The sequence below is a fragment of the Theropithecus gelada genome, chromosome 5, assembly GCF_003255815.1.
Source record: "Theropithecus gelada isolate Dixy chromosome 5, Tgel_1.0, whole genome shotgun sequence".
Taxonomy (NCBI): Eukaryota; Metazoa; Chordata; class Mammalia; order Primates; family Cercopithecidae; genus Theropithecus; species Theropithecus gelada.
In genome coordinates, this window is record NC_037672.1 from 16,691,053 (window position 1) to 16,979,410 (window position 288,358).

Genomic DNA, 288,358 nt, shown 5'->3' on the forward strand with positions numbered 1-288,358 from the left:
TAAATGTGAAAGCTAAAACTATACATCTTCTAAAAAAAATGGGAGATTATCTTCATAATATTCAAGTTAACAAAGATTTGTTAAAGCATTAACCATAATACAAAAAGAAATCTGATAAATTAGATTTCATCAAAGTTGAAAACTTCTACTCATCAAAATATACCATTAAGAAACAATGGCTGGGTGTGGTGGCTCACGCCCGTAATCCCAGCACTTTGGGAGGTCAAGGCGGGCAGATCAGTTGAGGTCAGGAGTTTGAGACCAGCCTGGCCAAAATGGAGAAACCCTGTCTCTACTAACAACAACAACAAAAAACCTACAAAAATTAGCTGAGTGTGGTGGCACACAACTGTAATCCCAGTTATTTGGGAGGCTGAGGCACAAGAATTGCTTGAGCCTGGGAGGCAGAGGTTGCAGTGAGCTGAGATCGCGCCACTGCACTCCTGCCTAGGCATCAGAGTGAGACTCTGTCTTAAAAAAAAGAAAATAAACAGGCGAGGCATAGAATGGCAGAAAAAATTCATTATATAAATAAACAACTTGTATACAGTGTATATAAAGAAATCCTACAGGCTGAGTCATGCCTGTAATTTCAGCTGGGGGATTTTGGGAGGTTGAGAGGGGAAGATCATCTGAGGTCAGGATTTTGAGACAAGCCTGGGCAGCAGTGTGAGCCCATTTCTAAAAAATAAAAAAACAGAACTACAAATTAATAAGAACAAGATAGTCTATTTTACAAGTGGGCCAGAAACTTGGACAAGTACTTGCAAAGAGGTATCTGAATGTCCCGTAAGCATATAAAAAAGGTGTAACAGTGATCAAAGAAATGTAAATTAAAGTCACACTGGACACCATTACACCACCACCAGAATGAGTAAAATTAAAAGGACTGACAATCACAAGTGTTTGTAAACATATGGAGCAACTGGAACTTCCATACATTGTTGGTGAGAGTATAAAATGATACAGTCATGTTAAAAAGTGTTTGGCAGTTTTATTAAAACTAAATACACAACTACTCTGATATAGCAATTTGATGCCTAGGTATATGCCCAAAGGAATGAATGCACATATCCACAACAAAACAAAACAAAACAAAACAAAACAATACATACAGAATGTTTATTGTAGGTTTATTCATAATAACAAAAAGTTGGAAATAACGTGAATGTCAACAGGTAAAAGGATAAACAAATAATGATATATTCATGTAATCAAATAGTCTATAACAATAAAAAAAGAACAAGTACATTGATGAAAGAAGACAGGCATAAAACAATATATACAGTATGATTCCATTCACATGAATTCTGAGAACAAGCAAAACTAATAGATCTTTAGAAAAGAGTAGTTATTTCTGGGAGCTGTATAGACTAGGAAAGGGCACAGGAGAATTTGAAATTTTTAATACTTTGGTCTGAGTGTATGTATTTTTATATGATCTTGATATGAATGTATACATATTTTAAAAAATCAAGTACACTTATGATTAGTGCACTCTATTTACTGTATATATGTTATTTCTTACTTAGAAAAAAGGAGATGGACAAATTGGCCTGGCATGGTTTACTCAATAGATTTGATGACAGAGAGAAAAACCTATCAGCATACATATCACTTGCAAGTAAATAAAAATTCATTCTGAGATTATGTAATATTAATATGAACAAAGCATAGAAAAAAACCCTGAACCATAACTCATAAGGAAACATCTAAAATATTATATAGGAATATATTATGGACCAGCCACTGTATATAACTATATCTTGATAGCAAAAATAGCATGGAAGATGAAAAACAATATCAAATTTCAGAATATTATTTTTAAAAAGTAGATACAGGTTGCATATCCCTTATCTGAAATGTGTGGGAACAGAAGTGCTTTGGATTTAGTTTTTTCAGATTTTGGAATATTTACGTATACATAGTGAGATATCTTTGGGATGGGAAGTCTAAACATGAAATTCATTCATGTTTCATATATACGTAGCTTGAAGGTAATTTCATACAATAGTTTTAATAAACTATGTATTGTGTGCCTTTGTTTTGATGACCTGTCACATGAGGTCAGGTGTGAAATTCTCCACTTGTGGTGTCATCTTGGCACTCAAAAAATTTTGGATTTTGGAGCATTTCAGATTTTGAATTTTTGGATTAGGAATGCTCAACCTGTAATTCTTCATGCTTTTGATTCTACAGAGGCTAAAATTTAAACAAAAAGCTCGCTGAAATTACTGCTATAGACCATGCATTATTTCTGTAAATAAATACAAAATTGAGATTTGCCTAAGCAAATCAAATACAAAAACAAATTGAAAAACTTTATTTTCTAGAAATATCTTCTGCGGTGCACATCTTAATGAAGGTCAGCATCTACAGAAAACTGTGGAGTATAATGCCATAAGGACCAATCTAATTATAGCTGACAAAACTCCAATTTGACTATACTTTTAATGTCAAATTTTAAAACTCTGGTTACTAAATAACATACTTTCTAAGAAATAAAATTTCAAATTTCTTGCTCATTTATACACTTTCCATTGTACTCAAATACTTTGTTCGCAGTTTTCCTAGAGACCGACTTCCTGGAACCTCCGTCCAACTTACTCGACACAGTAGTTATCCTGGCACTTTCTTCATTTTCCTTCGTGACATCTTTTAGTTTCAGGATCCCATCCTTCTCAGATTAATCCCTCATTTTGGTGAAGCACATCCTCCAGTGGCTTCCTAAGAAAGGGTAGATGGTGAGATAAAATTCTAAGACCATGCAAATCTTAAGGTATCTTTATTTTAGCCCCACTCTTGATTGGATTATTTGAGTACAAAATTCTAGGTTGAAAATCATTTCTTTTTAAATTTAAAGATCTTGCTTTCATAATCTTCCAGCATCCAGTGTTGCTACCAAGAAGTCTAAATGCCATTTTGAAAATGTATCCTTTTTATGTAATTTCCCCCGCTACCTTTTTTGGGAAGCTTTTAGGTCCTTCCATAACTCTAGCATTCTGAAATATCCTAACAATGTGCTTTGGTATTTTTTAATTCATTTCACAGGGCACTTAGTGGACCCTTTTAAGTTAGGAGACTAAGTCTTACATTTTCGGGAAATGTTCTTTAATTTTTTCTCTCTTCACCTTGTTTCTCTGTTCTCTCATTTTGGAACTCTTATTTATTAGATGTTGCAAATTATTCAGGTTTAAAGTTTCTTTTTTGTTCTTGCCTAGTTTTCATTTCTTTGTTCTACTTTTCAAAATTTCTTCAAGTTATTTTCTAACACATCTACTGAATGCTTAATTTTGGTGTCCTATTTTTCCAACAGCTTTTGTTTTTGGATTGTTCATTTTTAAAAATAGCATCCTGATCCTATTTAATGGAAGCAGTATATTTGTTTCTGAGAATATCACAGCTTCTTTATGTTCATTTTTCATGTTGAAAGTTTCCTCAAATATCTAGTGATCCTTGGCTCTCTGTGTATTGTGATTTCAAGTGACGGAAGGCTGTATAAGAATGAACAGGGCTTGTGGACTCTCAGTTTCACTGTAAGAAATAATCGAGTGTCAAGCTGTTTTTTTTACTGCTGGTCTTTTTGGGTTGGGTGAGCAGGGCTGGGTATAAACCCCATTGCCAGATTCTGTAGCCAGGTGGAGAAATTGGACTGGAGGCTCATAATGTTCAGAATACTCACATTCTGTCAATCATTTTGTCTTCCATATAGCACGTCACTATCACTACCATCCTCCCCCTGTCCTCAGTTCTATTTGGTTTAATTTCTCCAGACAATAAGGCTTCAGTCATTTGCTAGAGAGATAGCTGCCTGCCTACAAAGGGAGAGCAAAGATAAACTTTCAAAAAATCCCCTGGTTTCAACTTTATTACTCCTACCTTCCAGGGTACCTTGTGCCTTTAAATCCTTGAGTCTTTTGGGGGTTCTGGAAGGCAAAGATAGGTGTTCCAAATTTGTGAACCTTTTCTGTGATGAAAAATGGTTGTCATAACTCTGCTACCTATGATATACTTGCCCTTCATGGTAAAGAAGAGTGAGAAAGTAACTGCTTGAAACACACAGAGATGGCTGGGCCTGGTGGCTCATAACTGTAATCCCAGCACTTTGCAAGGCTGAGGCGGGCGGATCATGAGGTCAGGAGATCGAGACCATCCTGGCCAACACGGTAAAACCATCTCTACTAAAATACAAAAAATTAGCCGGGCATGGTGGTGCACCCCTGTAGTCCCAGCTACTCGGGAGGCCGAGGCAGGGAAATTGCTTGAACACAGGAGGTGGAGACTGCAGTGAGCTGAGATCGCACCACTGCACTCCAGCCTGGTGACAGAGTGAGTCTCCATTTCACAACCACCACCAACCACAAACCCAAACTACCTGCTGTTGAGACAGCATTTAAAAAAATTTGTGTTTGCAAATATTGTAATGATTATGTGGTTATTTTAGCTAAATACCACATGTCTCCTATAAAAAGTCTCATATCTGCAATTGGGCCTCCTCTTCTGACACTCAACAACAGTTCTAAGAAATAAATATATAAGAAATACAACTTGGGTCAACTATGTGTGAGCCTTCCTCACCCCCAGTCTCTTATTATTAAATATTATTATTTTAGAGACGGGCACTTGCTCTGGTGCTCATGTTTCTGTGCAGTGGCATGATCATAACCCACTGCAACCTCAAACTCCTCAGCTCAAGCAATCCTCCCAATTTAGCCTCCTGAGTAGCTGGGACTACGGGTGTGCACAAGCACTCCTCCTGGCTACTAGTCAATTACTTAGACATAAGAAAACAACACATACTGGAAAGAGTACAGACAGTTCCTGGAAACAACTATATAGACTGAAACCCAAGCTTAATCCATGCCACTATCATATTTATAGGGTTGCAGATAAAATGCAGGAAACTAAATTCAAATTTCAGGTAAATAACATAACTTTTTTCTTGTATATGTGCCATATTTCATTATTTATCTGAAATTCAAATTTATTTGGGTGTCTTGTATTTCTGTTTGCTAAATCTGGCAACCCAACCCATTTCAAGAAACATGTCCCAAGTAGAATGTGACCAACATAGAAAAACTGCATTCAAAGAAGGAAACTGGGGTCTGGACCTTTCAAGGCATGGGAGTCTACTTAAGTACCAAATAGGTAGACAGGGACCAACATCATATAACACACTTTGCAGTAAGTCTACAAGGAATGCATTGGCTGTGGCCAACATTAATGTCAGCCTTCAATTGATTCAGAAATTAGAATTCTTCCGGTAGTGGCTGCACCCTTCTTTCACCAGAGCTCTGCCACTCTATCAGGACAATCTGGTTACTCAAGGTGCAACCATAAAGCCCATCTAGGGTCTTTTTTGATGGAAGATGGCCATACCCTTGGGCTGTTCCACTTGTTTGGGTACCTCTCAAAGGAAGTTGCACCTACTGGTCCATTGCTTAATTTATTGTAAACCAAAACCATCAGCTGTTACACTGGAGTATCAGGTCCCACAGCTGATACCACAGATGGAAGGGTGAATTAGGCATAGGCGAGCAGTTAACCCAAACTTAACAATTTCCCCCCAAATAAAACTATAGTACCAGCTCCTTGTTAACTGCAACACTCATTTTAGGAGTTTCATCTGGTTTGTTGCTAATTTGATAAACTAGCTTGGTTGCTGTGTATACTAGGAAGTTAGTTTTAATTTTGTTAGGCTAACCAGTATCCTGAGTCCCTTCTGAATGATTATTGTTGTATACAGCCTAACTCCCCTAATGATCCCAGGAATTTTCATATCACGTGTCGTGTCAGAATCATGTTTTCCCAAATAAACTGCCCAAATTCCAGTCAAATTCCTGTTTTATGATTCAACTTGAAATTGCTGTTAACATTTTTAACTGCCTCCATAGTTTAGAGGCAATAACCCTATAGCTGTCTTCCTGTTACACTGTTATACTCCATTTTTTTTTTTTTAACCAGGTACCAGTGTAACACCAACACTCTGGGAGGCTGAGGTGGGAGGATTGCTTGAGCTCAGGAGTTCCCGACCAGCCTGAGTGAAACTGCGTCTACAAAGAAATACAAAAATTGGCCTGTGTGGTGGTGTGCACCTGTAGTCCACAGCTACCAATGAAGTTTAGGTGCATCGCTTGAGCCTGGGAGGTCGAGGCTGCGGTGAGCCAAGATCACGCCCCTGCACTCCAGCTTAGGCAAGAGTGAAACCCTGTGTCAAAAAAATAAATAAAAAATGAAAACCAGGCATTCATTTTCCACATCTCATTGAGAAGAGCTGGTCATAGCTCTCACAGAAGATGGGAAGCCAGCAAGTGTCAGGTCACTATGGTATATCCTCATCCTTTCCATTTCTTGGTCTCAGTTGCAAACTTTTACAATAAGTCTCACTGCTGCTGCTAATTGAAAGGAAGAGCTTGGCAAACTGCATGATTAGCAGACTCAAATATGTAGTCATTAACTCAACTTTATTTAAAATTATTTGAGACACAGCGTAGAGATTTTTCTTTTAGCAGCAGCAAGTTGACATAGAAGCACTGGTGGTTGGTCCAGAGAATGTAACTCCCTCAGTTCAATAGATATCACTGGTGGACAGGTATGTTACCAGCTTGCAGTTATCTCATGAAGTCTGTGAAGCTATCCAGATTTCTTAGGCTGTTCTATATATCCTAGCTACCTGAGCAAAACACTTTTGGCCCTGATCTTTGTGCCAGTGCCTTGTGATTAGCAGATATAATTTAAATCTTTGTACAAAGTATCTATATATTTTCTCCATTTCCTTGGGTGAGTGTCGTTGTGGGGGTTTAATTGAAGTGTGTCCTCCACATGAATCTTCATTACATGTGGATGGCTGCTCCATTCAATTCTTTTATGATTCTCCACTATAAGCTATTTTCAATATGTGAAGGGCCAACATATGGATTAGGGTTTAGGTTTATTTAGTATGACCCTAGATAGCAGAAATGGCTTGGGGTAATAGATAGGTTCATATATTTTAAAACTATTTTCCTATGTGTAGTAATCTTATTTACTTTTGCATTCCCAGTGTCTGTACTAGAGTAGGCACTTCTCCATAGCAATATTGGATGAATGGCTAAATTTCTAACAAGAGATATTTAAAACTAAGTCTGCTCCAAAAGACATGTTCTTTAACACTGGTGCCAAAAGTAGAAAGCCAGATGCAAGCCAACTTACGCGTAAGAAAATAACCCAGGTGACTTCTAAAGTCTTTAAATGCTTTAGCTATTTACACTAATATCAAAACATTTTCATCAGACTTTTTTTTTTTTTTTAATTTTTATATGGACAGGTGTGATAGAAGGCCCAGCAGGAAGGGCTTCTATCCCCCAGAGGAGACATATCATATGCCATCCTGCCATGCATGTATGGATTTTTTCCTTTGCTTAGGAAGCAGATGGGATTAAAAGACCTGATTATGGTCTTTGAGGCTCAAGGTATCTGGACTGTTTTAATAAAAATGTTGCCTATGGCTAGGTGCGGTGGCTCACACCTGTAATCCCAGCACTTTGGGAGGCTGAGGCAGGTAGATCACCTGAAGTCAGGAGTTAGAGACCAGCTTGACCAATTGAGAAACCCTGTCTCTACTAAAAATACAAAATTAGCCGGGTGTGGTGACACATGCCTATAATCCCAGCTACTTGGGAAGTTGAGAAGAATTGCTTGAACCCGGGAGGTGGAGGTTACGGTGAGCCAAGATTGCGCCATTGCACTCCAGCCTGGGCAGCAAGAGCAAAACTGTCTCAAAAAAGAAAGAAAGAAAGAAGAAAAAAAAAAGTTGCCTATCTGCACTGAGAAAGTAAAAGACAGTTAATGTCCACTGGTTTAGAAATAATTTCCTTACTCCTTTGATAAATATTTCTATAAAGAGAGGATAAATTCAACTTTTTATCCTAATTATGGTGACTGCATTTAACCAGAAGCCAACATAGTGAGTGCAAAGGTAGTAAATTCATTTCCAAACCCAGTGTTTATGTCACACAAAAAGTTAACTTAAGGCTTATTTAGGTACCTGTTATTTTGTGCAACCTGGAATTACTTAAAATATATAAACAAATAAGCTCACTTTGAATCTTGACTGAATATCAGACATTTTCTTCTTCAAGTGCGTTTCTTCTCTAGAGACGTCAAGTCATCTCCTGTCAGACGTACTATATGGATTCAGGTACTGTGTCTATTAACTCTATTCAGTACTTAGTGAATGTTGAGTATGTCTTAAGCAAAGTAGGATCTATTTCATTTGTTGAGGACAAATGACTATACGCTGTTCAACATGTACAAAGCTATTGGTTTATTCAGCTGCCAAGCTGTGGAAAGGCTTCCTTTCGAAGTGAAGAGCAAAAATGCATTCATGAGCAAGGCACTTTTATACACACACCAAGAGAGAAAAAAGAACATATTATGAACACATAAACATCAACATAGGTTAATATTCAAACCTCTTGCCTACCTCCTCCCACCTCCCCTTAAACAAACAAAAACAAAAACAAAAAAAAAAGGAAAGAGTTTCCTGTAACATTTTAGAAACCAGTTTCACAGAATATCTACATAAGAACAATTTCTGATACATTCAGTTACACTAACAATATGATATGGTTTCAGGTCAATAATTTCCACTAACAAATACTTTTATCTACAATTCCCTCTTTTTTTCCTTTAGACAACTAAGGCTCAGCAGAAATATTCATTAGGTTATAAGCATTCTTCTCTCTTCTTAAAATTGCTATATATTTACATAATTTATGATTCCTAACTGCCTTTTTTTTTTTTCTTGAGACGGTGTCTTGCTGTTGCCCAGGCTAGAGTACAGTGGCGCGATCTCGGCTCATTGCAACCTCCACCTCCCAGGTTCAAGCAATTCTCCTGCCTCAGCCTCCCAAGTAGCTGTTGATTACAGGTGCACGCCACTACGCCCGGCTAATTTTTGTATTTTTAGTAGAGATGGGTTTTCACCATGTTGGCCAGGCTGGTCACGAACTCCTGATCTCAAGTGATCCACCTGCCTCAGCCTCCCAAAGTGTTGGGATTACAGGCGTGAGCCACCGTGCCTGGCCTGCTTCAATTTTTTGATGCCACCTTGTAAACAGCACTTAATTATGGAGAATAGGAAAAAGCAAAACTAAGAGGATATATATATATATATATGTATATATATATACACACACACATACACTTTTCACAATCTCTTTTCTGATTCCCTTTAGATGCCCAGTCAACCAGGACCACACACAGATTTCATTTTATTTGTAGAGTGTATGAAAAGATTTAATAGTCTCATGCATTTTATTTTACGTATACTGATTTCTATGTTTTGACTCATTTAAATAAAAAAAACAAGCCTCATTTACAAGGGCATATACTCTTCCTTGTTTGGCCAAAAGAAAATCTATAGCTAAATCTACTTAGAAAAACAATGCTGCTGAAACTCTTAACTTCAGATTGTATTAGGCTGAGATTTTCTAATAAGAAGGTTCTTTAAAATTAGAAGGGTTCCTGACGTTTGCAATGGATGTGGAAAGTACTTGAACTTTTACTCCAGGAAATGCTATACAGACTAAAATTTTAATCCATTAGCAGTTAATACTGAAAGCAGAAATGCTCTCTTAATCATTTTCCATTAATCTTTTGAAAGGTATTTTATTTACTCTTGACAAAAGTCTGAGTACCAAGATTCAGGAAACATATTCTCTACAGAACAGGTGTTTGTTTAATCCCAAGGGATGATCTTATAGGCTGATTTAGCCAGAGACAGCCTGGTGGGAGACTGATACAGAACGTTCATGATGTAATTGTAAGTGCCATAATAAGTTTGTAGTAGTACAGGCTAAGCTTAAAATTGTACTCCTCCCTGCCGCTCCCACCCCCCTGCCAAAACAAGAAAAAATAAAAGGAACCCTAAAGAGTGTCCTATGTAGGCACATCTATATAAAAGCTGGGAAAGAAATCCCCATCCCTGCCATTTTCCTTTGTGTAGTTACTCAATTTAACTACCTCCATAGAAATGCATGTTAGAGAAGGGTATGCTCAGAAAGGTATTACTGTGGGTAGCTAACTTCTAGCTTTCAATAATGGCTGTTCTGAAGTCTGGATAATAAAAGGGGTGGTGGTCTACTTTTCTTCATTAATAATCAGATATCTCATTAAAGCCATTCAGAAAGGCAGAATAAATTGGGATGGGTAGGGTGAGAAGTGAGTGTGAAGAATATTCAACTAGCTTTTGTAATATGGTCCCCTTAAGTAATTCTCCATTGGTATTTTTTTTGTTGTTGTTGTTGTTTTGAGACTGAGTCTTGCTTTGTCACCCAGGTTGGAGTGCAGTGGCATAATCTTGACTCACCGCAACCTCTGCCTCCCTGGTTCAAGTGATTCTCCTGTTTCAGCCTCCCGAGTAGCTGGGATTACAGGCATGCACTGCTGCGCCCAGCTGATTTTTTTTCTATTTTTAGTAGACGGGATTTCGCTGTGTTGGCAAGGCTGGTCTCAAACTTCCGACCTCAGGAGATCCACCCACCTCAGCCTCCTAAAGTGTTGGGATTACAGGCGTGAGCCACCACGCCTGGCCTTGATATTATCATTTTATCCACAGGGTTTGTCAAAGGGTATCCTCTTTGGCTTGCCAGGGCATAAGATAGTTTGACTGAGAAGACATTAGTGGGCTGTGTAATGACTAACTTTGTACCCCTTCCTCAATTAGCAACATCAGAGATATCACAGCAAATGGTAGATCTTTACAGTGATGCAGTTAGGAGTTTGTTAACTGCCTTTTGGAAGTCAGTGTAAGAATAAGTAGTGTTGATGGGTTCAGTACGAGTTGTTTCCTTAACTGTTTTAGTCAGCCAGCCACAGCAACACCCAGAAACACAAGAATTAGGAATCTGTTTTAGGTATTCAGGTATGGGAGTGGCTCTACTCAATGTTCGGCTTAGCTGTTTGGTGGCAAATTGCAGTGCTCCATTTAGAGTGGCATGATCTCTAGAGAGCCGGCTGGGACTTGTAAGAGGCTTTTGAAAAGGTGGGACTCCACAAGAGGCCAGAGGGGGCCATTCAGGAATTGGTTCCAGTTTGGGGACACAGTGGGAACAATGGGAGAGTCTTAGACCTATCTCTCGAAGTATATGGACTGGTGTGCTTGGATCCAAGAGTTTAGCATGATACAACCAGGAATTAGGATTTAAAGGTTTCCAAGTTGTGGAATATTTTAAAAGGCACTTAACCTGCCAGGCAAGACTCTCAAGAGGCGATAAGTTGGGTACCATGGAGTCCTCTTCTTCAGAGGAATCCCACTCTTCCCCAGAACTCTCATTCAGGTAGCTAATGTTTTCTTCTTCCTCACTTTCTGAATCTGACAAGTGGTCAGGAGAGGGATTTCTAGGACCCATCTGAATGAAACAGAGTAAGGAACCAGAAAAAGGTAATAATCTAAAGCCAGCAGAACACTTACTAACACTGGCAAATAGAAATAAGAGATGAAAAATCCTTTTGCCAAGATTAATTTGTCTTTCAGTCCATTATGCACATAGAGTATGCTTGCGGCCCACACCACTGTGCTGTCCTTCAAGATTATGTTGTATATTCTTCACTTACAAAGAAGACATCTTAGTTTTCAGGACCAGTTCAGTGTGTAAAAGTATTTAGTCACTTACCAGTGGCACAGGTCAGAGTATCTCCTTCAAATCCTGGCTACCCAAGAATACCAGGGGTCCTCATCTAGGCAAGCTGATTTACTTAGCATAGTCCCAATTGGTAGTGGTACTGTGAAGAGACACTGTTTGTGCTGTTTTGCTGGCAGTGATATTATATCTACTTGACAACGAAAAGAAGCTCAGTAGTTGTCTTGGTTGTCCGCTGGTATAGCAACTTTTGTGCAGTGGGGACTGATGGGATGAGCTGTCAAGAACATCTGGTGTAAGAGGATCCGATGCTTTCCATAGGTGACGTAAATGCCCTTGGAAACTGGTGATTTAGCTGTTGGACTATCTGGAAAGGTAGCCTTAACCTGTGAATGAGAAGACTAGAGACATGATATTAAAGCCTGAAAGCACTGGATAACATTATTGCCTACCTAACCTCAGGATATCTAAAATCAGAACAAATGCTGAGCAAGAAGTCTTACAGACTCTTCCCTCTCTATCTCATAGGCTTAGGCCAATTTACCTGTTGGTAATAGCTCTTACAATCACAATATTGCGGAGGAAAGTCTGGGGCCATTTTAATTCTTTGTTGGTACAAAACTGGGCCAGTTTGTATGCAGTTTTAGCCCAGAAAATTACTTTTGCAAAAGCTGATCCCTTATGTCCCAAACTCCAAATAGAGAGCTCTAAAAGGTATTTATTTATTTTTATTTTATTTTTTTTACCTTCAGAGGTGCTTGTTGGAATTAGTTTTAGGGGGCCTGTCCTGGTGGTAGAGCTGCTAGATGTTAGGACTCTTGCTGGGACCTCAGAAGTTGTGATCCTATGACCAATTCTATATAAGCTGTTCCACAAAAAAGAAAAAAGCATGAAAACTGACCAGTTCCTTTTATAAAGATAACAAAAATAAATTCCAAACTTAGAGATGAACCAAACAAGAAAAGTATAGGCTCACTTCACTTGCAAAATCCTAAATATCACTTAACAGAATCCAACAGTACATTAAAAAGAGTATTATCAAATACAGCCTATCCCAGGAAAGTAAGAATAGCTCAAATTATAAAAAATGTACAAATTACCAGAACTAAAGGAAAAAAAGAGATCATTATATTGAATGTGGATAACCTTTGTTAGTTCCTGACCAACATGTATTTATGCTTTAAAAGACAAAACAAAACATTTTTACTAAACTAGAAGGAGAATATAACTTTCTTAACTTGGTAAAGGTTATCTACCAAAATCTTTAAGCAAACATTATCCTGAATAAGATGAGATACATTTCCTTTAAAAGTGAAGTCAGGGGCAGGGCACAGTGGCTCATGCTTGTAATCCTAGCATTTTGGGAGGCCAAGGGTGGAGGACCACTTGAGGTCAGGAGTTCAAGACCAGCCTGGGCAACATAGCAAGACCCTGTCTCTACAAAAAAATTTAGCCAGGTATGGTGGTGTGTGCCTTTAGTTCTAGCTACTTGGGAGGCTGAGGCAGGAGGATTGCTTGAGCCCAGGAGTTGGAGGCTGCGTGGTGAGCTATGATCACACTGCTGTACTCTAGTCTGGGTGACAGAATGAGACTCTTCTCAACAACAACAACAACAAAAAAGTGAAATTAGCTAAAGATGACCATGTTGACTGAGACTGATATTGTCTGACACAGGACGGAAAGTCCTAATCAATGTTTTTCTTTTTGGAAAAAGATACGTTAAGAATTGGAAGAGATAAAACTATTAGTTTACAGATGATTATCATCTAATTAAAAAAAAACAGAGTTCAACAAGTTTCCTGATCTGAGATTAACCTATGAATATCCATTAATTTAATTACTTATATAACACTTATTATTTGCCATGTACTACTCTAATAACTGCACAAATGTTAACTATTTTAAAATTCTTCTAACAACCATAAAAGGTGGTACTTTTATTGTCCCCATCTTACCTGTGGATTAAGTTACGTGACCAAAGTCATTCATCTAGTAAGTCACAGGGCCAGAGTTTCAACTCAGGCACTGTTAACTTTTATACTAGCAATACTAACTAGACCATATATAAAGACATTTCACAGAAGGAAAAACAAACAACAAAAACCTAATCCTATAAAGAACCTAGGAACTAATCATTAATATATAAGATCTAATAAACAATATAGAAGATAATTTAAAATACAGACATTCCATGTTCTTGGATGGAACAAATATCATAAAGATATCAACTTTCTCCCTATTAATTTATACAATTCCAATCAAAATTTTAAGGAACTCTATATAAAGGTTATATAGAAAGAATAAAATTCCACATATAGCCAAATGAACTGTTTAAACAGAAGAGTAAGGGAGTTCCTATTCTTCAAGGTATGTACTATGACTAATGTCACAGAAATTAAAATAGGGTAGCATTAGTGTAAGAACAGACAATAGTCCAAAAGAGCAGAAAAGAGCTTAGAAACAGAGCTATATATAATTTGGGAATGTAATATAAAATAAGGTTGGTACATAAACTAAGGGTGAATGGATATGTTTAGTACATAATATTGGTACAACTGGCTCACTATATTAAAAAAAAGTAAAACTATTGGAACAAGAATTAACAAAAAATTAAGAACAAGGTTAAGAAAAAAAAAGAAAAGCAAAACCATGTAATACCTATACATATAATGACATGTATAAGGGAGGATTCACGATGGATTAAAGATCTAAATGGGGATGGTAAAACCATACAGTTAGTTAAATATAATACAGAATATCTTTGTGAAATGAGGCCAGGGAAAGACTTCTTAAACAAAAAAGCATAAAGCACCAGACCAAAAAATGAATTTAATCACATCACAATTAATCATTTCTGGACTGAACTAAAGATACCAAGGACAAAGTTAAATCAATTTTTAAGAAAGATAGCAACTTCAATAAAGAAATGAGCAAAGGACAAAGACATCCAAATTATAGAAGAGAAAATCCCAAAGCATGAACAGTATGATCACATTATGCTATCAGTTTGGTAGAATAAGAAAGCTGGATAATGCCAAGTGTCAGTGAGTTATTTTTTGGAACTGGCACTGCTGGTGGGATTGCAGAGTGGAGTAACTGTTCCTAACAGGCTGGCAGCACTACTTAGGCAAACTATTTGCACATCTCATGATCTAGCAATCCTACTTTTGGGCATAGATAGCAAAGAAATTCCCGTAAGAACATGTATGAAGATATACCCTGAAGCTACATCTGTGATGACAGGAATTAGCAGCATTCCAGGTTCCTATCCCTAGAGAAGCGGACTGGTAAAATGTGGTGGAAACACATTCCAAGTATATATAGCAACATGGGTGGCCTTTAAAGGCATAGCTTTACATGAGAAAAGAAACAGTATCAATGTGTCGTTTATGCTACTCTGTACGGGGCATTTCCAAAATTAAAGTCAGTGGACATTTTCATTATCGAATACACTGAGTTGTGCTAATAAGGTCATATGGTATGGCTTCAGGTGAGCAATTTTCCTCTAATGAGTATTTCTCTGGCTTTCACACACTCCTAGCACAGTGTCTGGCATATATGAGTGGCTCAGTAAATGTATCTGAAACAATCAGAGAATGGCAAAGGCTTGCAGTAAGTAACTACCACAAGCAAGTTCTATTTTACTCCAGAAGAGAAGAGTTCCCAAGTTATAGCTTGGTGATTTGGTAATGTTAGACAAAGACAAATGAGATAATTTTTTAAGGCAAGATCAACATATGATGCTACTACAGCAATATAAAGGAAACTGCTTATACCTTTAAGAAGAAACAATGTAATACTTCTTAGTTTATAATACTATAATACTGTGCCAGGAGTGTGTGAAAGCCAGAGAAATACTCATTAGAAGAAAATTGCTGACCTGAAGCCATACCATATGACCTTATTAGCACAACTCAGTCTTTATTAACTGAGACAGGAGAAGCTGTTGGCTTTTAATTGCGCTGTCCTCTAATATTTTTGCTATTTTCACTTCAACCAGATTGCACCTGTGAGATTACTAATTGGCTATACTTCAGTTATTATGTTACTCAGAAAATTTTTAAAAAGGCTCTTACTTTCCCATAATTGTTTTTGTTCTGTTTCACAGTACGGAAGTTAGGAAACATGTAAGCTTTAAGGCAGTATACTATGTTGTTTAAATTTAATCTAGCATCTTTAAAAAAATATTTTCAGATTATAATATCAAAAAATACTGAACCCCTCCCCCCATGGCTTTAACCATTGAAAAAAAAAACAACAAAAACAAACCTAACCAAAATATAGTTAGGCTGACCTCTGGTGGCCAGATGTCTCATTCTTCTGTAACTGACAAAATGGTGTGATGTCTCTGTTGGTGAGACAGCCAAGTTGAATACAATAAATACTAGCTGGCTCACGCCTGTAATTCCAACACTTTGGGAGGCAAAGGCGGGTGGATCACCTGAGGTCAGGAGTTCGAGACCAGCCTGGCCAACATGGAGAAACCCGTCTCTATTAAAAATACAAAAAAGTAGCCAGGTGTGGTGGTGAATGCCTGTAACCCAGCTACTTGGGAGACTGAGGCAGGAGAATTACTTGAACCTGGGGAGGCAGAGGTTGCAGTGAGCCAAGATTGCGCCATTGCACTCCAGCCTGGGTGACAGAGCAAGACTCTGTCTCAAAATAAAAATAAAGATAAATATTAGAAACGTCACAAAGCAAAATTATGGGCAACACAAATGTTACCACATTCTTATCTTAACTAGCAGTTGAATATCTATAAAGTTTGAGGAATTAAGCAGGAGAATGGATAAGGTATGGCATATTAATACAATGGAGTACTATAGCAACCTGTGTCGCAGTTTCCTCATCTTAAAAGAAGATCAAAGTTATCCTACAGGGTTTGTGAGCAATAAACAAAGTAAAGTGCTTAGAATGATAAAGGTCAATCACGTGCAAGTTACTATTATTAATACATCAATATGAACCACAGCAATATTGATTGAAAAAAGCCAGAGGCACATATAATTATTCATTTAATGGTTAAAACATGCAAAATAGTACAATATCCTCATTCAGGGATTTATTTAGTCATTAACATAAAAAAATGTGTCATTAATATATAAAAATCTGCATGGTAAAAGTTAACAGTAAATTAAGAAAATCCATTACTTCTTCGGAGTGAAGGTAATTCAAAAGGAGAAAGATGTACAGGTGGCTTTAGTAATGTTCTATTTCTTCAGCTGGCAGTAGGTTACTGAGGTGTAGGAGAGGGAAAAACGGCTTCCCTCCATCCTCCTAGGTTCTTTGGCTAGGTTACAAATTAACTTGACATAAACATTAACAAGAAAAAAAACCCGTACTTAACTACACATGCAGAGGAGTCCCACCATGGTCAGATGATTGAAGATTATACAGCATCCTACGCTACTCAAGAAATGGTGGTTTGCGGCTTTCTGGGGGATGGTTGGCCACAAAGTTGTGGAAAGGTGAGGGGAGGAAATAAACGGTGAATAAAAGTTGTCTTGATATGCAGATAAAATCTCCCAGGTAACAAAAATTATCGCAGAGCTGCCCTCTTCGTGATACAGATGCTTTACTGATGTATATTTCCTTTGTAGATGTAAATTTCTTTTACAACAGGACAGATTTTCAGAGTGACTCCTGTGTCTGCATTTTATCAGAATACCAGCTCAAAATATACCCTAGAAGTATACTGTAGGGTGGCCTATTCTGTTCTCCTACAGTCTTATTTTTGGATGGTGCATCCTGAGATCCAACAGAAATTCTGCCTGATATAATTTCATTTAAAATTTAAAAACCTAGTTTCTACTCTTCTTTATTTTAACCACTACCCGAAAGACCTTTCCATTCTCTTGAGTTCTCCCTTAATACACTGTCCTTATGCCCGCTTGTAAACAGGGCCTCGACAGCTGCATATCTAGAAACGGCAATAGCTAAGTTAGCCCGCACCCCCTTCGCAGCGATCCCCGGGCCGCCTGCACGCCCTGCGGAACCTCGCAGTCGGCTTCACCAGGGCAGGGACTAAGGCCTTCAAAAGACCGCATCCGTCTCCACTAACCTCGGGTCGCCCAGCTTAGCGGACCCAGCAGCGTCTCCCTTCTCAGAGGCGGCCGGGCCTCCGGAACGCGCTACGAACTTTCCTTTGTCGCAGTCTCTCGAAACGGAGCCCTCGTGTGGGGATCCCCCGCCCTTTGCCCACAAGGGAGGTTGTTATCTTCGGCAGATCTCCCGTTCTCACCCTTGGAGGATCGCTTCTTCTTTCTCGCCTCACGCTCAACCGCACTACCCAGCTAGGCCTAACACTAGCAACCCTTCCCCTCCCGCGGCTAGGCCACTCCACTCCGCTCCCGCGCCGACACTACTTCCGACCGAGTCAAGGTCCCTCCCCCTTAAAAACGCCACTTCCCTCCGTGAAAACTGTTGGACAAGGTTGAACCTAGACGCATGCGCCCAAAGCGCAGGGTGTGAGATGGGTGGACCCATCGCTTCCCGCTCTCTCCTCCCAGAGCGCTTGCGGCAGTCTCGCGGGATTTTCCCCTCTCGCGGCAATTATTTGAACGTTCGGGCGGTAAAGACTCCCGGGGCTGTCAGAGAAGACTGCGGAGAGCTCTGCCTCTGGGTTGGCGGGCGGGCAGGCTGTAGCCGAGCGCGGGCAGGACTCGTCCCGGCAGGGTTCCAGAGCCATGGGAGCGGAAAAGAGGCTGCTGTCGATTAAGGAGGCCTTTCGGCTGGCGCAGCATCCGCACCAGAACCAGGCGAAGCTGGTGGTGGCGCTGAGCCGCACCTACCGCACGGTAAGCGCGCCCGGCCCTGGCCGCCGCCCCTCGCCCGCCCCGGCCCACCCTCCCTCAGGGGCCCTCCGTGGCCCTCGGGCTCGGCGCACCGTGACTCCAGCCTTGTTCACTTTCGCGACTCACTTCATAGGGACCACCTGAGGTTCGGAGAAGTCAGAGATTTACCCGAGGTCGCCTGCGCCCAGGCCAGAAAGACTCGGAAGTCTGGGCGTCATTCACACGGGCCCCGCCTTGGCTTTTCTGAGCCGACACCCCCAGCCTCTGGGCGGCGTGGACCGTTATTCCTTAATCTGATTGTGAACGTGGAGAGAAGCATTTACAACCACCGAGGCTATCAGACATCAAATATTGAACCGCAGAGTGGATCCTGAATGCGGGGGTTCGGTGGTCGTTGCCCCTGGGGTCATCGTTCCCCGCCGACCGTCAAATGATTCTACCCTCGTCCCACGGTTACATTGAATCCAATCACCAAATACCAAATTAATCGTTAGGGCCTGGCCATTCTTATTTATGTACGTTACTATTTGTTTGTTTTGAGTGGAACCTTGAGAAGACTAGAACAATTAATTTGGGGAAGCTGAATTATCTTGAGGTCCAAGAAAAATTGTAAGTAAACATCGCAGGGCTTTGAGGATATGAGATAGGATGTGCAGGTTGTCTCGTAAAGAAGCTGCTGGTGATAGGAAGAGATAGGAAGACCTGAATATGAGAAATATAAAAGGCAGTATTGATTTTGGGTTGTTGATGAAGAAGCGTATTTGTAATGTACTGGTACTAAAGGCTTATTGAGAATTCAAAGATATTGAAAAAAACAATCAAAGGAATCTTTTTACTGTCAAAAGTCAAGCTCGTGTACTCCCATTATAGCCTGGAGAGAAATTCATGCAAATTGATTGCCCTTTTGCTGGTTTGGATAATTAAGAGTTTACTAAATAAAGATTTTAATTTGTCTGCATTATTATGGCTAGTGCTTTCAGAAGTCTTAGGGTGATGTTGGGAATAAAGGATTTCTGTCGGTGCAGTTTATGAAGGGTTTCTTTTGTCTTTCAGATGGATGATAAAACAGTTTTTCATGAGGAGTTCATACATTACCTTAAATATGTTATGGTGGTCTATAAACGTGAACCAGCTGTGGAGAGGGTAATAGAATTTGCAGCAAAGTTTGTTACCTCATTTCACCAATCGGATATGGAAGATGATGAGGAAGAGGAAGATGGTGGCCTTTTAAATTATTTGTTTACTTTTCTCTTAAAGGTACTATGAAAATGATAGCTTTGGGGAGGGATTTTAGAAAATTTTGCCACTTAGAGTCGTGGGAGTTTGTATGTTTTTGACAATGAAATATCTAGTGATTTAAAAAATCTGAATGAGTCTACGTTTTATGGGAAATATTAGAATTATCATTATGATTAAAAAGTGGACTTTAACTCCAACATTAAATTTTTAATGACCTCTTTAAACCAGTTCTCCTATGTTTATTTTAAATGAGTTCTGTATTTTAGAAGCTGCTACACAGAGGACTATGTAACTTAGCAAAGACTTCTTTCAGACTGTTTATTTTGAGACTGTATAAAATATATATTTGCTATACATATGGACCAAGGTAGCATTATAAGTTCTCTTCAGGAAATGAATTGTTGTTGTAACTTCTTGCATTCTGAATATATAGAGTTCAGATAATATTGATTATTTGGGAGTGGTATGTGACTATGAATAAGTTTTGATTTGTTTCTGTTTTAGTCTCATGAAGCAAACAGCAATGCAGTGAGATTTAGAGTGTGCCAGCTCATAAACAAGCTTTTGGGAAGTATGCCAGAAAATGCTCAGATTGATGATGATGTGTTTGATAAAATTAATAAAGCCATGCTTATTAGATTGAAAGATAAAATTCCAAATGTGAGAATACAGGCAGTTCTGGCGCTTTCACGACTTCAGGATCCCAAGGATGATGAATGCCCAGTGGTTAATGGTGTGTGTAGTTTCCTAAATCTTTTTCAGATTTGTTGATTTTGTTAAATTCTCAGTATTTGAAACTTTTTATTATGGTCTATACATATGAAGAGTATCGGTAATTAATATATGATTCAGATAAAAAAACAAAACACCTAAGTAGCAACCACCCAGCTTAAAAAAAATAATCAGTACTTGCATCCTATCCCAGCTGCATCCCTGTCCCTCAGAAGTAACTATTATCCTCAGTTTTGGGTTAATTAGTCTCTTGCTTAAATTAAAAAAAAAATTTTTTACATAAATCACATATGTCTATCTTAATGTTTTCCTATCATTTTGTGTAAATCATGCTGTATGTATATATTTAGCAGCCAGTTGTATTTCTATATAATACCTGTTACTGTGTTTTGCCCATTTTTTCATTGGGTTTTTAATTTAAAATACTATTTAAAAAAATTCATTTGCGTTCTTTATATATTTTGAAAAGAAATCCTTGGGTCATATGAATTGTATATCTCTTTCTGCTTTAGGTGGCTCATTGGGGTATCATTGTTTCACTCCCTTTGGGATATCTTTTTTTTTGAACAGAAATTCTTATGTCAAAAATATAAATCTCTGCCATTATCACTGGTATATTTATCACTATAGTAGTTGGTATTTTTTTTTTGGTGTTAAAATATACCCATAATAATATTGTGTAAAACATAGATATTTGTTTTTTTTTTTTGAAAAGGTAGCTGCTTTATTTTTTTTTTAAATTTTTTTTTTTATTATTATTATACTTTAAGTTCTAGGGTACATGTGCATAACGTGCAGGTTTGTTACATATGTATACTTGTGCCATGTTGGTGTGCTGCACCCATCAGCTAAACATAGATATTTGATAGTCAACATGTACTTAATAATTGAGTGGGAAAGATGTGAGAAGTACAGATAAATATATTTAAATATAAGAAATGAGTTTGTTTCAATAATAAAACCAAAAAATATTTCCTTTTAGGTCTCATTAAAAAACCAAAATAATGGGCCCTTATAAAGCCATTATCAGTTTAAAATAAACTGCTATATTAAGCTTTCTCTTAAATACTGAGGAGTAGCACAGACATAATCTTTATGATTAATTTACCATGACTGTTAGGGCTATTTGCTTTCACTTTTGGCCTTAGAGCCAGTCCGTTGACTAATTCCCCCTTGTGTCTTTAGAAGGGAAGTTCGTGACCTGTGCAGCAGTGACTCAGGCCTGTAATCTCAGCACTTTGGCTCCAACCTGGGCAACATAGCGAGAAGGAAGTTGGTGGGAAAAAAACTTAATGTGTAAGGCTAAAAAAAGGACATTATTTCTATTATAGATGGGTTCTCACTCAGGCCGGATAGAAGAGGTGCGGCCTCAAACTCCTGGGCTTAAGTGATCCTTCCACCTCAGCCCCCTAAGTAACTGGAATCGCCACTACTATGCCTAGCTAATTTTTTATTTCAAAATTATTTTGTAGAGACAGGGGTCTTGCTATATTGCCCAGGCTGGTCTTGAACTCTTGGCTTCAAGCTCTTCACCTACCTTGGCCTCCCAAGTGCTGGTTATAGGCATTAGCCATCATGCCCAGCCTATCTTTATCATATTAAAGGCATTTTAAAATATCAAAATGTGTGTTATTTTATGACTATAGTTAAATAAATAATTTCTTCAGTACCAAAATGTATTGCTTTATTTTTAGCATATGCTACTTTGATTGAAAATGATTCAAATCCAGAAGTTAGACGGGCAGTGTTATCATGTATTGCACCATCAGCAAAGACTTTGCCAAAAATTGTAGGGCGCACCAAGGATGTGAAAGAGGCTGTCAGAAAGCTGGCTTATCAGGTAAATAAGTTCAGTGTCTTGTGTTGGCATATTCTTAAGGGACAAGAAGCCATTTTCTTAAAGTGCCTTTGAAAAATACTTGGCATGTAATAATTTCTTCAATTGAGGTTTTATGGAGAACACAGGTGATTTAGGTAGAATCTTACTGTATTAAGTGTGTTACCAGGTATTAATGTTGGAGATCCTGGGTAATTTTCTAAGATGGTGATGTTCTTATGAGATCTGTAAATTGTGTTGAGGTTAATGACCATCTTTATAAATTGTTTTTAAGGTTTTAGCTGAAAAGGTTCATATGAGAGCTATGTCCATTGCTCAGAGAGTAATGCTCCTTCAACAAGGTCTTAATGACAGATCAGGTAAGATAAACAACTTTATATATACAAAACTTTAGTAGATTTTGAGGTTAGACTTAACAAGGTTTAGGAAAAAAGTGTCAAATCAGGTCAAGTAAGCCTGCCAGTCCCATGAACCTGGTGAAATTTATCTTGATGTATTATATAGAAAACATAGGGCTAAAGATCTTGATATGTATATATTTTTGAGACGGAGTCTCGCTCTATCACTCAGACGAGTACAGTGGCTCCATCTTGGCTCACTGCAATGTCCGCCTTCTGGTTTCAAGTGGTTCTCCTGCCTCAGCCTCCTGAGCAGCTGGGATTACAGGTGCACATCACCATGCCTGGTTAATTTTTATATTTTTGTAGAGACGGGGTTTCACCATGTTGGCCAGTCTGGTCTTGAACTCCTGACCTCAAGTGATCCACCTGCTTCGGCCTCCCAAAGTGTTGGGATTACAGGCGTGAGCCACCGCATCCAGCCAAGATCTTGGTATTTTGAAGGAGCAGAGCTTATTTCTTTCACCCTTTCTGTGTTTTACAGATGGAGAAACAATACTTAAGTCTTAGAGCTAATTCATGTTAGAAGTAGGAAAAGATCTGTTTGCCCTCTCTTCCTTAAAAAAAAAAACGCTGTTCCTTATGTGTATACCTTGGTATGAATGTGTTCTGTGTATCAGAAACAACAGTTAGGAATGGTCAGACCAGTATAATTTTCCTTTTTTTTTTTTCTGTTAGAGTAGCATTCCCCAACATTTTTGGCACCAAGTATCGATTTCATGGAAGAAGTTTTTCCACAGAGGGCGGACTGGATGGTTTCCAGATGAAACTGTTCCACCTCAAATCATCAGGCATTACTTAGATTCTCATAAGGAGCGCGCACCCTGGATACCTCATGTGCGCAGTTCATAATAGAGTTCCTGCACCTAAGAGAATCTAATGCGTCTGCTGATCTAACAGTAGGAAGAGCTCAGGCGGTAATGCTCATTAGACAACGGCTTACCTCCTGCTGTGCGGCCCGGTTCCTAACAGGCCACAGACTGGTACTAGTCCATGGCCCAGGGGTTGGGGAGCCTAAGACAATCTGCTTATAAGAATGATATTTTTTGAAATTTTTAACTCCCACGAGAAGGCCAAGATGGCTCTATTGTGCTATAGTGAGAAAACCGACTTGAGTTTGAAAGCATTGTCAGAGAATTAATTACTAGGATGACCTTAAAAGCTAAGACTAAGGTTCATTTGGTGATGTATGCTTGTATAGTTCACTACTGCAAATAGCAATTGTATAATAGATGAAATCAGGTAACAAGTGAAATAATAGCTATTACATATTCTGGGCTAACACCTGAAGCTCATTGAACCCAGGGGAGAAGGAATGTAAAGATATTTGTGTAGGCTGTGGTATTTCGTGCTGAGCCTTTTCCATTTTTATTTGTAAGTGGCCATCACAGTGACTTTTGCAGTATCACAGTACTTCTTTTTTTTTTTTCCTTTAATATGCTTAGTTGGCTGGGCGCTGTGGCTCACACTTGTAATCCCAGCACTTTGTGAGGCCAAGGCAAGTGGATCACGAAGTCAAGATATTAAGACCATTCCAGCCAACATGGTGAAACAAAAATTAGCTGGGCGTGGTGGTGCACGCCTGTAGTCTCAGCTACTCGGGAGGCTGAGGCAGGAGAATCGCTTGAACCCAGTAGGTGGAAGTTGCAGTGAACCGAGATGGTGCCACTGCACTCGAGCCTGGTGACAGAGCGAGACTCTGTCTCAAAAAAAAAAAAAAAAAATATATATATATATATATATCTCTCTCTCTCTCCTTAGTTGTGCCTCTTAACCTCTACTATTTCTATTGTAAATATTGACTTTGTTAATTAAAATAGACAAAATACAAGAGATGGAAGCTAGAGGGAGCCTTTGTTCACCTATGTTTCAAATGACTCAATAGATGCTGTGAAACAAGCTATGCAGAAGCATCTTCTCCAAGGCTGGTTACGGTTCTCTGAAGGAAATATCTTACAGTTGCTTCATCGGTTGGATGTAGAAAATTCTTCTGAAGTGGCAGTCTCTGTTCTCAATGCCTTGTTTTCAATGACTCCTCTCAGTGAACTGGTGGGACTTTGTAAAAACAATGATAGCAGGTACATAAAGGATTCATTCTTTGAAATGTAATACTGATTAACTTATGCAATTAGTTTGTTTTTTTCATCCCCATAGCTTAAGATTATATTAATACCTTTAATCTTACCTCTCTCTTGTTTTCTTTTAGTCTGATGAATATCTTTTTTCCCTTCCTTTTGCCCCTGCTGGTGTAACAACTTGTTGCTTTATCATAGACTATCTACTTTAGCTAAGTGTTTTCCCCCCTTCAATTTCTTACTTTGATTTTTGAATTAGCTTACCATGAGAAAATCCAGCAACATGCACCCCTAGTATATGTTTGCTTATTTGGTTCTTTTTTGTTCTAAGTTTCTTCATTCCTTTTTGTGTGGATACATTAATGACTAATTAAAAGGATAGTGTGGAAGTTTTAAAGCAAATGTTCTTATTCCCATTTTTGTACTATTCCATTTTTAATGATAAAAAGATCATGCTTTCTCTTACACTCTTTCTTTTAAATGAAGGAAATTGATTCCAGTGGAAACATTAACTCCTGAAATTGCTTTGTATTGGTGTGCCCTTTGTGAATATTTGAAATCAAAAGGAGATGAAGGTGAAGAATTTTTAGAGCAGATTTTGCCAGAGCCTGTAGTATATGCAGACTATTTACTGAGGTAAATTTTTTTTCTTTTAGTTTGGAAAGTGATTGTGTTGCTGCATGTGTCAACCTTCCAGCTCCCTTCCTCAAAGTCATGCTTAATTGTGAATAGGTTAAAAATCCGTTTTTTGTACATGCAGGGGTAGTTATATACATTGAGTCTTTTTGAATATCTTGTGCTGGTCTGTATACTGAAAGAGCAAGTCACTATGTTTAGGATCATTTCTTCAAAACTGTTAAGATGTAAGTATGACCATTTCTGCATAAAGTTGATAATGATGATATATTATTTCTGAAATTGGTTGGCACATTTTCTGTTAAGTGTCAGCTAATAAATATCTTAGGGTCCTGTGGGCCATACCGTCTGTCACAATGACTCAACTCTGCCATGGTATCGTAAAAGCAGCCAAAGACAATGTAAATAACTGTTTTTCAAGAAAACTTTTATTGACTTTTATGGCCACTAAATAGTTGAACTTTAATATTCGTGTGTTAGCAAAATAAGAAATTTAAAAAAAAGATCAGTTAAAAATTTAAGATACTCTTAGCTTGCAAGCTATATAACAGGTAGTAGTCTGGATTTGATACACGAACCATTGTTTTCCAGTTCACAGCGTGGATCTTTGTGGCCAGTTTTATTTATTCAAAACTTACTATCTGGCTTCATGTTTTAAAGTTTTTTCAAAAACAATTTGGATTATCATAATTATACCTATTAAGAAATTATTTGGATTACTTTATTTCACTTTAAAATTATATAAGAAAAATATGAATGCATTCTTGTCAAAATTCAAATACAGAGGTATATAGAATAAAAATGTGGAATCCCCCTTTTATTTCCTACTTCCTCAATCCCACTGATTAGCAACTAAGTGTAGATTCTAGCAACCCTTAGAATTAGCAACTAAAAAATATAGGGTATATATTCAAACCTCTTTCTCTGCATTTATATGCATTTTTTGAATATAGGTTTCTTTAAAAATATAACACTGTATATATACTGTTTTTTTTTTTCAGCTGATACCTGAGATCATTATATATTGGTGCATATATAATGTAATAGATGCTGTTACAGTCTTAACAGCGTATCATTCCATAGTATGGTGGTAACATTTAATTTGTTCCTCTGTTGATGGACATTTAGGATGTTTCCATTTTTCCCTGATAAAAGCAAAAGTATGTTAAACTTCCTTTACATTTTTGGGTACCTTTGGGGGTTAATTCCAAGAAATAAGTTGCTACACCAAAGGATAATATATGTATATTTTGATAGATATTGGTATGTAGGTTTTTAACTCTAACTTCTATGCTTTTTTTTTTTGAGACAGAGTCTTGCTCTGTCGCCAGGCTGGAGTGCAGTAGTGTGATCTCGGCTCACTGCATCCTCCGCCTCCCGGGTTCAAGTGATTCTCTTGCCTCAGCCTCCTGAGTAGCTGGGACTACAGGCACGTGCCACCATGCCCAGCTAATTTTTGTAATTTTAGTAGAGATAGTGTTTCACCATGTTGGCCAGGATGGTCTTGATCTCTTGACCTCGTGATCTGCCTGCCATGGCCTCCCAAAGTGCTGGGATTACAGGCGTGAGCCACAGTGCCCAGCCTGATGTATTTTTTTTTAAAAAAGCTTCCATATAATATTAATTATGGGACTGAATTATCTGTATGAAATAACACTTCTCTGCTTTTGTTTAAAATGATCTCACATAGATGTTAGGCAGCAAAGCTGTGCATGCCTCTAAATTTCCCCCACAAAAATCCTAAATCTAGGATAAGTATCTCAAATATGAGCCAGTAGGGAAACTATAGCTCAAGCCCATATTAACATCATGAAGAACCTGTGTGAATCTAATGAGCGTTTTAATGTTAATTATTTCAGACTTTGACGTTTAATTAGGGAATTCATTATAATGCTGTTTGGGCCATGTTGAAATGTCCAAAAGGAATGAGTTTGTGGCAAAGTTTAATAGTATGTATTAATATAAAAGAAGTTTATAGGAGGTAGTGAAAATACAAGAAAATATGAGGAAATATTAAATATTTAAATGGCATAAAGCGGGAGGAGTTTTCCTCAAGGACAGCATCAGAAGGTGACTTGTTAAGAGCTTGTTCCTCCCTTCTGAAAGGTCAGGGATTAACATTTCCTTTGTCACTCAGTCTTTGAGTTTTGAAGTAAGGAACTTTAACCTCATTGGCTTATTTTCTTCACCTTTACAGAGGAAAACTTTCGGCCAGGTGCGGTGGCTCACGCCTGTAATCCCAGCACTTTGGGAGGCCGAGGCAGGCGGATCATGAGGTCAGGAGATCAAGACCATCCTGGCCAACATAGTGAAACCCCGTCTCTACTAAAAATACAAAAAAATTAGCTGGGCATGGTGGCAGGCGCCTGTATTCCCAGCTACCTGGGAGGCTGAGGCAGGAGAATGGCATGAACCCGGAAGGCAGAACTTGCAGTCAGCTGAGATAGCGCCACTGCACTCCAGTCTGGGCGACAGAGTGGGACTCTGTCTCAAAAAAAAAAAAAGAGGAAAACTTTCAGAAATTTATTTTAGTGATTGTTGAAAGAATACCTGAAAAATAGAATGACTGTCTTTTTGGAGCAATATGACTAGATGGGATTAGTATACTTGAGTACAGAAACAAATTGACAAATTGTTTCCTGATAATCTCAGGAATATAGTTTCAGACATATTGTATGTTTTAGGCAGTAGATTCAATGACTGAGAACTCTGATGTGAAACAATTTAGGTTAACCGAGGTGCTCACTTAAAGAGCAAACAAGGACCTGAGGATTATCAAACTAGAGTAAGTAAAAAGGACAATAAAATTTGTTGAAAGCCGTCTTAAGTATAAATTCTTAGACTTTAAAATACTTTCTTGAGTGGTCTCTTCATTATAATAAATATCTTTACAAATGGTTAAGAGAAGATGTCATGGTAACTAAAATTGGTGGGTCAGTTTTAAGTTGTATTTATGCAGTTGGGGATTTTTAATCTATAAATTAAACAACTGTTTGAATTTACTTAAAAAAATACCCTCGGCCAAGATGCTATGCATTTTGCTAAAGCTGGGCTGGAGAAGTGGGGAGAGATCCAAAGATGAGTATAAATGAAGGTTTTCTTTTAGCCTGTCAGAAAAGAGTAACTCTACTGATTGGTTGATTTTGATAGTTATCAGTTGTGTAGTTTTCCTTAGTTTCCTACTAGAACCCAAAGGGTGGCTGATGTCTTGAAAGTCCTAATCTTGTGGCCAGAAATTTATGAGCTTTTATTTACTCTTGGTCATCACCTTGTAATACATGAGAATATACTCATTCATTATACAATATACCACAATTTCTGTAACTTGATTTTTGTTCACTTTTTTTTTTTTGGAGATGTAGTCTTGCTTTGTTGCCCAGGCTGGAGTGCAGTAGCGTGATCTTGGCTCACTGCAGCCTCTGCCTCCCAGGTTCAAGCAATTCTTCTGCCTCAGCCTCCTGAGTAGCTGGGATTACAGGTGCCCACCACCACATTCGGCTAATTTTTGTATTTTTAGTAGAGATGGGGTTTCACCATGTTGGTTAGGCTCTTTTTGAACTGACGTCAAGTGATCCGCCCGCCGTGGCCTCCCAAAGTGTTGGGATTACAGGTGTGAGCCACTGTGCCTGGCGACATTTTTTAAATGACATTTTTGATCAGGATTGTTTTTCATGTTACTTCCATCTTAAAGGCACTTCAGTAAGCTTAAACTCTTAGTTCTACTTTTAAGTAGCTTTTTTTATTCCACACAAAAAGCAGAGGCTACTGAATATACAGCCCTCTTGGTGAGGATTATAAAGGGCTTTAGTTTGGGTGGTGATGTCTGTAGTAAGAATAAAAGGGTGAAATAAAAGGTAGCTGATGGTGGTGGGATATACAGAGATTAGTAGGGTTCCTAAGAAAGAATAATAAACATTTGTAAAATTGTTTATATTTTTCTGATTTTTTCAAAAAAGTTAATTGTGTTCATGGATTACTTGTGTAATTATTGTTACAATTGTTTAAAATAAAAGAATAATTAGGCATGATGAAGATTAGATCTTTTTTTTTTTTTTTTTTTTTTTTGAGATGGTGTCTTGCTCTGTCACCCAGGCTAGAGTGTAGTGGTGTGATCCTGGCTCACTGCAACCTCCGCCTCCTGGGTTCAAGCAATCCTCCTGCCTCAGCCTCCCAAGTAGCTGGGATTATAGGTGCCCACCACCATTCCCAGCTAATTTTTTTGTATTTTTAGTAGAGAATGGGGTTTCATCATCTTAGCCAGGCTGGTCTCGAACTCCTGACCTTGTGATGCACCTGCCTCGGCCTCCCAAAGTGTTGGGATTACAGGTGTAAGCCACTGTGCCTGGCTGAAGATTAGATCTTTATGACTAATTGGATTTTTGGGCAGGGGATTCAGAACTTGATAGATACTTCTTGACTTATAGTGGGGCTACATCATAAGTCAAATGAGTTTAATTCTCAGATAAACTCATCCTAAAGTTGAAAAATTGTAAGTTGGACCATATGTAATTGGGGACCATCTATAATTGGGAGAATGCTAGTGACATTGAAATAATTAGTTATCAGTTAGACATAAATATGTACCTTTTGAAAATTTCCCATAGAAAATTTGAGTCACTATTGAAAATACATTTTCCAAATTCTTTTGATTCATCTATAAGTTTGTTTGCAAAAGTTAATGACGGTGGCATAGAATTGAGTTTGTAGACCAAATTACATGGTATAGACATGTATGTATTTAGACTAACATGACCTGAAAATGCCCCTTTTCTGACCTAATGGTGGGAATCAACTCTTGTTTGATGTTTCTTAACAGATTCTACTTTATTAATTCTGCTTGTTTTAGTTATATGCAGAGCATTCCAGTTGTTAATGAAGAACACAGAGGTGATTTTTCCTATATTGGAAATTTGATGACAAAAGAATTCATAGGTCAACAATTGATTCTAATTATTAAGTCTTTGGATACCAATGAAGAAGGAGGAAGGTATGTTTAAATGTTAACTCTCATTCTAATTTGCCCTTCTAATTTGTTATAGTGAGATATAGTCCTTTTACAATATAACTAAACATATTTACCCTAGCTCTCTAAAGTGGTATAAAAAGTTTTCTTTTCCCTTTTGCCTTCTATGTATTTCCATATATACACATTTATATTTCTAGTTCAATTTCTTCAGAATAAATCAATGAAATTGCAGTTTTTGGTTAAAAGTTTCTGTTTAGATTTATTAAGGCTAGTAGCATTTTCTAAAAGGTTTAATCATTTCTGGTATTTTGTCATTTTATCCTATTGATTTATTAAAAATCATAGGGTGTTTTATAAAAAATTTTTGTGTGTGGAATGAGAATATTTGACCTAAAGTCTGTACATACAGAGTTTTGTACCTATTATAGTGATAAACCTAAGTGAAAGAACTGAAACAAACATAATTAAGTCTGCAGAGTAGGTGAATGTTAGACATAAAACATGTTTTGTCATAATGATATTTAAATTAGTTCTTTTTGACTGCAGAAAAAAACTGCTGGCTGTTTTACAGGAGATTCTTATTTTACCCACAATCCCAGTATCCCTGGTTTCTTGTCTTGTTGAAAGACTACTCCACATCATTATAGATGATAATAAGAGAACACAAATTGTAAGTAATTTTCCTCATTGTTGATAAAGAGGTTTCGGTCAATGACATTGAATACTGTCTTATTTTCTCTTTAGAACGTTTTGTTTTGTCTTTGTTTTGTTTTAGTTTTGTCTCTTTAATGAGTTTTAAAATTTCTTAAAACCAATTATCTATCTCTTACATACACAGAATGTTTTTAAAAATCACCTTCTTCCTCTTAGTGTACCTGTTATTGTTGAATCAGTTTGAAATGGAGCAGGTTTGGTAGGAAGTTACAAGTGGGGTATGGTTTTGTCCATGAGGCACTGGGTGCTAGTGTTTTTGAGAGCTTACTCAAATTATACATACCTGGGTTTAGAATCTCCTCTGACACTTTCTGGCTTTGTGGCCTTGGACAAGTTATTCTGCCTTTTTACATGTCTGCAAATAAGAATAGCAATGAAATCTATCTTTCATTGTTCAATGAGGTATTGTTCATAAAAGTATTGTTCTATATTGCTTGATAAATACAGAAATAATTGTTTACTATAATACTATTTCAGTGTTATTTTTTTCTGGCATAGCCAAAAAAGACAGATCTATATCATTTATTTCGTAAAAATCATGTAATTTCAGTTGCAGGTTAATTCACAGGTCATCTCTTCCATCCTCTCCTTATATATACACACCCCTTCTACAACATACTTAGTTGTTATTCAGCATCTGCTTAAATACTTTTATTTGGGAGGCAGCCTTTTCCTGATCAACCAGTTCCAATATACAAGTGGTTCTGAAAGGAAAGTCTTTCCTTATGCTGTTATTATTTATGCATTGTTTACCCAAAGGAAGAATAAAAGGATATTCCATTTTTCTGTGTTTAAATCCTACAGAGCTGAACAAGACAAGGGTTGAGAATTTCAGGCAGAGAATTTATTAGTGTCTCATCTTAAGCACCATAATTCATTTTTCTGTTTTTCAAACATTATATGAGGGATAATTTACTTTCAGTGTCTGTGTGCCTATTTACTTTCCATTCAAATAATTTCATTTTGTAGTCAGATGTATTTTTTTTTTCTAAAATTGTCTAGCAAACAGAGTATGTGCTATTTCTATCTGTATATTTTTGCTCTATTATTCAATATATGGTGGATACTACTTGGAGTTTTATATAGAATTTTGATACTATTTGCTGATATATCAAACATATATTAAAGCATGTACTCTGAATCTTAACTTATCAGGTTACAGAAATTATCTCAGAGATTCGGGCGCCCATTGTTACTGTTGGTGTTAATGATGATCCAGCTGATGTGAGAAAGAAAGAACTCAAGGTAAGTCTCTTTTAAATGAAAGAAGTGCTTGAGTGTAATGTAGTTGTACAAGTCTATTCTTTCCTCTTGCTGTGCAGTTCTGAAATGTTTCTCACATAGTCAAATTATTGTTTAATTGTTAAACTATAAGAATATTTAAAATGTTACCACATATGTCAGTCTCAGATATGCAGATCTCTGTGTCAGGAAAATTATGAGTTTGCATATGCCTGACTCATTAAATTCTGGGCAGTTGAGATATTAAATAATGTGTCTGAATTGCTACAGATACTCATATTAACAGTTTTTGTTCAATGTTGAAACAATTTATATCTTCCCTTAGATGGCTGAAATAAAAGTTAAGCTTATTGAAGCCAAAGAAGCTTTGGAAAATTGCATTACCTTACAGGATTTTAATCGGGCATCAGAATTAAAAGAAGAAATAAAAGCATTAGAAGATGCCAGAATAAACCTTTTGAAAGAGACAGAGCAACTTGAAATTAAAGAAGTCCACATAGAGAAGGTACAGGTAACTTTTTTCATACTAAATCTCAGGTGTTATTAATCATCTCAACTAAATCTTATTTTCTCCAACTTCTAGAATTGCCAAAATATATTTACTTTGAGCACTTTATAACAGTGACATGAATTAAAATGAAAAAAGTTTTTCCCTCTTTCTATTTTTGGACTTTGAAAGGCCTTAATTAACTTTAATTATTGTAGGTAGGACTTTATTTGCTTCCTTGTCATGCTAATCTCTAGAGTCCGAAGTATTTCTTACCAGGGAAGCTAGCTTTCCAGTGGTTCACATCTGAGTTTTCTGGTATTTTGTCTTGAATGGTTTAAAAAAGGAAAATAGATCCATTTTTCTCTTATTTGTGGAAGATCCATGACCTTTCTTTTTTATTGCTAGCAAAATAATTTCTATGGTAACTGCATTTTTTAAAACTAAATTACTTTTGTGTTTTTAGAAAAAGCTAAGCAGCTTTGTTATTTTTGATGACATACTAAACTTATATGTCTAGTAACATTTAAAGCTTGCTTTTCAGTAGTTTGTTTTTTAAAAAATTAGTTTGTTGGCCGGGCGCGGTGGCTCACGCCTGTAATCCCAGCACTTTGGGAGGCTGAGGCGGGCGGATCACAAGGTCAGGAGATGGAGACCATCCTGGCTAACACGGTGAAACCCCGTCTCTACTAAAAATACAAAAAATTAGCCAGGCGCGGTGGCGGGCGCCTGTGGTCCCAGCTACTCGGGAGGCCGAGGCAGGAGAATGGGGTGGGCCCGGGAGGCGGAGCTTGCAGTGAGCGGAGATCGCGCCACTGCGCTCCAGCCTGGGCGACAGAACAAGACTCCCGTCTCAAAAAAAAAAAAAATTAGTTTGTTAAAGTAGTCTCTTAAATGGATTATTTCTTTCCTCCCTAAAGAAATTTTTTGTTAATGGTATTGATACCGTTCTGTCTTATAACAAATGATAAATGTGTAAACATAAGATAGGTATCAATTAATATTTGATATTAACTTTAATTTTTTTTGTGATCTTGCCTTTTCTAATGAACATCATTTTATTGTGATTTTGGGATGTGTTGATTAGAGTATTCTCATAAAAAGAATGCTAAATAGGAGACTCTATAGGAGAGTTTCATGACTTATGTTTCTGATCTCTTTGGCTATAGACATCCCAACTCCAGCACCCACCTTTCCAGAGAGTATGCCTGAATTTTATTTTTATTATTGGTGGCTTTTATTTGACAAAGTCTGTGGGCCATTATAGGCGATTAAATTTGGAAAGTAAATTTAAAGCAAAAACTGAAAATATCATCTGAAAAATGACAAACTGTAGCTTAAAATTCTAAAATTAGCAAAAGTAGTCTATCATGGTTAATATCATCTGTTTAACTCGACTCACTTTGATCATTTATGTGTCTGTTTGTCCTGTTTGAGGGCTACAAATCTGTTAAGATGCAACTACAACAGAGCATAATGGATGCTATGGTCAGGGAAGTATAGAGGTTTTATGGAGAGGTATCTAATGCTGGTAGAGTATTGTTGGCTTCCCCAGAGGAAGACATGTTTTATCCTGAGATTAGAATAAAAATAACAATATAATCTAACAGTTAGAGGATACTTTTTCTGTGGTAGTCACAGCATCAATTACTTCACAAATGTGAATTCATTCTTTTCTTACTATAGGCCTATGAGGTTGGTACTATTATTATCTTCATTTTACAAAGGGCAAGTAACTCGCCGAAAATCACACAGATAGTAAATGGTGGAGGCAGGATTTAAACCCAAGAAGTGGCTCTAGACTTGTGCTTGTGACTCACTCTGTGCTGTCTCTCCTCAATGAATTATGGAGGGAATGTTGTAGACAGATGGAACAACATCTGTGATGGTCCAGAAGTTAAAGAATGCCTGTTGTGTTTTAAAACTTCAGGTCCATGTGTCTAGAGAATTTACGGGGAGAGGCAGGAGAGAAATCTGGGGAAAAATTAAGACCTAGGTCACGTAAGGCCTTGCGTAAGCAATACTAAAAATTTTGTATTCTAAGGATCATGGTGAACCACTAGTATTTTAAGTGGTTAGGTAAGTCTTATGTCTCAGATCACTGTTGTTTAGGAAATGGATTGGAGAGTAGTAAAAGCTTAGACAGACATAATAGTTGGGAGACTTAGAGTAGGGTTGGGAGACTTACAGATGGTGGTAGTCTGAACAAGATAATGATAGTGGATGTGGAAAGTAGTGATGAACTTTAGAGGTATTTAGAAATTAGTAACAGGGAGAAAAGGGAGTCAGGAATGTATCTTAGGTCTTTTGGTTTAGACAACTGGGTAGATGGTGATGACGGCATGAAGTTAGAGAACAAGGAAGAGGAGAGATTTGTGTAATGATGAGTTCCCTTTTGGACATGTTGAGTTTGAGGAGACTGGCACATCCAAGAGGAGATGTCTTTTAGCAGTTGTATATATGAATCTGAAACTTAGAAAATAGCTGGGCTAGCTCATAGATGATAAACGAGGTTGTCAGGTTTTTTTTTTTTTTTTTTTTTGGAGATGATAATTAGGCAGGATGAAGATTAGACTTTTTTTTTTTTTTTTTTTTGAGGCAACCCTCTGTCGCCCAGGCTGGAGCACAGTGGCATGATCTCAGCTCACTGCAACCTCCGCCTCCTGTGTTCACGCCATTCTCGTGCTTCAGCCTCCCAAGTAGCTGGGACCACAGGTGTGCACCACCACACTAATTTTTGTGTTTTTAGTAGAGATGAAGTTTTGCCATGTTGATCAGGCTGGCCCTAAATTCCTGGCCTCAAGTGATCTACCCGCCATGGCCTCCCAAAGTGCTGGGATTACAGGTGTGAGCTGTTGTGCCTGGCTGAAGTTGTCAATTTTAAAATCCTGCCTCTACCATTTACTATCTGTGATAGCTGTAAGATCACCTACAGAGTCTATATAGAGGGACAGTATGCCCTACACAAAGCCCTGAGAAAGCAAACATTTAAGGGATGGGGAGAAGATATTACTAATGCTGAATATTTTGTCTTCATTTTAGAATGATGCTGAAACATTGCAGAAATGTCTTATTTTATGCTATGAACTGTTGAAGCAGATGTCCATTTCAACAGGCTTAAGTGCAACCATGAATGGAATCATCGAATCTTTGGTATGTTGATGGCCTCTTGGGCTTTATTTTAGTCCACTCCTTTCTTATTTTATAAGTAATATGTTCTTTAGACATCAAAATAATGAAAAGATTACTGTCTTAAATATCTAAGTATAAATGATAAATATATATATATAGCAGTTACTTCATATTGTGAGGATTAAATAAGATAATGCCTGTAAAGGACCTGATATATAAGTTACAGTCTCTTAAAGATTTGAAAAAATGATTTTATACTGGAAAGAGATACCGAATATCTTCATTTTTTGAATAGTAAGAGAGGAGATACTGAAACATACCAGGAATATTTAAGTTCTGGAATCGTGCTATGTAATGAGACTGAGACAATCATATTTTATGCCCTGGGAAAGGAATTTATTTATTATATTTAAAGGGCTTTTAAAATAACCCTTTGTAGGTAATTCCCATGGGGACACAAGTACTGTAAGACTCTAGAACATTACTTTCTGATAAGGAATATAGTGCAAAGCATATGTAACTTTACATGTTTTAGTAACTACATTAAAAAAAAAAGGATAATTTTAGTATGTTGAATATATCCAACTGTATTATTTGGATATATCCAATATATCCAAAATATTAATCATTTCATTATTTACTCACTAGTAAAACTGTTGCAATATTTTACATTCTGTTTTGCATACTAAGTCTTAGCACATCTTAAACTGGACTAGTCACATTTCAGGTGTTCAGTAGCCACATGAGGCTAATGGCCACAGTATTAGTGCACTGTTTTGTTGTTGTTTTTGATAGTACTACTCATTCTAAGCAAATTCTGTATGTAGCCAGGTTCTTACAGAAGTCTCTCAAAATTGTATTTACTTGGTACTAGTGAGAAATAGCCAATGAATATAATCTGAAGTCTAATTCCTTGGGTTGTCATGAGTTCCTGAATGTAGTAAAGAAAACCAGTTTTAATAGTTCAGAGCTTCTGGAGAAGTACTGTTTTGTACTCAACCATTAGAATTTAGCTTTATTTTTAGAAAAGCAGTTATCTTTAGTGAAAAGTGATGCTTAGTTTGTACTTGGGTATTTTATGTCTGGTCCTACAAAATTGAACTAGTAAATATGAAGACTGTATATATGTGGGAAAGGATATACAGTGTTATGTGAAGAAGAAACACAAAATTGAATGGTCATAATGATTTTAAGTGTATAAAAATCTGTGGTTAAAGACTGAAAGAGATTAGAGGAATATAAAAGATATTTGGATAAAAGTTATATTTTTATGAAGTTACTGTGTTTTAAATAAAAGATTTAATAAATTATTCATTGGGAAAATCCAAATTATTCATTGAGCAAATATTTACTGAACATCTGTTACATACTAAGTGCTGGGAATAAAGTATACATGGTATACAAAATAGATACAGATTGCCCATGTTGATCTGGTCTAGTGAGAGGAGCATCAATTAAGTAAAGAAATAAGTGAAAGTTTGTGCTATTAGTGCTTGCTATGAAGAAGAGCTATATGGCCATATGTGAACTTATAATAACAGGATTTGACCTATTCATGGAAGGTGACCCTGATCTGATATTTGAGTAGACATTATATGAAAAAGGAAGAGAAGACTGTTTAATATGGTAGCTGCCAGCCACACATGGCTTTTAAAAACTAGTCCAAAATGAGATATGCTGTAAGGATTAAAAACATGTTGGGGGTTGAGCGTGGTGGTTCACACCTGTAATCTTAGTACATTGGGAGGCCAAGGCGGGCGGATGGCTTGAGCTCAGGAGTTTGAGACCAGCCTGGGCAACATGGTGAAACCCCATCTCTACAAAAAAAAATAGAAAAATCAGCCAAATGTGGTGACTCGGGCCTGTGCTCTCAGCAACTTGGGAGGCTGAAGTGGGAGGATCACTTGAGCCTAGGAGGCTAAGGTTGCAGTGAGCTGAGATTGTGCCACTGCACTCCAGCCTGGGTGACAGTGTGAGACCTTGTCTCATAAAAAAGAAAAGAAAAGAAAAAACCATGTTGGGTTTCAAAGACTAGTACAAAAAGCAGAAGGTAAGTTATCTTGTTAATAGTATTTACATTGATTAAATACTACAGATACAATATTTTGGTGATATTGAGTTAATAAATATATCAAAACTAGTTTCACTTTTTTTTTTTTTTTTTTTAATGTGGCTACTAGAAAATTTAACATGACATATGTGGTTCCCATTTGTGGCTTCTATTATATTTCTGTTGGATAGCATTGAATCCAAACCAGACTAGTTGAACAAACTGAGCAAGAGGTAGCATGGTATAAGAAGACTGGAAAAGAAACTACACAATAGGGAATAGTATATATCATGTTAAGGAGTGTTTTATCTTGTTCTGTGAGCATTGGGAAGCCGTTGAGTCCCTTTTAGCAGGTGGAGGGGAGGTATCTCATGATCAGACCCTATTTCAGGAAGGTCACTCTGGCTTTATTGTTCTGTTTTAGCAATTTAATACTTACCTTTTCTTTAAAAGTGAAAAATGACATCTTTGAGGTAATAGACAATAGGGAAATGAAGTAGATCTATGAAATTATAAGGAAAATTTCTGATTCATTTTAGATTCTTCCTGGAATAATAAGTGTTCATCCTGTTGTAAGAAACCTGGCTGTTTTATGCTTGGGATGCTGTGGACTACAGAATCAGGATTTTGCAAGTAAACACTTCGTATTACTATTGCAGGTAGGATTTATCCTGTGACAAATCTCAATTGTATTTTCTGAAATACTCTGTGGTGATAATGCTAATACTCTGAATTTATCTATTCTGGTGCTTATTGATGATGATGATTATTATGGATAATCTTTGGAGATGCAATACTTTTATCTTTTGTTTTCTTATTAAAATGTGTTTGTAGAAAAAGATGAAACGCCAATTATTTAAGATATGCTTTTAATTATTCACATAGCAAATACTTATGGAGTGCATATTATATGCCAGCAACTGTTCTAGACTTAGAAAAATAAAGTAGGTAGGTAGTGAATAAAACAAGATAAAACGTGTTGTCTTAATGGAGCTTACATTCTAGAAGGGGAAACACACAGTGAAAAATATGTATACAATGTATCAGACAGAGAAAAATAAAGCAGAGAAGGGGACTAAGCAGTGGGAAGGAGGAGAGGGAACTGTTTGGTTGAGAAAGACCTCACTAATAAGTTGACATTTGAGCAAATACCAGAAGGAAGCACAAGAGTGAACCACCTGGTTATCTGGATTTCCAAGGAGAGGCAAGAACAAGGGAAGAGGCCCTGGGGTGTAGGACTTTGGGTGTGTTCAAGGAACAAGAGAACATATGGCTAGGAAAGATTGAGCAAAGGGAAGAATAATAGGAAAGGGTTTGCTGGCAGCACGATGTCTATGTCTTCTGGAACCTTATAGACTGTAAAGACGTCAGCTTTCACTATAAATGAGATGGAAAGGAATTGGAGGGCTTTGAGTAGGGGATTGTTATGATCTGACTGGGCATAAAGTGGTGTAGACCAGGGAGGGGCTGGCAAACCTTTTGGTGTATAGGGCCAGAGAGTGAATATTTTTAGATTTTTGCAGGCCATGTGATCTGTCTGAACTACTCAGCTCTGCTTTTGTAGTGTGAAGACAGCTGTAGATAATACATGAATGAATTAGTATGGCTGTAGTCCAGTAAAACTTTATGGACACTGAAATTTGAATTTCATATAATTTTCACATGTAATAAATTTTTTTTAACCAGTTGAAAATGCAAAACTTCCTAACTTGTAGGCTATGCAAAAACAGGTGGTTGAATGGATTTGAGCTGTTTGCAGATCCTTAGTATTAAATAGGGGTACAAGCATGGAAGCAGGGATACTACTAATAAGGAGGGTATTTGATAATCTAGGAAAGCGAAGGTGATGGTTTGGATGAGGGTTGTGGTTGTTGAGGTTGTCAGCAGGATGGTAATCTAAGTTTGAAAATTTAAGTCTAGGATTTGCTAATGAATCTGATGTGGTATGTGACAGAAAGGTAGAGGATAATTTAAAGATTTGCCCCAGAATAACTGGATGGATGAAGTTGACTTTTCCTATGATGGGGAATGCAGAGGAGCAGGTTTTACGGCAGATAGGATGAAATAAGGAGTTCAATATTGGGCATGATAAGTTTACAGTTTAAGTTACAAGTGGATATATTGAATAGGCATTTATATGTGAGTTTGGAGTATAGGGGAGAGGTCCAAGATGGTGAAATGGAAGTCTTTATTCTTTTGATAGTATCTGATAGTACGCAATGCTTAGAGATAGGATGTTGCCTGAGGAATGAGTATAGATGAAATGAGTGTAGGGTCAACTTTGTAGGACCCTAAGCCTCAGATAAAAGTAGGGGAGATGAAGAGGAACCAGTAGTGGCTAAGGTGAATTGGACAATAGAAGAGGAATGGTGTGATTTCCTGGAAAGCAAGTGAAGGTAATATTTTAAAGATGATAGAATGACCTAGCTGTCCAGTGTTGCTTCATAATGGACCATTCTGGATTCCTAATGGACCATTTCTGGCAATCAGGAAGTTTCTTGAAATTTCTTTAAAAGTTTTGAAAAATTGAGCCATTTTTCTTAATTCATTATTTACAGGTGATTTTTATTTGTTTTAAAAGCCAAGTTACAGAGCCAAGTTATTTTACCAATTACCTAAATTTAATTACACTAAAGAATATAGTAAACTGGCACACGCCTGTAATCCCACCACTTTGGGTGGCTGAGGCGGGTGGATCATGAGGTCAGGAATTCGAGACCAGCTTGACCAATGTGGTGAAACCCCCATCTCTACTAAAAATACAAAAATTAGCTGGGCGTGGTGGTGCATGCCTGTAATCCCAGCTACTTAGGAGGCTGAGGCAGGAGAACCGCTTGAACCCAGGAGGTGGAGGTTGCAGTGAGCCGAGATTGCGCCATTGCACTCCAGCCTGGGCAATAGGGTGAGACTCCGTCTCAAAAAAAAAAAAAAAAAAAAAAAAAAATATATATATATATATATATATATATATATATAATATAAATACTGAGCTCTGTATTTTTTTCATGGCTTTGAAATTTGGTGGGCATTTTTAAACTTAAGATAGACTCATACAAAGTGCTGTGTTTCGTGGTTTACCTCTTTTCATAAAGGAGTCCAGTTGAAAACTGAATTTACTATTAATGAATTCTAAATTCATTGAGCTAATGAGAGAAAAATGAAACTTGATAACCTGGAAGAATACTGTTCTAATGAATGCCTTTCATTGCTTAGAATATAATGTTTTTCTCTTGACAGATGGGCTAGAACACTTTCAACATAATTGAACAGTTTTTCTGGATCTTAAAAAAATAAAATCATAGTTGAGGGCATTGTTGATTCTTTTTTAAATAAAAGGAACAAATAATATAATTCAGCCTGATTCCAATTCCAGAAATTTTTATTGACTGCGAAGATTAACTTTTTCTTAAAGTATACAGCTCTCAAATGTTACGGTTCAAATAAGTAAAAATAATGTGTGTTTTTTTTTTAATTGAAATTTTAACTGTATTTTTGAAAAGTGATGTTTTCTTTAGACTTGACACTGTCATTGAAATTTGACTAAGAAAAAAATAAGATACATATTAATTTTATGTAAACAGAATTAAAACGCTTTACTGAATTTACTTTTTTTGGTGGGGAATATCTTGATTTAGGTTTTGCAAATTGATGATGTCACAATAAAAATAAGTGCTTTAAAGGCAATCTTTGACCAACTGATGATGTTTGGGATTGAACCATTTAAAACTAAAAAAATCAAAACACTTCATTGTGAAGGTACAGAAATAAACAGTGATGATGAGCAAGAATCAAAAGAAGTTGAAGAGACTGCTACAGCTAAGAATGTTCTGAAACTCCTGTCTGATTTCTTAGATAGTGAGGTAAGAAATAATCCAGTCCTGTGATTATGAAATGTCACTTTCAAAATGTCATTTTCAGCATGTATTTGTTTATTTTTTAAAAAAATTTATTATACTTTAAGTCCTGTGATACATGTGCAGAACATGCAGATTTGTTACATAGGTATACATGTGCCATGGTAGTTTGCTGCACCCATCAGCCCATCTACATTCGGTATTTCTCCTAGTGCTATCCCTCCCCTAACCCCCTATCCCCTGACAGGTCCCAGTGTGTGATGTTCCCCTCCCCTGTGCTCTTTATATCTTATTTTTCCTACTGGATTTTAAATTTGGATAGACATTTTTTATTTTACTTTTTTAATATCTTAATTAAATCCTAACTTTCACTATCATACCTGATTTCTCACTATCAAATTGTATGTGCAAAGAAATGAAGTATAAACAAAAATGAAGTGATTATTAATTATTAGTGGGGGTTGTTATTTATTTCTTTACGTTGTATTTGTGATATAGAGACTTCTAAGATTTATCCCCAAGAGTTTTAAGAAATAGTTTAGAATAATTTTATATTGGGTGGATAGAAGATGTAAGATAGGGTATGGGATTAGATCTCTTTTAAGTACTCTTGAACTACTATTTTTATAGCACACATGTAAACCAACTGATTAAAAATTTTTTATACTGATTGTAGTTTTTCATTGAGGTGGAAGTGATATAACAAAACTTAACAATTTTTTTTTTTTTTGAGATAGAACCTTGCTCTGTCATCAGGCTGGAGTGCAGTGGTGTGATCATAGTTCACTGCCCCCTCACTTGCTGGGTTCAAGCAATCCTCCTGAATAGCTGGAACTATAGGCATGTGCCACCATGCCCGCTGATTTTTAAATTTTTTGTAGAGACAGAGTCTCGCTCTGTTGCCCAGGCTGGTCTTGAACTCCTGGCCTCAAGCAATCCTCCTGCCTTAGCCTCCCAGAGTGCTGGGATTGCAAGTGTGAGCCCTCGTGCCTGGCCCAAACTAACACTGTTAATGTGAACAATTCATTGGCATTTAGTACATTCAAAATGAAAGGCAACTACCACCTCTATCATCTAGTTTAAAACCTTTTACTCATCCCAAAATGAATACTCATTAAGCAGTTGCTCCTCATTCCCACTTCTGCCAGCCCTGACAGCAACCAATCCGCAGTCTGTTTCTATGGATTTAACTATTCTGGATATTTTGTATAAATGGAATCACACAATGTGTGACCTCTGTTTGGCTTTTTAAACTTAGCATAACATTTTCGAGATTCATCCACATGGTATCTTGCTTGTATCAGTACTTCATTCCTTTTTGTAGCTGAATACTCCATTTTATGTATATATGGTGATTTGTTTATACATTCATCCATTGAAGGACAGTTGGGATGTTTCTGCCTTTTGGCTATTGTGAATAGTGCTGCTTACTATGAATATGGCGTGTATGTGTATTTATTTGAGTACCTGTTTCAATTCTTTTGGGTATCTGTATACCTAGGAATTGGGTTGCCGAGTCATTTAACTTTTGGAGAACTTGGCAAAGTTGTTTTCAACAGTGACTGAACCATTTTAAATTTCCACCTGCAGTGTAGAAGGTTTGCCATTTCTCCATATCCTTGTTGACACTTAGGTTCCATTTTTAAAAAATTATAGCTATCCTAGTATATATGAAGTGCTACTTCATTGTGGTTTTGATTTGCATTTCCTTAATGACTAGTGTTGTTGAGTATCTTTTCATCTGCCTCTTGGCCATTTGTGTATTTTGTTTGGATAAATGTCTGTTCAAGTCCTTTGCGCATTTTTAATTTGGGTTGGTTGTCTTTATAGAGTTCTTTATGTAGTTTGGGTGGTAGATTTTTATCAGGTATAATTTGTAACTTTTATTCTATAGGTTGTCTTTTTACTTTCTTGTTAATATACTTAGATGTATTAAACATTTTTAATTTTGGAGATACACTCATTTTTTTTCTTTTGTTGCTTCTGCTTTTGGTGTCCTATCTAAGAATCCATTCTAAGTCCAAGTCATGAAGATTTATCCCTGTTTTCTTTTGAGAATTTTCTGGCTTTAGCTTTTATATTTAGGCTGTTGATGCATTTTCAGTTAATATTTGTATATGGTCTAAGGTCCAGCTTCATTGTTTTGCCTGTGTACATCCAGTTTTCTTTTCCTTTGTCTTCTCTAGACTTGTTTTGTTTACTCTTTCTACGAATGCCTTCTGCTTCAACATCTTCTGTTCACAGTCTATCCATTATTCAGACAAATTGCCACTCCTACCTATGGAGCTTTTGCTTATAGATAGGCACCACCCTCTAATATCAGGGCCCAGGGTTTTCTATGTCTTAGAAATGCTAAGCATTTCAATATATGTTTTGCTTTTTATTTTCCAACAGTTTTAAAAGGCCTTTGGTTCTTCTAAAAAATTTTAAGATAATTGAATTTTTCATGGCTAGACTAAGCATTTATCTAGTCTCCTAGTCTTTTAGATTTGTCTAACATTGTTAGTCTAGCTGTGAAGAAACAGTCTTTTTATGTGCCTTTAAAGAATTGGTAATAACTTGAATGGTGTTTGGATGGTTCATGTAAAAATACTGTAGGACAGGCTACATTGAGAAGCTTAAAAAGGAGATACAAATAAATTTCTTCTAATGAATGTCATCTTTGTTAGGTATCTGAACTTAGGACTGGAGCTGCGGAAGGACTAGCCAAGCTGATGTTCTCTGGGCTTTTGGTCAGCAGCAGGATTCTTTCTCGTCTTATTTTGTTGTGGTACAATCCTGTGACTGAAGAGGATGTTCGACTTCGACATTGCCTCGGCGTGTTCTTCCCCATTTTTGCTTATGCAAGCAGGTATTGAGTCATACTGATAAATCAAAAATCTGACTTGACATCAAATTCAGGTCCCCCATGAATTATATCTATAATATTTTGTTGTTGATACTTTTTCTATCTTTAGTAGTTAAATGATAAAATGACAAGAATGATACAGATTTTATCTGTCTGAATTTTTGGCTCTTTCCTAGCTGAAAATGCACTTTATCTTGATGAGTGAATTTCATATATAGTAGTTTTGAATTTCATACATAATAGTTTTTGGAGTCATGCTTTTCTCTCATCAAATAATGTTCTGTCAACATACTTTGAATTTGTTTCTCAACAGGACTAATCAGGAATGCTTTGAAGAAGCTTTTCTTCCAACCCTGCAAACACTGGCCAATGCCCCTGCATCTTCTCCTTTAGCTGAAATTGATATCACAAATGTTGCTGAGTTACTTGTAGATTTGACAAGACCAAGTGGATTAAATCCTCAGACCAAGACTTCCCAAGATTATCAGGTGAGTGATTTTAGTAACTGCACACAGATCACTGTTTTGGTAAAATAATCTCTCTCAAAGATCCCTTGAAATACTGAGAACTGCATTTTGGTCTTTAGACTTCTGTCTCAAGCATTTACCACAAAGCATGAAAAAACAAGACCTTGGGAAATGTGGAGAAATCATACAAAAACAGAAGTAATCAATGCTAACATTTTTGCTACTGAAAAGAAATTACTAAAAATTTACCACCCACAGCATGCCCACTTAGTACTGACTGTTAATCTGAAATAATAACCTATGTTATCTAGGACTCACTGAGTCTTCAAATGTTGGTTTACCTGCTATGCTTCTGGCACAAAGAAGGAGAATTCAAAGACTAGAATTCACTTCAAATTTTTTTGGCTTTTAATTCAAAGAAGATAAACCAACTGCACACTGACTCACAGACTGAACTTAAGCTGGGTTGTTTTAATCCTTTAATGGCATTTGGTCAAACTTGTTACTACGTTTGAAATTTAATGTATTAGTGATTTCAGATGCTAACAGATTAAGTTGAAAGAGTTACTCTATTTGATATTTAGTGATAGGCTACTCTGTTCAAGTCATATGTCTTATATTATTGGTAAGATAAGATTACAAAGGATATTAGGCAGAATTAGGTAAGGGTCAGTAATAGAGCTATTAAGCACTTTACGACTTGAGACAAAGGCAAGAGTCATGTGGTAGGAATGATGAGTACAGCGTTAGTTTTAAAACTCATTGACCAAAATTCAGTTAGGCCTTGTTGGTATTTGGGGAGTGGTTTGGGTAGAGGAAGGATGTTTTAGTAAAGGTGATATATGTAGATGGTTATGCAAATGTTGGGGAACTGTAGAAAGATGACTTTGGCTAAGGATCCTGAATAGGACTGTTAGGGCAGAACATTGGGGGTAGATTATAGATTGCTTTAAAGGTCAATGTAGGGAATTTGGAGTTGGCCTTATTTGCAGTGGGTGATTATGCAGGGCTTATGATGAGAATGGGTTAATGTCATGCAAACCACTTAGAAAGATTAATTTGGTGGTCAGTGATGGTTATATGAGATGAACTGGTGAGCGGAAAGAAAATAATATTAAGAAAGCAGTTGAAAAATCTGTATAATTCGCTTGTAGAAAAAGTACTAGAAAGTAATAGTAGAAAGTAGAAAGAATAGACATTGACCTAATAAAGAACTATGGGTACAAGAATCTAAAAGAAAGAGCTTGAGAGGCAAGGGAGATGGAGGAGTCCAGGCAGACTCTTAAGTATGTGTAACAGCAGACTTCAAAGGAGCTGTTGCCATAGTGTAATTGGGGAGTACTCTCGTGATCAGCATCCTGGAAGATTGAGGAAGGTAGACTGGGGCATGGCACTAAGTTCAACTACTGCTATGCAAGCAAAGACCCCAGCCAATCCCATAGGGAGTTCCAGAACTGGGATGTTCCTTTGAGTTGTCCAGAATGGAGGCAAGCTGAGACATTGTACCTGTGCATTGGCCAGTCATTGGATTTGGACAAATCTTTGGGAGAAGAGGTATGATCTTGGACAAGGCCCACCAAAGTCCACCTTCGTCAGCCTGGATCAGTACTGCATCTGGGAACTTTTACCCTCCAAAACATGCTGCAACTGGAGGATGAGTGCTTCTTTCCTAAAGGGAGTGGAACTGGGCCCTATGTTACAGCATCCACTACAAGAAGTCAAGAAGGGGAGCTTATTTTGGGGGTAGAGGGGATGTTAAATTTGGTTTTAGACATTTTATATTTGGGATTATGACAAGACAATTAGTTGGAAATATTTGTTAGATGTGTAAGACTATATAATAATCATAATCATTTTCATTTTACAGAGAATTTTCTCTTAATTTTTTAGGCCTTAACAGTACATGACAATTTGGCTATGAAAATTTGCAATGAGATCTTAACAAGTCCATGCTCACCAGAAATTCGAGTCTATACAAAAGCCTTGAGTTCTTTAGAACTCAGTAGCCATCTTGCAAAAGATCTTCTGGTTCTATTGAATGAGATTCTGGAGGTAAAGTAGTTTCTAATTACTCTGAATTAGTTTGTGTTTATATTTATACATGTAGAATTTACATGGTTGTATTAGATTATACATATGTTAGCATATTGCGACTTATTTGAAATATTTGCTTCATAAATTTCATATACTTTAGTGTTTTTAAACAACTTGATATGTATTGGTACTATTTTCAAAGAAGATTAGGGAATGTGGTGTTTACAAAATATTAATAATGTTTTCTTTTATAGCAAGTAAAAGATAGGACATGTCTGAGAGCTTTGGAGAAAATCAAGATTCAGTTAGAAAAAGGAAATAAAGAATTTGGTGACCAAGCTGAAGCAGCACAGGATGCCAGCTTGACTACAACTGCTTTTCAAAACGAAGATGGTAATGACATACTGACCAGAATATTTATAAGATTCTGTGTTTTTCATCTTTACTGAGACATATTTTTTTCTACTCTAACATGTTTGGTTGGACATCAGAAATGAATGAAAATTTTTTTCTAATCTCTTGGGAAACAGCATTACTGATAAATGTTTATTCTACTTTTCAAGTGTTTTTTGACATGCATTTCTCAACATATGACCATCTTTTTAGGAGTTTTGATTCTTTTCCAACATTCAAATTTTCGAAAGGGTGATTTATAACTTGTCACTAGCTGTTAGAAGGACTTTGTCATTTCAGTTTCATAAATACTGGACTTAAAAAGACAATTTAAAATATTTCATGAGGCTATCTTATTTATATTGTTGTATTATTCCCTTTAATAGAAAAGAATAAAGAAGTATATATGACTCCTCTCAGAGGTGTAAAAGCAACCCAAGCATCAAAATCTACTCAGCTAAAGACTAACAGAGGTAGTGTATGGATTGACCATCTTTATGATAAAAGTTTTATATTTTATCTTCCAATGAAAAATACTTGTTTTGCAAGTTTTCTTATCTTTGTTTCCTTAGGGATAAAGATTTTTTTAAAATGTCTTTGGTATCCTTTCTTTTTAATTCTTTCAGTGGATGTCAGTTTTTGCCTTGTGTCTAAAGACTATAAAATCAGTGTTGCTCTAGGTGCTTTTGATTGAAAGAAGTATGCTGCAAAACATCATATTACAAAAGATAATTTGGGTTAAATTAATATTTGGTTAAATGATGGTTTTATATTAGTTATTTGTGTTCTGTCCTTCATATAACTAAGCATTTTTAAAAAATCCCTGTAGTATTTTTTCTGGGCTTTGTTTTCCTTCTTTTCCCATCTTATTTCATATTTTCCCAACTTATTTCCCAAGGGCTATCCAACAATAGGGGATCTGCTGGCACAGTAAATGCTGACTACTAGGGGATCACTTGGAAAAAAATCTGAAATTCAAGATCTTTTTATTGTTTTATTATTTCCTCATTACAAAAGCAATGCATGCTTATTACAGAAGAATCAGAAAGTACATCCAGGCAAACTACTATAAGGAACACTAATAATCCCACCCATGAGCCAACCTTGATTTTAACTTTAGAAATCTATTTTTTAAGGCCCTTTTCGATGCAGATTTAATTTTTTCTAAAATGGAGTCTGGAATATTGTTTTGTAACCAGTAAATTATTTAAATACCAATTGCTGGCTATTGTTCCAAATTAGTCCCATATTGTTGGATGTTTTCTTGGGGATAAATCCATTAGTAAAAGCAGGTAAGGAGTAGAAAAAAGTGCCACATGAATGAAGTAGAGTATATAATTTTCAAACAGACTGTCACATTGAACAGTTTGGTTTTGATCAGATTTTTTTTTGTGGTATATCACACCATGAGAACACCATCCTTTTTAATACACCAAACTTCATGTATTCATACTGTTTTATTTCTTATAAATGAGAAACATCACAAGCCAAACTTTGTCTTACTCCTTGACCTTGTAAATTTCTAGTAAGTAGAATCTTATAATCCCTAGTATATAAAGGTTCTGGTTTTTACATTGAAATATATTTTAGAACACATATTTGAATTGGTCATGTATATGTTATTTTACAAGAAGCCATTATTACCTTACTGATTAATGTTCTATTTGTTTTATCACCTTTCAATAAAAAAAAAAAGTTCTGTTTCTTTAGCACCTGTTTATGCACCTAACCTACCTTTCTAACCCTTAATTTTCATAAGTCTCTCCACAGACTTTGTGCTATAGCAATAATATAGGTACTTCATTATAACACATTTTTCATATACTCTGTCCTCAAATACATTGAACTAAAATTTGCCTTCTTTTAACTTGCTTGAAATTTCCTTATTTTCCCTTACTCATTATTAGTGCTTACAAAATAAATTAAGTTTTAATCTTGCTTGGGTTCCTTTTTCTGTGGTAGTGGTAACTAGTACCAAGATGGCTAGAATAAGTAGGAGATACATGTGTTGAAAGGATTGTTGTGTTGAAAACAAAGGATGTAGTTAGCCTAGAAACTAGATTAAAAACAATAAGCAACTGATAATAAATTCTGATAATGAATTATGCTATCTTCAAGGACAGAGAAAAGTGACAGTTTCAGCTACGAACAGGAGGCGTCAGACTGCTGAGGCCGACTCTGAAAGGTATGCCATGCATGTCTAGAATATGTAGAGGCCTATCTTCACTTTTTATTTCTAGAAGTAGAAAAAAACTATAATTTTCTTGTGAATGAGAGAAAATACTATAACAAGATAGTGAAAACTATAAATGGCTGTCTTGGGTATATAGTCTAAAATTCCATTATCAAGAGCATTTGACTTCTTACGGCATGTTTGCTTTTGCCAATTAGTTGGCATGGTCTTTAGTGCTATCTTTAATATGTTGTTTCAATTTCTAATTACATGATGTGACTCCTCTTTGATCTTCAGTTAGCAACTCTTGATTTTGATAATATTTGGGTTCTCTACACTTAATGATAGAATAATTCTGTCTATAATTTGGGTATATTGTGTAGTAGAGTGTTTATTTTTGGCTTCTTGTCAATGAAGCCACTGTTAGAGCTGAAAGTTGATAGCTGTCTTGTATTCATTGGCAAAATTGTATTGTGTGTATTTTCAGTACATAGTTTCACACTATCTTGATTAAATTTAATCAAGAGGGGGCTTATTTTTTACTGTGTTTTCGGAATTTATTGCTTAAATCAAGAGAATTTATTTTTTTTCTCACTTCTTGAGTTTCAAAGAAATCTTTTTTGGACAGTTATGGTCCTTGTTTAATTACAAGCTTCATTACAAGTCTGTGGCTTTTTTCCTGTATAACACCAGGTTCCATTATAGTATATAAAATCATTAGCTAGGTTTTCCATGATTCACTTTGCTGGATAGCCAAGTCAGTGTTTTTTGACATTGTTTGATTTTAGTTTTAAGCTAAGTCAATGGAATCAGGCTATCAATTACACACTGATAGAATGTGAGTCAGAAACAAAAAAGTTTTATTTATAAATAAACTGGTTTTAAAGCTTGTATCTAAATTCGTGTATTTTCAACATCTATTTAGTGATCATGAAGTTCCAGAACCAGAATCAGAAATGAAGATGAGACTACCAAGACGAGCCAAAACAGCAGCACTAGAAAAAAGTAAACTTAATTTTGCACAATTTCTCAATGAAGATGTAAGTTAGGAAAGACGATGGAGGTGGAATCCTTTAAGATTATGTCCAGTTATTTGCTTTAATAAAGTTACCCTTGTCAAAATCAGAACAAACCTGACGTCTTTCTGAAGATTTTCTGCTGTGCGCTTCCACGTTACTTTGGCCTGTATTAAAGCATTAGGACAGCATCAGTTATTATAGTCCAGAAAAAATCTGCATCACACAGATTTATCAGAATTTGAGGTGGGCCTAGGAATCTCATTTTTAAATAGTCTCTCCAGGTGATTCTTATGAACTCTTTATGTTTAAAATCATGTCATTATGGAAACTTTCAACTGTGACTAGCTAGTAGCTTGCATTTGAGAAGCTTATGACTTAGATGGGCAGAATCAACAAAGATGAAACCGCTTGAGGACATATTTAACAAGTAACATGTCAAGGGAAAATGAAGGAAGTACCACCAACTGGCTAGGAGGAGCTTACCACCAGTGAGGAAGACCAGTATAACGTTCGACAGTTATTTTGACAATCTTATTTTGTGATTCCTACAGTGAAAACATTTTTGATGATGCTGTCTGCCCGGGAAATCTCTCTTCCTAAAGTATTTGCATATGGGAGTCCTTGTTTGTGAATGTTTCCTGGGTTAGGGAGGTGTCAACATAAATGTATATTAACCATGAAGCTGCTTTCTATATTTTTGGCATAATAAAATAATATTTACTGTGGATAATAATTCTAGTGGGAAAATAATGTGACAGGAAGTTCTCTTTATATATGCTACCAATTTATGAGTACTATGTCAATTTCATTTCTTGTCTTTTGAAATTGACACTTGACCTGACTTATGAAACTTGTACTGTATGAAACTGGTCCTCTTTTCTCTAATACCCAACAAAACACCTTTTCTCTTTATTATTCAGAAATGTCCTAACATGGATCTGTTTAAATAATTGTGCTTTTTTAGCCTTATTTACTAGAGGCCATTTACTTAAAGTGAAATTTTAAGATGGAGCTAAAGTAATATCACTGGTTTTTAGAACCAAATTGCTACACATTTGTGCCTCATAGAACTTATAAAAGGAGTCAAAGTTACAAAGCAAGATAGTTATTAAGCAAAAGGAAAAATGGTAATGATAGAAAGTCAGTTAAAAATAGATGATTGTTCTTCATTCTGTTTGTTGGCTCTGTGTTCTCCTGTGCTTCAAATTCCTTATGCATTGTTATTTTTTTTTTTTTTTTTGAGACAGAGTCTCGCTCTGTCGCCCAGGCTGGAGTGCCGTGGCGTGATCTCGGCTCACTGCAAGCTCCGCCTCCCGGGTTCACGCCATTCTCCTGCCTCAGCCTCCCGAGTAGCTGGGACTACAGGCGCCCACAACCGCGCCCGGCTAATTTTTTGTATTTTTAGTAGAGACGGGGTTTCACCGTGGTCTCGATCTCCTGACCTTGTGATCCGCCCGCCTTGGCCTCCCAAAGTGCTGGGATTACAGGCGTGAGCCACCGCGCCCGGCCTGCATTGTTATTTTAAAGATAATTTGCAGGAGGTTGGGAGAAGGACTGAAAAGGTACATTAAGTGTGCTGTAAGGAAAAGTCTTAGAAACATAATAAACTAAAATCCCATTCACACATGGCCAGGCTATCCAAAAAGAAAGAAGCCATGTTCTCATGCGGTTCACCATACCAAAGTTTGCTTTCTGTGGCATGGGAAAAACAAATTTAAGCACCAAACCTTTAGTATTCTGAGTATTCCGTTTTTAGACACAGTCATGTAGCCATTGCTGAAACTGTGCTTTGCACTATTACAGTTAAAGGTAGGGAATGTCCTTTTGAAAGTCATCCCTTTAAAATAAAAGGCTAAGGTACAATAAAACAGATGTAAATCCATTTACCATTTTTTCATTCAAAACTGGTAACTTACAGAAACCACATAGTATTCTTCTCTACCAAGAGGCACAGATTTGCTAAACAGTAAACATGCAATTGTGCCATTGCTCTTAAAGCCCACAGACTTACAGGTTTAAAATACAGAGAAAGAACTGATCAGCTCACATTCTCCTGTGAACAGAAACATGCTACTTGACAAAAAGCTATGGTCAACTTGTTTTCTTCTGTACATATATAACTTTGAAGGAGATTTACTTCTAAGAGATACCTTTGCCTTTTCTTTCACCAATGTGCTTCGAGGTAGTTGGTGTCCACCTGTTTCCTGTTTGACAACTGCTCATGGGCCAGGTCATCACAAATCTTTACAATACTAGCTCTATAAATCACAATGTGTTATATATTAAAACTTTGTGCACAGAAATAAAACTGGGGACAATTACGTATTTAAACTTAGGGCATAAAAAATTCACATAATACCATTAAAAAGAGAAACATCGAAATCTGTTTATACTACAAAATTCCACAATGATCTGATGTAAAACATGTAAAAAACATACAAAGAATATAATCAAAATGGTTAATGCTAATGATTTAATATAAAGACAAATCACAGGACTAGAAATACTTCAAGATCAATTGATAAATGCTTATTGTTCACAAGGAATATTGACATACAAAATAAAGATAGTGCAAGAAGAACTGCAATCTATTTCTCTTCACTTTTGAGATTTTGGTTATGAACTGTACAGCTCGCTAGAGATGCTGTTGTCAAATTCAGATTCCATTCAATGGGACGATTAAGGCACATCTTAACGGGGCTCAAAGGGCAACTTGCTGTATTCCCATCAGACACATTCAGTTTCTCATCAGTTTTCATTTGTAGCATGCTGGAAGAAAAAGTGTAAGGCATTTTAGTTTTACTTTAATTTCCAAGTAATTATCAACCTTGCAAAAGAACATGTAGTTGTTGTGTTTAGACCTCTAAACTTCAGCATACATAAAGCATTTATCCTGAAAATACAACAGTTTTCTCTCCCACCTACTTACTGAACTAAATACAATGAATAATGCCATGTAAACTGTAACTTGAGAAGTCACATATGACTGAAAAAGTAACACTGCATATATGGATTACATCAGTATACATCAGAAAAGATATTATTTAACCTTGTAAGCCTGGCAGGATTTAACCCTTTTAACTTGCCCTTTTGTGGATCAGGATGAGAGCCACTTTGAGGAAAAAAAGGGATCAACATTTGTTGCCTGTTCTAGCCACCTTGACATGTATTGTCTCATTTGAATTTCGCAAAAGCCAGGTAAGGTTGGTATGCTTATCCTCACAGTAAACAATAAAATCAAGACTCCTCAGAGTTAAGTACAAATATGCCTGAGGTCATACAGTCACCTGCCTGGAACTGGAATACAGCCCTTTCTCTTTTCCTTATGCTTGTCTACTAGCTCTCTAATGAGGCTGGAAAATCATCAGGAATTACACTTACGGCCAGCTCATCAGAGGAGCATGCGGCATCCACAGGATACTGATTCTGGTTGTCTATTTCAAATAATTTTTTACATTAATGGGAAAGTTGGCTTATTTGGATTTATATTAGGTTGGTCAGATCTCTTCAACATTATTCTTTAATGTTCTGGACTGGTGTCTTATTCCATAAGTTCATGAGGACAGTTCCGTCTGTTCCTAAATTTTCCCACGTAGGGAACCTTCCTTACCACTCTGCTTAACCAAACCTTTACTCATGCCTAATCCAATCTCACATCTCTCAACGTGCTCTCAGTAAAACATTGCATTGGATAGTGAACTATTGGGTTCTCCACTATTGTTTCATGTCTAATAGTCTGATAACCCCCTCTAGATCGGAAGGAAAGGATGCTAACATTTTTTCTGTGAAGATAAGCACAGTGCTAAATACATAGTAATTACTCAAAAATTCAGTAAACATTTATAAAAAGCCTGTTGTGAAACATCTGGAGCAGAGTGCTACTCTTCAGAACCACAGACACGTGACACTCAAAAGGGGAGCTAGTCCACTCTTTGTGTAATGAATATGCCATCCCTAGTTTTAAGTATTACTTACAGTCCACATATTCAGGTGTGAATCCTTATGTTTATAAACTATTCAGCTCTCTAATTCACTTGACATTTAACTATGGTTAGTTAATTTGAACTATATCACTCCTAAGCTTTCTCCAACTGTAGCTCTACAAATCTTCCTATTAGCAATGAGGTTCAGTGTCTCATATTTAAGTGACTTGGTAGAGTTGGGAAATGGGAGCATCCAGACTCCAGTAGATCCCTCCCTGCAACCTCAACCAACCAACCCATACGCCATTCAATAAGTCAAATCCGTTATATCCTGTTTTACCACCACTAACATATCTAACTGCATTCTCCCCAAACAGTCCCAGTCCCAGAGAATACAGTTTCAATTTGTATAGATTAGATACTAGACTAAATGACAAACTACCAGGTAGCTTAGTATGCATCAAAAGTAGTAAACCGCTTTTTTGAAAAGCTAAAACGGATGTGATTAAAAAATAACATATTTAAAGTATATGTGACAAATGAAAGAGATCCAAAATACAATATTTCATACATATTAGAAATCATAACTGAATTTTGAAAAAAATTTACATTAATTATTATTAAAATGTCCTCAGGGACTTCATTTTTGTTTTTCAAGTTAGCAAAACTCAGATAAAGCCATTTCCTTTCTCCAAGGACTGCTAGTCTTCATATTTGCATTGCTTGTATTTTCAAAGCAAAAGTTTGATGTACACCTTTTTGAGAAACTCTAAGGCAAGCTATAAAAACACAATTATATTAAGATAGATTGGTAGGCAAGTATAGTAAGTATTAAACTCCAAAAAAGAAAATGAAGGCATAGAATAATCATGGTCATAAATAAAAACAAATTTTGTTTTGTTTGCTGTTTGTTTGACTAAGGTGTTTTCATCACAGAAGAATAATTTAATAACTTTAATAACTGATTTAATAATACTTTAATAATACTTTAATAACATGATTTTCCTTTTGAAAAACATAAGGCAGTTTTCTTAGGTAACTTTTGAATGGTATACTATAAATTTGGGTACACAGATCCCACAGGTGCACAAAACTATACTTACGTATGGGGAGAAAATGTCAGTTTTGAAAAAAAACTAAATTTACTGATATACAGCTTGACATTTAATTAATATATACTTTTGAGGCCGGGCGCGGTGGCTCAAGCCTGTAATCCCAGCACTTTGGGAGGCCGAGGCGGGTGGATCACGAGGTCAGGAGATCGAGACCATCCTGGCTAACACGGTGAAACCCCGTCTCTACTAAAAATACAAAAAAACTAGCCGGGCGTGGTGGCGGGCGCCTGTAGTCCCAGCTACTCGGAGGCTGAGGCGGGAGAATGGCGTGAACCCGGGAGGCGGAGCTTGCAGTGAGCCGAGATCGCGCCACTGCACTCCAGCCTGGGCGACACAGCGAGACTCCGTCTCAACAAAAAAAAAAAAAAAAAAAAAAAAAAAAAAAAAAAACAATGGATATGCAAAGTTTGGGCAGTACTGCTCTATAGAATTCTTAGAATACAGCTATCTTAGGAAATGCTGGAACCAGAGGCGTTAGAACATTACAGCTAGAAAGTACCTTTCTAGATGTTTGTCTTTTGAGACAGAGTCTTGCTCTGTGGCCCAGGTTGGAGTGCAGTGGCACCATCATGGCTCACTGCAGCCTCCAACTCCTGCACTCAAGCAATCCATCTGCCTCAGCCTCCTGAATAGCTGAGACTACAAGTGTGTGCCATCACACCCAAATGATTTTTAAATTTTTTTGAAGAGACAGGGTCTTGCTGTGTTTTCCAGGCTAGTCTCAAATTCCTGGCCTCAAGCAATCCTCCTGCCTCAGCCTCCCAAAACACTGGGATTACAGGTGTGAGCCACAACACTTGGCCAGATTTTAGTTTTTTAAGAGAGTAGGAAAATAAACTGCCCCTTTTTCGGGTCTTCTAAAACCAGATGTATGTGAACTAACATAAGAACCTGGTTCTCTGATTAGTGCTTAATCAAGACTTTTCAATTCCATTTTCAACACCAGAGTCAATGAAATTATTTAACATTTATTGAATACCTCAGAAAGTGCTTTCGTGATATAAAGATGAGGAGGACACAGTGCTTTCAAAGAGTATGCAATATAGAGGATTTTAAAAAAATACTCCTTTATATTTGGAAATTCATACACATCTGTACAAAGTGAAAAATAAATGTTCCCAACTTTTGATGCCATTTTGGTACAGTTTTTTGTCTTTTGCATTTTAAAAATAGGTAATACATTTGCAAAATTAAAAACATCAATCAGCGTGTAATCCCAGTGCTATGGGAGGCTGAGGTGGGTGGACTGGTTGAGCCCAGGAGTCTGAGACCAGCCTGGGCAACATGGCAAAACCCTATCTCTATAAACAATACAAATATTAGTCCCCGCTACTTAGGAGGCTGAGGTGGGAGGATTGCTTGAGCCTGGGAGGTCGAGGCTGCAGCACGCTGAGATTGTGCCATTGCACTCCAGCATGGGCAACAGAGTGAGACCCTGTCTCAGGAAAAAAAAAATCAGTCAGTGAAAAATGTCATATAATGGGAAGAAGTCTATCAGTGCTTCTAGCCCCTCTTCTGGGGCAACTATTGTTACCATTTTATTGTCTATTCTTCAGATAGTCCCCTCACATTGAAATATGTAGGTATCTGTGTTTCAACTCTCTCCCTGTACACAATTCTACCATTCTATATACTGTTCTGTATCTTGCTTTAAAATATGTATTTTGGATACTGTTTCATATTTGTAAAATGAATACTCAAGTCTTTTAACAGCTACATAGAATTCTACTTTATGGCTAAATCATAATTGATTTTATCAGTCCTCAATTGACAGAGTTTTTGGCTGTTTTAATCTATTGCATAAAATAGCAATGATGCATTGAATATTCTTGCATGTGTTCAAGTATATCTATAGAGTTGATGAGGAGTAGAAAAGCTGAGTCAAAAGGTGCTTTTACATTTTTGATATTATCAAAGTGCTCTTCGGAGACTGTACCATTTTACACTTTGATCAACAATGTGTGAAAAGGTCTTTCATTCCTCTTACTCTAACCAATAATGTATAATAAAACTTACAGATCTTTGAAAATCTGATGTTAAAAAGTGGCATACCATTGTTTTAATTCGCATTTCTTTTATGAATAAGGTTAAAAGCATATTTTCATGTTTTAGAAGCCATTTGTGTTCCCTTTTTATGTGTTCTTTGCCAATTAGGATAATCTTTTTCTTGTAGTTATGAAAATTAATCCTTTGTTCTATAGTGATTTGTGATCCCACTCTCCTCCCCCGCATCCAGTCTATATCTCCTTATGTTGATTTTCTCGTGAATCCATTCTAAATTCTATGTCATCAGATTTACCACTCTTATGTCATGGCTTCTCTGTTTCGTAAAATTAGAAAGCTGAAAGCAGTTAAGTCATCTGAGAAAGTGACTTTATATGTCTATATCCTGGATTCTAATGAAAGCTCAGCAATAGTATGTATACAGTGGTACTCTTGAGAGTAGAGTTGGGGAAAAGAACGTCAAGACCTGGGCTCAATTTCTGACAATAATCACAATAATAATGTCCCTGGACAAGTAACCTTCACCTCCTGCCTCATTTTCTTCATAAAAAACAAAAAACAAACAAAAAAAAACCACTTTCGCTCCTTATCTTAGAGAGGTTTGACAATTTAATGAGAGCCAATTAGCATGCTTTAAAAACCACAAGGAGCTCTATACAAACACAAAGGCTTAGTTTACTGCATACTTTGGTGAAGAGAGAAAGAAGTGGGAGGAGAAGTGCTTATCATAAGTAAGGACTCTTCTCTATCAAACTAGGAAACTAATGGAGGTGAGGGTTGAAAACGGGCAAGAGGAATCTGAAATGGTTACGTAGGCATCTAAGCCTATTTTTGATTCTTCAGTAATCCCACGGACCCAAAGATAAGAGTCCATCTCCACATCTGAATGGAAGTTTATAGAGTATGTGCATTTGCAAAGTGTAAAAGATAGAAATCTTTTGGGAGTCATAGAAATCCAAAGAATTTGTGATTTAAATTAATGATTATTGATAAGTCTAATCTTCACAAAAGTAAAATTGTATCTAGCTCTAATAATTTAAACTTGTATTACTGGAGATATGCAATGTTCATTTCTGTCATAGGGACAATAAACTTGAATGTTACCTAGCCGACTCTTGCAGGAAACAAATTTTGGTGTAACCAAGACAGGTCTGAAAATATCACTTACAGAACAGTAGCTACATACCAGGCAGTGTGCTAAAAGCCTTTTTTTTTTCTTTTTTTTTTTGACATTACCACATTCAGTCCTAACAACTATTCACTGAAGCTCACAGAAGTAAAATGACTTACCCAAGCCACATAACTCGTAAATGGAAGTCTCCAGGGCCTATGATCTATTACCTTGTACTGCATACTAACTCTTGGATTGTTCTAATTCTGTCATGATTCTCCATGTTAATACCCATTTTTCTATTCTTCAGAATACTTAACATGTGAGATTAGTGGACAGGTGTATGGTTTATGGGTTTAAAACAGAAAGATATGCCTAAGGCTATAGTTGTAACCCTATCCAGGAGAGTTAAATATTTAATGCATGAAGTTTCCTCATGGCATAAAGTAAATAAGGAGCAGCTACTCATATCCTTCAATTCCTGAAAGAGAAGAATAATGTTAGGGCATAGACTGACATGTTTTTGAACGCTAACAGAGTATTCTTTAGGTCAAGAGTTGCAGAGAACACAAGTTCATCTTTTCAAAGGGAGACGTCAGCTGTATCACAGATAAACTGGGCTCTGGTACAGGATTTGGACTTGGAATAGCTAATGTACCTGACACCGTCAAATTTGAACTCATCTATTTAACTCCAAATTCTGGATGACGGCTTACTTTCTTCTGGAATGGTGTCTTCTAAGTGTTACTACAGTAAAAATTTACTGACTAGCTATATGGCTCAGCTCTGTCCTATAGCTTGATGTCTCCACAAATCTATCCAAGTATCACCAAAGGTATGTTAAGCACACGAACCTAGATGAGAGAACCTTCATGAAGGTCACTTATCATTTCTTCTAACCCTCAAGCAGTACTTACTTAACATATTAGGAGTATTAAAAAAGTGATGGTATCTACCTCTAAGGGTTTTGCAGCTTGGTACGGAGGCAGAGTGAGAAAGTATTCATAAATTACCAGAATAAAACAGCAGCATGCAATAAATATAAAGGAGTAACTAAGGACTAAGGGATTACAGAGAAGGGAAAGATTGAGCCCAGCGGAGTGGGGAGACAAGGGGAAGAAACATTTGATAACGGTCTTTAGGGATAAGGATGTTGGTAAGCTGGGGCAGAAGGAAGATTTGTAGAGCTCGAGTTCTGATCCTGAGTCCAATCACTGGCCAGCTAAATGCACATTTCTTAATCTTTCTAAGCTTCAATGAAGATAATGAAAGTCACTACCTTTTATGGGTAATGGGACTGTTAAATGAATTTATGTAAAGCACTTGGCATAGAGAATAGAATGCATATAAAATGCCTGGCATTTTGACTGGACACATAATGAGGACACAATAAATGTGAATTAATGTTAGTACTATTAACAAAACATAAGACCATCACAGGTACCCTTGTTTTCACTGGGGATAAAATATGGCAGATATGTGTATGATTTGTTTCTGCACTGTACCATATTAGGTTATTCCTGTAACTCTCATAAACAGATATAATGATTTAATTTGTGTAGACAGATAATACAATCGTTTAATTTTGAGTCCCTGGGCTTAAGGGAGATCAAAAGATCTAGCCAGGTAAACACAGTTTGTAAGGGTGACCATGAGGTCTAAAATGTTAATAAACTATTTCTTTTGGTTGGTAAACAGGTAAGTTTAGATTGCAATTGCTTTAAAAAAAATTAGTTTTTCTCAAAATTTTCCTTTGTTAGGATACTGATGAATTTAAAGGCTTTGGTAGATAAAGTAGAAGATTATATAGACTTTTTCTCTACTTGCTTGCGATTACTGTATTTGGAGTAGAAGAACATGATGGTTAAGAACCAGACTCTGAAGACCAACAGTCTTGGGGTGTAATCCTAGATTTGCAATTTGATACAGCCAATTTCAGGAAAATTATTTATATTAACTTTGTTTTGAGTATAAAGGTGACACGAAGACTGGCACTCTGGTGCACAGTGTGTGCTTAATAACTAGTAAGTGTTATGACCATTAGAGCAAACTATGGCAGTCAGGAATTCACAAGAAAACATCTAGAATAAAAAAAACAGTTTTCTCATGATAAATGGGAGAGCCACCTGAATTTTTAATTGAATGGAAATGAAGGAAATTATAGTCGGATTAAGGGCAGAGAACCAACAGTCTTCAGAAATTAATGAACACTGTTTGCAATGTTATGCAATTTAGAAATGACCCTTGGCCATGTAGGAACAAAAAAGACTCCCTGAATTTCTATAATAAGGTATTCAAATACCCAATAAATATACAAATGTGATTCAGCTACATTTTTAAAAAGAAAATAGGAAATTTTAGTAACGTGAAATTAAAAGCAATTAACAAGTTGTTGATCTAAAACAAAGCCAACCATGCAGAAACTGACATAGTTTATAACATTGAGACCGTTTGCATCTATCTGCCTTCTTAAGAACTTACCAATGATCATAATCCTTTTTTTGATATACTCTCAATATCAAATTGATTGCATTAATAGTCCCAACTCTTTACTCATCCTTAAATTTACGTTCTTTGCCCTATCATTTTGCAGTGTTTCCATTCTGCCTTACCCACGTGATTTGCTCTGGCCAATAGGATCTTAGCAAATACGATGGACGTTGAAGCTTGAGAAAAATTGCTTGGGCAAACCTGCTGAGTTAGTGTGAGGGACACATGGAGCAGAGATAAATGTCCCACCTGATAGTCAGCTAATACCAGGACATATGAGGGAGGCCAGCCAAGATCAGAAGAACATCCTAGCCTTCTCTGCCAACCACAGACTCATGAATGAAATAAAAATTGCTTATTTTAAGCTAATAAATTTTGGACTAGTTTGTAATACAGCATTATTGTGGCAATAAATAATAAACCATCTCTTCTCAATTGGATCCTCACCACGATGCTTTAAAAAGTACAAGGTCTCTCTCATTCTTTAAAAAATAAAATACAAGACTTTACTCAATCTTTCGTTTTCCTCAAGATAACAGTTTTATAACTAGATTACTTTAAGGAGTTATCCTATACTTGCTATCACCATTTCCTTAGCTCCTCATTCCTTAAGCGATTCCAGTATGGCTTCCAGTGCTTTTACTCCATGAAAACAGCACTTACTAAAGCCATGAATGGCATTCACATTGATAATTCCAGTGAATTTTAGTTTTTGCCCCCTTGGCAGCATTCAATATTGTTGACCATTTCTTCTGCTATGAACTTGTGTTTCTCCTAAATTCGTATGTCAAAGCCCTAACCCCGAAGGTGACTGAATTTGGGGACAGGACCTTTAGGAGGTAATTAAGGTCATGAGTGAAGCTCTAATCTGATGAGGTTGGTGTTACTGAAAGAGGAGGAAGGGATACCAGAGGGTCCTCTCTGCCATGTGAGGACACAGCAAGAAGGTAGCTATCTGCAAGCTATCTATCAGCTTGCAAACCAAACTTGCTGGACCTTGATCTTGGACTTTCCAGCCTCCAAAACTTTGAGAAAAAAATGTTCTGTCGTTTAAGCCATGCAGTCTATGTTATTTTGTTGTGGTAGCCCAAGGAAACTAAAGCACCCTCTTTCATGAACTCATTTCTTTTGGCTTTTGAGACAAAACACACTTTCCTCTTGCCTCTTCCATCCCAAGTCATCCTACTTTACTTGGATAATAAAAGTTGGAATTTCTCAAGGATGAGTCCTAGTCTTTCTTTTCTCCTTTATTCTATACAGTCTATTTGGGGGGGTCCTCATCCCTACTCACAGTTTCAGTCATCAATGATATCCTAGATGTCTCAACCCCATTCACAGCTTATGCATTACTTATTCAGAAAGGATTTCCCTGCAACTCAACCTAAAGTAGCTCCCCCTAGAAACTCCTTTCTATCATCCAATTTCATTAACACAATTTATCACTGCTTTATGTTTTCTATTGTTGTTTTTCTCTCTTACTAAAATACAGACGGATGAGAATAGAGATCCTTGTTGTTCTTGTTCAGCATTTTATCTGCAGTACTTGGCACAAAGAAATTGGACAAATATTTGCTGAAAGAAAAAATATGATTTCTGCTTCTGGCCATGATGAAGTAACAGGGTAGCTGGGACCAGATACGTGGCTTACTGCCTGGAGAGTTTTCAGGCTGCATGATAGGAAGAGAACCCCAACAGAACCTGGAAATATTCCTGAGTTGGGGAGACAGTGACTGGAGTTCACGAAGTCCCAGGTGACTAGAATCTGTGGGTTAGAGTATAGGAGAGAGATGGGGGTGGGGGGAGAAAGGAGAGAGAAAGAGACAGAAACAGAGATCTGCAGAGGATTTTCCTTGGGTTAAAGATAAATAAACACTGATCAGTGGATAAGTATTTCCCAAGTCTGTGAAAAGAATCAATGAAAAGGACCAGGTAATACTTCTCTGGAGGCTATATAGAACTGGATATAATTGACCTTCTGACACATGCAGCATTTAGTAAAATCTTCAGGTGGGTATTGGATTGCCTCTATAGTCAGGTCAACTTAGCCCTAGAGCAGGGCTTCTTAACCTCAGCTTCACTAACATTTGGGACCAGATAATTATTTGTTGTGGGGGCTGTGCTAGACATAGTAGAATTTTTAGTAGCATCCCTAGACTTTTTCCACTAGATGCCAATAGCACCTTCTAAATGTAACAGTACAAAATGTCTCTGTACATGACCAAATACCCTCTATGAGGCAAAATCATCCCTGGTTGTAGATTAAACTGTCTGAGATTAAAGGCTGTTCTGGCTCTGCCCAACAATGCTTAAGACATAAAAGAATCAAAATGTTTCTCAATCAGTTAATGGTGTCCCAGAACAGAGACCAAGAACATTTAATATTGCAAAAATTCCAGCTCACAATAATATAAAATTCACAATGTCTGGCATCCCACTGAAAATTACCATGCATGCATGCATGCAAAAAAAAAAAAAAAAAAATGATCCATAATGAGGGGAAAAACCATTAAAGAAATAGATAAATAAATAACACAGATTGTGAAATTAGTACATGAGGATGTTAATGGGGATATTTTAAATACACTTTATAATTTCAAGAAGTTGAAGAAAGCATGAGCATGACATGGACAAATATGGTAGATATAAAAAATACTGAATTTGAACTTCCAGAGTTGACAAACCATTAATAAAATAAAAAATATCCTAGATGGTATTAATAGCAGATTAAACAATGCCAAAGAAATGATTAGTGAACTTAAAAACATAGGAATAGTAATATGCAGAATGAAAGTAAGAAGAGAAAAAAAAAATTAGCAAAAATAAATCGGGTATCAGTGACCTGTGGGATAAATACATGTGATTTATATTCCAGAAGGAGAGGAGAGTGGAGAGGGACAGACATATGTTTAAAGAAACTGGCCAGACACAGTGGCTGACGTCTGTAATCCCAGCACTTTGGGAGGCCGAGGCAGGCGGATCACCTGAGGTCAGGAGTTCGAGACCAGCCTGACCAACACGGAGAAACCGTCTCTACTGAATAAAAAAAAAAAAAAAAAAAAAAAAATACAAAATTAGCCGGGCGTGGTGGTGCATGCCTGTAATCCCAGCTACTTGGGAGGCTGAGGCAGGAGAATTGCTTGAACCAGGGAGGTGGAGGTTGTGGTGAGCCAAGATTGCGCCATTGTCCTCCTGCCTCGGCAACAAGAGCAAAACTCCGTCTCAAAATAAAAAATAAAAAATAAAAAAAGAAATAATGGCTAAAAAATGTCTAAATGTGATTACAAGTATAAACTGATATATTCAAGGAGTTCAACAAACTCCAAGCAGAGAAAACATAAAGGCAATAATGCCAAGCCCTTTCATAATCAAACTGTTGATAACCAGTGATAAAGAGAAAATCTTAAAAGCATCTGGCAGAAAAAAGATCATACAGAGGAGCAAATATAAGAATGCCATACCCATCTTCAGAAACAATACAAGCAAGAAGCAAGTAGAACAATATCTGTAAAGTACAGTCTCCGGCTTAGGATGATTTAACTTAGCATTTTTCAACTTTACAGTGGTGAGAAAGTGATAGGCATTTAGCAGAAGCCATGCTTTGAGTACCCATATAACCATTCTGTTTTTCAATATCAGTATTCTATAAGTTATATGAGATAGTCAACATTTTATTGTAAAATAGGCTTTGTGTTTAATGATTTTGCCTAGCTGTAGGCTAATGTAATGTTCTGAGGACATTTAGGGTAGGTGAGGCTAGGCTGTGATGTTAGATAGGTTAAGTGTATTAAATGAACTTTTGACTTACGGTATTTTCAACTTACAAGGATTTAACGGGAAGTAGCCCCATCATAAGTTGAGGAGCATCAGTACTAAGAGAAAAATATGATCAAATCTGAAATCCATATGCAGAAAAAATATATTTCAAAAATGTGATATATAGACTTTTATAGACATACAAAGGCAGAGTGAATTAATCAACAGCAGACCTGCACTACAAGAAATGCTAAAGGAGGTCATTCAGGCAGAAGAAAAGATATCGGATAGAAATCTGGATCTGTACACAAGAATGAAGAGCACTAGACATGATAAATTCACGGGAAAAATACTTATTTTCCTATTTAAAAAATCTCTGAATAACTGTGTGAAGAAAAAATAGGAATAATGTACTATGAGGTTTGTAACGTTTACAGAAATAAAAGCACAAAGACTTGGAGAAAAAATGCAAACGTATGGTTGTTAACAACTTCAGTAAAGTTTCAGGATACAAAATCAATGTACAAAAATCAGTACCATTTCTATACACCAACAACCATCCAAGCTGAGAACCAAATCAAGAAAGCAATTCCATTCACAATAGCCACAAAAAATAAAATTTGTAGGAATTTATTCTTTATTCTTAGGTACGGCTAACCAGAGAGGTGAAAGATCTTTGGTTTCTTTGTAATGTAAGGAGAATTACAAAACACTGTTCAAAGAAATCAGAGATGACACAAACAAATGGGAAAACATTCCATGATTATGGGTAGGAAAAATCAATATTGGGATAAGAAAAATCAAAATTGGGCCATATTGTCCAAAGAATTTTAGAGATTCAATGCTATTCCTATCAGACTGCCAATGACATTCAGATGGAACCAACAAAGAATGTGAATAGCCAAGGCAATCCTAAATAAAAAGAACAAAGCTGGAGGCATCACATTACCTGACTTGGAACTATACTACAAGGCTACTGTATTAGTCCATTTTCACACTGTTGATAGAGACATACCCAAGACTGGACAATTTACAAAGGAAAGAGGCTTAATGGAGAACCCACAATTTCACATGGCTGAGGAAGCCTCACAATCATGGCGAAAGGTGAAAGGCATGTCTCACATGGTGGCACACAAGAGAAGAGAGCTTGTGCAGGAAAACTCTCCCTTACAATAACCATCAGATTTTGTGAGACTCACTATCACAAGAAGAGCATGTGAAAGACCTGCCCTCATGATTCAATTACCTCCCACCAGGTCCCTCCTACAACACATGGGAATTCAAGATAAGATTTGAATGGGGACACAGCTAAACCATATCATTCTGCTCCTGGTCCCTCCCAAATCTCATATCCTTACATTTAAAAACCAATCATGCTTTCCCAACAGTCTCCTACAGTCTTAACTCATTTCAGCATTAATTCAAAAGTCCACAGTCCAAAGTCTTATCTGAGACAAGGCAAGTCCTTCCACCTATGAGCCTATAAAATCAGAAGCAAGTTAGTTAACTTCCTAGATACAATGAGGGTAGAGGCATTGAGTAATTACAGCCATTCCAAATTGGAAACATTGGCCAAAACACAGGAGCTAGGGTACTCAAATCTTAAAGCTCTAAAATGATCTCCTTTGACTCCATGTCTCACATCCAGGTCACGCTGATATAAGAGGTGGGTTACTATGGTCTTGGGCAGCTCTGTCCCTGTAGCTTTGCAGGCAATAGCCCCCCTCCTGCCTGCTTTCATGGGATGGCTTTGAGTGTCTGAGGCTTTTCCAGGTGTATGGTACAAGCTTTTTGTGGATCCACCATTCTGGGGTCTGGAGGACAATGGCCCTCTTCTCACAGCTCCACTAGGCAGTGCCCAAGTAGGGACTCTGTGTCAGGGCTCTGACCCCACATTTCCCTCTGCACTGCCCTAGCAGAGGTTCTCCATGAGGGCCCTCCCCCTGCAGCAATCTTTTGCCTGGGCATCCAGGCGTTTCCACACACCTTCTGAAATCTTGGCAGAGGTTCCCAATCCTCAATTCTTGACTTCTGTAAACCCACAGGCTCAACACCATGTGGAAGCTGCCAAGGCATTGGGGCTTCCACCCTCTGAAGCAACAGCCTGAGCTGTACCTCAGCCCCTGTTAGTCACACCTGGAGTGGCTAGGACACAGGGCACCAAGTCCCTAGTCTGCACACAGCATGGGGACTCTGGGGCTGGCTCATGAAATCACTTTCTCCTAGGCCTCTGGGCCTGTGATGGAAGGGGCTGCTGTGAAGACCTCTGATATGCCTTGGAGACATTTTCCCCATTGACTTGGAGATTAACGTGTGGCTCCTCATTAGTTATGCAAATTTCTGCAGCTGGCTTGAATTTTTCCTCAGAAAATGGGTCTTTCTTTTCTATCAAATTGTCAGGCTGCAAATTTTCCACACTTTTATGCTCTGCTTCCTTTATAAAACTGAATGCCTTTAACAGCACCCAAGTTACCTCTTGAATGCTTTGCTGCTTAGAAATTTCCTCCGCCATATACCCTAAATCATCCCTCTCAAGTTCAAAGTTCCATAAATCTCTAGGGCAGGGGCAAAATATCGCCAGTCTCTTTGCTAAAACGTAACAAGAGTCACCTTTGCTCCAGTCCCCAACAAGTTCCTCATCTCCATCTGACACCACCTCAGCCTTGACCTTATTGTCCCTACTGCTATCAGGCTTTTGGTCAAAGCCATTCAACAAGTCTCTAGGAAGTTCCAGATTTTCCCACGTTTTCCTGTCTTCTTCTGAGCACTCCAAACTGTTCCAACCTCTGCCTGTTACCCAGTTCCAAGGTTGCTTCCAGATTTTTGGGTATCTTTTCAGCAGCACCCCACTCTTGGTACCAATTTACTGTATTATTCCATTTTCATGCTGCTGGTAAAGACATACCTGAGACTGGGCAATTTACAAAAGAAAGAGGCTTAATGGAGAACCCACAGTTTCACATGGCTGGGGAAGCCTCACAATCAATGGTGAAAGGTGAAAGGCATGTCTCACATGGTGGCACACAAGAGAAGAGAGCTTGTGCAGGAAAACTTCCCCTTATAATAACCATCAGATTTTGTGAGACTTACTATCACAAGAAGAGCATGTGAAAGACCTGCCCCCATGATTCAATTACCTCCCACCAGGTCCCTCCCACAACACGTGGGAATTCAAGATGAAATCTGAGTGGGGACAAAGCCAAACCATATCAGCTACAGTAACCAAAACAGCATGGTACTGGTACAAAAGCAGACACACAGACAAATAGAACCAAAAAGAAGGCTGAGAAATAAAGCTGCACATCTACAACCATCTGATCCTTGACAAAGCTGACAAAAACAAGCAATGGAAAAAGAACTCCCTATTCAGTATATGGTGCTGGGATAACTGGCTAGCCATATATAGAAGATTGAAACTGGACCCCTTCCTTACACCATATACAAAAATCAACTCAAGATGGATTAAAGACTTCAATGTAAAACCTCAAACTATAAAAACCCTGAAGGCTGACCAAGGAAATACCGTTCTGGACACAGGTCCTGGCAAAGATGTCACAATGAAGATGCCAAAAGCAACTGCAACAAAACCAAAAATTGACACATAGGACCTAATTAAACTAAATTACCAACAGAGTAAACAGACAACTGACAGAATGGGAGAATGCTTGTCAACCATGTATCCAGCAAAGGTCTAATATCCAGAGTTTATAAGATGAACTTATAACAATTAACAAGCAAAAACCAAACCCGTTAAAAAGTGGGCAAAGGGGCTGCGCATGGTGGCTCACGCCTGTAATCCCAGCACTTCAGGAGGCTAAGGTGGGCGGATCACCTGAGGTTAGGAATCTAATCATGGCGAAATCCCATCTCTACTAAAGATAGAATAATTAGGCGAGCATGTTGGCGGGTGCCTGTAATCCCAGCTACTTGGGAGGCTGACGCAGGAGAATCACTTGAACATGGGAGGTGGAGGTTGCAGTGAGCTGAGATTGTGCCACTGTACTCCAGCCTGGGTAACAGAGTAAGACTCTGTCTCAGAAAAAAAAAAGAAAAATGTGAGCAAAGGACATGAACAGATACTTTTCAAAAGAAGACATTCACGCAGCATATGAAAAAATGTTCAATATCATTAATCATTAGAGAAATGCAAATCAAAACCACAATGAGATACCATTTCTTATCAGTCAGAATGGGTATTATTAAAAAGTCAAAAAAAAAAAAAAAAAAAACCAACAGATGCTGGCAAGGCTGTGGAGAAAAGGGAATGCTTATACACTGCTGGTGGGAATGTAAATTAGTTCAGCCATTTTGGAAAGCAATGTGGCGATTTCTCAAAGAGCTAAAAATAGAACTACCATATGACCCAGCAATCCCATTACTGGGTATATACTCAAAGAAATATAAATCATTCTACCACAAAAGACACATGCACGTGTACATTTATCACAGCATTATTCACAATAACAAAGACATGGAATCAACTTAAATCCCATCATTGGTAGAATAAAGAAAATGTGTACATATAGACAACGGAATACTATGCAGCCATAAAAAGCAATGCGATCATGTCCTTTGCAGCGACGTGGATGGAGCTGGAGCCCATAATCCTAAGGGAACTAATGCAGGAATGGAAAACAAAACATTTATAAGGATTCTCACTTGTAAGTGGAAGTTAAATACTGAGTACACACGGACCAAAGAAGAGAACAACAGAAAGCGGGGCCTATTTGAGGGTGGAGGGTGGGAGGAGGGAGAGGACTGAAAAATTACTTATTGGGTAGTATGCTTATTACCTGGGTGATGAAATAATCTGTACACCAAATCCCCGTGCCATGCAATTTACCTATATAATAAATTGCATATGTACCCCTGAACCGAAAATAAAGATAAAAAAAATTATTGGCTACCCATGAAGTACTAGATTATTATTTGAAGGCAGAACTCTGGTAAGTTAATGATGTATACTATAAATCCTACAGAAACTGCTTTTTTTATTTTTATATTTTTAAACAGTGTCTCATTCTGTTGCCCAGCCTGGAGTACCATGGAATGATCTTGGCTCACTGCAACCTCCACCTCCCAGACTCAAGTGATCCTCCTGCCCCAGCCTCCCCAGTAGCTGAGGCCACATGCACGTGCCACTACACCTGCCTGATTTTTGTGGAGACAGAGTTTCACCATGTTGCCCAGGCTGGTCTTGAACTCCGGGGCTCAAGTGACCTTCCACAGTGGTGGGATTACAGGTATGAGCCACCTCACCTGACCAGCAACCACTTTTTAAAAGCAAATCAGGAGATTGAAAAAATAATAAAACACACTGTATTGATCCAAAAGAAGGGTGGAAAAGAGAAAAAAGGGGGGAACAAATAGTAGGTGGGACAAATAGAAAATAGAAAGATGGCTGATTTAAACCCAACCATATTAATGGTGACATTAAATGTAAGTGGTCTACTGAAAAGGCAGAGACTGTCACATTGGATAAAAAGGCAAGCCTCGATTCTATGTTGCTTAATAAAAGAGATCATCTTTAAACATAAAGACACAAATAGGTTAAAAATAAAAATATTGTGAAAAGATACACTATGACAACAGTAGTGAAAAGCAAGCTGGAACGACTCTAGTAGTTATCAGATAAATTAGATTCCAGAGTGAGGAACATTTTCAGGATTAAAGAGGAGGTTAATTTCATAATGATAAAAAAGTCAGTTAATAAAAAGTACCTAACAATTCTAAATGCACCTATTTATAGAGCTTCAAAATACATGAAGCAAAACCTAACAGATCTGAAAGGATAAAAAGAAAAATCCACAATCATAGTCACAGATTTTGACATCCCTCTCTCAAAAACAGATAGAACAAGTAGACTGAAATTCACCAAGATGGAAAAATCTTGAACAGTACTAGCAATCATCTTGCTTAACTGACATTTATAGAACATTTCATTCAACAGCAGTAGAATATACATTATTTTCAAGAACACACAGAACATTTACTTAGATTTGCATAGATTCTTGGCCATATAATACATCTCAAAAATTCAAAAAGACTGAATTCACAAACAGTATATTAGAATTAAATTAGAAACCAGCACCAGAGATATCTGAAAAGTCCCTAAATATTTGGAAACGAAACAACACATTTCTAGGCAGGGTCTTGCCATGTTGCCCAGGCTGGTCTTGAATTCCTGGGCTCAAGTAATCCTCCTGCCTCAGCCACTCAAAGTGTTGGAATTACAGGCGTGAGTACTGCGCCCAGCTAATATGTCTCTAAATAATCCATGGGCTAAAGAAGAAATCACAAGAGAAATTAGAAAATATTTTGAATTTAATTAAAATGAAAACACAGCAGAGCAAAATTTGTGATATAGCTGAAGAAGTGTTTAAAGGGAAACTTATAACATGTTCATATTAGTAAATAATCTTCCTTCTACCACTATAACACTTACACTCTATTACCAATGGTTCTCAAAGTGTACTTCCTGGTCCAGAAGCATAAGTATCACTTGGGCCCCGCCCCATATCTCTTCAATTAAACTCTGTGGGTGGATCCAAACAATTGTTTTAACAAGACTTGCTGGTGATTCTGATGCACACTAAAGTTTGTGAATCACAATGGTCTCAGTATGGTTAGGTGTCTTGCCCCACACCCTTCCTTCTTCACAATGCAACCAGGGAAATCTTCCAGAAAGGAAAATCTGATTATGTCTTATCTTCCCCATCCACTTCCAATTTAAATCTCTGTTCTAAGTGCAATGGGAGCCACTGAAAGTAGACAAACTTCTTGGCATGGCTCATAAGAACTTCTTTAGTCTGTTCCTTTGCTTCCTTCTCAATCCTCTCTACATCTGACATCATCTCCTTCTTTCTCTCTTGACTAGACACACCAGCCATGACTTACACCTCTAACCTGCCAAGAATCCCACACCTCAGCATTTTTTCCACATCCAAATCCTTTTTCCTACCCTACTGGTTTTCTACCACTTGGCCTAGTTAATTCTTCCTCACCCTTCACAGCTTAGCTTAATGGCCATTTGCTCAGGGAACTGTTCCTTCACTTGGTAAAACCTCCCAAAATTAAATTCCCATAGCACCACATACTGAGAATGCAGCAGATTTGTGCATTTACTCAATGTCTGCCTCTCCAAATAAACTTGAACCGTGAGGGTAGGAGCCACATCTGGTTTTGCCCCCACTATTTCGCCTGTGTCTAACATACTGCCTACCATGCAGAAGACAAACACTTTTGAATAAATAAAGAGTGTATAGGTACAGGCTTTTAAAATCTAGCTTTCTATGTCTGCATAACACAGAAAAAAGTAGCAAATAAATGCATTTTCCAGGTTGCCTGGAAGTGGGAGAAGGAAAAAGAAGCCAAAGTCCGGTTTAAATAAAACAAATACAAACAAGAAAAAAAAAAGTGGCAAGATGAAATCATTCAGACACCCACCCTTGCCTTTTTTGTTTGTAATTAAACTATAGGTGAATTCATTAGGCTTAACGTTATGATAATCACAGAATGCTCAGCTCTACAACAAGAAAACTGTTACTGCCCAGGAAACATGAGAAGAAAAAATGGTAGTTAGGAGAGCTGAACTAAGACTTTTGAATTCTTAAGAAATAGAGAAGGAAGAAAAAAGGAGAAAGAGAATATTTAGACCTTGAGGCAGGAATTTATCATGGTGTGAAGCATTGAAACCAATCTCCTTCTAGCAGGTGCTAGCAGCTGGTTAAAGAAGAAAAGGGTGACCCTTGAACTTACCTCAGATAGAGAAAGCAGGTCTGGAGGCTGCAGGGAGAGAATAAAGATTTACAAAACAGAATACAACTGGTGCTCATGGCTCCCCCAGCACCACTCTGCTGGACAAAGACAGATATTGACCCGTAAAGATCAAACAAAACAAAACAGCTAACATGTCAAATACATTGTATTGTGTTGAGGGAGGGAGTGTTGAGGAAGAAGTAGACGGAGTGTTGGTGACGAACAAGATAGAATGACCTTAATATATTTTTTAAAAGCCAACAACTTATTTTTTATCTTTTTCAAGCCACACCATATCAAAATTGTAGTGATATCAACAGGGTCGGCAAACTTTTTCTGCAAAGGGCCAGGTAGTAAATAGTTTAGACTCTGTAGGTTTTATGGTGTCTGTTGCAACTATTCAGCTTCTGCAGCACAAAAATAGCAACAGACAATATATAAGTGAATGAACATGGCAGTGTTCCAATAAAACTTTATTTATAAAATATGCCATGGGCCAGACTTCCCAATTTAGAGAATTAAATCTATGTCTGAAAATAGTTCTGTTCTCTACAACCACTAGTATGTGGAATAAGCCAAATTATGTTTCTTTTACTAATTATGTTGCCAAAGTAAAAACTTGAAATATCTTCTAGATAAATTCCTTGAGTTCTTTTGTGACTTGAACATCTAACACAACGCCTGATAAATCAAAAGAAAAAGTATCCAATCTTTGTTAAATAAACTGAATGATTTTCTGTGAAAGATATGGGGCAATTAGTAAAACAATATCCTGAAAACTCAGTAATAGTTGAGAAAGCAATGGAATATAAAATATTCAAGAAAAATTCTAAGAAAAAACATCAAGACGAAGATTGTTTAGCTGTTTTACATTTTAACAAAATATTATGGCAAAAATTAGAGACTCTTTAAAACCTAAACTCTTATCTTACTCAATTCCTAAGAAAATTACAGGGGAAAAACTCAAATATAAAGAGAATGTATCTTTTAAAAAAATTCCTCAGGGGGGTTTGGTGTAAAAAAATTCCTAATTTTATTAGAATACTTTAACAGAATCAAATCTTAACAGTTTTACTTATAGTTCACTTTTATCTTGTGTTCAGTGTTCCAAATATGTGTTAAAATGCTCATAAGCAAGATCAGAGGAGTATGTATGGTTAGTCTTGGTTTCTGGTAGTTGAAGGAGTATATTACTTAGTTAAAAATCAGCCATCAGTTATAAACCTGTGTGAAAACCAGAATTTTGAATGGGAAAAATGTAAATTCAGTTATTTTTGAGGAAAGATGGCAAAATAGAAGAAGATGACAAACTTTTTTTTTTTTTTTTCAGTCATCTCAGAATTCGATTCAAAGTGTCAACTGAATTCGAAATTCTTATGGGAAAATTTAATGTTTTAGGATGAGTACTACTATTACAGGAGCTTCAAGACCACATTAGGTTATTTTATTCTTAAAAGTTTACTCAGAGGTGTCCAGAGTCAGCTTATTTATATCGAGATGTTTACCAATTAGGAAAAGATATACACTTGCTTTGGGAACTCAAAAGATACCGATATTAAAAAGGTCTATATTATTTCCAACAGTCACTCTCCATTTTTAGGTCATTATCATCTCAAAAATCATCTCCTGCAACTGACCCTTCACACATTTCCCATCCTCCACCCCCCCGAATCTATATTGTGTGCTACTATTAGAAAAGATTCTCTAGAACTCTGCTTTGATCATATAGCTGCTCACTATTCACAGAACAGATATATTCTTGGCTGGATCTCTTTGTACTGTCATTCCCACTTGGTGAACTTGACTATTATTAAATCTAAGGACCCACCTTTCTCCAGGCTTACATTCTGGCAGCTAAGATAAAACCAGTTGTTCTATCCTCTATTTCTTGAGACAGCTATTCCAAACCTTGTCCATATTCCCCAATTACCCAATCCCACATACTACTCTTGATTACCTCTTGATTCATAGAAAATGAACTCTAATATCTCAGGATTCTGCCCACAAATTACCGATTTGCTTTCCCACATATTGTTCCCACTACCCTGTTTTTATTTTTTTCTTTTTTAAGAGAAAAGTGACCCTTTTGGCTAAGTCCAGTCTCTCTAACCATGTCCTAGATCCTATACCCAATAATCTACACAGGGGCTTCACTCCATTTCCATTGGTTGCCATCTCATTTCTGTATCTTCAATCATTTATTCCCTATTGGCTTTTTCCCATTAGCATAAATATATATCTTTTAAACCTGTCTTCAACCCCAGCTTAATCTAGCTAACTTTTGAATATTCTCTCCATTCATGGCCCATTATAGTTTTCTGTGCTAATTTTCTTTCTCTTCCTTCATTTAACTCATCTAGCCTTGAATATGATTTGTGGCTCTGTTAGTCCACCAAAGCTACTCTTTCCCAACCACTAAGATAAACTCTTATTGCTATATTCAATGGAACCGTTTCAGGGCTCATCTTAGTTGACTTCTTATCAACAATTTACATTGCCTTCTCTCATCTTACAACACATTTCCATTCACCACATTCTCCAGGCTTTCCTCTTACCTCTCAACTACTCTCATCAGTCTCCTTTTGTATACATCTTTCCTTTTCCCTAAATCTTTGGGGCTCTGACTTCCTAGGCTCTTTCAATCTTACAATGAATAATCTCATTGTAATATCTTCCACTCTCATGGTTTCAGTTATTTGTTGATTCACAAACCCTTATCTCAGCTCAGGCCTTTTTCTTAGGAAACAGATCCATATGTTTAGGAAGCATATCCATAACTGCTTCCTAACATCCTTTCTTGGATATCCCACTAAACACCTCAAATCCTCACATCTAAAGAGCATTCTATCTTAGTAGATCTTACTATCCTCTACCCAGATGTTCAAGGCAAAAACCTGGATGTTCTCCCTTTATTCTTCTAATCTTTAAGACACTGATTTAACTTTATAGATCTCAAATCTATTCTTTTCAATTACTGCTAATAGGGCTTAAAACATTTTTTGTTTCATTATTTGATGCTGGCCTCACAATATGGGCTATGCTTCCCTCAGTAGCTTCATTGTTTACCATTTTCCCACTCCCTCCTGATCCATGATTCCTATTTTATGCCTCAGTTCTGATAAATTACTCAATATTCCACATATGCTTGCTCTTTTTTAAAAAAAAGTTGTTGAGACACCTAGGTTGGAGCACAGTGGCACAATCATGGCTGACTGAAGCCTCGATCCCCCAGGTTCAAGCAAAGTGTGGGCTACCACACTTGAATAATTTTGTTTGTTTGTTTTGCAGAGATGGGGTCCCACTATGTTGCCCAGGCTGCTTGCTCTCTTTTGTCATTCAAATGTTCCACATCGCTTGCACTGCCTGAAACACTCCTCTTCCAACTTCTACTACATCCGCCTCCTTCAAGCCTCAGCTTAGATGCAACAATGTAGGAAACCTTGCCTAATTCCCTAAATCTGAGTTCAGTTTCCCTTTAATGTGCTCTTAAAATCCATCGCTCTCTCTCTGATCATAGCAGTCATCATCCTTCTACTGAAACTGCCTATCCATTTTTCTATCCTTCATGACATGGTAATCCCCATAAGAGCAACAACCATGACTTTAACCATTCTATCCCCTTAAAGCATATAATATCCCACTTAAAAAATGAAATACATTCTATTTATTAAATAAATGATGTAGGTCTTGTTTTCTCCCTTAGATGGAAAGGAACTATTTGAACCTTCCACAGTGCCTAAGAGCATATTGTAGGCATTCATTAAATACTTGTTGAAATAAGAATAGAATGGGATTGCATTTTTCTGCCTCCTTTCCATGTGCACACTTGATATATACAGCAGTACAAACGTGGTGAAGTATAAATTTAAAAACTCATAAATTATATCTGGACAGTTCATCTCAAAATGTATAAAACAAGATATTTGTGATAGAAGCAAAACTTTTCATCAATAGAAATATTTCAAAATTTCATTATATACACTGCCTTAGAAATTTTTCTAGAAAAGTCTGGTTGTTAAGTCTCTTAAGTCTTCAGTCAGTAATTTATTCTATGAAGAAGAAAAACACATATAAAACTAATAATGAGTTTTAGCATCATTTCCAAAAAGGCAAAAAGAAGTATGAGATACCAAGAATAATGAGAAAAAAATAATACTTTAAAAATCAGATAAATATAACAAATATTTCTATAAATACAACTTTATAAAAATAATGTCCTTGTTGATTGACTGAAAAAAAGAATGTTAAAAAATAAAGAAGGAAAGTTATCAGTGAAAGATAGATAAAACTTTAAGCAGAACAGGAAATAGTACTAGTAATTTTAAAAATGAGAAAGATCAAAAACAGCTCTTCATATGATACTAAAAATTTTAAAACTGCCCAAAAGGATTTTGAAATTAATTTGAAAAAGTAGTAATTAGGCATCTTCCATCTTATTTTTTCTAGGATGATTTCATATTTAGTGGGGGTAAATAATCACATTAAAATAAGCTTGATATTTATTTCTTAGGAAGATACAATGATTAAGAAGCTGAAAGGACAAAATACGGTTCTGTTGTAAAATGAATTAATGCATTTACTTCTGGTAAACTGTAACAGTATGATATGAGGATGATATAAAGAATTTAAGATGAAGCTTTACATTTTATTCTCCATTCATGATAGTCTTTAAGAAATGTGTATATTTTCAGATGAATTATAATTTAAAAAAATACACTATCAGTTTTTTTTTTACCTCTCTTTTTCCTGACATGGCATTTGATATTTTTAGTTATCCCGAGAACAAGAAACAGAGGTCACTTTTTAAAGTTTTGATTAATCATTTATAATTGAGAATCTACTTTGGCCAACCTTTAAAATTTTAATCATTGCATGTTAGATATTTGAAATTTTAATCATTACTTTCTGAAATAGGTTTTAAAGTTATATAGTTGAATAACTGAATCTTGGGGGTCATAAAATCATTAACTTATTAAAAATCAAGAATTTACTGCTTTTGCTATTTTAATGTAAGACCTGATACTACCTATTTTAGCTTTTAAACAAGTTTTAAAAAGAGCCAATACTTCCCCAACTCCCCCTAAAACACCCCTAAAATATATAATGATGCAACTATATAATATCTTTAAATTTCCAAATGTAAAATTTCTTTCATGTTAAGCAAATAATCAGTAAGTACTTCCATACTCCTCAATATCCCTCATTGTCCAGTACTTATCAGTAAGAAGAGCTGGAAATGGCTACATTGGCAACTACAGTGTTCCTATATTATAGTTACTAGGTTTTAGCACGGGTGTCCAATCTTTTTGGCTTCCCTGGGCCACGCTGAAGAACTGTCTTGGGCCACACATAAAATACACTAACACTAACAATAGCTGGTGAGCTACAGAGACAAAAACAAAAACAACAACAAAAAAACACAAACAAATCTCATAGCGTTTTAGAAAGTTTAAAAGTTTGTGTTGGGTCACACTCAAAGCAGTCCCGGGCTGCACGTGGCCCACGGACGGTGGGTCGGACAAGCTTGTAGGGTCCTTGAGTCTCCCTGAGGCACCAACATCAAGTCAGTATAACTGAGTAAAGGATGTAATTGTTTGCTAAGGTAATTCTGGTTTGCATTTTGAATTTGGCATTACCTTAACAATAACTTGTACATGATTCTTTCTCTCTTGCTAGGTTACGGATTATCTGTGAAAAAAAATCCTCATCTTTATATCTGTGGAAATGAACTCAATGTCTGATATCAAAAAACTATTCAACAAGTTTGCTGATTTATTTTTAAAAATATTGGTGCTCTACCACTCTTCAAATCATCAGTCTTAAAGTGAGTTCCAAATGACATAACAACTTGGTGGGTGATGTGAGATTAAGATTATCCTAGGATAATATGTTACAATCTATCAATTTAACAGATAGTCTTTACTTTTTTTAAAAAATGGTCTCAAAGTTGTTACTGATTTCTCAAGTGAGTAATATTTACTATAGTGTGGTACTTAATTTTTAGTTAGTTACTTGGTTATATTTATCTGTCAAACTGCTTACTGATTTTATTAGATCAACCAAATGCAAAAGGAGATAACATCTACATTACTAAAAATAATATATTTTAAAGATGATTTCTATGTCTCTACTATATATATTTTTATTTGTGTGAAATCCTGGACATATTAAGAGGTGGGGAAGCACACTGACACAGTTAGCAGCACCTAATTTCATGAGTTTCATACTAGGTGCCAAGAAATTCGGTTGTCCAAATATTTTGCAAACTAATTAAAACTGATATACTTTTCTACCTGTTATACTTTACTCAAGGCACCTACAATGAAACTTCAAAATTACATAGAGAAGAACTTACCTAGGGATTTGGAAAAATAGTTTGCCATTTGTCCACTGTTGCATGACTGTCGTTTATGTCTTTTTGTTGATACTTCTGTGGTCTTCCATGGCGGTCTTTTTCTTTTGTTCAAATTGCTAAGAACTTCAAAACTATCAGGATTCTTGTCAAAGTTAATACATTTGCTTAATTTACTATTGCCAAGATGGTCAGCAAATTCATCAGCTGAAGGATTATTTGCTTTAGCATTTTCTATTTCTTTAGATTGCTTTTTAAAAGAATTTTGCCTAGTAGAATGAGATCTTAAAGTAAAGCGCTTTGATTCTTCCATATGAGTTTGATGAGTATTTCCACTGTCAGTAGATTCAGGAGAGTAAATGATTGTATTTAGCTTTAAAGTATTTCTGTGTTCAAGACAGTTGAGCTTCCTCAAAAATATTCTACAGTCTTTTAAGGTTTTTGACCTCCAACTATTAGGACACACATTTTCTAGTCTTGGTCCCTTTTGAAAGTCTTTTTGGCTGCAATTTGTTCCATTCTCTTTTGCTTCTGACTTAAATTTATTCTCGAAACTAGCACGTATTTTGAAGTCAGGCATTACTACCCTCTGCTGCAAGTTACCCCTGATCTCAGGTGGCAAAACACACTGATTATCTACTATGCTTTTTCCTTGGAATGGGATGTCAGCATTTGTTTCTCCCTCAGTCTTATTTAAAAATTGGTTCTGGCAGAAAAATCTTAAGTTTCTCCTTTTAGAGTTCCAGTCAACTGTTCCATGGTTGTGCAGCTTTCCCTCTCTTTTCCACCTTTCATGATGCAACCTCTTAAACTCAGTCCTTTTTAATCTAGCTATTGCTAAATTACTTTTCACATTTAAGAGTGGAGAGTTAGTCACTTTATGCAGTATATGCAACTTCTCTGCTGATTTTGAAGGAGAAGAGAGTGCAAATTTTTTAAAGTGCTTTCTGAAGGGGCTGGCATTAAAGTCAGAATATTTGGTCCCTAATTTGATTCCCCTGGTATTTATTACTTCCAAAGGGTTTCGGGCATTTGCTTTTCTAACTAGTGAAAGAGACTGTGTTTCTGTTGTTTGCATAAACCAAGTACAGAGTTCATTCAAATCATACTTTTTCTGAAAAAGCATTTTTACAGGTGAAACTTCAAGTTCTAAAAGACAAGTTTCCAAAGGGCTTGCTACTTTGAAATGATCATTTTCAATGTGCTCTCTTTTTTTATGAATACAATTTTCAGCTTCATCGCCACTTACTTGCACCCAAGCATTTGCTATTTGCTCAAATCTATTGTTTAATTCCTCTAATAAGGAATCATTTGAAGCAGAGGTAGCCCACCACCTGAGCAAAGGGTTTGATGAAATTATAGGATCCAAGGATACTTCAGAAATAGGTACTAATTTATTATCTTCCAAACACTTTTTTGCATTCCGTGAAAATCTGTTTCTTGGGGTATCTTTGTAAGCTATTTTCATCTTTGACTGTCTATGTTTTTCCTTCTGACTTTTATTTTTCTGCAAATGCAGTTTATATGATTTATGGAGCAGAGCATTTCTATAAATAAGTGAGCTAGAAGATGCTAATGAATGTAAGAAATGCAGAGATGGTTTTCTGTCCCTAATAGAATGTCTCAAAGGTACAGTAGCAATCATACTTTTTGATCCATTCTTAAATATATCAGCTTCAGTGTGCCTTATTTTATCCATTTTAGTGCACTGTTGGTCATACTTTTCTTCAGGTAGATTTTTTCCTAACGTATTTTCCTGTTCTAAAGGAGGCAAGCAGCTGCTAATACTTACTTCTCTTTCCTGAGGTGAAGTTCTATTAATAGTCACAGATATGCCAGAGATTTTCACTTTTGCTGGTCTACCAGGCTTCCTACTTATTGCCAAAGGCTTCTGATTTGGTCGAACAATGTTCTTGGAAGGCTGAGGTATCACAGATTTGTTCTTGGTGGGTCTCACATATTCAAAGCCAGACCCCAAGATCTCACTTTCAGTAGTCAAGCTTGCGACAGCACTTATTCTTTCACCCAAGTTAATTTTGTGTTCACTAATATTTCTGGGACTATTATATTCATTTGGAAAATCCCCAGCATTATTGTTTAAAGATATAAGGTTGCTTATGTTTACACTTCCTTCAGAAACATGCCTTTTAGTTCTTCTTGATCTTCCGTAAATAACAGTTACTGTAATACTCTTTTTATAAATACCTTCTTTTACTTCTGATATGAGAGATTCTGGGCTTTTCCTTCCAGCACTAACGGGCTCATTCTGGCAAACAGTGATGTCTGTTTGATCAGTTTTAGGCTTTGGTGGTCTTCCAATTGGTCGCTTAATCTGTCTCACAACTTGGGGACCTATTTTTTTTGGTCTACCTGGTTTTCTTTTAAAAGATGGATCAGTAGCACTGCTTGAATTGTCCGTAGTTTCTTCTTGTGGCTTATCACTATTTATATCACCTATAAACACTGTAGAGGATCCTGAAGTTTCTTTTGCATGATTGAATTTGTTTAGTTCTCTTTGAAGAGTATCAGTATCATAATGATTGGAGTGATAATTTTCAGAGTTCGCATTTGAGGTATCTTCATTTGTTTCTGTTTTTTCTTCAGTTACATGATGGATTGTAGGTTTTTCAGAAGGGAGAACAACATTTGAATGGGAAGTACCAACTGAAGTTAAAGTATATTTGACTCCTTCACTACTTTTAACCTCAGATAAAAACATGAGTTTGATAGGACTAGAATAGTTGGAAACAGATGAACTTTCAATACCTTCATATTTTGCTGGTACATTTTCAACACTGGAAATCAAGCGACCCATATCTAAAATAGTTGACTTTTTCAGATTTTCAAGTCTTTTGTTATTCAAATCCATTGTAGGCATGCAATGACTTTTGATAATATTGCTGGATGCTACCACAGATTTTGATAAGCTCTGTTCTTTGCATGTCATTCTATTTAGAGTAAGAGTCATATTTCTGTCAGTATTTTGATCTTTACCATCAATTTCTATCAATTTCTTGGATGCTTTACATCCTTCTGATAATGGCTGATTATTCCAGGATTTATTGGCTATATTTATTGTATCTTCCAAACGCTTCACAACAACTTGTAAATTAGAATTCATTGCAATTTTGTTTAGGTCTATATTGTGTGAGCTTTCAATGTGAATATTTTTCACTGGAACGTTTTTTGTTATGGATTCGGATACTTTTTTGGCTTTAGGTGATTTTTTAAAAACATAATTATTTGTTACATATATAGAATACCACCCTGGAGGCACAACATTTCGTTTAGTTCTGCTCAAAAGTCCAGAAGCATCATTTCTCAAAAGAGTTTGAGTATTACTTAACTTTGGATTTTTCCTATGATTTTGCAAAAATTGTTTTCCATCTGCAGATTTCTCCTGTGGCTTTCTTAAGCTCATTTTCTCAGGGGAAGTTGTTTTAAAGCTTTCTGAAAATGAATTAAAAGACAAGTTAGTTTCTGAGCTATGAAGAGGTAGTTGCAGTGACTGTAATGGATAATTTGGTGAAAATGATGTTTCAGCATTTTTATCTTGAAGTCTTTTAGAATTTTGTAAAGAAGACCCTTGGTCATGATAGAATTCTCCTTTGTCTGATGAAGATATATCATTGTTTTGTGTCAACTTCCTTGAACTTTTCTCGGTGTATTTTTTTCTTGTAAAATTTTCATCGAGACTAGCAAGTTCTCTTTTTATCTGTAAAGACTGCCTTCTAAACATGGGTGAATCAGAGGAGTTGCACATTGCAAATAAAGTTTCTTGACGCTTTCGAAATCTTGTCTGAATAATTTTATTTTCTACCTTTTTATCGTGTTGACTCAATAATTCCATAAAACTATAATCACTGGCTTTTGCATTATGCAAGAGAGACGTTATGAAATCTCCCAATTTTAAATCATTATATGTATTACAATCACTGCTAGATAACTGTACAAGGCTTGTCATATCCGTGGTTTCTATTGATTTTAGTTTTTCATTAATGCGATCCATTAAATCTTGAAAAATTACAGCAGTTTCACCTTTTTCATGATTTGTAGCAGAATTATTGCTGTCATTTGAGAGTAAAGAATAAGAGTTACTGGATTTTTTAGTTTTAAGTATTTTATCTTCATGATCACTCTTATTGCTGCTTATTTCTGCTGGTGTGAGAGATGGAGGCTGGTTAATGTTTGCTTCAAGTTTGTTATTTTCTAAGGCTGAAATCTCTGAGATGACGTCTTTCAATTTTTCAAATCCTTCAGTTTCTACAGGTGATAATGGTGGGGGTGAGGGACTTCGAGATCTACAGGCATCTTTAAGAGTGACTGAAAGATCACATACTTCCTTTGACAAAAGAGGACTACGAAAGGCTGATTTTGTAGAGTGAATGTTTGGTAACAGTCCAGAACAGCACCTGTGAGAATTATAACTGTCTGCAATTCCTCTATTCACTACTGGCTTAATGTGTTCAACAGTTACAGTTTGGCAAGATAAACAATTTAAATCTTTAATACAGACTGGCAGAGGTTCTAAACCAGGGCTTTGTTTTTCGTTTTGTAAACAACCTTTTTCTGCCAGCCTATATTCACAACTACAGAACAGACCATATAAATTATCTTCGATTAAGGGCTTTTGAGATTCTGAAGACACAACACATGATGTATTACAACAGCAAAGAGAAGCAGCATTCTGCTCTTGGACTAGAAATTTCAACATAGCCAAAACTTGTTGCTGGTGATGTATGCACAAAGATTCCAAAACTTTGCTTAATGCTGATTTTCTTTTTTCCATTTTAGAAGCTTCCTCTGATTTTGCATCAACAGTTGAACTAAAAATAAAAATCAAACAAAAAATGAATTGCAGCAAAAATACCACTACAAGGAGTTATAATTTTAACAGCGTTCGAAAAAAGATATTTTGGTATTGCTGGACTCCTGACTCCTAGAGAGCTGCAATAATGGCATTTTGATTATTGTTTAGCAAAAATATAATGAAGCACTCATAACTAATTTCCTACAACAAAGTATAAGTCAAAGCAAAGCCCTATTTTTGCAATATAAAAGCTGATGATTATACATATGATTACATTTATATATTAATGTCTAATGTTTTGAATGTATTAAGAATATTTAATGGAAAGTGCTTCAGAAGGAGTTAAATTTTTATAAAGTAGCCATTTTATAAATTATTCTGATACATAATTATCAGTCTACATTAGTGCAAATAAGGAAAATAAAATGCAGGAGTACAATCTTTATTTAAAATAGATATTTTTTCCAAGGCAGTGAAAATAGTAAAAGCTTCCCATAATCACAAGGAAAATTAAGGGATTTAGATTTTATGTAAATAAGAGAATGTCCTGCCTAAGATTAAGCTGCAGGCATTAGCTATTTAAAAATAAAATCTATTTTTAATTGATGTTAAATACTAAAGTAATTTCATAAAAGCTAAAGGCGTTACTTACCTAATTATTAAGTTTCAAATGCCGGAAAATGGCCCACTACAGAAACTAATATACATCTAACTTGAACTAAGAACCGGGCTTGCTTATCAACCAATATAGAAGTCTACAGTTTTTTTTTTTTTAATCCAATACCAGCAGCAGGAAGAATAAAATATATTTAAAGAGTTCTGTTTCAGAAAAGTATCTATTTTAATTAAACATATCACCAAACTCTGTACATGAAAATTGCCTTTCACTTACAGTTTATTACATTTGTTGTTTTTAATAGTTCCTGATTTCTAGAAATTTTATTTAAGGTTGGAATAATGCTGATTATGAATTACTATTGAAGAATGTATTTTTGCTTAACTACAGAATTTTTATGCTCATCTATATTAAAAATTATAAGATTTTTACTTTAAAACAGGAAGTGGAATATTTTTATTTTGCTGCCTAAAACTGATATAGCCTGTTTCAGAGATAAGTAATATTTCACTTATATTTTATAAAAATTATGTTATTTGAGTAGCAAAAATAAGAAAGCAAATTTTAAACGTGATCAAAACTTTTCTGGAAAAAAAGATAACTTTACTAGATTCAACCAATGTTTCACTAAAACTAGTGATTTGACATAAAGAAGCTATCAAACAAAGTGAGAAGAGATATGAAATTACAATAAAACTTTTAAAGTCCACTGCTGCCTCTAGACAGATGAAGATAGGACATGACCCCAGTATCCTTTCCTTTTTGAAAATAATTTTTTATAAATTTTGTCATGGTTGGGAGTGTAAAATCATGCAATTGACTCCCAGGATTCAATCAGATAGTTTTAAAAAATACATGTAGAGAGCAAGGGCAGGAAGAAATGATAACTATCAAAGATTACGATATAATTATATTCTTTTCCAGCAAATTAAAAATGACTAATTTTCACACAAGCAAAAGAAAACCCAGAATGTTGTGAGAGATGCACTTCAGCAGTTTCTAAAGTGATGTTATGGCATAACAAAGAATTTACATGTTTCTTGGAAAAATATGTTGTATTTTAAAGATTAATAACCATTCGTAACTCTTCCTGAAATGCTCAAAGGCCTTTTTTTTGTTAATAAAGCCAGGTATGCGGTATAAATAATAAAAACTAATGACTAGTGTTAAGTATTCTGAAACAATGGTGTAATATCAACTTGATTAAACTCACAAAATTACAAAACCACTTTTTATATCCCTCTTCTGACATTCTAAGCAAAGCTTTTAGAGTTTTCTTATTCAGTTTATTAATAATGGAATTTCAAAAATACTATGGTAGCCAGTAATTCCCATCTAATGCTATAAGAACAGCTTAATAAAGGTATAAATTAGATATTCAGATATTAGATTCTAATGTATCAGATAGCAGAAAACTAAGATCTCAAATTATAGAACTTCACAATATGCTTATTTGGCTTCAAACATTTTCCCCCATATTTGTTGCATGTTAAGATCTTAAATAAAAACCTAGTAATGAGTAAATAATAGTTGAACGCACAGGTAAGTATCCAGCCTAGAATTATTCTCGGGTGATTATATAAGGTTCTAAAATTGTATTTTTTTGGTAGATCCTTTGCTTTTAAAGTTTTCTAATCTTTTCCTGTTTGATTTATAAACCAAACATCCTGCCTATTTTTAGTAAGTGACTATCCATTTTGCCCATTAGAAACTTGTTGGAATATTTCTTCAGAAAAAGTAAACTAGAATACTATATTTAATAAAACTACTTCCTAAGGTAAATCAAAGAAGTCAGTGTAGTCAGTTTTTTCTTTTCTTTTCTTTTTTTCTTTTACTGAATGAGTAAATCAATCACACACCAACAGTGTTGTAAATTTAAGTGCAAAAGCATTGAAGTGCTTTACTACAAATTACAACCTAGAAACACGTTAACTGAACAATTAAAATTCATACAATCAGATTTAGATATATAACAACACAAAGTAGGAACAGAATTACAGTACATTTACAACACAAGACAGATACATGAATTCATTAGAAAATATTGTAATAAATAATTCATGAATTATAGTGCAATTGATTTATGCATAAATATAACTAATTGCCTAACAATCAGTTTATATTAACAAAATCTGTCAAAATCAAGGCAGCCACAGAGTTTTACTAAATTACTGCGACAATGGAAATACTGCAATTAAAAAACAAATACAAGTATTTGTACTGTAAACAACTAAAAAAATCAGTCTCACTAAAGTTAGTATACAATTTAATATAAAATTGTCATTAGCTACCAGAAATGGTTTAAACAACTTTACTGAGCAGTAGTTTTCTAAAAACAGAGGCACTGTTTTTTCTTTTCCTTCTTTTTTTTTTTTTTTTAAATATAAAATACTTGAGGAACATTCAAATAAGTAGAAAGCACATAAGGATTGCTTTCACCTTCATTAAGTCTGCTGAAATGGGATTTTTCAGAAAATTGTCAATTAATAAATAGTAACTGGTAACTAAATTCATAAAGTACTTTGAAAGTTTAACATAAAGGTCATCTTAATAGAACCACTGGGGAGAAGGGGAATTTCCCTGCCTTTCCTAGTTTGTATAATCAAATGTTAACTCAATAATAGAAATGTTTTGTTTCTTTTAAAAGTTATGGGTTGATTATTACCTATAAACTATCAAAAAATATTTTAATTTACTATTTCTGACCAAAAATAAATAATACAAGTACTAAAATGCTGCAAATTAACTATAATATTACCTATAAAACTACTGATTACTGTGAAGTCAATAGCAAAATGATCCCTGATTTATGAATCCTGTAAAGTTTTTGGTCAGGTCATCTTTTAAATGATACAAAAGTGTTCCGTAAGTTTCCCTTTACTATAAACTTCTTAATCAATTTATTAATGTAAATATAGTGTGAGGAATAAAAAAGCTCAATACAATATAAATATTATGTAATGCATTCAAAGCCCCCAAAGTTTTCCAAGTAAAATTCTGTATAAAGAGGTCAATAAAATTGTTTTGAAATATGTATTTTACCTTTAACTTTGTTTTTCATTGGGGGAAAGGGGAAATATACTAAATAATCCAAGTTCTGGCCCTCACAAAATATGGCTTAATTCTTTAAAAAGAAAGATGACCCTGACATCTGCTGTTCTGTAATCTATGATGTATATTTTCTTGGGGTGAAAAAAAAAGGAGGATTCATACCCTAGTGTGTAGGTAACATTAATAGCTGAAGAGGGTTCAGTATAGATCTCAGAGACCAAATAACTGCTTGGTTGTGTAGTTTCTCACTCTTCAGTTTCTTTAAACATGTAAGCAGTTTTAAAATTTAATAGCTGAAAATCTCTTTAGTATTACACATATATGTGATTATTAAATACACACAAACACAAGTGTAAAAACACAAGTATTTGACAAGGTGCACTTATTTTTAAAATTCAGCTAAAAGTATTCCTTTTGGACTTAGGAAAACTGGCTTAGAAAAATGATCAGAACCTGAATTTTAACAGAGAAAGGGGGCACTCAGAGAATTTTGAACACATAAAGCAAATCCCTATTCTTTATATGAAGGCATATGCTTTATAACATTTTACCACTACAGTTGCATACTCCATAAATCCAACAAGGATACTTTGACCCATATTTTAAAACTGCAATGTAAAAATGACCAGTCTCTCTTATGAGTCTAGTAAAAGTTAAAATGCACTGCCCAGCTTCTAACTACCCAATTAGTAGAGTTTACATTACTGAAAGTTCAAAACAGCTTCAGTGTTAAATATTTGTAAATCTATTCAAGACCCTGAACAAACTGCAAATTTGGTTATTAGCAAAATGATAATGTATCGCCCACCAAAATGAAATCTGCAATTCATTTTGATAAACTGAAAATGTTTTGAAATGTCACAGCAGCAAATATATTAAAGTTACACTGAGGTTTTTCAATAGTAGGAGTGTGTCACAATCCTTAAAATTTAAAGTAGTCATAACATCAACTAACCAGCACATTTAAACCAAAATTATCATTCTCAAGCTTTTTCTGTGCACATTATAAACATGCTCTAAGTTGCATTCCAACTTTCTTTTCTAACCTTACACATTAGCTTATTTTTCAAATGAAAAACAAAACTAAATTATTTTAATAATTAAATTTAAATTATTTTTTGTTCTTAGTACTCCATCTTATATTAAAGGGTTCTATAGCTGCTGGGGTTAACTATGTGTCAGTTTTTTTTTTTTTTAAGTATATACCTTATAAACCCCAACTTCTTGCTAAATCAACTATTAAATGATAAATATTAAATTTCATTATACATATCCTTTAAGGTTTTCTTTTCTATTCCTGGTGGATGCACTTGAGTGCATTTTGTATTTCATAGAATGCACTGTAGTGTACTAATACTGTATATATTAATTTTTCTTAGTATGGAGATAGCTATTTAAACTTTGATTGGTTGTTTGACATACATACAACAACTGTTAAGTATGTTGTATAGAATGTTCATAAACTATTAATACCATATTTCCATTATAAGATGGTTCAACTGAATGGCTGGAATGGTCTTTCACCAATAAAAATGTTTCACTTGACAATTACTCGTTTTCCCACAACGCTTTATGCTATTGACTACTAAAGAAAACCTGAATCTTTTTCACCTATTTATACAAGGATTAAATACAAACTATCAGAATTAAGTAAGCAACTATATAATTCTGTCCACAGTGAAAACCCTGAATAAAACTTTTTTTCAAAAGGCATGTAAGTGGTTTTTGAACTGTAAAATTTCATGTCTCCTGTCAGAGTGAGCATTTGTAATTCCCACATGTGTGTATATAGACACACAAATACACACCTGTGCACATACACACACACGCAAACACACACACACACACACATTTTCCTAACAAGTAATCTACACAGGCTTGCTGCTGTTTTTGCAGCTGCCAGTCCCTGAATCTGTCATATTATATAACCCAGTGTCTGGTAATCGTAGTTTCTTCTTCGGAGGAGTCTTCAGTGTTCCAGATCTTTCTTTTACCTTGTATTCTAAAGTGCTGTGAGGTACCCCATAAATTCCTTGTGCTTTGGAAACACTCATTTTTCCACTCATTACCATTGCAATAGCTTCTTCCATTATTTCATGATCATATTGCCGATAGCGGCCACGTTTTTTCCTGGGCTGCTTACTGTCTTTTCGATCTAATCCATCTTCAGTATTTTCAGAGGTTCCATCAACTGTTCCATTTTTAGAATTAAGACACAAAGGAGAGAGGTCCCCATGTAGAAAGTAAGAGTCAACACTTGAGTGAGTTACAGGCCCAGAACATTCTATTTTGTTCTGTTTAGGGAGTATATTTTTCAGTTTTTGGAGAGCTGATCCTTCTAGGACTGAAGAGGTTTTGGAAACTTGATACATAACATCCAGCAGACCAGAACCATCAGGTTGTGATTTTGAGACAGAACTTACTCGTAGCTGAGGAATTTTTAACTGTACAGTAGGATTTGAAGTTTCATATTGGAGGCTTTCATTTTTTTCTTTAAACTGAGTGACCATTTTCTGTAGAGTTAGCTGATGGAGGTAAGTGGAAGCTGTTGGGAATTTTAATTCTGAGGTTTCAAGTAGATTGAGTTTACTTTTTTCTGTGCGCTCTGCTTGAGCTCTTGCCCACAAGGCTACTTTTTGCAGCACTGCACAAGTTTCTTTACTGTCCTTATATGAATAACTATCATGGAAATCTCGAGTTTTGTTTTTAAAAGATGCAGGCTTCCCTGCTGGTAAGGCTTCTAAGTGAAGAAGTAAAGTTTTTTGAGGTATGCCATAAAGTATGCCTGCTTTATTTATGTCCAGTGCTCCAGACTGAATGTCTTTCAAAGCTTTTGAGAGCAAACCATCTGCAAACTCAGCACTTCTTTCCACATAGTCCTCTCTGTTTCTGTGTAGTCTCCTGGATGGATGGAATGAAACGATGGTAAACTGATGCATGAGAGACTCTCACACAGCTATGGAAGGGGAGGGTCCACTCCTTTATTATACTCCTTGCTTAGGTAACATCACTGCTTATGACACTTTTAAGTCTGTGAGATGTAGTAGTTACTCCTTATCAAAGCAAACGCTACAGTCCTGGTAGGACAATGTGTCAATGATACGGTGGCCTCAACGGGCAGACCTTCCAAGAACATAAAATCCTAACTCAGTATTTGTAAAAATATTCTCATGATGTTGCTATTCCTCTGACAGATGCTTGTAGAGCAACACTTATAAATTTTATTTGTACAATTAGAGTTCCATTATAAAAAGTACCCAAATCCTAAAGGAGTTTTTGTTAGTACAAACGTGACGTTACCGCTAAACAAGTAATAAAAGAGTCAACCCCTTTAAAGGAAATTTGTAGCAGCAGGAATATTTCCAAACACAAACATCCCATATTTCCACAAGACTAATTTTTCTCTAGACAAGAACTTAAAACTTGAAACAAGTAGATAAGTTATATTTGAATAATTTCATTTTAGATATTATCAATGTCACTTCTATTTCAAATGTATCACTGTAATTTTCAAAGTTTCTCAAACAGAAAGCTTACTATACCTTACGACTCAAATACTACTGCAGTCATAGTTGAAACAAATTACAGTCTACCTCTAAGATTTAAATGTGACAAAAAAGCTTCCTGTGCAGTTAGTTAATGGGAAGATGCAAAAAAGTTGTAAAAAAAAAAATCCAAAAATCCAACAGAACAGCATTTCACTACTAATTATTTATTTAATGATTAATGACACTTTTCAAAACATGAAAGGACTTTTTGTGGTGATTACTAGATATGCTTAAGTAGTTTGCCACCACATCTAAAGTGCAATAAGAAAATCTAAACACTATAAACTAGCGTTAACAATTAGTAAGTACAGTGCTTTTAGAATTTGTTCATTGTTTTAAAAAATTAATAAATTACATATTTCCCTTAAAATTGCTTCCTGAGTATTTAATTTAATATTCTCTTACTCGTCCTGCTTCTTAGTTTGTATTCTATGATTAAGTTGGTAGTTCATTTTAGTAACATGAACTAAAGTTTGGTGATTGTTCTGATAACTTTTCTTTAACAGAAAGAATAAAAAAGAAAGAGAAAGGACAAATGAAAGGTATGAGAGAGAGACACTTATGAGTGACAAAAATTCTGGAGGAAAACTATATATGTCAATACTACTCAGAATAGTATTAAGAGTTCTCTGCAGAGATAATTTTATATTAATATTAAATTATATTTCCTAGATATTGCTTACCCAGCCACTGAATTTTCAGAAGAAGGATCACATATGGATGACTCTTCAGATTTTATGCTGGTTTTCTTTGTAGAGAGATCTAACACTCCATCCCCTATAATTTTTGCAAGAGAAAAAACTTTATATTTGCAACAGATAGGCAATCCTTACATTTTAATATTTCATATTTTGTTGATCTACTAATTCATAACACTAGTATTTGATATGTGGCCATTACCTATTCATCTTAAACAGGTTTAGGAACAGGATATGACTGGGAAGGCACTATATAGGAAAAAAAGAACAGAGGAGGAGCTGGCATTGCCAGGTGATATGAAGAAACTAAATATATTATATAAAATTTGTCTAAGATAAACTTTTAGTCACCTCTCTACCATTTTGTAGTGAATAGCCATTGATTGCTCATTCATGACTCTTTTCCATTCAAAGCTGCCCAGATAATGCTTTGGGAAGGTAGGAGTGATATAAATTGTACAAAACAGAGATAACAGAAAATGTGATGATGAGTAAGAGGATTGAATAATTAGCATTTACTAGGACTAGCAAAAGGTAAACTGTGGCTGTATGTATAGGAATATATGAGAACTATATATTTTCTAGAACTCATAGTATAAAATTTTACTCTTTTAAATTATTGAACTATACAATAGTTAAATCACTGCCTACATAATATATTGTGCTTATATCTATGACTAAAGACGTAACTTACGATAATGCAGCTTTAGAAAAATAATGTTATAAAATAACTGCCTATGGATGTTATTAAAATGCAGTTACTATATAACATTTACATAAATAAAAATTCAATGATTCAGACTAACTGTTAATCTGGCATGCTTCAGGATCAAAAAGTATAAACATAAACCATGAATTTATAACCCAGCAAAGAATTCTGTGAATGTTTTTATTGTTAGCTAAAAAACTAAAAGTTTTAGCTATAAGAAAAATTATTAAAAATACATGGTTAAAGATATATTAATTCAACTGGGCTGAAAATATTCAACTGGGTTTTACTGTAACCATAATCAATCCATGAAATACGTATGTTCCTGGGCAGATACAAAGATGAAAAATAAAACAAAATATCCTATCTATAGCCTGCTATATAGACTCTGACAATAATTCATTGAGTGCTCACTATGTGCAAAGCACTATTTTAGGCACTAGAAGAGCATCAAAAAAAAAAAAAAAAAAGTCACACCAAGTACCTACTGTCAGTCACAGTCATTGTCACAGTGCTTAGGATCTAATGAGATAATTCATACACCCCCACAACCAGCACCACTACCACCAGTAATTATGATAGTGCCACTCTAGAGAATAACAGAGTAAGCTGATAGAGTAATGAGGGTGGGGCTGAGAGCGCTGCTGTTTTATGCAGTGTTATCAGTGCAGGTTTCTTTGATTTGAACAGGGCCCTGAATAAGGTGAGGGTCACCAACTAAGCAGATACATGGGAGAACGTTTCTGAAAGAACAGTCTGTATAGAGGCTGTGATATGGAACCATGTCTGGAATGTCAGAGGAATAGCAAAGGCCAGGGTATCTGAAATGAAGTAAGCCAGGCCAAGAGTGAGCTGAGATCAGAAATGCTGCAGGAAGAGGTTACACAGCGCCATTGGGCCATGGCAAGAACTTTGCATTTCATTCTGACAGAGACAGGAAGCCACTGGAGGATTCTGGGTGGAAGACCGACAAGATTTCAATTTAGGTTTTTAAAAGATCAATCTGCTATGGCAGAATGGACCACAGGGAGCTAAAGGTGGTGCTCCACCTGCTGGGAAAGTGCTATGCTATTTCTTGTCTCTGGGCTTTCACACTTGGAGTTGGTTTCCTCTGCCTAGAAGATTCGTACTCCTTTACTCCTGCCCCCTGCCCTCCCACCCCACCCACCCCTCTTAATTCTCACCAAATCTAACTCATCAGCCTCACTCAGGACACAACATAGAGTTGGTTGATCATCATTATAGGTTACTATACCAGTAACACTTACTTATATTATTTAGCAGGTTGTAATGTAATGCTAGTTGCTCATATACCTACCAGTGCTAGCCACAGACTATAAGCTATGTGAAGGCACAGACCACGCGTATTTTATTCATCAATATATCCCTGTGGCTTACAATGGTGCCTGGCATACAATATGTATTCGATTAAATGTTTGCTGAATAGAATTTCAAAGAACTGGAAAAATTCAGTGTGGCCAGAGGTTAGAGCCCATAGATTAGAAGGGTAAAAGGGACAGACTGAAGAAGCAAAGTACCTGGCACAGACTATCTTGAAAAATTATTAAAGACAGTTTCTTGGCCCAGTTTACCCATCCAGCTTAATTTTAAACTTAGTCTCCATTCATCTCAAGCCTCACACGGCTCATGTATCTAACTACTTGTATTCCCTCAAACGTGCTACACAGTGGTATGCCTCTCAAATTGCAGTACATTGTTTCCTCTGCCTATTTGACTTGTTAAACTTCTACTCATCAAACTTCTACTTATCCTTGAAGACCCAGATCCCCCGCCCAGGCAGAAGATGCTTATTTTGTCTTCCTGCGTGGACAGCATCCTATAAAACGTATGACACTATCATGCAATTATTGATTTATACATCTTTTTCCCCCATGAGATTGAATTCCTCAAGGTCCAGGATCTTGACTTATTCATTTGTGTTACTAAACATTGGTAGAGTGCTAAAACCTACTAAAAGGAGAAAGAAATGTTTTCTCTGTTCTATCATCTCATTTCTCTTTTTTAGCAATTAAAATTTTACTACTTTAAGAACTTATAAGAAAGGATAACTGCCAAACCCATATTCAAGTTTATAACTTTATTCACAAATTTTGATTTTGCTCATTTTATGTACAGTTTATGGCATATAAAACACACTCCCCTAAGTCTGTTACTCTTAGTCTCAGAATGAAGTAATGAAATTTCCCTGATTCTAAGCTGTTAGACTTGATATGCTCCATTTAAAATTAATCCATAAAATATAAATTATGAAAGGAGGTACAGGAAACCCCTTTCTTTCCTTTACAGATACTATAAAAACTAGGCTGCAGCTCTCTACCTAGGGCAATAAAGGTTTCTTCTCTTTTTTGGACTACTCACACATAAAGCACTAACTATAGCGCATTTTAATCTGGATGAGCTGCATAGAAGCTCTACTCCATCTTTCAGAAACCTATGCAAACAGGCTTATACTTCTGATTCTTTCTCTTTACGAAGTCTAAATAATGACCCTATTGAGAAATGCTTTTCTCTCTTCTTCATAGCCCTTTCTCCACATCTAGGCTATGTTAAAAGTTTTATTCTAAAAGGATTTGACAAAGAAAGTAACGCATTATACTATCTAGTGAAAATGAAAAAGGTACTCCATCATATATTTCTGTCACACTGCATTAAAATTCTTTAATCAATTAATGTTTACATAGTAAACACAAAATACATAAATATGTAATAGTTCTAATACCATTAAGAATTTTAGATCAGTTTTAGTTATCTATAGAAAATCTCACTTTTTGTTAGATTATTAACCATCTATACTATTTTGCTCATAGCATGATTCCCTTTTCTTCATAAAGCCTGTAGTTCAAGGGCTGGAAAAGTCAAAAGAAGTTATTCCTAGGATTGTCTGAATTAGAAAAACAAAAACAATGAGAGAGACAGCTTGGGAAGGATAGAGAAAGTCCAGGAATGGCGGGGGCAGGGGAAGGATATTTTCTTGCTCCTGATAATTACATCTATCTGAATGGTGATTACATCACTCCTTCACAATGGAGATATAACTAGATTTTGTGTGTACATCATTCCAAAGTACTAAAATTAACCCAAAATACATGATAAAAATCCATTTAAAATAAACTCTTGGAATCCTCTCCCACCATTTTATAGTAAATAGTGTAGATAAAACTAAGCACTTAGAATGCTATGACAGGATAATATAAACTAAGTAAGTGGGGGGAGGTAATTAATTCAATTTTACTAGTATATTCTCTGCAGTCTATCTTATTACACTGTAATTTATTCCCCATTTATTTACTGTTGGTATTCAGGTTGTTTTAGTTTTTCACTGTTAAAAACAATGCTGAAATGAACATTCTTATAAATTTTTTTGTCTTCATGTACAATAATTTCTCTAAGATAAACTCTCAGAAGTAAAGTGCTGAACAACAGATATTACCAAATTTCTGTCCCACATCCTTGATAACACTTAGTGTTGCTGGTGATTTTTAATTTTTGGTGAATAAGTAAACTTCAGGATTAAAGTGAACAAGATAGTGTATTTATTAAGCCATTTATGTGAATATTTAAAGCACACAAAACTATTTTGTTTATAGATACATAAATAGGTAGTATCACTGGTTGCTTCCAAGGGTAAACAAAAAGATCTAAAAGGATCTTAACTGTATTTCTAGAAATACTTTAGGTCTTTAAGAGAAGACAAATCAGAGGTAAATATGACCAAATAACACATTTATTAATTCTGGTTAACAAGTACATGATTATTACATTGTATTTTTCTGTATATTCAAACTTTTTACTAACATTTAATAATAAATACAAAATTGTTTTCATTTACTGGTTGGAGATGGGGCATTTAACATTATAATTTAGTTATTTCCGATCAAACACTATTGTAAAATGTACAGAATTAAAGATAAGCCAATCCAATCTTTGAACAAGGTCAGGTAATTGTCTATATAACACTACCAGAATTAAATTTAAAAATAAACTGACGTTTCAAAAATTGAAGTCATGGCCAAATTGGGCAATTTCTTGAATACTCACTTTATTGGGTTAATTTTTAGTTAAAATTCGGATTTCAATTTTTCATAAATTTTCTTTCCTGTATTGTCATGCAAACTTCCGATAAAGGATCTATTCAAAAAGGACAACTGGAACCTTCATAATACAGAACTGTTTTCCACCCCTCCAAGGAAATCATTCTGTTTCATCTCTTATCTGGCCTTTTGCTATTCTCCTCTCTAGGATATTCTTACGGTTTTGTTAATTATATTCAACTGATTGCTAGAAAATATTAGTAACTTACATTAAACCTAATGTGTTTAAAACTGTATTTTTCTATAGTGTACTGAAAGTGTGCGAAGCATTTGCTACAAACATTACATGTCTTAACTCATCCAGTTCTCACAACAAACGGATGGCACAGATTTATTAATATGCAAGTTTTAATGATGATAAAACTTAAAATGAAAGAGAAGTCAACTACTTGAGAGGCTGAGATGGAAGAACTGGGTCCAGAGTTTAAGTCCAGCCTGGGCAACATAGCAAGACTCCTGTCTCTTAAAAAAAACAAAAACAAAAAACAATGTAGCCATATGTCATCAAAAATCTTAAAAATGTTTACACTCTTCTAGGTATCTAGCTTAAGAAAATAATATTTAACATAAAAAAGGTTTTATATACAAAGATATACCATAGATTGTACAATTTTTAAAAAACCCTAAATATTTAAAAAATGGTTACATAAATTATGGTTCCTTCACTTGCTTGAGAATTAGATTTAACACTGTCATTAAAGCCATTAATAAAGCATGAAAAAACTGCAAATGCTACTGTAACATTTTTAAAAGGTATGATATAAAAATCTGATATACAGATGATGTAAACATGTAAATGCAAATGCCACTATAACAAAAAGGTATGATATAAAGTTTGATATACAGATGACGTAAACATGTTTTGCATGTAAAACAAGAACCCTCAAATCAAATACAATATAGCATAAACTGTGGAAGTAAATATACAAAAATGGGAACAATGGTGACCTTTGGTTGATAAAGCGTTGAGCAGTTAAAATATGTGATTGTGTACATACATTCATACTTTTCTGCCTTTCCCAAGTTTCCATAATAAAAAAAAAAATCCGTAAACTTAATTAGCAAAAAATCAACAAAGTGTAAAAGCATTCCCTGGGTTTATCCAAATTTCAATTTTAAAAATTTGAAGTCTTATGTTCACTGCAAATAAAATTGTTTTGATTGTTACTGCTTAACCATGGGGTTTCAGTCATGGGAGAAATAATACAAGAGTAGCACATTATTCCAGCCTTAGGATTGGTTTTTCCTTCATTTGCCTACCTCTGCAAGTCAAATAGTATTTTTTTTTTTTTTTTAAAGACGGAATCTCACTTTGTCGCCCAGGCTGGAGTGCAGTGGCACAATCTCAGCTCACCGCAACCTCTACCTTCCAGGTTCAAGTGATTCTCCTACCTCAGCCTCCCAAGTAGCTGGGATTACAGGCGCCCGTCACCACACCCAGCTAATTTTTGTATTTTTAGTAGAGACAGGGTTTCACCATGCTGGCCAGGCTGGTCTCGAACTCCTGAGTGCCAACTGATCTGCCCGCCTTGGCATCGCAAAGTGCTGGGATTACAGGCATGAACCATCATGCCCGGGCTCAAATAGTTTTTTTAACTGGAAGGTTATTTTCTTCCCGTTGTGTTTTATTTTGTACATATATTGCTGAAATACTACAAATTCATTAATCTATTTATTCATTATAAGAGATGATATAAATCAGAGTAAAGTGCTTATAGTGAATTTAAGATGTAAACATTTATAATAGCAAATTTAGGAAAATACTACAGGTGAAACTAAAATAAGGCTTCAACATTTCCCCAAATGCCATTTTAGACTTTTATTGTAATTCTTTTTTCTTTCTTCAGTTATTCCTGCAAGTACTGAATTAAATCATGGCTTCAAAAGGCTTCAAGTCACTACCTATGAAAAACATTTTAAAGAACATGTTCTCTTTTATCCCCTATATTACATTACCTTATTCTGTAAAAAGTTTTAGCCGAATATATTATTTAAAACATGGTTTGTATACTTATTGCAACAATGTCATAGTGGAAGACTTGATTTTTTTAAACCATACATTTGAGACTCCTTGTCATGCTCCTCCAAAAATGATTACTTTTAAAAAGACTTTTATAAATGTTTTACATGAAAGTACAATCTAACCATACAGTTTAATGAATTTTCATGAACTCAACATTCCCATATAAAAACTACACCTACTTAGCAGTGTCAACCCTGACGCTCCCCCACCTCAGTATCTTCTTCTGGTCACTACCTCGCCCTTACTCCTACTATCTTGACTTTCAACAGCACTGCGCATTATTTTAGATTCAGCAATTTCACTTCTAGGAATTTGTTCTGAAGTAAAAATTAAGATTGAGTTTAAAACCTTAGCTCAAGAATATTTGTTTATATATAAGACACACAATTAATATGTGACCCTTCCATACTACTGAACTAAGTAAATCAATTTAAGTATTAAAATGATTCTGCAGAAAAATACTTAGCAACATAAGGATGTCAAAAGTGTAAATTATGCAAACAGTTTACAGAGGATCTATATCTCATGTAGTAGGTCAGCGGGGCTGAGCACTGCGAGTGTGTTTTGTGCACACGTAGACATTCTCCAGAAAATGGTTTGGAAGGACTGAACACAGGAGCACCTACAGATAGCTCTGGGTGGAAGAATACAGGATAATTTTTATTTTCTTCATTTTCTTATTTGTTTTCTAGTTTTTCTACAATAGGTAAAGTTATCCTCTAATGCCTAATTTGCACTGAAATTTCTTGAGTCCAAAATGTGTTTTTACAGTTGGTATGTTCAATTAGAATCAAATAATGTGTCTGTGTTACATTTGATTCTTAGTGTGATACATTTGAGTCTTAAGTTATTTATTTATTTTTGAGATGGAGTCTTGCTTTGCTGCCCAGGCTGCAGTGCAGTGGCATGATCTTGGCTCACTGCAACCTCTGCCTCCTGGGTTCAAGTGATCCTCCAACCTTGGCCTCTGAAGTAGCTGGGATCACAGGCAAGCACCACCATGCCTGGCTAATTTTTGTATTTTTAGTAGAGATGGGGTTTCACCATTTTGGCCAGGCTGGTCTTGAATGCCTGACCTCAAGTGATCTATCTGCCTCAGCATCCCAAAGTGCTGGGATTACAGGTGTGAACCGCCATGCCTGGCCATGGTCTCCAATTTAGGGCGGCACTTTCCCCAATTTACGATGGGGCTATGTCTTGATAAACCCACTGTAAATAAAAAAATACAGTAAGTAAAAAATGCATGTATATCCCAAAAAACCCATTGTAAAGTTGAAAAACTGTAAGTTGAACCATCTTAAGTTGATGACCATCGGCACTGTTTTCCTGTGGTATCATTTACTTTGCTTTTAAAAATTTCCTTGTATAATAATTCTGATAAACGTGGAATTGGCAATAAAGCAAGTAACTCTCAAACTTGTGGATTTCATAATTCCTTTTTACTCTTAAAAATTATTGCAGACCTTAAAGACCTTTTGTTTATGTGGGCTATATCTACTGATATTTACCATAACAGAAATTAAATAAAAAGATTTTAAAAGTATAATTGATAACAACGCTAAAAATGTTAACATTCATAAAAACATTTATGAAAAAGTCTTCAAAATGAGTAAAAAGAATTATATTTTTAAAAGTTTTGTATGTCTCTTTAATGTCTAGCTAACAGAAAACAGCTGAATTCTCACATCTGCTTCTGCATTGACTGTGGTGAGATATCACACATCATGTAGCTTCTGGGCGACTTTACTATACATACTTGTGAGAGAATGAAGAGTAAAAAGAACAAATAACGTATTATCAATTTTAACCTGGTATATCTCCTGAAAGGGTTTCAGGGATTCTTAGGGCTTCCTGACTATGTTTAAGAACCATCGGTCTCAGAATTGTTTAGACCCATGTTCAACATTTTTGGTAAGAATACTTCACAGGTGAAGTGACATATCAAGAGGTACATAAAGTCTATTTTCAATGATGCTCAAGTGATCAGTGTGTTCTGATGGTGACAATCTGACTCCTTTGTTGTAAAGTTCTCAAAGTAACCTTTCCTCTATACTTTTTATCTTCATATATATATATATATATATATATATGTTTTATTGGTTTGAATTGACACATAATTGTACCTATTTATGGGGTCCAATGTGATGTTTCCATACATGTATACATGTACACATTGTACAGTAATCAGTGTAGTTAGCATATTCACCACCTCAAACACTTGTTTTGGTGGTGACAACATTCAAAATATTTTTAGCTGTTTTGAAATATGTTATCATTAACTATAGTCACCCTATTGTACAATAGAACACAAGAAGTATCCCTCCTACCTAACTTTGTACCTGTTGATCAACCTCTCTCCATCCCCCTCCCCACAGCCTTTTCCAGCCTCCTAGGAGTCAAACTGTCGGGTTATGTAACCAGATGCGCAACCTTTTGAGGAACTTCAGACTGTTCCCAAAGGGGTTGCATTATTTTATATTCTCACCAGCAATGTATCAAGGGTCCAAATCTCTGCATCTTTGTCAACACTTATCACATCGTTTAGATTCTAGCCATCCCTAGTGGATGTGAAACAATGTATCATCGTGTTTCTTTTTCTTTCTTTTTTTTGAGACGGAGTCTGGCTCTGTCGCCCAGGCTGGAGTGCAGTGGCCGGATCTCAGCTCACTGCAAGCTCCGCCTCCCGGGTTCACGCCATTTTCCTGCCTCAGCCTCCCAAGTAGCTGGGACTACAGGCGCCCGCCACCTCGCCCGGCTAGTTTTTTGTATTTTTTAGTAGAGACGGGGTTTCACCATGTTAGCCAGGCTGGTCTCAAACTCCTGACCTGGTGATCCACCCGTCTCAGCCTCCCAAAGTGCTGGGATTACAGGCTTGAGCCACCGCGCCCGGCAACACTTTCCTTTAATTGCTAATTTTCGCAGTAAAGAACTGGTGTGGTGTGTACCTCCAACAGAGACTACCAACTCTGGGGGACACTTTCAGTTTCTGGTTCTCTTAAATGAGTACATTTTAAAACATTCAATATTTTTCATTCCACTGAAATTGTTCTTCTACTGATGATCAAATATTTTTGTATTTGACCACCTGGGAACCTTTAACATTGACTCCTGTACTCTTTTAACAAATTCATCTTTGGGCTTCCTTGCCTGCTGGCACAAGATGTTCCAGGCTCATCTTGTACTTTTCCTAGTCCAAACCTGAAGTCCAAAGAGGTCTTCTTCTTTTTAAAGAGAAATAATGCTTAGAGACCACACTCCAGGTTTAGGTTCAATGCCACTGAGCTTTCATTGCTTTTAGGTTGTTTCAGTGGTCAGATGAGGAAATGCGTATTTTTGAAAATAATTCACGGTCTGCACTGCGTTTCCAATCCACATGCAGTATAAGGTTTTATACTTGATGTTGCTTGTTTTTTATCTTATACTGAAAATACTGGTTTCCTAATGATGTTAACATGATTACATATTTGATTTGTTCTACCGACTCAAAAAGTAATGACAATATTATTACTAGTATTACTAAAAAAAGGTTTAAGCATATTTTAAAGTATTTTTTTGCCCTTAGAATATATTCTATTGCCCTTGGAATGGATTTCACTAACAATGTATAGTCAAAATGCTGGGTAAAATCACTTGATATAATTCTTTTCTCAATGTTATGTTACTAACATTATGTTACTAATTTGACCCAGCCAGGTTTATCTGTTATATTCCACTTCAAGTTTTTGGGATTGCTTTACTTTAAAAAAATTTTTATCCTTTGGAATATACAGAATATTTACATAAAACTAAATAACAAGGTCTGTTGAGAGCACTTCCATTCCCGTCTCATCTGCCTCATTTACTTCATCCTCTTCTTGGTAACCATGTTCACTGTCATTAGTTTTTGGCTTACCTTCCCTGCTTTTCTACACAAAAGAGAGCATGTAATATATGTATTTCTGCATCTTGCTTTTTATTACCTAACAAGAAAACCTGGAAATTCACTATCAAGAGATCATTCTCACCTTTTTTTTTTTTTTGATGTTTGCCTTCCATTGTGTGGATATAAATAATTTAACTGACCAAGACATTACTGATGGATATTTGGATTATTTCCAATGTCCTGCTATTACAAATAATGTCCCAGTGAATCACCCTGAATGCATATCATTCCGTATTTGTGCAGGTGTAATTAAAGGCTTGATTTCCTGAAATCAGATTGCTAGGTCAGAGGACAAATACTTATAAAATGTAACAGATACTGTCAATTCCTCCATAAGGACTGTACCAGTTTGTATTTCCACAGTAATGCATGAAAATGTCTGTTGCTTAACAGCTTTGACAGGGTATATAGCTAAACTTAATTCTTATCAGTGTGACAGTTGTGAATCACAGGAGTACTGTTGAGAGTATTTTCCTATGTTTAAGGGCTTTTAAAATTTCTTCTATGAATTGACAGTACAATTATGCTCATTTTTCTATCAGGTTGTTGATATTTTACATTTCAATTTTTTGAAACTCTTAATAGATTAGAATAATTTTTTATTTTATAAGGTGCAAATATTTTTTCACAGACTGCCACTGTCTTTTGATTTTTCTAATAGTGATTTCTTTTGTGTCATGCAAAAGTTTCTTTTGTTTACATTTTGGAATTTGGAATTTATCATTTTCTTATTGTTAAGGTGATGCTCTAGCTAAGATAGAAATGATGAACAGGGGGCAAGTCACAAAAACAAGAATATCTGAAGGCAGAGTAACCCAGGCAAAGGGATCAGCAATGATGAAGGAAAAACTCTGAAGCAGAGTGGGCTTGGCAAGTGTCAGACGTAGACAGTATGACTTGCACCCAGGCCAAGAAGAGAAGGAAACGGAACAAGTCCGGAGAGGTAGGCAGGAACAAAATCTTGGCAGAACCTAGTAAGTCATTAAAAGAAATGTAAATTTTGTCCTTAATATAACAGAAAACCAAGAGGAAGATTAAATACAAAATATCATCTTTATTACAACTGGACATAAGAACCCAATTTTGGCATATTGATAACTTGAAGGTTATAAAGTAGGTAGGAAAGTTATCTCTTTGGGGAGAGAATACTTGGAGAAATTACAAGGGAAAAGAAAAAAACCGAGAATTGACACTTGGAAACCCATGGGGTTGGTGATCAACTTTACATCATACGAGTACTTAACACAAAGTGTTTCATGCACAAAAGTATTTAAAATATTATATAAAATTACTTTCAGACTGTTTGTATAAGATGTATATGAAATAAATGAATTTTCTGTTTAGACTTGGGCCCCATCCACAAGATATCTTATGTATATGCAAATATTCCAAAATAAGATAAAATTCCAAAATCTAAAACACTTCTGGTCCCAAGCATTTCAGATAAGGAATACTTAACCCATATAACAAATTTTTGTAAAAAATTGAATGGCAACAGAGGACACTAATTTCTTTTTTCTTTTTCTTTTTGCTTTATATACCTAATTAAGTTAGTCAACTGACATTTTATATAGTAGCATTTATGGAACTTCTGAATTTAAAAAGTACACTTTTTAACAAATGACATTCTTTACAAAACAGAAAAAAGAAAAATCCAGCTTATATACACCGTAACAATTTTATTTCTTGACATTCTATAATCTCACCTTATTAAAAAAGCTTTGAACAATCTCTTGGTTTTCACTGACTGAGACAATCTTCATACAGTTCCTCAAACATCTGATACATTCCCGCCCTGAGTTTTGATATTTTGTATTTATATTTGATATTTCTTCTGACTTAAATGCCCAGACCTTAGATCTTCATATGGAGGACTTCCTCTCATTATTCAAGTCTCAGCTCAAACTCAATTCTTCATGGAGGTCTTCCTGAACCATCTTGTCTAAAATAACCCTCCCAGTCACTTTTGATATCTTGCTTAGTGATTCTTTTGTAAAATTATGGGCATGCTGACAGGCACATTTGGAAAAAGTAACAATTAACTTCTGGAAATGAAAAGTATAATGACAAATTAGAAACTCAAGACACAGGTTAAATCGTGATTAAAACAGCTTGAAAGAGAATTAGTAAATTGGGAAAGATTTCTGAATAAACTAATCATGATATTACACAGAAACAAAGAGATGGGAAATATGAAAAGGAAGAGATAGGGAGGATAAAATAAGAAGATCCAAAATATGTCTCAATGGATTTTGACAGGAAATAAAAGTGAGAGTAAAAATATATTTGAACAGATAATGGCTGAAAAATGTCCACAATTGATGAGAGATTTCTCCTTAGTTTTAGGAAACATGTAACTCCTAAGTAGAATAAAGAAAAGAAATCTGCTTCCCCTGTCACCTCATCAAACTGCATGTCACCTGTGCTGCCTTACTGGACTGCCGGAATGTAGACAGAAATGTACTGTTCTTTTTTTAAAAAAACAATGTAATTGCTACTTGATAAGGACAGATTATTATTCTAGTTTCATGTTTAATCTGAATTAAATATATTCTGTGGCTTATATAAAGAAAAAAAAAAAAGAAATCCACTTCCAAACATATCCAAGACAACCTGCAGAATACCATAAACAAAACAGGGAGAGAAAGAGCGAGAGAGAGCGCCCAAAAGTAGAGTGTGTAAAGTTACCTCTAAGGAAAAGACTATTAGTTGGCAGCCACAACAATCGTAGCAAACAGATAATTATGTACCTAGAGAAAACATCTTTTAAGAACAAAAGTGAAAAAGAAAATGAAATAAAAACACAAAAAAACCTGAGAGTTTACTACCAATAAGTCTTTATTTAAGGAATGTCTGATCCCAGAAGAACATGTGAAATATAAGAAGAAATGATAAGCAAAAGAGATGATAACTATATATGTAATTCTCAACAAAAATTGATGATATAAAACAAATGGTTGTGTTTAAGTTGTGATGTCACAAGAAGGGAAACACAGCACTGAAGATAGCTGTTAAGTGTCAGGGCAGGTGACTCTAAATTTCTTATATTAAGTACACCTTTAAAACCTAAGGTAACTACAAACAGAATAGTAGCAGAGTATATAACTTCAAAATAAGCAAAGAAAGAAAAGTGAGGAAACCCAATCCAAAAGAAAATAAGGAGGAAAAAAAAGCATAACAAGACAAATAGCAGATAAGATGGCTGAAACAAATAATTACAAGGGTAACAAATGCTACAAAACAATATAGGATATTATATAAAAATACAGTAAGAACCCCAAATTAAATGCGAGTAAGAATAAGAATATCAACGTGTGTGTCTGTGTACATCCAATACGGGAGGTGTGGAGGAGGTTTTCCTAAGAAAGTAATGTTTAAAAGGAGACCTGGAAAAAATTAAGTAATACGTATTTGTAAAAAAAAATTGGTTGGGTAGAAGGCAGCTTTTCTGTCAGTGTTCTGAGGTTCTGAGAGTGTACGACATATTTAAGAAAATGAGAAGAAGCCAATATGAAGACTTAAGAAACAGAGACACAAGATGTGGCTGGATAGGTGGGCAGGGGCTGGTTCCTGGAGTTTAGGATTTTAAACCTTATCTAAAGGGCAATATGAAGCCACTAAAGCATTTTCAGCAGGACAGCGTAGGCCTAGATCTGGAATTTTAAAGTATCACCTGTTTCTTCTATCCCTGCAGTCAGAGAAGGTTAGATTAGAAGGGACACAGGACCATCTAGACATATGTTTTATTTTTCAGGTAGACTAAAACATGGCATCTTCCCAAGCATGGAATATAACACTTTCTTCCACATGTTTTTAGCCACAGAAAACAAAAGCTCAGCATAGAAAAAGATAGACAATTTCATTAGTGGACATAGAAATTTTTTTGAACTGAACTTTAAACTGTTTAGTGATTTCCAAACAGAATTACAAAACTTAATTTATAAACCACATAATTAAGCATACATAACATCATAAAACTATACGTGGCTCTCTTACACATAGTAACACCTACCTTAGTCACAGCCAAGAAAGCAGAACGGTGGTGGCAGCAGCAACAAAGGATACTTAATGACAGCTAAATATGCGGCTGAAATTCATATATTTTATGCAATATAGTCTCTCAAATAATCACTTGAAGCCTACTTAGTGTTAGTCCTATACATAATTTGTTGACAGGAAATTTACTAGAAGTTGTGGATTCCAAAGTTTACCCTACTGATAACATTTCGAAGTAAAAAAACTTATCTTTTGCTAATTAAGAGACGTTGTTGTGCACATGTACCCTAGAACTTAAAAGTATAATAATAATAATAATAAAAAAGAAAATAATCCTAAAAATTTCAAATCATTACATGGTAGTACAATAGTTTATGTCCATTATCATGACACAATGTTCCGCACGGCATTTTAAAAAGTATTAAAATGTATATTTCAGAATATTTTCTAACCAAAATGTTTAAAATAGAAAATTTCACTGCAGAAACATCCTAAATGCAATGGTCAAGTCTCAATTCTCATTTTAGTTATCAGTGGCATTTGAGGATGGTGAAGATTTTTAATTTAATAAATAAATCCAATATACTGTGTACCATACCAAGCAGTGGAGACATAAAAGTGAAAAAAGACAAGTTTCCTGCTCCCAAAGGCAGATAAACATGCAAACAATTACAATGCATTGAGAGGTTTACTATGATGAAAGTTCTACCAGAATACTCACTGGATCTCTTATGGTAGAGAACTGCATTAACAAAGTTAATGAAGTATTGCTGTTCCATCTCTGCCAAATCTGATCTTGTTCTATATAGGATTGCCTATGCTTCATAGTTGTAACAGTAATGATAAAGGTCTCTAAGTTGCAAATTTCTTCTTGTACATTGGAATTTACGAGTTTTTACTCTGGCCCCAGATTAAAACTGATATTTAAAAAATACATACTTGACACACTAAGGTTATTTATACCTGTTTCTTAATGTACTAGGACGAAAAAGAATCCTGGGTATGGGCAATGCATGCCTTACTTTTCTACCAGCTTTTGAGGCTCAGAGTATTTATACAAATCTAAATAATTTAAAATGCACAAAGAAATATCCTCAAATATTTGAAATGCCTGGATAGAAAGTACAATGGAGAGGAAAATAGGCATGTTTTCCTCAGGGTAACCATATTTTAAGTGAGTGTAGAGCTTGTGAAAGAGAAGGCAATGATAATGAGTAAGATGGAAACTGACTTATGAAGTACAATTAAGGAAGCTGAAAAGATTTGTATAGTAAACAGACATTTGAAGAAACAACAGTTTCAACAAACATTTACAGCATTACTATGTCAAAGGACTAGAGTTTCTCATATTGTTGCAGAAAGAAAAACAAAACAAAATGGAAGAAAACCCTAAAGGTTATCATGGAAAAGAGAAGTCTTGGAGACATGATAATTTTTACAAGTATTTACAGCAAAGTAAAATGCTACTGCAGATGAAAAAATATAAAACAATGAGTACATTCTTCATAGATATGAGCTTAAATATTAGAGTTGTCAAAGATTTTTGATAAATACTTACTCACTCAGAAGCTGAATTACCATCTCTTATAATACAGAATAAAAGAATCCTATATAGGGAAGAAGCCTAGGCAAGATATTCTTATAAGTATCTTTTTCTTTGCTTATTTGCCTATTCCAATATCTTCTTCTGAGACTTGTCTTTGTCTATTTTTCTCATCAGTTGTCTGTCTAACTGGCTGTAGTTCTGTTAGCTGAATGCTTGCTAGATACATCAGTTACAGATGAGGCTTGATATTTCACTTTCTTCAGTGAATTTATACTTAAGTTTTAGATTTGAGTATAGTCAAATATGCAAAATTGTTGTATGGACTGTGATTCTTGCATTTTAAGAACTTCTTCCCTATTTTGAATTAAGATATTATCCTATAATTTCCTCTCTTTCAGTTCTGATGTTCACATTTAGCCTTTAAACCCAACTAGAACTATTTTTATGAGTGGTGTAAGGTAGGGATATGCCCCTTATCCTCCTTTTGGGTAATCAATTGCCCTGGAACTATTTAGGAATACGGTATCCTTCCCAATGATTTATAATGACATTTCTGTCTTGTACTAAGATTCCACTAATGTTTGGGAGCTAATGTTTGGACTGATCTGTCCTACTTATTTTTATCCTGGCCAATAGCACCCTGTTTTAATTACTGCACTTAATAAGTGCTGCTACATTTAGCAAGACTTTATCTACCACCTTGACTTGGTTATTCTTGGTTCTTTAAGTCTTGCTTGTAAATTTTAGGATTGGCAAGCCACATTTAACAATAAATCCTGTCAGAATTCTGCCCGGAATGACACTGAATCTGTAAGCATCAGTCCTCACATTCATTTAAGGAATCATTCATTTTCCTGCTCTTCTTTTTCTTCCTTCAATATATTTTTATAATATTCTCCATAAGACCTGATACAGTTTATCCGTTTCATTCTTAGGCATTTCACTGTTTTTCCTGTTGTTGCAGCTATTGCAAATGTAACTTCTTTAAAACTAGATTTTCTAATAGAGTAGTTGAGTAAAGACCTCTCATCAAATGTTTAAATCAAATGTTTAAAATTGATGATAGTGTGGATTTTTTGTGTCATCTTTTATTTTAAATCTTTAGGTTATAATGTTTTTGGTAGTGAAAGTGCCCATAGATTATTAGTTTGATAAGTGCTTTTATAGAATAAATTTTTTTCGTATCTATTAGGATATAATTTTTAATTTAGAAAATTAAGAAAATTTTTCAAATGCTTAATCATCCATGCCTCCTTAGTCATTATTATGTCCTTATACCTCACTTTACTCAATTTGCTGATATTTATTAAGGATTTCTGCACCTAGGTTTGTAAGTTGCAGTATTTCTTTCTTTTGCTATCTTTGTCTGGTTTTGGCATCAAGATTATACCAACATTTCTTTTTTTTTCTACTCTTTGAAACAGAGTAGAAAAAAAGGAAAGCACAAATAGGAATTATCTGTTGCTTTAAGAGTATATAAAATTACCTATAAAACCATTTGGCATGGAGAATTTCATAAACTTATGGTTTATACTATCCATAAATGTATCTGTATCATTTATGGATAGATTATCTATTGTCATCTAATTTGAATAAAGTAACTCACCAAATAAATAACTGGCTTAAATAAGTATTGTTAAAAAATTAGAGTGAGAATAATATGAAAAATGTAAGCACTAGCAAATAGCAACATTAAAAAAAGGCATAACTGACACTGCTATCACTAGTACGAGCTCTTTATTGACTATACTATGAGGTAAAAACAGTGAAATCAGGTCAAAAAAAGGTTAAATTCTTAAGGAAGCTATGTGAAATATGGGTTTATACTTTCTATCACTGCTAATGAAACTCTTCTAAAGTATATTATCATTCAATAAGATACTGGCAGTGAAGTCATCGTGATTAGCAAGACATTTAAAAATTATTTATAACATCTTTATTTAAATCCTAAAAGATTAGTACACATACTGTGTTAGTGGGTACATACACACACACCCATATGTACACACTAATGCATCAAAGGGCATGTGCTTCATTTTTCCTTGTTTGGTGTACATGTAGACAAATTTTAAGAAACTACCAATCCATACCATGGCAGAATGGTTTCATAAAAGAAAATCTGATTTTGTTACTCTCAGTCTGGTAGCTTTTTATGATCCCAAGAAAAGTCAAAATTTGGTCCCTACCTACTTCTTGAGCTTCATCTATCATCATTCTTCCCCGTGCCCTCTATACTTCAAACCACATTAAACTAAGTAATTTCTATCCTCAAGTAAAAAGACTAGAATCACATATGACAAGAAGTCATCCAAAAACTTAAAATTATCAAGAAGACTAGTTATAGATTTATATCCACTATCACTACTCTTTCCAACCTGAGGATTTTCACATATTTTTGCACTTTGTTTAGACTATTACAATAATTTAATTAATTACATGACTCGTGTTCTACATATACATGGATCTTGCCACTTAACTTCACAGAATCAAAGATCTAAGGACTGGAAATTTACTTTTAAAATGCCATCTATTCTTTTTTTTTTTTTTTTTTTTTGAGATGGAATCTTGCTCTGTCACCAGGCTGGAGTGGAGCGGCACAATCTCGGCTCACTGCCACCTCCACCTCCTGGGTTCAAGCGATTCTCCTGCCTCAGCCTCCCGAGTAGCTGGGACTACAGGCGTGCGCCACTGCGCCCAGCTAATTTTTGTATGTTTAGTAGGGACGGGGTTTCACCATGTTGGCCAGGACGTAGATCTCTTGACCTCGTGATCCACCCACCTCGGCCTCCCAAAGTGCTGGAATTACAGGGGTGAGACACCATGCCGGGCCAAAATGCCATCTATTCTAACCACTCATCTGATGCTTTTCAATACCTTCAACGACGAGACAATCAGAGAAACAGTCCTTCTTTCCTTAGCAATTTCCTTAGAAATATTCTTTCTTATCTAGACCTGAAATCTGTTTCCCTCTAGCTAGTGATCCTAACTCAACTCATTGGACCATTCACAGAAAACTCAGTCCTACGTTAGTGTAACAGTCATACAAGTATTTATAGATCATTATCACATTACTTCTAAGGCTTCTTCTATGGTGATAAGGAAAGGGAGGTAGAGAGTACGGTGAGACTAGAATTTGAGTATCTTTCATGAGTTTGTTACTACATATTTAATTCTCACAGTGCTCCAATGGGTCCATTATTATTATGGCCAAATTACAATTGAAGAAATTAAAGGTCTGACAGGTAACGTTACTTGTTCAAGTAACTTAAGTAAGTAGCAGAGCTAGGATTTCAACCACAAGTCTGTCACATACCAAAGTCTATGTTCTAGTCTCTTCAGAAATCCCCAAAAGGAGAGGAGATATAAGGGAATATAAGGCATGGAAAGGCAAATAAAAACAATTCTAAAAATCCTCTATTTTCCGAGTTCCAAAATTCTGTGCACTGATACTTTTTTCCTTAAGCCTTCACAGGTATTCAACCCTTTGCAAGGATTTTTTTACTTATCTGTGGTGGCAGATATCATAAAAATAACACAGGGAACCCCCCTACCAGCTTTTTAAAGCTTATCAGCTATGGTTAGTGTTGGTGTATTTTATGTGTGACCCAACACAATTCTTCTTCTTCCAATGCAACCCAGGGAAGCCAAAAGGTTGGACACCCATGCAGTATCATAGTTATCTTTGACATTTCTTTCTCTGTCTTATAACCTATTATCTTAAAATTTGTCAGATATTGTCACATAAATACTTGCAACCTAGTGTTAGGGAACTAAAAAGGAAAAATTATTCCCATATTCCAGCCCCTCTAAATTTTAATCTGATTTACATACTGAAAAGACTGTATCTTCAAACACTAGCTAGTATACTCTTTGTCTTTTTTTTTTTTTTTTTTTTAAGAGACAGAGTTTCGCTCTTGTTGCCCAGGCTGGAGTGCAATGGTGCGATCTCGGCTCACTGCAACCTCTGCCTCCCGGATTCAAGCAATTCTCCCGCCTCAGCCTCCCGAGTAGCTGGTATTACAGGCACTCACCACAATGCTTGCTAATTTTGTATTTTTAGTAGAGACGGGGTTTCTCCATGTTGGTCACAGGCTGGTCTTGAACTCCCGACCTCAGGTGATCCAACCGCCTTGGCCTCCCAAAGTGCTGGGATTAGAGGCATGAGCCACCGCACCTGGCCTAACTAGTATATTCTTCTTAAGAGCCCCAAACTAACATCACTGCCTTCTGGAATCAAATTTAATGCTGACTTTTTTTCTTATGGCTTCAAAGACTGACAACACTATTCCTAGCCCATATTAACAAAAGCTACCTAAATTATCCTTTGTTCTGATAAACACTTAAGTCCTTCACACACACTTAAAAGGCTCTTCCTCTTGCCTTTCCTCTGTGAAGTAATGGTTCTCTTTTAATTAAACTCTGTAAGTCCAACATGGTCATCATCATTCAGGCTCCTTATGACAAATGTTTCTCCATATTGTTAGTTACATGATAACATTACATTTGTCACAGATATTCCATTTCCTCTGTTCCCAGTTACATTATAAACAACTGGAAGATAAATCATCTACTTTTTTCCCCTTCACTTAAATACAAAAAAAAAACTGAACAAGCAAGTGCTTACTGTTTTCAGCTGTCCACTATAAAAATAATTATTTCTTATAAACATCTTTTTATTTATATCCTTTATTTATTTATATGCTTTATTTTTAAGCTGTTTATTAGGATACACTTTTTTTATTGCAAACGGAGTTGCGAGTAACTCAAATTTTCTCTTTTATACACAAAGATGCAAATACAGAAGCTGCAAATAGGTGCTTTTCTCCAGTACATATTACATAAGCAAATTAAAAGTCATATTACATCCACAATAAATTTGGCTATGAATATAAAAGTTACAAATATACATCTGACGATATAAAACATCAAATTATATACTACATGCACACAAAAAATCTTACCTTGCTGAGTATTTTGTTCTTGCATTCGATTCACAGTGAGGTCTAAGGGGCCTTCCTGTTCTTCCTGAAGGGAGTTTTCTGCTTGATTCATTTGGATACTTTTACATACTATACTTGGTCCAATTGAACCATTTCTATTCTCTTGAGTTTTACCACTTTTTGAAATGTACTCAATCGCAAATTGACGTATCATCTTTTTCATTAATTCCTGAGCAACTAGGGGAATGTTAGGATCACAGTTCTGAGGAAGATCTAGGGAAGAAATAAATATAATAATCATTTTAAAAAGAGAAATGCAAATCACCAACATTTAAATTTATTTTTATTACAAATTAATGACTTCAGAAGTCTTTTAGCATCAGTCCGTAACGGCCAATGTTTTCTGGGAATTAGCAATAAAAGCTTTGTAGATTTAATTAGCTTTATAATAATATATCAACCAAAAATGTGGCATATTTAATTATTTCTTACAATTAAACATTCTCTGGTACCAAACTAAAATACAGATAAAGAATTAGACATAGAAGCAGAACAACTTATTCTCAAGAGTTCTAATATTCATTCAGATATACTTTACTAGATATTAAAACACTCAGTATATGAACATAAATTGTATAAGTAACCAAATTTTATCCTAATGTACAATGTGCATGCATTAACTAGGAAAACATCTAAATTCTTATAATTCTGTATCCATTAAATTCTCCAATTCTGTAAAATGTGCATTTCATGTATGTCCTGAATGTCATCATCAAGGATTTTTTCTTTCCTCGATTTTTTATACAGAAATTTTTTTTTTTTGAGACGGAGTCTCGCTCTGTCCCTCAGGCTGGAGTGCAGTGGCCGGATCTCAGCTCACTGCAAGCTCCGCCTCCTGGGTTTACACCATTCTCCTGCCTCAGCCTCCCGAGTAGCTGGGACTACAGGCGCCCACCACCTCGCCCAGCTAGTTTTTTGTATTTTTTAGTAGAGACGGGGTTTCACCATGTTAGCCAGGATGGTCTCCATCTCCTGACCTTGTGATCCGCCCGTCTCAGCCTCCCAAAGTGCTGGGATTACAGGCTTGAGCCACCGCGCCCGGCCTATATAGAAAAATTTTGATCATAAATAAAAAATGAAAGAATAGTACAATGACACAGCTTCTACTAATATTCAAGAACTGTTACTAGTCTGCCAAATTAGCTTTCTTTTTACTTTATTTTTATTTGTAGAACCACTGAAACTGCAGAATAAGGACAATTTACTCCTAAATATTTTAGCATGGATATCCTAAGATATTTTTGTAAAATGAGTATATCATAGAGAGTTTTAACCAAACCATTTTGATCAACTACAACTATAACAAAGTTCAACAGTAATAATACAACTCTATCTGAAACTTATACAGTTGGTAAAACAACTGAACGATTTTATAGTAAGAAGTGTGGGATAAGAACAGATCACTTATATACATAGTTTATAATAGCGATATAGAGATTTAGTATTGGGGGTGGTGGCTTTTATACACACATTTCTGGTCTGGCTCCATTCCCTTTATTTACTCTGATCCTTTAGATGCAGGGTGATTGGCAAATTGGGAAGGATGACTAGAGATACTTGTTTTCTGAGTAGGGATACACTTTTTCCTCTTAGAAATGGGCCTACTTGTAGAGATACTAGTTCTCTACTCCTTAAATGTCTAAACCCTTACTCAGGTAGATCAGTGTTAAATGAATAGGCCTTCTCTGATCCACCGTTGTTAAGAGACAGAAGTGGTAAGCCTCCCTAGTTCTGTGTTTCAGTATTAGTTAAAACACTTGTTTAAAAGACTTAAAGAGAAGCCTTCCAACCAGCATCTGTCATTAATAGGTCCATCGCTCTAAAATGCAAGAAGGTTTCAAAATATACTATTTGGAGGTGAGGAGAGGCAACAAACCCACCCCCACCACAACTACCATCACATTTGGTAGCAAAACGTGACTTAAGCTGATATAAACTGGTCCTGCATAAATGTCAATACATTTGATCACAGGGTGCTATCTCAGACTTGTTGGAGATATTACAAAACATTGTATTACCTGTTTCAAAACAAAGAATTTTGAATTCTGAAAAACATCTGAAAGAGGGAACTATAGGCCTATAAGAAAAATACAATTTTAGCCTTCACTTCCATTGTTTGTTTAGAACTTGATAGGAAAGAGGGACACTATTCGTTTTCCTATTCGACCTAGCTATAGTTCGAGATCTTAGCCATCTTTATGAACTTAGGCTAGTTACATATTCTCTCCATGCCTCAGTTTCTGCATTCATTAAGACAGAAATAATAATAGAACCTGGGATAATATTTATGGGGCTTGCTCACTGGATGCTGTAAGGATTATATGAGATTGTAGATAAAATACTTAACTCTGTACTTGGCATATTAATAGTCCAGTAAATGTTAGCTGTTAGTAGAAATAATAGGAGAAAAAAAAGATGCAGGCTAAGCACTTATATTTTATTTAAATCACCAAATGGTAAATAAGTAAAAGTACAAGGGGTCTTCAAAGTTCATGGAAAACGCACATTATAAAAAAACTATGCATAAATTTCAAAAATTTTTTGCACCAAAATAAACTACTAACTTGTTATAACATGTGTAAACGGCATCTAGCTTGAGGCACTAAGAAGGATAAGACATCAGTTTGAAAACATCCAGTATCAGAGCAACATGAGTTCTGCTAAAATTGAAGAACAAATATTAACTATACGTTAAAGCTTGGATGGAAGAATGGTAAAATCACTAGTAATTTTGAAAAAGTTTATGAGGATAATGTCCTAAAGAAATCAGCAGTTTAAAAATGGATAACTTGGTCGTTGGCAAAGTCTGAGTCCTGTCCTCTCGCTCTCCTCCCCGTATAGCATGAGCTTCACCACTTGCTCCGCCTTCTCCACCAGCTACTGGTTCCTGGACTCTGTCCAGGCACCCAGCTACGGTGCCTGACTGGTCAGCAGCGTGGCTGGCATCTATGCAGGTTCCGGGAGCTCTGTTTCCCTGATCTCCATGTCCTGCTCCACCAGCTTCCAGGGTGGCTTCAGGTCCGGGGACCTGGCCATGGGGATGGCTGGGGGTCTGGCAGGAAAGGAAGGCATCCAGAACGAGAAGACCACGTAAGGCCTGAATGGCCAGAGCATGCAAAGCCTGAATGACCACCTGGCCTCCTATCTGGACAGAGTGAGGAGCCTGGACACCAAGAACTAGAGAAGCTGGAGAGCAAAATCGGGGGCACCTGGAGAAGAAGGGACCCCAGGGCAGAGACTGGAACCATTAGTTCAAGACCATCAAGGACCTAAGGGCTCAGATTTTCGCAAATACTGTGGAAAATGTCTGCGTTGTTCAGCAGATTGACAATGCCCGTCTTGCTGATGATGACTTTAGAGTCAAGTATGAGACAAAGCTGGCCGTGCACTAGTCTGTGGAGAGCAACATCATGGGCTCCTGCAAAGTTACTGATGAAACCAATGTCACTCGGCTGCAGCTGGAGACACAGATGGAGGCTCTCAAGGAGAAGCTGCTCTTCACAAAGAACCATGAAGAGGAAGTAAAAGGCCTACAAGCCCAGACTGCCAGCTCTAGGGTGACTGTGGAGGTACATGCCACCAAATCTCAGGACCTTGCCAAGATCATGGTAGACATTTGGGCCCAATACAACAAGCTGGCTCAGAAGAACCGAGAGGAGCCAGACAAGTTACTGGTCTCAGCGTCTCAGCAGATTGAGGAGACCACCACAGTGATCACCACGCAGTCTGCCGGAGCTGGAGCTGCTGAGATGGTGCTCATGAAGTTGAGACTTACAGTCCAGTCCTTGGAGATGGACCTGGACTTGATGAGAAACCTGAAGGCCAGCTTGGAGAATGGCCTGAGGGAGGTGGAGGCCCACTACACCCTACAGATGGAGTAGCTCAATGGGATCCTCCTGCACCTGGAGTCGGAGCTGGCACAGACCCGGGCAGAGGGGCAGCACCAGGCCCAGGAGTACGAGGTCCTGCCAAACATCAAGGTCAAGCTGGAGGCTAAGATCATCATCTATTGACGCCTGCTGGAAGACGGTGAGGACTTCAATCTTGGTGATGCCCTGGACAGCAGCAACTCCATGCAAACCATCCAAAAGACCACCAGTCACCGGATAGTGGATGGCAAAGTGGTACCTGAGACCAATGATACCAAAGTTTTGAAACATTAAGCCAGCAGAAGCAGGGTCCCCTCTGGGGAGGAGGAGGCCAATAAAAAGTTCAGAGGTCAAAAAAATGGACAACTCATTTTAAGGGATGAGATGATGTTGAAGATAAAGCCTGCAGTGACAGAACATCCGCATCAATTTGTGAGGACAAAAATTCATTTTGTTTGCATCCCAATTGAAGAAGACTGGTGATTAACAGCAGGAATGATAGTCAACATCATAGACATCTTGATGGACATTAGCTCACACAATTCTGACTCCAAAACTAAAGCTGAGCAGATTTCCACTCAATGGGTGCCAAGACCATTGCGCCCAGATCAGTTGCAGACAACAGCAGAGCTTTCAATGAAAAAATTTTAACCAGTGGGTTCAAGATTCAGAGCATATCTTCAAAGAATTGTAAAAGGCGATGAAACATGGTTTTACCAATATAATCCTGAAGATAAAACACAATTAAAGCAATGGCTGCCAAGAGATGGAAGTGGTCCTGTCAAAGCCAAAGCGGACAGACTAAGAGCAAAGGTTATGGCAACAGTGTTTTGGAATGTTCAAGGCTTTTTGCTTGTTGACTTTCTGGAGAGTCAAAGAAATAACATGTGTTTATTATGAGAGTGTTCTGAGAAAGGCAGCCAAAGTTTGAGCAGAAAAATGCCCAGGAAAGCTTCACCAGGGAGTCCTCCACAATAATGCTCTTGCTCATTTCTTTCATCAAACAAGGGCAATCTGGCAAGAGTTATGATGGGAAATCATCAGGCATCCACCTTATAATCCTCATTTGATGTCTTCTAATTTTTTTGTTTCCTAATCTTAAAAAAACTTTAAAGGTCACCAATTTTTCTTCAGTTAATAATGTAAAAAAAATTGCATTGACACGGTTACATTCCCAGTTCTTTTGAGTATGGACTAAATGGCTGGTATCCTTGCTTACAAAAGTGTCTTGAATTGGATGGAGCTTATGTTGAGAAATAAACTTTGTATTTTTTATTTTTATCTTTGAATTCCATTTTTTCCATGAACTTTTTAAAGTCCCTTCTTATTTGTTAACTTCATAACTGGAAAAATATAAAAGACATACTTTATAAACCCATGTGATACGTTTTTGGTCCAAGCTAGATTATATTAGCACATGTAACCTAACTAAAGTGCACTATCAAAACAAGAAATATCCTGTTGCACATAGGATTCAAAGATATACTATTGCTTGATGATTATCTTTAGAAATCTTTGAAGGCTTCTATGAACATTCTTCTTCACCTTTTTTCAAACCTAATCTTGCTTTGTATTATGTATTTAAAGGAGATACTAGCTTTACTTTTAGGTATTTTAGTTAATTGTCCAGAAATGTATTACTAACATCATCACTTTATCAATTCAATATGATTATATCTGCCATAAAGGACAGACATTATTAGACCCATATCATGTGACTAGGGCTATACTTTAGGATTGAATTTACAGCAAAGTTTAAAGCACAATAAATAGTGCTACTCTGTTTTATTCACCCACTCACTTTTTGTCTCTTTATACTATATTGTGGAATAAGTTCATGTGTGAGACCAAAGGACCTGGTAAAAGAGAGGCAGAAAAACAGACAGACAAAGAGAATGCTTCTCAGCTGCTGACTGGTTAGTGAGTCTCCTAAATCACTTGCACAAGTTGTTATAACTACAAAAAAGCAAATAACTGAAGATCTAGATGTAGGTTAGAAATTGTAAACTCAAATTTTTACAAGGATCAGGCTAGTAGTAAATATTTGCCTAGAAGAATGTTGCCACCCAGAAATAGGGTTTACTGCCCCCTATTAGACAAGAACACTTATTTTTTGCCTTATTTCTTCATTTTTCAAAGTTAACTAATTTAAAAAGCCCTGTGTGGCTGCTGCTTCAAGATGGTCCTCAATAATTCCTGCCTCCTGATATAACACTGCTGTGCAATACCCCCTTGCCCCCCATGTTGTATCATGGGTAGTCTGTGTAACCAATAGCATACTGTGAAAGTATGTGTCACTTTGGAGATTATGTTATAAATGAATGAAGTTTTCATACTGGACAGTGATGAACACTGGTGCTCTTGGTTGTTTTCTCTTTTGCCCCCCGCTTCTCCTCTCCTTTTATTTTCTCTTTCTCCCCTTCCCTTCCCTTTCCCATCTCCTCTATCTCCTTCTCCCATTCACTTATCTGTTTCTTCATCTCTCTCTCTCTCATCACTCACTCTAGAGAAAGCCATAACTATGAGAAGTCCCATGAGGTGGCTTACGTGAAGAAAGATGGAAGCCTCCTGCAAGCAGCCAAATGTGTGGACTTGCAAGACATTCTACAAAAATCAAATCTCCTATGACCACAACCCAGCTCACTCCTTGATTGTAGCCTCATGAAAAAGTGAGCCAAAACCAACTAGCTGAGCAATTCTCAGGTTCCTGACCCCAGAGAAAATGTGAAATAATAAACGTCTGTTGTTTGAAACTGCTGAATTTGGAAAGTAATTTGTTATAGAGTCATAAATAATACAGATTTTGGTGCATATTAGTGGGATGCTGCTGTAATAAAAAACTGAAAATGTAGGTGTCACTTTTGAACCAGGAAGTGGTCTCTGGGAATAGTATTAATGGAAGGTTGAAGTAATTTCAATAAGCTGTTAATACAGCCTTTAAGAAGGCTGCAGAGTAAGAACTTCTAGAAAAATGAGGTAAATATTACTGGAATTATGTAATGGGAGAAAGTTTCACAACACTGTTATCTTCAGTAACTTGGGAAGTAGAGAATGTGCCCAATGAATTGGATGATCTATCTAGGGAAATATCTAAGCAAAGTGTGAAAGGTGGCCCCTGGCTGCTTCTTGCTAATTAAAGTGCAAAAAGAAAGAGATAAACTCAAGGAAGAACTGCGATATGGTTTAGATGTTTGTCCCCTCTAAATCTCATGTTAAAATGTGATTCTGAATGTTGAAGTTGGGGTCTGATGGGAGGTGATCGGATCATGGTGAAACCAACCCAACTGCCTCCACAGACTGTTCTTTTTGATAAACATAGAAATTGCCCCTTCTGGTCTTAAAAAGCTTGAAACTTGTATTTGTTTTATCTGAGTTCCTTCCTCAGAAAAGGACCTTCAGGCCTCTCAAAGAAAGTATCAAAGAACTGAAACTCACCAGACGACGGCACCACATCATGGATCCCTCATTCACCATGATTGCGTCCTTGCCCCTTCCCTAATTCTTGTTTTCTTACACACTGTTACATTTCTCCCCTGCTATATAAACTCTTAGTTTTAGTCAGGCAGATGGATTTGAGATTGAGCACCCATCTCCTTGGCTGCAGCAACTGATTAAAGCCTTTCTTGGCAATAATTGTTGTGTCAGTGATTCGCTTTTTGTGAAGCAAGCAGCAAGACCTACATCAAACCATTGGTGTTTCGGTAATAATGGGGCGGATCCCTCATGAATGACTTAGCACCATCCCCTTGGTAATAAGTGAGTTCTCCCTCAGTCCATGTGAGATCTGGTTGTTTAAAAGTCTGGGACCTCCTCTCTCTTTTTCTTTTGCCATGTGATGTGCTGGCTTCTGCTTTGCTTTCCGCCATGATTTTAAGCTTCCTGAGGTCCTTACTAGAGCTGAGCAGATATTGGTGTCATGCTTGCACAGACTCAGACTGCAAAAGCATGAGCCAATTAAATGTCTTCTTTTAATTTTCTTTTTTTTTTTTTTTTTTTTGAGAGAGTGTCCCTCTGTCACCCAGGTTGGAGCAGTGGCATGATCTTGGCTCACTGCAACTTCCACCTCCTAGGCTCAAGCAATTCTCATGACTCCGCCTCCTGAGTAGCTGGGATTACAGGCATGTGCCACCAGGCCCAGCTAAGTTTCGTATTTTTAGTAGCGGCTGGGTTTTGCCATGTTGGTTTAGGCCAGTCTGAAACTCCTGGTCTCAAGTGCTCTGCCTGCCTTGGCCTCCCAAAGTACTGGCATTAGCCACCATGCCTGGCCAAACTTCTTTTCTTTATAGATTGCCCAGCCTCAGGTATTTCTTTTTTTCTTTTTTTTTTTTTTCCGAGACAGAGTCTCACTCTGTCACCCAGGCTGGGGTGCAATGGCACAATCTTGGCTCATTGCAACCTCTACCTCCTGGGTTCAAGTGATTCTCCTGCCTCAGTCTCCCGAGTAGCTGGGATTACAGGCATGTGTCATTGCACCCAGCTAACTTCTATTTTAGTAGAGACGGGGTTTCACCATGTTGGCCAGGCTGAGACTTTTTTTTTTTTTTTGAGAAAGAGTCTCACTCTGTCACCTAGGCTGGAGTGCAGTGGCATGATCCTGGGTCACTGCAACCTCTGCCTCCTGGGTTCAAGCGATTCTCCTGCCTCAGCCTCCCGAATAGCTGCGACCACACGCGCCTGCCACCACACCCGGCTAAGTTTTGTATTTTTGTAGAGACGGGGCTTTGCCATGTTGGCCAGGCTGATCTTGAACTCCTGACCTCAGGTGATCCACCTGCCCTGGCTTCCCAAAGTGCTGGGATTACAGGAATGAGCCACTGAGCTGGCTGAGATATTTCTTTACAGCAATGCAAAAGCAGCTTACTACAGACTGTTAAACAAAGAGATAGCAGGTTTTGATTGTTTTGAAAATTCTCAGTCTATAATATACAGAAAGCAAAAGATGCCAAAATTAAGAAATGATTATCGAGCAAAGATTAAATCAGGAAAACAGCTAGGAAAATATACTTCAGAAAGGTGACTGGTTTTCTTCCGGTTTGACACTTAATGCTGTGTGGGTCTCTTGCGAGTAGTTGTTGCTGTTTTGCAGGGTGGGAGGGGGAATGTAATGTCATTAAACAAAAGAACTCTGGGAATTAACCAAAGGCTTACTCTATTCAAGAAAATCAGCTGAATCTCAAAATCAACTGAATCTCAGCAAGTACAGCAAGCTATTATGGCATTTTAAATTGCACCATTTTTCCTTTGCGCTGAAGCTACAAGGTAACAAAAACAAAACAAAACAAAAACCGAAACAAACAAAACAAAAAAACACCAAAACAAACAACTGCACTATTCTCATCCTTCCTCCTCAAGACACACAGAGCCCCCATGGCAAACACTGAGAGTCTTACGATTGTAGACATATAAGGAAACCTCTGTTCAATCATTAGTTGATCACTAAGCTAACTACATGAAGATGTCAGTGGGCACAGAACACAAAGAATACTACCTTCACAGAATTAGTTTAGAAAAGTCACTAAACAAAGAATAACAACAATGATACAGCAACAACAAACCTTGGGGTGGAGGATAATCTGATTTCCAGTTGTCACACTGTATTATTTTAAATATTTAGTTTTTAAACAAAACATTATGGGACATGCAAAGACATAAAAACGTATCACACATGGGGGAAAAAGTCCACAGAAAATGTCTCTGAGAAAGCCCAGATATTGAACTTATTAGACAAAAGAACTTTAAATCAGACATTTAAAATATGTTCAAAGAATGAAAGGAAACCATGTATAAACAACTAAAGTATGAGGAGAATATTTCACTAAACAGGCAATTAAATAAATTTATAATAAAGAACCAGACAGAAATTGCGGTGCTGAAAAGTACACAAATTAAAATGAAAAATCACTAGATATACACTGGTAGATTTGACCTGGCAGAAAAAAGAACCAATCAACTTGAAGATAGGCAGACTAAGATTATTCAGTCTAAGGACAAAGATGGGGAGGGTAGGTAAGCAGGTAGGTGAACAGAGCCTCAGAGACCTGTGGGACACCAATCAAATGTATCAAGATTTACAAAAGGAATTCCCAGAAGGAAAGAAGAGAGAAAAGCAAAAAAAAATATTTGAAAAAAAAAATGACAATGCCCCCAATTTGAAGAAAATATTTATTTACACATCTAAGAAGGTCAACAAATGCTAAGCACAGTAAACTCAGAGATCACATTTAGATGCATCCTAATCAAACCAAAGACAAAGAGTAAATTTTGAAAGCAGCAAGAAAAAAAGTAAAATAAAATAATCACAAGTAAGGGACTAAACAAACCGTTAGCTAGACAGACCAAGAAAATAACTAGAGAAGGCCTGAGTTACTTTTTAAAACCAGAAATGAAAGAAGATATACCACCACTGATCTTAAAAAAACACAAAAGATTATCAGAAAATACTATAAAAAACAGTACACCCATAAATTAGATAACATAGATGAAATTGCCAAATTCCTAGAAGGACACAAATTACCAAATTGACTCAGGAAGTAACAGAAAATATGAATAAACCTGTAAAAAGCAAAGGGATTGAATTCATAACCAAAAATTTACCCCAAATAGAGGCCCAGGAACAGATGGCTTCAATGGTAACCTCTACCAGATATTTAAAGAGAAATTAATCCCAATCCTTAAAAGCTCTTTAATAAAATGGAGGAAACACTTTCAACTCTATTTATGGGTCAATATTATCCTGATATCAAAACCAGAGAAAGCATATGAAAACTATCAAATAAAAAAACCCTATCCATTAGCAATACACATATTAGATATTGCAGGTTCAGTTCCAGATGACTGGAAAAAAGCAAGTATTGCAATAAAGATAGTCGCAAGAATTTTTTGCTTTCCCAGTGCCTATATATAAGTTATGTTTAAACTATAGTCAATGAAGTGTGTAATAGCATTATGTCTAAAGAAGTACCCATACCTATGGTATAATGTTACATGTTGGTTCTCATCCATGGTTCTTGGCTCCTAACTTCCACAGCCCTTGTTACAGTCTTTTATTAGGGGTGTGTTGGGTGTGTTAGGTCTCAGGAGCAGGCCCCAAGAAACAGAATCTCTCCTGCCCTCCTTTCACCTGCCCTAACGTAGGACTCCAATCCCCTGCCTTTGTAACTGTGGGTCTTAAGACCCTCCTTAGAGATGGTCTTGCCCTGTACTCTGGAAGATGGAATGCTGATGTCAAGAAGCTTCCATTAAAAACCCAAGAGGGCTGAGTTCGGGGGGTTCCAGATAGTTGAACATGTGAAGGGCCCTGGAGGGTGGCATGCCCAGGGAGGGCATGGAAGCTCCACACTCCATTCCCCATGCCTTGCCCTGTGCATCTCTTCATCGGTATCCTCTGTAATATCCTTTAGAATAAGCCAGTTAAGTGTTTCCTTGGGTTCTATGAGCCATTCCAGCAAATTAATCGAACCCAGAGAGGGGGTCATGGAACCCCAACGTGAAGCCAATCAGTCGCCCTGTGAAATGTAACACTATCTCCAGGTAGATAGTATCAGAATTGAATTAGAGGGCACCCAGGTGGTGTCCACTGCTCAGTATGTGGGGAAAACCATCCAGGCCTCTGGTCACAGAAGTCTTCTGTGTTGTGGTGGTATGAAAATATAGGAAAAAATGCAGCTTGAGAGAGTTTTTCCTGAACACCTTAATTTAAGAATACTTTATTGTTAAAAAATTCTAACAATCATCTCAACCTTCAGCAAGTGGTAATCTTTTTGCTGGTGGAGCGTCTTGCCTCAATGTTGACACTTGCCGAATGATAAGGGTGGTGGCTGCTGAAGGGTGGGGTGGCTGTAGCAATTTCTTACATTAAGACAACAATGAAATTTGCCCACTGATTCTGCTTTCATGAAACACTGCTCTGTAGCATGTGATGCTATTTGATGGCATTATACCCCAAGTAGAACTTCTTTCAAAATTGGAGTTAATCCTCTCAAACCCTGCCACTCTTTTATCAACTAAGTTTATGCAATATTCTAAATCCTTTGCGGTCATTTCAACAATGCTCACAGCATCTTTGCCAGAAGTAAATTCCCTCTCAGGAAAGCAATTTCTCTGCTCATCCATGAAAAGCAACTCTTCATCTATCAAAGTTTAAACATGAGATTGCAGCAATTCAGTCACATCTTCAGGCTTCACTTCTCTTTCTAGTTCTCTTGCTGTTTCTACCACGTCTGCAGTTGCTTCCTCTTGAAGCCCTCAATGTTATCTATGAGGGTTGGAATCAACTTCTTGCAAAGCAACTTCTTCTGTTAATTCTGATATTCTGACTTCCTCCCATGAATCAGCAACGTTCTTTTTTACATTTATTTTTTTGTTTTTGAGACTAAGTCTTGCTCTGTTGCCAGGCTGGAGTGCAGTGGCGCAATCTCGTCTCACAGCAACCTCCGCCACCCAGGTTCAAGCGATTCCCCTGCCTCAGCTTCCCGAATAGCTGGGACTACAGGCGCGCACCACCACACCTGGTTAATTTTTTTTGTATTTTAGTAGAGACAGGGTTTCACCATGTTGGCCAGGATGGTCTCAAACTCTTGACCTTGTGATCTGCCCCACTTGACCTCCCAAAGTGCTGAGATTACAGGCGTTGAGCCACCGCGCCCAACCGAATCAGTAATGTTCTTAACGGCATTTAGTGAATCCTTTCTAGAAGCTTTTCAATTTACCTTGTCCAGATCTATCAGAGGAATCACTATCCATGGCAGCTACAGCCTTACAAAATGTATTTCTTTTATAATAAAACTTGAATGTAGAAATTACTCCTTGATCCATGGGCTGCAGAATAGATGTTCTTGTTTTCAGGGCATGAAAACAGCATTAATATCCTTGTATATCTCCATCAGAGCTCTTAGGTAATCAAGTGCATTTTCAGTGAGCTGTAATATTTTGAAAGGAATTCTTTTTTCTGAGTAGTAGGTCTCAACAATGGATGTGATGGTTAATATTCAACTTGACTGGAATGAAGCATGCAAAGTATTGTTCCTGGGTGTGTCTGTGAGGGTGCTGCAAAGGAGATTAACATTTGAGTCAGTGAACTAGTAGAGGTAGACCCACCCTCTATCTGGGTGGGCACCAAATAATCAGCTGCCAGCTCGGTTAGGATAAAAGCAGGTGGTGGAATGTGGAAAAATTAGTCTGGGTAAGTCTTCTGGCCTCCATTCTTCTCTCTTGCTGGATGCTTCCTGCCCTCGAACATCAAACTCCCAAGTTCTTCAGCTTTTGAACTCTTGAACCTACACCAGTGGTTTGACAGGGTGATCAGGCCTCCAACCACAGCCTGGAGGCTGCACTGTCGGCTTCCCTACTTTTGAGGTTTTGGGATTCAGACTGGTTTCCTTGCTCCGCAGCTTGTCAACAGTCTATTGTGGGACTTCAACTTGTGATTGTGCGAGTCAACTCTCTTCAATAAACTCCTTTTCATATATACATCTATCCTATTAGTCCTGTCTTGACTAATTACAGATTTTGGTCCCGGGAGCGGTTTTAGAGGAACAGAAGTTTAAAGATGGAGTTTTTAAGTTGGTTTTTGGGTTTCTGGAATTGGCTGCTTAATATGATTAGAACCAAAAATGTTAAGAACTCTACCTCTAATAGTATGGAGAATACTGATAGTCCTTGGCATAAACTGTTTAAAGAGTTAGGCAAAATAAATGCATTTGATACTCCTGATTCACTGCCTGTGAGAGGCAAGTTTAGTGACTCTGTACATAATACCTTTGACCATATGTAAAGAACCAAGGAATATAATGAAGTTGGTTGTTTGCTCCTAAGTTCACTAGACAAAGTGATGAAAGAAAATTATGAACTCAGGGATTCTATCTCCCGGCTCAAGAGGAACAACATGCTGAGTCTCAAATGTAATAAGATTGCTCTGAGTGAGAGTTTTATCTCCTGTCAAGAAAGAGCTGAAATTGTGGAAAATCAGACACAAGCTCTTATCATGCGAGTGGCTGACCTGCAACGAAAGGTTCACACACAGTCTCACAAGGTGTGTAGTGTTTAAAGTGAGGGCACTGACTGTAAAAGAAGGGGCCTTGCAACTTGGAATGGGAACTTGTGGGAGAATCCTGATGAGGCTGGGAGCACTAATCCACTAAATTCTGATGAGTCTTTTTAGTCAGAGGAAACAGCCTCCCCACTCCCAGTGGTGGCAACATCCCCAACACATCCCCTTCCCAACCCGGGCAGCCATCAGCCTTTCCACCTTTGTCTGAGGAGATTAACCGTACACTGCCTAAGGCAACAGTGATGGCCTCCCAAGGCAGCTGCCAGGCAAGACAGTGCCGATTCTCCTCAGGATCCAACCCTAACACCCCTGTTTGCTTTTAGACCTGTAACTAAAGATCTGGCAGGCCCCTAGAGGGAAGGTTCAAAGTGTTACCCGTGATGAGCTGCGCTACACTCCAAAATAACTGAGTTTTCTAACTTATATAAGCAGAAATCTGGAGGACAGGCATAGGAATGAATATGAAGGATGGGGGATAATGGTGGAAGAAACAAAGTTGGATCAGGCTGAATTTATTGATTTGGGCTCACTAAGCAGGAATTCTGCATTTAATGTTGCAGCTTGGGGAGTTAAAAAAAGGTTCTAATAGTTTATTTGCCTGGTTAGCTGAAATATGGATTAAATATGGGCTCAAGGCCAGGTGCAGTGGCTAATGCCTATAATCCCAACACTTTGGGAGGCCAAGGCAGGCAGATAATTTGAGGTCAAGAGTTCGAGGCCAGCCTGGCCAACATGGTGAAACCCCATCTCTACTAAAAACACAAAAATTAGCCGGGTGTGGTGGCGGATGCCTTTAATCCCAGATACTTGGGAGGCTGAGACAGGACAATCGCTTGAGCCCAGGAGGCGGAGGTTGCAGTGAGCTGAGATTGTGCCACTGAACTCCAGCCTCGATGACACAGTGAGACTCTATCCCTGCACCCCACCTCCCCCCAAAAAAAGATGGACCCCTGTGAGCAAGCTGGAAATGCCTGATTTCCCTTGGTTTAATGTAGAGGAAGGCATCCAAAGGCTTAGGGAGACGGGGATGTTAGAGTAAATTAGTCACTTTAGACCTACTCATCCCAGCTGGGAGGGTCCAGAACACATACTCTTGACCAATACTTTGCAAAACAGATTTACAAGGGCAGCACCTGCATCTTTCCTGAATTTCTTTGTCACCAATTTCCCAATCATGATTTTTCCAAGTCCATGCAGTGTGGACTTTCCCTTCCAAGTCTAGGAAGGGAAATCTTCCTAGTGGGCAGAACTTCGAGCAGTGCACCTCATTGTGCACTATTCTTTGAAGGAGAAATGGCCAGATGTGCGATGATATACCGATTCATGGGCTGTAGCCAATGGTTTGGATAGATGGTCATGGACTTGGAAGAATCATGATGAGGAAATTGGTGACAAAGAAATTTGGGAAAGATGTTGTGTGGCTGGACCTCTCTGAGTGCTCAAAAACTGTGAAAATATTTCTATCTCATATGAGTGCTCACCAATGGGTCACCTCAGCAGAGGAGGATTTTAATAATCAAGAGGATAGGATGACCTCTTTCCTCAGCCACCCCTGTCATCGCCCAATGGGCCCATGAACAAAGTGGCCATGGTGGCAGGGATGGAGGTTACACATGGGCTTAGCAACACGGACTTCCAATCACCAAGGCTAACCTCGCTGCAGCCACTGCTAAGAGCCCAATTTGCCAGCAGCAGAGACCAACACTGAGCCCTCAATATGGCACCATTCCTCGGGGTGATCAGCCGGCTACTTGGTAGAAGGTTGATTATATTGGACCTCTTCCATCATGGAAAGGGCAACAGTTTGTCCTCACCGGAACGGACACTCCAGATACGGGTTTGCTTATCCTGCACGCAATGCTTCTGCCAAGACTACATGCGTGGACTCAAGGAATGCCTTATTTACCATCACAGTATTCCACATAGCGTTGCCTCTAACCAAGGCACTCACTTTACAGCTAAAGAAGTGAGGCAGTGGGCTCATGCTCATGGAATTCACCGGTCTGACCATGTTCCCCATCATCATGAAGTAGCTGGATTGATAGAATGGTGGAATGGCCTTTTGAAGTCACAATTAAAACTCCAACTAGATGACAATACTTTGCGGGGCTAGGGCAAAGTTCTCCAGAAGGCTGTGCATGCTCCGAATCAGCGTTCAATGTATGGTACTGTTTCTCCCATAGCCAGGATTCATGGGTCCAGGAGTCAAGGGGTGGAAGTTGAAGTGGCACCACTCACCATCACCCCTATTGATCCACTAGCAAAATTCTTGCTTCCTGTTCCTGTAACATTACGTTCTGCTGGCCTAGAGATCTTAGTTCCAGAGGCAGGAATGCTGCCAACAGGAAACACAACGATTCCATTAAACTGGAAGTTAAGACTGCCACCTAGATACTTTGGGGTCCCCCTACCTCTCAGTCAACAGGCTAAGAAGGGAGTTACAGTTTGGCTGGGGTGACTGACCCAGACAAACTATCAAGATGCAATCAGTCTACTACTCCACAGTGGAGGTAAGGAAGAGTATGTGTGGAATACAGGAGATCCCTTAGGGCATCTCTTAGTATTACCATGCTCTGTGATTAAGGTCAATGGGAAACTACAGCAGCCCAATCCAGGAAGGATTACAAACGTCCCAGACCCTTTGAGAATGAAACCTTAGGTCACTCCATCGGGAAAAACCCCACAGCCCACTGAGGTGCCTGCTGAAGGGAAAGGGGATACAGAATGGGTAGTAGAAGAAGGTAGTAATCAATACCAGTTACAACCACGTGACCAGTTACAGAAACGAGGACTGTAATGTCATAAGCATTTCCTCCTCAATTTATTAAGAACATGTTGTGGCCGGGTGCAGTCGCTCATGCTTGTAATCCCAGCACTTTGCGAGGCTGAGGCGGGCAGATCATGAGGTCAGGAGATCGAGACCATCCTGGCTAACACGGTGAAACCCTGTCTCTAGTAAAAATACAAAAAATTAGCCAGGCGTGGTGGCACGAGGCTGTAATTCCAGCTACTTGGGAGGCTGAGACAGGAGAATCACTTGAACCTAGGAGGTGGAGGTTGCAGTGAGCTGAGATCATGCCACTGCACTCCAGCCTGGGTGACAGAGTGAGACTCCATCTCAGAAAAAAAGAACATGTTGTGCATGTATACACTTGTACTAAGAAAATATCTTCATTTTATTTCCTTTCTTTTCCCTTTATCATGTGTCGTAAGATTTATTGACTTCATATCAGCATTAAAGTGCTGTTAACCAAGATAACTTGATAGGTTTTAGCCCCAAACTTCACCAAAAAATGTTAAAAAGCCAAATCCCAGCAACCCACGTATAACCCAAAAGGCAAATTCTTTTTTTTGCCTTTTGCATATATTGAGGATAAAAGAGGGGTAAAATTCTGAATAGCATGTGAAGCAATGATTGCTGTTTTGTACAATTTTGTAGTGGTAATCATTAAGATACAATTTTTTGAATGTATGTCTATAGATTGTCGTCCATTTTTGGAGTATTTGTTTTCACATACGTAAGTTACTACTATGCTCAATTGAGGCCTATTCAAAGTTTGACAAAATGATTTAATAAAATATTGATTTATTTATTTTGAAACAGGGTGCCACTCTGTCACCCAGGCTGGATTGCGGTGGCACAATTTCAGCTCACTGCAACCTTAACATCCCGGACTCAGCAATCCTTCCGCCTCAGCCTCCCGGGTAGCAGCTGGGACTACAGGCACACACCACCACATCAGGCTAATTTTTGTACTTTTTGTAGAAATGGGGTTTCACCATGTTGCCCGGGCTCATCTCGAGCTCCTGGGCTGAAGTGATCCGCCCGCCTCCCAGAGTGCTGGGATTATAGGCGTGAGCCACTGGGCCCAACCTGATAAAATAATATTTAATAAAATTCCTATAAGAAAATAAAAAAAAATAAAAATAAAGTGCTGTTAACTTTATGTAATAGCATTTCGACTGGGGACTGGTGCACTGTACTAAGGATAGCTGTATTATGTTAGGCACAATTATTACCTTGCTACTGTCTTTATTTGAATATTATGTGTGATTTCAGATGTGTATAGGTTCAAGTTGACAAGGGGTGTGATGGTTAATATTGAGTGTCAATTTGATGAGATTGAAAAGTCTTGTTCTTGGTTGTGTCTGTGAGGGTGTGGCCAAAGGGGATTAACATTTGAGTGAGTGAACTAGGAGAGGTAGATCCACTCTCAATCTGGGTGGGCAACACATAATCAGCTGCCAGCTTCCCTAGGATAAAAGTAGGCAGCAGAATGTAGAAAAATTAGTCTGGCTAAGTCTTCTGGCCTTCCTCTTTCTCCTGTGCTGGAAGTTTTCTGCCCTCAAATGTTGAACTCCAAGTTCTTCAGCTTTTGGACTCCTGGACCTACACTAATGGTTTGACAGGGGCTCTCGGGCCTCTGGCCACAGACTGAAGGCAGCATTGGTGGCTTCCCTACTTTTGAGGTTCTGGGATTCAGACTCCTTTTCCCTACTTTTGAGGTTTTGGGACTTGGATTGGCTTCCTTGCTCCTCAGCTTGCAGACAGCCTATTATGGGACTTCACCTTGTAATCATGTGAGTCAATACTCCTTAATAAACTCCTTTTCACATATACATCTATCGTATTAGTCCTGTCCTTTTAGAGAATGCTGAATAATACGGTGGGCTTAAAATAATCAGTAAACCATTCTGTAAACAGATGTGCTGTCACCCAGGCTTTGTTGTTCTACACATAGAGCACAGGCAGAGTATATTTAGTGTAATCCTTACAGGCCCTAGAATTTTTGGCATGGTAAATCAGCACTGGCTTCAAGTTAAAGTCATAGCTGCATTAGGCCGTAACCAGAGAGTAAGCCTGTCCTTTGAAGCTTTGAAGCCAGGCATTGACTTCGCTCTAGCTATGAAAGCCCTAGATGGCATCCTCTTTTAACAGAAGACTGTTTCATGTATTAACACATTGAAAATTTATTGTTTGGTACAGTCACCTTCATCAAAGATCTTAGCTAGATCTGGATAGCCTGCTGCAGCTTCTATATCAGCACTTGCTGCTGCTTCACCTTGCACTTTCATGTAATGGAGACAGCTTTCTTTAAATCTCAAGAACCAATCTCTGCTAGCTTCCAACTTCTCTCCTGAAGCTTCCTCTCAGCTGTCTCGGCCTTCAACGAATTAAAGAGACTTAGGCCCTTGCTCTAGTTTAGGTTTTGGCTTAACGGAATGTCATGGCTGGTTTGGTCTTCTACTCAGACCACTCAAACGTTCTCCCTATCAGCAATAAGCCTGATTTGCTTTATCACTCATGTATTCACCGAAGCAGCACTTTTAATTTTCTTAAAGAACTTTTCCTTGGCATACACAATGTGATGCATTGTGCAGAAACTGTTTGATGTGATAGGAGTAGCTTTTGGCCTATCCCAACTTCGATGTCTTTCTCACTAAGCTTAGTCATTTATAGCTTTTGATTTAAAATAAGAGGCATATGACTCTTCCTCTCACTTAAATACTCAGAGGCCATAGTAGCGTAATTAATAGGCCTAACTTCAATCCTGTTGTATCTCAGGGAAGAAGAGGGCCTGAGATGGGAAAATGAGTGGTTGGTGGAACTGTCAGAACACACACATTTCATCTTCTCATGTGGGAGTGGTTCGTGGTACCCCAAAATAATTACAATCATAACATCAAGGATCACCATAACAGATACAATAGTAATACTAAAAAAGTTTGAAATATTGTGAGAATTACTAAAACGTGACACAGAGACATGAAGTGAACATGTTACAAGGAAAATGGCGCAAACAGACTTGTTCGATGCAGGGCTGCCACGTACCTTCAATTTGTAAAAAAAATGCAAAATCTACAAAGCGCAATAAAGCAAAGCATAATAATACAAGGTTTGTCCCTCTAGACTCAGTACTCAATAAAATGCTATCAAAGAGGATCCAGTAACACATTAAAAAGAATTATACACCATGAACAAGAAAGCTTTATGTCAAGAATTCCAGGTTGGTTTAACATATAAAAATCAATCCATCCTGGCTGGGCAGAGTAGCTCAAGCCTGTAATCCCAGCACTTTGGGATGGTGAGGTGGGCAGATCGCTTGAGCCCAGGAGTTTGAGACCAGCCTAGGCAATATGGTAAAGCACCGTCTCTACAAAAAACACAAAAATTTAGCCAGGCATTAGTGATGTCTGGCCCCTGTAGTCCTAGCTACTTAGTGGGAGAATCACTTGAGCTCAGACAGGCAAGGCTGCAATGAACCATGACTGCACCACTGCACCACAGCCTGGGTGACAAAGAGCCTGCCTCAAAAACAAACAAACAAAAATCAATCAATTCATATAATTTAGCATGTTAACAAACATATTAACAGAATACAGAACAAAAGCTACATAATCTCCATACATGTAGAAAAAGTCCTTGACAAAATACAATTTCCTTTCATGGCAAAAACAATGAACAAGCTAGGAATAGAAGAAAATGTCCTTAAATCTCATAAAGGTATCTGTAAAAAATCCACTGGGAACATGGTATTTAATGGTGAAAGGCTAAAAGCTTTCCCCCAGAATGCTTTGTCAGGAACCAAACAAGGATATATGCTCTTATCACTTCAACACTATAGTGGAGTGTCCTAGCCAAGGCAATAAAGCAAGAAAAATAAATAAAACACATCTGGATTGGCAAGGAAGAAACAAAACTCTCTTTTTATATAAATAATATAATCTTGTGATATATAAATTTAATTTAGATTACCGTTGTATAATCTTGTATATTTGCGTATAATCTTATATACATACATTTCTAAGGAATCTGTATACAAACAAACATTAAGAACTAATAATCAAGTTCACAAGGTTACAGGATACCAAATCAATATACAAAAATGAATTTTATTTCTAGCCAATGGCACAAAACAAATCCAAAATGCAATTTTTAAAAAATCACATTTACAATGGCATCACAAATAAAATACTTATAAAAAATAAACTTTAAAAGGTGGAAGAATTGTACACTGAAAACTGGAAACACAATAAAGACTTAAAATAATATAATAGGAATACATCCTCTGTTCACAGATTGAAAAACTTAATATTGTTAAGATGGTAATACTCCTCAATTTTTATCAACAGGTTCAACACAATCCCTATCTAAATCCCAGTTGGCAGTTTTATAGAAACTGGCAAGCTGATTCTAAAATTCACATAAAAATGCAAGGGACCCTGAATACCCAAAATAATCTTGAAAGAGAACAAAACTGGAGGATTAGCATTTTCTAATTTCAAAGCTTACTATAAATACAATAGTCAAGACTAGGTGTTACTAGACAGACATGTAGAATAATGGAAAACAATCGAGTCCGAACATAAACGCATTCATATACAGTTAATTTATTTTTGATGAGTACCAAAACAATTAAATGGGAGAAAGAATAATCTTTTCAACAAATTATGCTGGGAAGACTGGATATTTCAATGCAAAATATGAAGTTGGACCTCTACTCCACACTATATACAAAAATTAACCCAAAATGGATCAAAGATCCAAATATAGGAGACGAAATTATAAAACTCTTAGAAGACATATGTTTAAATCTTCATGACCTTGGATTAGGCTATGATTTCTCAGATCTGACACTAAAAGCACAAACAACAAGAACGAAATGGATAAACTGAACTTCACGAAAATTAAAAATTTTAAGCTTCAAAGGACACTACCAAGAAACAAAGACAGTCCACACAATGGGAAAAAATATTTCTAAACCATATGTCTTATAAGGGTCCAATATCCACCATATATGAAGAACTCTTACAATTCAACAATAAAGACATGCCAAATATGAAAAATGGGCAAATGATCTGAATAGACATTTCTAAAAAGAAGATGTTACTAATGGCTTATAAGTACATGACAAGATGCTTAGCATGATTAGTTATTAGGAAAATGAAAATCAAAACTATGAGATACTATTTCATACCCAGTAAGACTGTTGTAATAAAAAAAACGCAAATAACAAGTATTGTGGAGGATGTGGAAAAACTGGAACCCTCATACAATTTTGGTGGCAATGCAAAATGCTACAGCCACTTTGGAAAACAGATCAGCTTTTCCTCAAAAATGTAAATAAAAGCCAGAGGAAGTGGTAGAATGCCTGTAGCCCCAGCTACTCAGGAGGCTGAGACCGGAAGACTGCTTGAGCCAGGTGTTTGAGTCCAGCCTGGGCAAAATAGTGAGACTCCGCTTCCACACACAAACATGAAGTAAAGAGGTTTCTACTGTTTAATTGCACAAGCCCAAAACTTCAATACAGTGTTAAATAGTATAAGAGAAACAGGAGAATAATGTCTTGTTCCAATTTTAGTTGGAATGCTGCATTTCCACATTAAGTATTATGTTGGATTTAAACCTAGGATATATGTGTTTTACATTTAAAAAATACATCAATTTCTGTTTTACTGAGTATTCATTTTTTGTTCCTCTTTACATTAACAAGTGAGTAATATCAAAGGACTTCCTAAAATTGAACCACTTTTGCATTACTGGAATAAATGTCATGACTGTCATATATTGTTTTCTAAATGTAGCATAGGATTCTGTTGGATGCTTTTGTATTGATATACGTGAGACTGTTCTGTAGTTGTATGTACCTGTGTGTGACCATCACATGATTTTTATCTAGATTAATACCATACTCAAAAGTAACTTGAAAACTGTCTTTTTCTATGTTCTGGAAAAATGTACAGAGCATTGAGATGATCTGATCTTAGAAGTCTTGGTAAAACATTCCTTTGAAACCGTCTAAGCTTGGTGCTTTTACTGAGCTTTCTTGATACCTTTTCCTATTTCTTCTGAAAAAACTGATCTGTTTAACTTTTCTGTTTCTTCTGGGACAATTTTAACAAACTGGATTTTCCAAGGAAATAATCCATTTCACTTAAGTTGTGCAAAATAAAATCTTACCATTTTAAAAATTGTTTCAATAGTTGTTATTCTCCCCTTGTCATGTCTTGCATTTTAATACTTTCTCTCTGTTACCCCCTCTCCTCCTCCCACCTCTACTCCCACCAGTTACATTAACTAGTGGTCTATTTTGTTGACTTTTTCAAAGAACCAGTATTTTTTTCTATTTACTTTTTAGTCCTATTGCTTTTATCTTCAATCTCATTTTTTGCTTTCATCTTTATTATTTCCTTCCTTGTTCTTTATTCTGATTTACTTTGTGATTTTTCTTAGTTTTTTGATGAAAATGTAATTTATTTTTCTTTAATTTATGGCTGTAAATACATAAGGCTGTTCAGTCTTTTTCTAATCACTGTTTTAATTATATCCCCTAGATTCTTATATGTAGTTTTTTTGGTCATTATCAATATTTTGAAGAAATTCTGTAACTTTGCTTTCACTATACACCTAAAGTTGTTTAAAATAGTATTAACATTGCAGGTAAATAAGACTTTTAAAATGTTTTGTTATTCATGTCCATCTTTACTGCACTATAATGAAAAAATGTTTTTTGTATTGTTTCTACTTTATGGAACTTAGGATTTCTTTTTGACTTAATATATAAAAATTTTTTGTGAATGTTCCATGTATACTTGGGAAGAAAATATATTTTATGTTATTTGAGAATCGAGTTCAATATATATTCATAAAACATCCCTTGTGCTTCTATATGCTTACTTATTTTAGATTCACTTCACATATCTTGGACTAAAAGTGATGGATTAATTCTGTGTATTTGTCCTTCTGAATTATCTGTCGTTTCTGTTTATGAAGATGGTTGCTAATGTTATCTGGTACACAGATACTAGTAAATGTTACATCCACATTACGATTTATGGTCTTTAACACTATGAAGTAGCCCTTTTGCCGCCCAATTTCTACCCTGGTTGACATTAGAATTAATCTTGGCTTTCTTTACTGTTTTCATTTGCCGTCCATACCTTTTCTCACTCCTTTACTTTTAGTCTTTTAAAATCATTTTATTTCAGGTATGTCTTGCCAATATATACAGCTCAAACTGAGTCTTGCTTCATGAACCATTCTAGACACCTGTTTAATAGGGGAGTTCAATGTTTTCACATGTCCTACAATGACTTATATATTAGTGTCAGCTTACAGAGTTACATTTTCTTTTTCTTTCTTCATGTGGTCCTTTTTCTTTGCTTTGTAAAATTTTTCAATATTTAAGATGGTTTGTCTTTTTACTGATTACCAGTTTTACCTTCTTATGATGCCATTAGTCCCCTTTTCCTTAGTTAGGCTGTTTGGTATTCAGGCTTCAAATGATATCTTTGATTCCTAAATAATACCTAAATGACACTCAATGAATTTTTCCTACTTCATTTCCCACTCTTTCTAATCTTCACTCTGCTTTAGCCTTAGATAAAATATGGCCAATGCTCACAATCGCTCCTTTTGCCATTTATTAATTTCATGAAATATGCCACAGAGTATGAGTGTGAGCAGGTAGGGGGACATATGTGGCCCACCATCACTTTTTGTAGATAAAGTTTTATTGAAACACACCCACACTAATTCATTAATGTACTGTCTATGGATATTTTTATTATAATGGCAAATATGGTGAATTGCAATAGAGACCATATTGCCTGCAAAATCTCCAATATTTATTTTCTGGGTCCTTTACAGAAAATGTTAGCTCCAGTAGATTATTCTAGTAGTGCTTTAAATACAGTATTTCTTGAGTTCTTGCATATTTATGTTTTGACCACCTTCATACACAAAATAGAACTTGACGGAACACAAAAGTTTCGCTTATTTTTTAACTTCTTTGAAAATGTTGCTCTGGGGCTGTCTTTCTTTAAATGTTCTTGTTGAGAATTTTGATTCATCTGATTTTTATCTTTGTGACTTAGTATTTTTGTCTTGAGGTACATTGGGTTTTTCCTTTTTTAAAATTATCATAGTTTTACCTGTATGTCTCAAAATTTGCTATTCTGTGTCAATTATCCCAGGTATGTAGTGAGCTATGTAGTTTCAAATATATTTCTGGAAAGTTTTCTCAAATTATAGTTTCAATATGTTCCACTATTTTGTTTTCTTCTTTGGGGCTCCAATTACACCTGTGTTGGACTTTTTGCTGTTCAAGCACTGTTCTAGCAACAACTTTTTACTCTACCTTTTTATCATTTTATTTCATTTTCATTCTCTCAGCCATTTTCAAGCTTTCTCCAAAGACACTTATATTTTCAGTCAAATCTACTCTCCTTTGAAATTAAGTCTTTCTTTCTAACAGGATTTCTTTTTCTAAAATTGTATTCCTAAGTTTAGTCAATTCTCAATTCCCATCTTCCTTTTTATCTATTTCTTTTTGAATGTCTGGATTTTATGTAAGGTGTTTTATCATATCTGCCAATGCTTCTTTTAAGAATATATAAATTCACTTTGAAGTGTTATGATGTACCATTCTTCTGTTTTTCTGCTTCTTTTTTTTAAAGAGAATTTCATATGTCCTATATTCTATTCATTTTGAATTACTTTATATTCCCAAACCAGCAATTACTGTCATACATAAAAACTGCTGTATACAGAGATAATCTGGATGAAAAGAACCCTTATGCTGGTATGGTATAGTTCCTTTAATTAGTGGTGCATTTTGAATGGTAGAGTGGAATGAAGAGTTGATATGCTTTCAGTTTTGTGATTCTCTTTTGTTTCCACAGGACCCTTAATTTCTTCCTTCCATTTATTAACAAGATTCTAAGTAATATTCCTTCTAACTCACCCTTCTCTTCTTCAGAAATGGTACCTTGCCAAGACTGCTACCTCTGATCCTATGATTTTAAGACTCTTCCTTTTTATTTCCTGGTATCAAGTCCTTAGACTTCAGGGATTTTTTATGGATTACAGGGATTTTTAGGGAAGTGATATATTATGAATGATACTGTAATGAAGGACACATGACTGTGTATTTGGAAAATCCATAGAACTGTACTACATATACAAACTGATCCTGATGTAAACTATGAACTTTAGTTAATACTAATGTATCAGTATTTGTTCATCAATTGTAACAAATGAAATACACCAATGATAGGTGTTACTGGGGAAACTGAGGGGATGGGGGAAAAGTGATTATATGAGAATTCTGTACTTCCTGTTTAGTTCTTCTGTAAACCTAAATCTGTTCTATTAATTGAAAATTAAAACAAAACAAAAAATTGAATTAAGTGAAAATCTATTTTTTGATTTCATGTTTTTTCCTTTAAAAAACATTCAGTAGATGGCACCAGAGATCTTTTAGAATAAGGAATCACTAGATGCACTGTATAATTCATAAAGCTTAGTTCTGATGTTGATACATGCTTTAGAGATCCTATTTATTCCTTAATGAATAATATAATTGATGCTCTGAGAAAGGTGTGTTGAAGACAAATTTAGCTGCAAGTTTTATCATTCAATAAGTGAATAATCATAGAAATGCAGGAATGCAGATCTGCAGAATTATGGAGCAACAATAATTCCACATTATGGGTAAAGTTTTAAATTCCAATTCACATTTTGACAACTACACAGCACCTTCACTTGGCACTTCTTTACTACTAGTGAGCAAGTATCTCAATAGTAAAATTGTTTTTCTCCATACACTAAAAGCATTCACAAAACATGGTATCGAGGTATTTTAAAATATATTTTCTCCTCAGGCTAGAACAGAATAAAGTATTAAGTCTTTCTAAAAAATAGACAGTGAAAACAAATCAGTTACCCACTATGTAACTAACTGCCCACTCACTGGCATTCAAACTGACACAGTCAATATGCAGTTTCACAGAGAACAAATGAAGCAGTCCTGACTAAAAAAAAAGTGATATTATACAGATGCCCGGTTATTACATACTTTGCCCATTAATGAAGTTTCAATACTATATATGGCCGTTTTGGTAGGTACAGAAGAAGAAAGAAGGAATCAAAGTAACATTTGGAGAGAAGAGTAAAATGTGTTCTTCTTCTTCCAGATTTAGAATCTAATTCTCAGAAAACAAATTATCAATGATGGCAGTGCTGAAATAATACAAATCAAGTGTATTAACCATTAATTGCCAATACAGTCTTTTGTAGTTTAGAAAATAATTACTACTTAACATATATTTCCATGAAAAAAAAAATACTACTCACAGTTCCAAATGAATTAATCAGTAATATGGTTTAGATGTTCTGTCCCCTCCAAATCTCATGTTGAAATGTGACCATCAATGTTGGAGGTGGGTCTAGTGGGAGATGTTTGGATCATGGGGCCAGATCACTGAAAGATGGCTTGGTGCTATCCTCACAGTAATGAGTGAATTCTCACTCTATGGGTTCACGTGAGATTTGGTTGTTTTAAGGAGCCTTGCAGTTTCCCCTTCCCTCCCTCCCTCGCCCTTTCTCTCTTGTTCTTCCTCTCTCACCATGTGATACATTGGCTCCTCCTCCACCTTCTGCCATGATTGTAACCTCCCCGAGGCCCTCACCAGAAGCAGATGCTGGCACCACACTTCTTGTGCAGCCTGCAGAACCGTGAGTCTAAATAAACCTCTTTATAAATCACCCAGTCTTAGTTATTCCTTTATAGCAATGCAAACAGATTGACACAATCAATAAATTTTTAGAACATAATTTAACTACAGTTGAAAAACAACAAAAACATAGAATGAAATTAAGTGTAGGTACACAATAACTGAAAAAGCAATTTTGGAATTAAGTCCTCTGAAAGTATATTACACATTACTGGGTAATAAAAAACCATGACCACTGAAAGATCTCTGAATTCTCCAGAAATATTAAATAGATGTACTAAACTTACAAGAGTAAACTATTTACCTATACCTTTGGAAATACACATTGGAAAACATATAGCTAATGATTTCCAATCTTTTATAATATAATTCTCTACTTTTAATTCAAAGACATTGTCAATAAGACACAAGTACCTCGGTGTGGCAATTTTTATAAAGAGTAATATCAATTTGATCCAAATATAAAAGAAATTTGTTAGACCTACAGTCTTAGTGCAGATAATTATATGACTTCTTAAGCCTTTGTGAAATGTTAAAAATAGCTCCTAAACTTTTATCCACTTTTCAGGACCACTAGAATTCTGGACCTACCAGATTTTAGATAAAATCTAATCCAGTCTCATAGTGGAAAAAAAAAAAAAAAAAAAAAGAAAAGAGAAAGAAACGAAAATCCAGAAAGATCAAATCAGAGACAGTGGCATACTGGCAGAGCTTAGAACACTGGTTTCCTATCTTCCAGATTGGTATTTTTTTCCACCAGATCATGTGGTCTCACCAACAAAAACAATAAAATGTGTATCACTTCTTATTCAAATCTATTTAGTTCTTGAATTCACATAGTTTGAAGAGAAAGTTCAGATAGCAATGGATATTGCAGAATCTGAATCTATTTGGTTCTTGAATTTTCAACAGCAAGGAATTTATTTGAAAATTTATCTGAACTTATTTAATTCCTGAGTTTAGATAATGAAAGTTCAAACAGAGAAAGATACCTATATTTTATAAGAGGTTAATGGGAGAACATTTTGATGCATCATTTTCCTTTTCATGTATGCGTTTCTAATTCTATCCTTCCCTCCCCTTCCTACTTTTTGTAGTAGGGGTGGCACAATAATTTAGTTTAATCAGAAAAGATCATTTCAGTTTCCCTCAACTCCAAACCTCTCTTCACACAGAATATTGTAGAAAGTTCCTAATCACCACCAGCAGTAGGATGTACAATAGATTAAGTTGAACAAATATGTAAGTCAATAAGCTCAGTAGTCATGGGTCATTTTTTATTGTTCTGCAATAGTTTAATAATGCATTATATACATTTTATAATCTTACGTAATTTACATATAAGGCTAAAAAAATTTATCAAATCACATGTATGAGATACCCCCATAATCCTCCGGAACAATTCAGAGATATTCATTCCCAGCTTAGGTGAGTCTTTATTTCTTGTCCCCATTCCTTAATGCCAAAATAACACTGCTCTGGGCTAACACTGTAGTCACTTCCAAGTTTTCTGAAAAATTTTGCCAACATTCTATTGCAATTGTTTTTCTAGCACATTGTAATATGCTTCCACTGCTAGATACAACTCAACAAAACAAGCTCTAGCAGCCATACTATATCAGACAGCTGGGGGAAAAACAGTAAAAAGGCAGTATCCATTAATAAAAAGTGTTATCTTCCAAAACCACTGTATTATATCATCAAAATCCAGTAATCCCTCAATATAAAGAATAATATTAATAAATCTAACTTTATAAAGCATTTGTCACAGTAGAATATAAGAAGAGCAATAATCTGAACTTCTCAAATTCATAATAAACAACTGATTTTTCACTAATAATTTCATTCTTCCCTTACCAAAACCTCCTGTGATGAAGGGAATAAATGAAAAACCTTACAGACTTAGATTTCCTCTCCTTTTTCACATCATTCTCCATAGAAACATATTAACAAGTACGCTAGTTAGAACACCAGAAGGGAAACAGTAGCACACACCCTTGCCCCCATAACTTAAGTGGTATAGTTAAGCCATATAAAAAGACAAATTTAAATTCATTATATTATTACTTTATGGATAAGCCTAGCTGTATATTTTTCAAATAAAAACAGGAACTAAAGGGCAATACAATAGAACAAAATCTGGTCTACTTTTATATCTAGCACGGAAGCAGCCAGGGGAGTCATTTGACCTGGGCTACACGTTTATAAATTTATAACACATTTAGAATTTTAATATAATTTTCAAATTAGGTTACATATTTACATCTGGCAGGAATAAAAGGAAGCTTTAGCTTTATAAATTTAAACTTCTTTTTTTTTTTTTTTTTTGAGACAGAGTTTTGCTCTTGTTGCCCAGGCCGGAGTGCAATGGCGTGATCTCGGCTCACCACAACCTCTGCCTCCCGGGTTCAAGCGATTCTCCTGCCTCAGCCTCCCGAGTAGCTGGGATTACAGGCATGCGCCACTACCCCCGGCTAATTTTTTGTATTTTATTAGAGAAGGGGTTTCTCCATGTTGGTCAGGCTAGTTTTGAACTCCTGACCTCAGGTGATCCTCCTGCCTCAGCCTCCCAAAGTGCTGGGATTACAGGCATGAGCTACCATGCCCAGCCATAAATTCAAACTTCTATCCTACTGGACTTACCTTGATATTACAAATTAATAACAGATCCTTTAATGATCTTGGGTGTATAGTTTTACTTCATTTTGTAACTGTGTCTAAAGTTTAATTTATTATACAAAATACTTAGAAGATAAAACAATTTTTATAACCCACTCAAAAAGTAAAGTTGCTACGCCTCTCTCAATCTCTTTCAGAGTTCTCCTTTCTTTTCTTAGTTGTCGTAGTCTTAATTTAGTTTCTTCTATGTGTCTAGTTTCTTTACCTACCTCAGGGAGGGCATCAGAACAAATACATCTTTAACCTCACAAGGTTAATCTACCCAACTAATTAGGGACAAAGTCTATAAAAGCACTTCAATCAGGCTAAAGCATTATTCAACAAACATAAAATATTAGTAATGATCTGACAAAGGACTTTTATCCAGAATTTATAACGAACACCTACAAATCAACAGAAAGCAAACCCAATTAAAAATGAGCAAATGACTTGAACAGATCCTTTAAAAAGGAAGATATATGAATTGTGTGTAAGAACTTGAAAATGTGCTCAACATCATTAGTCATCAAAGAAATGCAATTTAAAGCAAAATGAGATACCATTTCACACCCACTAGAATAGCTAGTAACGGACTGATAACATCAATTGCTCAAAGGCATGTGGAGCAACTGTAATTCTTACATATTGCTAAGACTCAAATAATACATTTTCTACAACAGTTTGGCAGTTTTGAATATAAATAGCTTTTATATTAGATAATATAAATAGCTTTCACGTTTTATATTTTAAATATACATTGATCCTATAACCGAGCAATTCTACTCCCAGGTATTTTCCCATGAGAAATGGAACAGATGTCTTAAAAAAAAAAAAAGACTTACATAAGAATGTTCATAGCAGCCTCATTAATAATCCCTAGCTATTTATTGTAACGCCTTTCAGAGAAAGGAGTAAGAAAGTACAAAGAATAAAAAAATATTCTTGCAATTTAACTCTGGGTGAGTAGGAAAGCATCAATGGCACTAAGTTAAAGGGGAACACAGCAAAAAAAAAAAAAAAAAAAAAAAAAGAACAAGTTTTAAAGGCAAAATAAGTTTAGTTTTAGATCCAGTGACTTAAAATTCTTCCCATAATATATATGTGAAGGTATCTAGAAAAGAATAATGAAAGAGGCAGTGGTTCATCTAAACAGAGGTGAAGTGCTGAAGCCAGGAGAGGGGACGAAATCTGGAAAAAAATCTGGGAAAAAAGTATACGTACATGTATACACACACACACGTATGTATGTATATATACACTATATGCATATATACACTTTATGCATATATACTATATATACACATATACAGGTAGATATATGTATACAAAATATAAGGACACTGTCCTTAAGGTATGACATTCTAGGGACAGTATAAACATTAAACAGTAAAGGAGGTAAACAGAATTCTTAACTATTTTGTGCAAGGACTCCTCTGTCAGTGTGGTTAAGCCCATGGGCTCCTTCTCTGAATCATGTTTTTAAATGCATGAATATATAGGAAACAAACTATATTAAAACAGTTTTATATTACTATAATATAGTAACAGATATGTAATATATGTATTATGTAATATATGTAATATATATTATGTAATATATGTATTATGTAATATATATTATGTAATATATATGCCTCTTTTTAATGCATTAAAATATAAAATCTAGTAGTAAGTCCAATATCTGCCATAATTTCAAAGTAGTGAGAATGTAAAAAATAATTCAAGATATGATATAAAAATATTTATAATTTCTATTACTGGAATAGGTACTACTAATACCACTGTTGTTTGTTGTCTATGCTTACAGTTGAAGCAAATGTTACATTTCAACTAAGGGTCAATGAAAATAAAAATGTAATTTTTTCAACCATTCAGGTTCATGGACTCATGAAATCTTATCCATGAAGTTTTGGGCAAACTATGTGGATCCCAGGTTAAGAATCTCTGAGCTAGAAAGTAAAATTAAAGATACACAAAAATCTGATAAATAGTATCATGAGAATTACAGCAGCAAAGTAGTATATGCTGATTTTAAGTTGCAGTTATGAAATGCTATATCCACTGTTTCATTTCTTATAACTGTGAGGTAGAAAAAGAGAGGTCAGAGAACAACTTGCCAAGCAAAATAAAGCAGAAAAGATTCAGAGGTTTCTGAATATTATCAGAAAAAGGAAATAAATGTTTAAAAATGCATCCCCATCAGGACCGGGCGCGGTGGCTTACGCCTGTAATTTCAGCCCTTTGGGAGGCTGAGGTGGGCAGATCAAGAGGTCAGGAGATCGAGACCATCCTGGCTAACATGGTGAAACCCCATCTCTACTAAAAATACAAAAAATTAGCCAGGCAGGGTGGTGGGCGCCTGTAGTCCCAGCTACTGGGGAGGCTGAGACACTATATATGCATATATACACTATATGCATATATACTATATATGCACTCATACATTTTTATAAGCTACTCAGGATGCTGAGGCAGGAGAATGGTGTGAACCCGGGAGGCAAAGCTTGCAGTGAGCTGAGAATGCACCATTGCACTTCAGCCTGGGCAACAAAGCGAGACTCCGTCTCCAAAAAAAAAAAAAATCATTGATAATGATCATAACCATAGACTGCCATAATTATTCTGTATCAATGTTCCCAGACATTCCACTCCCATCCTGCTTCATCCAGCTTCCACTTCTTATATAAGCTAATGATATATTCCACCATGCAAGACAAGTTCAGAAGAGATGAATAACAATGGCACAACTCTTCCAGCTAGCCTCTTACCCTCAATATACGAAACACTTAAGTACAGTAATTGAAAAGGAAAGGTAAACCAATTTCTTCTTATAGGGAGGCAGTCAAGCAATTTACTCTGGATACATTACCCCAATGTTCATATTTCTCTACACAATAGTCTGAGTTGTAGTGGAAATTTGACCAGAAATTATTTGGAATGCTGGATCATTTCCCATGATAGACTGTCTTTTTTTTTTTTTTGCCTCCTCAGCAGTGATGACACTTGCTATTAAATAGTGTAAATCTCCGACCCATGAGAGTCATTTAGATAATGCCTTATTCCTATCATAGCCACCTTCAACACAGCTTTGAAGTTACTGTCTAGAGGCTACTATGGAGAATTACAGTTAGGGGTGCCACAAACATTTGACTTGTTAGAACACAACCAATCTAACCAGTATGGTACCCAAGAAATGTCAAAACCTTTATATAAGCTTTCGGATCTGCTATAGCTGGGGCATTCCTAGGAACAAATGTAAAACAAAGTAAAAGTGTTAAAAAGCAGATTTGTTTCCAAAGAAAAGCTAGTATTTTCACAATAGAGTGAAACCCAAATAAGGATAAAAAGTCTATTCTAAATCAGTTAAGTTTTGTAAGGACCCCTATAGACTACTATTGGATTTAAATTTATTCTTCTCTGGTCACAGGACCATGCAAAATATCTAAATGCTACAATAACAAGCCGAAAGGTAAACTGAGGAATTAGGCTTAATAATTAGCTACCAAGACTCCTGCTATGGCTCTATTTTATCTACTGAATGAGCCATAAGACCCTCCCAAACGTTGTTTTTTATCATCCTTAATTTTCAAATAGCATAAGACTGTAAGCAAAATGCAAACAAATTACCATTAATGAGTATTAAAAAGAATCATTTACCTAGAAAATACTGTAATAGGATAATTACAGAGGCACAGAGCTAGATTTCAACTAGAGATCATCTTTCATTTTTATAAGTTACTAAAAATCAATTATCAAAACTCTAATATAACTATGATACTTGCTCAGGGTAATAAAAGATACTGAGAAAATCTATGTATTTTCTGCTCTCTAGGAGTTAACAACCTAGTATGGAAGAATACAATACAAAGATCATATATTTCTCGGAAGAATATGTAGGGGAGGGGTCCCCGACTCCTAGGTCACAGACTGGTACCAGTCCATGGCCTGTAAGGAACCGGGCTGCACAGCAGGAGGTGAGCAGCCAGCAAGTGAGCATTACTGCCTGAGCTTCACCTCCTGTCAGATCAGCAGCAGCATTAGATACTCATAGGAGAACCAACCCTATTGTGAACTGTGCATGAGAGAAATCTAGGTTGCATGCTCCTTATGAGAATCTAACCAATGCCTGACAGTTTTATCCCGAAACCATCTCCCTGCAACACCTTGCCTGAGAAAAACTGTCTTCCACGAAACCTGTCCCTGGTGCCAAAAACGTTGGGGACCGTGAATCTGGCGGCTCATTTTGTCTTCAATTTCAACACCCCTGAGATGACAAGAGAATCAAGAACTCATGTATTATTCTCCCTATTGTATCTCCACTGTATCCTACTATAACAAGCAATGTCCTCCTTGAGACTAAACACTAAACGTTACTCATGTATTCGGTGATCAACCATGGTACCATAACTCAACAAGATAACTCAGTGAGTATCTCATAAATGAAACGACTCTTCACTCTTCAAAGGGAATAAGGACTGCATTAATATTTGAGCAATAAACTAATCTTTTAAAATTGGTAGTGCAGAGAAAAACAAAAATGAGAAAACATTCCTTTATTATCTCACACTTTATGCCAAAAGTTACTAACACTCGCTGAAAGGAATTATTAGAGAAAAATGATCTTTCTTCCGGAAGGAAGTTAGCTGGTTCAAAGGTTAGCAAGAATGAAGACTTAACACATTGCTTATGTTGCTTTCACTTTGGCTTACTATTTCACCACTGAGTTTGCACTGCAAAGAATAAATACAAAGTCAAGGATAAAGTAAGTGGACGTGGGCTTCCTGAAATTTCTTTTTATTCTACAGATTTGATGGTCTCAACAGCCCATGTAGAACAAGGAATATGCCAGGTCACAGGAATATAAAGAATACAGAATCATAGGATCTTTGCTTTTTATAACATTTTAGGAGTTGTTTTTTTTTTTTTTGGTGGCGGTAAGTTAAGGGGTACAGACACATTATCATAAGAATCCATACCATTATAACAAAAGAAAACTCTTGCCAGACCCATTATATACTTCCAAATTTCATTTGTTAGTCATACCTTACTTAAGGTTTTAGTGAAAGTCATGTCCTACCATAGCTTAATGAAGCTACCCACCCTAGATGGTTTTCCTTAAAAGAGGATATGGGCATGGTATCTTCTTTTAGTTTTAAATCTAGTTTACTCATCCTTATCCATGCCACTGTCCATAGTTTTTTGCCTAATTAAAGCCAGGACCTGACCACTGTATTTGTGAATGTCCTAGACTTGTTAAAGCACAAGTCTGATTCCCTTGTGACTACAATTTTCCCTATTACATCCTTTAGCAGATATAGAGTCTTTTTAGGTAGGCTCATTGATTTTAGTTATTTTAAAATGTACAATTAAATTATTATTGATGATAGTCCCCCTGTTGTGCTATCAAATACTAGGTCTTACTCATTCAATCTTCTACCTTTTCTTTGTACCTATTCACTATCCCATTCCACATTTTTTAATTGGAATATTTATTTCTGTAAGAAAGAACTGCCCCTTCCTCCTCATTTATTTATTCACTTATATCAGTATTAAAACATGGATATTTATTTTATTCTATGGGTAATAATCCAAATTATTGTTAAAACTATTGTTTACTTTGTTGCTCAAATTGTTGCATCTCTGGCGATCAGGAGCTCTTTCAGGATGGCTCCTGTGTTCTCATACTTGTTTTTGAGCACTTCCTTACTTTCTGGCAACACAAAATGTTGCTCATCTTGCATTTTCCTAGCCCCAGCCATGAAAACAACCACTTCTCCAAGGGGCTTTGGTTCCTTTTATTGGAGAATCCTTATTTTATGGAGGATGTATATAAATAGAAGTCCTGCACTTCAGCGGGCATCTTATATAATAACCCCTGACTATATGCACATACTATTTTACAGAGCACTTTTCTTAGTCCATTTGGGCTGCAATAATAAAATACTTAAGACTGGATAGTTTATAAACAACAGAAATTTGTTTCTCACAGTTCTACAGGCTGGAAAGTCTATAGATAAACTTTACAAAAACAGTATGAGCAGGCTGTGGATATAATATACAACTAGCCAATAGCAGACAGTAAGGTGCAGCAGACAGTTCATAATTATACGTAAGATAAAAATGGTGAAATAATATACAAAACTAATTTATCACAATTCCCAGGTACGGTATTTAATCATACCTTCTGCAAGAGTTATAGACTCCTTATACCTTAGTAAATAAGAAACATGGAGAAAGACTAAGACACTGAGGTTCCAAAGTACCTTAGATATAAGGGTAATTCTTGACAGCAGTTAACTCTACATCACATTATTAAATGAGGTACACAGGAAAACTCATGTATTATTAAAGCATGTTTTACAGAGTACTATTATTATAAAAATTGCATTTAAAAGACAATAATCTTTATGTGAGAATAGAAACAAAAAATATCAGAATCACTTATGACATGACAGAACTTCAACCTTTTATAAAATAGTTGAGATGTTGGATTGATTCAGTCACTGGCTTATAACTTGGGTTTTTTTTTTTAACACTAGAATTTATCATCAATACAACTAGAATATACGGAATATACAGAGAAAATTATCTAGCAAAAAAAATAGCTGACACAGCAATATACCCCTCCTTTTCTCCCTTTCCAAGTTCAGGAGACTTAGAATATTTCAGTCCTTGGTTAATTTCTACAAGCATTACAAATTTTACTTTTTCCTTAAAAGGCCATGAACTTGAGATTCTAATACCACCAAATTTAGTATGTTGGGCTATCTTAAGTTTGTAGGCAGACTACAATCAAATTAGTCTTATGGTTAAGATATCAAGAGGAAATAAAGTTTTAAGAAATCTGGATTAGGGTTTTAGATGCATTATATATAATGGCTGTGAAAATTTTCTGTATTTATGCTTTGACAATGTATATCTTATATTTAAAAAAAAACTAGGCAAAATAGTTGTTACAGTAGTTTCACTCGAAAAGTTACCTAATAGCCTGCTGTTTTTATAACAGAGATAACTGTTTTAAACACATTTAAACACCATGAAGAACTTAAAAACTTAATGAGACAGAATTTAAAAAGTAAGAAACAGAAAAATCAGGGAAAAGCAGACCTCGAAGACATACAGATTTTCTGAGGAGTTTAAAAAAACCAAACTCTTGTTTCCACAGCATCCTCTAACACAAAATTTGTGGCAGGAAAATTGCATATGTAAACATCAGTTCTCATAACAAGACAAAACCATGAAAACCCACCTCAGAAACTATTATTTTATGGAGCAAAACGTTAAGACATCTAACCATATGGCAACCAAGAAGGTGAATGCTGAACAGTAAACTGCTTTCACACTATCTTTTGATTAGGCTCCTCCTTTATTTCCTTGGCCTTTTAGCAATTTTTCTGAACTGTATTACTGTATATGGTATCCTAAAATTCGTTAGACTGCTTTAGCCATGTTATTTTAAAAACCACACGCATGCATGTAATGTGTATAAACGTGCAGTTTTTAAAAAAAGACTTCATTTTCCCACCACTTATACCTAAAATGTATAATTTAGTAAATCGAGAAGCAAGTATACATCCCATTTGAAGAGCATGTTATGTTTTTGTTTTATGTCACAGACTTAAATTCATTCAAAACATAAATGTATTACACAAGGAACTGAAAATATAAATCTTATTAAGGTATTCCTTGCCTTTAAGGAGTTTAAAATTTACTAAGATCAATACTCTTAAGAAGATAATGACAAAATAATATCTAAAATTGATAAAGAAAGGTAAAATTCATCCTGGTAGAGTCAAAATTATCCTTAAAAATCCCTTAAATAGCACATAAGTGCAGTCTACATCTTTTAAGGTCTATAATCTCATACATCATTGTGTATTAGGAAACATACATCTTTTAAACATGAGAATTACACTCTATTTGCAGAGATACTTAGAGTAAGTGAGGCATAGAGAAACTAAGAGCTATTAAAAGAGGAAAAAATTGCAGAGACAAGGGAACCCATGTGTGCTGTTGGTGGAAATGTGAATTAGTATAGCCATTATGGAAAACTGGATGGAAGTTCCTCAGAAAAACTGAAAATTGAATTACTGTATGATCCAACAATCCCACTTCTGGGTATTCACCCAAAAGATTTGAAATCAGTTTGTTGATGAAATGTCTACACTCCCATGTTCATTGTAGCATCATTCACAACAGCTGAATCATGGAATCAAGCTAAGTGTCCAGCAGCAGATGAATCTGAATAAAGAAAATGTGGTGTGTGTACATATGTGTATATGTACACACACACTCAACACACACACACAATGGGATACTATTCAGCCTTAAAGAAGGAAATTTCTGTCATTTGCAACAACATGGATGGAATTGGAGAACATTATATAAAGTGCAGTAAGCCAGGCACAGAAAGATAAATATTACATGTCTTCACTTGTATGTGAAATCCAGAAGAATCAAATTCAAGAAGCAGAGAGCAGAAGAGTAGAATACAAGGAGTAGAGAGTAGAATCCAAAGCTGGGGGTACGGGAAATGGGGAGACAGCGTCACAGAGTATACAATCTCAAAAGGAATATGGATTTTTTAAATATTTATTGCACAATGTGATGAATAGAGTTAAAAATAGAGTACTACACCTTTCAAAATCGCTAAGAGAGTAAATTTCAAATGTTGTCACCATAAAAAATGTTAGGTATTTGAAGTGATGGATGTATGAACTAGCTTGATTTAATTATTCCAAGTTGTGTTCATAAATCACTTTGTACCCCATAAATTTATGCAATTATAAATTGTCAATTTACAATAAGGACATTTTTTTAAAAGACCAGTAAATCCATTAACTCCAGTATCACCATCTGTATAGGGTGTATTCTCACCAAGCATAACAGATACCCACATAGGTTTTAGTTTCTTATTATCCTCTCTCTTTTTGGCAAAGCACATCTAATTTATGTTCCATTCATTTTGCATATACAATGTGTTACAGGAAATTTAAGAGGGAAACTTTTATTTTTGCCTGGAGGTAGTGAAAAGGAAAACAGGAAAGGAATCAAGGAATATGAAACATTTCTTCCGTGAAAGATGATTTAGAGTTTATCAAGCAAAGAGGAAATAAGAAGCAGAAAAACACTAAAGTACACATAAATATAATTGGATTTCAGTGTTGATACTAAGCAGCAGCAGATAAGAGAATAATGGCTTTGTTTTAAAAGAAAGTGATAAATATGTGGAGGGTTATGGTATAGCCAAGAAAATATGAACACCTGCATGGTCAATAAAAAAATAATATTTTAAGTAGAATCAATGGGATTGAGGGGACCTGGTAGATTCAGTTACTCAACAAGTATTTAGTGTGAAGTTTCTAATCAAGGTAACTGGGGATATGCGTTATTTATATAAGGAACCTGGGCCACAGAATAGGGTTTTAAACTTCCCATTTTCTGGAGAACAGAATAGGAAACATTCATTACACATGTATTGAGCATAAATACATGTGCTAAGTACTAGAAAAAAATGATGAAATAAAAGACAGTGTCTGTCCTCAAAGACTTCATATTTTAACAGAGGAGACAGGAGTAGAAGTCAAAGGAATAACTAAAATTTTCCAGTGTTATACATAGTACCTCCTTTGAAATTCTTGCAGGTTGCATCTGGAAGTAGATATCCTAGAAGCAGCCAGGAATATGAACTTGAAAAATCATGACCAGCAATGCGGATTGTCTATCACGAGGATGTGAGAACCTGAAGCTTAAGGTTGTCCAGGGAGAATGCATAAAATTAAAAGGAGGATGAGAATTGAGCCTTAAGAGAATAACATTTAAGGGATGAAACAAAGAATAAGAAAATCTACCTTACCCGACTTATACCTTCCTCTTTATATCAAAGGAAAAAAAAAAAAAAAAAAAGGGAGAAAATGGGAAACAATTTTCAGAGGAGTAAAGACAACTAAAAGAAAATGGTACAGTGAAAGCCAAAGGAAAGAGAGTTTCCAAAAAAGAGAGGAGTGATCAACAAAGTCAAATACTGTAGGGTCTAAGCAGCCTAAGGGCTGAGAATATGTCCTTGTTTTTGGCAAATTAAGGGGTTTAATGGACATCTGGTTTTGTGTGTGTGTACTGTCCAGCAACCAAGTCTCCTATTTTTAGTATCCTAATTCCCCCTTTTCTAGGATTTAGCTAGCAGGTAGAGAGCACCATTATAAAAAGCATACACACTTCACCTGACAACTCTAGAATCTTAGGCTTTTTATACACCTGGTCTGTTTGGGCATATTCGTTTTCCAGAGTGCTATTCTCATCCTTTCACTACATGTACAATCGACGTGAAAGGGGCCAGATCCCTCCTCTCCTTCTCAGTGGTGCTAAGGGTGGGCAGAGAGATGTTTTAGAATGGGCCAATTAAATGAATCCTCTCAGGACTTCGAAAAACGAACACGTTATGGGAGCATAAACCTGAGGTCATGCAGACTTGTTTATTATAATGTGTCCTTGGCTGTGGTTCCTTTGTATTCTTGGATTCTTTCTTATTTGCCAACCTTGGCCCTCTAGCCTCTAGATATTATGAGAGCCCTGAATAGTCTCCCAATAATCCCCTTTTCCTTAACATGGCCAAAGTTAGTAACTTTAAATCAAGCACCCTGATACAGGACCTATCCATTTTCCTTTGCTTTCTTCTACTGAGGGAATTCTGCTCAACTGTTATTGCTATTGTAAAGCCTGTACTAGAAACAATACACTTTCTTCTACTAACTCTTACTTCAAGTAGAATTTATACTTCTTTTAATTCCATAAAATCTATTTCTTAAATTATCTAACAATCACACTGTATTTATAGTGTACCTCAGATGAAGAAGGCAATAATTCAGTGAAAGAGTTGAGTTTTAAAGGACGTACAGAAGGGTCTGAGAAACTTAAGAACTGTACAAACTACATAATTTGAGGATCACAGTTCAGTGAGTAGTTTCTGCTGACAGTAAGGCTGTAGCAACACTCCTTGTTGAAAGTGAAAAACTACACTATTGACAAATGTGTTTAAACCACTATGCACATTTTAAATCCTGATGAACTAGAGCTTTTATGGGGGAAAAATTCCACCTCAATTTTTTTTTTTTAGATAAGAACAGCATTAGAACATCAAGATGTCAAAGACAGCTCATCATTACTTTTTAAGTGGAAAGTGTAAAGATGATATTAAGCTAAAACCTTTTTTGGTATACCACTTGAAAAACTCAAGAACCCTTAAGGTAATGTTAAAGGAAGGAATGCTTATTTTATGGTGTTCAAATCATAAAGCTTGGGTATAAAGGTATTCATGATGTTGTACAGAATCATTCTTTATTATTCATCAAGGAACATATGGAGAAAGAAAATCTTAAACACGGCACTTCTGATAATAGAACAGGCTTATGTACATCTCTTTCTGGTTAACATTATTTCTGAAGGGAATATTTAAATGGACTCTTTTGCCTTCCAATTGAATGTCATTAACGCAGCCTACAGACAAAGGACGTATCACACACTTCAAGTATATTGATGATGAATATCTGATGTGGGGTGCTAATACATTTAACACTTCTTTAATGTAGGATTTATGAAAGAGTTTTGATAAGATGATACTATTAGCCAATCAGGCTTGGCAGAAAGTATCACCGCAAACAATGAATGGAGTATGGAAGAATCTAGTACATATTTTGCTAACTTCCAGGAGTTAACGGAAATGTTGACTGTAAAGCAAAAAGTCTTACATCTTGCTAAAGGAGGCTGAATTTAATGAAATGGACAGTAGAAATGTTGAAGTTTATAACTGAAAAAATCTTTCCAGTTGATGCTCATCACTAGTCAAGCAAAGGAGTCACAAATACTTGACACCCAATCTTAAAAAAAAAAAAATTTAGACCACACAAATAAAATGTTCGTTGTTACAAGTGAGTTTGATCATGACTGGAGAAGACTCATCACATTAAAAAATTAAACTACAAATAAAGTATTGGGTGACCAGGAGCTGAAAAAGTGCAAGTGAAGTAACTTTAAACAGTTTATTCATTCTGAGGAGTGTTTTCATCCAGTTGCTTTGTCTATTGCTTCAGTTGATGGTTCAGAGTTACTTCCATGGATTCAGACAAGGATGAACCTCGGGCATCTATTTCACTACTTCACCAGTTCACTCTGGCTTAATTCACTACCAAACAGCAATGGGAGTTAAAGCTCCTATTTCTTTTTTTAACCACCATATTTCACACAACCAACTCTATAATCCATTAATCGGACATTTAAAAACTTGTCTTATTTATTTTGCTAAGTGCTATTGACGATCATTAATTATCCAACATTTCATTATTTGTTTACACTACAGTACATGTTCATTGGTGAAGTTACTATTTCTCTGTATGCAAAGAAACACAGACAATCTCTAACTCCCCCCCTTCCTGCTTTACAATGCTACAATTTTAGATTGTTCTTTAGAGAAAAACAAACATTATATAAAACTGAAGAATGGGAATGGCAATCACCTACCACATGCCAAATCCATAATTTCTCAAAATTGCTATTAATTCCTGAAATATATTTCTCCTAAGATCTCTATGGCTTGCTACCTCAACTTTTTTTACATCTCTGCTCAAATGTCATCTGATTACCATTTATAAAAATGTAATCACCATCTCCATGCTTTATGTCCCTCTTTCCACTTTGTCTCCATGGCACTTATCTATATTCATATACAACCAGCATGTGAAAGGTTTGGGTGTGTGTATATACACATTCAATCACAGGTATAATTTACTTGTTTATTATCGGCCTCTCTTCACTAGAACATAAAGGTCCATGAAGACAGGGATATTTTTTCTTTTGTTCACTAGAGCAGTACCTGGCATGTAGTAGGAGCTTAGTAAATCTTTCTTAAATTAATAAACTAGTCATGGACCAGAAATATGTTTTATAAAGCCCAACATGCTAGTTGTGCTTGGGGGAAAAGTCACAACTGGGGAAAAGAAAGAACTAAATTAGTAGCATTCTATACAGGTGATGATACAGTTGGTGAATTCATGAGTTACTCAAGAAAACTGGGAGAAATATCATTAAAAAGGCTTACTGAAGATACTGTAATACCAGCCAGTCATATAGCACATATTAGTTCTTCTGTTACTTCCACATAAAAGTGCTTCTTCCCATTAAGTACTTAAATATAAAGAATTTTGAACAGCACATACAGATTGCTATATATTAAATACAGGCTAATTTTACTGACTGCCATATTAGAGACAGCACAGGGAAGAAGCATTACCTAAAGACAGATGGTAATTCAAAAAATAGGGCCCCCAATAGAATTACATCTCTTTTGATGATCAGGTCTGCATTCTCACCTACTGTAATGAATTAGAATACACAAAGAAATTATTTAGAAAAACTTACAAATTATATAAAGATAAATTTAAAAAACCATTTATTTCCCCTCAAAAACAATTTTTAAAAACTTTCATTTTACGTTCAGGGGTACATGTGCATGTCTGTTATTACAGGCAAACTCATGTCATGGGGGTTTGGCACATAGACTATTTCAACACTCATGTACTAAGCATAATACCCAACAGTTATTTTTCCTGATCCTCTCCCTCCTATCACCTGCCTCCCATCCTCCTCCCTCAGGTAGGCCCCAGTGTCTATGGTTCTCCTCTTTGTGCCATTACTTCTTATTATTTTAGATCCCACTTATAAGTGAGAACATGTGATACTTTTTTTTTTTTTTCTGTTCCTGCATTAGTTTACTAGAGATAATGGCCTCTGGCTCCATCCATGTTGCTGCAGAGCACATGATCTCATTCTTTTTCATGGCTGCATAGTATCCTATGGTATATATGCACCACATTTTCTTTATCCAGTCTACCACTGATGGGCATTTAGGTTGATTCCAAGCCTTTGCTACTGCAAACACTGCTGCAATGAACATATGTATGCATGGGTCTTTATGGTAGAATAGTTTATAATCCTTCGGGCATACACCCAGCAATGGGATTGCTTAGTTGAATGGTAGTTCTGTTTTTAGGTCTTTGAGGAATTGCCACACTGCTTCCCACAATGCCTAAGCTAATTTACACTCCCACCAGCAGTGTATAATTCTTCCCTTTTCTCCACAACTCTGCCTGCATCTGTTCCCCTCAAATTTAAACATTTACCTCAAAGGATATTAGGGATGTACAAAACCACTAAATGAATAATGACTAAACATTTCTGAAAGGAATATAGAATCACTTATATTTTCAGTATTTCTGGTGGATCCCTAGAACATCTTAGAATATAAGCACTTACTTGTCATCTGCCAGGACTCACTCATGATGTTTATCTAAAGGTCTAGCATACTGCAGCTGTGAGTTACATTTTTAAAAAACCATTGAAAGGCCATCATGATTTTAAAGCATTGATTTTGATTCTGAAAACATTTCTTTTCTAAAATGTTTAAATGCACTCAATTAACTTATTGAGTGTTAATGGTGCCAGGTACTATTCTAGGTGCTAGGGATATAACAAAACACAAAATCCCTGCCTAATTTGTTCTTACATTCCAGAAGTGGCAGCTAAGAAGATTTGAAGAGGAGTCAAGGAGACTTTAAAAAAATAACATGAGGGCTGGGCACGGTGGCTCATGCCCGTAATCCTAGCACTTTGGGAGGCTGAGGCGGGCAGATCATGAGTTCAGGAGATTGGGACCATCCTGGCTAACACGGTGAAACCCGATCTCTACAAAAAATACAAAAAATTAGCTGGGCATGGTGGTGGGCACCTGTAATACCAGCTACTCGGGAGGCTGAGGCAGGAGAATGGCGTGAACCTGGGAGGCAGAGCTTGCAGTGAGCCGAGATCCGGCCACTGCACTCCAGCCTGGGTGACAGAGCGAGAGACTGTCTCAAAAATTACATAACATAACATAACATAACATAACATAACATAACGTGAAAGAGTGACTGAGATGAATTATCAATACGGTGGTGAGGGCAGTGCAGTGTCAGGAGAGAGGCAATATTTGATGATATGAAGAAATTAGCAAAGTGCACTGGTAGAAACAGGATTCCAGACAGAGGTAACAGCAAGTGTAAAGATCCTGAGAAGAAAATAAGGTTAGCACATTTGAGGAAAAGCAAAAAGGCAGTAAGTATTCAAAAGAATGAATAATAAGATGTGGTCAAGGAATAGGCAGAACCAGACCACATAGAGTCCTTGAGAGATTTTATTCTAAATGACATGTAAAGCCACTAAATGCTTTTGGACAGAGGAATAATGATCTGGTTGAGGCTTTAGAAACATCATTTTTCTTTCTACATAGAAAGCTGAAGAGGTAAGACGGGGGAGAAGTAGAAACAAAAGGACTAGTTAGAAGGCTCTTTAGTAGTATAACCAGACCAGATGGGCCTCAGATTAAGGTGGTAGCAATGGAAATGATGAGACATGGTGAAATTTAGAATAGATTTGAAGGTAGAGACTTGATAATAGGTTGCATGTGGGCTGTAAAAGATACTGAGAAATCAAAGAAGGCTCCTGGCCTTTTGGCTTGACCAACTGAGTCACGAGTGATACCTTTCACAAAGATGGAAAAAACTGGGGAAGGGGAATAGATTAAAATCAAGTATTCTGTTTTAGACTGGTCATTGTGGGATGCCTATTAGCCACTGTAGTGAAGAATATCAACTAGGCAGTTAGATATTTAAGAGTTGGTAAAGCGGGAAGAAAGGTCAGGATTAGATTGACTATGTAGTTATTATCAGCACACATATGATAATTAAAGCCATAGGACTGAGTGAGGTCATCAAGTCAGTGAATGTATATCAAGAAGAGAAGACAGCTGAGGACTAATTCTTAGGGCTCTTCAACGTTTAAAGGTCAAGAAGAAGAAAACCAGCAAGGATCATGTGAAAGAACCAATTTGTGAGAAAGGCAAAAAAATCCGAAGGGTATAATTTTCCAGAAACCAAGAAAGTGATCAGCTCTATCAAATGATGCTGAAAGGCTAAGATGAGAAATGACTGGCATTCCTTTGAATAGGACAAAATGGAATTACCAGTGAAATTGATAAAACAATTTCAGCGGAGTGGTAGGAAAGAAAGTCTAACTAGGATGGATTGAAAAGAGAAGGGAAGGTGGAAAGTGGAGGTGGCAAAAGTATGGACAATAACAAATATTATTATAAACACCTACCGTGTGCTAGTTTTTGAAATATACTAGTTAACAAAAATTCAGTTCCTCATGGTGCTTATATTCTAGCAGAAGGCAACAGATAACAAACAAAAAATAAAACAAATAGAGTATACAGTATAATAGAAGGTGATTGTTCTACAAAAAGGAAAGAGAATTTTTAGTTGGTGGAGGTTTGAGGAGAGAGAGAGAAAATAACTACCTGTAAGAGAGGAAATCGACTAGATAAAGGAGACCTAGAAAAACAGCATGATTGGATATTTTCCTCTTGTCAAGTTCAGCAATTCCAGAATAAGCGTGTAGTAAATAAGCGTGTAGTAAATGAGAAGTGAATTAAAACACAGATAAGATTCTGAGTGTCAAACATGACAAAGGCAAAGAGAGGAAAGGGAGTTAAGATTTTACATGAAAAATGATCATGGTTATCAAGCACAGTATCTGAACTGAGTACAGAGAGAAGTGAAATCATGAGGAGGTACTCAAGAGTGAAAGTGGTGTGTTCTACAGATTGAAGGCTGCAATGAGGTGAAAAAATAAATTGGATACCTGCACAAATAATCCCATTAAAAAGTGGGCAAAGGACCTGAATAGACATTTCTTAAAAGAAAGCACACAAATGGACAACAGGCATATGAAAAAAATGTTCAACATCACTACTCATCAGGGAAATAAATGCAATTCAAAACCACAATGAGACATCATTTTACCCCAGTTAGACTGGGTATTATTAAAAAAGACAAATAATAACAAATGCTGGCTTATATGAAGGGGAAAGGGAACTCTTTTACAGCTTCTGGGAGTGTACATTGTACAGCCACTATAGAAAATAGTACAGAAGTTTCTCAAAAAACTAAAAATAGAACTACCATACAATCCAGCAACCCCACTACTGGGTATCTACCCAAATAAAAGGAAATCAGTATATCAAAGAGATACCTGCATCCCCATGTTTACTGCAGTACTATTCACAATAGCCAACTTACGAATTCAACCTAAATGTCTTTGTTTTTGTTTTTTTTTTGTTTTTGAGACAGAGTCTCGCTCTATCACCCAGGCTGGAGTGCAGTGGCGCGATCTCGGCTCACTGCAAACTCTGCCTCCTGGATTCACGCCATTCTCCTGTCTCAGCCTCCTGAGTAGCTGGGACTACAGGCGCCCGCCACTACGCCCAGCTAATTTTTTGTATTTTTAGTAGAGACAGGGTTTCATCGTGTTAGCCAGGATGGTCTTGATCTCCTGACCTCATGATCCGCCTGCCTCGGCCTCCCAAAGTGCTGGGATTACAGGCGTGAGCCACTGCGCCCGGCCTCAACCTAAATGTCTGCGAATGGATAAAGAAAATGTGGTATATCTACATAATGAAATACTATTCAGCCATAAAAAGAATAAAATCCTGCCATTTGCAGCAAAATGGATAGAACTAGACAGCCATTATGCTAAATGAAATAAGAAAGGCACAAAAAGACATGTATCACATGTTCTCATTCATATGTGGGAGCTTAAGAAAATGCTGACCTCCATAGAGGTAGAGAGTAAAATGATATTTATCACAGGCTGGCAAGGGTGGGAGGGGATGAAGAGGTTGGGTACATATCTACACAGTTAACTAGAAGGAACAAGTTTTAGTGTCTGATGGTACAGTAGGGTGACTACAGTTAGTAACAATATATTGTATTTTTCAAAATAGAAGCAAAGATGTGAAATGTTCTCAACACAAAAATAACTATTTGAGGTGATGGATATTCTAAATACCCTAATTTGTTATTACACATTTCATGCACGTATCAAAATATCACATATATCCTGTAAATATGTATAAATATTATGCATCAATACAATAAATAAAAAATAAATAGTGGAATGAGAGTATTGGGATAAGATGGTAGTCAAAGAAAGGGATAGGTAATATTAGACTTGGGAGGTGATAAAGGTATAGGAATGTGGGAAAAGGTGGCTAGAGTAGAATAAAGGAAAAGAATGTTGGAAATGAAGAGATCAAGTAATGGAGAGGCCAGGGTGTTAGATGTATCAGCTACATAGAATTTGAAGTCAACATGAGCTATGATGGGAATAGTATTTGGGAGGAAGAAAGCAAAAAGCCTGGTAGAGACGATAATGTAGATGGAATACTTTAATGTCATGGCTTCAAAGAAGGTCATGGTTTTGAGCAAGCAGGGCAGATATAAAGATTTTGGAGGTTGCCTGCCAGTTACCTCCTTATGTTACACAAAGTAAGGAATTAAAAACAATCAGCAAGTGAGAAGGCTACAAAAGCATCCTTTATGAACACACAGGTTTCAATTAGAGCAATAAAGAAAGAGGAACACTCAGAGAAGAGACTGAGGGATTCTGTTGATGGAAGACCAGAAGTTCCAGAAGACAAAGTAGAAAGAATTTGGGTGATTGTAAAGGGGTAGGAGACTGGGTCAAATTAGGGAATTAAAAAGCCAAAGGGAGATGAGAATCTGGGTGATGATGGATGAACTGGTAGATTTCCTTTAATTCCTTCTACGGATGGACTCGCAAGTAAAAGGGAGATTTTTATCAGAAATGTAAAAAGTCTTCAATCCGGTTCTAATTTTAAGTGTGTTCTAAGAATTTGTTTACTATCTTACAGATACCTGGTAAGAAAAGGAGAAAAATCTTTTCATGAACACCTCTGAATGCAGCTTGTAATGGTATATCAGTTATTTTACGACACTTAAAATTCCCTGAGAGTTCCAAAAGGACAATCTATATAAGAGAAATTCAAAGTATGACCACAATGACATCACAAAGGAACACTTATATAAGAAATACTTAAGGCCTGAATGAATCATGTTAAATTTACATAGTCAATCAAGAATGTCTGCACTTAGAGAAAAGCAATCTAAAAGATTAACACTACCTGTTTTTAAGAAATCAATTACTTTATCATCAGTCATAACCCAACTGGTCAGTGAACCATACTAGTATTTATATCATGCTAGAGTACAAAACAAAACAACAGTTTGAAAGAAAAAGGGCCTGTGTTCCCAAAAGGTATGGGAAAAAAAAAGTTGTTAATATAAAACCTGGCTATCAATTAACTTAAGGGAAAAGAGTTCGTTCATAGAAGCTTTCAACTAACGGCATCAAATTCATCAAGAAGGTCTTCAGGAAAAAAACACAGAATTGTGGGTACGTGAATACTAAGCTTGTGTGGGTATTAAAGCAGGAAAAACATTACATTTTGATGAAGGATGACTTTGTTATACAGATAGCAGTAGGATTCGTTCAGCTACTATGTACATATTATTTGTCCAATTTAGTCAAGTCCAGCAGCCTTCAATTTAAAAATAAAAGATGAGACATCTTCCTGAATCATAAGCCAGTGACTTAAACATTTCAGGTGATTAAAGAATCTGTAGCTAAAGGTCAAAATAACTTAGTTTACATTTCATGAGAATACCTGTGGACTAGGCATTTTATAGTTATATGCCTACGTTTATCAACATTCCAAACAAACTGATACTCAAACTATACCCAGTAATACTTTAAGTACAAAGCAGAGAAAGGCAACTATATGTATGTACAAAATAATTTACTTCTTCAAAACAGAACAAATGAAATACTAATACTACTGAATATTTGGAGAAACTGAAAGATAGCTAGGTAGAGTTTATCTTAGTAGTCATTTATTCACCCAAGAAATATTAACTCAGGACCTAAGATGCAGGTACTGTCCTAGTTGCTGAGATTCTGCAATAAACAAAACAAAGTCCCTGTTACGGAGATTTCCATTCTACTCCAGCACTATACTTAATTTTAGTGTTAACCTCTAGAAGGAATTCAATTTTTAAACATTTCTAAAGTAAAGAATATACAAAATTAGTTAAAAGTTCATCTTTGTCCTAGAACATCCTTCTCTTTGCATTTGACTTATTCAACCCTAAAAGAGTATTTTTGACTAGCTTCTAAATACAATGAATTGCTTGAGCTGTATTTAAGCAATATGCTTCTTCCAGTCTTGAGAGGGTTTAATGCCAGTGGCATTCCTACAACCTATCTATTATTAAGCACTACAAGGGAATTAATCACTGAAATTGTTCAGAAGCCACATGAACAGAAAATAGAAACCTATGAGAAATATAGAATATTCCTCATAGTTCTTCTCTAGTCTGCTTAATTCAAATAAAGTATTTCTAATCCTAGTCTGCTAACTAGTGGAGAATGGGAAGTGTTTTCTATTTAGTACTTAAAAGAATCTAGGTGCTCCTCACACAGAACACTGTTCATTTTTTGAACTTCTTCTGGATGACTCAAATGTTCAGCACACAGTTAAAAATCATGGTATTTAACTTCTCTGAGCTTCACTGTTCCTACCTATTAAACAGTACCTACCTCTTAATATTGTTTTGGCATTAAATGAGATAGAGCATAAAAAAGGTTTAGTGCTCAATCACAACTGATGATATCAATCATCATCATTATCCCAGGTAGTGATATTCTCAATAGTAATAGCTTATATTTATCATTAGCACCATCTCAAAAAGCATAAGTTGGGAAAGATAATAAATTAGTTACCATAAGGATATTAAAAGAGTTCTTTATGTTTTAGCAAGATGATCAACATGCATATGTTCCTCAAACTAAGCAAAAGATTTAAAGTACCAGGAATACTAATGCCATCCATATCCAGAATCCCTAAAAATGACTGCATTTGGGATATTTTCAGGGAAAAAAAAATCTGCACTAAAAAGATGTTTTAACAACATGTTAAAATGCTACTCCAAAGACTCAGAAGTATTTCCTGTCTTTAAAATAATATTTCTTGCCTTTCACTTCAAAGTAGAGTTAATAGTAGAACTCAAATGGCAAACTAAAAAAGGAGTTAAGACCATTTAAAAGATACTGTTATTATCTTCTAGCTCCATCTTGGTCAGACCATTTGGAAATCTCTAAAATGATTTTATTGAAAGCAAATTTAAAAAGCCCAAGTAAACAAGCAGAAAATCTTTTATGTTTAATTAAATTTGGAAAGTGATGAATTACAAATAAAGAAATTAACAAAGGCCCAAAATAACGCAAAAACACTAAGAAGAATCTTTAATTTAAAAACTCTGCAATCTTTCAAAAGATGTTGAAGAAATCCAGAAATGGAGAGGTCACTAAATATCCAAGAACACTCACCCAACCATTGGTAGGAGACCTCTTGGAGACCCAGATGCTTGAATCAGCTGAAATAGTACCAAGTTTTTACTGATTACTCTTAATAGGGCAATGGAGCATAGGTTAACTCCATACTATCAAAAATTAAAGGCTATTATTATTGATAATTCTAGTTATTACCATTACAAATGACTCAAAGGAAAAAGAGACTGAGTAATGAGTTCCAAGGTAAATGAAACTTACTGTGTGCATGTGTGTAAATGTGTATATTTCTTCCAGTTCTCTTAGTGATACAAGTCTGATAACATAATTCTTCCTGTAAGTGAATACTAACAGAATAAAATTTTCTAAATTAATGTTATAAAATCCTTAAAGAAAGCATGTAAAATTATTGTTTTAAAGAGATGAGGTCTTGTTGCCCAGTCTGGCCTTGAACAACTGGGCTGAAGCAATTCTCCCACCTCAGCCCACCTATTAGCTGGGACTACAGTTATGTGCCATTGCACCTGGCTGTATAACATTTTTAACACTGTACTAAAAATTCTGAAAAAAAAATTGATTTTTAAAGATAATGCGAATTTCTCAACAGTAACACAAAGGAAAAGATTTTCAGTCTTTTGCTCTTAAAAATTATAGTTCTTAATTTTAGGCCTTTAAATTATATTAATGACTCTTTTAATAAGAGGATTTCCATATTTCAACATATAAAAGAACACTTAAGACTAAACAAAAGACTCTTGTGCCACAGGCAAGTACTATTTTAAACATTATTGATTTAAACATGAAAGTTATCAATTTAGTGGAAAAATATCTGGTGATATCTCATTCCAAAGAGGAGTAAAATAGGGTCAACAAGTAGATGACGACAATATGGTAATATTTTCTTAATCTCAAAGTTGAGAGAGAGGATAATCCCCCAACCTAAACATGCACCATAACTTACTCCAAATGTCCAGGTGGTAAAAATAAGACACTCTATTACTGTGGGAACAGCCAAGAACAAAACATGAAAGGTTCTACATTTCTCTAATTCTCCCAAGTAACTAAAATATAAAAACTACTTCTGCTTGATATATGTGTGTAAAGTAAGGGAACAAGTAAAACAAAAGCTCTTTGGTTTGAGTAGTTTGGAGAGACAAGAAATAAAAAAGAACACTGATTTTTTTTTAATGTCTACTAAGCAAATTCAAGTTACCAAATAAATATTGAAATAGTAAGTCAGCAAATACACTCCAACCAAACTGATAAGTGATTTAACTATTACATTATTAGGTATAGCTTTGCAATATAATATCATATAACTTATTGAACATCAAACAAATTTTGAAGTGTTCAAGACAGCAATACAATAAGAAAGACCAGAAGCATAAGGAAAAATTTTTAAAGGTGCCTATAGTAGATGAGGAAAATGTGTGATAAAGTCAGAGAGATATTTGAAAATAGAATGCTGAAGAGGAATGCCTAATACAAGACTAGTACTAGAATGATTGAGACTCCTACTGTCCCTAAAAATATAAAAATTAAGAATAAAGAAAGAAATAATAAAGAGTGAAGTAGAGAGGTTGACATATAAAAAAACTTTGGTGTAAAAAAATTCAAACATTTTATATCTCTATTGGAAATTTTAAATGACAAAGCATACCAATATTACCTTTCTTTCGAAAGAGTGCATTTAGGTAATTTTCTGCTTGGCATTCAATCTTATCAGTGTTGGACTGGCCCTGAGATGATAGCTCCTCTGTTGGTGTTGACTGTGAAGAATCAAGAGATGGTATACAATCCTAAAAGTGTAAGAAAACAACAACATCCAGAATCATTTTTTAATTCAAACATGGAATTCCATTAAAAAAGACAAAAAATTAATGCTCTAAATGCTCGTTTGATCTGCCCTTTAAATTGTATCAAATTAGAGAGAGGGAACACAAATTTCAGAATAAGAGTCAGGAAAAAAGAAATAGCTCTGATAGAGAGTCAAAATAACCTTATTCCTTAGCAAAACTATAGCCAAAAAAAAAAAAAAAAAGAACATATAAAACATACTGGTGAATAAATTCACTGTATTGGCATGCCAGTAATGTAATCCTATCAGAGAGTTTTAACAACAAAGCAGTTGTGTTTACCCACTAATCTGACCAGAATTGGTACAAGTTCTCAAGTTTTCATTTCTTCTCAGCCCTTCTCACAACGGTAGAAAAGAAATCAGGATTTCCCACCACACAAGAAGATGCTGGCTGCACAGTTTATGCCCTGTATACAGTAGACACTTACATATGTCATCATTTACACAGGAGATAATTATGATATCCAAAAGACTTCAAGAGCAAGTGAAAGGCTAAAAGTAGCACATTATTCCCCTACTATTAATTTCTAAGACATCAGATTGTAGGGTGGTCTCAGACCAAAGTAAGCCTTCAAGCTCATCCCTCTATACCTAAACACAAAATAGACCTGAACTAAACTTCATGAGTCAGGGAACAGTAAGAAAAAAATGTGAAATAAATAAGTAAAAAAAGAAGAGTTTTCTAGGATTTTCACCTGCAAGTTAAGCTAAATGTTAGATTTCTAACATAAGACTTTAAAATATTATTTTCATTTACCAAAATCAAATATTTAAACTTCCACTGTGAGTCACAAATTTTCAAAACAAATTGAGATTTAAAAAAAAAACTGTGTTACAATTGTGCATTAGTTTAAAGATAATTTCATAGCACTAAAACTTACACTGACTGCTTCTCTCTGTAGGTTACAAAATGAACATTTTTCATCCATAGACCAGTCAGTCAGCTCTTCTGGTTCACAGTCTTTAAAAGAGGGAAAAAATTCATTAAATATACTAACTTTATTAAAACAAATAAAATTACCACTCTCCACAGCAATGGCTCACATAATAATTTTTAAAAAACTAACAGTAAGGGGAGAAGAACTAACTTTAAAATTAAACTCATGACATCTAGAAATAAAAACAGAGAAGGCTGTAAGGAGAGTAATCTGCACTATTATGGGACAAAATAGCAAGAACAATGAGCTGGTTATAAATTAACAATTTTCCAACAATAGGGTTTTAAATGTCATCTAACTTTCTGAAAGAGTCAACTTATCATTGTGCTTTAATTTTATTTTTGCTATGAAAGAAATCAGAACAAAGGGGGAGATATCTGGAGGAAATAAACTTTGCACACCATGAAAGACAACATAAAATAGAGAAATAGAAGAAAGCACCAGAAAAGCCCACAGATTTCAGAAAATGGAATGATGCCCAAGAAAACAAGTAAAAGTCTATAGTTCAAAGTCAGAACGGTTTTTTATTATCTTGTTTAAAGGCTTTGTTACAAGAATTAAGAGTAAAAATCAGGTAAACAAATAAGTGTATTATTTAATATAAAACATGAATTTTTTTTTCCCAGAAGAATACTCCTTACATTCCAACTGTTGTAATATATTAGAGAATTTCTGGAAAACAAAAATGGTTCCTACTGAATTTTATGAAGGCATAATAACATTGTCATCCTAAATATATTTGGCATAGACATGATTTTAAAACTTAACCCTTGCAGCAGAAACTCTCCCCAATTGCTATTCCCAAATAAATTCATATGCAGAATCTCAAACACAAAATCATTACCATCTAAGGGAGCTATAATGCAACTAATTTGAAAAACACTGGTCTATTGCCGCAATTTTCATACTTTTGAAATATATAATGAAGTTGAATACTTGTCTCTGCTAAAATGCACAGAAAATAAAGTTTTTCTTTTTTGGAATGTTAATGAATAAATACTAGTTGGGATCAGTAGCTAGGACTCCCCCAAATCAACCCCGAAACATTGATCAGAAAAGATAATATGTTGGAATATAAAGAATATAGTAACAACTCCCTTTAACTGCTGCAGTAGTACACAAATATATTACTAATATCTACATAAACTTAGAGCAGCGAATGGGAACTAAGATGCAGTGTAGGGTAATGGAAAGATAACTAGATTTGAAGTTTCTGAAAATGTGGGGTGGAATCCCACTTACTAGTTTAAGCTTTTCAAGCCACAAAGTTGTTTTAATTACCTCATATGTGAATAAGGATCACATCACCTAACTTATGGATTAAATGAAAAACTGTAAAAATACTTTATAAACTATGAAGCACCATACAAAAACCAGTTATAAACAAGATAGAATTACCAGTCATTATTTTTAAATCCTATATCATTGTAGGTATATTTAATAAGGTCAGTTTACAGAAAGATTTTACTTAAATTTTCATTAAGAAAACTGGTCACTTTCTGTAAAATCTGACAAATCAAAAAGTTTCAACATTCTATATAATTAAAAACCCAGCTCCTATAGAACTGTAGCTATGTAGGCTTACGTAGGTTTCAAATTTTTACCCTCTCACTAGGACAGAATCACCATACAACATAAGAGGAACTTGGGACCTAACACTCATGTGAAAACGTTATTCCCCACTCACTGCCTGGAGTCCAGCTGAACCAGATCATCCATAAGCATGTAAAAGATTCTGGAGTTGTTTTGGAACTGCTGTGCCAAAAACATGATTCACATGCCAAGCATAACATAATTTTGATAGGTCAAGGAAATCTTACTGCCTTTTTTTTTTAAAAAAAAATCAGTGTCTCATTAATTTTTGGAAAACAGCTTGTAGGCTTCAGGAAGGGGTATTTTTAAAAAACAGCTATAAGGTTTCATAAAGTTTCAGTGATAAACATCCTGGCTCAAGGGCCAACAATTTTAGATTAAGATAATTGCCAGTTTTAAGATAGTATCAAGGCATGCTGAGATTGTCACTTATTTTAGATATTTTAGGAATTCTTCAAGAAAATGTAAATTATAACAAATGCTTACACAGTCAAATAAATGGCAATCAATAATCAATTGAATATAAAGACCATTAAATTTTTCTGAGTTCAAAATGTACAGCTTTACTTACAAATATTTAATCACTCTTTCTATATTAACTTTTTATTTTAAGCCAGACAAATGATGTTTGGTGGGATAAATTTTTCTATATGTGAAAATAGCTTTTGAAAAATCAAATCTAGGCCAGATTTTCACTCTCCCCAGGTTATCTTTCATGTCATTAAAAACTAAATAAATGCTGAAATAAAACATTCATTTTAATATCTCAAACAATGAATAAGATATTCATCTCTAAAAGATGTTATTTCTCTTTTTGAAACTGTAATGCATAAACTCAAAAAAGGTTAAATTATATATCTCATAGAAATAGCTTCATTAGTAAAAGGTGATGTCATAATGAAAACTAATAGTTAATGAATGACAAAGATCAACCTTTCCACCATGGATATATACTCTTATAGTTAAAATCTGCCTTGAATCATTTTATCTAATCCAGATTTTGAAATAGGAGAACCCTAGTACTGAACTTTTTGTGGCTTTTCCACATACTCATGTAGCCTCAGTCAGGCAAGTTAATTTCTCTTGAGTTTTAGATTCTTTGTTTGAAAAAGAGAATAATTATTGCATGTTAAAGTTGTAGTAAAAATTAAAGCATGTGTAAAACACCTCAACAGATGTTATTTTTATTTTCTTCTAAATAACCTATTAATAAATAATTTTTGAGTGTTTTAATGCTTTTTGGTCCCTTTATCCATAGGCTGTAAATTTAGTGTTTCCAAAGACAAAGTTCAGTGAAAAATGAAAAAGAAGAATACTGAGCTAGATTTTTCATGAAGATCATGAAACACTGGTTATAATTGTGTTGGTCTGAGGGAAAGATACTGATCAGCAGGCGATACAACTAAAAACTAATTTTTCATTATGAAATTACGTATTAATTATATTGAAAAGTACAAAGGAGAAAAGTTATTCATAATCCCATCATCCATAGACAATGATTAACATCTTGCTATAGATTCTTCTAGTTTATATTTTATGCCACTTAAAAAACTAGGATCAGCTGGTTCATTGGGGAAAAAAGTCAGTAAAATAAATAAACCTCCAGCCAAGTCTGGCTAGCCAATCAAGAAAAAAAGAGAAAACACAAAGTTTTAATATTGGAAATGAAAGACTGGCCATCACATTGATCCTATGGACATTATAAGGATAATAAATGAGTATTATGAACAACATCATGCTTACAAACTTGACAACTTTAAATAAAATGGACCAATTCCTCAGACGACACAAACTACCAAATCTCACACAAGGTAAGATAGATAACCTCAACAGCCCTATATCTATTAAAGAAATTAATAATTAAAAACCTTCTGAAACAGAAACCACCAACCCAGATGATTTCCATACAATCTGTCTCTAACAACAGCAGCAAGGGAAATATTTCTTCACTTACTCTATGAATCCATCATTGTCCAAATATCAAACTCTGTCTGAATAGATACATCACCCAAGAAGATACGTAGTGGGAACTAAGCATATGAAAAGATGCTGAATATCATGTCATTAGGAAACTGCAAATTAAGGCAATGAAATACCACTATATACCTGTTAGAATGGTTAAAATCCAAAACACTGACATCAAATATTGGTGAGGATGTGGAGCAATAGGGACTTTCATTCATTGTGGGTGGGAATGCAAAATGGTACAGTTACCATTGAAGATACCCTTACAGTTTCTTACAAAACTAAACATAGTCTATCAATGTCACTCCTAAATATTTATCCAAATGAGTTGAAACATTTTGTCCACAAAAAAATTTGCCTGTGAGTGTTTACAGAAGCCTTATTCCTAATAGGCAAATCTTGAAAGTGAGCAAGATGTGTTTCAATAGGTGAATGAATAAGCAAACTGTGGGTACATCTATACAAGGCAGTATTATTTAGCAATAAATAGACATGAAAAGTAATAGAGGACCCTTAAATGCACATTTCTAAGTGAAAGAAGCAAATCTTCAGAAGCTACATACTGTATGATTCCAACTATATGACATTCTAAAAAAGAAAACTTTAGAGACCATAAGAATCTGATTAGCGTTTGCCACAGGTTTGGGGAAGTGGGAGGTATGACTAGCTAGAGTTTAGGAGACGTTTTTTGGCAGCAATATGCACTGTGTCTGATACTATAATGATGGATTAACAGCACTGTGCATTAGGCAAAACCCATAAAACTGCACAACACACAAAGAGTGACCCTAATGTAAACTGTGGAATTTTGTTAATAATAATGTATCAATTGGTTCAACAAAATGTGCTAATATACAGGGACCTGAAGGCAGAGGAAAGAGAGTACATGGAAACTCTGTACTTTCTACTCAATTTTTTTCTGTAAATTTAAAATTGCTCTAAAATATTTTAGTTTAAAAAATTAAAATAATATTATACCTTTATGCTTATTTACCACAAATATTTCCCATACTCAAAGTAATTTTTGGTTAAGTATAGTTCATCAAAAAGATGCACTACAATTTATTTAGCCAAATCTTATTACTGAATATTTAGCCTGTTTCTCCAGTCTTTGTATTACAAGCATTATGATGACTATACTCAGGTAAGTCTTTACCTCAGATAAGTATGTATCAAATACCAGGTTGGTGGAAAGGTAATCGCAGTTTCTGCCTTTAGATTTATTTGCCATTTGCCATTACTTTTTTTTTTTTTTTTTGAGACGGAGTTCCACTCTGTCACCCAGGCTGGAGTGCAGTGGCACAACCTCGGCTCACTGCAACCTCCGCCCGCGTCCCAGGTTCAAACGATTCTCCTGCCTCAGCCTCCTGAGCAGCTGGGATTATAGGCATCCGCCATTACGCCTGGCTAATTTTTGTATTTTTAGTAGAGATGGGGTTTCACCATGTTGGCCAGGCTGGTCTCAAGCTCCTGACCTCAAGTGATCTGCCTGCCTCGGCCTCCCAAAATGCTGAGATTACAGGCGTGAGCCACTGCACCCAGCCATTTGCCATTACTTTTTATTGACATTACTTTCGAATGTTAAAAGTAATGGCAAAAATCACGATTACATTTGCACCAACTTAAACATACATATGTGATAAGGGCTAATATAATTTGTAACTAATAATAAAATAGCATTAAATTCTCTGGTTTTAATTATATAATATAAATAATCATCAATTCATATTAGAAAACTATCAACTTCTCAGTAAATACTAGGCCATGAGTTCCTATTAAGAAGAGATTTTACTTACGCACCTTTTATTCCTTACTGCTAATCACAGCATCTAACACAAAATAAGCATTGAAAATATTTCATCAAACAAATGTTATTAAAAAGTAGTTTTGTTGTCTCCATAGTGTTAACAGGTAAAAAAATGATATTAAGCCAAGCATATTAAATTTCAGTGTTACAAGTCAGGAGTCAGCAAACCTTTTCTATAAACAGCCAAATAGTAAATATTTTAGGTTTTGCAAGCCATACGGTCTCTTCACAACTACTTAATTCCATCATTATAGTATAAAAGCAGCCATAGTCACAGAATGAGTGAGACTATGTACAATAAAACTTCATTAATTGAAAAATTAAACTTGAACTTCATATAATTTTCATGAAATATTAACTTTTTTAACCATGTAAGAACCACTTTTAGTTCATAAGCCATTCAAAAACAATCAACAAGCTGGATTTAGCCCACAGGCTGTAACTTGCAAATCTCTGATACAAATAATGCCTTTGGTATGTTGCCACACCTAGAGAAAAAACAGTAAGCATTTATCAGTTTCCACAGCCATAATGCATTGAGGTTCATGCGACATACATTCTATTCATATTTTTGTAAATAAACATAGCCAAGTATATAAAATCAGATGACCCCTTCCCCCAACCAGATGAAAGAAACTGGCCTACCAGTAAGACATAAAAGATTAAGGCAGGAAACGAGTAATTTTTGCTTAAACAGTCCTATGATGGCAGAAGTGCAGTTAGGGTAGATGGAGGAGCAAGACAGGCATAGAGTACTGGGAACTTTTCTAAAAGTACACAAATGTGTGAAGTTTGTGACTTCCTCAGAGACCTCACTCCAAAAAGAGAATAGTTATGCTTTCTTCATAAGGACAGTCACAAGACAGACTAAAGGAGATTTTGTTTCTAACAAATTAAAAATAAGCAGCACTCAAAAGTTTCTTTCAAAACCACTCAATCTGGAGGCGGTTGTGAATCAAATTCAAAAATTAAAATGTAAACCTCTCAAAACAAGAGCATGTAAGATAAGAAGTCTTTACCTTTAAAACGCTGTGCCAAAGTTGATGTTTAAGGTAGTAGGATGAACTTTAGAATATATTTTTCAAGAGAAAAGAGTAGGTTTGCAAACTAAAAGTGTATTTAACTTAAATGTATATAATATGTACTTAATTTTATAACTAAAAAGAACTTAGGATAATATACAAGAATATACAATTATCTTCAATTATCTTGAAGGATGGCTGAAGAAACATCAAGCATGAGTTAAATTCTTGATTCTTTAGATTTTTCCTTTGTTCATTCGTAAACTCAGTAGAAAAACTGGTTAAACTAAAATTAGCATTGTTTAAATATTTCAGACAAAAATATTTAATTCAGTGTAAAACTATGTTAAAATAAGAAATGATTAAAATTAAGAGATTTCAGGAAAAAAGCTCTCTTAAGCCAAAAGAATATTAAAACACTGGAATGGGTACATTTTGGAGTCTCCACCCTTAAAGTCATGTTGTGCATGGCTATCGTTCCATCTGACTGATAATATTTTGTTGGGCTATCTTTCATATGTACTTTCAGCTTTGTGATTCAAAACTGAATTACCCTGCTCGACATTAATAAAGATGAGCAGTAAACTTCTAACTACTCCCACCATCACCACTATCACTTCCTTAACTTAAAACATGTATTTATACAAAAAAGAGAAGGATCCTTAGTGATACTTTGTGTCTCAGTAGAATGGAAAGTACCATAGTATGGTGGAAGGTAACGACAGCACATAAAACTGACCAGATACAAGATCCAGAAATTGCTCATTCAAAAAACAAAGCAGAAAATCTACACCAACACTACTCATTTTGTAAATGAATTGTACTCCAAAATTTCAGATATATCTACAAAAATGTTCTCCCCTTGTGCTCTACATTTCCAAACAAGCTATAAAACAGCTAACCTGTTTATGTGGTATTGCAATTACATCACAGATCAAAAAGCTTCCAAGAGTATCTCAGCTGCAGCCTTTGGAAGAGGAGGCTATAATAAACAACGAACAGTATAATGTAAAATATAAAACTCTGAATACACAAGGTAGTATTTCCTGGAGTGGCAATCTGAGTTCCAGGCTGCCTGTATCATGAGCAATAGAACATAACAGCTGCAAACCTGTAACCTACATTGCCCAACAGCAGCCAGGAGCCCGAGGGCTTCAATGGGCAATAAAGACACTTTTGAGCACTGACTAGTTGCTAGGAATACAAGGTTTAATGCCTTGTCTTCAAGGTCTGAGAACCTCAAAGGCCTTAAAGCTGTTGCAATACATTTAAGATAATCCACAAGTTCTTTGAAAACCTCATGGGAAAGACTGAAAACATGCTATGTTCCTATATTCTTGGAAGATCTCATTCTCATTCCAAGGACAGTTTAAGAAAACACAGGTTATATGTGAAAGAAAGTGTTTACACATATGAGAACCCAAATAAAATTCTATTTCCTTTATGGTTCTGTAAATTAAAATATCGGATAAAGTTCATCTGATATTCCACACTAGCATTACACATATAATATGATCAAAATCACTGAAAAAACTAATTGTTGGTAAAAATAGATAACGATCTTAGTTTAGTCAGCCATAGACCTCCCTTTCCAATACTGGTAAGAGTTTCAGTAAGAAAAATGCAAAGTGTGCTTTTTAAGAGTTTCATAATTTTCACATTTTAAAAATTATATAATACATTTTTGATTTTGGAAAAAGCCACATATATAAAAGGAAACCAAAACTATGCATAATCCATACTTCAAATATAACCACGACAAACATGTTGGTGTCTTTTCTTTCTAGTCCATTTACAATGAAAACATACATACTTTCTTTTTCAGTTTTTGTTTTGTTTACAAAAATAGAATGAGTCAATATACATTATATATATACTGCACTTGCTTTTCTTGAGTCTAACAATTCTTCCACATCATTAATAAACTCAACAAAACTGTTAATACCTGCATGTATCCCAATTATAAATATAAAATATTAAATAGCCCCTTTTTAAATACGTAATAGAAAAAAAAACTGGAAACAACTTTAAATGAACTATAATGAGCAGCCTTATATAGAATACATCTTTTGCGTACTTATCTGATTATTTTCTTGTGATACCTAAAAATACAGTGTAGTTATGTTTTTTTTTAAGCTTTGAATATTTATTGATAAAACTTTTCCAGAATGGGTGTACTAGTAATACACAGGAGCTCAAAATTGCATATACACAAAAAATCCTTTTTCCCAACCATACTTTAAAAGCATTAGATTTTATCATTAAAAATAAATTACTTTCAATCTGATAGTAAACTTGCTCTTCGGCCTAAATTGTATAAAATATGATGGTAATTATACAAAAAAATTTACAAGCAGGATGTAACACTTTGGAAACACAATCTAATCCTAAAATAATAAATTGTACTTAATATTTAAAATTTATATTAAGAAATTAAGAAAATCTTGTAAGTTACTGCTTAGTAATATCCCTTGGATATGATAGTTAGAAAGAAAATCAAAGCAGGTCATGCCTAGTAAGAAATGTATTCACATTAAGTTAAAAAAATTTTTAATTGATTAAATATTAGCATCATTACTACAATATCACTACCAAGGACACTTCTCCTTTGAACAATAACAACAAAGGCTCTACTTATTTTTGAAAACTATGCCAGTGAAGAGCCAAGTTTATATATATGTTGACCTTACAGGTTTAAGTGACTAGAAAAAAATTAATCTCCTGACTTCTATTCAATATTTTCTTTTTTTTTTTTTTTTGAGACGGAGTCTCACTCTGTCACCCAGGCTGGAATGCAGTGGCCGGATCTCAGCTCACTGCAAGCTCCGCCTCCCGGGTTTACGCCATTCTCCTGCCTCAGCCTCCCGAGTAGCTGGGACTACAGGCGCCCACCACCACGCCCAGCTAGTTTTTTTGTATTTTTTTAGTAGAGACGGGGTTTCACCCTGTTAGCCAGGATGGTCTCCATCTCCTGACCTGGTGATCCGCCTGTCTCGGCCTCCCAAAGTGCTCGGATTACAGGCTTGAGCCACCGCGCCGGGCCCTACTCAATATTTTCTATAAATTCCTCATTTAAAAAATGTTTTACAACTCTAGCTCTTCAGATATTAGAAAGAGATGTCCTAACAAAAACAAATAAAAGGAAGTCAATGTATATTAGTTCACTTAGCCATTGTTTCTTCCTTCCCAATATTCACAAGTGTTTCACTAAGAAAAATATTAAAAGAACAAACAAAAGTGAAAATTTGGGTGATAGCTTTTTAGAAGGCAATTATTCAATTGAACATTTACTTAAATTGAATCAAATAATTCAATTAAAGTTTAATAATTTGATTAAGCAATTACCTAACTCAATTAATTTAATTAACTTTTTAAAAAATCTTATTTAAGAATAAGTTAGGGCATGGAATTTATAAAACAACAAAAATTACATCACTGACCCCCAAACAAGCTTTATTTTCTATTTTGATTTAGTATACAAAATTTTTAAAAAATATGATATGTAATAAAAAATCTGGATTACTTTATTAATTTTAAAATATTTTCTAATTAAATAGGATCATAAATTCATGTTTAATATAAAGTTAGTATAGAACAACAATTTTTCATTTTTAAAATAGAATAGGAAATGACAATTTTTAAATAAAATTTCAAAAATTACCTTCAAATAAACTGAGGTCTCTTCGTAGCCGTGGTCCATAAAGCCCTTCTAAAATACTCTCAAAACCTGTGTTTTTAAAGAGAGAAAAGTATATTAACTACTAGAAAAGTTATGTTTTACAATTTAAAGTCATAAACTCTGTATCAATCAGCAAATTAATTTAACATATCAGAAGTATTTTCCTCTAGCTGCATTAAGCTGAACTAGGCAATATACAATATAACAGTCACACAATGACTACCAGAAATTACATGACTGTAAAGAAATTAAGATATCAAAATGCAAATATTCACTACTAAAACAACTAAACAACTTTATCATTTAGAAATATTCCTGGGTAAAATATTATGGGCAGATTTTGTATGTAATAATCTTGCAGAGAGGGGAAGAATAATTAGAAGACCATGTATTATAATTGTTTACATTTGTGTTAAAAAAGTAAATACAAAAAAATAGCATCTTTAACATCAATTACAAGAATGAGTATATGAGTGTCAATAGGGAGAAATCTTTCTGTTAAATATATGATGTATACAATTTAAACCTACTTGTAAAAATGAAAACACAACAATTTGGTCATTGCTATAGATTGCCCTAAATTTTAGGTAAAAAAAATTACTGAAAATCTTGTCAAGTTAACAAAACCCTAATTTATTAATTTCTCACAAATACACTTTCTGGACATACTAGTTTTAAGATTTTACAATTTTTGACTTTGAAGTAACATATTTAATTTTAAGCAACAATCAACGACAGACATCCAAAGAAAAAAAAATACAATCCTGATGGCAAAATAATTGAGAAGCTAAGAAAAGGAACTAATGTAAGCCATGTGTGGATTTGGGAGGAAAAAACTAAACACAGCATGACAGACCCTATAAATCAAAGAAAAAGTAGATTTTCTCAGTGGTATTCCTAAATTATAAAACATTATTAATACTTCTACAGAAATATTTTATAAGTTATAAGATGCTTTTGAAAAACATTAACATCTCCAAAATCAAGACTCATCTTAAAATCTACTGTCATAGTAAAAAACTAGCTACAGGTTTTCATTTAATAAAACATGAACTACTGATGCATCCTACAACTAATAATATCTCAGATTTCACAAAGTAAGGTAGCTATCATGATACTTGGTAAATATGTAATGAAATAAAATCTTTTGTGAAATGACAGTACTAGTTCCCATGAGCAGAAATTTCCTGGTAAAAAAGTGAATGAACTACCTACTGCCTGAGCAAGCTATCACACCGGGTAGAGACTCAGACAGATTAAGCCCAAATCCTTCTATAGAAGGGTTATTCTATTTTATAGTAGAAGATACTCTATTTTTCTGTCATCAACTTGCTTCAAAAATATTACTGCACTTGTGAGCATCTGTTGCTGATAACACAGTTCCTAAGACTGATCAAAAGTGTATTAGTTGGTCTCATTATAGTCTTCATGCCACTAACTCTCTTCTGCATTTTATGTCTCTTTGGCTTTCTTTACTGCATTTTAATTAATTTCTTCTACTATAAATTCCACTTCATGAAATTCTTATGGTTCAAACTGCTGACAAATACATCTTTTTGTTTAAAAAAAGTCAACTTTATTGAGGTATAATTTTCATATAATACAAGGTATCCATTTTAAAAATAAAGTTCAGTAACTTTTTGAAAATCCATACTTTCATTTTGCCAAGAACACAACCAAGACAGAAATTATTTCCATCAACTCAAATGGTACCCTTGTGACCTTCTGAGTAATCACCTGGAACATCCCAAAGCCCTTTCCAAAGCATCTTTTCTCCTGTAATGGCTTTACTTGGTTTTGGTAAGAGTAATGCCGGCCTCATAAAGAAAACTGGGAAATGATCCAACCTTCACCATTTTTTGAGTTTGTGTACTGTAATATTTATTAATTATTAACCAGACTTGGAGCTCTCTTTGTGGTGAAATTTTAATCATAAGCCCAGTTTTTAAAACTAAAAAAACTATTCAGGCTATCAATTTCTTATTATTTCAGTTTTGGTAATTTGTATAAATTACAGCACTTATTGGCAAAAAGTTGCTCAAAAAATTCTTTTAATACCTTTTTAACATCTGAAGAATCTGTAGTCATGTCCCTCTTTCATTCCTGATACCAGTTTAGGTATCTTCTCTCCTTTTTCACTGATTACTTGACTAAAAATTGAGTAATTTTATTGATCTTTTTACAAAAGATCAACTTTTGATTTCAATTATTTTCTTTCTTGATCACTCATTTTCTATGTTTTTCATTTCCGCCCTTTCCTCTTTATATCCTTCTTTCTAATTATTTTTTGTTTTCACTCAAACTTATTTTTCTAAGTTTTTAAGGTGGAAGCCTAGATCATTGATTTGAGACCTTTGTTCTTTTCCAATAAAATCATTTAAAGCTATAAATTCCCCCTCTATTCACTACATTAGCGCTATCCCATAAACTGTGATATACTGTCTCTTTATTTTCATTTATCTCAAATTGTTTATAATTTCCCTTGTGATGCCTTATTTTACCCATAGGATATAAATGTGTTGCTTAATTTCAAATATTTAGGTATTGTTCAGAAATCTTTCTCTTTGCTGAATTCTTTTTTTTGTTTTTTGAGACAGAATCTCGTTCCATCACCCAGGCTGGAGTGCAGTGGCGCGATCTCGGCTCACTGCAACGTCCACCTCCTGGGTACATGCGAATTCTCCTGCCTCAGCCTCCTGAGTAGCTGGGATTAAAGGCACATGCCATCACGCCCAGCTGTTTTTGTATTTTTAGTATGCATGTATGTATGTATGTTGGCCAGGCTGGTCTCAAACTCCTGACCTCAGGTGATCCACCCATCTCAGCCTCCCAAAGTGCTTGGATTAGACATGAGCCACTGGGCCTAGCCTATTATTGAAATGTACAAGATTCTTTGAGGTTGTAAAACATGTAAGATTACATGTAAAAATGACTGTAACATTACAGTCATTCCAAATTTCCTGAAACTGAATTTATGGATAGCATATGATCTACACTGGTGAATATTCCATGTAACACAGAAAAGAATGTGTCTATACTTATTGGGAGGAATGTACTATAAATGTTAATTAGGATTTAGCTGATTGATAATGTTCTTTGGGTCTTTTATCTCTCATGATTTTCTGGCCTTTCTCATTTTCTGCCAATTTTCCTTCATGTATTTTGATACTCTGTTATTGGGTACATTTATATTGCATATTTTTATGTCCCCTCTGTGAATTGGTATCATCATTATAAAATGCTCCTCCTTGTCCTTGTTCTGAATTCTATTGTGTCTACTGTTATATCAGCTACACCAGCTTTCTTACTAATTAGCAGCATTTTCATTACGTATTTTTTTTCCAATTCTTTAACTTTTAACCTATGTCTTTATATTCAAATTGAGTTTCTTGTGGACAACAGAGTTGAATCTTGCATTTTTATCCAGTCTGAAAATATCTGTTTTTTGAGGACAGTGTTTAGACCATTAAAATTGAATGTACTAAAATCGTTGGGTTTATATCTACCATCTTATTTGCTATTTATTTCCTCTGTTATATATCCCTCCCTATTCTCCACTCTACAACATTATTTTAAGTTAAATGAGAAGTTTGAGGTATTCCATTTTGTTGCCACCATAAACTTAATAGCTATACCTCTTCTAGATTTTTTAGGGCTTGCCCACAAAATTCACTTTAGCTTTTCAACATCTACTTTAAAACATTATAGTACTACTTAGTATGTAAGAATCAATACAGAGTATGCAAGAATAAAATCTCATTATATATAACTTACTTAAAAACATTTTAAATACATTAAAACATTAGAAAGTCTTTTAAATTTACTCACAATGTCACTTTTTGTGTGTGTTTGTAAACCTATACTTAAAGATGTTCTACTAGCTACCGTTTTTCTTAAAAGACAAAATCATTTGTCTCAATTTTTTTTAAAATGTTGTTTTGGGTATAAAGTTGTAGGATGACAGTTTTTTTTTTTTTTTTGGCACACTGAAGATGTGCTTTAAGTGTCCAGTGGTTTGCATAGTTGCCGGCAAGTTTACAATCTTTCTTTCCCCTGTTCGAACCTCTGTACATCATAATGTGCCTTTTTCTCTGACTGCTTTTAAGATTTTCTTTTTATCACTGATTTTCAGCAGTTCGATGATTATGTGTCTTGGCATGGTTTTCCTGGTTGAGCTCACTAACTCTGCAGAATTATTTTGATTATTTATTGAGTTCACTAAATCTGCAGAATTATTTTGATTTCTATGGCAGATTAGTTTCTATTTTCTAGACTTTCATGGGAATCGAATCTTACAGAACAGACTCTCTTTTGGGGGGGCTGGTCTTTTTCACTCAATAGAGTAATTTTGAGCTTTATTTGTTACTGGTTATCACTAGTTTATTTCTCAGTATATTGCATTATATCAGATATACTACAATTTTTAATCTATTCAGAAGTTGGTGGATATATGTTTTCATTTTTCTTGTGCAAATAATTAACAGTGCAATTGCAGGGTTATATAGTAGGATTATGTTTAGTTTTTTAAGAAACTAAACTGTTTTCAAAATTATTATATCATTTTACATTCCTGCCATCTGCCATCCATGTATGAAAGTTACCATGGCTGATTCACATCCCAATCACCACTTGGTTAGCTGTGTTTTTCTTTTGCTTTCTATAAATAAATAAATAAATAAATAAATAAATGAATAAATGGAGTGATTTGTAGAAAACATTCTAATATCCTCATGTCTCCATGTGGTTTTAATATGTATTTCCCTATTGACCATCTTTTCACAGGCTTACTTCAGATACCTCTGTTCAAATCATATGCAAAATTTTTAATTGGGTTGTCAGACATTTTATCACAGCATTATAAGAGCCTTTCCTATTTTGTTTTTAAATATATTCTGGATACAATTCCTTTGTCTAATAATATATGTTGTGAATATTTCTCCTAGTCTATCATTTGCATTTTTGTTTTCTTAATGGTGTTTCCCAAAGAACAAAAGTTGTTAATTTTGATAATTTACCCAGTTTTTCTTTTTTATTTTATTTTTTTATTTTTTTTATTTTTTATTATTATTATACTTTAAGTTCTAGGGTACATGTGCATAACGTGCAGGTTTGTTACATATGTATACTTGTGCCATGTTGCTGTGCTGCACCCATCAACTCGTCAGCACCCATCAACTCGTCATTTACATCAGGTATAACTCCCAATGCAATCCCTCCCCCATTCCCCCTCCCCATGATAGGCCCCGGTGTGTGATGTTCCCCTTCCCCGAGTCCAAGTGATCTCATTGTTCAGTTCCCACCTATGAATGAGAACATGCGGTTTGGTTTTCTGTTCTTGTGATAGTTTGCTAAGAATGATGGTTTCCAGCTGCATCCATGTCCCTACAAAGGACACAAACTCATCCTTTTTTATGGCTGCATAGTATTTTCTTTACAGTGGTTTTTCTGCTCTAACGATCATTTTCTTTACCCCAAGGATGCAAAGGCTTTCTCCTAAAAGTTATCGAGATTTAAATTTTACATTTAGGTCTGTGGCCCATTTTGATTACATTTTGTGGATGGTGTGAGAGGACTGATTTTTTTTTGTTTCTGTATTGGTATCTATTTGATGCAGCAAACCATTTGTTTCCACCCTAAATCCTCCATTTCCCTCTTATTATGTTCATATTATCTTTTTAGTCCTTGAACATAACTTAGCAAACCTTAATAGCAGTTTTAATATACTTCTTTGCAATTTCTATCATCTATTATTTCTGGTTCTATTTCTACTGATGGTATTTCCCCCAATTATGAATTGTATTTTTCTGCTTTTTTGCATATCTAGTACTTTTGCTTGAATGCCAGACATTGTGAACTTTATATTGTGAGTGCAGGGTTCCCCATTTTTAAAGGGAGTCAGACTATGTTTACTCAGGAAGGTAAGTTACTTAAAGTTCATTTTGAGGTTTTCAAGGAAGGTTTTTAAAGGGCTGGGCACAGTGGCTCATGCCTATAATACCAAGACCTTGAGAGGCTGAGGTTAAGAAGATTGCTCGAGACCAAGAGTTTGAGACCAGCATGGCCAACAAAGCAAGACCCCTTCTCTACAAAAACATCTAAAAACTTAGCCCAGAGTGGTGGCACACACCTATAGTCTTAGCCAATTGGGTGGCTGAAGTGGAGGAATGCTTGAGCCAGGAGTTGGGAGTCTGAAGTGAGCTATGATCACATCACTGCACACTAGTCTGTACAATAGAGCGAGACCTTGTCTCAAAAAGAAAAAATCCAAAAGTTTAGCTTTCTTGGCTACGATGACTGCTTTCACTTTGGGTGGTGGGAACTTGAATAATGATTGCCAGTCCTGTATAAGTTCTGAAAATTGTTTGCATTATATGTCCCAGAAACTGCTTTCCCAAAGGTGTTATTTGTCAGGTTTTATGGATGTCACCCTATACACACGAACTGGTTTTCAGCCAGATTCAAGGGCACCACTGCATGCTGATTTCTTGAGCTCTTTCTCTCTGCAGCTCTCTCCGTTCTGGTACAATGACCTCATAAATTCCAGCCACTCACAATACACTAAAGGCAGATCTCTGCCTTCTTAAGTCAGCAAGCCCACTGGGCTCTTTTTAGGCCAACCCTGTCTGTGCTATAATCTGCAAATTACCTACAAGCAAAAAAGCTGGCATGATCATATGGCCTAAATCATTAGTTTCCTTATTCTCAGGGACCAGTTTTGTGCTCCCTGTTTTCCACTGTCTGTGCATATGTGGTCCAGTTTCCCAGCTGTCTACAGGAGAAGGTAAGTCCAAACTCTGTTACTCCCTCATGCACAGAGGTAGACGTTCATCCTCTGACTTGTTAATTTCAACAATTTATACAAGCTTTATTCTGTTTTTTCAAAACTTAAAAACTTTTTAATAGCTCTCCATACCTTACAGATATCTAGGTCTATAATTTATTTCTTTAAATATGAAATATTTTAAAATCAGTATTAAAAATTAAATTGGTATCCAATCATTTCAATACTTTTTCTTGAGTGAGTCTGTTTCTGCAGTCTGATGCCTCTTGCTCATCTTGCCTTGTTTCTTCATGCAATTAATTCAGTACTTACTGGCTTTTGCCCTCAAAAGATAAAATTTTCTAAGGCCTAGAATGGAAGTGCTCTCCCCCAGAGAGTTCTAGCACCCAGTACTCTTGAGCAAACTAAGATACATGGCAAGGGGGAAACAGGTTGGCTGCAGATGGAATTAAGGTTGTTTATCAGCTGACCTTAAAATAAGATTATCCTGGTGGATTCAACATAATCCCAAGGGTCCTTATATTGGGAAGGAGGAAGCAGAGGAGTCAGAAAAAGAGAGATGAAATTGTGAGAAAGAATCAACCAGCACTGCTGGCTTTGGAAATAAAAGAAGACTTCATGCCATGGAATGCTAGCAGCCTGCAAAAGTTGGGAAATGCAAGAAAATTGATTCTGACCTGGACCTTTCCATAAAGGAACATGTCCCTGCCTACAGCTTGATAATAGCCCAGTGAGACCCATTTTAGATCTCTGACCTCCAGAACTGTAAGATACTAAATTTGTCATGCGCCACTAAACTTGTGGTATTCATTACAACACTAATAGGAAACTCATCCCTGCTTCAAATTAATTTCATGACTTGAAGTTCCTTGATTGACTCAGGGTACACATCTACTAGAGGGCTGGTCTGTGGCAAGTTCAATATTTGATATTTTCTACCTTTACTTTTCTTTTCCTGCTCTGATCATCACCAAGGCAAGCTTCTGGGACTGGGGAAAGGCAAGATGATTTACATCTACCTGCGTTTATCCTAAAGCATAATTCTTTGATGTCACAGGTTAATGTAAAGACGATCTCCCATAGAACTATTTGGACAGGCTATGGCCCTAGAATTGTGATCCTCTTGTTTAAACAGCCATGAAAACACAAATATGTGGTACTAACAAAGACTTCAAGCTTAAGCAGCTTTTTACCTCTCATTTTCTACTTACCTCTAAAATTAGCTTGCGTATTCTCCACTGTCTTTTTAATTCTTAGCCATTTGAAACTTTTAAAAAATCCAGCACTTTTCATTTTTAGAAGAAAGGTTGATTCAGAGCATGAGTCCTCAACCCCCAGGACCATGGACCAGTACCAGTCTGTGGCCTGTTAGGAAAGGGACTACACAGCAGGAGGTGAGCAGCGGGCAAGCAAGCATGACCTCCTGAGCTGTGCCTCCTGTTAGATCAGATTCTCACAGGAATACGAGCCCTATTGTCAACTGCACTTGTGAAGTATTCTGGATTGTGTACTCCTTATGAGAATCTAATGCCTAATGATCTCAGGTGGAACAGTTTCATCCCAAAACCATGTCCCTGTCCATGGAAAACCTGTCTTTCGTGAAACTGGTCCCTGCTGCCAAAAAGGTTAGGGACCACTGATTTAGATAACTTAACCCTTCCAAAGACCAAAATTCATAGTTCTTTAAGATTGATCATACTATGGAGTTCATTTATATAAGTACATAGTTACCCATTTCCCTACTGAAAGCTAGGTAACTTTTTTTGTTGTTATTGTTATTACAAACATTGCTGTATTGGAACCTTCCATAAATGGCTTATCCAGTCCAACTGGTAGTTTCTACTGAGTAGAAATCTTTTAAGTAGGATTACTTGACCCTAGAGTATGAATATTTTAAACTTTACTACAATAAATATTGCATTGTATGGCTGAATCATCTTAACAATCTTACCAACAATATTTGAGTTCCTACTGTCCTGAAATGGTCACCAAAAGTTATCATCAAACTTCATATTTGTCCAACTCATGAATACAAAATTATTCCCATTTTAATTTGCAGTTCTCTGATTACTGAGTTTCAGTATATTTTAAATATTCTACTTTCAGATTTCCTTTAGCCAGACATGGTGGCTCACGACTGTAATCCCAGTACTTTGGGAGGCTGAGGTGGGCAGAGTGCTTGAGTCCGGGAAACATGGCGAAATCTCATCTCTCTATATATATATTAAAAAAAAATTAGCTTGGAGTGGTGGCATGCACCTGTAGTCCCAGACACTCAGGAGGCTGAAGTGCAAGGATCACCTGAGCCCAGGAGGCTGAGGCTGCAGTGAGCTAAGCCATGATCACGCTCCTGCACTCTAGCCTGGATGACAGGCTAGAGTCATCCAGGCTTTTCTTATTACTTTTATTTTAGGTTCAGGGGTACATGTGCAAGTTTGTTATATAGGCAAACTGATGTCACAGGGGTTTGGTGTAGACTATTTCATCACCTGGGTAATAAGTCTAATACCTAATAGTTATTTTTTCTGATCCTCTTGCTCCTTACACCCTCCATCCTCAAGCAGGTCCCAGTGTCTGTTGCTCCCCTCTTTGAATCCATGTGTTCTCATCATTTATATGGTAGAATATGTGGTATTTGATTTTCTGTTCCTGTGTTAGTTTGCTAAGGATGATGGCCTCCAGCTCCATTTACGTCCCTGCAAAGGACATGAGCTTGTTCTTTTTCATGGCTGCACAGTATTCCATGGGGTGTGTGTGTATATATGCATATATGCGTATATATGTATACATACATATGTATATACATATATGTGTATATCTATGAGTATGTATACATACATATATGTGTGTGTGTATATATACGTATACATACACACACCCCAAATTTTCTTTATCCAATCTACCAGTGATGGGTATTTAGGTTGATTCCATGTCTTTACTATTGTGAATAGTGCAGCAATGAACATATGCGTGCATGTGTCTTTTACAATACAACAGTTCATATTCGTTTGGGCATACACCCAGTAATGGGATTGCTGGTTTGAATGGTAGTTCTGCTTTCAGCTCTTTGAGGAACTGCCCATAATGCTTTCCACAATGGTTGAACTAATTTATCCTCCCACCAAGTGTGTAAGTGTTCTGTTTTCTCCACAACCTTGCCAGCATGGTATATTTTTACTTTTTAGTAACAGCCATTCTGACTGGTGTGAGATATTATCTCACTGTGGTTTGATTTGTATTTATCCAATAATCAGTGATATTGAGCTTGTTTTCATACACTTGTTGGCTGCATGCACACCTTCTTTTGAAAAGTGTCTGTTCATGTCCTTTGCCCACTTTTTAATGGAATTTTTTTTTCTTGTAAATTTAAGTTCCTTATAGATGCTGGAAATTAAACCTTTGTCAGATGCATAGTTTGCAAATATTTTCTCCCATTCTGCAGGTTGTCTCTTTACTCTGTTGATAGTTTCTTTTGCTGTGCAGAAGCTCTTTAATTAGTTCCCATTTGCCAATTTTTGCTTTCACTGCAATTGCTTTTGGCATCTTTGTCATGAAATCTTTGCCATGCCTGTGTCCTAAATGGTACTGCCTAGGTTGTCTTCAAGGCTTTTTATAGTTTTGGGTTTTACATTTAAGTCTTTAATTCATCTTGAGTTAATTTTTGTATAAAGTATAAGGTGGGGGTCTAGTTTCAATTTTCTGCACATGGCTAGCCAGTTATCCCAGTACCATTTATTGAAAAGGAAGTCCTTTCCCCATTACTTGTTTTTGTTAGCTTTGTTGAAGATAAGACAGTTGTAGGTATATGGCCTTATTTCTGTGCTCTCTATTCCATCCAATTGGTCTGTATGTCTAGTTCTGTATCAGTACCATGTTGTCTTGGTTACTGTAGTCCTGTGGTATAGTTTGAAGTCAGGTAATGTGATGCCTCTAGCTTTGTTCTTTTTGCTTAGGATTGCCTTGGCTATTCAGGCTCTTTTTTGGTTCAATACAAATTTACAAATAGTAGTTTCTAGTTCTGTGAAGAATGTTATTGACAGTTTGATAGAAATAGCAGTGAATCTGTAAATTGCTTTGGGGAAAATGGTCATTTTAATGATATTGATTCTTCCTATTCATGAGCAAGGAAGGTTTTCCCTTTTGTTTGTGTCATCTCTGACTTATCTGAGTAGTGTTTTGTAATTCTCACTGTAGAGATGTTTCATCTCCCTGGTTAGCTGTATTCCTAGGTGTTTTATTCTTTTTGTGGCAACTGTGAATGAGACTGAGTTCCTGATTTGGCTCTCGGCTCGCTGTTGTTGGTGTATAGCAATGAGAGTAATATTTGTATATTGCTTTTGTATCCTGAAATTTTGTCGAAGTTGTTTATCTGCTGCAGGAGCTTCTGGGCTGAGACTATTGGGTTTTCTAGATATAGAATCACGTCATCTATAGACAGGTATAGTTTGACTTCCTCTTTTCATATTTGGATGTGCTTTATTTCTGTCTCTTGTCTGACTACTCTGGCCAGCACTTCCAACATTATGTTGAACAGAAGTGGTGAGAGAGGATATTCTTGTCATGTGTCAGTTTTCAAGGGTAATGCTTCCAGCTTTTGCTCATTCAGTATGATGTTGGCTGTGGGTTTGTCATATGTGGCTCTTATTATTTTGAGGTGTGTTCCTTCAATACCTAGTTTATTGAAAATTTTTAACACGAAGGGAAACTGAATCAATAAATCGAAAGCCTTTTCTGTATCTGCTGAGATAATCACGTGGTTTTTGTCTTTAGTTCTGTTTGTATGATGAATCAAATTTATTGACTTGCATACATTGAACTGATCTTGCATCCCAGGGATAAAGCCTACCTGATAGTGGTGTATTAGCTTTTTGATGTGCCGCTGGATTCAGTCTCCAAGTATTTTGTTGAGGATTTTTGCATCTATGTTCATCAAGGATATCATCTTGGAGTTCTCTTATTGTTGTGTCTCTGCCAAGTTTTGGTATCAGGATGATGCTGGCCTCATACAATGAGTTGGGGAGGAGATACTCTTCCTATATTTTTTGGAAGTTTCAGTAGCAATGGTACCAGCTCTTGTTTGTGTATCTGGTAGAATTCGGCTGTGATTCTATCTGGTCCTGAGCTGCTTTAGGTTGGTAGGGTATTCTACTGATTCAATTTAGGAGCTCATTATTGGTCTCTTCAGGGAATCTATTTCTTCCTGGTTCAGTTGTGGGGGGTGGAAATTTATCCATCTTTTCTAGGTTTTCTAGTTTGTATGAATAGGGATGTTTGTAGTCATCTCTGATGGTTATTTGTATTTCCATGGAGTCAGTGGTAACATCATTTGTCTTTTCTAATTGTGCTTATTTAGGTCTTCTCTCTTCTGTATTATCTAGCTAGTGATCTATCTTATTAATTTTTTCAAAAAACAACTCCTGAATTCGCTGATCTTCTGAATGATTTTTCTTGTCTCAATCTCCATCAGTTAAGTTCAGAATTTGGTTATTTCTTGTTTTCTGCTAACTTTGGGGTTAGTTTGCCCTTGCTTCTCTAGTTCTTTTACTTGTGATATTAGGCTATTAATTTGAGATCTTTCTAACTTTTTGATGTGGGCATTTAGTGCTATAAATTTCACTCTTAACACTGTCTTACTTGTGCCCCAGAGATTCTGGTGTGTTGTATTTTTGTTCTCAATAGTTTCACAGAACTTGTTGATTTTTGCTTTAATTTCATTATTTATCCAAAAGCTATTCAGGAGCACATTGTTTTATTTTCATGTAATTGCATAATTTTGAGTGATTTTTTAAAAGTTTTAATTTACATTTTTATTGAGCTGTGGTCTGAGTTTTTAGTATGATTTTCATTTTTTTTAGTATGATTTTCATTTTTTGCATTTGCTGAGGATTGTTTTAAGTCCGATTGTGCAGTCAGTTTTAAAGTATGTGATGTGCCATGTGCCATGTGGTGATGAGAAGTATGTATACTCTTGTTTTGGGATGGAGAGTCCTGTAGAGGTCTATCAGATCCATTTGGTCCAATGCTGAATTCAGGTCCTGAATATCTTGTTAATTTTCTCCCTTGATGATCTAATACCCTCAGGTGAGTGCTGAACTTTCCCATTTTTATCGTGTGGGAGCGTAAATATCTTCGTAGGTCTCTAAGAATTTGCTTTATGAATCTGGTTGCTCCTCTGCTGGGTGCAAGTATATCTAGAATAGTTAGGTCTTCTTGTTGATTTGAACCCTTTACCCTTATTTAATGCTCTTCTTTGCCATTTTTGATCGTTGTTGGTTTAAGGTCTGTTTTGTCTGACATTAGGATTACAACCCTGGCTTTTTTCTCATTTCCATTTGTTTGGTAGATTTTCCTCCATCCTTTTATTTTCAGCCTATGGGTGCCACTGTGTGTGAGGTGGGTCTCTTGAAGACGGCATACCATTGGGTCTTGCTTTTTTATCCAGTTTGCTACTCTCTGCTTTTTAAATGGTGCATTTTACCTATTTACATTCAATATCAGTATTGATATGTGTGGATTTGACCCTGTTGTTCTGTTGTCGGTTATTATGCTGACTTGTTTGTGTGGTTGCTTTACAGTGTCACTTGTCTGTGTACTTAAGTGTTCCTTTGTTGGCTAGTAATGATTTTTCCTTTCTACATTTAATGGTTCTTTTGAGATCTCTCATAAGGCGGGTGTGATGGTAACAAATACCCTCAATATTTGCTTATTTAAAAAGGATCTTATTTCACCTTTGCTTAGGAAGCTTAGTTTGGCTGGATATAAAAATCTTGGTTGAAAATATTTTTATTTAAGAATGTCGAGTGTAAGCCCCAAATCATTTCTGGTTTGTAGGGTTTCTGCTGAGAGGTCTGCTACTAGCCTGATAGGGTTCCCTTTGTAAATGACCTGCCCCTTCTCTCCAGCTACCTTTAACATTCTTTCATTCTAACATTGGAAAATGTAATGATTACGTGTCATAGGTATGACCTTGCACAGAATCTTCCAGGGGTTCTCTGTATCTTCTGAATTTGACTGTTGGCCTCTCTAGTGAGGTTGGGGAGGTTTTCATGGGTGATATCCTGAAATACGTTTTCCAGGTTGTTTTCTATTTCCCTGTCCCTTCCAGGGATGCCAGTGATTTGTAGGTTTGGCCTCTTTACATAATCCCATATTTGTTGGAGACTTTGCTCATTCCTTTTCGTTCTATTTTCTTTGTCTGACTGTCTTATTTCAGAAAGCCAGTCTTCAAGTTCCGAGATCACTTCCTCAGCTTGGTCTATTCTGCTGTTACTACTTATGACTGCATTGTGATATTCTTGTAGTGTGTTTTTCTGCTCTATCAGATCAGTCAGGTGTGTTGCTTGTTTGTTTATTTATACTGGCTATTTTGTCTGTCAGCTCCTATATCATTTTATTGTGATTCTTACTTTCTGTTGATTGGGTTTTGCTGTTCTCCTGAATCTCAATGATTTTTTTTTTCTATCTATATTCTGAATTCAATTACTGCTATTTCAGCTTTGGCCACTTCTCAACCGAACTGTTGCCTTTTAAGAATTCAGGCATAGTTTTATGTATTCTGGGTAATAACTATCAAATTCATAAATTGCAAACATTCCCAATTATGACTTAACTTTTCATTTTGTTTTTGAGTGGTTCTTTTGGTTTAGTGTACCATAGTTTAACCTTTTTCTGTATCTTGTTTTATGGTTTATTTTTTCTTACGTAAGAAAAATTTTTGAAAGTCGAAAATAATTTTACATGTGAATACGAGTGTGCATTTGGTTTTTCACATGTGGTTCTTTAATATGTTGGAATTAATTTTTTCTTATAAACTTATAAACAGTATAAAACAGAAAATCAATTTTATCTGAAGCACCATTTGATTTCAGGCCACTTTCATTACTCATGAAGTCTCAAAATGATGTGGGTCTGTATTTCTTGTCCATTCACAGCTTTATTGAGATAGAATTTGCTACCATACACCAAAACAGAGATATAGACCAATGGAACCGAACAGAGCACTCAGAAATAATACCACACATCTACAACCATGTGATCTCTGACAAACCTGAGAAAAACAAGAAATGGGGAAAGGATTCCCTATTTAATAAATGGTGCTGGGAAAACTGGCTAGCCATAAGTAGAAAGCTGAAACTGGATCCCTTCCTTACACTTTTTAAAAAAATTAATTCAAGATGGATTAGAGACTTAAATGTTAGACCTAAAACCATAAAAACCCTAGAAGAAAACCTAGGCAATACCATTCAGAACATAGGCATGGGCAAGGACTTCATGTCTAAAACACCAAAAGCAATGGCAAGAAAAGCCAAAATTGACAAATGGGATCTAATTAAACTAAAGAAATTCTGCACAGCAAAAGAAACCACCATCAGAGTGAACAGGCAACCTACAGAATGGGGAAATTTTTGCAATCTACTCATCTGGCAAAGGGTTAATACCCAGAATCTACAAAGAACTCAAACAAATTTACAAGAAAAAAACAAACAACTCCATCAAAAAGTGGGCAAAGGATATGAACAGACACTTCTCAAAAGAAGACATTTATGCAGCAACAGACATATGAAAAAAGGCTCATCATCACTAGCCATCAGAGAAATGCAAATCAAAACCACAATGAGATACCATCTCACACCAGTTAGAATGGCGATCATTAAAAAGTCAGGAAACAACAGGTGCTAGAGAGGATGTGGAGAAATAGGAACACTTTTACACTGTTGATGGGACTGTAAACTAGTTCAACCATTGTGGAAGACAGTGTGGCGATGCCTCAAGGATCTAGAACTAGAAATATCATTTGACCCAGTCATCCCATTACAGGGTATATACCCAAAGGATTATAAATCATGCTGCTATAAAGACACATGCACACGTATGTTTATTGTGGCACTATTCACAATAGCAAAGACTTGGAACCAACTCAAATGTCCATCAATGACAGACTGGATTAAGAAAATGTGGCACATACACACCATGGAATACTGTGCAGCCATAAAAAAGGATAAGTTTGTGTCCTTTGTAGGGACATGGATGAAGCTGGAAACCATCATCCTCAGCAAACTATTGCAAGGACAGAAAACAAAACACTGCATGTTCTCACTCATAGGTGGGAACTGAACAATGAGATCACTTGGACACAGGAAGGGGAACATCACACACTGGAGCCTGTTGTGGGGTTGGGGGAGGGGGGACGGATAGCATCAAAAGAAATACCTAATATAAATGATGAGTTAATGGGTGCAGCACACCAACACGGCACATGTATACATAGGTAACAAACGTGCACGTTGTGCACATGTACCCTAGAACATGAAGTATAATTTAAAAAAGAATAATAATTTACTACCATAAAATTCATTCACTTTCCATCTCTATACATTTGCCTTTTCTGATACTGTATATAAAGAGAATGCACTTTTGTGTCTGGTTTCTTTCACCGAGCATAATGTGTCTGAGATTCATCATGTTGTAGCATACATCAGTACTCCAATTCTTCTTATTGCTGAATAGCATTCCATTGTATGGATATACTACATTTGTTTATCAATTTGCTAGCTAATGAAACTTTGGGTTGTCTCCATTTTTTGCTATTTTTTTTGAGACGGAGTCTCGCTCTGTCGCCCGGGCTGGAGTGTAGTGGCCAGATCTCAGCTCACTGCAAGCTCCGCCTCCCGGGTTTATGCCATTCTCCTGCCTCAGCCTCCCGAGTAGCTGGGACTACAGGCGCCCGCCACCTCGCCCGGCTAGTTTTTTGTATTTTTTAGTAGAGACGGGGTTTCACCATGTTAGCCAGGATGGTCTCGATCTCCTGACCTCGTGATCCGCCCGTCTCGGCCTCCCAAAGTGCTGGGATTACAGGCTTGAGCCACCGCGCTCGGCCTGCTATTGTGAATAAAACTGCTATAAAATTTACATGGAATAGATTTTCATTTCTACTAGGTAGGTCTATAGGAATATAATTGCTGGGTCTATGGTAAGTCTATATTTAACATTTTAAAAAACTGACAAACTGCTTTCCAGAATGCCTGCACCATTCCCATAACAATTTCTCCACATCTTTACCAACAATTTGATTATAGCCATTCTAGTGGATGCAAAGTGCAGTCTCATTTCCCTAGTGACTAATGATGTTGAACATTTTTTCATGTGTTCATTGGCATTTCATGTAAGTTACTTGGTGAAATGTCTATTAAAATTTTTTGCCCATTTTTCAATTGAGTTATTTGTCTTTTCATTATAGAGCTGTAAGAGAGAGTTATTTTGAACACAAATCCCTTATGAGATATTCATCCATCTGCAAATATTTTCTTCAAGGCTGTGGATTGTCTTTTTCTTCATACAGGATGATATGGTTTGGCTCTGTGTCCCCACCCAAATCTCATCTTGTAGCTCCCGTAATTCCCATGTGGGAGGGACCCAGTGGAAAATGACTGAATTATAGGGGCGGGTCTTTCCCATGCTGTTCTGGTGATAGTGAATAAATCTCTGATATTTGATGGTTTTAAAAATGGGAGTTTCTCTGCACAAAGTTCTCTCTGCCTGTTGCCATCCACGTAAGATGTGACTTGCTCCTCCTTGCCTTCCACCGTGATTGTGAGGCCTCCCCAGCCATGTGGAACTGCAAGTCCAGTAAGCCTCTTTTCTTTTGTAAATTGCCCAGTCTCGGGTATGTCTTTATCAGCAGTGTGAAAACAAACTAATACACAGGGTCTCATTCTGGAATTCAGGCTGAGGTCCAGCGGCACTATCACAGCTCACTACTGCACTTCCTGGGCTCGTGTGATCCTCCTGATCCAGCCTCCTGAGTAGCTAGGACCACAGGCATGCACCACCATACCTGGCTTATTTTTTTATTTTAGTAGAGACAAGGTTTCGCTATGTTTCCCATGTTTCTTTGTGACTTTCTTTTTAGACTTTCCATTCATCTGCTCATCTACTCCTAAGCTAACACTGCAGTGTGTTAAACATCACTATTTTATGATTTAAAAAATATTCTTAGTAACATTTTATCATTTCTTTAATAAAGGTCTAGTACATTGTTTATTGGAATTATTCTTGCTTACATTATAGTTTTTATAATCATCAAAAATGTTAACTTAAAAATAATCTTGTTTTTGGCTGGGCATGGCAGCTCACACCTGTAATCCCAGCACTTTGGGATCAAGGAAGGTGGATCACTTGAGGTCAGGAGTTCGAGACCACCCTGGCCTACATGGCGAAACCCTCTCTCTATGAAAAACACAAAAATCAGCTGGGCGTGGTGGTGTGTGCCTGTAATCCCAGCTTCTCAGGAGGCAAGGCAGGAGAATCACTTGAACTTGGGAGGTGGAGGTTGCAGTGAGGCAAGATCGCGCAACTGCACTCCAGCCTGGGGCACAGAGTGAGACTCCATCTCAAAAATAAATGAATAAATACAAAACAAAAACAAAAATAACCCCTTCTTTTTGGTTTACATGGATGTGGCCAATTTACATCTAAAACACTTGCTAAACTGACCAGCTTTAATAGTATATCTATAGATTCTCTTACACTTCTATACAAATACCTGTGGAAAACGATAATTGTAATTCCTCTTCCAAATTATTTTCCTTTATTTTATTGTTTTGATGATCTCCTCAAGGTAATGTTAAACAAAACTGGAAATAATGAGCATCCTTTCCATTTTACTGATTACAATGAAATTCTTATAACATTTTGAAGTCACATATAATTCTTGCCGTAGATTTTTTGTAGATATCATATCTTTATCAGAATAACGATTTCCTTCTATGGCACCTCTTTTTACTTTGATCCAGAGTAAAAGAATTTGTTAATTGGGCACATGGGGAAAGAGATGGGCAGTGTCAAGGGCAAAATGTTTCAATGACACCAAAATAAGTTTACTGAGTTCGAGAAAGTAGTAGCCAGTGAATTACACTAGAGTTTATGATTTCAGATATTGAAAAATTCTAGGTACAGAGTCTGCAGAAGTATCTCCCAAACTTTTGGAACACAAGTCCCATCAGTAAAAACTTGACTGTCTACCCTCAATATCTGCATGTATGTTCAAAATAAAAAAGAAAAAGATAAAATTAAAAATACTATAAAATGTCTTCATATTGTTCAAGTCATAAAAATCATTAGTTGATCATTCAAGGCATGTGTATTATTTAGTTACCACGATATAACAAAAGACCACAAACTCTGTGCCTTAAAAGAACACAAATTTATTCATCACAGCTCTTTAGGTCAGAAGCCTGGTATGATGTGGCTGGTTGACCAAGCTGAGTTCTCATCTGGAGGTGCGGAGGAAAATCTGCTTCCAAGTTCCCTCTTGTTAGCACAATTTAGTTTGGTGTGGTTGCAGGACAAAGGTCCTCATTCTCTTACTGTCAGCCAAGGGCCATCCTCTAGCTCCTAGAGGCCACCTTTATTACTTAATATGTAGCTCCCTCCATCTTCAAGCCAGCAACTGTGCAGAGAATTTGAATCTCCCACATCCTCTTCTACCACCAGCAGGGAAAAACAAAACAAAACAAAACAAAACAAAACAAAACAAAACAACCCTCTGCTTGAAAAGGCTCAATTAAGTTTAGGTCAGACCTACTCAGATAATCTCTCTCTTAATGTCAACTGTGCCTTGTAACAAACTAATCATGAGGTGGGGGAGTGGGGTGGGGTGGGAGGGTTGGTCTTGAGGGCTGTCTTAGAATTCTGCCTACTGCATCATGATATGCACTAAGGGTAAATTTCATTATTAATGACAGTGACTATAAATTCATATATTAAATTCCCATCTTGTTTTTGTTTTTGTTTTTTTCTGAGAGAATTCTTTTTATTACAAGTGAACAGGTACAGGTAAGCAGGTCTCGGCCTTCTGCTGGTGGTGTAGCATCTCCACGCAGGGCATCAGCCCTGTCCTGGCCCTGACTGACGACTACACTATCAGCGTTTAAAGTAAGGATGGCAGATTAAAAACTAGGTGTCAAAGCCACCAGTGAATATGGAAAGATATCTGGCTTTTAGCACACTCATGCCATACTAAAAAGTCCATGATCCTCAAAAATAAAAGGCATTTTGTATGGGGGCACAACAATGATTCGAAAGCAAAATCATGTTCCAGAGTACACACAGAAAAACTACCTTCAAAAAAAATAAAAATAAAAAGCTTTTTGAGAGTAAATGTAAGGATAATGAGGTATATTCACATCAATATAACATTTTATAGAAGAGCTTAGGAAAATTAGAGGAAAATTCAAAGAAATAAATTTTTTTAATAAATAAAAGATGAATAAAAGAATTTAAGTTAGTCCTAGTTTACCTAGCATAATCTCTCTTATCACTAGTTAATCCTCCACTCTACTCTGGTGTTCCTCTGTTTCAATTATTCCCCAATACTCCGCTCATTCATTCTTCTTTGCTTTTAAGGCCTCTACTCCTTGTTCTTCTCCATTCCTTCTTCTGTCTAACTCAAATTCTGTGTCTTCAAGGAAAGAGCCTCTAATTAAACCATTCCTCATTAATATCTGTTCATCTTTAAATGCTTACCATACCTATTTGTGTCACACAATTCAAAGTATCTAATCTATATCAAAGAAGCTTTTCTAATCCCAAATGTAACTGGAGTCAACTGAGTTCAGAAAACTGGGGTTCTGACAGTCACACATTCCAAGTTGGAATATTTGAAATCAGAAATACCTTGGGAAATCTATTATTTCCATAAGCCATTCTGATACATATTTGGCATCTAAACTTATTCCACGATAGCCTCATATTGCTGAATGAACAAACCCAAAACCACAATTTTAAAAACCCATCTCTTTTTAGAACATGTATCCAGATCTCTGGTAAATAAAATACAGTCACCAAATTTATTACAAATAGACAAGAGGCAGAACATGTCTTTTGCCCCTTTCTTAGGGCACAAGACCAGCCATGGACAAAAATTTCAAGCCTGACCTCCTTTAAAAAGAAAAAAATAAAATATTTTGTAATACCCATTAATACCATATCTGAAGCCCTAAACTTTGCTCAATCTAATCTCTCCTCAGCCTCATCCTCACCCTCACAGAGAGGTATATCTGAAATTATTACAGAAGTGAAGCACACAAAGTGATGGTGAGATGCAGAGTAATGGATAAAAGGGGAGCAGAGGTAAAACTTTCTGATGACAAGTAATCATACTATAAACTTCAGAATACATACCATAACGTTTTCAATATTCCCCAATCTGCTTATATTAGTTCATTTTTATGCTGCTATGAACAAATACCCACTGGGTAATTTATAAAGGAAAGAGGTTTAATTGACTCTCAGTTCTACACGGCTAGGGAGGCCTCAAGTAACTTGTGATCATGGTGGAAAAGGAAGTAAATGTGTATTTCTTCACATGGCAGCAGGAGAGAGATGTGCTGAGTGAAGTGGGGAAAAGCCCCTTATATAAAACCATCAGATCTCGTGAGAACTCACTATCACAAGAACAGCATGAAGGAACCACCCCCATGATCTAATCACCTCTCACAAGGTCCCTCCCTTAACACGTGGGGATTACAATTCAACATGAGATTTTGGGTGGGGACACAGAGCCAGACTATATCACTGCTTATCATAATGCTATTAAAACTGATCTGATGGCTACAAATTTAATGCTGTGTTTTCATAATGAAAATACGTCTGATTTAATTACATTGTATAATTCGGATACAATGCTTTTCTATCTACCTGTAAATTTACCTATTTATCTGTGAACAGATTCTTAAGTTGCTAGATTCAATTCTACTTTTTAAAATTTGCTTAAGTGTATGCAATTATTATCAGTCAAGGAGCAAATCTGATAACTTTGACCTCCATAACAAACAAACTGACTCTATCTTTTCCTAAGGTCACACTTAACTAGTGAAGTGCTTCTTTACTCAGTACTCAGATGAGAGATCCATTTAAGTGTCACTCACATGCTGGTAAATCCATGCACCATATTCATAAATGTAAAACTGTAATTTATACTTTGTTAGAATTTTGCTATTATGCACTGACTCCTGGGTTTAAGTGCAAAAAGACACTAAGACAAAAGGTAACAACACACAGACTTTAGGGTTAGGGGAGACAGGAAAAGATGTCATTTTCCAGAAATGATGATGCCTAAGTGGAGTCTTAACGGAAGAGCAAATGTTATCTAGGCAAAATAAGGAAGGGCACATTACACATTTAGAAAAGGAGAACAGCATGTATAAAGACACAGGGACAAGAAAACTTGATATGCTTAAGAAGAGCACTATCCAATAAAATTTTCTGTGATGACAGAAACATTCTGAATCTTTGCTGTTCAATACAGTAGCTGAGAAAATTTTATTTAGTTCTATTTAAATTTATATATTTGAGACAGACCCTCGCTCTGTCGCCCAGGCTGAAGTGCAGTGGCATAATCTAGGCTCACTGCAACCTCTGTCTCGGGTTCAGGCAATTCTCCTGCCTCAGCCTTCCAAGCAGCTGAGATTACAGGCATGTGCCACCACAACTGCCTTAATTTTTTTTGTATTTTTAGTAGAGGCAGGTTTCACCATGTTGACCAGGCTGGTCTTGAACTCCTGACCTCAAGTGATCCTCATGTCTCGGCCTCCCAAAGTGCTGGGATTACAAGCAGGAGCCACCATACCCGGCCTAATTAACTTAAATTTAAATACCTATGTCTACAAATTGAAAAAAAAAAAAATGGGTAAGAATGTGATATGAAAGGAGGACAATATAAAAGGCTTAAGATGTGTGCAACACAGATCCTGAGGAGCCTAGTTATATTTTGCCAAGGAGTTAATTTTTATCCTGAAAGCCAAATGAACCATAGAAAGCCTTGAAGTCAAGAAACAGGATTAGCTTTACATTCAGAAAGGACTGCTCAAACAGCACGTGGCAGATAGACTGAAAAAGGAAAAGAATGAAGACAGGATGGTTAGAAAGCTTGCAGAAATATATCAGAGGAAAGACAAGAATGTACATTTAGGTGGTGGAAGTTTACCTGAGAGAAAGAAGATAGCGTTGAGCAATACAATTAAATGGAAATAATTTAGTGACACAGCTTCATTATTTCGAGGTGGGAGTGAGAGAAGTAAAAAAGTTCTGGCTTGAGAAATAGAGTGATTAAATATTCACCAAGATAAGAAATCCATGAGGTTTGTTTTGCTTTGAGTGGTAGATTCAAATGAAGTTCATTTTTGGTTGGATATGTGGAGCATAAACTAAACAAATATATCAGGAGGTAGAAACAAAGACTTAGAGGACATCAGTATACAGGTGGAAGGTGGGGTCTAATTTCCTAATTAATTAAAACAAGTTTTCTTCAAGTATCAGAATCAAAATATTTTTAAATTACCATTTAAAAGCTGCTTTTCTATTTTCATTGCCATATTGTCATGATGCTATTTTGTTTTATAATATTCCATATTTCAGTACAAAATAGAAGAAAAATCAATATTCCATCTCATATCATGCTACTCCCTAACCCTCGCACCTGCCAACACCCAAACCCTATAAAATGTGGATCCTTCAGGTACTCACAGAAGCTGTTTCTTCAGTCACAATACACTCCAACCCCCATTTCCATTCCTAAAACATGTCTGGACTCCTATTCATTCTTAAAAATCATAGTTTAAGAATCACTGCCTCAATTTAAAGTTTCATCTAATCTATTTTGCTTTAGACTCGATTCATTGTTACACGCTTTAAATTATATAACCCCCTGTATTATTCCCTTCGGAGCACTGATCATAACTCTACTTCATCATGTGTAATTTTTTTACATCTCTTTCAACTAATCAATTATTCATTTAACAAATATTTGCATGTTTACCAGGTGCTCTGGGGATACAGTAGTGAGTAAAAAGAGACAAGAGTTGTGCCCTCAACTCAAACTGAGAAAAGGGGAGTAACAGAAGGGGGAAAAAAACCACATAAATTAACATTTATGTGATTTTTTATTTGATAAATGCCACAAAATACTATAAGCTCCAAAGAAGCAGAGGCATCCTGTCATCTTGCTGGCTATGCTAGCCCAATGCCTGGCCCATGTTAGGCATTCAAATATTTGTTGCATAAATGTTTGAGGGAAAAATTTCACTCTGAAACCAAATATATTCATCCTCAAAACAACTTTTAGAATGCAGCCCAATTTGCAAGTTAAAAACTGCCTATTATTAATAATTATCTTTCCTCACATCAGGTAACTTTCTGAAATTCACAGCCACAATGCTCTATTTATTTACATCCTACTTTCTTCTAAGAAAGACAACCCATTCTTTTGTCTGGTTTTGTTTAGTGCTTTTTCAATTTATTTAGTTTCAGGGTAACTACTACCTTTCTTTTAAGCATTTTTTTACTATTCTGTTCAGTCCTTTCTTTTAGGCGTATGTCAGATGTATTCTCTGCTATGACTTAAGGACTACAGTGTCTCCATTAGTAAAGGTGTTGCTATTACAAGGTCCTAGTCTCTTTAATCCCAAACTACTGGCATCTTGTGGGAAGAGGCCAAATGTGCTGCTAAATATCCAAAACAATTCACAATAAAAAAGAATTAACCAGCCCAAAATGTCAATATCACCAAGGCTGAGAAACTCAGCATTAAAGAAACCGATCAATGTATCTAAATAGACACTAAATGAGAAAAATCCAAAGAACACTTTAATTATCCACTGATTTCCCTAATTTATACTCATGCAACAAGTAGAAACCAAACTAGTCATAAAGAATTACTGAGGAATAAATACATGTACAAGATATATGGTTCCCCTGTTGAAGGCTTAAACAACTGATTTGATGCTAGAATATTTCAGTCTATTTAAATGCTTCTTAGTTACTGTTGGGGAAACTAGTCTCACCCTTTCATTAGTGTCCTGAGTTTTATATCTAATATTATGTAAGTTTGTTTTGCCCTCTCATGAAATATAGAATGTAATGAATATGGAGTGAAGACTCAGGTTGGAGTCCATGATTTGCCATGGTACTAGCTGTAGTAATTCTGGACAAATGTATCTATCTGAATCACTGATCCCTCTTCTTTAAGGCTTGGAATATTATCAGCACCTCATAGGAAGATTTAATTATTTCAAGAAAAACATTTAGTAAAACACATATGTTCCAGATACCGAATTAATTTGCACTGGAACTTCTTGATAAAATGTAATGCAATAAACAAGTGCTGGATGCTGTCAGAAACTAGAAATATACAATTCAAATGTGTGAACCAGATTTACTCATACCTAAGTTCTTAGGCACAAATTCAGGAGATATATTCTAAAGAGGCTACATCCATATTATTTTCCTTTATCTTTTACTAACTTGGTAAGTTATTACTTATAAAGTTGTAACACTAGAATTTTTATATTTATAGCACTGATAAGTACATTTTATGCAAATATAGCTAAATAATCTAGATGTAGAGAAATGAAAGGACAAAATCTGGGGTTAACACGCTTTAAAAGAAGATACAATTTAAATAGTTTTGTTGAGTAAAATAATCAGACACAGAAAAACTCTTATAAAATATACCTAGTAAATAAAGTATAACTGATTCATTATACTGAAATAACTTACAGAAAAGACTATGAACACTTTATAGAAGACTGATAGTGAGCGAAAAACATACACCTCCAGGATGGAGGAAAGGGAAATGGACTGGCAAATGACAGATGGGAATTTCAATTTCATCTGTCATATATTATTCCTTTAAATGCAAGGTAGCTGAACATACACTATATTCCTCTGTAAAATTTCCAGAGACTGACATCGTTCATAACTTGAAAAAAAAAAAGTTTCATAATTCCAAACAGTAAGTTTGATATATCAAAAATTCAACCCTGTTGAACATCTTTCTCAGCAGTACAGAAAATTCAAGGTTCACTAAAATATCTCTTTCAAGGCTTTTATAATGAATATCAGAATCATTGTTTTAATCAACTTTTACCATTCAGAAAGGAAAAAGTCTATACTAAATTCTGGCTCTCTACTGTCTACAAAATGAATTATAAATATTCTAAGACAGCATACGTAGCCTTCCCTGATCTAACTCCTGCCTTTTCTCCAACCATTCCATCATAAGTAAATTACAGGCACTTATAAGAAACAACTAACCCATTACGTTGTTTAAACGTTTGAACTTTTGCACGTACTATCTGAAATGTCTTTTTACCCATCTTTGCTCATCTGTCAAGTGTCCTGTCTTCCAAACTAAACTAAAACGTTTTCTTCTAGTTTTATCACAAACTGAACAATTACCTAACCACACTAAACAACAGTTTGTTAATATGTAACATACAAACAAGTATGTACTGGTCTATAGTCTCAACGCCTTCTCCAATCTTATTTGTTGGAATTCATTGTTACCAACACCACATTCTCCAAGCACATTCATATTCTAACTACATTTATGACTTGAGAATTTGGGGAAAGGGTGGGTTGGGGAGGAGGGCTAGAATGTTTAGCTCCTTGACAACAGGAACAATATTACTGCCTTTATATTACCCTCCGGATCTGTCACAGTGATTCACCTAATAAAAGTAATTGAATTTTATGGCTGATAAAGGGTTTACTTAACATAATGCTTTTTCAATAAAGAAGCAGAACAGTTTTTAAATAATAAGAAAGATGACTAATATACAAATGAGCACTTGTGGCAAATGATAATGCTTTAGAGAACACTAAAACAAGTGACAAAAGTCATCATTTTTTAAGTTTTATTGAGCTCCCAATAAACAACTACTTAAACTCACAGTTTAGTGGGAAAGAAAGATAAAGATGCATACAACGTCTGAGATCAGCAAGAATAAAGAGCTAAAGCCTAAGAAAAACTGGGAGAAAGAGGATGGTAGAAGGTATACTACCATTATTGTTTGAGTGTTAGTAATGGACACATTGGTTAAAAGAAAGATGAAAATTTTAATTTCAGAGAAGACAAATTCAGGATAAACAAGGCTAAAAATGAAAAACAAAATACTCTTGCAAATTGAAGAAATAATATTCAAGTATAAAGGGCTCCTGCATTGCTTAATAATGGAAACACATTCTGATAAATGCATCTTTGAGGTGTTATTACTGTTGTTGTGTTGTGCAAACATCAGAATGTACTTACACAAACCTAAATAGAAAAGCCTACTATATACAGTCTGTACAGAATGTTACTGTACTGAATACTGTAGGCAATTGTAACACAAGGATATTTGTGTACCTAAACATATCTAAACAAAGAAAAGAACAATAAAAATATGGTATAAAAGATACAAAATAGTACACCTGTATAGGGCACTTACCATGAATGGAGTTTGAAGGATGGGAAGTTGCTCTGGGTGAGTAATGAGTGAATGTGAAAGCCTAGGACATTACTGTATACTACTATGGACTTTATAAACATTGTACGACTACACTAAATTTATTTTCTTTCAAAAATCTTAACTTACTATAATTTTTTTACATTATAAACTTTTAATTTTTAAAAAATCTTCGGCTCTTTTGTAATAAAACTTCTTTATATTCTTATTCTGTAACTTTTTTCTATTTAAACTTTAAAAAAAATTTTTTTAACCTTTTTTGTTAAAAACTAAGACACAAACACACACATTAGCCTAGGCATACACAGGGTAAGGATCTTCAATATTACTGTCTTCCACCTTAACATCTTGTTCCATTGGAAAATCTTCAGGGGCAATAATAGGCATGGAGCTGTCATCTATGATAACAATGCCTTCTTCTGGAATATCTCCTGAAGAACTTTTAAAAATTAAAATAATCATAAAAAACTATAGTACATGGTCGGATATGGTGTTCATGCCTGTAATTCCAGCAGTTTGAGGCTAAGGTGGGTGGATCCCTTGAGCTCACGAGTTCAAGACCAGCCTGGGCAACATAACGAAACCCTGTCTCTACGAAAACTACAAAAATTAGCCCGGCATGGTGGTGCACATCGGGAAACTCAGCTACTCAGAAGGCTGAAGTGGGAGATCACCTGAGACCGATGAGGGTCAAGGCTTCAGTGAGCCATGATCACACCACTGCACTCCTAACCTGGGTGACAGAGTGAGACCCTGTCTCCAAAAAAAAAAAAAAAAGCATAGTATAGTACACATAAACTAGTAACACATTCACTTATTATCAAGTATTATGTACTGTACATAATTGTATATGGTATATTTTTGAAGGGCAGTAATTTGTTTATATCAGCATTACTACACACACGTGAGTAATGCATTGCACCACAACCATTAGGATGTCTAAGACATCACTAGATGATAAGAACTTTTCAAGTCCATTATACACTTATGGGATCACCCTCTTATATGTGGTCTGTTGTTGACCAAAATGTCTTTACGTAGCATATGACAGTACATACAAGTAACTTGCAAGAGTAATCAATTTTTAAGGCAAAAGCACAATATACTATAAACTCTGGTTTATCTCAGTGACTTAATTTAACCTAAATTCAGTGACAATTTGGTAAGAAATTGTTTTAAGGACACTAGTAGGTGGGAAATAGGAGAAGAAAGTCAATGTTCCTTAAAATCTCAATTCATTTTTGATACAATTTCTCAGTCTTTTTGGCAGTTTCCAAATGTCTTTTGGCAATTTTCAACACTCAAGACCACCCACGAAGAGCACATACTAAGTCTGCTACAAATAAGGTTGTTCAATGTCCCACAAGTTATAAAAACAATGTCCAGAAATACTTTACACAATAGCTGTGGGGTAGAATGAGTGTACAAAAGGGACAAGATGCCTGGCACATGAAAAAATTTTAGCATAACTTGACAATAACCCATTTTAAGGTAACTCTGCACATCTAACTGAGCAAAACAAAGACAGAGAGTAACTAAGTTTATTACTCAATTTCCATTAGATTTGTGGGTTTTTTTTTTTTTGCACTGAAAGAGTGACAATATTAAAAAGTCATTTGCTCAACAAATATTTATGTATTTGGTAGGTGCCAGAAAGACAGGGAAGGGGAAAATATGGTACACTTCTTTGTGGACAAACACACATACACTTTGAACTTGGTGAGAAAAAAGCAAACAGACAATTAAAAATAGCATAAATGTGTATGATAGGGGAAACAGAGTGATGATCACTGCACAAAGAAGGGTGCAAATCTCAAACTTGGAGAGGTTAAAAAAGGACTCCTGGAAAAAGTAAAATCTCGACAACTAAAACGAAGTTTAAAAATATACCAGGAGTTGAATCAAAATTAAGAATGTATAATGTCTAAGAATGTTCTTTGCATTGTTTCTAAGACTGTAAAATGAAAACAACCTAAATATCCTTCAAAGATAAATGTTTTGATATACTTACATATCAGAATATTATAGAGCACTAAAAGTGAACCAACTATATCTACAGGCAACCACATGAATGAATTACATAAAATACTGAGTTAAAGAAGCTAAACACAAAATACATACTATATAATCCCATTTCAAAGTTTCCCAAAACAGGCACAAATAATCTACTTTGTTAAAAAGTCAGAATACTATTCATATTTTACGGGGAGTGGGAGAGATTAGTGACTGGATAGGGATATGAAGAGACTTCTGGGGGTTCCATTTCCTGATCTGGAGGTGGTTATAAGAGTATGTTCACTTTATTCACTGAGGTGTAAGATCATGATCTGATACATTTTTTCCATGTAGTTCTATTTAGAAACAACAGTTTACAAAAAGTAGCAATGGAGCAGCAGCTACTGTAATCCAGAAAGAAAACAAATATGCAAAAGCCCACAGGCATAGTGCTTGAGAATCCAAAAAGAGTTCAAGCTGAGTGAGTTGGCTCACATCTATAATCCTAGCACTTTGGGAGGCCAAGGTGGGAGGACTGATTGAACCTAGGTGTTTGAGGCTGCAGTGAGTTATGACAGCACCACTGCACTCTAGCCTGGGCAAAAGAGTGAGACCCTATCTCATAAACAAACAAATAAACGAAACCAAAAAGGATTCAGTGTATGCTAAAGATAATGCCTATACTCAAGATTATTGTGAGGATTAAAGGATATAATATGTGTAAAGCATATACCTGGCATAAGTATTAATAGGTAGTCAATAAAAGCTGCTATTAATAGGTAGTCAATAAAGGCTAGTCAATTACTCTGCTACTGATATGCTCTTTGATTGCAGTGCTCAAAGTAGAATGAAAAACAGAAAGGCTAAGGCAGTACAGAGCGGGTAGGCTATGTTGAGCTTTCTAAGCCATATTATAAATTTAAGACTTTATCCTAAGGTCAATAGAGGAACCAATGAAGATTTTTATTCAGGGGTAATATGAACACATTTGAATTTAGAAGAGTTATGCAATAAAAGAACTTAAAAAAAGAAGTCAAGAAGAAAGGGGCTATCACCATTCTTGCAGAGAAAAGTTCTGTATAAAGAAAGAATGAAAGACAGAGAAAGGCACAGATCTGGAAATCAGTATGCAAATATTTTTGAGAACATAGCTCATAAATTTTGCAAGGTTACACAGTTAATAAATGACATCTACAACGTGAACATAAGGTGTTAACTCCAAGATCACAATTTACTACAAAATCACAATGAAATACATTTTATGAATTTTAATTCTACACAAATGGCAACAGGGCATTCTCCTTAACTATTCATTAAAATAAAACAAAAATTTAAAAAAAGTCTCCCAGAATCATTATACTTGTTACTAACTACAAATTATACACATATATGCAAATAGATAGTCCTATACACATATCTGTATATCTCTGTTTATCTATATCCATCCACACACGTTTGTTTCTCTAAAATTCAGATTTTCCAAGGCATAATTTGATGTGGATCTTTAATAAACACCCAAGACATAAGCACCAAATTACCATGAGTGCTGACAAATATAACTCTAATGTGAAAACATTTTCATTAAGTTGTTGTTATTTCAACAACCAAGTAAGATGTATGCTCTGAGGGCTTTCTACCCTTTAGTTACATCACTGTTAACTTGGTGGCTCTACAAGATTGAAAAACAATGAACCACTGTTCAGCATATGCTATGGGTCTATAATAAGCAATATCTTCTTTGGTTTGCTTCATGAATGTAAACTGTCAGATACATCCAAGACATAAACAATGCTTTCTTACTGGGTTTTAGAGTTATTCAAAACGCATTTCATACATAAGCTGCTCTCATCACCACCACTCCCACCTCTCACAAAAGAAAAAAAAAAAAGCTTCTGGATTCTAGAACTCAACTTTTTTGGTTTATTACTAAACTATACAGTACAAACAAAAACAGTTAATATTAAGCTAAAAGCAAGTGTAAGACATCATGTCATGATGTTAATACCTTCCACCTTCTGTTGTAAATTTACAACTCCAAGAAAATGTGTAATTTGTGCTTATTCACATGAGAACATGGAATGAATTACAGTACATCAGAAAACCAACATATAAAATGTTTTGACTGATAATTTTTATATTAAAAATTAAGCCAGAATTTGTTATATTGTTAAAGCTGGGTCACAGAAACACTGAGAATCATTATGTTTTCTCCTATTTTTGTACATATTTAAAATTGTCCATGATGATTTTTAAAACTCAGCCCAAGTCTTCATATATTCTCTTGGGAAGGTATTCTCTCAGGAAAGTTTTTGATTTCTCCAAAGAAAGAGTAATCAGAATTTGCATAGGGTTGGTATAAAAGAGAATTGTACCAGTAATATTACTAAACGGAATGTGGAAAGTGGCATCTCTATGAATCCCACTGCTTAAAAACAAACTTAAATATCAATTTAATCCCAATTAGTAACAGAATAAGAACCAAAGTCCAAAGGACAATACATACTTTTAAAAATCACAATCTGACCTCAAGCCAACTTTTGTACAGCCATGGTTTCTGCCACATTGCAACTTTTGGGGGTGCTATAATTTTCCAGGAACAGAATATATCATACCTCTATGCTTTTGTTATTGGTGCAGAAGTCATTAAAGGGTAAGAGTAGAGCAAAGTACTTAAACAGATTTTTCTTTGCACTATGGAAGATTAAGCTAGAGAAGAATAAGAGGAGAAGATAGGAAGCCATATAAGAATTTTTTGCAGCAGTCTGGGTAAGAAATGAGGCTGACTTCAACTGGAGTGAAAATAAAGGGAAATGAATGGGTTTAAGATATATTTGAAAACATAATTAATTGGTGGACTGGCATAGGAGATGAGAAGGAAGATAAGTAAAAGATGACCTTCAGGTGTTTGGCTTGTGAAATTAGGTACATTGAGATAAAAAGAACACCAGAGAAACAGACGTTGTATTTGACAGAGGAAGATCAAGATTTAACTTTTAGGTATGGTACATACCTAATATTAAGATATTTTGCCATTACTTTCTGTGGCAAAAATCTGTGGTTTTTGCCACAGAAAGTAATGGCAAAATATCTTAATATTAGAATACCTGAGAGACATGTAAGTGGAGAGAGAGAGAGAAAGTCAAATATTGGGATAGGTAACTGGTAGGGAGATAGAGAAATGAAGATGAAGAAAGTGTTTTAGGTTTTAAGATGTAGTCACTGTATGTCAAAGCTATAGGGATCTAAGACCTACAATTCTGAACCACGTTACATTCACTCTATCAACTGAAAACTGACTTGAGGTGTAACTTTTCCAAATAACATTTGTTATAAAATTATTTAACCTATCACACAAAAATACAACATAAAGTTACTCAACCTATCACACAAAAATACAACATAAAATACAACATAAAGTTACTTGGCTAAATTTTCCTGACAGAGTAAGTGATGAAACCTGGGGGAGGGGTGCACCACACACACAACAATAATTAAAGTCCAAAGCCACCTGTGGATCTTCAAATGTTAAGAATGCAAGAATGTACAGCTGCTACATGCATTCCTGCAGCAGAAACACAAGAGCTTTTGAACCAAAGCACAAAACTTATAAGTAGAGGAAAACTCCATTCTGTGATTGCTTTCTCTGTGAAGTCTTGCTGTACATATCCTTTTATCCCTGCAATAACTGGCTTTAAGACAAACTAGCAAATAGCAATGTGTTGATCCGATTTCAGTCTGTATATATGTTGACTCTACCAACCACATATACTATACGAAAATACACGTATCATGTGAAAACATATATTCATATATGTATTTCACATTGTACTGGCCCATTTTCACGCTGCTGATAAAGACATATCCAAGACTGGGCAATTTAAAAAAGAAAGAGGTTTATTGGACTTACAGTTCCATGTGGCTGGGGAGGCCTCACAGTCATGGCAGAAGGTGTAAGGCACATCTTAGAAGGTGGCAGACAAGAGAAGAGAGCTTGTGCAGGGAAACGTCCATTTTTAAAACCATCAGGTCTCATGAAACTCATTTACTATCATGGGAACAGAGCAGGAAAGACCCACCTCCATAATCCAATCACCTCCCACCAGGTTCCTATCATGATACACGGGAATTGTGGGAATTACAATTCAAGATGAGATTTGGGTGGGGAAACAGCCAAACCATATCATCCCACCCTAGCCCCTCCCAAATCTCATGTCCTCACATTTCAAAACCAACTATGCCCTCTCAATTGTCCCCCCGCAAAGTCATAACCCATTTCAGCATTAACTCAAAAGTCCACAGTCCCACATCTCATCTAAGGCAAGTCCCTTCTGTCTATGAGCCTGTAAAATCAAAAGCAAGTTAGCAGATACAATGGGGGTAACAGACATTGGGTAAATAGAGCCACCCCAAATGGGAGAAATTGGCCAAAACGAAGGGGCTACAGACCCCATGCAAGTCCGAAATCCAGCAAGGCAGTCAAATCTTTTTTTTTGAGACAAGAATTTCACTCTTGTTGCCCAGACTGGGGTGTAATGGCGTGATCTCAGGTCACTACAACCTCCACCTCCTGGTTCAAGCAATTCTCCTGCCTCAGCCTCCTGAGTAGCTGGGATTACAGCTGCCTGCCACCACACCCAGCTAATTTTTTGTATTTTTAGTAGAGATGGGGTTTCACTATGTTGGCCCAGCTGGTCTCGAACTCCTGACCTCGGGCGATCCACACACGCCTCAGCATTTCATAGTGCTGAGAATACAGGTATGAGCCACAACACCTGGCTAGCAGTCAAATCTTAAAGCTCAAAAATGATCTCCTTTGACTCCATGTCACACATTCAGGTCACGTTGGATGGGTTCCCATAGTCTTGGGCAGCTCTGCCCCTGTGGCTCTGCAGGGTGCAGCCTCCCTCCCAGCTGCTTTCACAGGCTGATGTTCAGTGTCTGCAGCTTTTCTAGGCACACAATGCAAGCTGTCAGTGGATCTACCATTCTGGGGTCTGGAGGACAGTGGGCCTCTTCTCACAGCACCACTAGGCAGTGTCCCAGCAGGGGCTCTGGGCTCCGACCCCACATTTCCCTTGCACACTGCCCTAGCAGATGTTCTCCATGAGAGCCCAGCCCCTGCAGCAAACTTCTGTCTGTGCATCCAGGCATTTCCACACATCTTCTGAAAGCTAGGCAGAGATTCCCTAAACCCAATTCTTGACTTCTGTGCACTCACAGGCTCAACACCACGTGGAAGCTGCCAAGGCTTGGGGCTTGCACCCTCTGAGGCCACGGTCCGAGCTCTATGTTGGCCCCTTTCAGTAATGGCTAGAGTGGCTCGGACGCAGAGTACCAAGTCTCTAGGCTGCACAGAGCGCAGGGACCATGGATCTGGCCCATGAAACCACTTTTTCCTCCTAGGCCTCTGGGCCTGTGATGGGAGGGGCTTCCGTGAAGACCTCTGACATGACCTGGAGACAATTTCCCCACCGTCTTGGGGATTAACATTCGGCTCCTCATTACTCATGCAAATTTCTGCAGTAGGCTTGAATTTCACCTCAGAAAATGGGATTTTCTTTTTTTCACATTGTCAGACTGAGAAATTTCCAAACTTTTATGTTGTTTCCCTTTTTAAAACCAAATGCCTTTAACGGCACCTAAGTCACCTCTTGAATGCTTTGCTACTTAGAAATTTCTTCTGCCAGATAACCTAAATCATCTCTGTCAAGTTCAAAGTTCCACAAATCTCTATGGCAGGGGCAAAATGCCACCAGTCTGTTTGCTAAAACATAACAAGAGTCACCTTTGCTCTAGTTCCCAACAAGTTCTTCGTCTTCATCTGAGACCACCTCAGCTTGGATCTTATTGTTCATAACACTATCAGCATTTTTGTCAAAGCCATTCAACAAGTTTCTAAAAAGTTCCAAACTTCCCCACATTTTCCTGTCTTCTTCTAAGCCCTCCAAACTATTCAATCTCTGCCTGTTATCCAGTTCCAAAGTCACTTCCACATTTTCGGGTATTTTTTCAGCAGCACCCCACTCTACTGGTACCAATTTACTGTATTAGTCTGTTTTCACACTGCATGATAAAGACATACCCAAGACTGGGCAATTTACAAAAGAAAGAAGTTTATGGGATTTACAGTTCCACGTGGCTGCGGAAGCCTCACAGTCATGGTGGAAGGTGAAAGGCACATCTCAGATGGAGGCAGACAAGAGAAGACAGCTGGTGCAGGGAAAGTCCCCTTTTTAAAACCATCAGATATCGTGAGACTCATTCACTATCACAAGAACAGCACAGGAAAGACTCACCCCTATAATTCAATTACCTCCCACCAGTTTCCTCCCACGACACGTGGGAATTGTAGGAGTTACAATTCAAGATGAGATTCCGGTGGGGACACAGCCAAACCATATCACAAATATTATTATTATATATTATATGAAAATACAATGCTCTATATCTTGTTCTGGATAATGGTCCCATAATCCAGTTAGGCCTCCTAAACAGAAGCTTGGAAATGATCCTCTGTTCTTTCTCCTTTTTTCTGTATGGTCATATCTAATCAACAACTAAAATCTGTTTATTGTAAATCCTCTTGTAATAGTCTCCCCATCTTCTCAGTTTCCACTACTACTCTTATTTCAGACCCTCAAAACTTGCTTGGTCTATCTTGACATCTCCTGATTTACCTGTTATATTCTCCATACTAGCAGAGTAATCTTATAAAACCACAAATTAAATTATCATTCCCATGCTTAAAATTCTTCCAATGTTTTTTCTCCACCTATAGTGTGAGTTAATTTCCTTATCTACAAAGTAGGATAAAAAATATAGTTCCTATCTTATAAGAAAGTTGTGAAAATCAAATAAATTCTAAGTATAAGCACTTAATGCCTAATCCACAGTAAAACAATTTAAAATAATTACTACTAGGTTCAATTAAACAAACTATCTTTTCTCATTTCCCACAATCATCTTATGATTGTTCATGGACTCATATAAGGAAATCTCACCATTCCCCTCCTTTATGCATATTCAATACTTTATACACATTTAATACTGTATATGCTTCTATTATCGCATTTATCATATTCTGTAGTCAGAGAGCCTTGTTTTCCCCAGGAGACTGTGCTTCATGAAGACAATCTAATTCACCTGAGTCTCACCTGAGACTGTGCTTCACGAAGACAATCTAATTCATCTGAGTCCCCTAGTACACTGCCCTGTCCATAAATACTTACTGAAAATATTATGAGGAAGAAAATATATGCAAAAGGATTTTAGCAGATGGCCATGCTTCTTTCAACACTGAAAATAATATTATCCTTTATATAAAATAAAGGGAGCAATTTTAGAATGGGTCTGAGGAATGAGTAGGTCAGCAGAAACTCACTCTGACAGAGGATATGAAAGGAGCTGTGGGCTCAGACTGTTAAGAGTGAAAAGTTAGACAAGCAAGCTAATATGTACTCATAGGCAAATTCTATTCTATTTATGTGCTATGCCAGAATACAAATACTAAAAGGTTAAGAAAGCAAAGAAGAAAAAAGTGATCACTGGGCTGATGCCAAAAGAGTAGTATGCAAAAAAAAAATATATAGGATTCTACCAAGAAACTACTTTTCCATACCCTAAATTGGCACAGATGAGTACAAGGAAAGGAAGGTTAAAATGAAACAATTAGCTATATCCTATTAATTCATCTGCCACTCTTGGGGAAAGTTTAAAAGAGATGGAAAGGTATTGCTCATCATTCTTAGAATCAGAATAGAAGGTAACTTTATACTGAGACTGAAACTTAACACTGCAAGTCTGTGCTAATGAAAAGCCTTGCCCACTAACTCTATGTTGTCATCATCATCCATTCCCAGTTGTAAAAGCAAGAAAAAAATTAGTGGATATTTTCTCTGATTAACCCATCACAGGGGAATCCTTATCTCTGACACCGTGCACTCAAATACAGAAGTCCCAGTTCTCTCTCACTCCAAGACAGGAACAAAAAGGCTGAGGAGGCCTAAACCCAGAATACTTTTTCCCACCCTGAAACTCAAATTCTAAAATAAAATGAAAACAGCACTACTAAAGTTTTAGATGTAACAATGTGACCAGAAAGGATGAGACTTGCTAATTTTTAAATGAAGTTTGACCTGGTATAGTGGTTAAGACTGGATGTGAATTCTACTTCTGTATTTGCTAGGCAGAAAGACTTGGGTAAGACACTTAGCCTCTCTAAGCCTGTATTTTCTCATTTGTAAAATGAAGATAAAAATTGTACTATTTCATATGCAAAATTATACGTGATAATACACATAAAAACTTAGTATCTGCCTAACACATGGTAAGCACTCAATAAATATTATCTATCATTATTTCAAGGGGCAATTATTGGTGCTGGAAAATCTGTAAGACAACATGTATATTACTAACTATGGTAGTTAGGACTAAAAGTGATGAATTCACAAGAACATACGTAGACTAATGACACTGTTTTTAAATACTTTTATGTTTTAACAATCTTTAACTTTAAACAAAAGTTTTAAGTATAGTAAGGCTTTTATCTTCCCAACCATTTGAGAGTAAATGTCTACATAATGACCCACCACTCTTGAATTCTTAGTATTTCCCAATTCTCTCACAAAAACAACCATTAAAATCAGGAAATTAACGGTAACACATTATGCTCACTGCTATCATAGTGTCACTGCTCCTAAGCCCCTTCTCAATGACCAGTATAGGGCATGTGTATGTATACATACACATATATTTCTATATCGATATATGATGAAAACCATGAGTTCACACAAGTACTTCATTTCCTATCCAACACCACAGACAGCATTCTAGTTTTCCCTACTTTCATATTTGTAACTCCCTTCTCAATGAGAAGCCTGGCTCCCATTATTCTTAATATTGATTTATGTGATCAATCTCCATGTATGTAGCCAATCTCCCATTGTAGCTATTTCCCTTTCCCTGCATGGACACACTCCTCACCTCTCTTGGCCGCAAAATCCCTACCCCATGTATATAATCTCCTCAACCTGTTCAGGTCCGTATTCCTCATGCCTGGCATCCCTCCTACAAGAAAATCCTCCCTACCCTGCTCAGGCTATGAAATCCCATACTGTACCGAGTCTCCACTGAGAGGCCTTTCTCCTTCTACCCTCAAGCTCTAACACCGTGGACTCAGATACCTCCATGTATGGACTCCCTCCTCATCTCACTTGAGCCTCAATATACCTACACCAGATTGCAATCCTACATGGATCACTCCCTATCCCCTGCTATCTACTGGGGCCCTGAGAGCTCATTCAGGGTGTCATCCCACCCTAAGTAGATGTCCTTGCTGGGACCAGCTGACCTTCCCCCATACCAGGCCACTCTCCTTCAGAGACACCATATCACCCTGCTTGGGCTCCAATACCTGCATTAGCACGCCTTCCAATGGAGAGGTGCTCCTTACCCTTCATTCCCCCATGGACACCCTCCTCACCCCATCAGGCTCTGAGATCCCACTCCTCTTAAACGATGATGTGGCTCTGCCTACTGCACACCCCGTCTGGTGTGGATACCTACCCTTGTTTTCTCCCACTTGATGTTTTAGTCCTAAGCTGTTCAGAAAGGGAGGAGAAGACACTGAAGAACAATTAATTATATTTTTTTAAAAAAGAGACACCACTGAATAAACTGTGTAAGCACCTATAATCAGAGCTAATTAAAACAATAATCTATTTGTCAAAGTACCTGCTTTTTTCCACATAAAGAAACAGTACTCTATTCTTTTACACTAATTCCTTCTAAGTTTAAAAAGTTAATTGAAAAGTGTAATACAGAAGAGAGCACTGGGTTTCTTTCTAACCAAACATGCATTTTACTTAAGTATCTTACATAGGCCTGTGGAAAATCTAGTTAATTGAAAAAGAAGAAAAATCCCTACTAATTTTATTTTGAGAATTTAAAAAATACAGTTGTTCCAAACACTAAAATATACATTTTTTGCATATGTGTGCATATATATATGTGTGTGTGTCTGTGTGTACATATATGTATGTGTGTGTGTGTGTGTGTGTGTGTATACGTGTATATATATTTGAGATGGAGTCTTGCTCTGTTGCCCAGACTGGAGTGCAGTGGCACGATCTCGGCTAACTGCAACCTCTGCCGCCCGGGTTCAAGCGACTCTCCTGCCTCAGCCTCCCAAGTAGCTGGGATTACAGGCACCTGCCACCGCACCTGGTGAATTTTTGTATTTTTAGTAGAGACAGGGTTTCATCACGTTGGCCAGGCTGGTCTTGAACTCCTGACATCACATGATCTGCCTGTCTCAGCTTCCCAAAGCGCTGGGATTACAAACATGAGCCACTGAGCCCAGCCATATTTTTTTAAATATCCAGAACAAGTAAATTTGACTTGTTTTCAGGATGTTAACAGCTGTATTGTTTCCAGTATACCTATCCCCAGATACAACCCTGCAAAAATTAACAGTTGTGACTGTTATAATACCTTTCCCTTGCTCCTGGTTTCTATGAGGAAGGATGTGTCAAAAGCACAACCCGAGCCTCTTTTTACCCTTAAGTATGTAAAGTGAATTATCCGATTGGTGATTTTGGATGTGAGGAAGAGCTCAGTTCTGTTCCTCCTGCCCCTGGGGTTGAGCTTTCAAAGGAGAACAAACCTCCAAAGACTCACATTGGGCTCTGCTTCTCTACCGTGCCTAGGGCTGGATGGATAAGTCAGCCTATGCCAGACCACCTGACTCCCCCATCAAGCTATTCCTCTAACCTGGCCTATATTAGTAATAGAAAGATTATTTTGGCTTCCATCTTTCTCCTTGTTTTATTTCTCAAGTTGTTCAGAGCCCAAGTAGAATGTCTTAATACATTGAAGTGAATGAAAACTGCTCATTTTTCCAGTTTTGATTTAAAAGGGCTGCTTTAATTTGAGCTTCTTAAAACTATTGCAAACAAAAAGCCCTCAAACCTGCACCAACAACAGATGTTCCAAATGAAAATAAGCTGACTTATCTGATCATGCTTATTACCCGTTTAAAAAAAAAAAAAAAAAAAACTTCAAAGGCTTATAATTTCCTCCTTGTAGAAGCCGTAATTTACACTTCCAGTCCTACTTTCTGCTGCTACCCTATAAACCAATGGCACTATAATGCTAAATATTTTCAGAATATATTATTATTTATACTTAAATATATTTGCTTATACTCTCTGCCCATTCCCTCCACTGTACTTTCCTGCTGCATCCTTTACCTCAGAGATCAGCAAACTATGGTTCATAGGCCAAATCTACCTATTTTCATAAATAAATGCTACTGAAACACAACCATGCTTATTAATTTATGTCTTTCCTTTGCACTACAACAGTGGAGGTGAGTAGCTGCAATAGAGACCAGATGGTCCACAAAGCCTAAAACATTTACTGTCTGGCCCTTTAGAGAAAGTTTGTCAATCCTTGCTTTCACTCAATGTTTTGAAGCCTAGTCATTTTGAATCCTTCAAGTCAAAATTAATTGTTCCCACTTCTGTCTTTCCATTACATTACACGAAGTCTAATATTTAACATCCCTGATTACTGTGAACTCTTTAAAAGCAAGGTAAATCCTATTCCTGTGTAAACAGTAAGCTTTTTGAACCACACCACAGTTCCTGTCTTTTCCATAAAATAGAACTCCCACGAACACTTTTCACATTCTTGGGGGAAGTACTTTGGAATAAACTTGGCTCTTTTCTCTACCACTTATTCAGTCCTCCCAAAAGAAGGAAGAATAACTAATATTGGCAACATCCTTACAGTTGGTCCCTAGTGGGATGGATTAATGTTTTAAAAGTCATTTTTCATTCATGGCCAAGCCTCCTGCTCACTCCTACCAACAAGCAAATCACATGGTAAACTCACTAGGGTACAGCTTCCTTGTATTTTAAGAGGCCTGTGGCTCCAGCTGTACTGTCTTTGATAGGTTGCTAAGTTCAATTCAGGGAGTTAGGGAGTAAGGCAATCTAATGTCTAATTTTGGTCTCAGTTCCAAGCCAAGTTCTTCAATGCAACATTACCATTTTAAAAAGCTAATATTTTGAGCTTTGATTCCGAAGTCCATTTCTAGTTCAGAATCTAGTAAAGAAGAAACATAAAATTATATCCCCAAGTAATGGTCACACATAGGACTTAAGATAACTGATGACTGACAACAGTAAATTAACTGTAGAAAAGAACATTCTTTTAAAATGTGTGATGCACCAATGTTAACATACCACATCTCAGTAACTTGATTAGAAAACTTTTTTGAAGGGGAAAAAAATGTAGAATCCGTATTAAGAGATTAAAACTAAGCCTATCCCATTTCTTTATCTAATAAGTATTTTGTTACGATCAGCTCTCAGCTTAATGAAATTAACACATAAAAGAATCATGGTTATCACCGATACAGAACAGTATTCCCCATCTTACTAAGTATGGTAAACGGTAACGCCCATCTAAAAAACAAACATCCCTAGACCCCAGATGTCTCCAATTACTGCTCCATTTATCAGTTCTTCCTCAAAACACAGCTCTTAAATTAGTAGTTTACTATAAATGTTATCTCCACTTACACATATCTTAATTACTTTCTAACCTATTATAATATGGCTGCCATCTCCATCACTACTGAAATTTATCTAGTCAAGGTCACCTAGAGCCAAAAACAATGTACATTTCCCTGTTTCATGGTACCTGACATCTCATCAACATGTAACGATCTCTCCTTATTGTAATATTTTTCTCTCTCCTCTAGGATTTGGTAATACCACTCCCTCCTGGTTTTACTATTCAGCCAGTGACCTTACTTTGAGGTTTCTCTTCTGCTCAAGGAAGGCTAAGATTCCTTAAGGTGTGGTACTGAGTCATTTACTAGTTATACTATCTAAACTAGCTCTAATATACTCAAGTTATACTCCAGATATACTCTCCCCTATTCCTAAGTAATCTCATCTATTTCTGTGGATTTAAGTATCATCTTTATGCTGGTAATTTTCTAATTCATACCTTTAGCCCAGATACTACTACTACATAAATATTATAGCATCTTTCATAAGAATAAAAATGGCAAACATTTGAGGACAGATATTATCCCAGTTTCACAGATTTCCATCTGTAAAAAGTGGAATGATTTGTGCCTAATGTTACAATGACAGGGGCTAAGAAGAAACTGGATTATTTCCATCAAGTCCTTTCTACCACTTGTGAGATTTACTGTCCCTAAACAGTTTATAATTTAAACATGAAGACTACTGGACAAAATTACTTCCTATGTGCACGCCTTGCACATAGTGGTCAGAAAAGAATTGGCCAATTTAAATTAATGGAGAAAGCGCTTAAATTTGCTTTTCAATAAATACTTTAGAAAAGACTCCAGGTTGTAGTTGAATTTTTTTTTTTTTTTGAGTCTTGGTCTGTCACCTAGGCTGGAGTGCAGTGGCATGATCTCACTCACTGCAACGTATGCCTCCTGGGTTCAAGCAATTCTCGTGCCTCAGCTTCCCAAGTAGCTGGGACTACAGGAATGTACCACCATGCCCAGCTAATTTTTGTATTTTTAGTAGAGATGGGGTTTTGTCATGTTGGCAAGGCTGGTCTCCAACTCCTGGGCTCAAGTGATCCGCCTACCTCAGTCTCCCAAAGTGCTGGGATTACAGGGATGGGCCACCGTGCCCGGCCTGCAGTTGAATTTTAAAGGCGACTAAGGATGCAGGGTAGAAGATATACCTAAAAAGATAAGAATTTGGGGTAATGTGGATAAAAAAGAACTAAAGCCTATGAAAAAGGTTGAGTTGTCTAAAGAAGAATCTAGACAAACTGAAGAAGCAGGCTGGTAAACTATGACCAGCTAGATCAACATGGCTGGCAGCTTTTATTTCATGGAAAAAAAGACAAATGGGAGATACTACAGCTTTGTAAACTATGAAATCAAAGCAGCTACTTTAAACAATGATTTACTATTGGTTGTAGTCAGACTGAAAGACAGTAAAACCAGCAATGCAGACACTGATATATACCAGAATCTTATCTGGATCTGTCCTAATGCTTACTGCATTTAAAAAAAAAAAAAAAAAATTGAATCCATGAGATATTGTAAAGAAGGTAATAATAGCTTGGCAACAGATTAAGGTTAAAAAAAGAAGAAAAGAAAGAAGCAAATGAAGCAAGCAGGATAGAGTTGCTGCCAATTATGGGGAAACTATATGAAAGGAAAGGAGATACAGACAATTCCTCATTTTAAGTTTTGTTTTCTATCAAACACAAAAATTCTCAAAACAAAATTTTTATTTTGCTTTAATTAAGAACAAAGTGGTATTCCTCAAATACAAAGATGGCATTACTTTGTTAATCAGTTTTCTACTGGTAGCAGTAGGCTGGTCTGGGCCCCCATTCACATTTTCTTATCTAGATTGTATGGTGAATAAAAACTCTTGAAAAGATTACCTGATTATAGATTCAGCTCTTAAGTATGAACTCTACAAAGTTAGGCAGGTCCTTAAAAGTTTGGACCTACGTCCTTGGTGCTCTGTTATCTATCAGCCATGAACGCTAGTCATATATACCAAAGGGAAGGAATACTACTAAAAAGAAAAGATAGAAACTTCCCACCAAAAATGTAGGTTATTACAATTGAAAGATAAGATTTACTAATGAGGAATAAAAAGTTACATAACTTAACCAAAAATCTATATATCTTTGTTGCTCCTTCCAAGGAGCAACTGCACTATGGCAGAATTAAAGACCAGGGTTGGAAGTCAGACAAATGAGAGGAATGTAGAGGACACGTAACAGCAATTTATCATGTGCACAGCCAATCAGGAAGCAGCGCACCCATGTAGCCAAACAAGGGATGCAGTATGTGCACCAAGAGGGCATCACACAAAAAAAGAATGGTTAAGACCAGTCCACAGCCCATATCTAACATTTACAAACTACAAAATTCACACACTGCTTGGTTCCAAAGATGGCAGAATTTCACTCTTTCAGATATGAAAAGATCCAAGAGTACAGAGAACTTCAAAATTTGCATGCAAAATTCATCAATATGCCTATTTTACAGAAAGACTTGATATATGTCTTAACCCTCCAACTACTCATCAGCATCACAGATTCCATTTGTCCAATGCACACTATTAGATGGTGCCACAATTTACATCTTTTAAAATAGAAAACATATTTGATAGTGCTTGAAAAAAACAGCTGTATAAACAAAGTCTTTTGGATAGCAGACCCATCCATACCAGTCCCATCAATCCAGATTTCTAAGTAAATCTACTCCTATGGGGTTTACATGGCAACAGTGACAAGATGAGGGAGAAATTGGTAAAATATAGGAGCAGGAAACAAGAAGCATCCAGAAAGTGGCAGCAAGTTGACTAACAGGAAAAGTAAAATAGAGAGTAGATACTGACAAAAATTAACTTCAAGATGATCTAGTATGATATACATTTTTTAAATGAGCTAAAAATAATTTATTGTATTCAGTTACCAACACAGCCAAAATAATCCTTTTTGCATCAAAGGCCTTCCTGGTTTCATACATAAAAAGCCAGGATTAGACTAGGTGATACCCTGTGATTCTAAAACTATAATTCTATGGCTCTAGAATAGTCTAGAATACAGACCATTCAAGCCCTTACTATCTTTTCTCTAACATGTTCCACGATCTTTTCATTGTTCATCAGGATTCCTACCAGAAAGAATCTATTGGCAGAAACGTTAAGAGTTCAAAGCTGCCAATAACCTGTGTAAACCAATCATAATACTAGCAAACACTTAGGGAATGCTTTCTATATGAAAGACACATATCAACATATACTAACAAAATTAGCAAACAACCTGATTATCTCCAATTTACAGATTAAGAAACTAAAGTATAGAGAGGTTAAGCTACTTGTCCAGACTGCTAAGTGGTAACAATAGGATTCAACACAAGCAGTCTAGCTCTAGAACCTTTATGTTTATTTGCTGTTTTATACTACCAAAATAAAAGATTTGAGGAAAAATAAATTACGCTATAGGTTTGGTTATTATCAATAGTCTTTAATTAAGTGGTATCGCAGTAATCAAGAGTTGGCTGGAGCAACTATTGTATAGAACTGAACTATCCAAAGTGATAGCCATTTGCTACATGTGGCTATTAAGCCACCTAAAATGTGTCTAGTCCAAATTGGGATGTGCTATCAATATAAAATACCTGATTTTGAAGACTTAATATTTTGAAAAATATAAACTAACTCAATCATTTCTACATGGATTAGTGTTAAAATTATAATATATTTAACACATTGTGTTAAATAAAATATTCTTTTTAAATGTGGTTATTAGAAGATTTAAAATTACCTATTTTACTTCCATTATATTTCTGCTGGACAACACTGCTATGTAGGAAAGATACTGGAGTTTACAGAACGATTCTAAACCAATCTTTGCCATTCTGTTTTGCTGCTGTTACCTTAGACAAAATGGTTACACTGATTATCAGCTTCTGTATCATAAAAATCAGGTTTAAAAACAGTCCTAAAACCTGCTGCCTAGATTTTGGTATCTAAGTCTATTTTCCACTGAAAAGAATGGAGGTAAATTCGGAAAAGGAGCTCATGCCACAGCATGGACAGGTAAAATACAAAATTAACCTGGAATATCTTGTTTTGGCAGAAATACACTGGAACCAGCTTGATGAGACACCCATTGGCCAAACCTGGGACAATTTGTGAACCAAAATAAAGACAGCAATGGATTTAACCACTGAATAAAATTAAGAATCCATGAGTTCATACAGATAAAAAGAACTGAATAAATAATGGAGATGGGAAAGATTACCTTATGTCAGAATGTCAACTAATAATTATAGAAGGAATGAGGTCAGATAATCATCAATTGATGCTCAAACTTGTGGGTGAAGTATATACTATGTAAATATACTGTTCCCCAAAATTATTTTTCCACAAATTGCATATTAGTTACAATGAGATAAATAATAACTTTCAGGGATACATATGAGGAATACCAGCTTAACAAAATTTTCAAAGCTGACATCACCAACACTGGTATACACCAACATCATGAATCTCAAGATATGATGCACTAAGAAGGGCAGAACATCTCTTAAGTGGTATTCCTGCCAAAATGCATAACCAATCTAATCACGAGAAAGCAAAAGACAAATTCAAATTGAGGGATGTTCTACAAAATAGCTGCCCTGTACTTTTAAAATGTCAAGGTCAAGAAAGAGTAAGGTTGACGAAGTGTTCCCGATTAAAAGAGACTAAGGAGACATAATTACCAAATGTAATGCATGATCCTGAAGTGGATCCCAGAATAAGGGGGAAAAAAAGCTAACAGAAAAAATAAACAGATATAATTTGAATATGGACTATAAATTAGATAACAGTATATCAGTAAATCTTCTGGTTTTCACAACCTCACTATAATTAGGTAAGACGGTATCCTTGTTTTTTAAAAATACACACTGAAGAATTTAGGGGTAAAGAGGTTGATGTCTCTGAATTACTCTCAAATTGTTCTGAAAAAATATAGAGAGATCAGTATAAAGCAAGAATGATAAACACAGCAAAATGTAAAACAACAAATGTGGGTACACAGGAGTTCTATTCTTCCAACTTTTTAGATTGAAATTACACCAAAATACAAAATTTTAAAATATTGGCCAGTCTCCCAGATCAGATATCCTAATGGACTATACAAGTCTTGATGATGTTTAAAAATGCACAGGTGTATTTCTTTTATCCTAGACCTGTTTTAAATTGCATGACTTATCAAATGCTAATTATTTTATACATTTCATAAGATCCAGGACTGTATTTGTTATTTCTCAATATCATAGTTAGTACTAGGATACTATTTACCATATCCAATAAGCACTCAAACATTTGTTACATGAGCTACTGAAAACTATAACCCAGTACAGTATAGGCTAATTATAGAAAAACAGTCAAATTATAAAAAGTACCAAAATGTAAATAGATATTAATTGGGACAAAAGGTTGTACGACAACTCTTCAATGAAAAGAAAACTATCTGGAATGAATCAGAACAGTAGTTAAAAATCTAACATAAAGAGATGAATGCCACAATTAGAGGAAGGCAAACATCTCATTCCATATTAAGAGTTAAACGTTTACCTTTGTGGCTAACTACAATCAGTCATGACAACTAAAACAACTTTCTTCCCTATAAAATTAGAATATTATATGAGTTATAAAATGAATCAGAGTTAGGCTAAGAACTGAGATTCAAAATCTCATTAGGGGCTCAATACTAATTTGCTGTACAACCCTAAGATGCTGCCTACAATTCCGTATCTCACTTAAAATTAAGACGTTTGGATTATTTCCTTCCCCAAAAGGCAAGAAGGATATTATTTTGTAAAAATGGCTGTAAGCAATGAGAGCACCGAATATTATATATATACACACCGAATATACACATATGTGTACGCATATATATTCACACATGTATACACATGCAAAGGGAAAAGAATATGGCTTTTTTGTAAATATGTTTACAAAGTAATGAATGTAAGGCACATTAACAGCAAAAGGTAATTATCTAAACTCCATTTAATCCCAATTCGCACTATAAATTAAGTGCTTAACACCTAAGATGCTAAAAAAGCCCAATCAACAAGTGTATACTCTGTTTAAATGGATGTTATTGTTTATTTTTAAATAACAATGGGGTTCGAGATCAGACTGGCCAACATGATGAAACCCAGTCTCTACTAAAAATACTAAAATTAGCTGGGCGTGGTGGCAGGCGCCTGTAACCCCAACTATTCAGGAGGCTGAGGCAGGAGAATCGCTTGAATCCAGGAGGCGGAGGTTGCAGTGAGCTGAGATCGCATCACTACACTCCAGCCTGGGCGACAGAGTGAGACTCCATCTCAATAAATAAACAAATAACAAAAACAAAATATGAGACAGGTTTTAATAGGGCTTAATTAGGATGGGGACTGTGGGAAACAATTCTCAAATATAGTTAGAAGCCAGGGACAAAATTTCTTTTCACATACGATACAATGTAATCGCATATTGCATTAAAAGTGTAATACAGTATTAACTTTCAATGTCTTCCAATTTTACTTGAATATACAAGTAGATAAGGCAAAAAGATATTCTAGTTCCCTTTTCCATCAAATCCAATTAATTGTGTTTCATTTAAAGTTTGACTATTTTTCAAAAGTCTATATATTTTCATGATGCAAAGCTATACTTAATGTATCTAAATAAGCAAGATCAGGAAAAAAAAAACAAACCCAAAATATTCCAAAACATAAAAAGACATCCTCAAATCACTTTGTGCCTTGGCAAAACTTAACAGTAATATCATAAGCTAGTGTTGCAAAGCTGTCATCCTACCTGATTCTACCTAAATGAGCTCAGTAATTCTAAATTGGTGTCCAGAAGAGATCTTTACATAAGCAATTATCAAAAACAGTCCATTTTGTATTCAAGAAGCACAAACAACAATAGTTTTTTAAAAAATTTATATAAAGAATACCTAGAGATTTTTTACACTTCATAAACTAAAATCACGTATGAATACTTGACTAAAGCTATTTCTCATCGTCTTTCCTTAGAGAAGACCAAAATACATTTCTCGTAAGGGTAAAACAAAAGCAGTAAATTATTTAAACATCACTTAAATGCCCCCTAAAGTAACCTTCCCTTCTCGTACATTTTCTTACATTCAATGCATTCTGCGGTACACATTTCTGAATTGAAATTGTATTACGTTTAACTAATACGATCTCCTTTCCACTAGTGAAAAAAAGATCTTAAGGCGTTAACCAAACACATGGGAGGCGGGGTCGGGGGTGCGAGGTGGTGCCAGAGCAGATGGAAACCAGGTAAGAGAGTTGTTTTCTTAAGACACTAGGGTTACTCCCCAACTCCAAATGCCAAGATTCACTCACCAGTAGAGCAAGCCGCTGCCACTATCCACTGCTTACACAATACAATCTTCCTTTCTACCTCTTCCCCTACACTCCCACCCATAACCCCTTTCCAAAACAAACACCCACTACGCGCCCCATTCCATAAGCCGTTTTTGCCCCTCTAAACCCACTAAACCAACCTGCTGGATAACAGCTCTATGCATTCGTCTCACTTAGGAAAAAAAAAAAAAAAAAAAGCGACTGCAGCAAGGTCGGGAGTCCCACCATTCCTGTCACCCTAAACAATCCACAGGGTGACAGCCCCAAGCCCAGAAGTTTGAAGCAAAACGATTCATATCCAACCAAAAAGAGGGAATTGCAGTTGAATGGGGATGGGAGGTGGGGAGGGCGATGCGTGTGCGCGTGTGTGTGTGTGTGTGTGTGTGTAAGGAAGAGTCCATCACATGACAGTGAAAGAGGACCAGAGTCGTCGGGGCGTCCGCAAGCAGAAAAGGGGGGAGGGTGTCGTTGCCGTGGCAACACCCCCCATCCGTCCAGACTTCCAAAGAGGGAGGAAGAACTTCAAATCCCAACCGTCAGCGCTCAAGCGGCTCCTTCTTAAAGGGGTACACACAGCGCCGCCGCCGAGCGCGAGAGGGCAGAGTTGGGCGCCCCCCGCCCTTCGGGCGACGCCCCCGCCGCCCCTCGCCCCCAGCCGGCCCATCCGCGGCCCCCGCCCTACGAGCGCCCGGGGGGTCTCCAGGTCCAGGTCCCCAGGAACTGGCCGCGTCTGCTCACCCGGCCCCCGGCGGCGAGAAGGGGGTGTGTGTGCGCTCGGCGGGGGCGCGGACCAGCCCGCCTTCCTCCGGCCGCCCTGCCCGCCGGCTCCCCTCCGCCAGGGCGCCGACCCACCGGGCCGCTTCCTCCCTCCTGTCAGGGTGGACGGCGGGCGACTGCGGGCAGCGACGGGCGCCGAGGAGTTACGGGGAGAGCGCTAGCGGGCTGCTTCCGCGGGGGCTCAGCAAGCGGGTCCGAACTAACAGTTCCCGGGGAGCCCAAGAGCTGGGAAGGCGAAGGAGGGCGGACCGCGCCGGGCCAGCAGCCCGCAAGACAAAAGGCGAGCGCCGGGGCCGCCGCGCCGCGCCGCTCCCATCTCGCTCCCCCACCGAACTAACCCGAACGGGAGATTCAACTAAACCCCTCAGCCACAAACTCCTCGGGCTGCGACAGCCGTCGCCGCGCGGAGCCCGGAGCCCCGGCCCGCGTCTCTCTTACCTACACAGTGCATGAGGCGGTGGCGCCAAGAGTCGAGTTCCCGCCGGAATCCTCTCCTCTCCGCCGCGCACCGAGGGCTCCGGCACTGAGCAGCGGCGGCGGCGGCGGCGGCAGCAGCGGCGGCGGCAGCGGCCATTCTCTCTCTTCCCTTGTCCATCTGCGTCCCGCGTCACGCGCCCTCATTTACATACGAGCAGCGCAGGCACGAGGCAGGGGCGCGAGCCCTCGGCGCGAGCCCCGGAGCGCGCGCCCCCCGGAGGGGGGTTGATTGACACGTGTCACTACCTTCCGTCTGCCCTGCCCTCCCCCTCCCACCGCTCCCTCAGGGAGAGGCGGGGAGGGAGCCAGAGGAGAAGGAAGCAACCTGCCGCTTCCGCTGACCCCGCCTCCCCACCTACTACCCTCCTCCCCCTCCCGCTGGAGTTTACTCAGGCGAGCCATACCGCTCCCGCCGCCCGCGAAAACCCTGAGCGGGAGCGAGAGACCCGGAGCCCAGCCAGGAACCGGCGTGCTAGTGGAGCGGACTAGCAACGCCTACTTTCTGCCTTCACTACGGGACTCCGACAGTCCGGAGACTTCACTTCCCAGGCTTCATTGCGCCAGGATCCCGAAGCCGAGTTTGGCGCCATGGCGCGTTGCTTGCCGGTCATTGTAGTCCAAAAGAAAGGATCGTTTTCCCCCCCTCCATACTCGGGTTTGCAGGCTGGCCTGGAACTTCTCTGCGCCGCGCCGCTGGGGGTGCTGAGCCTGTCGCTCCCTGCGCCCAGGACCGTGCGCTGCCCGGGTGGCCGGTTCTGACCCGACTGCTTTAGCTTCCTCAGGCTCCGCGATGGAAGGGTGGTGGAAGCCGCAAGAGTTGTTGGCCCCTTGTGGGTTCAGGCTTCGCTTTGTGTTCTAAGTGCTGGAAACTTTCCGGGATCTCTGTCTTCTTGTCACTCCGCAGGGATAAGGGCAAGCCGGTCATTCGCCTACATCTGGAATAACTGCCAAACGTCCTGAGAGAGATCCCGGAGTGACTTTGGTTTTCAAGGCGAAGAGATATCGGAAAGCGAGAATCCTTACAAGGACTAGGAAAAAGATGCGGGTTTTTTACACTGAAAATTACTTGCAGGGGACTGGGCGTAGCCGGCTGAAAACTGCAGAAGGAAAATTTTCTTTATAAGCTCCTGGAGGGCAGCGACCCACTGAAACCTCTGTACCGTGACATCTGTCACTCACTAGACCCTAGTACAGTGTGTGACGCTGGATTAAGCACTTTACAAATGTTATGGAATGAATTGTACGCCGTGCTAGAGAAAATAACTTCTTCAGAGAGAGCGAGAGAGAAATCTTATGTTTAAATACAGACTCCAATTAGAGTTTTTACTTTTGCACCAGAGCGATTGTGCGTTTGTTTCCGTATACGTGCAGTTGATCAAGCCGAAGCTAAGCCACCCAACGTTTGCTAAGAAGTACTGTGTATGTGTGGAAATTTATTCACAAGTCTGTGGGAAATATGTTTAATTCTTCTTGGAAATCTCATAAATTCTGAGTTCAGTACCACCTTCCATGTTTTGTGGCTTATCCTTAACCACCTTCTTTCTTTTTCTTCCTATGAGAAAGTATTTCTTTGCTCATTATGACTTCAGTAGTGAAGATGTAATTTTACATTTTCATAAGTTAAAAATAATAAAGTCTGAACGCATAATCACCTTTTCTAGAACGGTCACAATTGGAGTGTAGGTGAAATTACTAGTGAAGGTGATCTTGGAATTGTCAGTGGATGGTTTCAGTTAACCACTTCCACTCATAATTGCCACGAGGATCAGCCTTTGCAGTTTTCCTGATCGCTTTTATAGTAATCTACATTAGTTAGGATGCGAAAAATTATGGTGCAGTAATAAATGATCCAAGAATCTTAGTGGCTTAAAACAACAACAAAAAACTATTTCCTGCTTATTTACATGTTCATCTCTGGGTGGCAGGAGGAGGGGGCTTCATTCCATGTGGAACGTCCCCCGTTGTGTAATAGGCAAAAGGAAGATGAAGAATGGCAAACTGGTTCTTCCTAAAAGTGATACAAGTCAGTTCTCACGTTTCATTGACCAAAGCAAATTATATGGGCATGTAAAAAACGGAGCAGGGAAGTGCGATCCTATTATATGTGCAAAAAGAAGATAACCAGAATTTATTGGTAAATAGTATCAAGGATTACTGTGATCTATCTTTCTAGTCACCAGTTTACAGTTCACTTTCTTTACACTACAAAATAGATTTGCTCCTATCACAAAGTGAGACAATCCAAAAGTTCTGTTCAGTAAAGGCATTAATCTCAAAGCCTAGCATCTCTGGGTGATGCTTGGTAGTCTCCATATTGGAACTGGATAAAGCTGCTCTTCTTATAGACAACTAAAAAGATAAGGTATCCTCCCCTGATCTCTCTCACTTGCAATTTCTCTTCTCCCTCTCTCTCTCTCTCTCTCTCTCTCTCTCACACACACACACACACACACACACACACACACAGAGTGATGGAATAGGAACTAAATAGACACGGTGTCTTAGTCTATTTTGTGCTGCTGTAATGGAATACCACTTACTGGGTAATTTATATGAAGAATAGACGTTTATCGCTCACAGTTCTGGGGCCTAGAAAGTCCAAGATCAGGGTACTGGCATCTAACAAGGGCCTTCTTGTTACATGGCCCCGCAGTGGAAAGGCAAAGAGAAGGCAAATAAGTAAAAAAGGGCCAAACTCATCCTTTTATAATGAACCCACTCCTGCTATAAAGAATCCACTCCCTTGATAATGGCATTAATCCATTCACTATGCCCTCATAGCCTATCACTTCTCATTAGGCCACATTTCCCAACACTGTTGAAATGGAGTTTATGTTTCCAACACGTGCTTTTTCGTGGACAAATTCAAACCACAGCATATGGTAAACATTCCTGTTTAGAAAGGAGAAAAATGGGAGACACACAGGAACCGTTTCAGCAAATATTTTACGACAGTTAGCATCTCCAACTTTCCAGCCTCTGACAATTTCCTTGCTACCACCCAGTGAGCCTCTGAGTTAAAGCCACGTATTTTAGATTTTCTGTTATAACTGTACCTCCTTCTGGGTGCCAATTTATACATTAGTTAGAATGTGCTATGTTCTGCTCCAGTAACAAACCCAAAATCTAGCAAACTCAAAACTTCAGTGATTTAATACAAAACTTAATACAAAAGTTTTATTTCATAGTATACTATCTGTCTTCCAAAGGTCAGTGTGGAAAAGGATGGAAAGAACATGAACCCTATAAGCCTCATATCCATCCAGGGACTGAGGCTTCTGGGGCTATGCCGTTTGGAAGCTCCCCAGTCACCATAACGAGAAAGATGATGCTAAATCACAGTCCAACTCTTAAGGCTTCTGCCAGAAGCGACACATTTCAATAGATGAAGCAAATTTTATGGTCATGCCTGACTTTTAAGGAGTTATATATTAGAAAGCTTTGAGGGCAGGGCAAACCACCCCACAACTAAAACACCAACTGTTCATTTAGCTCATAATTCTGTGGAATGAAAATTTGTGCTAGGTTCAGCTGGACATTTTTGCTGGCCTCTACTGGACTCACTCAGGTGTTTGTGGTCAGCTGCCTGTCAGCAAGGCAGCCCTGTTTCTGAGGATTCTCTGACTGTCAGCTGGGAACACACAGCAATGAGGCCAAGTATCATCAAGAGGCCAGCTCTAGCCCTAGCTTATTCACATGGTGGCAGTCAGAGGGATCCAAAGTGCTGCAAGAGAAGAAGTACCCATGCACAAACACTTTTCAAATCTCAGTTTGAGTCATATTTGCTCTGGTCCCAATGGCTAAAGCAAGTCACATGGCCAAGCCCAGAGTCAATATGGGGAGATACATTCTACCTCTTAATAGAAAGATCTGCAAGTCACATTACAAAGGGATTTGGACAGAGAGAAAGAAATAATTTGTGGCCACTTTTGTAGTCTACCACATTTGGGAAAGTGCAAGGTTATCCTATTCTCCAAAAGAAGGAGAACTAAAGATATAAACAGAACTAATGAGTATCACATATCTAGAATTTCTGGGAGAAGATAAAGATTAAGGCCAGAAATATTGAAATACACAAATGGAGTTAACTTTGGAATTCAGCTTCACTTTGAAGAGCAAAGAAGTTTCCATGGCAAGTACTACAGAATGTATTATAATTACCCAATGAACCTGAAAATAGGAGTCTTTTAACCATTACATTCTAAGCATCGAGTGCTGGGCCAGGCACTAATATGGTGTCTAATATTTATTTATTGGTTTGATACATGTTTGAGTTATCTATAAGGTCAAGTATAAAAAGAGGGTCATATCGGCCGGGCGCAGTGGCTCACGCCTGTAATCCCAGCACTTTGGGAGTCCCAGGTGGGTGGATCACCTGAGGTCAGGAGTTCGAGACCAGCCTGGCCAACATGGTGAAACCCCATCTCTACTAAAAATACAAACATTAGCTGAGCGTGGTGGTGGGCACCTGTAATCCCAGCTACAGGTGGGAGGAGGCTGAGGTGAGAGAATTGCTTGAACCAGAGAGGCGAAGGTGGCAGTGAGCCAAGACCGTGCCATTGCACTCCAGCCTTAGCAAGAAGAGCGAAACCCCATCTCAAAAAAAAAAAAAAAAAAAAAAAAAGAGGGTCATATCAAAGATTGTCTCCTACACTGAAAATCCAGTTACTCACAAAGGATTTTCATATAACGACAGGTATATGATATGAAATGTTAATGTTCTTTGGAGAAATAATTTTGTTCTGCTATCTACTTCCTATACATGTTGTACCAGTTATTTATTGCTGTGCAGCAAGCCAATCCATAGGGTAGTTGCATAAAGAACAACCACTAGATATTATTCACAGTGCAGGTCAGGTGGGCTGTTTTGCTGATCAGGTGAAGCTCTGCAAATCTTACCTGAGATTGCTAGTGTTGGAAGCTGCATGATCTAGAATGGCCTCACTCTGGTGTACAGTTTGGCTTTCAGTTTGCTGGGGTAATGAGAATGGCTGAGTCATGTGTCTCTCACCATCTAGAGGCTAGCTAGAGCCAATAATTTATGCAGTGGCAGCATGTGAAGCACAACATAATGATAAGTACTAATGTAGAAGTGCTTTTCAAGTGAGCTTGCATCGTGTTCTGCTTGCTACTATCCTATTGGCCAAAGCAAATCTCATGGTCAAGCCCACAGTCTGAATTAAAGGACACTAACAAATGGCATGGATTCAGAAAGGTGTGAACAAATCTGGGTCATCACTTCAATCAAACTACCATCAGTAACTATCCAAGTTCACTATTATCCGCCTAAAACTGATGAGCACATCTATAGAGTTCTTAGACAGTACCAAGACATATAAATGGCAGGGCCAAATAATAGTTTATTAATTTACCAGTTAGTGAATTTCAAGCTAGGGTGCTTTTTAGGAGGACATGATATAACAAATACAAATACATTGGAGAAGTTTGAAATACATTTCCACAATAGAGAAATACAAAATTACAGAAAGGTATGACTAGAGTCATATTTTTGAGATATTAACCCAAAATGAAAGCTGTTCTTATATTTTTTAACAAATATAAACAATCCAATATACTAGTAGGATTGTAAAATACCTACTCAATTCTATATTATCCATATATACCACAAAATGATATATTTTATAATTTAATAAAATCTAAACAATTTTGTATGCATTAGATATTTACAGTTGTAAAGCATAACTGCTAGATACTTTAACTGTACAATGCTTTATAATGCTGAGAAACTATCTTTTGAGTAAATTGTATCTGTCTTGTAAAGAATCACATTTCACTATATTTCCTTTGGTTCTGACCCGTAATACAGTTCACTGATCAAAGATTAAAACTTCAGAGAAAAATTTGATTAACCAACTATTTAGGACATAGAACAAATTTCCCTTCCAGAAAATTTCTAATCAACTACATAGTCATATTATACCAAATTTTATGCAAACATCTTAGATTCACCCAGGCTCATGAGTCAAAGATTTCTCAATAGTCTTCTTCCTTATGGAAGTACAGACTCTAAAGTCTTCATTAACTGAAATACATACATGTTAATGTATTTATTTTCAATACTGCAGTTAAATAGTTAGAGCTATCTAAAATATATGATGATTTTGTCTTCTTGATGCATTTCCAAATACTATCAACACCTTTTTGTACATTTTGTAGGAACAAAGATAAAATTTTACAGCAGGAATAATGATTCAAGAAACAGAAATGTAGTGGTAATGTACTTCGTTTCTTAGATTATACTGTCTCCTTTTCTCCTATTCTAAGACTATCCTTAGTATACATAATAGTGGGCATGATAGCTGGTCCAATTCTGTCACTTATATCAAGGTGGCATCTCCGGTTTTTGTTCTTTACTTTCATTGTTGAGTTCAATCATTGGATACTTTAAAAATATTACTGTTATATCCTGTTACTGTCTGTATAGTAAATATCATATAGCTGGACCTAAGATTTACTATATTAGGACAACTCAGGCCCTAAACTGTCAGGATAATTAATACCAAAATTAGGGTGAGTATGTTTTCTAATTTTTTTTTACATAAAATCATACACCTTTGAGCTTGGCACCTGAATTTAATACCATTTACCATCTACTTTCCCTTGCATCCAGGCATGATAATAGGACCTGATCTATCACTACTCTTTTTGTGTCCATTTGAAATCACTTCTCTGGCCTAACGCATTATTGTCACTTTCATTTTCAGCCTTTTAATAAAATTTCAATGTATTAAAGGCTCAATGATGGCAATTTTATCCAATTTAATCCAATTGCACAGTTCAGTATCAAAGTAAAATAAAAATGTCATCTATAGTACCTAGACTATCTCAGTTTAGAGGTAATACAGATCATCTAGGTCAATCCCCTAATTTTGCAGATAGAGAAATTGGGCCCAGAGAGGATAAGCAATTTATGTAGGTCACACGGCTTATTAGTAGCACACCCAAACTAAAGATCAATTTCCTGATTCCTAATCTTGACTCTTTCCTATAATAAGAGCTATGAGTTTGGCATTTATACACATTATTAATTCGTTTACCTTTTACCATAATCTTATGCAATTAAGTACTTTCATTATTATTATCCCCATATCAGAGAGAAAGAAATATAAATTGACTTAGAGATGTTAAATAACTTAAATAAGTTAGCATTATCTAGCTAGTTACTGATGAAACTAGAATTTGAATCTTTGTCTTTCCAAATTTAACTACCGCTTTTCACTGAAGAACAGGAAAGAAGGTGAAAAGCTGCCTATTAAGGAATCAGAAATTGAGGAAGCTGGATTTTTTCAGATTTTCAGGAGTGGCTACTGATAATGTCTCTATCTTTGGGGGAAGATATAGATAGTGACATTTTCAGTAGCACACAAAACTATGGCTTCTCAATGTTTAACCTATCATTCAGCCAAACTGAGGTTTTTGCTGTCCCCATCTGACATTCCATGCTATCCTACTCCCATGAAGAACACTTCTCAACTGAGTGGTGATTATTACTACTTTCTATGCTCTTAGAACACTTTATTTTTCTCATGAGTCTTACCGTATTTTTCCATGTAGTATAATTATTTGTTACTGTTTCTTATTGTTTCTCTGTATAACCTTGTAGACTGTGAAGTCAGAGCCTGGTATTCACCACCTCTGTGCATTCTATACTTGCATTCTACACCTAGTAGGTATCAAAGAGACTTTTGTTGAGTTGAAATGAAAGAGTAATTAATTGAGATTTTTTAAAGAAAATAAATATGGAAGATATAGGGCTTCCTTCATCCATGACTTACCCTTATTCTCAAATTCTACTCGTAAACCCAAACTTATTTTTCACCCGATGTCAAGGCAGTGACAAAAGGTGGTCACACAATTGCATTTTACAGAGTATATTTCAAACCAAGAAATTAACATCATTTGGCCTTTCTGCATGTTGAAACGCCTGACACAAACTAAGTCATAACATTTATATGAACAAAGCATATCATTTTACTTACTAACATGCTTTAGGCAAACAGAAATATGAACAATTTATGAACTTGACAATTGTTTCTCAGGCTGTTGACAATAGGATTTGACTCTCAGTTTCAAAATGCAAAAAATTTTTTATATGAAAATAGTACAAAATACCAATGTTTCATGGTAAAGAGGCCATGCAATAAACCTCTGAAGTAAAATCCATTGGGTTAAAGAAGTTTATTTTAACATATTACTATAAGAACGGTTTGTTTAAACTGTGAAATCTGATAATGGCCCATATTACTATCTACCTGGAGAATACATGTGATTAAAGAGAAAAGAATAAGGCAGTTAAATTATGTCATGATTTTCCCTTATAAAAAAGAGATGTGAATGAAAATGTGATGTTGGTAAAAGTTTAATACCTTTTAACTTAACCAAAATGTTATAATATTTGAAGATTTAAGTACAATAAGATTAGATTACAATTAATAATCACCCTATGCAACAATGGAAAGTAAAGAACAACCTATTATTATCCTATTACAGGCTTTCAAATTCAATAGGCAAAACCACCTGATTTTATATACTAAATTCATTAAGCTCTAAACCTGAAACTTGAAAGAAAAGTAAATCTAACTATGAAACGATATGGTTTGGCTCTGTGTCCCCACCGAAATCTCATCTCAAATTGTGTTGAGGGAGGGACCTGTAATCCCAACGTGTCTAGGGAAGGAGGTGATTGGATCATGGGGGCAGTTTCCCCCTTGCTGTTCTCATTCATAATGAGTGAGTTCTCGTAGTATCTCATGGTTTTATAAGTGTTTGAAAGTTCCTCCTTTGCTCTTCTCTCTCCTGCTGCCATGTGAAAAAGGTCTTGCTTCCCCTTTGCCTTCCACCATGATTGTAAGTTTCCTGAGGCCTCCACAGCCATGTGGAATTGTGAGTCCATTAAACCTCTTTCCTTTATTTAAAACAAAAAATCACCCTCATGATCCAATATCTTACCTCCCTTGGCACATGGGGATTACAAGTCCCTCCCTCAACACATGGGAATTACAACTCAAGATGAGATTTGGGTGGGGACACAGAGCCAAACCACAGCAAAACTCTGTAACTATTTTTAATATCAGCGGTCTCCCCGAATCTGTCTTTTTTTTTTTTTTCATTGTTCTCAGGAAATAGAATGATTGTAAAGCAGAAAGTAAGGGTCAGAGTCAGAGCTGAAGTCCTGGGGATTTGTTGAAATGTTATATAAGGAGCTGTGAGAACCGCCTGCTCCTCCAGACTTTGTCTCCACTATAATGTAGCCAAGTATTTTTATCACAACCCCTGCAAGAAATTTACCCTGTGGAAAAATTGAACTGAAAAGATTATGGATTGGAGGACACCAAGCATGGTAGAAGGGTAGGGCAAACGTTGTAGAGTGAACACAGATTAAACAGTCAAAGTTTGCTGAATTCCTCCACCTTGTTCTTGGAACACCTATAACCAGGTTTATTCCCTTCAGCAAAAAATTGACGATCCCTCTCAAGAGAAACTCAAAGTCTCAGAAAGCTTACCCACTCTGCAGACCTTTCAATAAACGTTTAAGGACCTCACTCATAAATATATATTGACATTTGAGGAAAATATCCAACTTGAAAGAGAAAGAGACCAAAACAAACAGATAAAAGAAACTCAGAGAAAAACAGAAACGTTTCAAGAAATAGAAAAAAGTTCCAATTAATTATAATTAACATTTTCAAGAAGATTAGAAAAGATATTACATCATTAAAGAAAGAATTACTTTGAAACAAGATGCTTGGAAAGAGAGAACAATGAGAAAACAAGTAAGAGCTCTTGAAATTAAAAATACGTCAGATGAAATTAAAACAAAATTTTAAAGAAGTGCTGAGAGATAAAGATGAGAAAATTTCATTGAAGTAATATTTAAAAAATATGAATACAGATAATAGGAGATAAGAAAATTTAACAATCAACCTAGGAAGCCCAATGTTTGACTGACATGGGTTTCAGAAAGATAGATTAAAGCAAACTGAGGAAAAAGTATTATCAAAGAAATAATTTAAAAAAGTTCCCAGAACTGAGGGAAATGATCCTCCAGATTAAGTAATTTCACTCCAAGACATATAATCATGGAAGTTCAGGATTCTAGAAATAATGAGAAGATTCTTAAAATTTCTAGGGAGAAAATAGAGACCCTGTGCAATGGATTAAAAATCAGAATAGCAGCCTGGCGCGGTGGCTCACGCCTGTAATCCCAGCACTTTGGGAGGCAGAGGCGGGCAGATCACGAGGTCAGGAGATCAAGACAATCCTGGCTAACACGGTGAAACCCCGTCTCTACTAAAAACACAAAAGAATTAGCCGTGCGCGGTGGCGAGCACCTGTAGTCCCAGCTACTCAGGAGGTTGAGGCAGGAGAATGGCGTGAACCCGGGAGGCGGAGCTTGCAGTGAGCCGAGATCCTGCCACAGCACTCCAGCCTGGGTGATAGAGCGAGATTCCGTCTCAAAAAAAAAAAAAAAAAAAAAAAAAAAAAAAAAAAAAAAATCAAAATAGCATTGGGCTTCTCAACAGAAAACAATGGAGCAATATCTTCAAAATTATAACTGAAAATGATACCCATCCTAGAAGTTCTAAATTTCATCAAACTATCAGCCAATTGTGGGAATAGAATGGATTTTCAGACTTGCAAGTTCTCAAAACATTGACCTCACAAATACTGTATCCCTTTTCAAGATACTACCGGAGGATGTGCTTCCTTATAACAAAGAGGTATAGTGATCTAGGAAGCAGGAATCTAACACAAGAAAAAAGTCAAGGAATTCCTAAGGGGAGGGAGGGCAGTTACAGATCAGAGATGACAGCAGACCCAGAAATTAACAAGTCCAAAAGCAAGTAAGGTGATGGAAGGATCCAAAATAGAATTTCGTGGTACAAAATGGAACAGAGATTATATAACAGATTTGACTTGTGGAAAACTGAACATTGAAAGTATATTGGGGAGAGCAAGAATAATTAGCAATAGGCACATTGTTAATGTAATTCAGAAAAATAAAAGATCCTCAATATCTGTGACTTTAATTTTTGTCTTTTCTTCTCCAGTGCCTAAGATAGTGCCTGGCACAAAAGAATCTTAATGAGTGTTTCCTGAATGTATAAATGAATGAATGAGTGAATAATAATAATAAATTTTGTGCCTTCCTCCACCAGCACCCAATGCAGTTACTTGAACATAGACAAATGCTAAGAATGTTTGTTGACTTGTATGAATGCAATTGTTTATTCAATTATTTGTTATTTATGTTAATCAGACTTCTTAGTGAAAGAAATTAAATTTAAATTTGTTTGATCAAAGACGGGAACTTATTAAACTGAAAAATTCTGGCTGGGTGCTGTGGCTTACACCTGTAATGTAATCCCAATACTTTGGGAGGCCAAAGTTGGTGGATTGCTTGAGCCCAGCAGTTCGAGACCAGCCTGGGCAACATGGTGAAACTCTGTCTTTAATAAAAACACAAAAAGAATCTGTAATCCCAGATACTCAGGAGGCTGAGGCATGAGAATCGCTTGAATCCGAGAGGTGGAGGTCTCAGTGAGCTGAGATCCCACTGCTGCACGCCAGCCCGGGCCACAGAGCAAGACCCTGTCCCCACTCCCCAAAACAAACAAACAAAAACAAACTGAAAAATTCCATATGGCAGCTTTAGTCACAGAATGGATCTAGGCATTCAAACAGAGCCTGTTTCTTCTTGTCTCCTCTTGGTGGTTTCCACTTTCAGGTCATGTGCTGGAAAAGGTGTACATGAGTAGTTGCAGACTTAATCCCCTAGATGAGCAACACCTCTTTTTCTGTAATTACTCAAAATCACAGAACTGATTCAATTGACCAACTTTTATCAATTTCCTGAGTCAATTATTCTGGCCATGGGGGTGGAATATTCTGATTGGTTAGGTCTGAGTCACACATTCAACTCTAGAATCATGGGTCAGCCTCGGCCAAACCGCAGGGTCTCAAAATCAAGGAGGGAGAGAGTTCCTCAGAGACAACCAGTGCACTATTACCAGAAAAAGAGAATATATCTACCCAGCAGGCGAAAACAATTGACAATTTTACTGAAAAAATGCACCTACTTTATCCTGACCTCTACTAGAGAGACAAATATTTCTCCAAAGAAGCCTTTCAAAACAGAAAATAGCACTGAGCATACTTGTTAAATATGACTTCAACCTCTTTATATCTCATCTCTGAACATTCTAGCTTCTTGGCATGTAAATTGTGTACTAGCACTGTTCAACAGAAACATAATGTAAGACACAAATGCAAGCCACATGTGGAATTTAAAGTTTTCTAGTAGCCACCTTTAAAAAGTAAAAGTGAAATTAATTTTAAGAATATATTTTATTTAATATAGTATATCTAAAACATCATTTAAAACATAAGCAATATGAAAGTTATTACTGAAATATTTTACATTTTTTTCTGTATTGTCTTTGAAATTTTGTATGTATTGTACAAAACAGTACATTTTAATTCACATTAACCATATTTTGTAATCTCAGTGGCTAGAGGCTATATTTGGCAGAGCAGTTCTGGGCTGTGAAAGATCTCATATACTACTAAGTAGAGTTTTCTTTTTCTCCCTCCTTCAACCAATTTCTCCTCTTAAAAACCTTCCCTTTCCATTCTAGTAATTTTTATGGTTCCAATAAAATAGTAAAATGCATCAAATAGGACAATGTTAATTTATTCGCCATCTTATAATTTGGAAAAGGGAATAAAAAGAAGTGTTCTTTTACCACAGTTCTACTTTTCAATTTTCTACTTTTCAAGAATAAGAGCTGAAATAAAATGGCAAATCGCACTGGTGCTTTCATTCAGCATAAGTAAAAGCAATATGAAACAGATGATCCTGTCTTGATGACAATTATGGTACTACTTGGCAGGAAGAAGTGAAGAAAGAATTTGGCTTGTTAGCATTAAATGGCTGCCCAGATAGGTTCTACAAAGAATAGAGGGAGTGAGAAGAATCAAGTTACCCACATGCAGCTAATGAAATAGTTGCGTCATGCTGTTGGGGGACTCTTGAATGCTAAGATAGAATACTTGTTAGCACACCTTTATTCCTCAAAGAAGTCTGGTTTGCACACACTCACTTTTGAGAATAAATCTTCAGATGTACTTTTTCTTACATTTAAAAAGAAAGATATTTTTTTCTGTTATGAATCCCTTGATCCAAGAGTTTATTTTGGCACTTGGAGAATTATGTAAAACTTATTGCCAAAGCAGCATTTTCAATTAAAGCATAGGTTTCCAAGCACTCCTTAGGTTAAGAAAGATAAAAAACATAAAATAAAAAGCCCTCCAGAATGTCAACTACTTTGGGATAGATTTTTCATGACTTTCTCAGTTCAAACAAAACTACAGTATATATAAAAATGTGACAGAATTTTACTTTGCAAATTTAGTATGATTAGAATTTATATCCAACTATAAAAATTCAGTTCATTTTTCACACATATCTTAAACAATTTGAACTCATTTAAACTGGGTAATTTAATTTTAAAATGTCAATATTTAAGATACATACTTTATCATAAAGTATATCTTTTTGTCAGAAAGCAACACCTTACAAAAAAATTCAACAAACATTTTCACACCTAATGTTGGTCAAGCGCTATACCAGGTGCTGGGTCTTTGAAGATAAACAGAATCTACTCTTGTGTTCATGGTGTTTGTATGTAGTGTTTGTTGCAGAGCATTTGTAAACCTTCATTTTGGAAACAATAGCTTTATTTTTTCCTGAAGACTATCCCCTCTCCTGTTCTTAATTTATCTGCTTCCTATGGAATTGACCGCGCCCCTGACTGCAAACTAGAGTAGGTGGCTCAGGACTGGCCAATCAGAACGTCGAATCACCCTGGCCACAGGGATTGGCTCAAGCACAGGTACACTACCTAGTCAGGGTCAATGAGACACAGTGAGATTTGGGAAGAGACCCTTCCTCTTTTCCTGTAACTGTGCTACAACTGTATGAGTCCATTTTCATGCTGCTGATAAAGAGATATCTGAGACTGTGTAATTTATAAAGAAAAAAGAGGTTTAATGGATTCACAGTTCCACACGGCTGGGGAGGCCTCGCAATCATGATGGAAGGCAGCAGACGCGTCTTACATGGCGGCAGGTAAGAGAGAATTGCAGAGAGAATGAGAGCCAAGCAAAAGGGGTTTCCCCTTATAAAACCATCACATCTGGTGAGACTTACTCGCTACTACGAGAACAGTATGGGGGAAATCGCCCTCATGATTCAATTATCTTTCACCAGGTCCCTCCCATAACACGTGGAAATTATGGGAGCTACAATTCAAGATGAGATGTAGGTGGGGACACAGGTCAAACCATAGCAACAACCGTATTGCCACTACATGTACTTTGAGAACAAAAACCAACACTAACAAAAAGAGCTTACCAAAGGACAGAGGAAAACCAAGTCTGTAATGAGCTTGTCTAAAGCCAATAAACTTGGAATGAAGGAGGAAAAGAAGAAAGTAAGCTGAATGAAGGCAATTAGGTTGAGGAGAAGAGATGTTGGAGTTTAGAAGAAGAAGAACTGAATTTCAGCCAGATAAATACAAGACTAAAGGAGATACAGCATGACGAGTGGGGAAAACCTCAAACAGTTCATTTTGGGGGACATAAAGTAGTAATACTGGAATGATTAGTGAAGAGAGTGGAGAGGTAGGCAAAGGACAGATCTTGGAAAACCTTATTTCCCAGAGTAAGGAACATCACGCAGGGAACGGCAGGATCATTGATATATTTTAAGCAGGAGAGTGTGAAATGGCCATATATTTGTTTGAAACAGAATAATCTAGAGGTGTTACAGAATGGGTCGGAGGAGTCTGGAGACAAGAAAACACTTAGAAGTCTTTACTCCTGTCTATTCCAATCACTATAATGGGGCAGAGGCAAGGAGAAGGCAAAGGAGAAATGAAACATTTATCTCTTTATTTTATTAAATTGAAGCCTAAAATATTTTTAGTCAAAGTAATATGTACACATGATTTAAGGGTAAACTCATACAAAGTGGTTTATCATGAAAAAGCAATAGTCTGCTTTTGCTTTTCTCAAGCTCAGTCCTATTCCCCAGAACAAACGACTTTTAACTTTTTAAACTGTTCATGACTACAGCTATTCTTGGCCGGGTGTGGTGGCTCATGCCTGTAGTCTCAGCACTTCGGGAGGCCGAGGCGGGTGGATCACCTGAGGTCAGGAGTTCGAGACCAGCCTGACCAACACGGTGGACCCCCCCCGTCTCTACTAAAAACCCAAAAATTAGCGGGGCGTGGTGGTGTGTGCCTGTAATCCCAGCTATTCGGGAGGCTGAGGCAAAAGAATGGCCTGAACCTAGGAGGTGGAGGTTGCAGTGAGCTGAGATAGCGCTATTGAACTCCAGCCTGGGCAACAAGAGCAAAACTCCATCTCGGTGTGTGGCGGGGTGGGGGTGGGGGAAGAAGCTATTCTTGTGGTCAGTCAGGACTGCCATATTCAGTTGTACCCTTACCAATCTGTACAACTCTTTGTGGCATCCCTCGATTAGTACCATATCTCTAAATTATATGTGCTTACCACCATTTCTTCACTTCAGTTTTAGACATTATCAAGCTATCCATTTCCCCCTCCTCCTCTCTTTCAATAGATCCATATCTTAATACATTAAAAAAATACATTTGTGATTGCTATGGGCTGAAATGCATCCTCCCCAAAATTCATGTTGAAACTCTAACCCCTAGTACCTCAGATTGTCACTGTATTTGGAGATAGACCCTTTAAGGAGGTGCTTAAGTTAAAATGAGGCCATTAGGATGGGCTGTAATCCAATATGACTGGTGTCCTTACAAGAAGAGGAGATTAGGACACAGACACGCATGGGGGAAGAACATATGAAGACACATGGAGAGAAGGGACATCTGAAAGCCGAGAAGACAGGCCTCAGGATGAAATGAACTCTGCCCATCTTGAACTTCTAGTCTCCAGGATGGTGAGAAAATAAATTTCTGTTGTTTACGCCACCCAGTTTGTAGTTCTTTGTTATGGCAGCCTTAGTAAACTCATACTGTGATTAAAATTTTAGAAGGGTGTAATAAACTCATACTGTGATTAAAATTTTAGAAGGGTGTAATATACTTGTATTGCCTGTTTCATCAACTACAGACAATATATTTGATTCTCCATTTCTCAAGATGAGGGTTTTTAACACTCATTTCTGTTTGCTCTTTCTTACCCTCTCAGTTTCTACTTTTCATTTTCTGTACTTTCACGTCAAGTTTGATAACATTTACAATGTATTCTGTAACCATATTTAAATCTTCTATGCTTTATTTATAGGTTGGTCCTAAAAATCAATAATCAGTAGAAGTCATCTACCTGTAATGACGATGTTCACTGAGTAGCCAAGTAGTTTGTTTTTTGTTTTCTTTAGGTTTCCAATTGCCTTGTTGTCCTCTTGCACTATGAATCCTAACAGAACCTTGAGGTCATTTTCAAGGATACTTGCAAACCTCCTGAATTTCCCCTTCCCCCCAGGTACCTCCTCTGGCCGTCCTCTTTTCTCCTGTTCCAATATGGACTGGCTACTTTTTAGGCAGGTAGGCACAAGCATTTTCTGTCCTTGCTGTACTTGATAGGAGCCACAGGTGAATGCCTTCTCTTTCTTGGTTTACTCCTTCATGTAGTGGGATTATATCCTCCAGGAATTTCCTGGTAAAGGGTGTCTGAGAAGTGCATTTTCTTAGGTTTTATATTTAAACTTTTAAAATTCTGCCTTCATGCCTGATTAATATTTTTTATCCAGAACTTTGAAAAGCATTGTTCCAAGGTCAGCTAGCACCCCAAATTACTAATGAAAAGTTTCATGGTATTTTGATTTTTATTCCTTTATAGGATTTTCTTAGTCCATTTTGTGTTGCTGTAACAGAATACTACAAACTGGGTTTTATAAAGAACAGAGATTTATTTCTTACAGTTCTGAAGGATGAGAAGTCCAAGGTCAAAGGGCTTGTGTCTTGCCAGGGTCTTCTTGCTGCATCATCCCATGATGAAAGATATCATGTAGGAAAGAGAATGTGTGTGGTGAGTGAGGGGTGGGTGGTGGCACAAACTGGCTTTTATAACAAACCCACTCTGAGATAAGGACGTTGATCCATTTCTGAGAGTAGGGCCCTCATGCCCTGGTCACCTTTTAAAGGCTCCACCCCTCAATATTGTTGATTGGGAATTAAGTTTCCAACACATGACCATCATCACTTTGGGAGACACATTCGAACCATAGCAGTAACCATTTAAAAAAAATATCTGGAAGCCCTTGATGTTTCTTTATCCTTGATGTGCTGAAATTTTATAATGATATGCAGAAAGCTAAGTCATTCTTCATTCATTATGTGGGATATGTAAAAGGATCTTTCATTTTGGTGACTCAATATTTCTGCTCTGGGAAATTATCTTTTATTATTATTTTTTTGAAATTTTTTTCCCTTCCATTTCCCATTTCTCCCTTTCTTGTACTCCTGTCAATCAGGATTCATTCCCTCTTTCTTACTTTTCTCTTATATTTCTCATTTCTGTTCTTTTCTCTACATTGTGGAAGATTTGTTTACATTTCAAACTATTCTACTGGGTTTTTTTTTCTTTTTACTAAACAAGTATTTACTCTTCATATGTATGTTGTAATACAATGACTCATTTTTCATAGCATCTTATTCTTACTTTATGTTACATTTTTAAAAAAGTATATCTCAGGATAGTAATTCAAATTCATTTTAAGTTAACTTCTTCCTGAATTGTTTCTTCTGGTATCCCAACCTCCTTCTCTTTGTTTACCTTATCCCCTATGTTCATGTTTACAGTTTCCTTAAATGATTGGTGACCCTTAGTTATCCTTTTATATTTAACAATGAGGTAACATAGAAACCTGTTAGAAACACTGTGTTCACAGACTGAACTTCGAAACTAGCAACCTATGCTTCAAGGTGAGCTGGTGGGCCAGAATGTGGAGAGCTTTGCTCTCAGGCACTATTAGTCAGCTATTGCTGCAATTCTGTTGTAGAATACCTAACTCTCAAAACTCGGTGGTTTACAGTAACAGCAAACCTCTCTCTCTCTCTCTCTCTGTCCTCTCTCTGCCCCCACTCTGTCTCTCTCAACTTGATGAATCTGTGAAAGTTTTCTAGATTCAGGTAGCTGTGGCTACAAGTTGCAGGTCAGGTTTACGTATGCTCCACCTGTTTCACTCTGGGATCCATGGCTACTTAGGGCATGCTGTCATCACAAAGATGACAGAATCGTATAATGGCAAGTAAGGCAACATGAAACATTAAAGCCTCTCCTTATATCACATTGGCTAACATTCCATTGGCCAAATCAAGTCACACAACTGAGGCCAAAGTCCATGAAGGGGGAATTTTATTCTGCCTGTGATGAACCTTGGCAAGCACTGTGGGGATGGAAGGAAGAATTATGAGCAAATCATATAATCTCACACAGTTACCAATGTCTGTGGTAAGCTACCATAGTTTTCTCTAGATTATTTGCTGGATACCTTTGGAGAGTGATATGGTTTGGCTGTGTTCCTACCCAAATCTCACCTTGAATTATAATAATCCCCCTGTGTCAAAGGCAGGGCCGGGTGGAGATAATTGAATCATGTGGGAAGTTTCTCCCATAGTATTCTCGTGGCAGTGAATAAGTTTCATGAGATCTGATGGTTTTATAAATGGGAGTTCCCCTGTACAAACTCTCTTGCCTGCTGCCATGTAAGATGTGCCTTTGCTTCTCCTTTGCCTACTGCCATGATTGTGACATCCCCCAAGCCATGTGGAACTGTGAGTCCGTTGAACCTCTTTCCTCTATAAATTACCCAGTCTCAGGTATGTCTTTACTAGCAGTGTGAGAATGGACTAATACAGAGAGGAATAATACTTTTTCATTTTTCCAGTCAAATACCAGGTTTTAGTTAAAGATCATGTAAGTTTAAGACAAAAGTTCATGTAGATAGAATAATAAAGCAATAGCATCTAATAGTACCTCAAAGAAAGCAAACATTGAATAAATGTTTGAATAAATAAGTAAATGAACAAGTGAATAAAAAGAAATGAGGCTTTTTTGTTTGTTTGTTTGTTTGTTTTAAAGGAGCACTCAGAGGGGTCTGGAAATTTTCAAAATGTTCGTCCTTTTTTTTATCCCAAGTAGTTGAGACAGTTTCAGAGTCATACATGAATGTATACCTTATCTGCTCTGTATTCGTTCTCTTTTAAAGTTGCTTGGTGACTATATTCAGTTTCAGTTTTTATCTTTATAATACATAGAAGACTAACCTAAAATTGTTTAACTAAGAAATGTTACCCTTCAGGATAATTTGCTTAAAAATTTTAGGATTTCACAGTATAATTGCTTTCAAACTTAAATGGAAACTATTTCACATTGTCAAGGCTGTAAAAAATAATTTTTTATCAACCATCTCACTTCAAAAAAAAAAAAAAAAAGACTGGCTTAAAATACATGGAAAAATTCAACCACAAAGGTGATTTTTTTTTCTATGCTTGTTGTATTACATTTACTGGCTTCAATATAAGCCTGGATTTGCAAACATTCTAGAATTAGAAAATATTTGCACAACAATTTTCTTTTCTAAAAAATTTTAAAACAATTATTATTTGATAGTAAATTATATTAAAAATAACTTATTTAGAGTCAGGCACAGTGGCTTATGCCACCCAGCTGCTGGGAGGCTGAGTGGGGAGGATCCCTTGAGTCCAGGAGTTTAAGGCTACAGTGATCTATGATTGTGCCACTGCACTCCAGCCTGGGCAACTGAGTGAGATCCTGTCTCTGAAATAAATAAATAAATAAATAAATAAATAACTTATTTGATTAAGCTCCTTGGCAAAGAGAAAAAATAAAACAGCAATTTGGGCATGCACAATGAATTCTATTCATAAAATGAAGCCAACTGAGCAATGGCTGCAAGAACCCTGTTCTGAGTTATTTCTGAAAGTGTTCTTGTTATTAAGTGATGAATTTTGTAATTCAGCAATCCCAGTGATGTTAATGGATGCAAGTTTAAACTGTAGTGATGGCATGTTGTCCATTCTAAAGGGCATGGTTTGGTTGTACCATTTTGTTTACTTTGTTGAACTACTTTCCTCTGTCAGTGTGAGACTATTGTTGGAGAGGATCAAAGAGGTCTATATTCACATCTTATATATCTCATTGTTTCTTTGGCCATTAATATTTTTGTATTTTATAAACAAAATTAGCCAGGTGTAGTAGCCCATGCCTATGGTCACAGCTTCTTGTGGGGCTGAGGTTGGAGGATCGCTTGGGTCTGGGAGGTTGAGGCTGCAGTAAGCCATGATCGCACCACTGCACTCCAGCTGGGGTGACAGAGTGAGACCTTGCCTAAAAAGAAAAAAAAATTGTGTTTTAACTAGTTATTTTTTCTCCCATCTGTCTATGATACAGACATGGAAAGATCTTACAGACAGGTGAATAACGTTTCTGTTGTCATGGAATGTTTCAGGTTTATTCCTGTATCAGGAAGATTCTATTTTTGAGAGTTTAGAACCCAGAAATAAGCTTGCCAAAGCATATTTGTGACAGCCATTAGTAGCTAATCTCTGAATATATTTTGAAAGGGTAGTTCTATGTAGTAGGCAGCAAGGGAATTTGCATAGTCAAATTTTTGAGCTTAAAAAATGATCCCACAATATGCTTTTTGTGCAAGCTCAGGTGCCAATCAACTATCACTGGTTATGTAGAGAGAACAACCTTAAATTCGCTGTAGTTTCTTCCTTGGAGTAGCAGTCTTTTATTCAACTAGAGGAGAAAAAAGGATGAAGCAAGGGAAAAGGTAATTGCTAAGTTGATGGTGGGCAGAGTATTTGGTTTTTTTTTCTCTCTGTTTTTTTCTGCGTCACCTGATAAAGTAAGATGGTATCAGGCATGTGTATTAGTTTCCAGGGCTGTCATACAAAGAACCACAAACTGAGTAGTTTAAAATAGCATATTATTCTATAGTTCTAGAGACTAGAAGTCAGAAATCAAGGCATTGATAAGGCCATTCTCCCTCTGAAACCTGTAAGATAATCCTTCCTTGCCTCTTCCTAACTTCCGGTGGTTTGGTGAAAATCTCTGCAGATCCTTGGCTTGCAGTTGTGTAACTCCAAAATCTGCTTTCCTTATCACTAGACATTCCTCCTGTGTGTCTCTGTCTTCACATGGTATTCTTCTTATAAAGACACCAGCCATATTAGAGCAGGGGCCCTACTCCAGTATGAGGCCCACCCTACACCAGCATGGGGGGAACATACAAAATTCAATCCATAACAAAGTCCAGTCCAGAAAGGGCCTCTGTTCACCTGTATGGAGTCTGTGTAAATTGGGAAATATACTCCCTTTGGGTGGACACCTGCCAGGGCTCACAGCAAGAGAGCAGAAAACAAGCTGGATTTTCACTCTCCACATTCCCTGGGCGTAGCCTCTTTATGTAGTGCACAAATAGCCCAAACTAACAGTGGCCCAGAGACTGGAAGTAGATGATGACAGCAAGGTGTGCGGGATAAGAGTGTTAGCAAGGTCAAGTTCATGAAAATGGAATTTTTTTGGGGGGGATGGAGCAGAGTAGGAAGAAAACATGATATTTATTCACTCATTCAACCAGTATTTATTGAGTATCCATTTATACTAGGTGCTCTGATGTATCTCAAGGAACTTGATATACAGCCCAGAATGGATTGGTGTAGGCATATTTATCCTCCTGTTTAATTTTTCTACTTTTTGATACATGTGTCATGGGGGTGTCATGGGGTTGTCATGGGGGTGTCATGGGGGGAGATGGCTGACCGTAAAATGAAGTCCCAGACCTCAATACAGAAACTCAGCACCTACCAATAACTGATGCGCGTTAGCTGTCTCAGGTTCTCAATGACAAATTCCAAGTAGAGAGAGCTTAGTAGTACTCTTTGTCTCAGTGTCAACTCTGGTCTAATTGACTGGTTGGGCAACAGAGATGACCCAATACAAAGGTCAATACTTGGAGTGAAGTGGTGTGGGTTTGGGAGAAGTCCTTAGTAAAGGGAGTAGGAACTGGACATACATCCCATAAGTGTTTACTATGACTTGCAAGGTGACAACTTTGGGGGAAATAGCCACATATTTAAGTATAAGTTTTTGAATGTTTGCTTTAAAAAGTCACTTTCATTTATAGTCACCTCTTCTTTAAAATTGTGAAATTTTGACAGAGTTAATGTGCAAACAATTCATAGAAGACTCTTAAGTAGGTAGAATAAATTAATTATTAAAAGTCTTACAACATCACTGCAAAAGGTACAGATTTATTATTTTGTGATTTTGAAAGCAGGAGAGATTTTATTATGGCATGCCAAAGAAGAGAGTTTAGAAAGGTAACCAAGAAAAAGTATAGAAATTATTCAATACATGTTCCTTATTACTTGCAATAATTACTGAGAAAAAGAAAAAATGAAAAATACAGTAATAATACAAATAGACCTAAGAGTAATGTTAACAAGAAAATGTAATATATAGAAAACAAAAAACTTTGTTGAGACATAATAAACAGAAAACTCAAATAAATGCAGATGTATTATGTTCATGAATGGAATGGCTCCAGTAGATACAAATTTGTTAGGGATGCAGAGGCGAGTGTATAACCAATCTTGGGCCAAATGCAATACTTTATTTCTCCTGTGGGAGTAACTGGACTGAAAGGTGAGTGCTCAGACCAAACTGAAACATTCAGAAACTTTCTCAGGATTAAAAAAAATTGAAGGTAGGAGAGACATTCCACTAGTTTTCACGTCTTGGAATTGAAAGAATGGATTCCTGGCAGCTATGTTTTCTACCGTTTTGGAGAAAGTCAATCTGTGGTAGCAGAGAATGAAGCCCAGAGAGATAAGCAGTGATAAGACAAAGTCAGCAAAGTTTGGAGGAGTCAAGTTCCTGGAGCCAGTCATTGAGTACTCCAGAGCTACTTTACTCCTTACTTTGTTAATTTATTTATTTTCCTTCTGTAAACTACTTCAGCATCCTTCCAGTGAATTCTCACACCTTTGTTTTTATTTTTTCCACATTTATTACATGTCTAACACATATAGGACAATTTGTTCTTAGAGCTTAAGTTCTAATAGGTGGTGACAGGCTATAAACAAATAAATCAAAAACTTGAAAATATTAGGTAGAGATAAGGGCTGTGATGAAAATGAAAAGGGAAAATGGAATGAAAAGTAACAGGAGAACTACAACTTAAGATGTCAGGAAAAGACTCTCTGATGAGAAAATATTTAAGATGAGACCAGAACAATAGCTTACTTATTAATTAAACAGATATTTTGACTATATGCCAGATAACGTTTAATATTATTTACAAAGATTAAGTTAGTTTTCCCTGGATTTCTTCCATCAGCAATGGAAATTATTCAGATTAATACGACTGTTAATGGTTCCCATATTTAGTTCCAATCAGATTTTCAGTTTTGTGAAATTTCCTGTCAGAAATCTATAAAATACATAATTTCAATAAAAATGCCAAAATATTATTTATTATTATTATTTTTAACTTGAGGGGAGCACAAAGTATCAAAGCAGCCCAAAATATGGAAAAGGATAAGGAATGGGGGAAAACTTGTCATATCAGATAATAAAATACATCATAAATATTATAGTTAAAAATTATTACATGGAAATGCAGTAAAAATTAGATAAGCTGATCAACACAAAAGTACTAATGGTCTAGAAACAGGATCTTAGTATATATAAACATATACAGTATGATGGCAGTGGCATAAAAAAAGTGGCAATGGGAGAAATTATTAAATACATTAAGCTTGATCATTGGGTAAATGTAGTGGGGAGAATTTACAATGACTCCCAAGATTTGTGGCTCCTGGTGTGGACAAACATTCTTCGAATAATTCAGTCAAAGATGAACCTAGGTGCTGCTGTGAAGGGATTTTTGCAGATGTAATTAAGTCCCAAATCAGTAGGCCTTAAAAATAGGGAGATTACTGAGGTGGACCTGACCTAATCAGATAAGCCTTAAAAGGGACTAAGCTCTTTCTGGAAGGAGATTTGAAGTGTGAACAGGATTCCAGAAGAGGGAGATTCTCCTTTGAAGCCTCCAGGAGGCAAAAGTAGCCCCCAGCTGACAACCCGCCAGCGAATGTGAAGCTCGTTTCTACAACCACATGAGCCTGAATTCTGCCAAAAACCTCAATGAACTTGGAAAATGGATTCTTCGCCAGAGCCTCCAGAAAGGAAGGCAGCTCAGCCAACACGTTGATTTCAGCTCTGTGAGATTGTTAGCAGAGAACTCAGTCACACCGTGGTTGGGTGTCTGACCTACAAAGTTATGGGCTTATAAATGAATGTTGTTTTAGGCTGCGAAGTTTGTTGCAATCTGTTATGCTGCCATGAAAAACTAATATATTAATTTAAAAACACATAGAGAATCACCTCTCTATAATACATGAAAAGTATTGATGCTTTAAATGCAAGGAATGAAGGCATAAGACTAACCTATTTGATCTTAGAATGTGGAAACATTTTCCTCAATTTTTTATTATGTAACATCAAATACAAAAAAATACATGCAATATATAAGATTTGATGCATAATCATAAAATGAATACCCTTGAGCCCACCATGAAACTTAAATAGAATATTAGTATTACCCAGTGCTGTAGAAATGATCTGTGTTCCTCAAGGATGCTTTTCTTCTTATTCTGGGCCTCCCCTTCTCTATCCCAACCACGTAAACTGTTGTGAAGTTTATGTTTATCCTTCCCTTGCTTGTGTTTGCATTAACAATTAGTACCATTTTTGTATGTATCCTTAGACAACATATTGTTTAATTTTCCTGGTTTGTGAGCTTTATAAAATATCACATTCTATGTAGCCTTGTGTGGCCTGCTTTTTTCCCACTCAAGGTTATGTTTTTAACATTTTATTCCTATTGTTGCCTTTGGCTTTCGTTCATTCCTTTTAAAATCCAATGTGTCAACATATTACATCTAATCATCTGTGATTGTACACTTTGGTTATACCCATTATTTCTGCTATTATAAACTATGCTTCTATGAATATTCTAGTCTATGTTTCCTGGTTTTTCTAGAATATATACGTAAGAGTTAAGTTGCTGGGTTGTGTTCAACTTTACAAAATAATGTCAAATTTTTTTCTAAAGTAATTACACCAAATTATAATCCCACCAATAGCATTTTTGTGAATATTTATTATTGTTCTATTTTCCCCCTCTGATTATCTACTGGATATATGACGTGCCTTATTGTAGTTTACTTGTCTCTGTTATTAATGGAGTTGAGGACGTTTTCATATATTGAACTGATCTCTTTCCAGTGCAATGGTTGTCCATATCTTCCACATATTTTTCTTTTCTTTTTGAGACAGTGTCGCTCTGTTGCCCAGGTTGGAGTGCAGTGGCACAATCTTGGCTCACTGCAACCTCTGCCTTCTAGGTTCAAGTGATTCTCCTGCCTCCGCCTCCTGAGTAGCTGGGACTACAGGCACGCACCACCATACCCAGCTAATTTTTTTTCATTTTTAGTAGAGACAGGGTTTCACCACGTTGGCCAGGCTGGTCTCAAACTCCTGACCTCAAGTGATCTGCTTTGGGAGGCCTGCTTCAGCCTCCCAAAGTGCTGGGATTACAGGTGTGAGCCCAGTGCTCCCGTCCATCTTTTGCACATTTTTCTACTTAGTTATTTGGCTTTTTTGTATTGATTTAGAGACGTTCTCAATATATTCTGGATACTAATCCTTTGTCAGTTATTTGTGTTGCTGTTCTCCTCAATAGTTTCTGGTTTGTATTTTCATTTTATTTATGGTGTCTGTAATAGAGAGAACATTTGTGTCCACCACCCCCAAATTTATATGTTGAAGCTCTAACTCCCAATGTGATGGTATTTGGAGGTGGAGCCTTTCATAAATAATTAGGTTTGGATAAAATAATGTGGTGGAGCCCTCATGATGAGATTCGTGTCTTTATAAGAAGACATACCAGAGAGCTTTCTCTCTTTCTCCCTCTCTCACATATGAGAACACAGCAAGAAGACAGTCACCTGCAAGCCAGGAAGAGTGCCCTCCTCTCCAGAACCCAACCACGCTGGCATCCTGATTTTGGAGTTCCAGTTTCCAGAACTGTGATAAAATGTCTGTTGTTTGAGCCACCCAGTCGATGATATGTTGTTACAGCAGTCTGAGCAGACTAATACAGTGTCTTTTGATGAAAATAAATTCTTAATCTTAATATAGTGGAATTTATAAGTTTTTTCCTTAATGGCTTTTACCTTATTTAAGAAATTCATTATCCTAAGGTCATACTATATTTTCCAAAATTTTTCTTCCAAAAGTTTTAAAGTTTTATCATCACGTATATGTTTCAAACACATTAGAATTTGATTTTTATGTATGGCATAAGGTAGGGATTTAATGTTACTTTTATTTTTTCCATGTGGATAGCCAGTTGTCTCAGCATCATTAATTGAAAAGTCTGCTCTTCCAATTATCTGTAGGGTTGTGTCTGCCAGATATCAATATTCCATACATGTATGGGTTAGTTTTTTGGCAGTCTATTTTGCTCCATTGAGCAATTTGTTTATATCTATGCTCATAAGTCACTATCTTAATTAAAATAATTTCATAATAAGTTTGGATACTTGTAGAGCAATTTCCTGCACTTTTTCTTTTTCTGGGTGTTTTGCTGGTCGTGGCCCTTTATTTAGCCAGATGAATTTTAGAATCAGCTTGCTAAATTTCTAGAAAAAAAAATCCATTGAGACTGAGGAAAACCTTTTTGTTATAAAAAATTTCTAATGTACATAGAAATAAAGACAATAGCATATTGAATATATCAGTATATCAATCAACTAAATTGAACAGGTATTAACATTTCCAATGTTGCTTCTCCTTTTGTTTTCTTTGCTGAAATATTTTAAAGCAAATCCCAGATGTCCTGATATTTCTCTCTATATTTCAGGAAGCATTCTTTTAAAAGAGGGAGCATTTTCTTGTATATCCAACAGACCATAGGTCTAACAAGAGTAACAATAATTCCTTTATAAAGGTCTAACAAGAGTAACAATAATTCCTTTATAAAATCTAATAGAGTTTATATTCAAATTCTCTTAATATTTCCCCTCCTTTTTTTTTTTACATATGATCTATTAACATTTAATATAAATAAGATGTTCACACTATATTTGGTTGTTACGTTTCTTAGGTCTCCTTTAATCTAGAGGGTTCCTTTACCTTTTAAAAATGTCATTGATGTCTTGCAAAAACCTAGTCACTTGTTCTATAGAATGTCTTGCATTTTGAATATATGTCTAATTGCTTCTTGGGATATCCTTTACCTTATTTCTCTATCTCCAAAATTTCAGATTTAAAGTCTTGCTTTAATTCAAGTTCATGATGAATATAATGACTGGTTGTATCACTTTCAGTGATCCTAACCGAAATCACACAAAGTGAGGAGAAGGCAGTTTCCAAAAGGAAAGGATGCAGAGAAGATGGCACAAATGTGCAAGAAAGTTTGTGTCTGGGCTGATGCCACATAGTGGGATGTGCATGTGCAAAGCACAGAATAATCGTGAGAATGTGATCATATAGAGAAATAAGGAAATTCAATGAGTCTAAAGGCTAATTTTCACATTTAGAAATGGTTCTAGAAGAGGAGATTGAGGAGAAACAAAGTCAAAGAGGAGCACATGGGCCCCATAGCGTAGGGCCATGTATGCCATACTAAGGAGTGTGTACACTCTCTCTAGAGGCAGAGGAGAGAGACTAAAATTGTTTAGGGTATAGTGAAATGATCAGATTTATATCTTGGAGGGAGTACTTTGGTGGCTGTGTCATGGACAGAGGATTAAAGAGAACAGCCTGGAAGTCAGGAGACTTGTTAGGATGTTGCAGTGCTCTGAATGAGAAAAATGTAAAGGGCTCAGTAAGGCTAGGACAGTGTAGCTTCAGAGAAAAAGATGCATTTGAAGGATACTAAGGACTTGGAAACCATAGAACATGTTGAATTATGTGAATCAAGGATGACTCCTGGGCTTCTGGCTTAAGCTGTCCATTCTCTGCCAGTTTCAACTGGAACATGTCTTCCATTCATGATGGTAGGAACTAAATAGAAATCACATGCATCCATCATTGGTCAATTCAGAATTACTACAGGGAAGCCTTTTCTCCTGCCGAGTACTGGGGATAGACACTAGCATATCATATCTGAGGTGCAGGAATCTCAGTTTGGGAAGTCATTATCATATGACTATTAGTTAACACCATAGGAATGGATGACTTAATTCCAGGAAGGGGTGTAGAGTAGATTTTGAAGACAGCCTAATTCAGACCCCAGGAGAACAACAGCATTTGGCCGATGAGTGAAGGAAGGAGAGCTGAGTTACTGTGGCCAGACTAGTAGGAGGAACATCAAAAAAGAGTAGTAGTACGGAAGTTAGAGAATGAGAAGCTTTTAAGAAGGAAGGGATATTCGTCCGCTCTGGCTGCCAAAGGAAAACACCACAGACTGCGTGACTTAAGCAAAATAGACATTTATTTTCTCACAGTCTAGAGGCTGAAAGTCCAAGATTAGGGTGCAAGCATGGTTGGGTTCTGATGAGGGCTCTCTTCCTGGCTTGCAAATGGCTGCCTTCTCTCTGTGTCCTCACATACAGTCACACTGGGGTTTAGAGTTTTAACATATAAATTTGGTGGGGTCTGGAGTGGACACAATTTAGTTCATAACAGAAAAAGTAGCAAATTTTGTCCAATAGAATAAAAAGGTCCAGAAAAAATGAAGACCAAATAGTTGTCCATTTGATTTGTCAACAAAGATGATACTTGGGACATCAGAGAAGGTAGTTTCTTGTAGAATGATGGCATAGAAGACATATTGCTGGAGGTTGATGGGAAAATAGAACTTGTGAATGTAAACATACGAGCATTAATTATTTCTTTAGGAAGCTTGTCTGAGATGGAAAAGAAATACAGAACAAAGATACAGGATATAGGACAATAGTTGAGTCTTGAAGATTAGATAGGATTTAGATTGAAGAAAATAATGGCGTGAAGATGCCAAGATGGAAGGGCATGTCACAGTAACAGGTATAGAGGTGAGAACGTAAATGGTCTTTTATGCTCTAGTGAGTCATTATTGTACTGCAGAAAATTATTTTTGTAAGACAGTGGTCGGGGGCTAGATGTAGAAAGATAGTGTGTTTATTGGCTAGGGCTGCCATAAGAAAGTATCACAAACTGGGTGGCTTACACAGTAGGAATTTCCTTTCTCACAATTTTGGAGGCAGATGTCTGAGATCAAGGTGTTGGCAGGATTGGTTCCTTCTGTAGGTGGCGAGGGAGATCTGTTTCATGCCTCTCTCCTAGTTTCTGCTGGTTTGCTGGCAATCTTTGGCATTTCCTGTAGATGTCATTTCCCTGTGTCTTCCCATGATTTGCCCTCTGTATATGTCTCTTTTCAAATGGTGTTCCTTTTATAAGGACAGGAGTCATACTAGATTAGGGGCCCACCCTATTCCAGTATGAACTCATCTTAAGTAATTATTATCATTGTTATTATTTTTTGAGATAAAGTCTCACTCTGCCGCCCACGCTGAAGTGCAGTGGTGCGATCTTGGCTCATTGCAACCTCCGCCTCCCAGGTGCAAGAGATTCTCCTGCCTCAGCCACCTGAGTAGGTGGGACTACAGGTGTGCACCACTGGGTCCATCTCATTTTTGTACTTTTAGTAGAGATGGGCTTTTGTCACATTGGGCAGGCTGGTCTTGAACTCCTGACCTCAAGGGATCCACCTGCCTCGGCCTCCCAAAATGCTGGGATTACAGGCATGAAACACCACGCTTGGTCATCTTAAATAATTATATCTGCAACAAACCTACTTCCAAATAATGTCACACTCTGAGGTACTGGGGGTTAGGACATCAACATATGAATTTTTGGTTGGGGGAGAGGGAGGAAACAACTCAACCTATAACAGATAGTTTGAGACCACAATGTGGAGGGCATTAAAGGATATTTGAAAGACTTTTTTCCTTGTTCCATGGGAAGATTTGGAAAGTTTTTGAACAGAAGAGTAATATGATTAAAGAGATATTTCAGGAGAATTAATTTGATAGCAATGCTTTATTAGAGAGTTATAATTGAAAGCTAACTTAAGCTCAAAAGTAATTTTGAGCTTGCGCGCAATAACTCATGCCTGTAGTCCCATCACTTTGCAAAGCCAAGGTGGGAGGATTGCTTGGGGTTCAAGACCAGCCTGGGCAACACAGTGGGACCCTGTTTCTACAAATAATAATAATAAAAAATTAGCTGGGCAAGGTGATGTGCACCTGATCCCAGCTACTTAGGAGGCTGAGGTGGATGGATTGCTTGAGCATGGGTGGTTAAGGTTGCAGTGAGCTGTAATCATGCTACTGCAGTCCAGCTTGGGTGACAAAGCGAGACCCTGTCTAAAGAAAAAGTAATTTTGAGGGGAAGAATATGGGGGAACTCACATCAGGGAAGCCTAGAGAATCAGTCTTAGATTCTCACAAGACCAACTACACACCAGGGATCTAGGTAGAGAGATTATAGAACTGCCAAGATATATCACCTGAAATAAATTAGATACAACCATTTGCAGTTTTTGCATTATGTCTGCTCAATATTTGTATTTCAAGAGGAAATGTGTGATAGCTTATTTTAGTCATGGATCTGCTTTTGGAGGTTGGAATTCACCTTGATTAATAGTCTCAGATACAATGAAGGAGAGCTAATTATCTAAAAAAAATGAGGGTACTGTTACTAAATGAGAAAGTGTCCACAACAAATGTTTAGAAGAGAAGCTAAAGATGGAGCCAGTGAAAAGATTTCAGAAGTGCCGTATGGGGCGATGAAAAATCGGACTAGAGTGAAGAAGATACCATGAGGAAAGTTTTGATAATACCCCAAAACCAGTTGATAATGATGAGGGTATCCACATGAGTGATTTGAGGATAATGACAAAAGCAACGTGGTTAGGAGGGAAAGCTAGTTTTACAGGAAGGCGCAGAAACATTCACTGGTTTCGGCTGCCCATGACACAAATACTCAATTCCTATTGTATTTATTAATTTTATGTGTCAGCTAGACTGGGTCACAGGGTGCCCAAGTAATTGGCTGAACATTATTTCTGGATGTGTCATCAAGACTGTTTCTGGATGAGATTAACATTTGAACTGGGGGACTGAGTAAAGCAGATTGCCCCCCGCCCCACACTGTGTTTGGGCATTATCCGATTTGTTGAGGGCCTGACTAGAACAAAAAGGTAGAGGAAGGGAGGGTTCGCTCTCTCTGTCTCTGTGCCTGACTGGCCGAGCTGAGACATCAGTTTTTCCAGCCCTCAGGGTAGGACTTGCACCATTTGTGCTCCTGCTTCTCAGGTCCTTGGACTCAGATTGGAACTACACCGCCGGCTTTCCTGGGTCTCCAGCTTGTAGACTGCAGATTATAGGACTTTCTATTTTCCATATATATATATGTTTATATATATCCATCTCCATAGAATATATATATATATTTTATATATATATATAGTATTTTGCTTTTTTTTGAGAAAACTGACAAATATCCCTACCTCCACCATGGGAGACAGAAGTGTGGTTCAGGAGCAGATAATCTCTTCCCAAGCTTCTGCATACAGTAGCTAGGTATGTGACCTAGTAGTAGTAGGTATGTGACCTAAGCTAGGCCCACTCGATACTCCCATCTGGAACTTTGGTGCTTGAGGAAGTAATGAGAAGGGGCGGTGGTTGGTCAGAGATTATTTTTTGGTGTGGCAGAGTTGAGAGTCCAACCAACGCTTACAATAGTAAGTGTTGGGTGGTGGTGGCATGAGGGCAGCATCCTCAGCAGCCTGGGTCTGTGGTGGGGTGTGCCTGTGTCTTGGCTCCCATTGGTTTCTGCCTGTTTTCTGAGGTTCATTCTCCAGCCCTCCCATTGATCCTAGGAGCTACCCCCATAGCCTTCCAATCAATTCATTTTCTCCTTCAGGTGAGAGTTTGGTTTTTTGTTTGTTTGGAAAGTTGGATGATGATGTACAGAGGCTACAGTGAGGTTAACAGTGACTGGCATTTTAGTCATGATGAGTGATAGCAAATAGCATGACAGTCACACTGAAATGTCCACAGTCAGCTGGATAAGCACAAGGAGGGCATGAAAGGACGCAGGAGTGAATGCAGATTTGGTTGTTATCTACCTAGATGTGATTCAGGCAGTTACAACAGTGAATGAGCTTGCTGGGGAGAGACAGTATGATGAGATATAAGAATGCCAAGGACTACTCTTTGGGTTAGCCCACAGTGGGAGAATAGAAGAAAGGAATGAATAACAGCATTCACAAAAGTGAGTGGAAGGATGATACAGTTCGATGACATAGATGTTAAGGAAGGAGAGAAGTTCAAGAATAAGCTAAAGGGTCAAATGTGTTGTGAAATGTTCAAGGAGAATGAGAACTAAGTATACTTGTTTTCAATTTGTCAGTTGAAGCATTTAAAACATTACAAATACCGAAGTAAAATGTAACCTGTGTAATATGCCGATTAGTTGGCAGGCCCCGTGATAAGCACTTTATGTATTATTGTATGTGCAATACATAATACTAGTATTACTTAGTGAAATGAAGTAATGTGCCTGTGTTCACAGTAAGTTGCAGATCTGGAATGAAAACGTATTTGTAGGACACCCCATTATAGTTAATGATATGGTTTGACTGTGTCCCCACTCAAAATCTCACCTTGAATTGTAATCCCCGTGATGCCCATAATCTGTGTGTGTCAAGGGAGAGACCAGATGGAGGTAACTGAATGATGGGGGCGGTTTCCCCCATGCTGTTCTCGTGATAGTGAGTTCTCACGCGATCTGATGCTTGTATAAGTATTTGGTAGATACTCCTGCGTTCATTCTCCTTCCTGCTGTTTTATGAAGAAGGTGCCTTGCTTCCCCCTTGCCTTTTGCCATGATTGTAAGTTTCCTGAGGCTTCTCCAGCCATGCTTAACTGTGGGTCAATCAAACCTCTTTCCTTTATAAATTACCCCCTCTCAGGCAGTTCTTTACAGCAGTGTGAAAATGGACTAATTCAGTTAAAAAGCTTGGCAAGATGGCCATATTTTAAGAGACACCTTAAAGCTGCCTATTTAAGTTCTGTTAAGCCTTTTCATATAACACCTCTAGATATTATATCTCATTCCCTTTGCTATTGGGTCATTTGTACCTTGTAGTACTTTAGAGTTTCATGCTACTAGGACTTTGCCATTTATAAATGCGGCCAGATATGGCTGAGTTTTAAAAATTGGCTCTGATTGCTTTTTGGATATTTGGATTTGAACAATTCTTAGCATCAGAAAGTTTATCAAACTTTTGTAAAACATAGAAATCTTTTTCTTACAATTTAGTTGTTTTGACTTAAAAAATTTTATATAATACTTTCAACAGTTTTCCTAAAATTTGTCAAAACCTGATAAAAATCATGTATGTAATGATTTATTTAGATGTACATATACAATATTTACATACATGCAAAATATATATTTGTGACATCTTTAATATAACATTAAAATTTTAAACCTATAAAGAGGTAAAACATTCAGAAGTCATCATTTCCCTTGCTTTTTTCCTCTCCATCTTCCATTGTAGCATGATAACTTGTTCTGGCCCTAATGTTAGACGACCTGGGTTTAGCTGTTGGCTGTGCCACTTTTTACATATCAGTCTATGGGCAAGATACTCAGCCACTCTGAACTTGCATTTCTTCACCTGGAAGTGAAGGTTATAATCGTACCTACGTTACAGGGTTCCTGGGAGGACTGAAAGAGAAAGATTGGGTACAGCCCAGAATAGTGTTCAACTCACACATAGTAACTCCTCATTAAATGTTGAGTGTCTTTATTCCAAATTATCTCAAACCCTATACAGCAGGCAGGGAAACTTGTTTGCTGGTCTTGGCATGAAGTTTGTTTAGATCCTTCAAATTTCTGCTGTCATCCCTTCCTCCCACTGACTTCCTTGTCTTCTTCATGTTTCCACATGTCCCTTTTTTTTCATCAAAATATGACTTAAAAGCATTTTTGTGTGGTTAGCCTGACTAACTTCATGAATATGACCAGCTCAACAGTTTTCTTGATTCTTAAGCCAATTGTGTCTCACAGTTACATCAATTTAAAGTATCTCTATATATCAAATTTTATGTATTTTCAAGTTCTTCTGTCCACTATTATTTTTTGTTGTTACAACATGGTGGTAAGAGAGCTGGACTGGATTTGGGAGATTTAAGTTAAAATTCCTGCTCTGATACTAACTAGATGTGTTCCTTTGGGCAAATTCCTTATGCTGTCTGGGTCTTATTTTTAACTTCTGGAAAACAGGGGATTGAGCTAACAATAAAGCTAACATTGAATGGTGTCTGCGTGCTAGGCAATGTGTCAAACACTTTTCCACCATTTTTTACAATGATCTATGAAATAGGCTCCATAATTATGCTCATTTTACAATATGACCACTGAGGCTCAGACTGGCTGAATACTTTGCCTCAGCTTTTTCGTCTAACATTTGAATTTGGACTTTTAGATCTATAATGATTCTAGGAGATAATTAATTTCTTGGAATATAAACTGACACTCCATTTAAAAAAAATAATTCCTATACAAAGCAGAACCAATAGTCTTGATTACCAATCCACTGGAAACCTGAAAGTGTTTAGATCTGCTTTGAGGAATTGAATATAACAAGACTTCAGGTAAATTTAAAAAACAAACTGATAGATGACTAAGATCATTATCAACATTTTTGAAAAAATGCAACTTTTTAAAACATTTCTTTTCAAAAAGTTTTTAAAAATATAAAACTCAGACTTTTGAATTCAAAATTCTTTGAGAATTCTTAGTTCTTTCTCTGCTTGTAGAACTAGGTCACTGAGTAACATTCAAGATATTTTTTATTCTTAAGCTTTAAGAAATTATGTTGACAATGGGATAAAGAGTTGTATATATCTCTCAAAAATCTGATAAAGATGGTAAATTGGTGTTTACACAGTCTGAGGAAAATAGATTATTAGAAAACATGAAGCTAGACTATCTCCTAAAATTGAGCTGGTTAATATACCCATAATGTCAGGAAGCTGAGCAACTGTAAGAGGTTTTAAGGTCTCTACTTTCCTAACAACCCTTTCTAATGGGAATTAGATAAGAGTCTAATAACTGGATAAGGGTCTGATTGCTTCCAGGAATACTCAAGATTCCAGAGAATTCAAACAAAATATTTTCTAATCTGTAGAGCAAAGTGGGTTTTCTTTGGCTTGATTTACGGTGGCCACCAACATTTCCTAGAATTCGATCTAGAAAACATTGTTTCTTTGGGCCATTTGAAGATGTTCCTTGAAACAAGTGTTCTTGGTTCAGATATATTTGGGTAAATCCGAGTAAAGCAAAACTGAAAAAAAAAAAAAAAAAAAAAAAGAAAAAGGTTTTAAGTTGTAGTTCTTCTCAGTGTTTAGAATTGAATATGAATTTAGTTTTTGGTTTACAAATATTCGTTAAGTACCTTTCATAAGTCACTAGTAGCCTTTTGGACATAGTAGAAGCATCTTTCCTACTTTTAGGGAAGTAAGGGTGGGTGAAAATCTCTTGTCAATCTGCAAGCAAATGGTAAGGTATGCAGAATTTCTCATACTTTTGTTTCCTTGCATTTTGTTTTTTAGCAAAATGTCATCAGTATTACTTACTCATTTCTAGATTTATTGAGATAAAATTAACAAATAAAATTACATAAATTTAAAGTGTGTGACATGATGTTTTGATTTACATATATACTGTGAAATAATTACCACACTTTTTTTTGATCACAAGAATATTTCTTTTTTTCTCTCCCTCAACCATCTTTCCTTCCTTCCTTCCTTCCTTCCTTCCTTCCTTCCTTCCTTCCTTTCTTCCTACCTTCCTTCTTTCTTTCCTTCCTTCTTTCCTTTCTTCCTACCTTCCTTCTTTCTTTCCTTCCTTCTTTCCTTTCTTCCTACCTTCCTTCTTTCTTTCCTTCCTTCCTTCCTTCCTTCTTTCCTTCCTTCCTTACTCATTTCCTCCTTCCCTCATTCTTCTTTTCTTCTCTTTTTCTTTTTTTGGTGGAGCATCTCCAGGGGCTATCTTTCTGAGGAACGTGCTTTTGGTAAAGGTAGGTCCACACCAATTAATTGATTCCTTGGATATTACCTTTCTCTAGGGAAAACAGTAATTTTTTGTTTTCCCTCTGAAGTCCAGATGTTAGAGAACAAGGCCAGGATGAGCAAGCAATGAGGTGTACCCATCTGACAACTTTACACACAATGTCTCTAGGATGCATCCACCCATGGTGAGGTAGCACTGGGAACACAGGGGCAAGATGGAAAACACAGTACTTGCAAGTAGTGAAGAATTTCAGTGGTTTGATATCAACAGGGATGCTGATAGACAACACTGATATTTAGAAGTTTTCAAAACATCAATTATCCAACCTGAATTTGAATCCAAGGGATTCTGTGGGACCCACATCTTCTTTTCTGTCTGGGGTAAAGGAGACTACCTTGTGCTTTAGGGTTAAAGGGCTCCAAGTATCTTTTCTTTGTGGAAAAGACCAACCAGGCAAAGGTTTGAGAGGTGGGAGCAGTGAGAAGAGCATGAACCAGGAATACAAGTTGGAGAAGCCAAGTGTATAGGTTAACTGAAATCTTACATGTAATTGGAGGACCTGCTACCAATAGAACCTTACACACCATTTTGCAAAATGAGTGACTAGTTTATGGTGCTGGGATCACATCAGGAAAGGATAAGACTGTGATGTTAGATAGACTTGGATCTGAAACTAAGCTGCTTCTTTTTCTGTTGAATGCCTGTGGCTTATAATTACTGTGCTTTCAACTATGTGTGCAGGCTCTGTGAAGGTTGCAAAGATGAAACAAACAGGAACACTGTCTTCAAAGAGCTTATGATTTGAATGCAAGATAAGGCATGTACTTTTTTCCATGATAAGGTAAAAAATAAATATCAAGAGAGTTATGAAGTTCTATTTAACCCAATTTTTCAATTAATAATTTCATTCTTTTTGAAATTGAGAGGACTTCTAAGTTTAAGGACTGTCACAGTGAATTTGATTTATTAAGAAAAAATATTTTGTTACCAAGCACATAAAAATTACACACATCTTCAATTTGGATATATTTCTATTCAATAGCAAGTTTTGATTTGTTTGTTAAAATTAGACATTAAACAATTAATGGTATTTCTAATAATAAACAATGTGAATAATTTGTATAGTACTTTCAAAGTTTCATCCAGATTCTGCATCTATTTTCTAATTTGTTCCTCTTAATAATTAGATCTGGTAAGGAATGTACTAGCACTTGTTTTTGATAGATGAGGAAATTGAGGCTCAAGGTCATTGGGCCAAGTTCAGCAAATGAAGTGCAGTCAGAAATAAAAATAAAGTTTATTGGTTTCAATACCTGTAATTTTTTTCTTGCAGACTGTAGTTTCCCACATTTTGGGCTTCTGAATCTTAAAAAGGCTGTGAATTTATTGCAGTAGAATAGTAAATCCATATTGCTTTATATGAGAAATTAATAGACTAAATAAATTCATTCTCACCCATGTATTCAATATTATTTCTCCATGCAGTTAAGATGCTATAATGACATACATAATGCAATCTCATTTAAGAGTGTAATTAATTCACAGGGTTTTTTGTTGTTATTAAGCATTTTCTTCAACTATTATATGGAGTGTCTTTTACTGTTACTATTTTTTAACATGGAGAAGGAATCCTTGCTGCCTCCTCCTCTGGAAGGAAAATCATCAACTGTTTTAAATAAAATGCAAGTCAATCAATTGAAAATAAGATTGCAGAGAAAGATTTTTTTTATTATTATACTTTAAGTTCCAGGTATGTTTGTTGTGGTCCTATTCACAATAGCAAAGACTTGGAACCAACCCAAATGTCCATCAATGATAGACTGGATTAAGAAAATGTGGCACATATACACCATGGAATACTATGCAGCCATATAAAAGGCTGAGTTCATGTCTTTTTTTTTTTTTTTTTTTTTTTAACAAAACTTCCAGCTAGGTGCAGTGGCTCCTGCCTATAATCCCAGCACTTTGGTAGGCAGAGGCGGGTAGATCATTTGAGGCGAGGAGTTCGGGACCATGCCTGGGCAACACAGCAAAACCCTGTCTCTACTAAAAATACAGAAAAATTTAGCTAGGCGTGGTGGCCCACGCCTGTAAACCCAGCAACTCTGGAGGTTGAGGCATGAGAATTGCTCGAACCCAGGAGGCAGAGGTTACAGTGAGCTGAGATCGTGCCGCTGCACTCCGGCCTGGGTGAAAGAGCGATAGCTTGTCTCAAAAACAAAACAAACCAAAACCAAAACCAAAACTTCCTGCTGGTTACTATTTTGGAAGCCTGTGTTTTCTTTGTAGTTCAAAGTGTTACTTGTAGTTTGCACCCCAAAGCCTGGAATTCTCATATTGACACAGATGACCAGATTTTCCCTTTGACCAAGCTGTTTTTGAGACAGGATACAAAAGTTCCTTTATTTTTGCAACTGCTCTTAAAATCTTACAAAATATTATAATACTTAAGGTTAGGTGATCCAGAAAACAAACACAAATATCTTATATTTTACATGAACTAAAAACTAGTTCTGCTACTGTTGTACAAAATGATAAAATGTTTCCAGTTAACTCCTCAATAAAAATAAACGGCTTTTGAATTAAGGTTTAAAAATATCTGTATTATCTTGGGCCAGAAGAAAACAGTGGCAGACCAGGGAGATGATAACTGCCCAAGAGATGTGTGAAACAGAAAAGAGAGCCATATCAGCCCCCTCAGCCCCTTCTTTATCCCCCTCCATACAAATCCCTCATCACTAGAACACTTTTGACTGAAAGAAAATGCTATTAAAATTATATATTTTTAATTTTTAATTTATATCTGGTATATATTGGTCAGTCTGCCCCTGAAAAACAGGAGTTGGATTCAGTAAGGTACTTTTTAGAACAGTTAAAAAATTTTTAGAATTCCTCTTCCACTCTCACAGTTGAGCTTTGACTACCTGTATTAGCAAAACGGTATGCAAATTTAGTTGCTTTCTTGTTCAAAGACAGCAAGAATAAGAAATGCCTTTCAGTGTATGTTAGAGTCATACTTCCATTAACCCTTGTGTTTTAGCTCTTTCTTTTCTTTTCTTTTCTTTTTTTTTTTGAGAGGGAGTCTCGCTGTGTTGCCCAGGCTGGAGTACAGTGGCCAGATCTCAGCTTACTGCAAGCTCCGCCTCCCGGGTTTACGCCATTCTCCTGCCTCAGCCTCCCAAGTAGCTGGGACTACAGGCGCCCGCCACCTCGCCTGGCTAGTTTTTTGCATTTTTTAGTAGAGACGGGGTTTCACCGTGTTAGCCAGGATGGTCTCGATCTCCTAACCTCGTGATCCACCCGTCTCGGCCTCCCAGCACTTTGGGAGGCCGAGACGGGCGGATCACGAGGTCAGGAGATNAGTTTTTTGCATTTTTTAGTAGAGACGGGGTTTCACCGTGTTAGCCAGGATGGTCTCGATCTCCTAACCTCGTGATCCACCCGTCTCGGCCTCCCAAAGTGCTGGGATTACAGGCTTGAGCCACCGCGCCTGGCCGTGTTTTAGCTCTTTCAAATGTCTCAGCATTATAGATAAGTGGTTGACAGAAGCGAGTCTTGCCAAATATGCAAATGAGAGAAATAATTACAATAAAATGTTATTTTATATAAAAATGAATGTATTCTATTTCTTAAGGGAAATAAAAAGGAAATTCAGTTTAAAAAGATATTTTTATAAGAATTAATACGAATATATATATTTTCAAAGTATTTAACATCTTTCCCCAGTTGCTTCTCAGGAAGCTCACCATTGCTTGGTACTGTATTTTTTGTTCCATTTATTTAATTTTTTTTCTGTGTTGCTATTTCTTACTGGTTAATAATTGGCAAATTTATAAAACAAATTAAAATGACCTTAAAAAGATAAAATTTATAAAAGAAGAACATTTATTTTAAAAGATGCAAAGCTGACTATTCTGTAGATTAAAAAACAGAGATTTTTCTCCTTCATGAAGTGAAGGATATACTGAGTGTATTAGTCAGTATTCCCCAAGCAGACAAAACCAATAGGATATATCTATTAATATATTTGTCTGTCTCTATCTCTCATCTCCCTTTATATCTATCTACAGAAAAATATGTTAGGGAAAATTTATTAGGGGAATTGGCTCATGTGATTATGGAGGCTGAGAAGTTCCAAGACAGCCCTCTGCAAGTTGGATGCTGGAAGCATGGCTCAGTCCAAGTTTGAAGGTCTAAGAACCTGCGGGGACCACTGATATAAGTCCTAAAGTCCAAAGGCTGAAGAGCCAGGGTTTCTGATGTACGAGGGCTGGAGAAGAAGAGTATCCTGGCTCAAGAAGAGAGAGGGATCAATTTGCCTTTCCTCTGTTTTCATTCTGTCTGGACTCCCAGTTATTTGGATCATGTCTGCCTGTATTGAGGGTGGATCTTCTCCATGTAGTCCACTCAGACTCACATGCCAGTCTCCTCCAGAAGCAACCTCACAGACACACTCCTTAAAATAATACCAGTTATCTAGCTATTTCTTAATTCAGTCAAGTTAATCCCTGAAATTAATCATCATGCTGAGATTTCTACAGAAGATTCCAAAAGCACCCAGGAAAATAAGTCATTATTTTTAAATTTAAGAAATACACAAAGTGAGATTTAACACCCAGAAAAATGGCTGACACAATAACATAAATACAGATTCCCCTCTTTTTAAGAATTTAAGGATGCTAGAACTGACAAACTATATTTAGAACATTTTAGATATTGAAAGAATAGGGAAAGCAGCTGGTAAAGTTTAAAGAATACAGTTGGAACTACATTTTTCAAGCTTTTAGATGTCTTACTTGGTTTTTGTTTATGAAAAATTATATATTATTTAAAACCTTGTACTCTACTTGAGGACAAACAAAATAGTCAATTCTTGTTATTTGTGGTAAAGTTCTGTAAACACTGAGTTAGCAACTACAAAACTATTACTCGCGGGAAATACAGGATTAGGTTCCTGAAAGCCTCTGGTCATATTTTCATCAATTGATCAATACATAACCTTGTTTTATGTTCATTTCTGTTTAAAAACAACCCATTTAATATACATTGCTAGTTCATTAACATTGAACTCAATGGCTGACAGTACTGTAACTCATGTTTGTCTGAATGAAGCTTAGCTAACATACATGTCTTCTTTGTGAGGCACATCCCAGACTCTTCGCACTTAGAAACACTAGACAACACTTCAGTACTACGCTTGGGGACCATTTTAAACAGTGAGATTACAAAAAAAAAGCACAAAAGTTGGCACTAAATAGACCACTAAAAAGACACATTTATAGTATGACAGCTGACAAAGAAGGCAGAGATTCACCTTGTTCAACTTCAGCTGGAAATGTGTGACTCAAATTTTCACTGATCTGTGCATTCCCACAAATGACTATGAAAGTGCTTGGGCATTCCAAATTAATTTTAGGGAGCAGGCTAATTTGAAAATATGGAATCATGAATAAGTGAGATTGACTGTATCTTGTTCACCTTTGTGATTGTAGTATTTTCTGTCATGTAGTAGGAGTTCAATATACATGTATACATATTGAATAAATGGAAATAGTGTTCCTTAATTTTTAAATGAACCTCATTGTATAGTCCTATTTTGTTTTACATTCTTGAGAAGTTTGTGATAGTCTGTAAATATTCAGTTAGTTTTCAAATATAAACATTTTATAATAATATAAATGCTTGTTTTCTTAGGCTTACCTTTCCCTTTGGAACTCTGAAGATATTGCTCCCTTACTTTTGGCATTTAAAATTAATAAAAATTCTGATGCCACTATAAATCTGTCTTTTGTGATGTTAATGCCCCTTCCCTCTCTACTTTGGAAGCTTTTAGGATATTTTCTTTTGCTTGAAATTCTGAAAATTTATATGTATTTATACTCCTTATAATATGTATATTAGACTTTGGAATGTTCATATCTTTTATCAGTTTAGGAAAATTTTCTTCTTTTATTTCTTTGCTTGTTTCTTCTCCATTCTTTGTTATTATTTCTGAAAAATCCTATTAAATATGTTCTAAACTTCTGAATCCAATTGACGTATTTCCTGAAGTGTTGAAAACACATTCCTCTTTGTCCTTTTATACCATGTCCTGGGAGCATAAGTTGACTTACATTTCTAACTAACATATTTATTTTCAGCCATATTTATTATACTATTCAGTCCATCATTTAAAAAATTGTATACATATTAATTTTGAATTAAGTTTTATATATAGCATGAAGAGTACACCTTCATTCTTTTGTGTGTGGATACCTGGTTGTCCCAGCACCATTTGTTGAAATGACTATTCTTTTCCTATTCAATAGTCTTGGCACCCTTGTCAAAAATCAGTTGATTATAAATCTAAGGGTTTATTTCTGGACTCTCAGTTCTATTTCATTGATCTGCATGTCTTTTAGCACTACACTGTCTTGATTACTGTAGTTTTGTTTGAAGTTTTGATATCAGGAACATCTCCAACTTAGTTCTTCTTTTATAAGATTGATTTGATTTTTCTAGATTCCTTACATGTTCATATAAATTTTAGAATCAGCTTATCAATTTCTGCAAAAATAAAAAAAGGCAGCTGGGACTTTTTTTCTTTTTTTTTTTTTGAGATGGAGTCTCACTCAGTCTGTCATCCAGGCTGGAGTGCCGTGGTGTGATCTTGGCTCCTTGCAATTTCCACCTCCCGGGTTCAAGCAATTCTCCTGCCTCAGCCTCCCAAGTAGCTGGGATTACAGGTGTATGCCACCATGCCCAGCTAGTTTTTGTATTTTTAGTAGAGACAGCGTTTCACCATGTTGACCAGGCTGGTCTCAAACTTCTAAACTCAAGAAGCCTCGGCCTCCCAAAGTGCTGGGATTACAGGAGTGAGCCACAGCGCCCAGCCCACAGCTGGGATTTTGATAGGAATTACATAGAATTTGTAGATCCGTATGTTAAAAACACTAAGCCTTCCAAATCATAAATAAATGGTGAGTGTGCACATCTTTATCTTATATCTAATTTTAGGGGGAAAACAACCAGTCTTTCACTACTAAGTATAATGTTAACTCTGGATATTTTTAAGAGTATATTTTTCAGGTTAAGGAAGCTTCTCTCTACTCCTAATTTGTTGAGTGTTTTTACAATGATTGGGTACCAAATCTTATCCAATGATTTTTCTGTACTTATTGAGATGACCAAGTGGTTTTTGTCCTTTTTTCCATTAATATGGTGTTTCATATTGATTAATTTTTCTGCATTAAAACAAACATGCATTCCTATGATAAAATCTGCTTGGTCATAATTGTACTCCTGGCCTCCAATATAACATTTTTTTTTAAAGATACAGGTTCTCACTCTGTCACCCAGGCTGGAGTGCAGTGGTGCACCTCAAATGCCTGGGCTCCAGTGATCCTGCCACCTCAAACTCCCAGGTAGTTGGGACTGCAAGCATGAACCACCATGCCCAGTAAATTTTAATCTTAATTTTTCTTGGTGGAGCCAGGGTCTTGCTATGTTGCCAGGGCTGGTCTTGAACTCCTCGCCTCCAGCAATCCTCCTGCCTTGGTCTCTCAAAATATTGGGATTATAAGTGTAAGCCACTATGCCTGGACTTTCTTCTTTTTAGCATAGCCATTTATAGCTATAAATGTCTCTCTAAGCAGTACTTTAGCTGCTATGTTACATTTTTATTTTCATTAACCCCAAAGTATTTTCTAATTACATTGTGAGTTCTTTTTTGACCAGTAGATATTTATAGTCTGTTAATTTCCATATACTTGTACAATTTTCAAATTTTCTTCTTCTTGTTTTGATTTTTAGTTTCATTCCATTGGGGTCAGAGAATAGACTCTATATGATTTCAATTATTTTAAATTTATTGACACCTGCTTTATGGCCTAACATGATTTATTTTGAAGAATATTCTATGTACACTTGAGAATATGTGTTCTGATGTTTTTGATGGAGTGGTATTTAGATGTCTGTTTGGTCTAGTTGGTTTATAGTATTGTTTAATTCAAGTCCTGTGTTTTATTCTTGATCTTATGCCTAGTTTTTTAATTTTTGAAAGTGTAGCATTGAGCTATGCAATAATTTTTGTGAATTATTGATTTCTATCTTCAAAACTGTCAGCTACATGTATTACCAGTGATCTTTTACTCTCATGTGGATTTAAGGTACTCTTTAGTATCCTTTCATTTCAGCTTAAATAACTTTTTTTAGTATTTTGCTTGGGGCAGTTCTGCTTATGATACATTCTCTCAGTTTTTGTTTATCTGGGAATGTCCTTATTTCTCCTTCGTTTTGGAAGGATAGTCTTAATGGATATGGAATTCTTGGCTGATTTTTTTCTTTCAGCACATTGAATATGTTATTTCATTGCCTTCTGGCCTCCAGGTTTCTGAGAAAAATCAGCTGTTCATCTCATTGAGGCACTCTTGTGAGTGATGAGTTGCCTGTTTCTTGTTGCTTTTAAGATTCCGCTTTTGGCATTGTCTTTCAACAATTTATTTATGGTGTGTTTAGGTGTGGATCTCTTTACATTTATCCTACCTAGAGTTTATTGAAATTTTTAAATAAGTAGGTTAATGTTTTTTATTAATTTCAGGCAGTTGTTGGTAATTATTTTTCCCCCTTATCTCTTTCTTCTCCTTCTGCTACTTTCCTTATGTGTATATTGGTACTCAGTGGTGTCCCACTTGATGATTCTCATTAGGGTTTCTTCCTATTCCTCACAATGAATAATTGCACTTGGCCTATTTTCAAGTTCCCTGATTCTTTTCTTCTATCATCTAAAATCTGCTGTCGAACCTCTATAGAGAATCCTCTTTCAGTTATTGTACTTTGCAACCTCAGAGTTTCTGTGTGGTGCCTTTTTTTTGTAATTTTAATCTATTTATATTCTCTATTTGGTGAGACATTGTTCTCATGCTTTCCTTTAAATTTTGTGACATGGTTTCCCTTAGTTCTTTGAACATATTAATGATAGCTATGTCCATTACAGAGTTAACTCAGTGGGCTTGGGATGTTTAAACCATGCACATTACAAAGAAAAAAATTGGCCCTGGAGATAACCTCTAATCTCTCAGAATATCCTGCCTGATAAGATTGTCTTTGTATACCTGGGGCCTTGAGTCAACCCAGATAGATTATGCTAGCAATATGCTTCATGTTGAATGCCTGCTTTTGTTTCCCTGGGGCTGTAGGCTATGCTGTATCAGTTTGACCACTGTGAGGAGGTGCTGGAAACTAAGTAGGTAAGATCAGTCACATGGGTGCTTCATGTCTACATGATTAACTCCCAGTAAAAACCTGGAACTCCAAGGCAGGGGTTTGCTTCTCTGATTGGCAATTCTTAAGGTACACATTGTCATAGGTCATTGCTGGGAGAACTAAGCTCTGACTGTATGACTCTACTTTGAGTAGACAACTGGAAACTTGGGCCTTGCAGCTCTTGGACTCTGCTGTATGTGCCTTTTCCCTTTCCTGACTTTAATCTGTATCCTCTCTTTTTAATAAACTATAATAATGAGAGAGACAGCTTTCCTGTGTTCCATGAGTCCTTCTAGTGAATCACTGAACCTGAGGGTAGTCTTGAGGACCCTCAATCCACTTTACTTCCTAGGTAAGTTGGAGTCAACATCTTTGCCTAGGAAGCCCAAAGTTCGGGTTTCCTCAGGGACAATTTCTATTCATTGCCTGTTTGCCCCATGTATGGACCATACTTTCCAGTTTCTTTTCATGTGTCATAATTTTTGGTTGAAAATTGGATATTTTAAACAATATAACATGGCAATTCTGAAAATCAGATCCTTCCTCCTTCCTTCCCCATAGTATGTTATTGTTTATGTTTGTTTTTGTTGCTCTTGCTTTGTATTTATTGAGTGATTTTCTTGAACAAATTCTGTAAGGTCAGTGTTTTTTGCCATGTGTGGCCTATTAAGTCTCTGCTCAGTTAGCTTAGTGGTCAGTTAAGACAGGAATTTCCTTGAACCCTTCAAACCTAGCGGTTCTACCAGACTTTGCCAAAGGGTTATGCGCATGTTTTGGCATACTTCCAATATTCAGGTAGTTCCATTTTGCTTTTGCCTTCACTTCCTGCTTGCACAGAGAATCAAGTTCCATCAGACCTCAGTTCTTTCCTGGGCATATGCACAGCCCTGTGCATGTACTTTACCTTCTAGATTCACAGGAATATGTTGGTGCCTTCTCAAAGCCTCCTGTGGACACTCATGACTCAGCACTTAAAAGTTTTTTTAGAAAAGTTGTTTAGTCAGCTTCTTGTTTATTTGTCCCTACTGTTAATACTAACTTGGACAGCTGTGATATTAAATAATTGTCACTGGTTTTTGTTTCAACAAATGCTCTAGGGAAAAGGCAACAGCTAACAGCTCCAAGTGAGGTCAAACAAAGACAAATTCTATGAGTGGAGGTTTCTAGGAAGCTGCCATAATAATAATAATGCTCTTCTAATGAAGATTTGCTGGGCACTCTAAGCGTGTTCTGTGTAATCCGTTGGCTGTAGGCTGTTTTTCACAGGTATTGTAGTTGCAAGACTGTTCGTTTTCAAAGCTACTATGGAACTAGGGATAGGGAGATGGGAATAGGGCAAGTGAAAACATCACAAAGTTCACATTCTTACTGAGCTTTGATCATTTTTCCTTAATAAAAACTCCTTGGCTTGCCTTAAGCCTTTCACTAATTTCCAGAGTTCTGAAATGTCGATTTTGATAATTTTTGCCAGTGTTCTCATTGCTTTTATGTAGGCGCTTAACTTCAAATGTCCTTATTCTGCTATTCCGGAAATCTTTCTCCTACTCTTCTGTTTTTGTTTTTGCTGTTGTTTATTATAAGTGTTTAGCGACTCCTGTCTATTTATCTTTGTGTTGGAAGAAATCCTTTTTGCTTCAGTATGAATGATGATTCGGTTATGAAATTTTGTGATTATGGGTGAAAGGCAAGATGTGTACATAAGTAGGTTACACTGGACTCACGGATATGGGGGCCTGGGTGGAACTAGCAACCCCAGGCACTACCCTAACTCTCTCTCACAAGAGTTTTCATAGGCCAAAGTGGTGAACCTACTGTTTATTATTCACCACAAGGAAGTACGGAGGAAGGGATGATTTGCACAGCTGTGCTGATTGCTGTTCTCCCATTAGCCACCCTGATGAGGGTGGGAGGGCTTCTGCTCCTTGTGCTAGTTGTATCTGACCCCAGTACACTACTAGGACTTCCACAGCACCCCTCCTCAGAGCAGAGCACATTTTGTGTCTTGGTTCCCTCTGTTAATCTGATCCCCTTGCTTGGCTCACTGCAAGCTCCGCCTCCCAGGTTCGTGCCATTCTCCTGCCTCAGCCTCCTGAGTAGCTGGGACTACAGGCATGCGCCACCACACTCGGCTAATTTTTTGTATTTTCAGTAGAGACGGGGTTTCACCGTGTTCGCCAGGATGGTCTCGATCTCCTGACCTCGTGATCTGTCCTCCTTGGCCTCCCAAGGTGCTGGGACAACAGGTGTGAGCCACGGCACCCGGCTGATCCTTTGCTTTTTATCTTTCAGTGATTACTCCCAATTTCTGGTCCACTGATGATATGCTTACTTCTGGCCATTGATATCAAAATGATGTCTTTATCCTTTTTCCATTCCTTCTCCCTTTCGTAGTCGTCTTCTTTTTTCATTTTCCACCTTCTCTTCCTCTTTCGTTCTTCTTCCTATATATTTCTTCTACGATTTCTATAGATTGGGGTGGATAGGAAGGGGAAGTTGGCCTTGTTCACCATCTTAATCCAAGTCTTTGCCCTATGTAAAATAGTGAAATGTAAGGAACTTCTAAAATGAAGAATGATTGACTAAATTGAAGCACACCTACCTAATGGTACATTGTACAACCATTAAATAGATACGTTCAAAAATGCTTAAAACCATGCAAAATTTGGATGATGTAGGAAGTATAAAAAGCAAGATATTTATAATATAATCACAATAATGAACAATGAAAGCATGATTAAATTCCTGTGAAGAATATGCCACAATATTAATCAAACATTAGGAGTATAATATTAAAATATGTATCCTATCCCTTGAAGATTAGTTAGTGGCTAAGATTAGTTAGTGGTTAAGTCAAGGCCTGTAACTCCTTACAGGCTCTGGTCCCTAGGCAATCTGTGGCTTCATTTTGGACTTTGTCCCCTTTGCTCTCTCAGTTACAGACACACTGGCTTCATTTCTTGTTCCTTGGATACATTGAACTTGCTTCTACCTCAGGGCCTTTCCCTTACTGTTTCCTATGCATGATTCATCATTTTCTCAGGTATCCTTGTGGCTTAGTCCCTTATTTCATTCGGGTTTCTAATCCAATGTTACCTTATCAGACTATCCTATAAAAAATAGCATTTTTGTCTTCACTATCACTCTGTGTCCCCTTAGATTTTTTTTTCTTCACAACACATTGTTATCTCAATCTGTTTACTTTTTCCCCCTTGGTACATATAAATGTCCCAGAAACAGCAACTTTGTTTCATTTTCTACTCTATTTTTAGAACAATGCCTGGCCCCTAGTAGACACTTAATAAATGTTTGTGAAATAAATAATTTTATGAATGAATACTTGACATGAAATAGGCAACCTGTTATTTTAGTCTATCATTTTAATTAAAAAATATATGTGGGCCCTAACTTCCTGTTGAAGTCTGGGGAGTTAATATGGTAATAAGTATGGAAATAATAGTGTTTTAAAATGTAGATTTCTAAACTCCATTTTAACAATGCATATTTTATCTAATAACTGCTAACAATGATTGAAGCTCTCATTCTGTTACCAAGTTGGCTTTTTGATTTGCCAGAAAAATTAGATAATGTAAATGAATGTGTAATAATTTGTTGAGTGCCCACTGTATCATATTTTTATATATAAACCTAACTAATCTTTGCTACATAATGTGAAACAGATACTATTATCCTCACTTTTTAGATGAGGCAGCTCAGGCTGAAGAAGATAAATTATATGCCCAATGTTACAAAGAACATCACTCATGAAGCCTGGGTTCAAACCTAGGGTCCTCAAACTCTTAAGTCCTGGGCTTTCTCCCTAGATTGATTCATTAGTTAAAAAAATATTTATTGAGCACTATGTGCCAGGTTCTGTTTTATGCACTAGGAATACAGCAGTGAACTAAACAGAAGAAAAAATGCTAATGGCTTGTTACATTCTAGAGGAGGAGGCAGGAGAGACAGAAAAACAACAAACTAATAAGAAAAAAGTAGAACATATTAGATAATGATGAGTGCTATGGAGAAAATAAAGCAGGAAGAAGACAGGGTGTTTTGGAAAGGGCATCGGTAGTATTGGTGTAATATTTTCAATAAAGTGGTTAAAGATGATGTCAATGAGAAAGTGACATCTGAGATAAGATAACCTGGGGAATGAGCATCCTTAGCAGAGAGCACAGCAGGTGCAAAGGCCCTGAGGCTCATGGGTGCCTGATGTATTTGAGGACAAGCAAGGAAGCTATTGTGGGTGGAGTTGAATGATCAAGATGGAGAGTGTCAGATCAGTTTCAGGCAGGTAAAGGGAAGGAAATTAGACACAGCTTTGGAGGACATGGCAAGGGCTTTGGCTTTTACTGTGAATGAAATGAGGAGCTATTGGACAGTTTCGAGCAGAGGAGTGAGGTGTTGTGATTTATGCTTTAAAATGATTCTTGTGATTTATGTTTACTGAACAGGCTTGTCTCAAAAGAGCAACTGTTTGTTTGTGATTAATCTTACATTTGAGGTGCCTGACATCGTGAGGAGAAATACTGAGCAGGCAATAGGATGTAGAGTCTGGAATCGAGAGGAGAGGTCTGGGCTGGAGATATAAATTTGGGAAAGCACATAGATAGTGTTTAAGGTAATAAGTTTGGATGAAATCACTTAAGGAGTGAGTGAAGATGGGGAAGAGGTCCAAAGATTGAGACCTGGGGCTCCAACATTAAGAAGAACCAGCAAAGGAGGCTGAGAAGGATCACTCTGCAAAGCAGGAAGACAACCAGAAGAATGGGGTGTCCCAGAAGCCAAGAGAAACAAGTACTGGAAGGATGAGGGAATGGTCAGTTGTGTGAAATGGTGCAGAACTGGCATGTGTGAAGGAGAGAGAAAAGAGAAGTATTAGGGGGATATATTCTTTTGTTTTAGCTAAGAGGGTTTTCTTTCCTCGCAAAGTCTCTGTAAGTTCAGCCATGTGGTGATGTAAGGTGATGGGCTGGGTTGGGTGCTACGGTTGACTTGTTTTTGGTATGTGTAATGTCCCTGTTCCTACTCTGCCATGATTACTGATGATCCTGGCGAGCAACATTTCCATGGGGATGTGTGCATTTGCTATGTCTGGCTTGTACACAGTAAATACAAATGCTGCTTTATTAATTTACAGTACAGTTGCTCCATGGCCAAAAGCAAAGTTGGAAATCTGCCTCTCGCTGCCTTCAGGATTAAGTATCATAATAGAAAATATGTAGAAGGGTGGAAGATTGGAAACATCAAAGGAATTGAAGGGTTAATTGTCATCCTTTAAGATTCTGCTTAGATGCTTCCTCATCTACACAATCTTCATTTCCCTAGGTATTCTTATTATCTCTTGCCTCTTGTTACCTATCATAGCACAAGTATTATAATTTCATGTTGATACATTTGTGATTCCTGTTTTGTGAGTTTAAGACCTCAGAGGATACATTCATCTTTCTATCCCTAGCACGTAGCTTAGTGCTTGGCTTATAATAGGGGCAGAATAAACATTGGATAATAAGTGAATGAGAGTTTGCAGCCTTAGGTGCTCACAGATGACCAGCTCAGGCCAGCCCATGGACCAGAGAAGGTTTTCTGAAGGAAGCAGCCTGAGTACCATCAGAGGGAAATTCCAGTCAGCAGTTCTAGCTCTTTCCCTCCATACATTTATTGGCACCTTCAGGAGCACACTATTTGCTGGGTCTCCTTCCCAGTATGTTGTGATCCTACCAACATAATTCCAGTGCCCCTAAGAAACGGCACTCAGTGCCTCCTACTTGAGACTGCTTCATGGAAAGATCCACAGGCCACTTAATATACTGTGGCAACTCCCATAAGGGCATCTGAGTTGAAGGGCTTACGGCTATTCCTATGTTCATTAAAGACTTTCCCTGGACTCCTTTTATCCTTCTTTTTGTTGGAATCAGAGTTTGAACCATCTCTGGAGCACATAGATGTGCTGGATGCTTGTCCTCTCTTTGCAAGATGAGATGTAAGAACCCTTTCCTGCAGGAAGGAGAAAGCAGAGGTTCTTTTGGAGGCAGAGGACTCTCTAGGGATGCTCTGAGGCAGTCCACATAGTGACTTCCTCTTGCAGATGGATTTCCCTTTTGACTGCCTGAGAGTGTGTCTTACTTGCTGGGAACCAGCATAGAAAAAAACCAGCATAGAGATGCAAGACCGCTTCTTTCTCCCATAGGAATCTACAGCTTTTGAGCCTATTTTATTGTGTCTGCCTCTCAACTCTTCTTTGTTGGAAGTGAAAGGAAAGAGGAACATCATGATTATTTATTGTACAGAGAATTGTTGAAAGAACTAAAATTGATAGTAAAGACGAAAATACAGTACAATTGGAAAAATGGTTGATACTAGCATTGGAGTAAGGAATAATACATAATGAGCCTGGGAAGTTTTATAGTGTCAGGAAGTAAGGAAATTCTGAAAAACAAAACAAAAACAAAACAAAAGAAAATGAAAAAACCCCATATTGATGTGCGTGTCAACAGGGCACAGGAGTCAATTGAGAGAGCTGCCAATGGCCAAAGTGGGAACAATTTGAGCAAGAAGAGAAATAAAATAGTATTGGATTATAGCCCAATGTACAAAATAAATATCCACGAGTCCACACTGATATATATATATATATACACACACACACACATTATTGAATAAATAAAAATGGTAGAGAAGAGACAAATCTCCCATGAGGAAGAGTTTCAAATAAATCATGTAGATTCTCCATCTTAAAGGGGGGGAGCATAATCCTTCATTCCTTAGGGGTGGGCTGGATATAATATGTCCCAAAATGTAGAGACAGTATGGAAAGAGGGAGAAAAGAGTAACTTTACAGTGGATAAACCCGACAAGCACTGCTTCAGCTGGTGATCAAGGTTGATATCAACAGTGATAAGTCATGTTGATAGTATGTGCCTTGGCTATGATGTAGTAAAAAATGATATTTTGCTTCTGTGGTCTTCCTCCAAAAATGCATAACTCCAGCATAATCATAAGAAAAACATCAGACAAATTCTGATACAGGATCGTCCTACAATATACCTAACCAGTACTCCTCAAAATTATTAAAGTCATCAAAAATAAGGAAAGTCTGAGAAACTGTCACAACCAAGAAGGGCCTAAAGAAACTTCATGACTAAATGTGATGTGGTATCCTGGATGGAATCCTGGAACAAAAAAAAAAAAATAAAAAAAGGCATTGGGTGAAAATTAAGGAAATCTAAATAAACTACGGACATTAGTTAATGATGTGTCAATATTGGTTCGTTAATTGTGCCACACTAAAGTAAGATGTTAGTAATAGGAAAAACTGTGTGTCAGGGAGGCTATTTGGGAACACTGTACTATTTGCTCAATTTCTCTATAAATCTAAAACTGTTCTAAAAAACCTATTTTATTTTTTAATTTCATTTTCAATTTTTATGGGTACGTAGTAAGTGTATGTATTCATGGGTTACATAAGATATTTTGATCCAGGGCATATAATGTGTAATAATCACATTGGGGTAAATGGGGTATTCATTACCTCAAACATTTATCCTTTGTGTTGCAAACAATCCAATGATATTCTTTTAGTATTTCAAAAAATACAATTAAATTATTATTGACTATAGTATTTGTACTATAAATACTAGATCTTATTAATTCTTTTAAACTATTTTTTTTTTTACCCATTAACTGTCCCTACTTTCTCCCTATGCCCCTCACTACCCTTCCCAGCCTCTGGCAACTATCCTTCTACTCCCTATCTCCATGAGTTCAATTGTTTTAACTTTTAGCTCCCACAAATGCATAAGAACATGTGAAGTTTGTTTGTTCTGTGCCTGTAACCTCCAGTGCCATCCATGTTGTTGCAAATGACAGGATCTCATTCTTTTTTTATGGCCAAGTAGTACTCCATTACATATATGTACCACATTAAAAAAATTCGTTTGTTGATGTTTCCACATTTTGGCTATTGTGAATAGTGCTGCCATAAACATGGGAGTGCAGATATCTCTTCGATATCCTAATTTCCTAGCAGTGGGATTGCTAGATCATACGGTAGCTCTATTTTTAGGTTTTTGAGGAATCTCCAAACTGTTCTGCCTGGTGGTTGTACTAAATTACATTCCCACCAACAGTGTATTAGGGTTTTCTTTTCTCCACATTCTCACTAGCATTTGTTATTGCCTGTTTTTTGGATAAAAGCCATTTTAACTGTGGTGAGATTTATAAAAATCTATTTTAATTGACAAGAGAAACCCAATTAAACTAAAGAGCTTCTGCACAGCAAAATAAATGATTAACAGAGAAAACAGACAATCCATAGAATGGGAGAAAACATTTGCAAACTTTGCATCTGACAAAGGTCTAATATCTGGAATCTACAAGGAACTTAAACCATTTAACAAGCAAAACACAAATAATCCCATTATAAGATGGGCAAAAGACATGAACAGACACTTCTCAGAAGAAGACATACAAGCGGCCAACAAACATAGGAAAAAATGCTCAACATCACTAATCACCAGAGAAATGTAAACCAAAACCACAAGGAGATACCATCTCATACCTATCAGCGTACCTGTTATTAAAAAGTCAAAACACAACAGATGCTAGCAAGGCTGCAGAGAAAATGTAACACTTATACGCTCTTGGTGGGAATGTAAATCAGTATGGCCGCTGTGGAAAGCAGTTGGGAGATTTCTCAATGCAGTGAAAACAGAACTACCATTTGATGAAGCAATCCCATTACTGGGTGTATATCCACAATAAAATAAATTGTTCTACCAAAAAGATACATGTACTCGTATGTTCATTGCAGCAGTATTCAGAATAGCAAAGACATGGAATCAACTTAAATGCCTATTGATGGTGGATGATATAGATAAAATATGGTACATATACACCACGGAATACTACACAGCCATAAAGAGAATGAAATCATGTCCTTTGCAGCAACAAGGTTGCAGCTGAAGGCCATTATCCTAAGTGAATTAACACAGGAATAGAAACAAAATACCACATGCTCTCACTTATAAATGGGAGCTAATTTCCTAGCAGTGGGATTGCTAGATCATACGGTAGCTCTATTTTTAGGTTTTTGAGGAATCTCCAAACTGTTCTCCCTGGTGGTCGTACTAAATTACATTCCCACCAACAGTGTATTAGGGTAAGATAGTGTATTAGATTAAAAAAGGTGAAACTCTATACCCATTGAATATGAATAATATCCCCAAGCTTCCCTTCTTTCAATTCCTAGTCACTATCATTCTTCTTTATGTTTCTATGAATTGGATTACTCCAGTTACCTTGTATCAGTGGAGTCATACAATATTTGTCATTTTTTGTGATTGGCATATTTTACTTAGCATAATGTTTGCAAAGTTCTTCTATGTTGTGACAGGTATCAGAATTTTCTCTCTTTTTAAGGTTGAATAAAATTATGTGGTATGCTTATTTACCAAATTAAAAAATCCTATTTTTAAAAACTGAGAAAAAAGAAAAAAGCATAAGAGCTTGCTATGGTTGTGTAAGTGTGTAGAATTAAGTGCACATACACACACACACACAATCAACACCTTATGACAATCTACTAAAATATAGGGTAAGATATTGCATGGTAATTATGAGATGTCACTTGCTTCTTACCTCAGATATCTTTTTGGTAAGTCTTTGTCCACTGGAGCTTGATTACTCTTTCTCTTATGGCCATTAATTCTTGGAGGGAAAGGACAGGAAGAGAGAGAAGAGGAGGTGAGGAGATGCTGGGTACTATGTTTCTGTGGAACACTTTCCCATCTTCTTCAAATTGACTCACTGGTTAAGCTTGTATTTATTATGGTTAAGATAATATAAAGTAATGGTGAGGGAAAGCATTAAACAGCTCACAGACAAAACTCTTAGGATCTCCTAGCGCTCACTTTTCAAATTCACAATTGCTTTAGATGAAAAGGAGAGTAGATAGTCTATTGAAGGAGAAGATTATTACAGATGAGGTTTAGTATGCCCTCTTGATATATCCTATTGAGTAGGGTCCAATAATGGTTCCAAATCCCTCAAAATGTTAAATCGAATTACTGAAAAGGATAAAAGTTTGTCAAAATGGTCAAAAAGGAAAGAAAAACTGCAAGGGGTCCTCCTGGAGCCTTAGGTTTAGAGTCAGTTGTACCTGAATCAAGAGTTAAGAGGAGCTGGAGTTTTTAAAGACTACGCCACAAAACAAGTAAGCAGTTTATATTAACACATATTTTCCAAACCAAAGTCAGCACACATGAACTAACAAGTATGAGGGCGTTTGGGGACAAAGGGGTAGAATACTTTTAACTGAGGCTGCCTTGGGAAATCTGGGTCACAGAGTCAACAGAAAGTGAAGGGGTAATAGGCTATTGATCCTACCTGTCCTGTCTCTTGTGATTGACATGTGTAATTGTCAAACCAATATCCATACTCTCTTCTTCTTCTTCCTTTTGTTTTTAATTGAACTCTTTTTTTATTGATTGGCAATAGGACCAACTTAAAAACAAACAAACAAACAAACAAACCCAAAACATTTCCCAGGCTCCCTTTCCGCTTGTGCAGTCATGGGGTTGAACTGCAGGAGGCAGGTTATATATAACATTTAGCGTGGTTATGTTCAACATTCAGCATCGTTCCTGGCACAATGTAAATAGTGGTAAATGGTGGTTATTACTGCAAATGAATTTTTAAAATTTAAAGTTTTATATAGTATAAAGGATTATTCTTCTGATTATAACTGTGCCAGTTATTAAAATATTGGCTTTCAGCTCCAAATCCTCTTTTCTACATTTGGCTCTGCAGTGTTCGGACTGAGACTTTGCAAAACGTATTTCCGCTTTGTCAGCTGTTCCTTGTTGCTCTTCCATTAGGGGGCACTAGAGGGAGACTGCCCTTGGAGGAGGAAGAGAGCGCACGCCCCTTCCTGTCTGGTTCTTGTTGGCTTCTAATCAGCTTCCTGTTCATGTGAGCTGCACTCTAGCAGTGCTTTTCCCTCCTGGCACTGGCAGTACTTTTAAGAATTGAATCCAGTTTGCAGTTTCTCTGACACTTTCAAATATCGTGCTCCACTTCAGAGTCACTGGCACTGCCCATGCCTCATTTTTCAGATGTCTGTGTCTCAGGCCTATGGGGCCTTTTCTCAACTCTTCCCAACAGTACCAGTCGAGCTCCACCCCCTCCTGAGAACTCTCACTTCTGCACAGGGTCACTCTTCCAAGCTTCTATGTTTTCATAATTTCAGTCTCTTCCTGTCAGCCCAAGGGGTGTTAGGTGTTGCCTGAAGAATTTTCAGGAATTTTGCAAGTAGTTAAACCACTGGCAGCAGACCCCTGTTTGGAGCTCTGGCTGGTGTTCTAAGCCTGCATTGTTTGCTGGTTCTGATGTCCCCAGACACGACATTATATTGGGGTCCTGAGTCTTTTTCCTCAACCCTGGTGGAAGGATTTACATCATAGAAATTAGCAAATGGTGCAAACAAGATTTCCCCAACTAAAGGGTACGTTGTAATCACTTGGGAGCCCATCACTACTTTAGAGTTTTCTTTTTATTCCATCAGTTACTCAGTTAACACAGTTAATAAGTTTATATTCATTTCACATAACTACTGTGGTTGTGTGTTCTGGATGGACCTTGAATGATAGAAGAACCTTGTAGAGTTGTTAACCATCAACCGTGGTTGTACTCCAGGAAAACTGGTATATGTGTGTAATTTGTCAAGTTGTCTTGACAAATCTTTTTTTTTTTTTGAGACGGGATATCCCTTTGTCATCCAGGCTGGAGTGCAGTGGCATGAACACAGCTCACTGTGGCCTTGATCTCCCAGGCTCAAGTAATCTTCCCACCTCAGCCTCCCAAGTCGTAGGGACTACAGGTGCACACCACCATGCCCAGCTAATTTTTTTTTCATATTTTTTGTAGAGATGGGGTTTCTCCATGTTGCCCAGACCGGTCTCAAACTCCTGAGCTCAAGCAATTCACCCACTTTGGGCTCTCAAAGTGCTGGGATTACAGGCATGAGCCACCATGCTGGGCTGACAAATAACTTTTGTAAAGATTGCCTGACACCTAGAATATTAGAGATATTTGATTAATTGTGTTACTAACATTAATTAACATCAGTAACATGAATTGATGCTGGTTGAGTCTCCAGGAGATATATAGAAAGCAATCTTGCATGTTTTAGAATATAGTTTATAATTCTGTCCTCTGTGTAGAAGGGAATGAGATGTAGCTACTAATCACATTTTTGCCGAGCAAAGAGGATGACATGTGTTTCTTGAAAAAAAATAAATCAAACATTGTTTTAAATATGTTAGGGTACTGTGGGTCATAAGGTATCCTATTATAAATCTACTGTAAAGGAAACAAACAACCATTTCCTATTTTGGCACTGGTATAGATTTGGTTTCACAAATCAGGTTTCTAAAAAGCAAGGTATACGTGGTATCTCTTGATTCCTTAATATATACAGTCTGGGCCTCTGGATAACTATATGCTTTCAGTTAAGGTTTTTGATCTCCATTTTAACTGCATAATTTTGCTTATTAGACTTGGAGAAACCTTTCGCTGGCTCTCCAAAGCTTTGATCTTGCTCAATATGCCTATGTGAGGCTCCACAAGGTTATATTCTGAAAAGAGACGCCAACATTCTAATATAATCGTCAAAATGACTTGTAAGAAAAAGCAAACTTTTCATACAAATCCTACATTTAAAGATGCCTTCCTTCCAATAACATTCATTAAGGGACCATCTGTTTGCCTTTGATTATCATCTGGACCACTAATAAGCGAGTTTAATTTGAACAATGTTATTTGCGCGCTATTTCTAAATTTAGTGCTTTTCAAAGAAGTCAGCAAGGCTGGCCTCCAGGAAATAGTGACTTTGATGTAACATCTGGTATTCAGGGAGTTTCTGCGTAGTGCCCAACTAGTGGGTGGACCAAAGGGCAAAGGGAAGTCAAGCGACTTGCCCAGAGTCGTGTAATTAGTTAATGACTTAACCTGGCATATCTGTGGTTTCTATCTGTAGCTAAAAGTCCTAGCCTGTGTATTTCTATTCTGTATGTTGTATAGATAATGTATATGCAGGCATAGCACCCCGTTTTCCACAAATATTCACAAACAGATAAACAAATGCTATTGATCTGTAAGACTAATTATAGATTTATTTATTTGCATCTTTCTCTATGGCGTTCCCTCCCTGTATTTTGGGAAGGAAATGAATTTCCTTGTATTAACCTTCCCTTCATTAAAAAACGGTTTGAATTAACAGGAAATTGTTGTTGCCTGCACAACTTCTCTGTAAGTGAACCGATCTTTTTCCTTGCAAGAAAAATGGAGGGTTAAATTGAACTAACAACCCACTTGATTTGCGGGAGACTGGAAGGCATCATCAACATTCAACCTGTTTTCCTTCTTAATTGTTTACCCCATTCTCCTTCCCTGGGCTGGAGATCAGAGATGTCAACACCTAAAATATAGGATTATAAAGAAAGTTCGAGGTTATGATGCTTTTATTATAAAAAGCAATTATTTTTTGTTGCTTTACTGGGTCAATACTTTTATAATCAATGTGTAATTTTAATAACCTTACGCCAATTATAGGATAATATACTCCATCTGATTAGTAATTTTAACTTTAGCAATTTCACATCTATGATTTAATTTAATCTTCTCAGGTTTTTATTAAAAATAATTTGCATATTATGCATATTATATACACTTGGAATTGTTTTCTCATTACCAAAATAACTGTTCCAAATTTTATACAGTCAAGCATATCTTAATATCTTACAGATAATAAAAATTAAAATTCTAATCTGAAAAATTGGAGTTTAAGTCTCAGCTCTACTGGCTGTGTGACCTTGGGCAAATTATTGGATCTTTGTAACCTTCGAAGTCCTCTTGTGTGAAATATTTCATAGCATTGAAAGAATGAAATGAAATTATATGTAAAGCTGTTAGCACAGTGTTCTGATACCCGTTAAAAGATCGGGAAATAGTTCTTAATTGTTTTTCCTGTTCTTTTTTTTTTCCCCCTGTAAAGTATATTACTGTCCTGTGCTGGTCCTTGCCTGACCCTTAGAGAGTTTATGTAAATCACAGACACATCGTGGAATGAGAGGGCTCTTGAAAACCTTAGAAAGCTTAATTAGAAAGTTAAATGGTATGGTAGAGATGTGGTGTTTAGTTGGGCAAGATCCATTCCCTTTGCTTTGGGTGATGCCACCATGATTTACTTTAAGGTCGTTCCTTTTTTCTCTTTTCTGTCAGTATTGGGACCACTGTCAGAAAGTGACATGGTCTCCCTTGGCCAAGGGATGGGCATGGGACCCAAGCCATTCCAATTGTGGTGCCTCTCCTGGAAATTTGAATCCTGGTGAAATAACACACAAAAAAGGAAAATGATTGCAGCCACTGGGGCCCTGAATTGATTATCCATCAGAAGAGCTATGTAGTACACTGAGTGTCTAAGAGCAGTGACTTAGAGCCAGATAGACTGGGTTTAACTCCTGGTTATATCACAGGAGTTAAGTTACTTACGGTTTAAGCGACCATAGCTAGGGCAAATTACTTACCTTCTTTATGCCTCAGTTTTTTTTTTTTTTATCTGTAAAGTGAAATCATCAATAGTACTGAATTCGCAGGGCTATTGTGAGTATTAAGTAAGTTAATACTATTTAATAGATATTTAGTGAATATCTAAAGGACTTAGAATGTACCTGGTGTATATTAAAGTAGAGTATGCATTATAACTGCAACTGCATATACTGGTAGTATTATTACTACTCTGTTCTTGCCTCAAGATGCCCAGACCTACTCTCATTCCTTTTCTTCCCTAATCTTGGTTCTCTATCTTTCCCTTTAATTCACTGCTTGAAGGCAATGAACAAGAAGAGTAGTGATGTCTGAGGGGCCATAAGTGGAAACCATGCAGGGTATGAATTAATAGTAAGGACGCTGGATTTTTTCTACGTGTAATGAAAACAGTGATGTCCTGGAACTGGTTTACACCATTAATGAGACTTGATTGTTAGCTCCTCTTCCCAAGTTTGTGTTCAGTGATTTCAAGCTG

The 288,358-nt window shown here is 36.5% G+C and overlaps 3 protein-coding genes across 10 annotated transcripts; 1 reads left to right on the forward strand and 2 right to left on the reverse strand.

Moving 5' to 3' along the window:
* Positions 1-1,116: 1,116 nt before the first annotated feature.
* DCAF16 (DDB1 and CUL4 associated factor 16) lies at positions 1,117-17,996 on the reverse strand. 6 transcript variants are annotated; one of them, XR_003119414.1, is made up of 4 exons: positions 17,686-17,996; positions 12,371-12,489; positions 11,658-12,025; positions 1,117-2,727 (listed from the first exon to the last, which is right to left on the reverse strand). XR_003119414.1 is itself a non-coding variant. In XM_025385214.1 (3 exons), the coding sequence occupies exon 3, from the start codon at positions 11,391-11,393 to the stop codon at positions 10,743-10,745; it is 651 nt and encodes a 216-aa protein (XP_025240999.1). In that variant the 5' UTR covers positions 11,394-12,010; positions 12,371-12,489; positions 17,686-17,996; the 3' UTR covers positions 10,290-10,742. The 6 variants fall into 6 exon arrangements, 5 of the variants coding, with proteins under 5 accessions (XP_025240999.1, XP_025240998.1, XP_025241000.1 ...); XM_025385214.1 differs by lacking the exon at positions 1,117-2,727 and having other exon boundaries at positions 10,290-12,010; XM_025385213.1 differs by lacking the exon at positions 1,117-2,727 and having other exon boundaries at positions 10,290-12,025.
* Positions 17,997-18,048: 52 nt separating this feature from the next.
* NCAPG (non-SMC condensin I complex subunit G) lies at positions 18,049-50,827 on the forward strand. 2 transcript variants are annotated; one of them, XM_025385211.1, is made up of 21 exons: positions 18,049-18,421; positions 19,472-19,675; positions 20,162-20,390; positions 22,084-22,229; positions 22,501-22,585; positions 24,510-24,702; positions 25,186-25,335; positions 30,182-30,322; positions 30,848-30,971; positions 32,171-32,260; positions 32,583-32,768; positions 35,787-35,897; positions 38,466-38,585; positions 41,562-41,786; positions 44,450-44,631; positions 44,942-45,116; positions 46,986-47,147; positions 47,384-47,522; positions 47,909-47,995; positions 49,641-49,707; positions 50,621-50,827. In XM_025385211.1, the coding sequence occupies exons 1-21, from the start codon at positions 18,311-18,313 to the stop codon at positions 50,742-50,744; spliced, it is 3,051 nt and encodes a 1,016-aa protein (XP_025240996.1). In that variant the 5' UTR covers positions 18,049-18,310; the 3' UTR covers positions 50,745-50,827. The 2 variants fall into 2 exon arrangements, with proteins under 2 accessions (XP_025240996.1, XP_025240997.1); XM_025385212.1 differs by having other exon boundaries at positions 18,138-18,421; positions 32,583-32,762.
* Positions 50,828-52,411: 1,584 nt separating this feature from the next.
* LCORL (ligand dependent nuclear receptor corepressor like) lies at positions 52,412-228,029 on the reverse strand. Of its 2 annotated transcripts, none has more exons than XM_025385625.1 (7): positions 227,749-228,014; positions 177,483-177,548; positions 167,378-167,457; positions 166,308-166,437; positions 113,213-113,464; positions 91,929-92,022; positions 52,412-53,483 (listed from the first exon to the last, which is right to left on the reverse strand). In XM_025385625.1, exons 1-7 carry the CDS (start codon positions 227,903-227,905, stop codon positions 53,303-53,305), a joined length of 960 nt encoding a protein of 319 aa, XP_025241410.1. In that variant the 5' UTR covers positions 227,906-228,014; the 3' UTR covers positions 52,412-53,302. The 2 variants fall into 2 exon arrangements, with proteins under 2 accessions (XP_025241410.1, XP_025241409.1); XM_025385624.1 differs by lacking the exon at positions 52,412-53,483 and adding an exon at positions 86,253-90,598 and having other exon boundaries at positions 227,749-228,029.
* Between the last annotated feature and the right edge of the window lie 60,329 nt (positions 228,030-288,358).

Bases quoted from the DNA above. Each gene is read 5' to 3' on its own strand.
- DCAF16 (XM_025385217.1), bottom strand. From the start codon at position 11,393: ATGGGTCCTAGAAATCCCTCTCCTGACCACTTGTCAGATTCAGAAAGT.
- NCAPG (XM_025385211.1), top strand. From the start codon at position 18,311: ATGGGAGCGGAAAAGAGGCTGCTGTCGATTAAGGAGGCCTTTCGGCTG. The intron at 41,787-44,449 runs GTAAGAAATAAT...CATCTTTGTTAG, and splicing joins CTGATTTCTTAGATAGTGAG to GTATCTGAACTTAGGACTGG. The intron at 45,117-46,985 runs GTGAGTGATTTT...TTAATTTTTTAG, and splicing joins AGACTTCCCAAGATTATCAG to GCCTTAACAGTACATGACAA.
- LCORL (XM_025385624.1), bottom strand. From the start codon at position 227,905: ATGGACAAGGGAAGAGAGAGAATGGCCGCTGCCGCCGCCGCTGCTGCC. The intron at 92,023-113,212 runs GTAAGATTTTTT...CAAAAATTATAG, and splicing joins AGAACAAAATACTCAGCAAG to GGGATGGAGTGTTAGATCTC. The intron at 90,599-91,928 runs GTAAGCAATATC...CCATCCATCCAG, and splicing joins TCTGAAAATTCAGTGGCTGG to GAGACTACACAGAAACAGAG.